A 285,307-nucleotide genomic window follows, 5' to 3' on the forward strand; every position below is an offset into this window, starting at 1 on the left:
TTATTTTTAAAATAACGGAAACGAGAGTAGGATTCCAGAGACACACAAAATCTAGTTGTGGAGGATAAAGCTATGGAAGATGGGTTAAATATTTCACTTATTTTACAAAAAGTGGAACTGAGAATGTAGGATAACATACAATAATTTTTTTAATTTTACAAAAAACAAGAAATCAAATAAATAAGCCATTGAGACTTAATCCCTTTGCAAACATTTTTTTAATTAAGTCCTCCATGTTTTATAAAAGGTAAAAATAATGGATTTTTGAGCCAGGGTTCCATTCTGGAATCTTCTCATCCAGCTATTATATCAACTTGGGTTGTAACAGAGCACTTTGATTGCCTTTCTCAGAGTCAACTCAATTGGTTGATGACTTGCATGGATGCATTTTATCATCTCTTATCTCCTTCGGGATGATACTTTATCTCCTTTGTACAAGTCGCCATCTTGGGCTGTCAATTTGTCTAGGTAAATGCAATATGCTGTTACGACAATAGTGACAAATCTGTTATCCCAAGTTAGGACTGATCAACTGGCTCCCATTCCTCATACAATCCCCTTGGTTGATAGCAACAAGATCAATTTAAAGAGGATCCTTCCTGTGACAGATATTTTTTCCCAGTCCAATATATATATTTATGTTACAAATGAGCCAATTTAACCAGGCATTTCTGAGTGAAATAAATTCTGAGTTTATTAGTTACTAAATGTGAGAAAATGATTAAAAAAAGCATATTTGTTCACAGAGATATGAAATTGGAATCGAGTCCAAAAGTAGATAAGAAAAAAATGTACAAATCAATTTTTGACCTGTCCGTGAGGAATAGATGGTGGAACATTGCAGCCTTTGCAATTAATGATCTAAGTAATGCTGACTTCAGTCAGTTTTGAGATTCCAGTGATCTGAGGGTTAGCTGAGAAGCTGTCCTGTTTCCTTTTCAAATGTGGCTTTGCTGACTTGACTTGCTTCAGAAATAAGAGTGAGAGAGTTACCTTCAAAAACCTTTTGAAGGAGTTTACCGCTGCTGCTGTCTTTGCTCTAGTGGCACACGCAGCACTAATTGACACTGGCTTTTATACCGGTCTTTGTATATTCCTGGAAGGTGAAAATCCACAAACCAGGCTGGGATATCATAGAATCCCTACAAAGCAGAAGAAGGCCATTTGACCCATCAAGTCTGCATCAACAACAATCCCACATAGGCCCTATCCCCATAACCCCACATATTTACTCCACTAATTCCTCTAACCTATGCTTCCTGGGACACTAAGAGGCAATTTAATATGGTCAATCAACATAACCTGCACATCTTTGGAGTATGGGAGGAAACCTGAACATCTGGAGCAAACCCACACAGACATGGAGAACGTGCAAACTCCACACAGACAGTGACCCAAACTGGGAATCAAACCCGTGTCCCTGGAGCAGTGCTGCCCCTAGAGGACATTGTTCCTGCTGAGATAATAATCAGCTCCCATTACCTCCACAGGACTTGGCAGTTAGTTTCTATATGGCTTTCATGCTTTTGATCTGTACTTGTCTGGAGACAGAGTGTGATTCTCTCTGTCTTAGTATTATCCATCAGCAATTCAACCAGCAATTGAATTTACATCCTCTACCATCTTTGCTTTGTATCTCGATTTTTTTTTAATCCACTGGGTTTATTTAAAAGTTCATATGTCTGTACATAAATCAGAGTTTTTCTTCCATCATCAAGATACTGGAATGACTACTGCAGGAGAGCACCAACTTAATATGAAGTATCAGATTCATACCATGAGCTTCATGAGATTCAGAAAGCAGTGTGAAGTTGCTCGAAGTGATGACCAATAAATGAGACCATCAAAGGTAAAGCTGAAGCTATATGATGAAATGATGCTCAAACCAAGAGGACAAACTAAACTAAGAGCCTAGTGCAATGGGGAAAAAAGATCTACAGTTCCAGATGGTGGGCAATAAACAAAATACCCTCATCCCAGCTGAAACAAGTCAAACACTTGATGTAACCCTCTGTGTACCACAAGAAGTGTGCAGTGTTTTTTTTGTGTGGCACCGAGCCTATGGCTGCTGAAAAGGTTCTGACACATTACCAGAATGTTTTCACAGGTCTTGAATGTATCCCTGATGAATGTCATTTTGAAATAGATGAGATTGAGACCAGCTCAGCATCTACTGAGCTCCAGCTTGTCTCAAATCTTGTCTGAAAGACAAAGATGGAGGAGCCTAAAAGATTGGAGTTGTACCTTTCTTGATTACTCAAGCAGACTGAATTGGCAGCATGGTAGTAGTGAAAACACTTGGAAAGATGACAGTGCAAAACTTCAACATATTCATCAAAAGTTAACCCACTTGGTAACTTGGAACCTATGTGAAGCAGTTGTCACCTCAATTGTACATGGTGCAAATGAACAACTGGATATATTGTCAAGATCTCAGGCACATTACATGCAGCCAGAGAGCACCTTCACAGCAGATGGCTGGTGAGGAAGAGTCGACTTCACCAATTGAACAAAGAATGGAATGACCATCAGGCTCAGAGGTGAACTACTGCCCATTAAATGCAAGAGATCAGCAGCAACATAAGAACATAAGAAATAGGAGCAGGAGTAGGCCATCTAGCCCTTCGAGCCTGCCCCGCCATTCAATAAGATCATGGCTGATCTGTCGTGGCTCAGTTCCACATTCCTGCCCTCTCCCCATAACCCTTAATCCCCTCTCTTATCAAAAACCCATCAACCCACGTCTTAAAAATATTTAGCGAGGTAGCCTCCACCACTTCCATGGGCAGAGAATTCCAGAGATTCACCACCCTTTGAGTGAAGAAGTTCTTCCTCAACTCCATTCTAAACCGCCCCCCCCCCCCTTTATCTTGAGGCTGTGCCCCCTAGTCCTACTGTCCTTTCTGAGCGGGAAGAGTCTCTCCACCTCTATCCTATCCATCCCAAACATTCCCCAGAAAGACATCATCACCCCAGGAACCAGCAGACAACACACAAACCACCAAGAACAACCTGAATTCACAACAAAGAGCTCAATGCTTTAATAGTTGTGTGAAATTTGTGTGTGAAGGCAGACAAGAATGAACTGTTTTCTCTTTACACGAGAGGGTTTTCTTTACAGATCGTGTAATGTGAGTAATTTGTAACTGCAAATGATAATGCATGTAGGCATTTTCTTCATATGGAGAAATACTTGCATTGTTGCCTGTTGTGTATTGTGGTTTACCATAGTCATGCGATCTCAGTTACATGACTTCTGTCATCATTCTTTTGAGAGTAAAGGACTGAAGCAGAAGCCATTTTAACCACCATATGGAACAGACACTTCATTATAGAAGACTGTGATAGAAATTCATGGTGGTTTCACCAGAATGTTTGCGATGGAAACAAATAGTTTTGAGGAGAGACTTTAAACACTGAGCCTATTACCACTGGGTCCAAAAAAGCTGAATACACAAAAGCTAAAGAACAAAAGAGATAGGAGCAGGAGTAGAACACACAACCCATTAAGCTTGCTTCATCATTCTATATGATGACTGATCTTGTACTTTCCTGCCCATTCCCCATATCTCTTGATTCCCCAAATCTGTCTAACCTGTGGAGAAATAATGCAGATTTTTTAAAAAAATTCAGAATTTGATAGAATAAGTAAAAAGATTATTCCATTTAGTTAGGGAATCAGTTACAATTGATGAGCAATTTAAAATCATTAACAGCATGAGGTCAGGAGAAACATATTTTATGCCAGGACAGAATTAATAGTGATGTGGACAAATGCGAATTAAATAAAGCCAGCACCGATTTGTTAAGGGAAATCACTTAACTAACTTGCTTGAGCTTTTTAATCAGGTAACAGAGGGAGTTGATGAGGGTAATGATGTTGTTGCGATGTGCTCGGATTTCCAAAAGGCGTTTTATGCAGTTTCACTCAACAGTCTTGTGAGCAAAGTTATAGCCCATGGTATGAAAGGGACAGTAGCAATATGGGTACAAAATTGGTTGAGTGACAGGAATCAGAGAGGCGTGTTTAATGAATGATTTTTGCGCTGGAGGAAGGTTTATAGCAGAATTTCCCAGGGGTCAGTCCCCAGATGGGACTCTTGCTCTTCCTGATATGTAAATGACCTTGATGTACAGGGCAGAACTTCAAAATTTTCCAATGATATGAAACATTTTTAGAATTCATTTACAGGATTGCATCACTGGCAGCCAATTATTATTGCCCATCACTAACTGCCCACTTGAGAGTCAACCACATTGCTCTGTCTTAAACCAGGTAAGAATGGCAGATTTCCTTCCCTAAAGGACATTAGTGAACCAGATGGGATTTTAAACAATGGATAGTGGTTTCTTGATTATCATTAAACTTTTAATTCCAGATTTGTTATTGAAATCAAACTTCATCATATGACAAAGTGGGATTATCCTGGGTCTTTTGATTACTAGTCTAGTGACAATCCAAATACCCCACCACCTTCTCCAATGGAAGCATTGGATTTGAGAGGATCATGTAGAACTTCAAAAGGACATAGTCAAGTCAGTGAAATGTGTTGACAATTGGCAGATGAAGTTCAATGTGGAGAAATCTGAAGTGATTTAGTTTGGTAGGAAGAATTCGGAGAGATAATGTAAAGGGTACAACCCTAAAGGAGATGCAGAAGCAGAGGGATATGGTGTATACATGCTGAAGTCATTGATGGTGATGGAGTGGTCAATAAAGTTTATCGTTTTCAAGGCTTTACTAATAGGGGTATGGAGTGCAGGAGCAAGGAGATTATAGTGAAATTGTATGAAACAGTGGTTTGGCCTGAGCTGAGTATTGTGTCCAGTTCTGTGTACTGTGCTGCTGGAAGGATATGAAGGCAATACAGAGAGTTCAGAAAAATGATTCCAGGGAAAGTGAATTTCAGTTATGAAGACAAATTTGAGAAGTTGGAACTATTTTCCATGGACAGAAGAAGGCTGAAAAGAAATGTGATATAATTATTCAAAATTATGAGAGTCGCAGTCTCCAGTGGCATTGGGTCATCTCCAGGTCACAGGAAGAACAACACTGAACTACCAGAGTGTGGGCAGGGGGAAAGAGAATGCAGGTTGAATTAGATAATGAACATTTCCATGGGAAATGTAAGAAAGTTAGATTTTTTGCTTGTTTTTGATCTTTTATTGTCACATATTAGTATACAGCGAAAAATATTTTTTCTTGCATTGTATACAAAGCATACCATTCATAGAGAAGGAAAAGAGAAAGCACAGAATATAGTGTTACAGTCATAGCTAGGGTGTAGAGAAAGATCAACTTAGTGCAAGGTAGGTCCATTCAAAAGTCTGGCGGCAGAAGGGAAGCTGTTCTTGAGTCGGTTTGTACGTGACCACACACTTTTGTATATTTTTCCTGATGGAAAGAAGATGGAAGAGAGTATGGGGTCCTTAATTATGTTGGCTGTTTTTCCAAGGCAGCGGGAAATGTAGACAGAGCATCCATGCTAGGGTTGTGGCCGAAATAATGTTTGCGACTAACTGGCCTCTGTAAATGGCATGCCCCATGCAAACATTAGTAGGATCCATGCTGGAGATTAGCAAAAACAAAAGGTCAGTAATTGGTTGGAAGGTCACAACAAAGCACAAAGATAAATGGTTTGTTATCAGTGAGACATATGATGTTCTCCGAGAAATGTGGTCTACGGTTTTAGCTTTCAACGTACTTTCCAACTGTCAGGGCATTTTCCTCTACTATTTTATGTTAAATGCTCAAGCATAACACAAAAGATTGCAAAGAGGAATATATATTCTGAAGGTCTTTATTCCAGGCTCAGTAAACAGACATGAAGCCACATTTATTTAGTTAATCTTCCCATGAAGATTTCAGACATTGTCAATCATTACCCTGCACTGTTGCCTGAAAGGGATCCAAATCCATCTTTTTGACTTCAGTCAATACATTCAGCAACTTTTAGTATCGTCAGATTTATTATTTTGTACTGTTACAGAGAGGAGAAAGGCAGCCAAATTGTGCTACTTTTCTCTCACAAACTATCCAGCAGTTGTTGTTTTTGAAGTACGCTTTGGTTTGTTTTCCCAAACTTTTGGTTTATGGTCAAATTTACTCATAACTTGCAGAATATTTGTATGATGATTAACTCAAGAGGTGTTAATTTATTTCACATTCAAAACCTGGGGTGGGGGAATGTTTGCAACTTCCTAGTCAATTACATGCATACAAAGAGGATGGGGAGGTGGTGAACAGATGGAAAAATGTTTTATCATATTGGATAGTAACAGTCCAAGAATCACAGAAAGAGATTTTAGTTCATGATTCATGTGATTTCCAGAATCCTGGAAGTCAAAGTCCAAAGCATGTTTCCTTCAGAGTGGAGTTCAACTCCGATGAGTTTTTGACTGGAGACGAAAACATGTAAATGCTTGAAACAAATAACGCTGCAACACAAAGGGCAAACTGCTTAGCAGGCATTGGTCAAAGACTTAAGATCAAGCAGGCTTCAGAATTGAAAGATGGTAACTGACTGATTGCTTGCTCAGCTAGGCTGCTTGGATTCCTTTCCAGTTAATGTTAAAATAGCTGTCTGGGGTTGCTCAGTTTTTAAAGGCACATAGAATATTTGAAAATGGTGACTCAAGTCATGTAACCTCCTTTCTCCACAATTACTTCAAAAGGGATCTTTATCAAATGACTGGAACTGGCTTTAATTTCAGGACTGATAATGCCCCAGTCATTTGTTGTTGACAGCCACATTGAGGGTCTGGTGTTGGGAAGCTTGTTGTATAGGAAAACCTCTCCAACTCTGTTGGAAGTGTGAGTTTAACAGATGCAAATGACATTTCTTTGTCCCCTCAATTCTCCCCATTTGACATGTACTAGACAGTCTCTAGTGCGAGATGAATCTTTCAGCAGTTCTGCAGGAATAATGAGTTTCTAGGTGCAAGTCCCTTAGTTTTGTGATTACGGGGGTGAGATTCCATAGATTCAGAGAGGAATTATGTTGTTCCTGTTACTGCTGTTGGCAGCTTCCAGAACAAAGGCCAGTCCAGTGTTTTTGTGACTTGTCACCACCATCTTTTTATATTTCAGCAGAAATTCAATTTTAAAGCCAGTTTAAAAAAAAGTTTTGATACGTAAGGTGGGATTTTATGACTTCGCTTGGGCAAGATCGTAAAATCTCACCAGAGGCCAACAGAGATTTCCATTCTGCGAGAAATTAGAATGGAGGCAGTAAAACTCTGGCCATAGTGTTGGACTTATTTCCATGTCATAGGCATCTAATTGTCAGCAATAAAAACACACTTCTCCCGCTCAAGATTTTTAGTTAAAGTATTGAGCTAAGATTGTAATTCTTCCTTTTGTCTAACAGATAAAAACATACCTATGCCTTCCATCATTACTTTTGTTCATTGTCAGTTCTACCATCCAACAGATTTAATGTATGAAGCAAAAAACAAAATCAAGCTTTTTTGGCTATTAAAGTATTCCAAGGATTTATTTTAAACAAAAGGTGGCCATGAATATTCATGGCCTAAAACTATGTGCTGAATTTTTACCATGAAACAACCCCCCCACCCCCGCAGAAGACTGATCAAAGTTAAGATTTTCACAAGAATCAGCCCTTGATATGGAGGGAGCTTTCTTGCCCAATTAAAGCCAGTATAGGGATGAATCAGATGAAGTGTGTGACCAATGGCAGCCATCTAGGAGGTTGCTCACTCTAGAAATCTGCTAAACTAAAAGCAAAGTACTGCAGATATGGAAATCTGAATTACAAAAGAAAAATGTGGAAAAACACAGTAGATCTGGCAGCTTCTGTGAAAATAAAAACAGCTTAGCTTGATTCTAATATGGCTCATCTTCAGAACACTAAGAATCTGAAGAGTAATATTAATCTTGAAATGTCAACTTTGTTTCTCTCCACAAATTCTTCCAGAATTGCTGAGAATTTCAGCATTTTCTGCTTTTATGATAGTAAATCTGATCGTGTCAAAGCCTCCCAAAGCAGAGGCAAAAGCTTGACATCTGGGGCAGGGTTGCCATTCACCTCATTGAAGGTGATCTGGATCAAAGTTGAAAACTATGAGGAGACGAGGAGGTCCTCTTCCCAGGGGAGAAGGCCACAACCTCAAGCAAAGTATCAAGTGGATTAATGGAGTGTTGTATGCTCACTTTCTCTGTTTTTCATTGTCTGCACTGTGTAAAAGGATGACATGTTAAGCCATACATCTAAGACTTCTATTACTACCATTACAGGAAGAGTAGTATGAGGTGTTGAATGAAGGGATACTCCATGATGAGGGTAAATACTCTGCGTGGGTATGCTTCCCTCAATGATGGTAAGTGATTCACCATTCCAGACTGCATCTTCCATGCACATGTTGGCAGAGGTGTTCCTAGGTCAGGAGATGCCTGACATTCATGGCATCTTAATGAGCCCTTTATCATCTGAGTTGTGCCAGTCACTTTCTTGTGCATCCAAGACACCTTTCTCTTAATCTTTCTCCACTTCTTTCTCCTCTCTCTCGTTCCCTGCACCTCCTCCATCTGCAGGAGCAAACCCAAAAAGACATGGGAGAACATGTAAACTCCACAGTCACCCAACGCCAGAACTGAACCTGAGTCCCTAGCACTGTGAGGCAGTAGTGTGAACACCGTGCCACCCTGGCAGTGTTGGAAGCAGCTGTGGCCAAGGGGAGGCAGAGATCCATTATTCCAATACTCAAAAATCAGAACTAATGGTGAGAATTTCCCATTCTTGCTATTGTGATTGGCAGTCTTGCCCCAGGCTGTTATGTCTCAGTGAAGTGAAGAACATGTTTGATGCCTGAGCATTGACTGACCTCTCCTACTGCCAAGAGCACCTCCTTTGAAAATGCCTTTCCAGGACTGTCTCTTTTGGGGCCAGGCAATGTCCCTGGCCAGCCATGACTGCCTTCCAACCTGTACCTGCTCCTGAACTCATGTTCTCCCCTCCTAGTTTCCCACCATCAAGCACTTAAACTCAAGTACTTTAATTGACTTCAATGAGGCTGGCCCACCTCCCTGACCTGGGAACTGATGTGCCAACCAGTGCTGCTACTTTTGGCCATAAACATCCCACCCCACCTCCTTTATCAACCTCAAGGTTGGAGGCAGCAAAACTCAGCACCACATCTCTTAAAATTGCACATTGTAAACCATCTCTAGCAATTTATTCAAGTCAATTATGAAAAATATAATTTTAAAAATTTACGTTGCTTGCAAATATACATTTTTAATAATTGTGAAAAACAAAGGTTAATGAGGATGTATAAATATTGTAAATTTATGGAGAAACTAATGTGGATTTAGATTAGCCAAAAAAAGACATAATTCAATACAAGATCAACAATGAAAATCAAGTGCAAAATGTTGTTGTACAGGACTATAAAAAATATCTTCATTCAGACAATTTGCAAGAAAACAATCATTTCATACAGTTTAACATCAAAAATTTCTGGAATTAACATCAGGTATAGGTGACCTGTGAGATGTAATCTCTACTGAACTCTGCAAAACCACAAACTGCAATGCAGTACCTGTATTGCAAAGTAAAAAGAGCTGTCCCAAGAACCTAACATGAAAAGATGCATCTTATTTGAATAAGTAAATCAAACTAAATCAAGAAAACTCAAGAACTTTGGCCATTCGAGAGGTTACCAAGGCAGCATAATACAACTTTTTCAAGGATCTAGGGCCAATTTAACAGAATCAGGAACACGGTTTGCATAATAGTCAAAGTTCTTCAAAGTTGCAAGGACTCCAGCTGAGTTCAGATGCTTCACATCTTTATGATACTGGAAAGGATTCCCATGTATATCTGTCAGTTTACCTAAAAGTAAAAATAGTTACAATAAAAAATCTCATTGAACATGGCAACTCTTATTATCTTTGCGTGGTTTATGCTCTGTATGTCTGAATTGGTTTACCCAGGTAGTACCTTGTTGACATTATATAATCCTAATAAAGTTTCTAACAGCCAGGCTATGTCTGCTGACCTACAAACTAGCCATTAAACTTTAAATGTTTTGGCAATGTGGTTAGGGCGCGTGTGCTTTTTGAAAACTTGCAAAATAACTCAATCTCCAGGAGACCCCTTCAGAAATGTTAAAATTAGTTGATATCACAATGAATTTACACACAAAGTTGTGCAAGACTCCTACTGGAAATCTCATAGCACCTCCATGCTGAAATCATGTCACAAGTGAATTCTACAAGTGGCTGGACAACTGTGCATTAGTAACTAGACTCATTTCAGCTTTCTAAATATAAAAGTCATGAATCTGCACAAAATTAAAAAGGATCACTACAGGACAATTAAAAAACCTAACATTTACACAGCACCATTCACAATCTCAGAATAATCCAAAGTGCTTTACAGCCAATTAAGTATTTTTGGAAATGCAGTCACTGTTACAATGTAGGAAATATGGCAGCCAATTTGTGCACCTACTAAAAGCAATGTGATAATGGCTATCTTGTAATGATTGAGGAATAAATTTTGACCAAAATACTGGGGACAACTGCTTTGATCTTCTCAAAATGCCACAAAATTTATGTCTATTCAGGGAAGATATAGCATCTGATTAACAGGACACCAACAGCATAACACTTCCTCAATACTGTACCGCAGCACAGATTTTTGCCCTCAAATTTCTGCAATTGGTCTTGAACTTGCACCCGCCTGATTCAAAAGGAGAGTGTACTACCAATTGAGCCAAGGCTGACATTTTCTTCTAAATGCTTACAAGCTCATCCAGGAATTCAGCCCTCTCAATATAGCGAGGTTTGTTGAACTCATTGCCTTTAGGTATTTTGAGTGTTATTTTTGGTTTCCCCAAAAAGCTAGTCTGATTACACAAGAGATTTGGCTATAAGCAACTAAAGCCAGAACATTATTTCAGCCTTTTTTTTAAAATATACATGAGAGAACAAATGGGTTATTAAATAAATTGAAAGCAAAATTTTGAAGGCACATGCCCCATTCAAAAGTTTGCATCCTTTCAGATATTCATTTTTGATCTGAAGTCTCAACAAATTTTATTTGAAAAGCTGCTGTTAAATAAACAAATGTTTATTCAGTTCCCTAGGAATAAAATTATCATCAAAAGAATTAAAAGCTCAAGATTGAACTGTTTAAAAAAGAAATTTAGATGAGTTGATGCTGTAGAATGTTGGTATCATTTGGAGGTCATTAAACAACATAAAAATGAGGTATTGTGCAACATAAAATTTTAAATCAGCAAAGCTCAAAAGGAGTCCCCCTGTTGTGACGACCACGAAGGCCACAAGGCATCATCAACAGATCTACTCATGGGCATCATGGAGTACAAGCTGCCTTATTGAGCAAGCAGAAGCTCGTCTGATGGGAAACAATGCGTGGGGAGTTTTAAGACTGTAACTTTACATGTACTAGAGTTGTAGGTCCCGAGGTAAAGTTCATTAGTCACAAGTATGGCTTACATCAACACTGCAATTAAGTTATTGTGAAAATTCCCCAGTCGCCACATACTGGCACCTGTTTGAGTGCACTGAGGAAGAATTCAGCATGGCCAATGCACATTTTTCAGACAGAGAGGAGTCCGGTGCACCCAGAGGAAATTCACGCAGACACAGGGAGAATGTGCAAACTCCACACACAAAGATCCAAGCCGGGAATCGAACTCAGTCCCTGGCGCTGTGAGGCAGCAGTGCTAACCACTGTGCCATCCATGAAGACTACCTGACTATAAGCCACAGAGTGACTTTCTGGTGCACAATAAAAGAGTGCTGGTGACAGGAAACTGCCATTTAGCTGAATGACTACGCCCCTCTTAAAATATTAATGAGCAAGTTTGTAAAATTAATGAAATAGTTTGTAAAATACATACCATCTTCATATATGGAGAGTCCGTTTATTCAAAGCCACAAAATTTAGCCACAGGTTTGGTACAAAGAGCAAACCCAAAATCTGTTTAATCCCCCATGCAATTTATGTAAAGAATAATTTCACCATTGTCTGCTAGCACAGGAAAATCATCCCTAAGGACAAGGGTTTATAGGGTTATTTTGCAGCCAGATGAAATGAATATGAACTCCTAGCGAGTCAATCCTATCAGGGTCCATTAGGGAGTTACAGCTGTTCAAGATGACGACAAACGGCAGCAAAAATGCATATTTATATAACACCTTTAACATAATAAAACGTCCCAAGATGTTTCACAGCAGCAATGTAAAATAAAACGACAAGAAACTGCACAAGGAGATAATTAAGTCAATGACCAAAAGCTTGGTCAAAGAGGTAGGTTTCTTGCAGTGCTCAAAAAAGGGAGGTAAGGAGAGGTACAGACACAAAAGAACCTCAGTGAAAGAATTCTTGAGCTCAAGGCCTCGGTTACCGACACTCGAATGATTGAAATCGGACTGTTCAACAGCCATAATTAGAACAGCATGGCTATCTCAAGAGGGTTGTGGGATTGCAGAGCTAGAGAGGAGGGAAGCCATGGAAGGATTTGAAAATAGGGATGAGATTTTTGTTTTGAAAATCAACATGTTGCTTCACAAGAAGTCAATCTAGATCAGTGGGCACAGGGGTGACAGGTGAACGGGGACCTGCTGTGAATTAAAACAACAAGAGTTTTTGATGGCCTCAAGTTTACAGAGAGTAGAATGTGAGAAACCAGCCAGGGGTTCCTCGGAATAGAGAAGTCTGGAGATAATGAAGGCGTAAATTAAGGTTTCAACAGTAGATTAGTTGAGACGAGGCAAAGTCAGATAATATTACGGGGCTGGAAACATGTGATAAGAAGCTGAGCCACGACAGATCAGCCATGATCTTATTGAATGGCGGGGCAGGCTCGAAGGGCTAGTTGGCCTACTCCTGCTCCTATTTCTTATGTTCTTATGACATAGACAAGATGGATTGGAAGTCACTTTTTCCACTAGTAGAGGGGTCAATAACTGGGGGCATGTACTTAAGACAAGAAATAGGAAGCTAAGAGGAGAGTTGAGGAGAAATAGTTTTCATCAAGGATAGGGGGACCCAAGATTCACTTCCTGAAAGGATGGTTGAGTTAGAAACTCTCCTAATCCCCAGGGCTGTGGGCCAAGGACTGGAAAATGGGGTTAGTGAAGTCACATTTTGTTAACGGACGTGGACACAATGGGCCAAATATTCACAGTAAAAAGTTTCACAACACCAGTTAAAGTCCAACAGGTTTATTGGTTGCACAAGCTTTTGGAACACTGGCCCTTCATCAGGTAATGCAGCATTTGGTTCACAAACTGGGCATAGACACAAACTCAATTACAAGATAATGGTTGGAATGAGAGACTAAAAAAGGTAATCAAGTCTTTACAGATACAGATAATGCGAGTGGAGAGCAGTAACCCTCTCTTCACTCGCATTGTCTGTACCTGTAAAGACTTGATTACCTGTCAAGACTCGCATTCCAACCATTATCTTGTAATTGAGTTTGTGTTCATATATACCCCATTTGTGAACCAAATCCTGCACTCAGCTGATGAAGAGGCAGTGTTCCAAAAGCTTGTGCTACCAAACAAACCTGTTGGACTTTAACCTAGTGTTGAGAGACTTCTTATTGTGCCTACCCCAATGCCGGCATTGGACTTGGTAGGCAATGGGACAAATGGCCTCCTTCTGTGCTGTAAACATCGATGCATCATTTAAAAGAATGTCATGCTATCTAATGTGGACCCATCTAATTCGGTCAGTTCAAAACTGATAATATTTCATCCCAAAATGGAGGCTCCCATGATATCCTGATAATTTTTGATTGTTTGATTATCAAGCCTATCAAATTGGGCAGGTCCTCACTACAGATTTTATTTCCTTCCATCATTAATTTCTAGATTTTATTTTGCAACTCATTCAGATTTAATATATAGAATTAGCTACCTGAAACAGCATGAAGGATAGCCTCAGGAGCACAAGTATCCCATTTCTTACAACCAGGACTAGCAAATACATAAGCCGAGGCTTTCCCCTCAATAAGCTGTATGACCTGTGGGAAAGAAAAGACAATACAAGAGCAGTTAACTAGCTTTGGAAAGTGTACAATAAATATTTATACATCACCTTGAACATAAAACATCCCAAGGTGCTCTGCAGGATCATTATTAAAGAAAGTAGGGCACCAAGTCTTAAAGGAGATTTTAGGTCAGACGACTAAAAGCTTGGTCAAAGAAATAGGTTTTAAGAAGTGTCTTAAAAGGAGGAAATGGAAAGGTGTATAGAGCGAGTTCCAGATCTTGGAGCCTAGCCAGCTGAAGGCATGGCCACCAATGGTGTAATAAACATTTCTAGAATGCACAGGAGGCTAGAATCAAAGAGCAAAATATCTCCTGGGAGTGGGGGAGGGGTTGTGACACTAGAGGAGATTTCAGAGGTAGGGAGGATCAAAGCCATTTGAAAATCAGGATGAGAATTTTAAGATAAGTCATTGTTTGACAGTAGCCAACGTAGGTCAGCAAGCACGGAGGCAATGGGCTTTGCTGTGAGTTGACACATGGGCAGTGGAGTTTAAGATAAAGGAGGGTTGAATATGGGACAGAAAGTAAGAGGATGTTGGAATAGTCAAATCTAGAAATAACAAAAAAAAGAGTTTCAGCAGCAGATGAACTGAGGCAAGGGAAAAGTTGAATAATGTCATGGAGGTAAAAAGGGGCCACCTTGGAGATGGAATGATTACGAAGTTTAACTTTGGACCAAATTGCAAACCAATTGTTTGAATCTCAGACTGCAGCCAGGGAGGAGAGGGTTGGAATTGGTACATGAAGCAATAGTGTTTGGAGTCGGGATTGGAAACAATGGTTTCAGTTTTCTCAATATTTAACTAAAGAAAATGTTAACTCATCCAGTACTGGACGTCAGATAAGGAACCTGATAATTTAGCAACAATGCAGGACTCAAAGTCGTGATGTAGAGTTCAGCATATATGTTACAACTAACATGTAATACGGATCATAGAGTCATAGAAGTTTACAGCATGGAAACGGGCACTTCAGCCCAACTTGTCCATGCCGCCCTTTTTCTTTTTAAATCCCTAAGCTCGTTCCAATTGCCTGCATTTGGCCCATATCCCTCTACACTCATGTAACTGTCAAAATGCTTTTTAAAAGACAAACTTATACCAGCATCTACTATTGCCTCTAGCAACTTGTTCCAGACAGTCACCACCCTCTGCATGAAAAAAACTGTCCCTCTGTATCCTTTTGTATCTCTCCCCTCTCACCTTAAACCGATGCCCTCCAGTTTTAGACTCCCTACATTTGGGAAAAGATATTGACTATCTAGCTGATCTATGCCCCTCATTATTTTATAGACCTCTACAAGATCACCCCTCAGCCCTCTACGCTCCAGGAAAAAAAAGTCAGTCTACCCAGCTTCTCCTTATAACTCAAACCATCAAGCCCTCGTTGCATTCTAGTAAATCTCTTCTGCACTCTTTCTGGTTTAATAATATCCTTTCTATAATAGGGTGACCAGAATTGTACACAGAATTCCAAGTGTGGCCTTACCAATGTCTTGAACAACTTCAACAAGACATCCCAACTCCTGTGTTCAATGTTCTGACTAATGAAACCAAAACATGCTGGTTGGGCTGAAGGGCCTGTTTCCATGTTGTAAACCTCTGATATAAGTGTTAATTTAACACACATGTTGATAACATTCAACTCTACATTACCACATTGACTCCTCCATTGTTGCTAAATTATCAGGTTCCTTATCCGACATCCAGTACTGAATGAGATGACATTTCCTTCAGTTAAATATTGAAAAAACTGAAACCATTGTTTCCAATCCCGACTCCAAACTCCATTGCTTGATGCACCAATTCCAACCCTCTCCCTGGCTACAGTCAGAGATTCAAACAGTTGGTTTGCAATTTTGGTGTCACATTTGATCTGAAGTTAAACTTTGTAATCATTCCATCTCCTAGATGGCCCCTTTTCACCTTCATGACATTATCCAACTTTTCCCTTGCCTCAGTTCATCAGCTGCTGAAACTCTCATTTTTTGTTATTTCTAGATTTGACTACTCCAACATCCTCCTGCCTGCTTTCCCACTTTCAACCCTCCTTGAAGTTGAGGTCATCTAAAAACTTTGCTGCCCATGTGTCACCATTCTATCTACCTGTGACTCTACTTTCAAGGAGCTATGACATGTACCCCTAGGTCTCTTTGTTCTGTGATGCTCCCCAGTGCCCTACCATTAACTGAGTAAGTCCTGCCCTGGTTCAATTTAGCAAAATGCATCACTTTGTATTTATCGAAATTAAACTCCATCTGCCATTTGTCATCCCATAGCCCAAGTGATCAGATCCCGTTGCATTCCAAAATAAAATCTTCTTCACTATCCCCATGCCACCAATCTTGGTGTCATCTGCAAACCTACTAACCATGCCTTCTAAATTCTCATCCAAATCGTTAATATAAATGACAAATAGTGGACCCAGCGCTGATCCCTGAGGCACACCACTGATCACAGGCCTCCAGTTTGAAAAACAACCCTCTACAACCACCCTCTCGCTTCCATTATCAAGCCAATTTTGTATCCACTTAGATATCTCACTCTGGATCCTGTGAGATTTAACCTTATGCAACAACCTACCATGTCGTACCTTGTCAAAGGCCTTGCTACAGTCCATGTAGACATCAACTGCACTGCCCTCATCTACCTTTTTGGTTACCCTTCAAAAAAAAACTTCAATAAAATTTGTGAGACATGATTTTCCATTCAAAGCCATGCTGACTCTCCCTAATCAGTCCTTGCATTTCTAAATGTGTGTAGATCCTGCTTCTTAAAATACCTTCCAACAACTTACCCACCATAGTGCTCACCAGCCAGTAGTTCTCAGGCTTTTCCCTGCAGCCCTTTTTAAACAAAGGCACATTTCCAAACTTGAGGCATCTCACCTGTGACTAACGATGATTCAAATATCTCTGCTAGGGGACCCACAATTTCCTCCCTAGCCTCCCACAATGTCCTGGGATACACTTTCAGGGCCAGGTCCTGGTCCCAGTTTCTGGAAGAGGTCATCAAGGGACAGCATGTAGATGAGAACTAAGAGGCAGCCTAGGGGATTGATCCTTGGAACTAAAGGTAATGATGCAGGAGCAGGAAAAGAAGACACTGCAAGTCCTTTTCTGGCTATAATTAGATAGCTAAAAATGGAATATTAGAGACTCCCACCCAGATGGACAGTGGAGAGATGTTGGAGGAGGATGGTGTGGTTAACTGTGTCATAGGCTGCAGGCAAGTCAAGAAGAATGAGGGGGGGGTGGGGGGGGGGTGGGAAGGTTAATGCTTACCACAGTCGCATAGCAAAATCACAAATGGCATCCTAAGAGTTGTTTCGGTAGTGGCAAAGACAGGAATCTGCTTAGAAGGAAACTAGATGCCACAGAAAATTTGATTATTGGCCTTCTGAAAATGATTCAGATTTATCCAAGATCAAGGGCACTTCCATCCTCACCTTGTAAAATATTTAAAAATACATTTTGTCATGTCACAATGATTTTGTCCTTGCTTCCATAGCATGCATAGATGGAGGACTATCACCAGTAGTATAGCAACCTGAAATTATATAGCACTTTAACATATAAAAAAAAATCAAAAGGCAATCAAACCAATTTGCTGAGCCAAAGAAGAATATTAGAAAGGCTGATCAAAGATGGGTTTTAAAGGAGAATCTTAAAAATGGGAGTAGAGGAGAAGTAATGAAGATATTTATCAAGGTAGTTCCAGAGTATGGAGCCAATAAAGGGGCAAAGATGCCTTGTGCACAAGATTGGAGCCACATTAGTGGCAAGGTGTTGTAGCACTGGAAGAAGTTACAGGAGATAGGAGGAAGAATGATGACGTAGATGGAGAGGAATTTAAGTGCTATGAAGAAATTGTGTTAAAATCCATCTGCCATTTTTCAGCCCAGCTCTGCAACCTATCAATGTCTCTTTGCAGCCTGCAAGAGCCCTCCACTTCATCCACTACTACACCAATCCTGGTGTCATCAGCAAATTTATTAACCCATCTTTCAGCCCCTTCTTCCAAGTCATTGACAAAGCAGGAAGGCGCAGCACTGAGCCCTGTGGTACACTGCTGGTAACTGGCCTCCAGTCTGAAAGTAATCAAACTGGAGGCCAGAGCAAATAATCAGCAAGACAAAATTTGTTCCTTGGAGTATTTATTCCTGTTCCCTTTCAAAAGCTATTATTGAATCTGCTTCCAGCACCCTTTCGGGCAGTGCATTCCAGACTCTGACTTACTTTCCAAACGAATAAGTCTCAGCTCATCTCACTTCTTGTTCCTTTGTCAATTATTTTAATTTCATGTCCTGTGGTTACCAATGAAACAGTTTCTCCTTATTTACTTTATCAAAACCCTTTGATAGGGCACCTCTACCAAAGTTCCTTTCAATCTTTTACCTTCCAAGGACAACCACAGCAGCTTCTACATTATCTCCACATATTTAAATATAATTTCCCTGGTACTGTTAGCATAAAGCTCCTCTGCAATTTCTTCAAGTCATTGACATGCTTCCTGAAGCGTGAGACTTTTGGGACTTTGCAAACAAAATCTAAAATAGCTTCAAAAGCAAAACAAAACAAAAAACATTCAAAAATGCACCTTCAGGGTTTTCAAGTAATGTGTCCCTTCAGCACGTACCTTGTTGCCTGCACCTCCAACCCTTATTACTTCATCAGCATTCATTGCACTGATGCAGTCATTTACCAGCTTGCTGCTGTGGGAACGGGTTGTAGTGATGATGTGTTTCCCTTCTGGTACTTCCTTCAACTGAATTCCAAACACCCCAAGATTCAAGACCCCCCAAATAGTACGGCCAAGTACAGCACCAGCCCCAGCCTGAAAGAAAAATATTTGCTCGAAGTGATAAATCATATACAATACTGACACATTCTTTCTGGCATATAACATGCATTCTGAAATTCAACTTCACCTATTTCATGCACATAGTAAAATTAGAGAATAAGTAACTGAACCAGTCATATTCACTCCATTCTTTTTCAGGTAGTATCTTCTGAAAAGAAGCTCAGGGAGATATTGATTGCTCCAAGACCCAGATTAGCTTTATTCCTTCAGGCCAAATAAATAAAAGTACTGGCTCTCACTTTGATTTATGTCACACATAAGTACCTTTTTTTTAAGGCTGCAAAATTGTTAAAGGTTCAACATAATTTTTAGTAATGTTTCACCACTTCTTATAAACATCTGGAAAAATTCTACCTGTACATAAAAAGATGCTTCAAGTCAGCTTTGGTCCATTTGTTCTCTATTTCCTCCATTCAGCAACACAACTCAGATGGGGAACATTGAATATTGTGTTTTTAGTGCATCACTTTTAAAACAAATTCAGCTTAGAGCCAAAAGAACCACATGCCAAGGCCAAAAAAAAAATTCCAATGCAAGCAATATCAAATATAAAATTCATCAGGTGCCCTCATCAAATATTGAACATGCTGGAAACATTCAGCAGGTCAGGCGGCATCTGTGCAGATATATTAGTGTTAATGTTCCAGGTCAATGATCTTTATAAATTAGTTACAAAAGTTCCTCAGCATCTTCAACAATTTATGGACAGCTACCTTTGAGTGAAAAGATTCAAGTAGAAGAGAGGGATAAGAGCTGGAGGTAGACATGTTAGTGGATGCTGATGCCAAAAATATCACCCCAGTTCTAATAGGAAAGCAAAGAGCACCATCAACTGCATTCAACAAATACAATAATGTTAGCAGTTTACTAGGCAGGAGTTTTGAACATATATAGTTTAAAAATCAGTTAGCTCTTTTTTAAAAGTCATACCTGATAGTTGTAATATGGCTGATTGATCACACCAGCTATTGCTTTACCATCATAAGCAATTCCAATAAGCACAGTCACATGATCCAGGAGACCTGCAGATCAAAATATTAAAATTACTTCAAGCACAAAACCAGAGCTGAACCCAAGCCTGATGGAACCCAGACGTCCTCATGTTAGCCAAGAGCTCAAAAATAATCTTAATGGCAGCAAAACATACAATTGGATATTTTCTTTTAAAAACACAAGATATCTCCACTTTACTAATATCTAGAAAAAAACTGAACCCTAAATGTGGTTTAGCAAAACAAAACGTATGTTAAATGCAAGGAAGCAAAAATATCTTGATGGATAAGATTTTTAAACTCCTCCTTCACCCTGTCTAACCGGAAAAAACACAAAAATATTTAATATTTGTATTCAACACTGTATGAGAGCAGCAAACAACATTTTATGGCACCTGATGCCAAAACTTTAAGTAATTTGCAACAAACACCCAAGAGTTCATTAATTTAGATCTATTTAGTTTGAGTGAATACAGTCTAACAACTTTAAGTGTTACATTTCTCCTCTTTGGTAATGTCACCAGCAAAACAAATACTTTGAAAAGGAATTCAGTGCAACAAATTGCAGACTGATACTAAAATAAGCACAAGCTTACCTTCTGTGTATTCCTTTGTGCCATCAAGTGGATCGATCCAAACCACTACCTGAGAAAATATATTAGATTATCCTAACGATATAATTATTCCCTGAAAACAGAATTATATAAAGCTGTCATTTCTAGATTTTATTTTCAGTATTACATAATGTACACACACACGCACACACTTGCACCATCACCATTTTCTGCTAACGCATGACATTTCCCCAATTTTCATTTTCACCATATGCACTGAAAGCAGAGAAAGATTCGCTAGCCATTCATAACATTATCTCACTCTCCTTTACAAAAGAGAGCGCAGAAGTCCAGATCTTGTGACAGTGACCCCAGCTAAGAGGTGCAACTCCAACAGCAAAGAGTAAGATGACAGACCTCAATTGATACCCACGTATCTCCCACAATCAACTGTAGCTTCAGCCTATTCCAACATATCAAAAGGTTAAATGTTTCAGATGCACTTTTGCCTGACATTATCAACATTACTAAACATGCATCCCTTATTTCGACATGGCATTCATATACAGACATGAGCTCCTGCAAAAACAGACTTTCGCATGAAATGTGCACTTCAAGCACCTACACAGAAGCTGGCACATTAAATATGAATTCTAGTCAGATAAGCAGACTGAGTGGTAAGTCTCACAACACTAGTGACCAGAACAGCATGACAGAAACAGGAGTGGCTAATATGTCCTGAAGGGCACCATCTTCTCCAAGCTTTGCTCAGCAGGACTGTGGTGTACAAATCTGGGGACTGTCCACTAGAGGTGTAATACATGAGGCACAGGAACATGAGGGATGTTGGAAATCCTGACAGAGGAGAGAGAGGAATTTAGTTCCACCATGTGCAAAGTTCTCAACTATACAAACTACACGGGATTATGTGGCCAACTCCAGAAATATTGTAAAAAGGCCCTCACAGCAGGAGTCACTGCAACTGGATTGCATCATTGGGACATGTAGATTAAACAAGAGAAAGAAGCAGGACGTTATCTTAAAATCAAAAGTACCATACAAATTTCATATTCAAGATGTGCAAGTTCACATTTTTCCCTTCCTTTGTAGCAACTTGTCCGGCATCTTCAATCAAATTGCCATACAAATCTGAGGTGACGCGCCAATACTACTCCACAGCCATTTGACATAAGAACATTTCAAGCTGGACAGAAGAATGCCAGTTCTTGCAAATTCTCAACCCATCTACCACTTTTCTATGACAAGGTCTATTCCATACTCAGAAAATTAAAACAGAGCATTAAATCAAGGCAAGAAACTGAGCAATAACTTGAAGTCAAAACATTTAATCTTCTGAACTGCCCCAAGACAATTTCTTATAAAATTTTTTTTGCATATGTAACATTCAAATATTCTTAACTAGCCACAATTCACCTCATCTTCCTTGATGTGACTATACTGGGCTGGACATGAGTGCTTCAACACTTCTTCAGATTGACCACTTTCAATTAAATCTTCATCCACATCTTGTACTGGCAGATCCTTAACAAAAAGCCAGAATTAGCAAAGAAATGCATTCAAAAACCTTGCATCATTACATACTTGCAGGGTTATGACACTGTTTGTGGGAAGAACTGTTGGGGGCTGAAAGCAGCATGAGATAGAGTGAGAGTCTAAACAAGGCCCAGAGTTTAAAGCAACAGGAGACACAGAGAGAGAGTTCAGAGTGGACTTGGAACTGAAAACACCACAAATACAGCAAGACTCCACAGAAGACCTGGAACTGAAAGCAAACCAAGAGTTCAGAGGGAATTCAGGGCTGAAAGGCACACAGAACAGAGCAAGAGTCTGGAGGGGACGCGAGGCTAGCCTTCGCTGCTGCTCGAATGTGGAATCAAAAATTGAAGCATGACATCAAAGCAAAGTTGTAATTGGCTGGCTGGTGAGTATTGCTGCTAATGCACCAAATCTCAACAACTACAAGATTAGAACAATAAAAATATTAATATGGTGCCTAAGTCAACAAAGGTAACAAGATAGATTAATAGAGTAGTTAATAAAGCATACGCTATCTTAGGCTTTATTAATAGGGGCATTAAGTACAAGAGCAAGGAGATTATGTTAAACTTACACATTCAGTCTCTGCTGAAGTATTGCGTCCAGTTCTGGGTGCCACACTTTAAGATGTAAAAGGGATTAGAGAGCATAAAGAAAAGATTCATGAGAATGGTCCCAGGGATAAAGATAGGTTGGAGACGTTGCGGCTCTTTTCCTTGACGCAAAAAAAAAACATGAGTCTGGACAGAACAGATCTGTTCCCATTCCAGACAGGATTGAAAGCAAGAGATCATAGATTTAAAATTATTAGTAATTAACACAAAAAAAAAACTTATTCACACAGTGAGGCAGCAGGATTGAGAATGCTCTGCCTAAGAGTGTGGAGGCTGCATTTTCAATTCAGGCATTTAAAAAGGGAATTAGACTGTTATTTGAAAAAGAAGAATATGCAGGGTTACGTGGAGAAGGCTAGAGAATGGGACTCGGGAAGTTATTGATTGAGAGAGCATGTGCAAACACGAAGGACCAAAAACAGGCTCTTTCTGCACTGTAACAATTCTATGACATAGTGGTCAAGCCACACCTACAGTATTGGTCTTCTTATTTAAAGGAGAGAGATACGTGCATTGGAAGCAGTCTAGGAGTAGGTTCACAGTTGCTTTCTGGGATAAAGGAGTTGCTTTATGAAGAAAGGTTAAGCAGGCTGAGTCTATACTCATTAGAGTTTAATTCTCACTGAAACAAAAAAGACACAGAGGATTTGACAAGTAGATGCTGAAAGGGTGTTTCCGCTCTTCAGGGAATCTAGAGCTAAAGGACACAGTTTAGAAACAGGGTAGTTCATTTGACAGAGGAGGAATTTCTTTTTCTCTCGGGGATAGCGAATGTTTTATTTCTATAGGCCAGATATCTGAAGTTACAGAATTTTTCAACTACAGGGAATTCAAGGCTTATGGAACAGACAGAAAAGGGAATTGAGGACAAGATAGGATCGGCCATGATCTAACTGAATGTCAAAATGGGCATGAGGAGCTGTATGTCCTACTCCTAATTCTCATTTTTACTGGAACATGCCAAAACCATTTACAATAACTAAGTATCATTTTCCCACTGATCTTGTGTGAATATCTTCCAAGCAAAAGATTTCCAAGAAAATTGTAATGAAAATCAGCAACAAATTAAGGGTATTTACATCAGCTCTCCATTAAAGAAACATACGCAAATGAAAGACAGTTAATATGCCAGCAGTTCTCAGGAAAATAAAAATTCTTTCAAATCTTACCAAAAAAAAACAGGAGACTGTACAGAAAGAAAATTAAATTAAACATTTGGCAATGTGGTAATGCCCTTACCTCTTCCCCAATAATAGTTAGTTTGGGAAATTTACGTGCTAGTGATGAACAGATGCTTAGCTGTACTAATCGATCTGCTTCTGTTTGTAGATCATTGGCTCCGGTCTATGTTGGAAATATGAAGAAATAAAATGTAAACAAATGTCTGCTTCTTTTGTATTCAATACAAAGACCAAGTATAATATACAGAATACTGCACATGTTTATATTTTATAGAGTAATCTGCACTGACAAATATTGTTAAATGATCCAATTCTAGGGATCCACGTCTGCTTCTTTTGTGTTCAATACAAAGGCCAAATATAGTACACAGAATACCGTATATGGTTTCTATTATATATAAATTATATACATTACAATTTGCAGACCTTGCTAAAACAATCCCAATGTAGACACTGTCAGCACCAGGTCACTTCACTAACTAGCACAAGAAGACGAACACTTATGGAATTGTTCTGCCTATCCAACAGTTTGCTGATATCTTTGAATTATACATGGCTACATAAATGGAACAATCATATTTGTGGCACACATTTCATAAACAAGCTTGACTCTTGCATCTAATCCATCTGAGTCATCTAATGTAGTGTTTATCCATCCAAAATTTAAATAAACAACCTTACTTGCAATATGTTCCACAACAGCAGAAAGCTGTTCTCTATGCAAGTTCACAATTTATGCTCTTACTGAGAAGGTATAGTGTGTAACAATAATTCATTTGGACTAAGGAAACTTAAAAAAAAAATACTGGCCATGTTCACTTACATGCCAGCAAGAAGGGACAGAGCAGCAAATAAGCATAAGAACAGGGCGGTGGAGTTGGGGAAAACACTATCCAAGACAACCCGATAGCCCAAAATATCTACGTTATTCAGCAAGAACTTATTCAATAACCAACTGTCAGGTACAATTATTGTTTTCCAAATCCACATTAGTAATAGGAAGGGGCTAGGATTCAAATGACAAATAAATTAAATATTCAAATAAGTTATTCTAGTCTTCATTATTTTCTGATCCACAATGAGTAACAATAAATCATGCAATAATATAGGAGGCCATTCAGTTCTTCGTGCGTGCGCTAGCATTTGCTCTTTCCCCATTGCTGTATTTTCCCCCTTTAAGAGCATAGAAACCCCCCAGTGCAGGAGGCCATTCGACCCATCAAGTCTCCACCAACAATCCCACCCAGGCCCTATCCCCGCTTAGTTGTGCTGCTAATCCATCTAACCTATCACATTTAGGGACACTAAGGGTTAATTTAACATGTCCAATCAACGTAACCCTCACATCTTTTAGATTGTGGGAGGGAACTAGAAGAAACCCATGCAAACATAGGGAGAAGACTTGATCTCAGAGATGAGGGGATTAGCTTATGAGGAGAGATTGAGTAGACTGGGCCTGTATTCGTTGGAGTTTAGAAAGTTGAGGGGAGATCTTATAGAAACACACAAGACAATGAAGGGGCTATACAGAGTAGAAGCAGAGAGATTATTTTCACTTAGAAAGGAAACAAGAACTAGAGGGCACAGCCTCAAAATAAGGGAAGTCAATTTAGAACAGGGTTGAGGAGGAACTTCTTCTCCCAGGGGGTAGTGAATCTTTGGAGTCCTCTGCCCATTGAAGCAGTGGAGGCTACCTCATTAAGTGTGTTTAAGTCACAGGTAGATAGATTTTTGACCAGTAAGGGAATTAAGGTTATGGGGAACTGAACCACTATCAGATGAGCCATGATCTTACTGGATGGTGGGGCAGGCTCAAGAGACTAGACGGCTCCTATTGCTCATGTTCTTAAGGGGCAAACTCCACATAGACAGTGACCCAAGTAAGGAGTCAAACCCAGGTCCCTGGAGTTGTGAGGTAGCAGTGCTAACCACTGTGCCATCTTTAGGAAATAGGAGCAGCAGTAAGCAACTTCAGCCCTTTGAGCCTGCTCTGCCTTTTATTCTCTCCCTGGTCTCAGATCCACCTCCCATTTTTAATTAGAAAATCAAGCGGTTTTGAAAGTTCTGTTTGGATCTGCTTCAACCACCTCCTCTCTAAATTCATTTGCCAACTGTCTCAGAACTGTGACCTTGTTATCTGCCAGCGGACAGAGTTTCTCCTACGCAATCAAAAAGCTTTACAAAACAATAGTGAGGCCTCAGCTTGAGACGTGTGCTCGGCACACACATTAGGAAGGATGTCAAGGCCTTGGAGAGGTGCAGAGGAGATTACCAAAATTATGCTGGAGGTGAAGGACTTCAGTTATATTGAGAGAATAGGTGTTTGAAGCAGAGATGTTTGAGGGGAAGTTTAAAAATAGGTGTTGAAATGCATTATGTGTGTACATGCCCTGTGCATAACACCATAGATGAATCATTATATAAAAGAATGTTAGTAAGGAACACACTTTGTTATGGTTTTCACAGCTTGCTTTCAATATTTACTAAATAAATTTCCATGTCAGTATTTCCTATTGAATTTTGTTCTATGAACCACTGTGATGTTGTTGCAAGCGCTGGCCACTATGTGGCTCTGTAGACCAAGACCTAAAGTCTGCCGGTAAAAAAAACTTCATATTCATCGAACGACTACAGACAATCTACTATCCGTATAAATTTTCCAAAAATTCCCAATTTACAAGGAGAAAACCCACCAACATTGATAAATCTCTTAGAGTATCTGCAGAAATTATATGATAGAAATTATATGCGGAATGAAAGTCAGGTGTAGAAGTTTGCCCAATTAACTGTTCTGCAAAATGAGTGTAATTCACTTTACGGTGCATTTTAACCTATGTGAAGGACTGCAAGGACCAAGCATGCATATTGTTACAAGAAGAAAACAAGATCTCTGAAATACTCACACTCTTTCAGCTGGAAAGAAATTTTCCAAAAGTGACAATACCATCTTTGACATAACCTTGGCTGCTACATTTATAAAGCATAAGCAAAAGAAAACTAACAGTGCCAAAAATTAATCAAATGAACTAAGACAATGCAATTATTTTACATTGAAACTTGTTGCTGAAAGCTTATGAAATGATTTATACATTCTCATGAATTTAAGAGGTTATGCAAATAAAACACAAAGCATCATGTGAAATATTAAAACATTTTGTTACTGGCTTATATTTATATTACAAATTGGAGCACTGGCAAGCCATGTTATACAATAGATGCCCCCAACTGCAAAACATCTTTAAAATAATCTCAAAAGCCACAAGGTCCCAGATTTCATTCCCTTGCTTGTGGCAAGTTAGTTGATATCAGTAAGGGCAGCGTTTCAGGAGCTATAACTGGACTTAGCACCCATTGCAGGAAAGGTTTGTAGGCATCAGTAGGAACTCTGGGCTCCTCTGTTATGTCCTCAATTTACCAACCTGCCTCCACCAACAGGTCTGCCCATGCAGAAATATTTAATGACTATTAATGACAGTGCAACTGTGTCTTATCAACGCCTTCACAAAAAAAAGTCAAAAATAAATGCACTGTCAATTACTATAGGAACTCGATGAAATTCTTCAAAATCTTCCCCAGTGTTAGACAGTAAGAGACAAGGTGACTTAAGTAGCAGTAATGCTCTACAGAATTCATACAATCCCATTATTTTCATTCATGGGATGTGGATGTTGCTGTTGCTGTCTAGGCCAGTATGTTGCCCATCCCTAATTGCCCTTGAGGAAGTGGTGATGAGCTCTCTTCTTCAACCACTGCAATCCAAGTAGTATCTGTATACCCACTGTGCAATCAGGGAGTTAAGATTTTGACTTAGTGACAGTGAAGGAATGATAGTATATTTACAAGTCAGGATAGTGAGTTCCAGGTGGTGTTCTTCCGTGCTTGCTGCCCTTTTCCTTCTAGATGGTAGTGTTTGTGGGTTTGGAAGGTGTTGTCTAAGGAAGCATGATGAGTTCCTGCAGTGCATCTTATAGATGGTCTACATAGCTGCAACTGTACATCAGTGGTGGAGGTAGTGAGTGTGGACAGAGTACCAAGAGCAGCTGCTTTAGCTTGTATGGTGGTAAGCTTCTGGAATTTTGTTGGAGCTGCACTCATCCAAGCAAGGGGAGAGTATTTCATCACACTCCTGACAGGTGCCATATAGATGGTGAACAGGCTGTGGGGAGTCAGGAGGTGAATTACTTGCTGTAGAGTTGTAATCCCCAGGATGTTGATGGTGGGAGATTCAGCGATGGTAATGTCATTGACCATCAAAGGGGTGAATATCAGATTCTTTCTGGTTAGAGCTGGTCACTGCCTGGCACTTGCATCGTGAGAATGTTACTTGCCACTTGTCAGCCCAAGACTGGATATTGTCCAGGTTTTGCTACATTTGGACACAGACAGTTTCGGTTCCTGAGGAGTCACGAGCAGCGTTGAACACTATGCATTTATCAACAGACAACCCCAATTCTGACCTTATGATGGAAGGAAGGTCATTGATGAAGCAACTGAAGATAGCTAGCCTAAGACACTGAGGAACTCTTACAGTAATGTCCTGGAACTCAGATGACTGACTTCCAACTACCACATCCATCTTCTTTTGTGCTAGATATGATTCCAACCAGCAGAACTTCTCCCAGTTCCTTCTGACTCCAGTTTTGCTAGGAATTGTTGATGCCACACTCAATGTCAAGGGCAGTCATTTTTAATCTCACCTTTGAAGTTCAGCTCTTTTGTCCATGTTTGACCCCTTTCATCACTTTGCTAAGAGTTGAGAGTAGGCTGATGGGGTAGTAATTGGCTGGGTTGGATTTGTCCTGCTTTTTGCGTACATGATAAATCTGGGCAATTTTCCACTTTGCCAGGGAGATGCCAGTATTGTGACTGCATTGGAACAGCTTGGCATGTTCTAGAAGACGAATCTTCAGTACTTTTGCCGGAATATTTTCAGAGCATGTAGTCTTCAGTATCCAGTGCCTTCAAGCATTTCTTGATATCATGTGGAGTGAATCGAATGCTGGGGATCTCAGGAGGAGGCATAAAACATTTGCCATTTAAATAAATGTACGACTGCAGTCCATCAGAAATTTCAAAAGGTGCAACATGCTGCAAACCAAATGTCAATAAAATATTCAGCTTGATAAAAAGGACGAGTGACATTCTTAAAATCTTAAGTGACTCTCTCAAAAAGGCAAATTATTATGATCAGTCACAATTAGCCAATAATTAACACCAATCATTTTGTTACTGGCCTGTCAAGGATTGAGACACTGTCATGAGCAACACTGTGAGAAACATATAGCTGGAAGTCTGCTTTGATTTTTAATTTTTTTTTACTCCATTCTTAAAGTTACAAAGCCAATGTTCAGAGTGGACTGGGCAGAGCGAATTGAATATAAAAGTAGGGAGATCTTGCTGCAGCTGTATAGGGCATTGGTGAGGCCGCAGCTGGAGTACTGTAGGCAGTTTTGGGCGCCGCACCTGCGCAAAGATATTTTGGCCTTGGAGGGAGTGCAGAGGAGGTTTACTAGGCTGATACCAGAGTTGAGTGGGTTGAGCTATGAGGAGAGGCTGAATAAACTGGGCTTGTACTCGTTAGAGTTTAGAAGAATGAGGGGAGATCTCATTGAGACGTATAAGATGATGAATGGGATGGATAGGATAGAGGTGGAGAGACTCTTCCCGCTCAAAAAAGACAGTAGGACTAGGGGGCACAGCCTCAAGATAAAAGGGGGGCGGTTTAGAACAGAGTTGAGGAGGAACTTCTTCACTCAAAGGGTGGTGAATCTCTGGAATTCTCTGCCCGTTGAAGTGGTGGAGGCTGCCTCGCTAAATATTTTTAAGACGCGGGTTGATGGGTTTTTGATAAGAGAGGGGATTAAGGGTTATGGGGAGAGGGCGGGAAAGTGGAACTGAGCAGCGACAGATCAGCCATGATCTTATTGAATGGCGGGGCAGGCTCGAAGGGCTAGATGGCCTACTCCTGCTCCTATTTCTTATGTTCTTATAACCACATCCAAATTCCAACTGAATCCAATTCATGCGCCCCACAACAAAGACAAGGCATTTCACCCCAGCTTGAGCTTGAAGCAATATATTGATTTAAATAACAAAATATGAAAATTAGTAGTCAAAGACTACACAGCACTCAAGATTCTGGCTGCAAGACACACTTCTAACATCAGGTGAAATAAAAAGTTAGCAAATATGAATGCATCATTTAAGAAATTTAACTGGTTAGGTGCATTGGCTATGCTAAATTTTCCCTCCGTGCACCCGAACAGGCGCCAGAGTGTGACGACTAAGGAATTTTTCACACTAACTTCATTGCTGTGTTAATATAAGTCTTGCTTGTAACCCTAATAAATAAACCATGTACAGTGTTCTACAGAAAAAAAACACTGCGGGGAAATGCAAACTCCATTGGGATGAAAGAAAATAAAACTCGAACTTCCCTAGATGGAAGTTCTTGGCGAAATCCGCACACCACATCGATGGTAAGGGGATTCTTCCCTCCACTGTGGCTTGAAATTAAGCAGAGTCTGTGGGGGGGGCCTTGTTGACTAACTCACCTTCTCCACCACTCCCAGGTCCCCTCCACTCATCACCTGGTGGACGATGCTCTGCGCCTTCTCCGCTATGGAGAAGCTCGAGGCCACAAGTCGCATCAGAAAAGACGGGCTCACAGACATGATTAAGCAAAACAAAGGAGTTTAAATGTAAAACCCCGAGAGAAAACGTTCGCTGGTCAGACAGACAGACAGAGAAATTCCGCAGGCCCGGATCCACCAAACACACTTCACGACACTGACAGCACCGCGCATGCGTATATCCGGACCCGGCTTTGATTGACAGCTACAGGCAACTGAGCAAAACTCTGCTGCAGCTTGCTTATTCCAGGGTCAATTTGCAAAATGCAACCCAGTTTTTTTTTATTCTGTTGCGGATGAGGGCGTCACTGGTTTATTGCCCATCCTTAATTGCCCTTGAGCACGCGGGGTTGGCCGTCTGGCGCACGGCCAAAGCCATCCGAGACCATAGGACGGTCGTGCTTGGCTCCGAGTGTGCACGCAGGCTCGAGGCGGCGCAGGCGTGCGGTGGGATCCTGTACGAGCGTTCCCTTGTTCAGACGGAATTTCACGTTGGCCGCCATGTGGAAATGTCCTCTGTGCCCTTTTCCACCACGCGCAGGCGTTTCCTGTACGGGCTGCTGCTGCATACCTTCCACTACCGCGTCCTCACCTGTCACCCGGATACACCTTGGTGGGCCTTGTTGCCGTCGGCCGCAGAGGTCCCCAATGGAGGTCCCTCTATTGAGGGATCTCCCCCAATTACCTTGGGGACCAGGAGTGGAGGTTGCTGAACGCAGCAGTGCCGTACAACCATAGGTTTTTCCGGTACACGGGCTCCCGACACTGCCCTTTCTGTGGCCTCGTGGAGTCCATGGACCACGTCTACGTTTTGTGTTATAGATTGCACAACCTTTTTGGTTTTCTCAAGCACCTTTTGCTGATGTTTTGTTTGCACTCCAGTCCCACGCTCCTGAGCTATGGCAGAGAGGGGTGGGTCAGGATGCCGACCTCCTCACGAACCTGCTCCTGGGTCTGGCGAGACGCTCCATCAACAGTCCAGGCAGCGGGCGATCGGAGGGGAGGGCCATCCGTCCTGACTGTCTGCCCCTCGACCACGGCTACGTTCATGGTCGGGTGTCCCTGGAGAGGGAGCATGCGGTGTCTGTGGGCAGATTCGATGCCTTCCATGCCCGTTGGGCACCGCAGGGGCTGAGGTGCATTATAGACCCCAACAATCACATTTTGATTTGACGTGTCTTAAGTTTCCTTTGTACTTTTTGTTTCTGTTTGAGCTGTTCCCCATCCTTTTGGGGAGCCGCCCCCTTTTTCTTTGTCCCTATGTAGTTTGAGTTTGTTTGCTTGGTTTGACCCAAAAGACCAACCCGAAAGACTTGACCCGAAAGACTTGAGTTTGTTTACTTGGTTTGACCCGAAGGACCCCCCCCCTCACCTTCTACCGCAGTTACATTCGCGGGCAGGTGTCCCTGGAGAGGGAACATGCGGTGTTCACGGGCACAATTGACACCTTCTGCGCCCGCTGGGCACCACAGGGGCTGGGGTGTATTATAGACCCCAACAATCACATTTTGATTGAATGTTTTACGTTTCCTTTCAACTTTGGTTTTTGTTTGGGCCGTCCCCCTTCCTTTTTGGGAGGCTGCCCCTTTTAATTTGTCCCTAAGTTAATTTGAGTTCATTTACTCGTTAGGTGCCTTAAAAGAGCTCCTTAATTGCCCTAAGGGGGGGGCAGTGGCATAGTTGTATTGTCAAAGGAATTGTAATCCAAAGACTCAGAACAAGACTCTCAAGGACATAGATTTGAATCTCAACACTGCAGATGGTGCAACCAAAGATGTCCCTAATTATCCTTGAGAAATTGCAGAAAAATTGCACCTCGCACAACCAATAGGTGAAAGTTGGCAAACCTGTTAGTTCCACTGATGCCATATGTCTTTCGACTTTTTTCTTCTTTTTCAAATATTTATTCACTTTCCTTTTCAAAAGTACTATCATGGATTCTGCTTTGACCACTGTTTTTGAAAGGAAATGATATATCACTCTGTCACAGTAACTTCATTACAGTGTTCCTATAAGCCTACTTGTAACACCAATAAAAAAAGTCTTTGTTTGTTGTTTCACCATAATCTTAAAACTATGCCAGTTAGATATTGACTCACCAACCAGTAGTGCCATTGCTTGTGACAGTTGAAAAAGTTGCATCAACGTTTCCTGAATTCTAGGAATGCTCGCTTCTGCTGGCTAATCTGTACTATTACAAAATATTCATATCTGCTGCTTCAGGTTGGTCAGCCTGAATTAGTAACATGGTTTGCCTAATTCCACAATTGGATTGATTGACTGAATGGAACCAGTTTGAACTAAAAAAGCTGCCTATTAACTTCACAAATCTATAACATTAATGTTTTCTTTGGCATCAGTTAAAGTTAATTTATTTATTAATCACAAGTAAGCTTCACATTAACACTGCAATAAAGTTATTGTGAAATTTCCCTAGTTCCTATACTCTGGGTCAATTCACCTAACCAGCACATCTTTCAGATTGTGGGAGGAAACCAGAGTACCCAGAGGCAACCCACACAGAGAACTTGTGACAGTGACATAGACAGTGACCCAAGCCAGGAATTGAACGCAGGTCCCAGGTGCTGTGAGACAGCAGTGCTAACCACTGTACCACCCCTCAAGTAGAATGCAGAAAGAATAAATACTGCCAAGAATTTTTTGGACACTATAATTCATGAACGTAAGGTGTTCTTTGGCCTTTAGTTTTAACAAGTCGGAAAATTGGGTCATATTTTGTGCTTAAGCAGTTATAGCTCATGAGCTATTAATGCATGAAACTTGCTGATTATATGACCAATGTTGCTTTTTGTGCTTAAGAACATTTGGATTATTAGAAATTAATTAGAAATTTAAGAATTAGGGTTTTACAATTGAAGTGCCAAGATCAAAATTCATTTAAAATTATTTTTGAAAATTGTAAGCAAAAATTATATAGATCTGGAAGTGGGAATGTTTGTTTTTAGACATAAGATCACAGTGCTGCTCAATTATGTAGCAATTAAATAATGTGAATAATATTGTTTTAAAACATAAATACACATAATATACTACTTAAAGATTTCAAAATTCATGCTTTCTTCGCATGCTGCTACATTCGGAGTTTTCTGACTACTCATGCCAAATTCTTTGCCCTCACTTGCAGCCGAACGGAAAGTTCCGGCCCAAATATTTCTCACGTGAAGCCAAAGAGATTTGAAAACTTAAGGGACAGGGGCATAATACATTGCAAGATAAACACAATAAAACTTGTAGGCTTTATTGTGAAGACTAGTTCCAATTTGTCTTGTAATTAACCATTTGTTATATAAAAATAGTTTTAGTAATAAATACAGAAACGGTGTTAAAAGAGCTGTCATATGCAGAATTGTTTACACAAATTTAGAATTTAGAAGAAATAACTTTTGAAAATGATGTAAGTGGACAAAAGTACCTTGCTGAACTGCCTCTTTTTGGGATGAGGGAAGAATATTTTTAGATAGAAAAGCCACTTTAATTACAGGGCAATTGGATAGATTTTCATCTCTTTTATGTTTAGGTGAAATTATTCCTTTTGAGTGCAGCGCAAATCAGCCATAAATGAGCCAGTCTTCATGCCCACAATATGGCCAGATAATGGAGTCAAAGGTCAGAAAGCTAATATGAGAATTACACAATTTAGGAGGAATCTATAGTTCATCCTCTACCCAAACTATTATGGTTCAAAATTGACATTTCCTTAATGCATTGCATTGTGATACCATCATTATGAACATTATATTTTAAGTTCAAGTTTATTTATTACTGTTTTAAATGGACTTACATTAAAACTGCAATGAAGTTGCTGTGAAAATCCCCAGATGAACAGAGCAGAAAAAACCATAAAAGTATAAATAATGTGTGGCTATAATTGCTTTAAAAGTGTAAAATAAATAAAACTGCCTCTGGTGGTGCTGGGAACCACAACAGCAGCTAATGGGCTATCTAATTGGGATTTAATCCTATTGCAGCTTCTGGAAATGACTGCAGTGGAGTCTTTCCGACCATTAAATTCCACCCACCCTCTCTGTAAGAAAGTTTTTATTCCCACTAGGGTTGCCAACTGTGATTAAATGTATCCTGGAAGTTTCATTGGATGACCTGCCCCCACACTCTAGTCTTGGTCTGTCATCTTTGTGACAACTAATCCTGTGCCAATAGAAAAACAAAAAGACTTATTACCCTGTTGGATGATGCTTGACTGTCACACATAGGCTCGTATAAATTGGTGTTGCCTCCTCCTAAAGGCTATGGATGCTAGAAATGTTGAAGTCAAAGATAAAAATTTTTATTAGGTAAGAGTATCAAGGATATGGATCAAAGTGACATTGAGGTATAGATCAAGGATGATCTAATGGAAAATGAGATTAGAATAGATAGGTGCTTGATGGCTGGTGCAGACACGATGAGTCAAAGGATCTCCTTTTGTGCTGTAAAATTCTATAGCTGGAATCTTATCACCATCCATGTCGGTGGGATTTTCCCATGCCACTGCAGTGAATGGCTGCAAATTCTCCAATCTCACTGCAGCAGGAGCGTGACATGAACAGCTAATAAGATTGTGTCCCACGACTCTAATGGGAGAACAAACGTGTGCGTTTGAACGGTCTACTATTGCTGCAATAAATAACTGAGCCACCAGGAAAATCCTGTTTCTCTCTCCACAGATGCTGCCGTTTTTCCATTTGTATTAAAGAAAATCCACATGGCCCACTAATAGAAAGTCTTTTAATAAAAGGTCTAATATTATACCTGGGGGAGGTATAATATGCTTAATAATGAATATGCTTTTAATGATTCTGTATATTTGATTTATTATTGTCACATATATTGGGAAACAGTGAAAAGTATTGTTTCTTGCGTGCTATATAGACAAAACATACTGTATATATTAGGTAGGGAGAGTTAGGAAAGGAAAGGGTGTAGAATAAAGTTGATTAATAAAATTACTGCATTGACTGATACTTGTAAAATTTTTATGCCATTCTGACTCTTCAGGAGTGAATTTTTTTTGTTCAGACACAGTCCAAAGCAAACAATTCCAGATATTTCCACTGATTTGCAAGTTAAGGTTTTGTTGGTGTTTGTGAGCTGAGTTGGGAGAGGGGGCTGCTGAGGGACTGGGAAAGCTGCGCTTTTGAAACGCGCCTTTTGAGCCCGGGCGGCCGCCGTTGCTGGAAGCCCTCCCCCCCCCCCCCGGAGTGGAAGCTGCCGGGTCCTGCCGCCCACCGGCGCTGCACCGACCCATTCGCCGCCATGATGCTGGCGCTTGGCGGCCGCTGCGGGCCCTCGCTGGCCGCTAAGTGGCGGGCAGCCGCCCCCGCGGCCTCCTCCTCCCTCGGTCGGTACCGGCTGTCGGTCGCCAGCCAGAGCTCGACCTCGAGCCCGAGCCCGAGCCCGAGCCAGGGGAAGAACAAGTTCCGCGAGACGGTGCTGCTGCCCCGCACCGACTTCCCGATGAGACCGAGCGGCCGGGAGCTGCTGGAGAAGGAGCTGCAGATCCAGAGGGTACGGCCGCGGGCAAGGCTGGGCTGGGGAGGGGACCCGGCCACTGGCCTTGCTGCTACCAGGGAGGGTGGGGATATCGCACAAAAAGACAGAAAATGCTGGAAAATCTCAGCAGGATGAGATTTTAAGGTCAACCTGACTGGAAACATCGGTTCTATTCTCTCTCCACAGATGCTGTCAGACCTGCTGAGGTTTTCCAGCATTTTGTGTTGATGTTTCAGATTCCAGCACCCACAGTATCTTATCTTAAATGGGTCCCGATGTTATTCGCAGTTTAAAGGGGCAGTGAGAAATCTCACAATCCCAGGTTAAGGTCCAACAGGTTTATTTAGAATCACGAGCTTTCGGAGTGCTGCCCCTTCATCAGGTGAGTCAGAAGGAGCAGCGCTCCGAAAGCTCGTGATTCTAAATAAACCTGTTGGAGCTTAACCTGGTGTTGTGAGACTCCTCACTGTGCCCACCCCAGTCCAACATTGGCATCGCCGCGTCAGAGTTAAAGGGAGACATGGATGGATGTGTCACAAGTCGTGTGAGAGTAATCTGGAGGAGAAACTGAGAAGGTGTGGGAGACTACTGCGGTAAACATTGTTGAAACCAGACTCCTCTTGTTCCTGCCTCTTGGTTTAAGTTTTTAAAGTTTATTTATTAGTGCCACAAGTAGGCTTACATCAACACTGCAATGAAGTTACTGTGAAAATCCCCTGGTTGCCACACTCCGGCACCTGTTTGGGTACACTGAGGGAGAATTTAGCATATCCAGTGCACCTAACCAGCACGTCTTTTGGGCTGTGGGAGAAAACTGGAGCACCTGGAGGAAACCCATGCAGACACGGAGAGACCATGCAGACTCTGCACGGACAGTGACACAAGCTGGGAATTGAGCCTGGTCCTTGGCGCTGTGAGGCAGTGGTGCTAACTACTGTGCCACCAGAGGAATCGATGAATTGGAGCAGAATTAGGCCCATCGCATCTGCTGAACTTTTCCAGCATTTTCTGTTTTGATATTCATCTGTTTATGTTGAGTTCCACATTTCCATCTATTCCCAATAACATCTGATTCCCTTGCCCAACAAGAATCTGTCTACCTCTGCCTTAAAAATATTCAATGCCCCTGCTTCCACTGCCTTCAGTGGCAGAGACTTCCAACTTTCGTATCTACTAGGGAGAAAGAAATGCTGTTCATCTTTATCTGAAAGGAGCAACACAGTGCCTGCCTGCAGTTCTGGACTCACCCACAAGACAAAACATCCTTCCCAAGTCACTTTGTCAAGACCATTCAGGTTATTAAAAACTTCAATCACTGTTCTAATTTCCAATGGGAACAAGCCTAGCCTACCTGAGCTATCCACATTAGGACAACCTGCTCCTTCCTGGTGTCAATCTAGTAAATCTCCTCTGGTGTATTTACATCCTTCCTTAAATAAGGAGACCAAAAATGCATACATTATTCAAGATGTGGTCTCACCAACACCCTGCCAATCTGCCTAACCCACACATCTTTGGACTGTGGGAGGTAACTGGAGCACCCTGAGGAAACCCATGCTGTCATGAGGAGAATGTGCAAACTCCACACCGACCTTGACACAAGCCAGGAATTGAACCCAGGTCCCTGGAGCTGTGAAGCAGCAGTGCTAACCACAGTACTACCATGCTGCCAGTCGTGTAATAGCAAGTTGCGCATTCAATTTCTATTATTTATACAGATGTAGGAACTGTAATGGAAAGACCTAAATTAGGATTGAATTATGTCTATATACGAAGTCAATTGTCTTGTCCACGTGAAGAAATGCTTAATCTTTGCTGTTTGATATGTAATTAATTGACTACTCGTGAAAAGTATGCAGAGTAATGAATTTCTTTGGTCATGTATAACCTTAATACTCCTTATTTTGAGTTTGTGAACTGTTGAAATCTTGATTCAATAGTTTTTTTCCTTACAGGAATGTGGTTTCTCAGAGTTGTATTCTTGGCAAAGAAACAGGAAGGGAAAGGATTTTTGTGTTCACGATGGACCACCTTATGCTAATGGTAACCCTCATGTTGGTCATGCCTTGAATAAAGTAAGTTCTTTTCAGTGCTCATTAAATGCATATGTTAATTTTGACAATTTCCCTTGAAAGGGAAGTGTAAATTGACCACAGTACATAACTTAGCCTCAATGTTACAAATCATAATTTGACTATGTATTGTCCCTGATGGTGTAATTTTAAAAAAACTTACTTAAAGAAAAATATGCCCGTCTCGTCTTATTCTATGACTTAGCATTATTTTTTGATTTTCCTAACTGCAGATACTGAAGGACATTACAAATAGGTTTCAGGTGATGAGAGGTTCCAGAGTTCACTTTGTACCAGGTTGGGATTGTCATGGATTACCAATTGAGCTTAGAGCACTGGCAGAATTTGGCGAAGAAACTAAAACATTTTCTCCAATGGAAATCAGACAAAAAGGTAATTTTCTTCATGATGCCAATTGGTCAACATCGGCTAATTCTTTTACCTCAATACTGTATTGTATGCCATTAGAACTGCATATTTTGTAACAATGTTAACGTAGTACCCACCCTGTAAAACTAACTTGAATCGTGGACAGCTTTTGCAGTGTCTGTATGTTTTGTCTTCATCACACATACTGTTTGGAGGGTTTTTCAATTTTACCCTAAAAAATTTCTAATGCATTGACTTTCCCTTTATTGACTCAAAGATTTGTTAAACACAAAAATCATTGTTTTTTGTTACATACTCATGATAGGTGAGGGTGAAAGAACTGATGTGAAGGAGTGCAAAACTTCTGACTTGCCTGTAGCTCCCTTTAAATTTCTTGCCAGCTTTCCTCTTCTTTATCAAGGTATTGAATCCTTCCATGATATAGTTCAAGAAGTATGGTAGGACGTGACCTGGTATTTTGTCCATGTGTAAAACTTGAATATTACTGTCGCTGGCTATTGCATCTGCAATGTTAGCAGAGTCAAGCCCAATGCTTTCCCCATTGACATGCACGTATGTGCCTCCAGCAGAATTCTCTGAATAGTGATCAGAAGCATGAACTCTCCTTTCCATCAGCCTTGAACCCAGATCTAACCTCAAACCTCAGTGGAGGCGACAGTCAGCAATGTCCCCTTTTTGCTGATCTGCATGGCTTTAATCATTTTTTGTTGGCCCTTTAAGTAAGTCCTAATGCAGAAATGTTTGATTCATGATACAACATGTAAATTGTCAGTTGAGTGTCATGAGTAAAGTGATTGAGAAGCTTTTGTCAGTTCTGAAAACAAAAATTATGCCCTGAACTGGTATTAGTTTGAAAGTAAAGTTGGTTTTAATTCTATCAGTTTGTATATTTCATCAGCAATTATGCTTATGGTAATAATGCAGGTAAGGAAATGTAGAAACGGAGGTGTTGGTGTAGAATTGGACCTGTCGCAAAGTAGAAGCTGGACTTAATAAAAAGTTACACTGTGTTTTTTTTCCAACATTCCTTCAGCAATCTTTAAGTAACAAAAATTCTGATTTGGCTTAATTAAGTACAAGAGCTTTGAGGTATCATTGTTAGAGCAATAGCATTGTGCATCCTCATCACTGCAAAATTAACATAGCTTTTTCTGTGATGGATGGTAAAAATTAAAGTTTAAGTGCGTTCACCCTTTCAGCTCTACTGATAAAAGGTGGTGCCCCTCCTGTTCCATCATCTCAGTATTGAAGTTATAAATTTGACACCCACAGGAGTGCAGCACAGTTAACCGACACAAGATTGTACATTAACATGTTTTATACAATTTTTGTCTTCTAGCCAAAGAATTTGCCAAAAAAGCAATTGAACGCCAACGAGCAGCATTCATTCGATGGGGAGTGATGGCAGATTGGGATAAATGTTATTACACTTATGACAAACAATATGAAGCCAAACAGTTAAGAGTGTTCCACAAAATGTTTGATAAGGTATTTGATTCTCCTTGTCAGATTCACATATTGCCCAACGCTTGATAATTTGTTAATTTTACTTCTCTTTGCCTTAAGGGTTATATTTATCAAGACTACAAACCTGTATTTTGGTCCCCTTCCACAAGGTTTGTCATTTATTTCATTGGAATTGGAAGCCATGTTGAATTTGAAATTGTCTCTCTCTCTTGTTAAAATGGTTGCTAAAGTTTACCATTTATCTGTGCAGAACAGCCCTGGCTGAAGCTGAACTTGAATACAATCAACAGCACATTAGTCGATCAGTATATGTCAAGTTTCCTCTTGTAAAACCTCCTTCCACATTGACTTTGCCAACAGGTAGAGTTACAGATCTATTAGTGTTGAATTTAAAATTTTGATTCAGGTACAATATTGTGACACAACTTATTGAAGCACCATGTGTTAGTTTTGGGGGAAAATGTAGATAGAAGGGTGAATGTTGTTGGGTAACTGCTTTAATGGACGCTTATTGCCTTAAGTATAAAGGAATATTTATATATGGATTAAATATTTGTCATTTCCAATGTCAATGAATGATTAGCCTGACAACATTCAATTGTCCAGGCTAATGCTGAAAAAACAACCTGATAGTTGTTGCAAGACTGAAGGGACCTGTCAAAGTCTAAAATCTGCACCTCCAACTGGTTAATTTAAGATCATTTTTAATGGGACTAAGTAACCAGTTGATCTCCTTTTGGTCAATGGAAGAGTGCTGAAATTGTGCATTGTGTCACTTAACTTGGGGGGGAAATGGTCAACCAGGACCCCTCTCCTGATAACTATCTGTCAAGCCCTGTCATGGATATTAGATATGATCAAAAAACTAGGTTGACTGCTAAGGACTTGCACAGCTAAAAAGAGCATTGATGTTCTCGCTTTGAACTCATACTTGACAAATGGCCAGTTGAGTGAGGTGCATAATGCCTGCCAGCCCTAAAAACATATTTTCCTCTCTTCCTGAAACTTAGCACCGACCATGAGTTACTATGTTTCAGAAGAGGAAAGGTTGGGAAAGAAAAGGTTATCTTGCGATAGGCTTACAAGATTCACTCAAAAAACCTTTTTTTAAGTAAAGCATCTGTTAATGTCTTAATTTTTTCTGAAGACAAGAGGCTAGCTTTGTTCATAGCTTTGAAGAATAATGGAATCCATTTGATAAATTAATATCCGAAAAATGCTTTTATCAGTGGGAAATGTAATATTTAACCGATAATTATGATGTATTTGCAACATGGATATTGGGTGATGAAAAATGTTTTTCTTTTTGTTGTCAAAGAATTATTTTATCTTGCAGGTGATGCAAATGCATTGATCTGGACAACCCAGCCTTGGACAATTCCAGCCAATCAAGCAGTTTGTTACATGCCAAATGCCCAGTAAGTTCCACTGTTATTTATGACTCACACATTCATCTTTTAATATGGACACAGTCACATTTTGTGACAGAACTAAACAATCACAGTGTGGTTTGCCTCTGATTCCAGCCAGGAACTGTCGACAATCTAATCAAAGTTTACTAACCAAACAACAATTACGTTCAAAACAATCGCTGTGAAGGGGATTTTCACAGTAATTTCATTGCAGTGTTAATGTAAGCCCACTTGTGACACTAATAAATAAACTTTTTAATCTGAGCCACTACATACAGAGCACCAATTTGACTTTTAGATACTTTAGCAGAAAAAAAAGGCATCCTGTTCCATGGTATAACACTAATTTAAATAGAAAATCTTGTTAAAATGTATATGCCACAACAAATGGAATATTTGAATAAAGTGCACTTACACCTCCAGAAATTTTTATCACCAAGTATTAATTAGTTTTTTTACACAGGAGAACTTAAAGCCCTAAAATCTTTCTGAATTTCATGGAATTGAGCAGTTGCTTCAGGTGTACTAAAATTAAAGACAACTATAAACATCCCAATACTGTCTTTAGTTTTGAGGACGTGTGATTGCTCTATTGAAAGAATAGTTTTTCCTTGCAACTTGAACATGCACAATTTCAATACATGGCTGTTTTCTTCTCTCAACTTGATAAACACACAACCAGTTTTTAATTTGATACAGTTTATGTTGAAAGGTTAGCTTTTATTATCACAGCCCAGATTAAAATACAAATTACCTGCCTATTTCAAAGACATTGAAGAATGTTCAAACTCTTGTTTTATCTTGGTGAAATTGTTTAAAATAAAAGATCTGGGTTGGAAAAGCTGGATAAATTTCTAATCATTGTTGTATCTGAACGCAGGTATTCTCTAGTGAAGTGCTTAAACACAGAGGAGCTCTACCTTCTGGGTACAGATTGTGTAGAGTCCATAGCAGCTATCCTGGGTACACAGTTTGAAGTTCTTCAGACAGTCACAGGTAAGAGATTTGAAAGTAAATTTATTCAGAGTTTTTCTTTTCTTCATTGAAGATTGTAGCCCTTCATAATGCAGTGTTATAAATTTTATTCCATCTCCAGTTTTTTTTCCTTTTGTATCTCTGCCCTGAAAGTGGGAACTATTATAGAGCTATGCTTCCAAATGCAAGAATATTCCTTTTGGACTATGTCCAGCTAATAATTTTACTGTTATTTGCCTTGACGGTGAGTTTGTTAAGAAATCACTTGAGAAGTTTCGAGTCAACCCTGAACTCTGCATATAACTATTTTCAGCTGGCCTTCAGCAGAGAATGTGGTGGAATCGTTTTCCTCCTAACTTATCCCTGAGATGCTGAGATCAATTGTCATCGAGACTGAGTAGACTCGGACTATACTCATTGGAACTTAGAAAAATGAGGGAGGATCTTATAGAAACATATAAGATTATGAAGGGAATAAATAAGATAGAAACAGGGAATTTGTTTCCACTGGCAGGTGAAACCAGAACTAGGGGGCATAGCCTCAAAGTAAGGGGGAGCAGATTTAGGACCGAGTTGAGGAGGAACTTCTTCACCCGAAGGGTTGTAAATCTGTGGAATTCCCTGCCTAATGAAGCAGTTGAGGCTATCTCATTTAATGTTTTTAAGGCAAAGATAGATTTTGAACAGTAAAGGAATTAAAGGTTATGGTGAGCGGGCAGGTAAGTGGAGCTGAGTCTGAAAAAAGATCAGCCATGATCTTGTTGAATGGTGGAGCAGGCTCGAAGGCCAAATGGCCTACTCCTGTTCCTAATTCTTATGTTCTTTTGTAATTAGCTGTTACTGAGTAACTTTGCAGAATGGCTTTCATTTTAGGGGTTTTCAATAGTTTTTAAATACCATCATAACTCTAAGTTCATTTTCACTATTATTTCTCCTTTTGTAGGTAGAGATTTAGAAGGTGCAGTTTGTTGCCATCCCACAATTCCTGGAAGAGAATCCCAGCTTTTGCCTGCTAATCATGTGACAATGGTTAAAGGGACAGGATTGGTCCATACAGCCCCAGCTCATGGAATGGAGGATTATGGTGTTGCTTCACACCACAAACTCTCTGTGGTAAGTTACAGATCTAATATGGACACAGAATTCAAATATAAAACCAGGACAAGTATGGCAGGTCAAATTATGTCCTCCTGTACTGTATGATTCTGATGTGGAGATGCTGGCATTGGATTGGGGTAAACACAGTAAGGAGTCTCACAACAGCAGGTTAAAGTCCAACAGGTTTATTTAGTAGCATAAGCCATTACCTTTTGGAGCGCTGCTCCTTCATCAGGTAAGTGGGAGTTGTGTTCACAAACAGGGCATATAAAAACAAACTCAATTTACAAAATAATGGTCGGAATGCGAATCTTTATAAGTAATCAAGTTTTAAAGGTACAGACAATGTGAGTGGAGAGAGGGTTAAGCACAGGTTAAAGAGATATGTATTGTCTCCAGCCAGAACAGTTAGTGAGATTTTGCAAGCTCAGGCAAGTCATAAGAACATAAGAAATAGGAGCAGGAGTAGGCCATCTAGCCCTTCGAGCCTGCCCCGCCATTCAATAAGATCATGGCTGATCTGTCGCTGCTCAGTTCCACTTTCCCGCCCTCTCCCCATAACCCTTAATCCCCTCTCTTATCAAAAACCCATCAACCCGCGTCTTAAAAATATTTAGCGAGGCAGCCTCCACCACTTCAACGGGCAGAGAATTCCAGAGATTCACCACCCTTTGAGTGAAGAAGTTCCTCCTCAACTCCGTTCTAAACCGCCCCCCTTTTTATCTTGAGGCTGTGCCCCCTAGTCCTACTGTCTTTTTTGAGCGGGAAGAGTCTCTCCACCTCTATCCTATCCATCCCATTCATCATCTTATACGTCTCAATGAGATCTCCCCTCATTCTTCTAAACTGTAACGAGTACAAGCCCAGTTTATTCAGCCTCTCCTCATAGCTCAACCCCCTCAACTCCGGTATCAGCCTAGTAAACCTCCTCTGCACTCCCTCCAAGGCCAAAATATCTTTGCGCAGGTGCAGCGCCCAAAACTGCCCACAGTACTCCAGCTGCGGCCTCACCAATGCCCTATACAGCTGCAGCAAGACCTCCCTACTTTTATATTCAATCCCCCTCGCTATGAAGGCCAGCATCCCATTTGCCTTCCTGACCACCTGCTGCACCTGCAAGCTGGGTTTTTGCGACTCATGCACAAGGACCCCGAGGTCCCTCTGCACCGTCGCCTGCTGCAGTTTTTCGCCCCGTAAGTAATAGTCCTTCCTACCATTCTTCCTACCAAAGTGGACCACCTCACACTTGCCAACATTAAATTCCATTTGCCATTTCCTGGCCCATTCGCCCAGCCTATCTAGATCCTTCTGCAGACTCTCCACACCCTCCGCACAATTTGCTGTTCCCCCAATCTTGGTGTCATCAGCAAATTTCGACACCCTACACTCGGTTCCCTCCTCCAGATCATCTATATAAATGGTAAAAAGCTGAGGCCCCAGCACCGACCCCTGGGGCACTCCACTAGTCACCATCCGCCAATCCGAATAGCACCCGTTGACCCCCACTCTCTGCCTCCTATTTGACAACCAATCCTCTATCCACGCTAACACCCTACCCCCAACTCCATGTCCCTCGACCTTCTGCAATAACCTCTTGTGAGGTACTTTGTCAAACGCCTTCTGAAAATCTAGAAAGACCACATCCACCAGCTCTCCTCTATCCACCGCCCTAGACACATCCTCATAGAACTCCAGTAAATTTGTCAGACACGACTTCCCTTTAATGAAACCGTGCTGCGTCTGCTCTATCAAGCAATTCCCTTCAAGATGCCTTGCAATTTCCTCCTTAATGACGGATTCTAACATTTTACCTACCACAGACGTTAAACTAACTGGCCTATAATTCCCCGCCTTTTGCCTGGCACCTTTCTTAAACAACGGCGTAACATTAGCCGTTTTCCAATCATCCAGCACTTCCCCGGAATCCAGCGACGTCTGGAAAAGAACCACCAAGGCATCCACTATCACCTCCGCCATTTCTTTCAGAACCCTCGGATGCATTCCATCCGGTCCTGGGGACTTGTCCACAATCAGCCCCCTCCAGTCTGTCGAGCAAAGGGGGTTACAGATAATGTGACATGAACCCAAGATCCCGGTTGAGGCCATCCTTGTGTGCGGAACTTGGCTATCAGTCTGCTCAGCAACTCTGCATTGTCATGTGTTGTGATGGTCGCCTTCATGACACACAACAACGCAGAATTGCTGAGCAGAAACTGATAGCCAAGTTCCGCGCACATGAGAACGGCCTCAACCGGGATCTTGGGTTCATGTCACACTATCTGTAACCCCATAACTTGCCTGAGCTTGCAAAATCTCACTAGCTGTCCTAGCTGGAGACAATACACGTCTCCTTAACCTGTGCTTAACTCTTTCTCCACTCACGTTGTCTGTACCTTTAAGACTTGATTACCTCTGAAGACTCGCATTCCAACCATTATCTTGTAAATTGAGTTTGTGTCTTTATGTGCCCTATTTGTGAACACAACTCCCACTTATCTGATGAAGGAGCAGCGCTCCAAAAGCTAGTGGCTTGTACTACCAAATAAACCTGTTGGACTTTAACCGGGTTTTGTGAAACTTTTTACTCTGTATGATTCTACCATTAACAATGCATTCAATAAAGTTAACAACTTGTAGTTATGTAGAGTCAGTGTAGTTCGGTGAGTGATGGGTGATTGGGTTGGAGTGCGTTAGAAGGAAGTCTTGGCCTTGTGCTCATGGCTGATCTCCAACCTAACTTTTATCTATTTTATGCCCCATATTTCTTGATAAATGTGCTGGACAAAGATCAGTCAATTTCAGATTTAAAATTTACAATTGATCTTGCACAGATTTCCTATCAGTGGAAGAAGATTCCAAACTAGTACCGCCTTGTGGGTAGAAGTGTTTTCTAATTTAATTCCTGAAAGGTCTGGAGCTAATTTTTAGACTTTGTTCCTTGTCCTGTACTCCCCAGACGGTGGAAATCATTTCACACCACTTTTTGGATAAGCTGAAGCTTGTGAAGGGTGGAAGGTGGGAGACTAGCTAGGAAAGTATTTGGAGTCTGGAGGTAACAAAAGCACAAATGAGGGTTTCAGCCCCAAGTAGTTTGAGGCAGGGGTGGAGACAGTGATTGGATGGATCTGAAATTAGTTGGTCTTTGTGATTGAGAAAAGTATGCGGCCAGAAATCAGTTCAGATTCACATGGGACTTAGAGATGGTGAACATTCTGCTTTCGCTTCATGCAGTGACCTGGGGGAGTGTTGAAGTTTGTATCCCAGGAGTAGCGTTCGTGGCAGGTATTCAAAAAAAAGGCTTCAGTCTTTCCAGTGTTTGATTGGTGGAAATTGTGCTGCTCTAGATGATATACTGTATTCACAACTGGTACAATTTTAATTAGTTTGATCTGCGCTGTTTTAGGATTGTTTAGTGGATGAAGATGGCCTTTTCACTGAAGCAGCTGGATTCGAGCTTCAAAACAAGTATGTCCTTAATGAAGGAAATGAAACAGGTTGGTATTATCACTTCTTATGTTGCAGAATGTTTAGGAAATGTTGCTCTGCCTGCTTTTTCAATGGATTATTAGGTTTGAGGATAAACTAGAGAGACCAGGAGGGTTGCATCATTAATTCTTGCTTTGTGCTGAGTTGTCTGAACGCTATTAGATTGGTGGAGGGAGCAATAATGTGAACTTAATATTCTTTGTTCAGGGGAAATTCATCTAGGATTTCTGCTTCTGATGGCTCTGCAGGGAGTCCTGTTATATAGCACCTTTCAAAACATCAGAATGTCCTAATTGTGCTTCACAACTAATGAAATGCTTCTGAAGTGTAGTCATGTGGGTATTAGGTGAGGAAACTGGAGCAAATGGTTCCAGCCCCAACTATCATCCTTCACCTATCCTGTTGGTTCTTGTTATCAAGGTTTACTTTATGAAAATAGCCATTTGGGTGAGATAATGGAGGTTACCTGGCAACCATAAAGTATAATCCAGGAAGAAATAAAATCTGCGAGAGTAGAAAAGGGAAAATTAGTGTAGAAAACAAAAACAAAGTTCATAATTCTCTTGATTATGTTCTCTTAAATATTTTTCTCAATTAAAGGCATTTCTAAATTTTATTTTTTCATTGCTTTTTTAAAGTTTATTTATTAATCACAAGTAAGGCTTACATTAACACTGTAATGAAGTTACTGTGACATCCCCCTAGTAGCCACATTTTGGGTCAATGCACTTAATCAGCATGTCTTTCAGACTGTGGGAGGAAACCGGAGCACCCAAAGGAAACCCACGGAGACACAGAGAGAACGTGCAAACTCCGCACAGTGACCCAAGCCAGGAATCAAACCCAGGTCCCTGGCGCTGTGAAGCAGCAGTGCTAACCACTGTGCCACTATGCTGCATCAACCATTTACTGTTTCCAGCTTGAGCAAGTCAGTTGATAGTGATATTTAGCTGAATGGCGTTCAGGTTTTATTCAGAACAATCTATTATTGTCTTTTTCTCCTTTAAGGAGATACTCAGCCTGTGCTTGATTCCTTCTTTGGCATAATTGAGATTGCAAATGCTGTTAAGGAATTGTATATATTTATCCTGGTACTGTAAAGCACATTGGAACATCAACTAGCGTACACTAAGTACCTCAGATATTGATCATTTGTGACATCTGATGTAATTTTAGGAACCAGCTGAACAATGTTGACTCTCCACGATGCATTAGTGATAAACAGCAGGTAGATGTTGCAAACAGTTCAGCTCTTGAAAACAATTGAAGCCTATAATCAAGCAAATGTATGCTCAGTTTGAAACAATTGATTGTATACTGTGATTGTATACTTGCAGTTGAGCTGGAATGTACAATTTTATGATGAAACTGAGAGTTGAATTAGTACATCGTTGCTTTTTGATGTTATATGGAGTCATAGAGATATGCACGGAAATGGCCCCTTCGATCTCACTTGTCCATGACAGTCAGTTTTCCTAAACTGAACTAGTCCCGTTTGCCTGCAATCGGCCCTATCCCTCTAAATCTTTCCCATCCTTGTACCTGTCCAAATATATTTTAAATGTTGTAATTGTACCCACTACTACCAGCTCATTCTATATACGTACCACCCTCTGTGTGGAAAATGTTGACCTTCAGGTCCCTTTTAAACCTACCTCCCTCCCCCTCACTTTAAACCAATGCCCTCTAGTTTTAGACTCCCCCACCTGGGGAAAAGACCTTGGCTATTCACTTTATCTGTGTGTCTCATGATTTTATAAGCCTCTATAAGGTCACGCCTCATCCTCTTACACTCCAGGGGAAAAAGTCCCAGCCTATCCAGCCTCTCCTCATAACTCAAACCCTCAAAACAGTTGTGGATTTTAGATTCCAGTGAGATGTACTACGTCCTCCTATGGATGAAAGAGCAGTTACAGAGTTCTGTCTCTGTTGCTTTGAATCAGCAGTTATTTCATGTCAAAAAGAGTGTCATTGCAGTTATTAGCATGGTAATTGGCAATTTTAGACTTGCCTCACGTGAGTTACAATGTCTACAGTTTTTAATGGATTGTAATTTTCTTCTCAACTTCATTAGTCATCCAAATGCTGCATGGGGCAAACATGTTATTGAAAGAGGTGGAAGTAAAACATAGTTATCCATATGACTGGAGGACTAAGAAGCCAGTCATAATACGATCCAGCAAGCAGTGGTTCATCGATACTGCAAGCATCAAGGACAGAGCCCAGGTAAAATCTTTATTTGTGGGACTCGTTCACTGTAATAGAAAACTTAAATGATCAGTTTTTGTAATTTTGTAGCTTGACATCTTGTTAGTGTTCCATTTATCAAACATTCTTGGCATCTTTGTAGACATGGTCCTTTTGCACATTATCAGCAATTGTTCCTTTTTCTGCTCTAAATTTGCACAATCTTCCTATCCTTTAGCATAGTTTAAAAATTACTGATGCTGCAATTAGACTGCTTTCCAAATTTCCCCACCTTCTCTCTTGAAAATAATGCAAGATAAAGACCAAAATTGTACATTGGAGGAAAAAAAAGGCTAATTTTAAAAGACAAGAACGGAATGGTGGAAAATAAAATGGAAACATTTACTACCAGTAAAACACAAATTAGTGGGTAACGTTTAAAACTGATCCATAGAATCCAGAAGACGCATATTCGACTGAAGTGCAAAAACAAAGTCGTGCCACGCCATGGTTAGATAAAGAAAAAATGAGGCTAAATTGAAGTTTAAGAGAAAAGCATGCATGAAGTGTAGCGTGGAGGATGACAGAAGGGAAAATGGTAGGAAAGAAGCCAGGAGAAATTGTAAAAATTAAGTTATCAAAGCATGTGAAAATAAATGAAATAAAAATTGGGAGAGAGACACTTTGAGATATACATAATAAACCCTCTGGTCGTAGCGAAATGACTGAACTATTAAGTAATTGCTTCTATATTTACAGGAAAGCATATGATGAACATGACATTAAAAGTGGAAATCAGAAAAGATGCATAGGTTTTTATTGATTTCATCCTTTTCGATCTTAATGAATGCATCAGACTTGGGGCGAACAGAGTCAGTGGTCTGGATGGATTGCATCAGCATATGTAAAAAGTGGTTAGGGAAGAAATAGCAGTAGCACCGTAGCGTACATATAGAAATCATCAGAAGTAGGAACACTGCCACAGAACTGATGGAGCGTGAATAGCATTGTTATTATTTAAGGAGAAGCTAGATAAAAGCTTGAGGAAAAGAGAAATATAAAGATATATGGAAAAGGGTGGGAGGAGGCTCATGGAACATAAACCTTAGAGTGGGAATGCTGGACTGAATGACCTATTTCTCAGCCGTAAATACTTTTAATACTTTGAAGATGATGACTTGTGCTGCTGAATATTTAGTTGGGGATCAGCTGCTCATCTGAGTGCCTGTTCATTAACTAAGACTAAACAGAGAGATGGAATGAATGATGTCCTCCTGTGCTGTACCAGATCTATGATCTACCAGGCAGTCTTGAAACATATATCGTATCTATGTCTAATATTTGTATTTGCATTTTATACTTGTGAATGCTGTTATATTAGAATTAACCAAAGGTTCCTTTTTTTTTTGCTTACTGATATTGTGATGATCTGTTGTGTCTTGAACTCGTCATTGTACAGTTCATATGTTGGCTTATCTTGACCTGTGCAAAGTTTCTATAACATTAGGAATCTTTAATTATCAAATTTGAAGGATGTATTTTTGTTTGGAAGTCAAATATATTGTGCACATTAGTGGATAAACAAGTACCAGTTTGGGCCATTGCAGTAACTCTGTTGTGCCACAGGAGTGTGCCATTGCCTAGGTCAAATATATTCTATTAAAATGTGGTCAAAAATTAATGTGTGGCACATCAGATGTGCTTTTTATCTATTTTGCTATGTATTTGCTAAAGGTTTTTTTAATTATTAGGAGTAATGGTTGAAATAGAGCAATAGAAAATGCTGCTAATAATAAAAACAGAAAATGCTGGAAATACTCAGCAGGTCAGACGGCGTCTGTGGAGGAGAACAGAGTTTGGCATCTGATCCAATGCAGCACCCTCTAGGCATCTGTGAAACAGCTGGGCTCTTCAGTCTTTTGGATCGAAGATTATCACTGAGACATGTAGAATATAAAACAGGACATATTAAATTAAATTTAAATCAGTACATAAAGTCAAATAAAGATTTGGAATGACAATGAGACTGAGAGAGATAAAAGGGAAAAGTAAAAAAAAAAATTCTCTAACACTACTTAACTTTGCAGGAAATAGTCCGTATTTATAAAAGTAAGTTTTGAAGGCCAGAGAGTTTAGTTGTAATTATCAATTATATAGTATTAAGACATCACTCACTGTTGAATGCATCAACCTGTGACTTTTTCTGCTGCCTTTCTTTGCCTTTTTCATGGGATATCAGCATCTGGCAAGGCCACAATTTGTTACCCATCCCTAATTGCACCTGAGAAGGTGGTTTTGAGAATTTTCTTGAATTGTGGGGCAAGTACATCCACAATACTGCTGGGAAGGGAGTTCCCCTATCCCACAACAGGGAAGGGATGGCAATATAGTTTGGTGGAGAGCAAGAACCCCAAGTGCAGGCTTGGCATTGTTTTCAGCTCTGAGACTATTGACAAAGATGCGACAGTGCACCCTGTGGGGAGGCACTGTTAGCTTCACCGCTTTTACCTATTGCAAAGTCCAGACCAATATTTTTGAAGCAAATGAAGAATACTCAATTGCTGGTATCTGTGAGGAAAAAATATATACAGTTTGAATTGAAGATCGTGCTTAACATTTACTCTGCTTCATTTGTTTACTTTTTCAGTGATTTAAGCCATTAGCAGTTTTACCAGCTGTGCGTGGTACTAGAATAACTTTTGTTCTTTTGCCTTAGGAATTGCTGAAGAAGGTACAAGTTATTCCACAATCAGCAATGAACAGCATGCTTGCCATGTTGGACAGACGGACATACTGGTGCATTTCAAGGCAGAGGTGTTGGGGAGTACCCATCCCAGTTTTCTATCACAAAGAAACTGCAGAACCACTCATTAACAAGTAAGGTACTTTCAAAATTATGAGGTGTATTTCTATGCCAGCTTGCGGTAATTGATAAAATAGGAATGTGACCTTTTGTACTTGTTTGCCTTGCTGATTAGAATTTCACTGCAGTTCCCTCAGTTCTGGTCACAATTCTATCCACCTGCTGTTTCCATTTGTTTCTTGGATGTAACCAGCAGTGGTTTGTGAGAGTTGCATTTTTAGATGCAATTTAATGAGTGAAGGGATCAAACAAATGTGTGTGATGTTCTGAATTTATGTAATTATTTAAAGAACAAAACATATGAACAAATCTCTGTACACCATGGGGAACCCAAAATGAAACTTGTAATCTCAAGTTTGGATACAAAATTGGCTGAATAATAGGAAGCACAGAGTAATGGGAAGCAGGTATTATTTGGGTTGGAGGAAGTTTCCCCAGGGGTTGGTGTTGGGACTCTTGCTTTTCCTGATGGATATTAATGATCCAGGTCTTGGTATCCAGGGGACAGTTTCAAAGATTGAGGATGGCACAAAACTTGGAAGTATTGTAAACGGAAGAGGACAGTGTAGAACTACAAGTAGCTGAAGTGGGCAGATCAGTGGCCAATACAGAGAAGTGTGAGGTGATGCATTTTGGTAGGAAAAACATGGACAGACAATACAAAATAAGAGGTAAAATTCTTAAGGAGGTGTAGGAACAGAATGACCTGGGTGTATACATGCATAGACCATTGAAGATTTAGAGAGCAATTAATAGAGTATAGAATATTCTGGGTTCTATTAATAGGGACGCAGAGTATAAGAGCAAAGAGTTTATGCTGAACTTGTACAAGACACTAGTTAGACCTCAGCTGGAATATTGTGTATAGTTTAGGGAGCCACACAATAGGAAGGATCTGCAGAAGTAGTTTACAAGAATGATTCCAGGGATGATAGATTGGAGAGGAGATTTGATAGAGATGTTCAAATCATCAGGGGGCTGGATGGAGTAGATAGGGAGAAACCGTTCCCTTTTGCAAAAGGATCAAGAACAAGTACCAGTGTTGTTCCTTTGTTTAAGAAGGGTAGCAAGAATAATCCAGGTAATTACAGGCCGGTGAGCCTTACATCAGTGATAGGGAAATTATTGGAGAGGATTCTTTGAGACAGGATTTATTCCCACTTGGAAGTAAGTGGACATATTAGAGGCAACATGGTTTTGTGAAGGGGAGGTCGTGTCTCACTAACTTGATTGAGTTTTTCGAGAGAATGACAAAGATGATTGATGAGGAGAGGTCAGTGGATTTTGTCTACATGGACTTCAGTAAGGCCTTTGACAAGGTCCCTCGTGGCAGATTGGTGCAGAAGGTGAAGTCGCATGGGATCAGAGGTGAGCTGGCAAGGTGGATACAAAACTGGCTTGGTCAAAGAAGATAGAGGGTAGCAGTGGAAGGGTGTGTTTCTGAATGGAGGGCTGTGATAAGTGATGTTCCTCAGGGATCAGTGCTGAGACCTTTGCTGTTTGTGATACATATACCTGATTTGGAGGAAAATGTAACAGGATTGATTAGTAAGTTTGCGGATGACACAAAAGTTGGTGGATTTGCTGATAGCAATGAGAAACATCAGAGGATACAGCAGGATATAGATCGTTTGGAGACTTGGATGGAGTTTAATCCAGACAAATGTGAGGTAATGCATTTGGAAGGTCTAATACAGATAGGAAATATACAGTAAATGGCAGAACCCTTAAGAGGATTGAAAGGTAAAGGGATCTGGATGTACAGGTACACAGGTCACTGAAAGTGGCAACAGAGGTGGAGAAGGTAGTCGAGAAGGTAAAAGGCATGCTTGCCTTCATTGGCTGGGGCATTGAGTGTAAAAATTGGCAAGTCATGTTGCAGCTTTATAGAACCTTAGGCCATATTTGGAATATAGTGTTCAATTCTGGTCGTCACATTACCAAGAAGTTGTGGAGGCTTTGGGGAGGGTACAGAAAAGACTTACTAGGATGTTGCCTGGTATTAGCTATGAGGAGAGGTTGGAGAAACTTGGCTTGTTCTCACTGGAATAACAAAGGTTGAGGAGCAACCTGATAGAAGTTGCAAAATTATGAGAGGCATGGACAGAGTGGACAGTCAGAAACTTTTTCCCAGGATGGAAGAGTCAATTACTAGGGGATCAAAAGTTTAAAGTGCAAGAGGCAATGTTTAAAGGAGGTGTATGAGGCAGATTTTTATACAGAGGGTGGTGGGTATTTGGAACTCGCTGCCAGGGGAGGTAGTGGAAGCGGATATGATGGTGGCTTTTAAGGGGTGTCTTGACAAAGATGGGAATGGAGGAATGTGGTCCCTGGAAGGGTAGGGGGTTTTCGTAAGTTGGGCAGCATGGTCAGTGCAGACTTGGAGGGCCGAAGGACCTGTTCCTGAGTTGTAGTTTTCTTTGTTCTTTGTTCTCTTTGTTTGCAAAGGCACAGATTTAAGGAGTTTCACAAAAGAAGCAAATGTGATATGAGAAAATAAAGATTTTCACATAACGAGTGGTTCGGGTCTGAAATTTACTGCTTGGAAGTGTGGTGGCGGCAGGTTCAATTGAGGAATTCAAGAGGACATTGTTTCTATTCAAGCAATCTTACAATATGCAAGAGTAAACGGAAAGGCGAGAGAAAGGTTCATTTGGAGAGCTAGAGGCTTATGAAGACAAGGGGGAGCAATGTGGAAGGAAGGAGGGAAAGGGCAAGACTTCACTATGGCAGGCAGAGGGGCATTGTGGTAGAGGATGGTGAACAGCTGAAGGCAAAGGGAAGACTGATGGGAGGGAATCTGGACCCCAACAAGGCTGCATGAAAAGGGAGTGGAGGAAGTCTCCACATTCGGTGAGTAGAGGTCCAAGTGCACCTTGAACACCTTGCAGGCGATGGGCTTGGGGAAAAGGTGGTTGAATTGAGGAACAGACTTCTTCTTGAGGCTGCTAGCTTTTTTCCTCTGGTTTGTTGAAATTCTGCACAGGTGGGCTGGAGAGAGTAATATGAGTGTGCTGGACTGGTATTTAAAATGGTGTCAGGATCTTCAAACTCACCAGCTGATGTTGGGTGGATGAATCAGCTACTAGCTGTCAGGAGATTTGGAGGGGCATCCGCTGTTTATAATTAATGAGGTTCCAAGCAAAGAATCTGGTGCAGGATTCTGCTATTCTGACCAGCAGGAAAGGCGCTGTCAGAGCCATGAACCCACTGCACTGAGGAGGAATTGTCCAATCTCATTTGCTCCACTACTGCTGCCAGCGAGAACGGAGAATTTGGCGTTTAGCCAAAACTCCTCGCACTGCAGCGGAACAGGAGAATCGCAATTGCGGGCGATGTTGGAGAATTCTGACTTTAGTCTCAAAAACAGAGAATTCAACAGTCTGCCCAACAAAATGTTTGTGCCGATGTGATGTTCATTGCAGTTCAAAAGTAATTCCTTATGCAAAGTACCCTGGGATATTCTGACACGATAAAGACAACATGTAGGTGGAAGTGTTATTTCTAGGTGATATAAGGCTTTAAAGGTTACAAGTGGAATAGTAGTATGGCAATCTCACCTAGATTCCTATTTTCATTATTCTGGGGAAGTTGTTGGAACAGCAACTGTGTTCCAGCTTGTGCAGAACTTTGAACAGTGCAATCAGGTTTTTGTCATGACTAATGTTCTACGTGGCTTTGGAAAAGGGTGGAGACCAGTGGGTTTGGTTAGTTGAGGAATGTATTCTCCAATCCTTTAGGATGCCTAAAAAGTGCTTTGAATTGGAAAGTAACACCTCTCTTTACTAAATTGTCAATTTTTTTTTTAATTCGTGTGTTCTGGGTTATAATTTCACCTATATCCATATAACTGACAGGAACACTAGATTTTCAATGCGTTGGTAGTTCTAGCTTTCAATGTACAGAAATACATGCAATTTTCAACAAACAAAGCAGGTTATCCAGTCCAATTAGTCCATTTTGTTGTTTACTCCACATGAAAGCAAATAGTTCCATTCAAGTTATCTACCTCTCCCCTTACTGAACAGAAGACAATCCAAAATTGAAGCATGTGGAACAATATTACCCACTTTCAACTATTCTTAAAAAAAAGTTGTCATTAACAAATGGAAATACTTAGGTCAGGTAGCATTTGTGACAAGAAAAGCAGAGTTCACTTTACTAACCTGAACTCTGTTTGTCTCTCTCTATCCACAGATGTTGTTGCCTGACCTGCTGAGTATTTGGAGCACTTTCTGTTTTTATTTCAGATTCTCAGCATCTACAGAATTTTGCTTTTGGTGCCTTTTCTCTCTATTTCCATTTAATTAGCTTTTAGTTTAGGTTTCAATCCTCTTTATTTTCTTTAATAATATTCATATAATGCCTTGTCAAAAGCTTCCCCGAAGTCCCTTTCATTCCATCCAGTACGTATCCTCTACCTTTCCTGTTTCCTACCTTTCTGAAGAATTCTGTGGTTTTTTCCCACTATTACCATCCCATTTGAAATGTGTGATGGCTACTTCTAATGTTTTCACTTCATCTAGAAAGTTGGCAATTGCATCCTTATTTGGAGACGTTTTAATTTTTTTTCTCTGCCACAGATGTTAGGCAATTGAACTGTAATTACCATGATTAGCTTGGTCTGAAAAATCAGTACTACATCAATTACTTTTCAGCTCTTTGGCATAGACCCACATTCAACAGGTCCTTGAAATATAATGACACAAACTGGATGGTACATTAAACATTTACATTAGTAACAGTTATGCACATAATTGTTTAAAAAGATCTATTCTTCAGTGTTCCCCTTGCTATTACCCTACCTCTATTTTCTGATGAGCTGCAATTAAGGCCTCAAATGCTGATCCATGTTAATTCTCCCATTCATATTGGTCTCCTATTCACACAATGCTCCACAAGTTCCCACTTCCTACCCTCTGTCTTTCTGAACAGCTGCCCTTAACCTCTACTCTTTGCTTTCTGTATTGCAGTCAGCTAGTTAAATAATCTGTTGTTTGTCCCCTGCCTCTGCATGCTCGGATCTTACTCATTAGTCTCTTCAGTACCGTATTGAAGACGTTTTGACAATCTCAGTTGCATCTACTATTTTATCCTTGTCTACTCTCCCTGTCACCTCTTTAAAGAAATCAGTGAGTTGGTCCATCAACATTTTCCCTTTTTGAAATTCATGCTGACTACTCATTATTTTGTTTTTTGAGATTTATTCTGTTTTCTTTTTAATGGAGACTTTATTATATTTCTTACCACCAACCTTAAATTAACTGATGACAGATCCTTGGACGTGTCTCCCCTAAATATTGGTATATTGTTTGCTATCAGTCCTATGACACAACACAACATGTTGTGAAATCTGTAATAGGAGGCTCTGTCTCTTCCCTTGGTCCTTTTATCCTCTCTCAGTTTATTTAATATTTCTCCTCCTTTCATTGTGAATGTGGTTTATAACATCTCCAATCACATGTTTCAATATCATGTCCCTCTGATTTGCCTCGCTGGTAAATACTAAAGCAAAGTAATTGTTTACCATTTCTGCCATTTTGCTGTCACTGCCAGTGGTTGGTATCCTCTTCATCGCTTGGGTAAGAATTAAGTTGTGAGAACGACACAAAGAGTCTGCAAAGAGAAATAGGTTAAGCAAATAGGCAAAATTTGGCATATGGAGTATGATATGAGAAAATATCAGGTTGTCCACTTTCGTGGGAAGAACAGAAAAGCAGAATTTTACTTAATGGAAAGGGACTGCAGAATGCTGCAGTGCAGAGAGGGATTTAGATATCTCTGGGCATGAATGACAAAAAGATAGCATGCAAATATGGCAAGTAATTGAGAAAGCAAATTGAATATTATCCTTTAGTGCAAGGGGAATGGAGTATAAAGTACGGAATGTTGTTTCAATGGTACAGGACATTGGTGAGACTGCACACAAGGTACAATTTTGTCTCCTTGTTTTAGGAGGGATATACTTGCAATGGAGGCAGTTCCAAGAAGCTTTACTGGGTTAATTCCTAGGCTGAGGAGTTGTATTATGAGGATAGGTTGAAGAGGTTGGACGTGTGCTCATTGGTGTTCAGAAGAATGAGAGGTGACCTTATTAAAACACATAAGATTTGGAGAGTACTTGAGAGGGTGAATGCTCAGAAGATGTTGCTTCTTGTGGGGGAATCTAGGACCAAGGCGAATAATTTCAGAATAAAGGATCTCCCGTTAAAGCAGAGGTAAGGAGGAATTTCTTCTGAGGGTCATTAATCTTTTGAATTCTCTTCCGCAGAGACCAGTGGAGACTAGGTCATTGAATGTATCCAAGGCTGATTAGACAGATTTTTGATTTACTGAGGGCATCTAGGCTTATAGGGTTCAGGCAGGAAAGTAGTGTTCAAGCCACAATTCGATTAGCCACAACCTTATTTAACAGCTGAGTAGTCTCAAGGGGTTAATTAGCCTGCTGCTGCTCTTATTTTTTATTTTTTCATATTCCTACTAGTCTTGTTCCTATTCTGACCTCTATTTATGTGCCTATAGAACATTTTCCTATTTTATTTTATGTTTCTTGGCAACTTAATGTCATCTTTGTATTTAGCTTCCTAATTGTTTTTTGACCTCCTTCCTAAAGCCGCTGTATTCTCCCTTACTGTGATTTCTTCTGCTATTCATGTATTTTTTGTGTGGCTTTTTTTTATTCTGTCTTCTCTTTGTATTTGTATTTATCCGTGGTATCTCAGTTTTTGTCCATTTTTGTTTCTCAGTGGAATATATGTTTTCTTTATTCTGCAGAGTTGTCTTACAATGTAAAGCACAGGCCAGTTACCTCAAATCCAGCTACCCAAAAACCGGACCTTTTTTTCTCCCACACTCTGAGTGGCTTAGTAAACCTTAACCCCACCTGACCCTGCTCGGGACAGTTCAGGGAATTGCTGCATTGAATGTTTCCTGTCCTCTGGGTGGCTTAGCGAACCTTCACCCCATCTGCCCCAGAGAGAATATTGATCATGTACCGCCATTCAGTAAACTAACATCATCTTCCTGAAAACAGCAAGTTCTGAAATCTGATACAAACCTGGTCCCAAGGTTGCAGGATTTGACATACTGTACCCGTATTGTCAACTGTGAGGAGAATAGTGTTAAACTTCAAAAGGCTGTAAATAGGCTGATGGAATGGATAGACTTGTGTCAGATGAAATTTAATGATGTGTGAAGTGATTCATTTGATGGAAAGAATGAAGAGAGACAATATAAAATTAAAGATGCTAAAGGATGTGCAGGAACAGGGAAACCTAGGAGTATATGTACACAAATCATGGCAGGACAGATTGAGAAATGCTCAATAAAATATTTGGTATTCTGAGCTTTATAAATAGGGGCACAGTAGAAAAAGTTATGATAATTACTGGTTTGAGCTCAACTGGAGTGTTCTGTCTGGTTCCGGCCATCACGCATTTGGAAAGATGTGGAATGATGCAAAGGCATTGGAGAGGGTGTCGCAAAGATTCAACAGAATACCTCCAGGGATGAGAAAATTCAGTTATGAGGATAAGCTGGAAAAGCTGAAGCCATTCGCCTTGGAGAAGGGAAGGCTGAGAGGAGATTTCATAGAAGTAATCAAAATCATGAGGGAGCCGGATGGGGTAAATAAGAAGGAACTGTTTCCAATGGTTGAAGGATCAAGAACCAGAGAGCACTGATTTAAGGTGATTAGCAGAATAAGCAATGGTGACGTGAGAAAAATCTTCAGAACAGTTAACATCTGAAATGCACTGCCTGAGAGTGAGGTGGAGGCAGTTGCAACTGAGATTTTCAGAAGAGAATTGGATAATTATCTGGAGAAAAGAATTACAAGGGAACTGCAGAGGAGGGAGCTGAAGTGAGTTGTTCTTGCAGGGAACTGACACCAATAAGGTGTTTTCCCATTGCTGTTCCACATCATTGATTGATAATATTATCAATTTTATTTTTCCTATATTCTAGTGTCAGCCCCTCAAAATTGGCTTTCCTCAAATCTGTTATCTAGGTTTCTGTCGTCTTTCTCAATTTCTGCCTTGAAACTTATTGTGTTATTATAGTGACCGTTGAGCTTAATTCATCACAATTTTGCTGTTTTTTTTGTAAATTGCTCTCTTATAACATCATCCAGAACAAAATCCAGACCTGCTGTTAATAGCATTAAGTGAGAAATTAATCAAATGTAATGCTCATCTTACACTGAGTACTTATCAAACTGGATTGGATTTCTACTGACTAAGAGCTACAGTATACATGTGGCAAGCACATTTTAGCCTGTGTAACTTTTATGCACTTTACTAAATCTTTGGCTAGTTTTTATTTAATCTTACATTCAGAATACTTAGTAGTATCCTTGATAAAGGTGTAAAAATGGGAAATTCGTTATCATAGTGTATCCTCCATCAAATTAGATTGGTAGATGTTTGAATTATTTAACCAAGTACTAGTAAACATTTAATTTTGATAAAGTCATGCCTCAGAAATCCAGTTTGAAGAACAGTTTTGATATTTTCATTGTGCTGTGCTATTGTACGTCATGTTTGCAACATCTTTTATTTTTTCTCCTTAATTTTATCTGCCCACTAAAGATCTTCTTTTGGATTACATTATTGGGGATGGGGCAGCATGGAAACTTTAAAATTAAACAGAGTTCAGCAACATCAAGAAGGTAGTGAAGTTTCCTCCAGAGAAATAGAGCTACATCTAATGTGATTCTTGTCTCTTATTCCTGGGAACAAGATAACACTGGTGGCAAACTTCAGTATCAGATGGTGCCAGATGCAGGGGCCGTCCTTTAAGTATGGATTATCTCCTGAAACTCAGAAATGTTTATGACCTGTTTCAGAAGTTTTCACGCATTTTTAGAGTCATAGCAGATGCACAGTTGTTGAAGGGCTTTCACTACTCCTGTGAGTTTGCTCCATTGGGGAACAGGAAAAAATTGGATCTTTACAAGTAATCATTTCAACTTTGAAGGAAACAAAACTATAATATGCACAGAAATAAACCATCTTTGAAAGTGTAGCAGTGATATATTTGCCCTGTTATCTTGGTAAATTCCGAGCTTTGAAACCGGTTGTTGCTACTTAAGTAAAAATTATTTTTTCTTGGCACATTTTCAAACTCTTCTGTCTCCATGATTGCTAATTGATCAGATTTGATTTATTATTGTCACATGTATTAGTATATGGTGAAAAGTATTGTTTATTGCATGCTATACAGGCAAAGTATATCATTCATAGAGAAGGAAATGAGAAAATACAGAATGTATTGTTATGGTCATAGCTAGGAAAGAAGAACTTAATGCAGGGTGGGTTCCTTCAAAAGTCTGATGGCAGCAGGGAAGAAGCTGTCTTTGAGCCGGTTGGTACATGATCTCGGACTTCTGTATCTTTTTCCCAGAAGAAGGTAGAAGAGAGAATATCGGGGGTGTGTGGGGTCCTTAATTATGCTGGCTGCTTTGCCAAGGTAGCGGGAACTGTAAACAGAGTCATTGGATAGGAGGCTGGTTTGTGTGATGGACGCGCATTTCTGGATTAGAAAATGGTAATTAGGAGACATGAAAGTATTCACATTTTTATTGTGTTCAAGGTAAAACTTGTTAGCATGTTCACTTATGTCTATTTTGAGAATTAGTCTGAAAGTCAATACACGTTTATACTAAGTTGAGAAATTAGTTATAACACATCCTGAGTTTGTAAAGACATTTTATTTTCTAACATGCAAAAGAATATCAGTTCATTTGCACTGTTACAGTGGATTAAATTCAGATCTATTATATAATTTAGAAAATACAGATAAATTGTAGTCCGAAGTGGATTGAACTTTTGCAAAATTGTGGTGAACAAAATAGTGGCCTATAGAACTGACAGGCAAATCTGTAATTGCAATGGCTGTCAATTCATAGGTCATAGTCCTGTTCACCTTCACCTTAATGGAGTTGGTTATTTTGTAGAAGCAACGTGTCTTCAATAGGGAGGGATCCTTGATATGTAAGTGCCCATCGAAAGTAACAGCAGCTCCACTGGAAGCCAGTGCCATCCAAATGGAGTTGCTGTTACACCTGATGCACACTGTTGTTCTCTTGTCTTTTTAATGACTTTTTCATGCTGTATTTACTCTTCCAGAATCATGAAAATGTTATTGTTCTTTCCATTGTTGAAGATGATCTGTGGTAGAAACATAGTGTTATGAATTGTATTAAATAGATTAGCATGTTATTTTACACACTTATTTGTAGAGAATGTTGATTTCCAATGAGACAATGGCATAAGAACAGGAGGACTGTTTTAAAAAGGTGTTAACCGTTTCATTTTACTACCAAGCAAACATTAGATTTTAGGGTGTTTGGCGGACCTCCAGAATGACTCAGAACATTAGGGGAAATGCAAGAATCTCAATTTAGAGCTTGGATAAAAGAGTGTACATGCATAGTTCTATAATCCTAATGTACAGGTATAGTTCTATAATCCTAAATATGACTTTGGTCTAATTATTCAACATTACGTTAAAGTTCAGAAGTAGAAACTATTAAAATAAATGGAATATATTCCTTCACAAAAAGGGGAATAAAGATTTCTGATAGTCTGGATGTAGCCATACATTCTTCATGGACATCCAGAACAGATTTGGATACAAAGCTGAGAAGATTAAAATAGAAGAGGGACAAGCCTTGTTGGGCTGATTGATCTTTGATGTGGTGATGGCACTCTCGGAGCCACAACCAGGGTTTAAAAACTTGCTAAAAATGAGCTGGGATTTGTTCTGCAAATGTAACTACAGGTCATCCAACATAAGTTTTGTTAATATACTGGGCTAAATTTCCAAAGATGCCAGTGGGAATTTATTAACGCTGTTGTGTATCTCTCTTACAAGTTGATGTGCTAAGTGCCAACATTCTGTGTTCTGAGGCATTTAATATTGATGTTTACATTTACTCAGTTTAGGCAAATTGAGGATCAAAATTAATGTGATTACTTAAAAATAAATTCCCTTTTGACAAACGACCATAAAATTATGCGCTGTGATATGATTTTATTGAACCTCAAGATGTTCTTTTGAAATTGTCATTTTAAAGAAAAGACTAATTAACCTGTTTAGAATAACACATTCCACTATGTTACTATCCCATGGTGGAATTTTAAGTGATGTGGATATGCCGGCGTTGGACTGGGGTAAACACAGTAAAAAGTCTAGCCCAAAGGGGCTAACCCGAAAGCTTGTGAGTTTACCATCAAATAAATCGGTTGGACTAAAACCTGGTGTTGTCAGACTTTTTACGGAATTTTAAGTGCTCAGTGATCAAAAGTATAATTTTTCAAGTGTTTTTGCTATATTTTTTAGTTGTTGCACAGCAAAATGTGTAACATGAAATCCATAAATTCTCATGTAGAAGATTATATAAATGAGACAGATAAAGTACAATAAATCTAATTTGAACAAACCAAGAACCCTTTCACTTCCATTATTAGCTTTGTTGAGTTCAAAAAATGTCAAGATAAAATGTAAACTAATAACACAAACATTAGTGCAGCCATATAAGTTTCTGTATCTCTACAAAGCACCTGTTTTCACATTATAGCTAGATAAGGAAAATAATCCTTACAATTGAAGAAGAAATATTTTATGTCCTGCAGTTAGCAATAGTATCTTAAAGGTAACAGGCAGATATCCCAAACGCACCATAGACTTGGATCTTCATACATCTCTTGTCTTTAGAATTACAAATCTGCCATTAAACTTCTGGTTGTCACTTACATTTTAATGCATACAAGCAAAGTATTAGTCACTTACTCGTTGTTTCAGAAGAGTGGGTTTGCTTAGTTACCACTTGAACAGGGTAGAAATGTCGTTGTTGGAAGTTATCTTGTCTGCCTGGTTCTCTACCATCAGTCTTGAAAGACGGTCGTGGGGAAGACCACATATAGTTCACTTCCACCTTCCATCTGCAAGTAACTAGTCTATTGCTGCTATGTTTCTACCCTGTAGATAAGCATTCTGCACAGTCACTATCAATCTATAAACTTATTGGCTGGCGTCATGGTAGCTGCATTACCTCATTCCCTTTGCCGTTGAAACCAAGTGAAAGTCACGTAATTCCAGAACTCCTCCTTGTTATGGCCTGTAAACCTGGGGCAGAGTTTTTCCAATCAGCTAATTACTTGCATTGGAAGAAATAACTTGTTGGCTTTAGGTTGCATAAACTTGTTTTATGCTGAAACTTACACTTTATAATTTCCAATACTTCTGTTAGTTGACTTTTATTGATTCTGCAGCTTTGTTTTCCTGGTATTGAATATTTGTTCAAAAAGTCAATAATCCACCATGGCTTTTTAGCCTTGAGTTTTATGGCACAGTAACATTGTGGTTTGACTGTTCAAGAGGGCAGAGGTATATACGCTAAAACTTTCGGGAGATGGACACAGTGTATCTTAGAAACACTTATTGACAATAATTACTCAATTGAACTCTAATATAACAACCATAAGTTTGCATAAAAATGAAATTTACTTTCAATCTTACTGTGCACACTTTAGAGAACATGACTTCAACTGCAGCCATAGATTGAGAAGAAGAACCCAACTTAAAAATAAACTAGAAAATAAAGAAATTGGCATCAGTAAAAGTGACCATGAAGCTATTGCTTATCACAAAAATTCAGCTGGTTCGTTAATGTCCTCTTGGGAATGAAATTTGTTTTTACCTGTCCCGGTCTAGATTTGACTGCAGATGTCGTTGACTCATAGCTGTTACCTCAACAGTCCTTGCAAAATGTAATAAATCGCTCAGCTGTGCTAGGGATGGACAATAAATGGCAGCCTTAACAACGATGCCCTCATCCTGAGAATGAATAAAAGAAAATTCAGCAGTATTTCTTTTCAATTGCAGACATTGTTTAGAGCTTTTTCATCCAGTGGAAAGCAATGAAAAAGAAATTTCACTTTTGCGTCTCTTTAAAAAAGCACTATGGACCTTTGGCTGATGTGGAAGTTAATAAATGTTGGTTAATGATTATCCATGCTGCAAATATTTAATAACTTTACTTTGTACACCCAGTGCAACCAACATGAATTCAAATATCTTGAAAGGAATTATTTGAAATACATGTTCGATATGAATTTTTATTTCAGTAATTTAGTTTGAGGTATCAATGCTGAAAAATAAGCAAATTTTTCAAATTGAAAGGAGCTAATTTCCTTTTAATTTAGTGAATTTGAGAACAAATAAGGGTGCTGCAAAACTAAATTTATTTTGCAGTGACATTTTGGTGATTTAACCAGCTGCTTAAAGGGAGCAAGTCCAGATGAGAAATTGAGCAGCTTTTAGAGGAGGGTCATGATGGCTGTCAGTGAGAGAAATGAAAGGAGCTGTTCCAAAAATATGAAAAAAAATTGGGCCTATGGCAGTGAAATTTGTCATTTAATTTGTGCTTGCCAAGCCAAGTATGGGTGTCCTGATACCCTTGGGAACTATTTGTTTGGAATGATTGACTTTTGGTTGTCATAGAAACTGAATCTTTTCAGCAGAATTTGGTACAGGACCACACAATGCCTTGAGGTGTGCAAACTCATGCCACTTAGAACATAGAACATTACAGTGCAGTACAGGCCTTTCAGCCCTCGATGTTGCACCGACCTGTGAAAACCAGTCTAAAACCCATCTAACCTACACTATTCCAATTTCATCCATATGTTTATCCAATGACCATTTAAATGCCCTTAATGTTGGCGAGTCCACTACCATTGCAGGCAGGGCATTCCACACCCTTACTACTCTCTTGAGTAAAGAACCTACCTCTGACATCTGTCCTATATCTATCACCCCTCAATTTAAAGCTATGCCCCTCGTGCTAACCATCACCATCCAAGGAAAAAGGTTCTCACTGTCCACCCTATTTAATCCTCTGATCATCTTGTATGCCTCTATTAAGTCACCTCTTAACCTCTTCCTCTCTAACGAAAACAGCCTCAAGTCCCTCAGCCTTTCCTCATAAGACCTTCCCACCATACCAGGCAACATCCTGGTAAATCTCCATTGCACCCTTTCCAATGCTTCCGAGTCCTTCCTATTATGCGACGACCAGAACTGTACGCAATACTCCAAGTGCGGCCGTACCAGAGTTTTGTACAGCTGCAACATGACCTCGTGACTTGGTGTACAATTGGATAATTGAGGACGGTGAAGGACATTTTTTGGAGAGAATGGGAAAATCCTTCGCAGTCAGCTCAGCAATGGTCTTTTCTCTTTGGTTTGGTGATTATTGTTTCTGCTTTTTGGTGTGTTATTAGCTTAAAAGCTCAAATTAATACTACAAATATTGAATTAATTAAACAGTACATTTGATTTTCTCTTTCCGTTATATCTATTAATGTACAGCATTGAAAACTGATAATGTTTTAACAAATTGTTGAATTGATTCAATTTTAATTCTGTTAGTTAATGAATTTTGGATGAGTTATATTCACACCCATGGTGTTGCTTCAAGGAGTTACTGCATGCCTTTTGTAAATATGGTTGCTGTCCACCAGGAAATGACTGAGGCTTGCAGTATGTTTTCCATTCTTGTATGGGTGACTTTAAGCTTCAGAGTTTAAACACGTTACTTTTTGTACAGAACATGTGAGAATTTATTAAATGTTTGTTACATTGTGGTCATTTCTTAATTGGCTTTTGTCCAATTTCCTTCCTACCGCTTCCTAGCCCAAAAAAAGGGAAACAGAAGCGCGCATGTTGAAAATCAACAGAATACAGAAATTTTTTTTTAAGAATTTAATTCAATAAATCACTTCTGGATTCAAGTAAACTTACTATTTGTCAATATGATTGCCAAACTAGATGTACCTCTTCTCACAGATACACAAGGGAGCACCTTATCAAACTGGTGGAAGAACATGGTACTGACTGTTGGTGGACTCTACCTTTGGACCAACTCCTGACTAAGGAAGTTTTAAAAAAGGTTAGTACATTCTGAAGAGGTCATACTCTCATACACATTACAAGAAGTGTAAAACTTCAAACTACTGTACTGACTATTGAATGGGAGGCCCATGCATCTTACATGTTAATTACAGGAAAGTTACTTATTAAGAAACTTGTTGGAATATAAAAGGAAATGAGCGCAAGACATAGTACATTTGCATTATTATCTTTCAGTCATATAAAAATGAGCAAATTAAAACTATCCTCAATCTGTCTAAAATAATATAAAAATTGACCAAAGGTAAATCGGTATAATTTTAACAACTATCTAAACCCCAAAAAAGATTCTTGCGAAACAAAAACTATTGGAAAGTACTAAACTGTTCTAGAACAACTACTTTTCTTTAGTCCTTTTGGTTAATGTTAAACAGATAATGATTTCGTATTGTAAGCTGACAATATAGTTCATGGTACATATTGGGTTTTTAGTTTGGGAGTGCAGAGTTGAATTTTAGTTCTCTTTTCCCCTTGCCAGCACCAATCATATTTCATAGCCATACATCAAATTTACAAATTTGTATTTTGAACTGATATATCTGTGAACCTAAGTGAGCTGTAAGCTCTGAAGCACTTCTAAGCTAAATCATCTGATTTATCCAAGATGTATGTTTTTGCTTTTTCTCTGAGATATATGTAATGCAAATTGACGCCAGTAAAATAGATGTATTGCAGTTTGCACAATATAGTTTATAAATACCAGGGTTGGGAATCATGCAGCAAAACAGTAAAAACAGATTTGTCCATTTTGTTTGTTAATTCAGCCTTCATTTTCAAATGATTTAATGCTGTTATCCAAATGAGGGAAATCATTTATATATTGTCCTTTCTGCAATTTGACCAATTGCAAAGGTCATGGAGATATATTTGGCATCTCGTTTCATTGTCTATTATGATCAGTGCCAGTACCTGGTTTTAGGCTGTCTTCATTCTGCTGTAGGATCCATCAGGCAGTAGGTACTCAGTCTGGTGCTCCAAATCATCTGTTGAGTTTATGTTAAGAATCTGGAACGCCAGGAGATGATCTTAGACGGAAGAACAGATTGTGTAATAGTATTGTCATGCATTCAAACTTTTTGGAGCTTTAACAAGAGCTCGGAGGTCAGTTAAAGTAGAAATTCAACAAGATTTTCTTGTCAAACATACTAAAGCTAAGAGCTCATTCCCAAAGGCTGGGATAGTTGGGATGGACGAGAATCCAGAATTCAATTGCGTTGACATGGAAGAGGAGTCTTGCAGGAGACTCAGAAGCTTCTTCGGTGTTTTAACTATTCTCCCAACACTACTGCCACTTTTGGTCTATAGGACTGTGCCCTCTGCTCTGCTGTTGTTATCACCAAGTCAATCACCATCCCTGCCACCCCAGCCTGTAATAAATCTCCTTTAATAGTTCCCATTCCCATTTGTTAAAACCTAGGACCCACAAATTAGTGTGGTGCTTATTCTCCATGTAAGCATGACCATGTTGAGCGCTTCCTCCTCCAGGGCCATATCCTCTTCCAGGATAAAGATTTTGCAAAGTACTTTGCAACAAACTTCTCCCTCTGCCTCACCTTTAAGACCAGATACAAAAGAGATCAGTGACATGTTTCAAAATTTCAGACCATCTGCCTGGCTACCTTAGTTGTTAGCTACCTTCCTCAAATGCTGCTCCCACCTCCCTTAATCTCTCAGTTGACTGCTGTCTCCTGTTTTTACCAGTGTTCCATCTCCAAATTCATCTTTTCAATGAGACCTCTATCTGAATACAATTTTTTTTAATTTGAATACTCACTGACTTAATGATTCACTTTGTACGCTTCCCACCCTTTGTACATCCAACTTTAAAAATCTACTGTTGACATATCTGAATTCTCCCTTCCCTTTCCTTGCTGATCTTTGAACATATTGTCATATGGCAGCTCCTTGCTCAATGCTTTCAGACTTCCTGTTGAAATCCCTAAATATTGAAACGTAGAAAATAGTAGCAGGAGTAGATCATTTAGCCCTTCAAGCCTGCTCTGGCATTCATATGATCATGGCTGATCATCCAACTCAGTAATCTGAGTTGGATTTCCCGGATTCCCTCCATAAACTTTGATCCCTGTAGCTCCAAGAACTATGTCTAGCTTCTTCTTGAAAACATACATTTGGCCTCAACTGCTTTCTGTGTAGAGCCACAAGCTCATCACTGTCTGGGTGAATAAATTTCTCCTCATCTGTGTCCTAAATGGTCTACCCTGAATCCTCAAATTCTGACCCCTTGTTCTGGATTCTCTTGCCATTGGGAATATCCCTACTGCATCCAGTCATCCTATCTATTCCTGTTAGAATTTTCTACGTTTCAGTAAGATCCTCCTCATTCTTCTAAACTCCAGCGAATATAATCCTTATCTTCAGTCCTGCCATCCCAGGAATCAGTCTGAAGCCTTTGCTACACTCCCTCCGTGGCAAGAACGTCCTCCTTCAGATAAGGAAACCAAAACTTGCACATACAGTTGTGGTCTCACCAAGGCTCTGTATAACTGCATCAAGACATCCCTGCTCCTGTACTCAAATGTACTTGTGTGAAGGCCAATAAGCCATTTACCTTCACCACATGTTGCACCTACATATTTACTTTGTGACTGGTGTACAAGGACACCCAAATCTTGTTGCACATTCCTGTCTCTCAATCTATAGCCATTCAGATAATCTGCCTTCCTGTTCTTGCTATCAAAGTGGATAATGTTTAACCACATTATACTGCACCTTCCTTGCATTTGCCTACTCTCTCAACTTGTCCAAATCACACTAAAGCACCTCTGCGTCCTCACAGCTCACCCATTTATTCCTATTCTTTGTTCCCTGCCTGCCAGCTAGTTTTCTCTCCATCGCAATACACGACCCTCAATCCCATGTGTTTTAATTTTACATGCAGCTCTCTTATGTGGGCCTTTGTCAAAAGCCTTCTGAGAGTCCAAATAAACCACATCCATTGGCTCTGCTGATCAATGTTACTAGTTACATCCTTGAAGCATTCCAGTAGATTTGTCAAGCATGATTTCCTTTTGTAAATCCATCCAGACTCTGACCACTGTTTTCCAAGTGCTGTGCTATAAATTCTTTGATAATGGATTCTAGCATTTCCCCACTTCTGACATCAGGCTGACAGGTCTAAAAATCCCGGTTTTCCCTCTACCTCCTTTTTACATTGTGAGATTACATTAGCTACCCTTAGCTAGACTTCGGAGTCTAAAACCTTGGGAGATGACGACCAATGCATCTACTATTTCCAGAGCTACTTCCTTTAGTACTCTGGGATGTAGATTATCAGGCTCTGGGGATTTATTGCCATTCAATCCGATCAATTTCCCCTACACCATTTCCCTACTAAAACCGATTTCCTTCAGTTCCTTACCAGAAACAACATTTCTGGTAAGTTGTTTGTGTCCTCCTTTGTGAAGACAAAACCAAAACATGTGTTTAGTTCGTCAGCCATTTCTTGTTTCCCCCTTATACATTCCTCTGTTTCCAAATACAAGTGACCTACACTGGCTTCATCGATCATTTCCTCTTCACATACTTATAACAGCTTTTACAGTCAGTTTTTATATTCACCACAAGCTTACACTCATACTTTATTTTCTCCATCTTAATCAATCCCTTTGTCCTCCCTTGTTGAATTCTAAAATGCTCCCAATCCTCAGGTCTGCTGTTTTTTCTGGCCAGCTTGTATGCCTCTTCCTTGGCTCGTGCCTCTTAAGGTTAATTTCCTGCTCAAGACATTGAGAAGAAAACAACTAATATCCTCGGTGATTGTTTTATTCCTCCTCGATCTTTCCTTGGTACCTGATAGGATCCATTATAATGCATAATCATCTGCCGCTCTAATCTGTAAGTGGGGCTATCCTTAACTGTTCAATCCTTAGCCATGCCATTTCTGGCAATAGCTTATTTTTATAGGATCTCCTTCAGAGATCCTGAAGGATCTGACCACAACCGGTTGCATTTCTTATCCATATGTTGTGCTTCAGCGACCTCACCTTTAGGCAAGGGATAAATCTCCATTTATGCTCCTGACGTCAGGCTGACAGGTCTAAAAATCCCAGTTTTCCCTCTAACTCCCTTTTTACATTGTGAGATTACATTAGCTACCCTTAGCTAGACTTCAGAGTCTAAAACCTTGGCATTCCTGCCTTTCTACTATAAATTCCATTGTTGTCTTTTTGGTGGTCAACTGCTTGTCTGGCATTAAGTTTTGGCTGAGTTGTTGTTTGCAGCCACCATCCAAACTATTGCAGCACCCTCACTAACTCATTTCCCCATACTTGCTGCTTGTTGACTGTACGTAACTTCAACATTCTGTCTGATCCACCACTGAGCTCCATGTTCCATTTCCCATCTGGTGTCAAGACAATCTGGCTTCACCTTTTCCTCATTGTTTTCTCCCACAGATACCTTACACCTTCATTCCATCTGGATGCTGAAACTCTCTTTCATTGCTTTTATCCTTTTCTAGACTTGATTTCTCAAATACCTGCCTTGCTAGATTTTGGTGCTCTGACCCTGTTCTTACTTGAACATTCTTTTCAACCTATTGGTTATGGAGCCTTCAGCCTTTTTCTCAATTCATTCCTAAATCTCTATTGCTCCTACTTGCTTCAATTTCAATAACCAGACTTTTTGCTCATCCGTTTCTTCCTCTATAAAGGTGTTACAGCTATTAGTGGTTTACAGAATTTAAAGTTAAAACTTGTGGTATGTTGCTAAAGATGATTAGGATGTTATTGGGAAGACTACCTCTGACCGCTTACTTTTGCATTTGCTCCTTTTCTAAAAAAAAATCTGCTTGTTCAACTCAGCTCGATTATGTCTGCACTGTCAAAATTCAAAACTTCCTAGTTGTTGATGTGCTTGGCTATTCCTTTACATTCACTTTTAATGCCCTTGTCCCCATTAAGATCTTTGCTATTTCCCACCTTAGCCATCCCCTGGTACTGACCCACGGAGTTCAAGGGGTGCAAACTTGAACATATCTAGCATTCAACTGGTTTGGCCACCATTGCCAGATCTAATTGCCACATCAGGTTTACTGGGTTTTAGCCTTTTCCAAAACTGTCCACTACAGAGTAAAGAAACCTACAGCTTATTTACCCCAATGCCAGCCACCTCCTTAAATCTCCTTCCCTCCAATAGAAAGTGCAAGGAATTCACATAGATTTATTTGTCACCAAGATGGAGTTGGTCTGTTCAGTTGCCTCTGCTGCTTCCCTGGCTGACTGAGCAAAGTTCTGCTCTCCCCACTGCTACCACACCCTCGGAATCCCATTCTTTTGTACATCATCTCCCCTCACCCTGACCCAATGTCTCTCTGCATGTATTCATTAGATCCACTTCCTAGTCCTTCCAACTCACTTTCAACCCTGTATCCTACCTCAAGCACTATGTCTTTATGCTGGTGGAAAATAAATAAAATATATTCTGAAGTCATTTCAATTGCTGTATGGTATTGAGTATTTTTTTTCTGCTGAAAATTTTAAACTTGTTGAAGAAAGGTCTTAGCTTGGGCACTTGTTTTCTATGATGAATAATGTACAGATGCAGTGTCTCAAACCTGGCTGTCTGAAAACTGGCAATGTCCAAAGATAGGCCATTTACTTAAGTTCGTGTGCACAAATTCTAATTAATATTAGATGAGTAAAATATCTTAATAGTTTGTTTGGCTCAGTGCTGCATTGGCACGGTGATGAGTTGTCAGTTTTGTGCACCTGTCTAGACCAAGTGACCCATGACCCAGCCTGAACCACCTGACCCAAAATCCAGCCAGATCCGGAAACTAGCCAGGACTTGGTCCTGAGCTTGCTGGTTTTGAGATACCGTCCGTGTGTTATCAACAAAGATTCTGCTTTCTGCATTGATTCCATTCCAGAGCTGCAGTTGTGCAAAACTTCATTAGTAAAATGATGTGACATGCAACAATAGTCACAGCTGATCAAGTGATTTCTCACATTTTGTCCTGTGTATGTGAATCAATTTATTTACGGTGGGAAGTCTATTTTAATTTTGAGGATGAAAGTAATCCGCCTTCCCACTGACCCAGAATCCCACAGTTGCTTCCTCTAAGTTTTGTCCATGGTAGATTTTGCAGATTGCCTCAAGATTAATATAAAATTCAAAATCATATTTGACACTTGTGTAAGAGGTTGCTGGGATAATTAAATTCAGCTGGTAGAATGGACAGGGATACAAACTTTGAAAGGAAATTGACTAATAATATTACGTGACAAGTGAAAAATATCACAAGAAGTTACTTGATAAATGATGTTCTGGACAACATGGAAGTCTTATTTTGTCTGAATAACTAATACTATTGTTAAATGTTAGTGTTCAAGTTCATGGGTTCCCCCACTTACAGCATTATAGGAATGTATAATGTTCCTGTGATTTTGTCCAAGTTTTACTGCCTTTTTTAAAGTGCATTTTTTATTTCCCTTATAAACTGTGTGCGCATAAAATGGTTCCTGCAAATGGTTTTGGTGTACGTGTGTGTCTTGAAACAGTGATCCTACAGGCAGCTTAAATTTCAAAATTATCAAATGGTTTTGAGATAGTTTTTGAGTTATATTTAATGGCAAAATACTGTTTTTCCGCTGTTTAGGCAACACTTAAATTAAGTTTAATTGTTGTGATAGGAATTAATGCAAATAAAGTTAAATTATTTTCAGTTAACCACAGGGATAATAATTTCATTCCAAAAACAAGTTTTGGGTAATGAGAAATAACGAACTAAAATAATTCTTAGAGTCAGCTTTCATGTTACTATCAAAATGCATCTTAATTAGCTCTTGTCTACTTTGCAATGTACCTTTGTACTGGGAGTGCCACGCTGAAGTTGTAAAGCAGCCTGGCCCAAATAAAACTTGTGTGTATTTGATTGAAACTGGTGCTCGGAACCATATGTATTTTTCTTTGGGGGTGGTAGCAGTAAAATGCAATTTATCGCCTCTTCAAAATGGCAGGCTTAAATTTGCAGTGATTACTTTTGTACAATCTGCTTTTATTATTTAGAATTACAGTTCCCAGAACTGTATTTATGTCACTGGAATGCAAGTTGTGCAGTCTGAACAGAGGCAATGTGCCTAATTTCTCAGACTGCACCAGTATCATTCAGTCAGGTGAACTGCAATATTTTGCTTTGGTGTCTAGCATATTTTGAGTTTTTCAGAATAATTTGAAGAAAAGTTAGAAAATAAATTCCATTTAGGTATGTTTGTATGATGGTTTTTCTTCCTTTTATATTTGGCTGTCTCCTATTTTATTGCACATGTGGATTTTACTGCAATGATGTTTAACCTGAATTGAAGCGGGGATAAAGCAGGGGTTACATTAGATCGGACACTTGGATGTAATTTGGCCCCCATTTTAAACCAAGCATTCTGAGAATTTTATATGATTTTATTTAACAGTTATAGTTAATTGCTATCGTTGTGATCATTTAGAAATAAAACACTGCATTTGGTTGGAGCTTGAAAGTTTCTCTGCAGTACGGAATGAGAAAATAGCGGAGACAAAATGTGAAGTACTACTGCACCATCATTGATGGGAGGGTGTAATTGCAGAACATTCAAGTTTGCAAAGGTTCCATTTTAAGTATGGACATTGTTTCTCTTCCCACACCTAGTGTTGCACAAGATTTTCATTTGATTCCATAGTGAGTTTTACCTGGAACAGGTTGCCACCAGAGGCTTCTAGCTTGAGATACCAGTCCGCACCAAGCATGGTTGACCAGGAGTATTTCCCACTCTGCAGCCTGTCATTAGCAGGCATTGGAAGGCTTGTTGGCCGTTATGAACATACCTTCCTTGACCACCTAGACCTGAGTGGATCTCAAACCCAGAGCTTCTGGTTTAGAGGTAGGGATGCTGCCCACTGTGGCAAAAGACCTCCTAAGTATGGGCATAGGAACTTATAATTCATGTCAAATTTTATTATAATACAAATCATTGTTCACAATTCTGCCACAGTATTACCAATAGGAATGTGAACATGCTGGAGAATGTACAAAAATTATTTATGAGGATGTTGCCAGGAATTAAGAATTTGAGCTTTGAGCTGAGCAGAAATTTAATTGAGGCATATAAAATTATAAGGGCCCTTGAAAGAGTAGATAGAAAGAGCTTTTTCTATTACCAAAGAAGGAGAAGGATTAGAAGGGAATTGAGTATAGAGTGGTGAAGGTGTGGAACTCATTGCCTGAAAGAGTGGTAGAGGCAGGAAAACTCATCGTAATTAAAAAAAAAAATTAGATATGCACTTGAGATATAATAAGCTACAAGGCTATGGACTAAGAACTGAAATATGGGATTAGGCTGAATAGCTCTTCCTTGGCTGGCAGGGACGCAATGGACCTGTTTTTAAATATAATAACACAAAGTAAGGTTTTGCAGGCTGGCAATGAACAGTTGAGATTTTTCAATACAAGTGTTTTTAAAACACGCTGGATCTGAATATGAATTTAGGGCTCGTTTTTCTTTTGTATCACTCTTTTCCCCTGAAAGCATCGTCCTAATTCTTGAAGATAAATTTCAGCAGTCCTGAACCAGAGACTTTTTTGCTTTATCTCATGTATTTAATCAGTTTTAGTTTTGTTGGCTTCTTCTGTTGTTGCTTGACCTGTTTAAGCAAGCCTTCACTTTGTCAAAGTTGATTACCAGAGGGAAATTTCAACTTGAATAAGGTGAGCAGTTCCATAATATGAATCTATTTTTCTGGGCATGGATTTTTGAAAGATTCTCCAGCTGTTTTAGCATTTTCAATTTATAAACAACTTCAGCATTACATTTACGTTTGGTGTACTATGATGCTGTGCTGTTTGCTTTGATGTACCACAAATTAGATCAAGGTTACACCGCAGTTCTTGCCCATTATCGGCATCCATTAAATGGTAGGCTTTGGTTGAAGCTAAAGATGAGTTGTGTTTTCAAATCAGTAAATGAATTGGCAGTATGGGCATCATTCAGACAGAAAGGAACCTACTGTTACTTTCCCATTGATACTAAACACATCCAAAATGGTGCTTGTATTTACGGATGCAAAATATTTCAGTAAGTCAATTGTTTTGTACTTAAACTGTAGAGTGTATAAATATTTAACTTTTTGTAGGCAAAATTTAATTATAATCATGTTTTTTGTTTCTGCAGAGTGGTGGTTCTGATGTGTCTAATTATGTCAAGGGAGAGGATGTCTTGGATATTTGGTTTGATAGTGGCATCTCATGGTCACATGTGTTGGAAGGTGAGAAGTTAAATATTTACAGCGGTTACACATCTGTAAGGAATCGTTTTTTTTTGCCAAGCTTAATATTGGCTAAAATTGGTTGAAAACTAAGCTGAAAACACATTGGGCCATAACTTCTGGGAGACTGGCAATTGAATCGGATTGCTTCTCTGCTCATAGTTACTTAACTGGAAATTCAGGCACTCCTATCTCATCAAGCCTTCTGATTCAGGCCAGAAAAGATCTATGTAGTGCACTCGGCTGCCGTGGCCTTCTGTCCAGGAGGGAAGGAGGATACCTCTTTTGTATGGCTCCAGCTGCCATAAAGCAGATACATTTAAAGTTCCAGCCACTGAGAAACCAGGGAGAAGGTATTTTTCTAAGGTAAGTGGGCAGATAGAAGGATGGTAGGAGTTGAGGGCCTGAATACGATTACTGTCGCTGGAGAGGTAGTGTTGATCGACTAGCAGGACTGTTGGTGGACAAGTCCCCAGGGGCGGATGGAATGCATCCCAGGGTTCTGAAGGAAATGGCAGAGGTGATAGTAGACGCCTTAGTGATTTAGAGACTAAATAGGCTGGGTCTGTACTCGTTGGAGTTTAGAAGGATGAGGGGGGATCTTATAGAGACGTATAAGATAATGAAGGGGATGGATAGGGTAGAGGTAGAGAGATTCTTCCCGCTCAGAAAGGACGGCAGGACTAGAGGGCACAGCCTCAAGATAAGGGCGGGGGGCAGTTTAGAACGGAGTTGAGGAGGAACTTCTTCACTCAAAGGGTGGTGAATCTCTGGAATTCTCTGCCTGTTGAAGTGGTGGAGGCTACCTTGCTAAATATATTTAAGTCACGGGTAGATAGGTTTTTGGTAGGCAAGGGAATTAAGGGTTATGGGGAGAAAGTGGAACTGAGTCACTTCAGATCAGCCATGATCTTATTGAATGGCGGGGCAGGCTCGAAGGGCTAGATGGCCTACTCCTGCTCCTACTACTTATGTTCTTATGTTAGATTTGGGAGTTTGGGTGGACAGTGGGATTGCAGGGGGAAAATGTGGTGTTTGGGGATGGCATTCATGGATGGCTAGGACTGTCTTTGGGGGTGTAGTTGTGGTGCAAGAGTAGCTGGAGGATAGCGAGAGAAGTCGGGGAGCATGGATGTAGTCGGGGTGGGGAGCACAACTGGAATGAGGGTTCATAATTGGGGCTGTGGATTACAGTGGGATTAGGGGAGGGTAGTTAGGATTTTAGTTATGGGGTCCTGTGGGCAGTTATGGGTTTAGGGGGTGGTGTGGAGGGGATACCTGTGGGGTGAAGAGAACAGTAGGGTGGTGGGGTTGTAGTTGGCGGGTTGGTCTCAGTTGGAACCATCCAATGTTTGCAGTTTGAATTGCATTATCAGATCTTTCCCAATACAGGGCAATAGGCTAACAGAAGTTTGGACTTGCTGGGCAATTGTTATGCAGTCCATACCTGGAAACATCCAGTGGGGTGTTCCCAGCACATGTTTGTGGCACCCCAAGATATACTGTCCTGGATCTCAGTAGTTACAGGCCAGTAAATAAGCTATAAACTGAATATCAGTGACCAAGTCAAAGAGTAGTTTTTATAGATTCTAATAGTTGCTTTATTTTCTTCCCAAACAATGAGTATGCAAGAATTTTCAAAAGATATATTTTGTTGTATTGTTGCCTCAATAATACTTGACTACGCCACTTTGTTTGTGATATTGCTAATAGTAGTAACTAGTTCATAATTTGAGAATGAGCCATAAGTCTGCTCAAAATTAATTATTATACTATGCTAATGAATGATAAATTTGTACAAGTACTAAAAATGTTGATGCAAACTAGTATGTCATCGTGAGATAAATCCTAAGGTTCTTGTAGAGAAAAAGTGCTTTGACCTGAGATTGTTTCTGTATACATTTACTTTCATAATGACAAAAGTAGCTGGTATGGTGACCTTGAAATGTCCTTCCTTTGCACTTTGGCTAAACCTAGCTTATCATAGGAATGGATTGTGAAAGTCAATGAAATGAAGACCCAAGTCTCATTTTAGACTGATCCTTGCCCAGGGTGTGAAAGGTGTGACCCACCTAACTGTTGGTTGCTTTTTAGGCAAAGTAAAGTGCCAAGTTCAACAAGAATATCTTGCCTGTTATAAATACAGAGTTTTTAGTCTGCAACATGATCATGAAGTCACTGATCTATTTCCTACCTTGTTGCTATTTGCGTTTTTTTTTAAACCAGTGATTTTATACATTTGTTACTCTGCAATCTTACTAGACAAAACTTTATTTCTATTTTAGGCTTTTCCAGTCACATTTTTTGGAAGTTAAAACCTGTCACATTCCAACCAAATATATTCTGAGAAACAATTACCATGCCTCACCCACTTCTGCCATATAAACTCTGAAATTAAAAATATACTCTAATCCTTTAGGACAATCGTGATAAAACCTCTTAAATTGAACTTCAGTAACTTGTTTCCTACCTCTTCACCTTTGTCCTGACCCCATCTTTTCACAAACAGGGTGGTGCATAAACCTCATGAATTCTTAAATGCACCATCCTTCCCTTACTTCACCCAGCTGATGATCAGAAGCTCAATATAAAAGCTATGCTATTAATGGTAGTTACACATGGTAGTGTGGCTTTGTCAAGGCTATGTTTTTCGGAGCCATAACACAGGAATTCCTCATAACCATTCCCACGAATGGGGCAGAGGGATCCAGACCCACAGGGTTTTACTCTCCTGATTTCTCTTGCACCCTTTATTAGTGATTCTTTACTTCCTGCCAATTCACAGCAGAACTAACCACGTAATGAAAGTATTGATCTACAACAGGATATTTTTGGTGTAGTCATGTAGTCTCACCGAATACAATTTTCTCCAGTCGGGTGCTGTTCAGATTTTTGTTGAGTATCCTGGTTGTGTAAGAATGAATGACTTCACAATTGGAAGAATATATTGTAATAGAACAGGAGATTTTCTGAAGCATTCTTAAGATTTTGGCTTGGTGTTTCAGAATACAAATGGGAGCGTGGCTTAGTAGGAGGACAGTGGACCAACAGTTACATGCAAATGAAAGATAACATTCTCGATCTTAAATCAAAGGCAATCTTTTATTCTCAGTCAAAATATAAAGGTAAAAACGTTTCAGCTGGGTGCTTATTCCAAATAGATGATTGCACTATTCATGGGTATAAACCATTGAGAAAGCAATACTTTATACTTGTATAACATCTCAAAATGCTTTGTATATCATCAATTACTTTGAAAACAATTATCACAATGATGGATGACTTGGAGGGAACCTTGTAGGTGGCAGCATTCCCTTATGCCTTCTGCCTTTTTCCTTCTAGGTGGTAAAGATGCAGAATTGAAAGATTCTATTGATGAGTTACTGCAGAGCATCTTGTAGATAGCACATAATGCTGATCTGAAAAAGAGTCACATGTACTTGAACTGTTAACTCTTTCTTTCTCCGTAGATGCTGCCAGATTGGCTGAATTTTTCCAGCATTTTCTATTTTTACTGTGTTCTGGCGTTGGAGAGTGAACGTTTAAGGTGTTGTATGGGATGTTGATCAAGCAGGCTGCTTTGTCTTGGATGTTGTTAGACTTTGAGCTTTTTTGGAACTGCACTGCCCAGGCAAGGGGAGAATATTTCATCACGTTTCTGAATTGTGCCTTAGACAGGCTTTGGGAATTCAGGAGGTGAGAACACCCAGCTCCCAACTTGCTCTTGTATCCACAGTATTTGTATGGTAGTCCAGTTCAGTTTCTGGTCAGTGGCAACTACCAGAATGTTGATGGTGAGGGAGTCAGTGGTAATAATGATGTTGAATGTCACAGGGAGATGGTTGAATTGTCTTTAGCTGGGGATAGTCATTGCCTGATACGTGAATGTTATTTGCCACTTATCTGCTCAATCTTGAATGTTGTCTAAGTCCTACTGCATGTGGGCATAGACTATTTCACTTTGAGGAGTTGCAAATGGAACTTCTTGGCCAACTGCTGCCTTGCTGTCAAGAGTAGTCATTCTTACCTCACTTTTGTGCATGTTTGAACCAAGGCAGTAATGAGGTCAGGAGATAAATGGCCCTGGCAGAACCTAAACTCAGCATCAGCAAGCAGGTTGTTGCTGAGTAGGTGCTGCTTGATAGCACTGTTAATGACATCTTGCATCACTTTGAGAGATTGAAAGTAGGCTGATCGTGCAGTAATTGGCAGGATTAAATTGGTCCTGATTCTAATGCCCAAGACACACCTGGAGGTGGGATTCCATGTTGTTGGATAGATGCTTGCGTGGTAGCTCTTCTAGAACAGCTTGGTTAAGGACACAACTAGTTCTGCTGCACAAGTATTCAGTGCTGAAGCCAAGGTCTGTAGCCTTTTCTGTATTCCGTGCATTCAGCCATTTATTGATATCACAAGAAGCGAATTGAACTGTCTGCAGAGTGGCATCCATGATGATGGGACCTCAGCAAGGTTACGATGAATCATCCATTCAGCACTTCTGGCTGAAAATAGTCACAAGTGATTCAGCCTTGTCTTTTACACCAATATGCTGCATACTCCCACCATTGAAGATGGGATATTTGTGGAGCCTACTCCTTCGGTTAGTTTAATTATCCACTACCATTCAGAACTGGGTGTGGCAAGACTGCAGAGCTTTGAGCTGATGAGCTGGTTGTGAGATTACTTAGCTCTGTCTGTAGTATGCTGCCATCACTGTTTTAGCATGCATGTGTGGTAACTTCATCAAATTGGCACCTCATTTTTAGGTATGCGTGGTGCAGCTCCTTGCATGCCCTCCTGTACTCCTCATTGAACTAATCTTGCTCCCCCGTCATGATAGTTATGGTAAGGTAAGGGAGTTGAGATTACAGATTGTGATTGAATACAAGTCTGCTGCAGATGGCCCACGCCACCACCTGGATGCCAAGTTTTGAGCTGCTAGATCTGATCTTGAGTCTATCCCATTTAGCAAAATGCTAAATGAGAAAGTTTTATTGTACGGAAAACATAGATTTGTTGAATTGTTGGAGATATTCTTTTTCTGGATTAAATCGAAGGTCCATTGGCCTCTGCTTGGCGGACAAAAAAAGTCCATTTTGCTACTTGACAGGCAGGGAGTTCTCAGTGTCCAGCCAACGTTCTCCCCCACCCAAAACACCAAAACAAATTAATTGGTCATTCAGCCAATGTGGAAACTTGCCATTTATTATTTTGCCTCTTTGTTTCCCTGTTAAGCAGGCTATACTTTAAAATAAATCCTTTGATTATAAAGTGCTTTGGGAAATCCTAAAGATATAAGATGTTTTACATTCAATACTTTCTTCAGACACATCTTGATTTTGCAAGCGTCTTGCACATGATTTGCAAATAAACTTTGGAGGTATTAAACAGACATGCCACATTAGATGCAACTGTAGCAATAAATTGTATTTTACATGATATAAGACTCCTATTGTTACAAAACATTGTTCTGCCCAATGTACCAGAGCTACAGGACAATCAGCAAGTACAAAAACATTTAGTTAGACAGAAAGATGGCATCTATCTTTTTGGAAGACATTTGTTTTTGACGTGGACTTTAACATAAGTGGTTTAATGACTTGAAGATAAATGGATTAATATATGTTGGTAGAAAAGACTTGGTAGTTGAGCATTAAGATGCAATAACCTCTTTCAACACCATCATATTTGATAATGTTTAACAGATCAGGTCAGCTAATTTTTTTAGATGAGCATATCTTTACTTTTTTATTTGTCAGTCAAAGGGCAAACATAAGGCAAAGGTTGATTTTATTACTCTACATCTTGCAGTAAATTATCTATTATAGAATTCTTTTGAGGAAATTGAACATTTTAACCTTTTAAAAGTTTGACTTTTCAACAGATTTTGACCCATTCTTTACTAGATCTGTACAAATTTTTGATATCCCAGATCAACTCTTCTTAGCAGAAGAGATTTCCAAACTTCACCACCATTGCTTGTAAGTGTTTCCAAGCTAGCTCCTGAATGATCTGGCCTTTTTAAAGTTATGTCTCATTGCCCTAGACTCCACAACCTGGGGAAAAACATACTAATCATCCCAATAGTTTCTCTTGATATCATGTAAACATCAATAGAATCACCTCATCACAATCTAAATTCTAAGAACTGCACCTGGTTTGTGCAATATTGTCTGCTAATTTAATCTATTCAATCTATGCTCCATTTTGATAAATCTACACTGCACTCTCTTCAGACCAATACATTCTTCCTAAGCTAAGATGCACAGAACATGGTATTCCAGATGTAGTCCACCCAGGGCATTTTGAGGGCTATAAGAAACAGAATAGTCCACTGATTAAATAACACATTTTTGAAAATCGCATTCTGAACCACTTTAGTTTAAAATGTCTGACTATTGAAAAAAACAGTTTCATTACTGATATAATTCTAAAGGTCGGAGCTATAATATTTTATTAGTTTTTCTTTTACAGTTTGCTTACTCATTAAAGTAAATATATCCTTATCAAACTATCTTTCATTTTGGCATTTTCAGGAAGTATGTCTTAATTATATGGCCCCCTAAACTTCTGGGACTTTGGAAGAGATTTTTATCTCATAGTTGGGAAGCACTGTGGCCCATCAGGCCATATTCCCTTTTTCTTCCTCACCAAAAGCCCTTAATAGTTTCATTGTCACAGCTAAACAGAAACTTATTTAAAGGTATTTTACTTGAGATTTGTGTATGTGAACTGAAAAGTGATCTGAAATTTTGAGTTATAAATGACATAAATATACACTGGACTCACTTTCTTTTCAGATCAATGATCATTGCATTTATTTCTGAGCACCATAGGTCTTGCATTTGATGAAAACCACTAGTACAATCTCAAAATTGTTCATCCAATATATAATTATAATCACAAGAGCAGTGCTAATTTTTGTGAGTTATCCAGATTACTGCCATAATCATTAGTTTCCTTCCTCCTCCTATTTAATATCTTCTTCTGTTCAAATTGTTTTGCTTAATCTTAGCCAGAAATCTCGAACAAGAAAAGCAGATCATTAGACCTTGTGAGAATTTCTGCTCTTGAAATACCTCTTACCAGTATGATCGAACTTCAGGGCCAGAGCTTTGCACAGTTGTGACTTCCAGCCTCAGCCATTGTAATGGTCTCCTTGTCAAACTTGTATCGTAAGGTCCATTTGTACCACATATATTCTGTCCTGAATAAAGCCACACTCACTAATTTCCTCCCTACCCTTGCTGACCCGCATTGGTTCTCTGTTTCTCAGTGTATTGAATTTAGATTGTCCATCTCTAAATCAGTTCTCAGTCCCACTACCCTTTTCTTGCAGTCCCCTTCATGCTTGTATCCTTTCTCGGAAGCACCACTTCTTTCCTCCTGATTTTCTGTGCATTTTCAACCTTTTTGTCCAACCATTGGTGGTGGAGACTTAAATAGCCTCAATTTCTCTCCACATCTTTATCTTTGCTTCCTAAAATCTGTGAAAGCCCACCAGTTGTCCAAGTATTTGTAATGTTTCTTGCTGTTTTTTAGACATTAAAGATATATAAATAAAAATTGTTATTGAATCTCAAGACTATTTTTGATCACGGTATTTTTCCTGGTTTCTCTCTCCCCATCCCCTCATTGTGTTAAGATAGACAGTTATTTGACTAACTTCTGTCTTGATGTATGCTTAGAAATACATTAAACATCCTCTTGTGAATTGCAGTAATAACTATCCATGTATGTAGATTATCTGATATAAAACATCTTATCAAAAGTCAAGTCCTTTAGTAACACTGATCATCCAATATAGGATAATGTCATTATTATATTGTATTTGTTAAACTGTGGTATATACTTTAAATGACAATTCACAACATTGGAAATTGGAAGTTGCCAGGCACTTCCTTATTGGGGTGGGATGAATAATTGGAGTGAGAGTCAATCCCAGGCAACTCTTGCAGCCGCCTGGCAGCCTGTAGGATTGAGGTTTGGGGGCATTTGTCATGGTCAACATTATCATAAGGCAGAGGTAGAGCACTCAGTGGCAGGGATATAACTTATATATTAAAAATAACTCAGCAGGAGGTATCTGCATGAAGAAGTTTTCAGAAAGTCTTTTCCCCCACTTAGGTGCTGTTTGGTGTAGTGCTTTCTTTAATAGACTGTTAATAACCTAGTGCTTTATTTAACACTGAGCTTCAGAGCCCATCACTAAGACTGACCATTTTCATCCCCAGTGATATTATCGACCTCCATCCCTTAGTGCCGAAGTTCTTATTTATGCCTTTGTTGCTGGGAGATGTGATAATTCCAATACTTTCTCGGCTGGCCTCCTTACTCCACCCTCAATAAATTTCAACTCACCGAAAAATTGATGCCTGTATCCTATCCCACACTGCATCCAATCTCCCAAAGCTTCAAATATAAAATTCTTTTTCTTGTGTTTAAATCACTTTGACTCTTAATTTCTTTACAACCTTCTTCAGTTTGCAGACTTCTTAAAGGGCTGCCAATCTTCCAGATATAGTCTTTTGTGCATCTCCCACTCTCTTTGCCCCACCATTGGCTGCTGAGCCTTCAGCCATCAAAGTCCTTATTCTAAAATTTCTTCTGCCTCTTCATCTCCTCTTACATAGAGCACCCCTGTTTACCAAGCTATAGTCACTTCTAACGTGTGTACTTTTAGCTTCCTGTCCATTTTTGTCTCACTACACTTCTGTGATGCCTTAGCGTGTCTCTCTGCATCAATGCAAGCTGTTCTCATTAGAAGAGGTGGGCAAAAGAACAGAGAACTTAAACTTAAAAAGTAATAGTGTGATTATCTGTGAGGGAAAAAAATCCATTTTCAGTTTGTATAATCGCACAATAAAATTTCTAAATTGCAAGATGAATTTTTCATAAATGTGAATAAGAAGATTTATCTGAATCTCTTATTGAACAAATTCTGTTCTCTTTCCAGATACAAATAACATTGCAGATGTGTACATGGAAGGGAAGGATCAGCTGGGTGGTTGGTTTCAATCCTCTCTGCTCACCAGCATAGCAGCTCAGAAACAGCTTCCATATAGGTTAGTACTTTATTAACCTAATTAGCTAGATTCATAGAATCAAATAATGCTTGTGGTGCATATTGGCCACTCGACCTACCATGCAGGTTGGAAAACCAGCTATCCAGCCTAATCCCACTTTCCCACCTTTGATCTGTAGCCTCGCAGGTTATGGCATCTTTTTTTTGAGATGCGTATGCAGGCAGCTTTTAGATAAGTTGAGATTTTTGCCTCCACTACCCTTTCAGACAGTGAATTCCAGACTTCCAGAACACTTTGGATGAAAAGATTTTCCTCATCCCCTTCCTCTAATCCTTATACCAATCCCTTTAAATATGTGCCCTTGTATCCATGGACCTCTCTGCTAATCTACATAGGTCCTCTCCATCCACTCACAACCTTGTACATCTCAAATCAAATCTCCCTCAGCCTCCTCTGTTCCTAGGAGAACAATCCCAGTCCATCCAATCTTTCCTTGTAGCAGTAACTTTCCAGTTTTGGCAACATCCTCGTAAATTCTTTTAGTGTAATTAATTTTTAATGACGTTAATAATTTACACATTAAAACAGATTAGCTTGTACATTTAAGATAATTTCCTTTCCTCCTCTGATCACTGCATGGTTGACAAAGAGCATGTTGAATTTTTTAGATCATTTTGGTAAACTTAATGTTTGCCGTGCTAAACCTAAGGGCTCATGTTGAGATGTAGGAATAAGAAATTCTGCTTCCCCTTTGCGCTCATCCATATAATCCAATACGTGCGGCTTGGGATATAATCACTTCTGCACAAGCTGCTGTCTTTTAGTCAACTGGGGATGTTTTAATGGATTTGGTATGTGTGCTTGTTCTGAAAATTGTTTAATTTTCCCTAACCTAACTGGTGGTGCTTATCACTGCTTCATGCTTGTCTCTGTGCTGCTTTTCATGCAGTGAATTGTCCCAAAGTGGTTTGTTGAATTTGGTAAGTTGAAGCTAGAATGAACGCACAAGCATTATTCCAGAGCTAACAAACTGCACTCTCTCCTGTTTTGCTTTGCATATTGTACACCCTCCCTTTCCAGTTTTGTTTTTCAATTTGCAAGTTGTCGCCTTCTCTGTTTTCAGGATTATTTATCTCCTGCGCATGCAAAATCAAGGTGGGCAGCCTGCTCCTGGCCACCCTTCATATTCCTAGCTGGCTCCCAGGAGATTTGTAATTGGCTTGGGGGAGGCTGTCTACCAGCCTGCCCTTTTTTTTTGTTTTCTGTCTTCCTCCATCTACTTGATTTGATTTGATTTGATTTATTATTATCATATATATTAGTATGCAGTGAAAAGTATTGTTTCTTGCGTGCTATACAGACAAAGCAGACTGTTCATAGAGAAGGAAACAAGAGGGTGCAGAATGTAATGTTACAGTCATAGCTAGGGTGTAAAGAAAGATCAACTTAATGCAAGGTAAGTCCATTCAGAAGTCTGATGGCAGTAGGGAAAAAGCTGTTCTTGAGTTGGTACGTGACCGCAGACTTTTTTCCCGATGGAAGAAGTTGGAAGAGAATATGTCTGACAAATTTATTGGAGTTCTATGAGGATGTGTCTAGGGCGGTGGATAAAGGACAGCCGGTGGATGTGGTGTTTCTTGATTTTCAGAAGGCGTTTGACAAGGTGCCTCACAAGAGGTTATTACAGAAGGTCAGGGGGCATGGAGTTCGGGGTAGGGTGTTAGCGTGGATAGAGGATTGGCTGTCAAATGGGCAGAGAGTGGGGGTCAATGGGTGCTATTCGGATTGGCGGTTGGTGACTAGTGGAGTGCCCCAGGGGTCGGTGCTGGGGCCTCAGCTATTTACCATATATATAGATGATCTGGAGGAGGGAACCGAGTGTATGGTGTCGAAATTTGCTGATGACACCAAGATTGGTGGAACGGCAAATTGTGCGGAGGGTGTGGAGAGTCTGCAGAAGGATCTAGATAGGCTGGGCGAATGGGCCAGGAACTGGCAAATGGAATTTAATGTTGGCAAATGTGAGGTTGTCCACTTTGGTAGGAATAATGGTAGGAAGGACTATTACTTACGTGGCGAAAAACTGCAGCATGTGACAGTGCAGAGGGACCTCGGGGTCCTTGTGCATGAGTCGCAAAAACCCAGCCTGCAGGTGCAGCAGGTGGTCAGGAAGGCGAATGGGATGCTGGCCTTCATAACGAGGGGGATTGAATATAAAAGTAGGGAGGTCTTGCTGCAGCTGTATAGGGCACTGGTGAGGCCGCAGCTGGAGTAGTGTGTGCAGTTTTGGTCGCCGCACTTACGCAAGGATATTTTGGCCTTGGAGGGAGTGCAGAGGAGGTTTACTAGGCTGATTCTGGAGTTGAGGGGGTTGAACTATGAGGAGAGACTGAATAAACTAGGCTTGTACTCATTAGAGTTTAGAAGAATGAGGGGAGATCTCATTGAGATAGGATAGAGGCGGAGAGGCTCTTCCTGCTCAGAAAGGACAGTAGGACTAGAGGGCACAGCCTCAAGATAAAGGGGGGGGGCGGTTTAGAACGGAGTTGAGGAGAAACTTCTTCACTCAAAGGGTGGTGAATCTCTGGAATTCTCTGCCCGTTGAAGTGGTGGAGGCTGCCTCGCTAAATATTTTTAAGACGCGGGTTGATAGGTTTTTGATAGGCAAGGGGATTAAGGGCTATGGGGAGAGGGCGGGAATGTGGAACTGAGCCACGACAGATCAGCCATGATCTTATTGAATGGTGGGGCAGGCTCGAGGGGCTAGATGGCCTACTCCTGCTCCTATTTCTTATGTTCTTATGTTCTGTTCTATCTTCCCAATAGCATCTGTATCCTGGAACATTAAGCTGCCAGTCCTGTCCCTCCCTTAGCCATGTTTCAGTAATTGCTATGATATCCCAGTCCCATGTACCCATCAATACCCTGAGTTCATCTGCCTTGCCCATCAGGCCTCTTGCATTGAAATAAATGCAGTTTAATCCGGACTTCGCTTGCTCTCTGTCTTGCTGATCTGTCTGATACTAGGATTACTGACACTGCCTTTACTAATTAATGTGCTCTCTTTAACTTCCATGCTGACCTCAAACTTCTCTTCTGTCTCCCTACTGCTTTGGATCCCACCTCCCTGCCAAACTAGTTTAAACCCTCACGAGTTGCTCTAGCAAATTTCCCTGCCAGGACGTTAGTCTTCCTCCAGTTCAAATGTGACCCATCCCTCTTGAACAGATCAGCCCTTCCCCAGAAAAGATCCCAATGATCCAAAAATCTAAATCCCTGCCCCAGCTCTCAAGCCAGGCAGTCATCTGCCTAATCCTCCTATTCCTAGCACGTGGTACCGGTAGTAGTCCTGAAATTACTACCTTTGAGATCCTGCATCTCAATAAGATCATGGCTGATCATCCACCATACATTCCCCACATATCTTCATATACATTGGTCAAAACAGGGTATAAGGATAAACCCAGTAAGTACACACGCTAGTCAGCTTTACCTCAGTGATGGGAAAGCTTTTAAAAATAATAATCCGGAACAAAATTAACAGTCACTGGGCAAATGTAAATTAATAGAGAAAAACCAGTATGAATTTGGTAAAAGCAAACTGCATTCAATAAACTTGATTGTGTTTTCCAGTGAGGGTAATGCAGTTGATGTGGTGTATAGGGACTTTCAAGAGGCATTTGATGAAGTGCCATGATAGGATTGTCAGCATTTAGGTCAGTGGAATAAAAGTATAAAAGTGATAGCAGGGGTACAAAGTTGACTGACTGATAGGAAAACAGAGTAATGAATAGTTGTTTTTTGGAGAGGAAGGTTTATATTGAGGTACAGCAACGATTGATATTTGGACCCTGCTTTTCTTGAAATATATTCATGATCTAGACTTGAGTGTGCAGAGCACAACTTCAGAACGTACAGATGAACCAAAACTTGGAAGTGTTGTGAATTGTGGGAAAGCCAGAGATAGCCTCTCAAATGGACATAAAGTGATGGCTGGAAGGAGTGGCAACATAGCAGGTTCAATTTAAGTGATATACTTTTGGATGAAGAATGAGGAAAGACAATTCAAAATAAAGGGTACAGTCCTAAGGTGATGCAGCAACCTGGGGATATATGTCCATAAATTACTGAGGGGGTCACAGCAGATTGGCAAAGCAATTAATAATACATATGGGATCCTGGGCTTTAAACGGAGGCACAGAATGCAAAAGCAAGGAAGTTATGGTGACTATTTTTTAATACAACACTGGTTTGGTTTCAACTGCATTACTGGGTCCAACTCTTCTTTGATTTGAGTTATTATTGTCACATGTAATGGTATACAGTGAAAAATATTGTTTCTTGTGCACTATACAAACAAAGCATACCATTCATAGAGAAGGGAAGGAAAGGGTGCAGAATGTAATGTTACAGTCATGGCTAGGGTGTAGAGAAAGATCAACTTAATGTAAGGTAGGTCCATTCAGAAGTCTGAAGGCAGCAGGGAAGAAGCTGTTCTTGAATCGGTTGGCACGTGACCTCAGACTTTTCTATCTTTATCCTGACAGAAGAAGATTGAAGAGAGTATGTCCGGGGTGCATGGTGTCCTTGATTATACTGGCTTCTTTTCCGAAGCAATGGGAAGTCAATAGATGGGAGGCTGGTTTGAGTTATGGGCTGGGCTTCGTTCACCACCTGTTGCAGTTTCTTGTGGTTTTGGACAGAGTAGGAGCCATACCAAGCTGTGATATATCCAGAAAGGATGCATTCTGGGCACAGCAATTCAGGAAGGATGTGAGGGTCATAGAGAGTGCAGAAAAGATTTACAGGAATGGTGCCAGGGTTGAAAAACTTCAAGGATAATTGGAGAAGCTGGAGCTGTTCTCCTTGGAGAAGGCTGAAATGAAGTTTGTAGAGGTATTCAAAGTCATGAGGGGTCTAGATAGAGTTGATAGGGGAAAACTTCTCATTAGTGGAAGCGTTGAGAACCAGAAGGCACAGATGTAAAACAAAAGGCACAAGAATCAAGGGCAATATGAGGAAAAACTTTATTATGAAGCAAATGGTTAGGATCTGGAATAAACTGCCTGAGATTGTGGTGGATTCAACTGTAGTTTTCAAAAAGATGCTGGATAATTATCGGAAGAGAAAGGATTGACTAGTAATGGGGAAAAGTCAGCGAGAGGGACAGGATGAATTACTCTTGCAGAGCCACCAGGGACATGGCAGGCTGGATGGCTTCCTTTTATGCTGAAGATTATAACTATTCCTTTATACATTTAATGTACAGTTTGAAAATATCATTGCAGTTCACTTGGTATTTATAAAATTGAACAAAGTTTAATCAAGCTGTGGGTAATGGGTTTCACAGTGAACCTCACCTCTTCAACTTGCATGTGAACTCAACTAAGCTATAAACGTTCCATGCATGACAAATTAGGATGCTTTCAATCTCAAACATATTCCCTTTACAAAAGTACCCAGAGTTTAGCCTGGTATTTAATTGGCAACTCAAGTGTCTACACTTCCCGCTGCCTTGGCAGCCAGCATAATTAAGGACCCCACGAACCCTGGATAAGAACATAATAAGAACATAAGAAATAGGAGCAGGAGTAGGCCATCTAGCCCCTTGAGCCTGCCCCACCATTCAGTAAGATCACGGCTGATCTGTCGTGGCTCAGTTCCACATTCCCGCCCTCTCCCCATAACCCTTAATCCCCTTGCCTATCAAATACCTATCAACCCGCGTCTTAAAAATATTTAGCGAGGCAGCCTCCACCACTTCAACGGGCAAGAATTCCAGAGAGTCACCACCCTTTGAGTGAAGAAGTTCCTCCTCAACTCTGTTCTAAACCCCCCCCCCCCCCCCCCCCCCCTTTATCTTGAGGCTGTGCCCTCTAGTCCTACTGTCCTTTCTGAGCGGGAAGAGCCTCTCCACCTCTATCCTATCCATCCCATTCTTCATCTTAAATGTCTCAATGAGATCTCCCCTCATTCTTCTAAACTCTAACGAGTACAAGCCTAGTTTATTCAGCCTCTCCTCATAGTTCAACCCCCTCAACTCCAGAATCAGCCGAGTAAACCTCCTCTGCACTCCCTCCAAGGCCAAAATATCCTTGCTTAAGTGCGGCGACCGAAACTGCACACAGTACTCCAGCTGCGGCCTCACCAGTGCCCTATACAGCTGCAGCAAGACCTCCCTACTTTTATATTCAATCCCCCTCGCTATGAAGGCCAGCATCCCATTCGCCTTCCTGACCACCTGCTGCACCTGCAGGCTGGGTTTTTGCGACTCATGCACAAGGGCCCCGAGGTCCCTCTGCACCGTCGCATGCTGCAGTTTTTCGCCATGTAAGTAATAGTCTTTCCTACCATTATTCCTACCAAAGTGGACAACCTCACATTTGCCAACATTAAATTCCATTTGCCATTTCCTGGCCCATTCGCCCAGCCTATCTAGATCCTTCTGCAGACTCTCCACACCCTCCGCGCAATTTGCCGTTCCACCAATCTTGTCATCAGCAAATTTCGACACCATACACTCAGTTCCCTGCTCCAGATCATCTATATAAATGGTAAATAGCTGAGGCCCCAGCACCGACCCCTGGGGCACTCCACTAGTCACCAACCGCCAATCCGAATAGCACCCATTGACCCCCACTCTCTGCCTCCCATTTGACAGCCAATCCTCTATCCACGCTAACACCCTACCCCCAACTCCATGCCCCCTTCTGCAATAACCTCCTGTGAGGCACCTTGTCAAACGCCTTCTGAAAATCAAGAAACACCACATCCACTGGCTGTCCTCTATCCACCGCCCTAGACACATCCTCATAGATCTCCAATAAATTCGTCAGACATGACTTCCCCTTAACGAAACCGTGCTGCATCTGCTCTACCAAGCAATTCTCCTCAAGATGCCTCGCTATTTTCTCCTTGATCACGGATTCTAACGTTTTTCCTACAACAGACGTTAAACTAACCGGCCTATAATTCTCCGCCTTTTGCCTGCCACCCTTCTTAAACAACGGCGCAACGTTAGCCGTTGTTTATTAGAAGGCAAGAGACAAGGGGGAGTTGCACTTTTGATTAGGGAAAGCATCACGGCTGTACTGAGATGGGATATATCCCAGGGTTTGGCCACCGAGTCTATATGGGTAGAACTGAGAAATAAGGGGGAAATCACTTAAATAGGGTTGTACTATAGGCCCCCAAATAGTGAGCAGGAAATTGAGGAGCAAATATGTAAAGAGATTACAGACAGCTTCAAGGGGACAGCCATAGTATTAGAGGGTTAGATGGAGAGAAATTTGTTGAGTGTATTTAGGAGGAATTTCTCATTCAACATGTGGTGGCCCGACTAGAGAGGGGGAAAAACTTGACCTCCTCTTGGGAAATAAGGAAGGGCAGGTGACAGAAGTGTTAGTGAGGGATCACTCTGGGACCAGTGACTATAACTTTATTAGTTTTAAGATAGCTATGGAGAATGATAGGTCTGACCCTAAAGTTAATATTCTAAATTGGGGCAAGGCCAATTTTGATGGTATCAGGCAGGAACTTTCAAAAGTTAACTGGGCGAGTCTGTGGGAAAGAAAAAGGGATGTCTGGTAAGTGGCATGCTTTCAAAAGTGTGTTAGCCAGGGTTCAGGGTAAACACGTTCCTCTTAGAATGAAGGATAAGGCTGGCAGAAGTCAGGAACCCTGGATGACTCGGGATTTTGAGGCCCTGGTCAAGAAGAAAGCATAGGCAGCTGGGATCAAGTGAATCTCTTGAAGAGTATAGGGGTTGTAGGAGTAGAGTTAAGAGAGAAATCAGGAGAGCAAAAAGGGGACACAAAATTGTTTTGACAGATAAGGCAAAGGAAAATCCAAAGAGCTTGTACAAATACATAAAGCGCAAAAGAGTAGCAGGGGAGAGAGTAGGGCCTCTTAAGGATCAACAAGGTAATCTGTGTGCGATCCACAAGAGATGGGTGAGATCCTAAATGAATATTTCTCATTAGTATTTACTGTTGGGAAAACCATGGATGTTAGGGAACTTCAGGAAATAAATATTGATGTCTTGAGGAGTGTACATATTACGGAGAAGGTGGTGTTGGAAGTCTTAAAGCGCATCAAGGTAGATAAATCTGTGGGACCTATTGAGGTATATCCCAGGATGTTGTGGGAGGCTAGGGGGGAAATTGCAGGTCCCCTAATTGAGATATTTGAATCATTGATAGTCACGGGTGAGGTGCCTGAAGATTGGAGAGTGGCAAATGTGCCTTTGTTTAAAAATGGCTGCAAGGAAAAGCTTAGAAACCACAGGCCAGTGAGCCTCACATCTGTGGTGGGTAGATTGTTGGAAGGTATTTTTGAGAGACAGGATCGACAGGCATTTAGAGATGCAAGGACTGACTAGAGATGCTCAGCATGGCTTTGAGTGGAAAATCATGTTTCACAAATTTAATTGAGTTTTTTGAAGGGGTAACCAAGAAGGTAGATGAGGGCAGTGCAATTGATGTTGTCAAATGAACTTTAGCAAGGTTTTTGACAAGGTACTGCATAGTAGGTTGTTGCATAAAGTTAAATCTCATGGGATCCAGGGTGAGGTATCTAAATGGATACAAAATTGGCTAGAGGGTGGTTGTAGAGGTTGTTTTTCAAACTGGAGGCCTGTGACCAACAGTGTGCCTCAGGAATCAGTGCTGGGCCCACTGTTATTTGTCATTTACATTAATCATTTAGATGAGAATATAGGGGCCATGGTTAGTAAGTTTGCAGATGACACCAAGATTAGTGGCATGGTGGACAGTGGGGAAGGTTATCTCCAATTGCAACAGGGTCTTGATAATTGGGCCAGTAGGCTGCCGAATGGCAGATGGAGTTTAGACAAATGTGAGGTAATGCATCTTGGTAGATTGAACCAGAGCTGGACTTACTCAGTCAATGGTAGGGTGTTGGGGAGAGTTACAGAAAAAAGAGATCTAGGGGTACGTGTTCATAGCTCCTTGAAAGTGGAGTCACAAGTGAACGGAGTGGTGAAGAAGGCATTCAGCATGCGTGGTTTCATCAGTCAGAACATTGAATACAGGAGTTGGGACAGCTTGTTAAAGATATACAAGACATTGGTAAGGCCACACTTGGAATACAGTGTGCAATTCTGGTCACTCTATTATAAAAAGGATATTATTAAACTAGAAATAGTTCAGAAAATATTTACTAGAATGCTATCAGGACTTGATGGTTTGAGTTATAAGGAGAGGCTGAATAGACTGGCACTTGTTTCTCTGGAGTGTAGGAGGCTGAGGGATGACCTTATAGAGGTCTATAAAATAATGAGGGGCATAGACAAGATAGTCAGTATCTTTTCCCAAAGGTAGGGGAATCTAAAACTAGGGGGCATAGGTTTAAGGTGAGAGGGGAGAGATACAAAAGTATCCAGAGGGGCAATTTTTTCACACAGAGGGTGATGAGTGTCCGGAACAAGCTGCCATGGATAGTAGAAGAGGCAGATACAATTTTTTCTTTTAAAAAGCATTTAGATAGTTACATGGGTACAATGGGTATGGAGGGATATGGACTAAATGCGGGCAATTGGGATTAGTTTAGGGTTTTAAAAAAAAAAGAGTGGCATGGACAAGTTGGGCCCAAAGGACCTGTTTCCAATCTATAAACCTGTATAACTCTATGAATGGTGGAGCAGGTTTAATGAGCTGATTGACCTATCTCAACTCCTATCTTCCTATTATCCTGTCTTAATTTTTATGTGTTATGCTTGAATCCATCATCAAAGAAGAAATAGCGAGGCACCTAGAAAAGAATGGTTTGATCGCGCAGACGCAGCACGGATTCATTAAGGGGAAGTCATGTTTGATGAATTTATTGGATATCTATGAGGATGTGACTAGTGCGGTAGACAGAGGGGAACCGGTGGATGTGGTGTTTTTAGATTTTCAAAAGGTGTTTGATAAGGTGCCTCATAAAAGGTTGCGGCAGATGGTTAGAGTGCACGGAGTTGGGGGTAAGGTGTTAGCTTGGATAGAGGATTGGTTGTCTAATAGGAAGCAGAGATTTGGTATCAATGGGTGCTATTCTGATTGGTGGTTGGTGACTAGTGGAGTGCCACAGGGATCGGTGCTGAGGCCTCAGCTATTTACCATTTATATAGATGATCTGGAGGAGGGGGCTGAGTGTAGGGTGACGAAATTTGCTGATGACATGAAGATGAGTGGAAAAGCAAATTGCGTGGAGGGTGTGGAAAGTCTGCAGAGGGATCTGGATAGGCTGAGCGAGTGGGCGAGGACCTGGCAGATGGAGTACAGTGTTACAAGTGTGAGGTTATCCACTTTGGCAGAAATAATAGGAGGGATTACTATTTAAAGGGCGAAAAGCTGCAGCATGCTACAGTGCAGAGGGACCTGGGGGTCCTCGTGCATGAGTCGCAAAAACCCAGTCTGCAGGTGCAACAGGTGATCAAGAAGGCGAATGGAATGCTGGCCTTTATAGCGAGGGGGATAGAATATAACAGTAGGGAGGTCTTGCTGCAACTGTACAGGGTACTGGTGAGACTGCAGCTGGAGTACTGTGTGCAGTACTTGCGCAAGGATATATTGGCCTTGGAGGGAGTGCAGAGGAGGTTCACTAGGCTGATACCGGAGACGAGGGGGTTGAACTATGAAGAGAGACTGAATAGACTGGGTCTGTACTCATTGGAGTTTAGAAGGATGAGGAGGGATCTTATAGAGACGTATAAGATAATGAAGGGGATGGATAGGGTAGAGGTAGAGAGATTCTTCCCGCTTAGAAAGGATAGCAGGACAAGAGGGCACAGCCTCAAGATGGGGGGGGGGGGGGGGGGGGCAGTTTAGATCGGAGTTGAGGAGGAACTTCTTCACTCAAAGGGTGGTGAATCTCTGGAATTCTTTGCCCGTTGAAGTGGTGGAGGCTACCTCGCTAAATATATTTAAGTCACGGATAGATAGGTTTTTGATAGACAAGGGTTATGGAGAGAAAGCGGGAAAGTGGAACTGATCCACTTCAGATCAGCCATGATCTTATTGAATGGCGGGGCAGGCTCAAAGGGCTAGATGGCCTACTCCTGCTATTTCTTATGTTCTTATGTTTGTTTTTTCTTATCCGAACCTAAATTTTATAGTACAATGATCACTGTCCATTAAATACTGTTCCCCTACTGACACTTGATCTCCTTTGTTCCCCAGAACCAGATCCAGCAGTGCCCCCTTCTGCATGGACTGAAAACATATTGATCTCAAATTCCCCTGAATGCACTTCAGAAACCTTTCCCCTTCTCTGCCACTTACACTATTACTATTCCAATCTGTATTAGGATAAAGTCCACAATGTATCTTCTCTATATTTTGCATCCTCTGTAATTTCCTTGCAGATTTGTTCCTCCACATCCTTCCCACTAATTGGTGATCTTTAGCATACACCCTGTCGTGAATGTGAGAGTCCTTCTATTGTTCCTTAGCTCAAATAGTTTCTGTTCTTGACCTCGCTAGGACATCCTCTCTCTCCGGTACTAATATTCTCCTTGATCAAAGCTGCCACCTATTTTTTATTTCTGCCCCTTTCTTCCCTGAACACCAGTGTATTTGCTAACCAGTCCTGCCCTTTTTTTAAGCCAGGTCTCTGACATCATATTCTCACTTGGCTATCTGTGCCTGATGCTCACTAGCCTTATTTACCACACCATGTACATTAATTTCCATACACAAATTTAAATTAGATTATATTGCATTTCCTTTTACTCTTACTCTCGCCACTTTAATATTTTACTCTGGTGCTACCTGTGCTATCTGACCCTTCCCAAATCATTATGCGCCTTATTTTCCCTCTCTAATATTACCTTCTGGTTCCCCTCCCCCTGCCAAGTTAGTTTGAACCCTTCCCAACAGCACTAGCAAATCTTTGAGAAGTGAAATGAAAGTCATTATTTGTTTTAAGTGTATCTCTGAGAGTTTAAATGTCCATGTTTATAAATTTGCTACCTGAAAAACAATGTACTGTAAGTTTCTGGTTTTGGAACATGCGCATGGAAAAGCCTGCCTTCACAGTTTATAAAACTGTATATTACTAAAACACTTCTATTGGTGGAGGACATAATTTGCTTTAGTAACCTTTGAATATTTTATTGCCAGAAAATTAGTAGTTCATGGGTTTACTCTCAATGAAGCTGGTGAGAAAATGTCCAAATCTGTGGGAAATGTGGTGGATCCAGACGTTATTATTAATGGAGGGCAGGTAAGTCATTATTGAGCTTCTCCTCTCCCTCCCCTAAAGAGAACTCCTTTTATGGTTGCTTTCATACCTTAAAGGTGGAAATAATGACAGCGTCTAAATGTATAAAAATAGCCCATTATAATATGCATCATAGAAACAGAAATGGGTCATTTAGCCCCTTAAGCCTGCTCTGCCTTTCAATTAAGTCATTATTGAACTGAGACCTAACTCCAAATATACCCCACATATGTTCCCCTTTAATCTCTAATATCTTTGGTTAACAAAACCTGTTAATCTCAAAACTAACAATTAACCTAGCATCAATTGTTGTTTGTGGAAAAGAGTTGCAGGCATCTACCATCTTTTGCCTGTAGATTTATTTTCGAATTTCACTCCTGGAAGGTCTGCCTCTAATTTTTAGACATTGCTCCCTGCTCCTGGACTCCCTAACCGGTTTAAAAAAAAAGTTACTCTCTATCTACCCTATATGAATTCTTTAATATCTTGAAAAATTGATCACATCATCCATTAACCTTTTAAACTTTAGGCAAGCAACCCTTGTTTTTGTAATGTTGTTTTGTAATTTAACAAATTAAATTTGAAGTCTAGTTATCAATCTCGTAAATCTACTGCCTCCAAAACCTACTATGTCGTTACTCTGACATGAGGTGCGAAAGACTGCTCATAGAATTCCAGGTATGATCCAACCAGGTATTTGAGTAGCTGTAGCACAATTTCTGCTTCCCCGTATTTGAAATCCTCTAAATGTAAAAACCAATTCGATTTACCCTTTTATTTTCTGTATTGCCTCGTGATTAATGTACAAGGGCCCCCAAATCTCCTTGGACCTTCACTATTTCTAGCTTTTAACCGTCTCTACATTATGCTGTTCTAACCTTTTTAGACCTAAGGGAATGGCCTTACATTTGTCTACATTGAAATCCATTTACCACTATTTTGTTCATTCTGATAATTTAATATCCCTTTGTAATTCTACACTGCATGATGTACCACCTATCCTTTGTCACTGGCAAACTTGGGGATGCAACTTTCTGCCACGTTATCTGAATTGTTAATCAGCTAGGTGAATAGTTTAGACCCCGACACACATCGTTGCAGGGCATCGCAATCACGTCCTACCAATTAGAGCACTTACCCATTATCCCTAGAGGTTATCCCCTGCCACTCAATGAATTTCCTAACCAGGCCAATTATTTGTCTTCTATAAGTCTCTATGAGGGACTTTATCAAATGCCCCTGGAAGTCCATATAAATAATATCTGTAGACATTCCTCGGTGCAATACTATAATCAGTTCTTTAAAAAATTCAATCAGATTTGTAAGGATTTGTTTGTTCTGAAGAAAGTTATGTTGTTATTTGCGTGGTCAAGAAATTTCTTTGCATCCAGCAATAATTCATGCAAATTGTGTATTGAATATATATAAAGATAATCACATAATTTATAAATTACGTAGGTCCTTTATTTACATAATATCAACTGTATTTAGCAGAATTGCATTTGTTATATAGGATCCAAACCAAAATCCAGCCTATGGAGCAGATGTTCTTCGCTGGTGGGCAGCAGAGTCCAATGTTTTCACAGAAGTTTTGATTGGACAAAATGTACTGCATGCAGCCAGAGATGATGTTTTTAAGGTGAGAGATGCAGTAAAATTAATTCTGAAGCTTGCTCACTAAGAAGTACATAATATGTTTTGACCACAACGTGTTTCATTATTAATTTTATTACTTGAATTTATAAAGAACACTTTTTATTCAGTTCAATTATGACAGTCTGAACTTGGACTGAGTGATGGAGCATATTGACCAAAGCAATGCACTGCATATTGGTATTGCACATTTGAGCACTTTTGGCAATGCCATGGAACATTAGATGAAGTTTTGTTTATTGGGCTTGGTAATCAATCTGGGTTGCATTGTGTGGGTCGATCATAGACAGACATCCACTATACAACCTGCCGCTGGCAACAAAAATTGGATTGATCCACTGTCACCAAGTTACTATTGTGCATTTCCTGGCTTGGCAGCCAGTTAATTTGAAGATTAACCAATGTCTGAAAGCTGCCTGCAGGGAAAACATCCTCCTCGAAGAACACCACTAGCTGACATTCTGCAAAGCATTCCTATTGACACAAGGCCTCAAAAACAGTGGAGGCTCTCATCTGAAATACTGTGATCCCTGCTGAAGCACCCTCCGCCCCCTCCAAACTGTCAACAGCGCCACCTCTTGACGGCAGACCTGGTTGACTGCAAACATCACCAACCATAAACCGGCAACTGAGCTGAGTGATCAAGTCCCAGGTTTCAACTTTCCACTGAAAACCTGGACAATCTTCAACTGCTTGACGGCTGGCCAGGGAAGATGTGGCCACTTGCTGCACTGGTGGAACATGAAGAATAGCTGAAATTGTGACTGGCCATTTGACTTGGGCCATTGTCCACATGCTGCACTCCTGCCCTGAGAGATCCATTCCTGTTGACAGCACAACCAACACACTGTGTTAGCTGAAGCTGCTGAATGGATTGTGAACCTCAACATCAAACTACAACTGCTTCCCCAGCCATATGAACTTTAGAAGTCTATATAATTGGCAGCAGAGGAACTGAAAACACCAGAGAGAAATTTGAGAATGCCATACCTTTCCGCGGAGGAGAAATACTCAAAAAAAAATCAAAACAGTTTGTAAACAAGATAATACTTAGCCAGCCTTTGTACACCAAGGAAAAGCTGATTTGTTAAACTAACAAGAAAATGGCATTTGTTACAAAGAACAACAAAACAAAGAACAACACAGCACGGGAAACAGGCCCTTTGGCCCAACGAGCCCGCGCCGCCGTCCTACTATCTCAGTGACCTATTCATGATTTTAGTCTACGCCTAACGTGCGAGGATCAGGGAGGTCCAATTTAGGGACAATTTTAGTACCCAATCAATCAGCCTAAAAGCACATCTTTGGGGGATGTGGGAGGAAACCGGAGCACCCGGAGGAAACCCACGCAACCACGGGGAGAACGTGCAAACTCCCACAGACACAGGCCCAAATCCATGTGTCCGCACAGCAACAGAGATAGTCTCTGAGCTGTCATGTTGCCCTCGAGATGGTCCTCCCTGGGGGAGGACATTTTCAAAGGACTAGTAAAAATAAGCTAATTTAGATTTAGAAGTAAATTTTCATTTCCATTACTAAATGAATTAGAAGCAAAAGGGAATAAGTGCAGGATTTGGATGAAAAGCCATCAGCAAGAGTGTGAAATAAAAGAAAAATCACATAGGATTATTCAAATACGGAATGCTTCACACAAATGTCCAATAAAACTGTGCCAATCACGGCAACAATTAATGGAAAATTTAAAAGGGTACAGACAAGCGAAAGAATAGGGATTAGATACCTCTGGGGAGCTGTCAGTTGGCACACACGGTGACTCGAATGACAGCGATTATATAATTTATTATGAATCCTTAAACCTACCTGACATTTAAATGGCAAGAGAAGAGAGAGTTTTTTAATGAATTTAAAAAAATCCACCTTTTTCAAGTTGAGCTTTATTCCAAAGAAGGATCAAATTCACATGTTTCTGTTAAATTCAAACAGATTATTTCTAAATTTTGGTTTGTGATTGAGATTAAAAGTATTGGTTCAGAATTTAATTTTTTTTTTAAATGTCAGGTATTGAATCTGAAATAAAACAACATTTTGGGAGATGCCTAGGCGCAATGCAAGATTTGAAGAATGATCAGGAATCGAAACATTGACTTGTCTGTTACTTAAACATATGTAAACCATACGCTGCATGGGTTCTGTTGTAGTGCCAAAGAGAGGCACTTTTTTGCTCTTCCAGTGTAACCCAGTGAGATTATTGAACTTGCTCATTAAAGAAGTTTTTGAACAGTGCAACTGTTCACCTATTAGGAAAAGATGTTGTAAAAGTACACTATTCTAACTCACTGTGTCAACTGGTTCCTACATTTATATATCCCATCTTTAGGACATCTCAAAGTATTTCATTGCCAATGACAGGGTGTACTTACTGTTATGTTACACACTGATTTTGAAAATATTGTTTTAGTCTGAATGCAAATGTTTTGTTAGTAAAGGAGCACAAAATTGGCTTGATTTTAAACATTTGAAAAGGAAAGTATCTGAGAATTAGATAAATCAAATCTGAGATGAACTATTTGACTTTATAACATAGTACATTATGCAGAAATTGTTTGAACATTGCACCAGTAAAGTGTTTCGTTTATAACATGAACCAGGAAAATGTTATTACTAATCATTATATCAAAGTTTGCGGTGACTTTTTCAGAAATGCCTAACACATTTTCATTAAAAATTGCCACTAACCTGTGATTCTTGAATTACACTGACAAGTCATTATCATCATATCATACCTACAGTGCAAAAGGAGGCCATTCAGCACATCAAGCCTGCAACAACAACAATCCCATTCAGATCCTATCTCCATAACTGCACGTATTTACTCTGCTAGTCCACCTGATACTAAGGGGTAATTTAGCATGGCCAATCAACCTAACCTGCAAATCTTTGGAGTGTGGGAGGAAACCAGAGCACCTGGGGGAAACCCACGCAGATGCAAGAGAACATGCAAACTCTACACAGTCACCTGAGGCTGGAATTGAACCCAGATTCTTGGCACTGTGAGACAGCAGTACTAACTACTGTGCCACCGTGCTGCCAGATGCTCCTTAGATTTATGGTAAAGACAATCTACCATGTTGCCTGATGTAGAAAAACTTGAAGGCTTGCAGATTTTGATAATTGCTTTATCTTCTGTTTTTTTCAGTTACGGAATACGTTACGCTTTATGTTGGGGAACCTTTATGATTTTGACCCTGAAACTGATGCAATTCCAAGTGAACAAATGCTAATAGTGGATCAGTATATGCTTCACCTCCTTCAAGATTACAGTACCAAGGTAATGTCACCAAAATATCCATCATCATTCTTTAAATCACTGGGCACAAAAGTTATAAATTCCCAAGGCACAACAATACCTATTGTAGAATGTTTGGAATAATTAACTTCTCCACTGATGTTAGAAAAAAATGCATTGAACGATTGAGACTAATAAGTGAATTTATTAATCAAACAGTTATCATACTGAATTGTAATTTCCTGGTATTATCACCTGAATGAATCCAGGCTAGTGGAACATCATATGCATGTGTGAAGGGGTTTAAGCTATTGCTGACTGTGCTTTTTATTAATTTGTGTGGTGTGGGAATCTCTGGCAAAACCCACATTTATTGCGCAATCTTAATTGAGAAGTTGGTAGTGGACTGCTGCAGTGTAGGTGGTGAAGAAGTCCTGCAGTGCTATTAAGGAGGAAATTCCAGGATTTTGACCCAACAATGAAGAAGAAACTGCATTATATTTCCAAGTCACAGTGTGAAGGGAGTGATGTTCCCAAATGTCTGCTGCCTTTACCCTTCAAGGTTGTTGAGATTGCACATTTGGTAGGTGTTGTTGAAGAAGCCATGATGAAGTTGCACTGCGTTTTGTATGTAATACACTCTGCAGTCACAGTGTATGGTGGAAGGAATTAATATCTAAGGTGGCGGTGAATGGGGTGCCAATTAAGCAGGCTGCTTTGTCCATGGATGATGATAAACTTCTTGAAGTGTTGTTGGAGCTGCACTCCACCAGGCAAAGGTAGAATATTCCATCACAATTGACTCGTGCCATGCTAAAGGTGTAAAAGATTTTGGGGTGTCAGGTGATGAATTAGCCATTGCAAAATATCCATCCTCTGACCTGCTCCTGGAACCACAGTACTTGTATGGCTGGTTCCATTTAAATTTCTGGTTGGCGGTAACCTTTTGGAAGTTGATGGTGAGGAAAATCAACAACCAAATGCTGTTGAATATCATGGGGAGCTGATTAGATTCACCCCTTGGAGATAGTCATTGTCTGGCACTTGTGTGGCATGAATATAACTTTCCGCTGATCAGCCCAAGTCTGAATGTTGTCTAGGTCTTGCTATATATGCACATGGGCTACTCCAGAATCTGAGGAATAGCAAATGGTACTGAACACTATGCTATAATCAGCAGTATTAATTTAACAAATGGCCTGAACAAAAAAGAACTCACAGGTCAAGAATGTCCATCAGTGGCAGAATTTAATTTCAGTTATACTCAGCTTTGTGTTTTTAATATTTTTAAGCTGCTGAAATATATGCATTTTGCCATAATCATTCACCAGAGGATCTGTTTTTAATTTTGTTCAGGTTACAGAGGCTTATAAAGAGTATGATTTTGGAAAAGTTATTCGCCTCTTGATGGCATTTATTAACAGAGAACTCTCTAACTTTTACTTCAGCATCATCAAAGATCGGTTAGTATAATATTTAAAACTACTATGTTTAGGCTTGATTTGCAAACAAAAAAGCTTTTGCTTAGTAAGTACTTTAAATGGACTGCCAAACCAGACCAAACAATTAAAACAAATGGCTTAATGGTATTATTTTACAACCAGAACTGTAATGAATAGTTTACATTTAAAAATAAATAGTGGGCAAAGCTACACAATCCATATTTACTGAATACCACAATCAGTTGCTCTAAGAAGGCAGTGAAAGGCTGCCTTCATGAACTGCTGCAGTCCTTGTACGATGGTGCTCCCACATTGATATTAACTATGGAATTCTACGATATAAATAAATATACAAGTGAGAGGTGATGCATTCCATGTTCAGACTATGTTACTCCAAGGTGACAGTATTCCCACAATATTTTCTCTCGTGCTTTTTGGTGATATCAGTTATAGGTGAGAGCTGTGCTGTTAAATTGCTGCAGTACAACTTATAGATCAGACATACTGCAACCACAGTGCACCAGTGGTGGAGCCAGTGCATATTCAGTCCAATGTCACAGGCACCAATCAAGAAACCTACTCTCTCCTGGATGATGTTGAGTTTCTTAATGCTGAATATTTCATTACTCCTGACTTGAACCTTGTAAATGGTGGTGAGCCTTTAAGAGAACAGGAAATGAGCCCCTCGTTGCAGAATATGAACCTCTATCCTGTTCTTGTAGCTACGGTAATAATCTGACTGGTCTGTTTAGTTTCTAGTCAGCACTGACCTCCAAGATAATAGGGCAACTCTATAATAGCGGTCCAGCTAAAGGACAGAGAAAATAATTGGCCTTTCCCTTGTTCATTACTTGGTATTTAAGTGGCACAATTGTTACCTATCATTTTTCAGGCCAAGCTCGTCTGGTATCTAAGTCTTGTTGGTTAGCATGAACTGCTTTGTTAATAAGAGCTAGCAATGGAACTGATGTGGGTTTGTTATTGTCTGCTGGAGATATTAGAGATTGCCTGTCTAAACAGTGTTGTATTAAAATTACAGATTATATTGTGAAGATGAGAAAAACCCCAAGCGTCGATCATGTCAGACAGTTTTAGATGAAGCATTAGATGTAATCTCTCGTTCTATGGCCCCAATTCTGCCTCACCTTGCAGAGGAAGTATTCCAGCACCTACCAAACATTAAAGGTAGCATTTCTTCAATGCTATTATTTGCTTTTAGTAATATAAAAGTTATAACTCAAAATACATTGAATGCATATTTAAATCAAGAATAAACCTCTTATGTTTCTTGGTTATCTTTCAGAGCCTATGAGTGTGTTTCGTACAGGCTGGATAAAAGCCAGTTCTGTTTGGAAGAAGCCTGGCATTGTGGAGGCTATTGAGGGTGCTTCTGCAATAAGAGACAGTTTCTTGAGCTCCATACCTGGAAAAAACTCAACTGAGTATGATGTAACCATTATCATTGAGCCTAGCTTGTTGCTCGAGTTGATGGAGGTAATTCTAGCCAACTTTGGCAGAAATCTTGACATAAAGAAAACTACATTTACTTAAATTAACTTATTATAAGAAAAATTGGACATTATTGGATCCAGGATTTGGGTGAAAAAATAAATGTTCGCAGGTCAAACTTCAGGTCAGGATTTACCATGCCTGATTACTTGCAAACATTTGGCATGGCTGACCTTTAGCCCACCTGGCACAGCACACATGAATACAGGTATGGTGATGGACCTAATCTGAAACCATGCAAAGAAATGCTAATTTTATCAAATGTTCAAATTGGTGTGCTGCCCTTGAATAGTAGGGTTGTCAGAAGTAGAGCAAGGAAAATAGCAAAGGAAAGCAATAGAGACCTGTAACCACTGGAATGTGTGCAAATGACGAGGTGGGTCAGAAGCCCTTGAATTACAAAGGTCTTTTACTTCAGAATGAACAGTGAAGAGGAGTTTAATTGGTGGCTGCAGGCCAATGTCAGGGCATGCTTGTTTTAATTACTGGCTGTAAAGATCACTGTGGCCTGAAATTTCTACATCTCCGGGTTCTTCTAGCCTTCTACAGGTGTCATTGAACAAAGAGAATTACAGCATGGGAACAGGCCTTTCGGCCCTCATCCTGCATTGACCATGTTGCCTGACTTAACTAAAAACCCCATAGGCAGCATATGTCAATTTGCTGCCCGCATCAACAAATTAAACCATTTTATCATCCCTCCTATGAAGATAGTGCTTTATTTTCTGGCTATGTGGTCAGTATTGCTGGTTTCCCACAGGCCCGGGGAATTATTAATTGTGAACACATTATTCTAAGATTCTGTGAAAACAATGCATGAAGACCATGCATTTTTGTTAATAGGATAAATAGCTGAGATGTAGTCATCTTTACAAAACATGGTTACAAGGTGATCAGGTTTGGTAAATAAGAATTCCAGGATACACAACATTTCTAAAAGACAGGCAGAATAGAAAAGGAGAAGTAGCACTGATCATAAAGGATGACATGATGGCATCAGTGAAAAATAATCTTGGCTCAGAAAATTAGGAAATAGAACCAGTATGGGTGGAGGTTCAGAGAATGCTAGTAGGTGGTGTTAATAGGCACTCTAACAGTAGTTATACCATTGAGCAGAGCATTAAATAAGAAATTATTGGAGCTTGTAATAAAGGCACTGTATAATAGTTGTGGGGGATAACCCTTCATATCAATCACATTAATCTTCACGTTGACTGGATCATTCAAATTGTCAAAAGTTTGAGTTTGTAGAATGTATCTGTGACAGTTTCCTGAAGCAATATGTTGTGAAAGCAACTAGGGATAAAACTATATCTAAATATTATGTACTGAAGCAGGGTTAATTAGTAATGTCATTGTAAAAGATCTACTACCAAATAGTGATCGGAATGCAACTGAAGTCCACATTTAAACTTGAAAATTCCTTATTCCAATCACAAGGAAGAATATTAAAATTAAACAAAGGCAGGTGTGAGGGGAGAACTGCCTAAGGTTTATTAGATAAATTGACTAAAGGGTATGTCAGTAAATAAGTGGAAAACATGTAAAGGAACAACTTAAAATGTTCAACAAAATTAAATTTTCCATTGAAAAATTTTAATAAAAATGATCTATAGTTGACTAAAGAAGTTGAGAATTGTAAAAGGCTTAAAATTCTTCAGATAACTGTAGTAAGTCTAAGGAGTTGGAGTGTTTTAGAAATCAACAAAGGACCAACAAAAGGTTAATTAAAAAGAGGAAAAATAGAACATGAGAGTAAACTAACCAGTAATAGAAAAAACAGATTGTAAGTGCTTCTGCATGTGTATAAAAAGGAAGAGTAGCAAAAGTAAATGTTAGGCCTTTAGAAGCAGAGACATTGAACAAATATTGCATTCCTCCTCACAAGAGGACAAGTTACATAGAAGAGTGAGGTAATTAATATCACCAGAGAACTAGTACTTTTCAAACTCAAGAGACTAAATTCCAACAAATACCCAGGACCTATGGCCTACATTTTATGGTTCTAAAAGATGTAGCTGCAGAGATGGTGAATGCACAGGCTATTCTGTCACAGTCCCAGCAGATTAGTCGTCAACAAATATAACACCACTATTCAAGAAAGATGTTGGAGAGAAAACAGAAAATTACGCACCACTTAACCTGATGTCAGCATCATAATAGTGCTAGAATCTATTATTAAAGAAGTCTGAACAATGTTTTTAAAAACATAATTGTAATTGTTGGTGTTTAAAGAAACTTGTGTGTACTTGTACAAGGAACACAAAATTAACACATAGCAAGTAATTAGAAAAGTAAAGAACGTGTTGACCTTTATTGCAGAGAGATTGGAATACAAAGGCAAGTCTTCCTACAATTATACTGGGTTTTGACAAGATCACACCTGGAATACTGTACAATTTTGTCTCCACATTTAAGAACATGAAGCTAACTATCTCAGACAATGCAACAATAGCCACCATCCTGCAGTTTAGAAGCCCAGAACAATATCCATTTTAATCCTGTTATAAATGCACACAGGCATAGTAAGACCAAATTGTGGCAGGTGTGATTTCTGTACATTTCATCAACTAGCATGCACAGTTTTTGGTAGAATGTTTTAAGTGAGCCACATGGCTGTTTGCTGTACACAAAGGCCAAGGTTTTGAATCAAATTTAACGTAGGAAGACTTGTTCTCCTGTTTAAAAATATGGCACTCTATATTCTAAGTTTACCTCTTTTGTCTCAAGCAACTGCAGGGGGAGCAAATATCCAGTTCTTCACAATTGAACGAGTTAATGATGGCATCACATACGACATTACTTACTAGTGTTCCTCGTGATCTGCCTATAGATACAAATTTTATTGAAGGAAAATTTGTAATCAATTTAGAAGGTAAACTAGTTTTATAGTCACTTTCCTGTTATGGATTAGGATTTTTGAGCCTTAAATTTCTCTTCAATTGTGTATACATGAAGAAACTTTATAAGTAAGTTCAAAAAAGAATTGAAACTGCTGTTCACAGTAGAATAAATGTTTTTCAGTGGACAGGCTGATACTTGGTTTGGTTTTGAAATTGTTTATTCTGAAAATGTTGGCATGGAGTTGGTTCTGCAGAGGTTCATATTTCATAATTTGGTTTTAAATTTCATTGATTACCAGAAAATTGGTATGATTGTAGTTGCAACACTAACACACCAAGACTATAGATAATACTCTAACACTGAAGTTTGATTTAGTGGCTACCTGTTATCTTGAATATTTAATAGATGCAACTTTATATTTTTATGTTTCATTTATTGTAATAGGAATTGTAAATTCTTTTAAACAAGTACACTGCCATTTTTTTGCTTTATGAATGAATTGTGCAAATCAATTAAGTGAACAATAAGAGTTTGGAGTTGAAATAAGAAAATTAGATAGCAGATTATTTAAAATTAAAACTAATTTGGTGACAAAGTAAACTAACATCACTGGAGACTTCAGCTAAAAGAGTTATTCTTTCTGTTTGAATCACGAGTCTGGATAAACAATTGATGTTGAAACAATTCTAATGATACTGATCATTATGGTTAGGGTTATGATCTCAAAGTAAATTGCTTTGCAGATGAATGAGCGTTCGTTATGTTAAAAAAAGTAAAAGGGAGGAAAAAAACTACTGAACAAAACCATTTTAAAAAAATTTCACTTCTTCTGTATAACTTGAAAATTGGTCAAAATTTGTATTAATCACAAAGTAATTTGATTATACTTCCCCACTGCCTAAAGCAACAGTGAGGGAACATAAAATTGCTGTAATGATGAAGAAATTATAAATGACAATAGCAGAAACAGAACTGCAGGTAGAGAGCTGGAAGATCAAATCTTGTGTTACAATTCGGGTCAGAAATTCTCAAGTGTTTCATGAAGCCCTCTGGCTAATATGTTTCACCTTCGGTATGATACCACTAGGGAGCTTTTATCAAACAAAGTTTGTTTAAGAATATAGTTAACATGTATGAAAAGAAAATTATCATGGTTTTGTTTTTGTTTGTAATTGATAAGTTATTACTAATGTATAACCCTTAACAAAGCTATCTAAAATGTTGCAATCAAACAAAAGTTCCCACAGACAAAAAACCCTTTCCACAGGTTTAGCCCAGCAAAGACTAATGCTCATATGATACTGGAACGGAGTCCTTTTGATTGGAGAATTGAAACCCCCTCATCTTAGCTTGTAACTTCTGGTAGCCCTCTCTAGATACACACAGAACAGTCTGAAGTCAGAACAACTTCCCAGAACACCAAGGAGTGTGTCTGGTCAAGCCACCAATGTGGGTATGCTGGCGTTGGACTGGCGTAAACACAGTAAAAAGTCTGACAACACCAGGTTTTAGTCCAGCCTATTTATTTGATAGTAAACGCACAAGCTTTCGGGGTTAGTCCCTTCTACTCCAGGAAGGAAAGAAGCCTTATTTTCAGCTAACCAGCAGAATTTCCATTTTAAAAAAAAAGGAGAGAAAAATGCTTCTTTTCAGCTTGATGTCTCTTCTAAACTCAAACTACTGCCAACCAAAACAGAAAACGAAACCTTAAATTCACTAGAAAAAGACTGTCCGAAACACATGACCTTTCTCCTAACAATGCAAGATCATAAAACATCCCAGAGTATAAACAAACTCCATTTAATCCACTGAAGGAGCAATAATAGGATTTATACAGCAGGCCAGCAACAATGAGAGCTGCAGAGCATATGATTTTTTTAAATCTCAAAGGTATATTAACATCACGTTTCAATAATACAAAAATGCTTTGTCAGCTATAGGAAAAACAGTTTGAGATAAAAGAATTAACACTTATATGCAAGAATGTTCTTATATTTACAATTATTCCTAATTGCTTGACAGGTGGTGATATTATTGAGGAATCATCGTACAAAATAATTGTTCAATCCGCTACCAAAGAAAAATGTCCTCGATGCAAGAAATACACATCATCCTCAGCATTAACACCCTGCCCTCGTTGCTTGGAAGCCATTGCTGGAAAGTGGAGCACTTAAGAAAACAGGAGCACAAATAGGGACAGACAAATATGCAATGTAAAACTAGCTTTCACCACAAACAGCTAGTGCTATGTATTTCATCTCCACATTCCCACCTCAGAAGTCTTCTGCTCTCGTTGAATAGTTCAGATTTTGTCAAAACTACTATTTCCAGTTTGAGGTGGGGTATGGTAATTCTGCATGTATCGTATGAAATGTCTTGTGTTTTTGTAATATCTGCCTTAAAATCGGGAATTAAATTTGGATTATATTTTTATGGCTGCTATTGTACAGACAGAAGAATAATTGTTCGCCCAACCATAAGTTAATTTAAGTTAATTTCCAGTTTTCCCTGACAGAGGAACTGAATGTTTCTACATTTCCTTTTTTGAATAGCAAATATTTCCAAGTTATATGTACTTATTATATAATCATGGCGGAAGTCAACATTGATTAGGAAACAATGGGGTAACCAGTTAATGAAACTTAATGGGGGCTCCAAAAAATGGTTCTGTTGCTTGTTATATAATAAGTTAGTAAGGAATTGTGGGATTTATGTGTAATAAACATTTGTATACACAAAGGTTTTCTGGATTTAAGAAATATTTTTGTCCTTCACATAGAAATAAAAGCAATAGCATGCTTGGAAATTACATTTAGTGCACAATTATGTTAAATTTGTTATCAGGATCAGAGTCTGACCACCTATGGATTGGACATACCCCAGCTTTAGATAACTGTGGGTTCTATATTCGAGCAACTATGGTTCTTGTATCCATTGTGTGTAAGTGGTAGGATTGCATTCCAAGAATGTCTGTTAAATAAGTTGTACAAGTAGTTAGTGTGGTTTCCAAAGAGATTATTGTACATAGTTAAGTTAGACAACAACAAAAAAAATCCATTTAGTTTGCCTTCTACCATCCTGGTAGGTACATGCTAGAACAATAATGAAATTGTTGGCTAATCTTGACAATTGATGTTAACAATTATTCCATAGTAGATTTGGGCACAAGAGGTGAGAAAACCTCGTGGTGCTGGAAAGTTTTGGGATCATTCTACTGTGTTGCAAAACATTCTGTAAGAAATCCAACATTCATTTTAACTAATGAACATCATCTGCACCCACTGTCTCCAACAGCAATAGTTCCAAAAATCTGGCAGTCACAAATTATCTTTCTATTGATCAACTCATAGCTGTTTGGTTCCAGTTCCTGAACACAGCAATGATACCGTTCAACCTTCTTTTCCAGAGGGAACCTACCCAATATAAGATGGTCATAATGCAATCCTTCCATCCCATCAAACTTAAACTTTTGACATTCTCTCTCACCATCATGAAATTGATTAATTTAGTGAAAAATAATGGCCAGAATTTTATCTTCCTCCCTGCCATGGGAATTGGAGCAGGTGAGGGGCAGACCATGGAAAGGTCCATTGACCTCAGGCAGGATTTTACAGTTCTGGGAACTGTGAGGCTGTAAAATCCCACCCAGTAACTGGGATTTCAGACACCAGATTTCAATTTAGCCAGAAATGTTCACTCTGCTCTCCAGTTGTGAATTTCCACCTATTAAAATAAATTGGAAAGAGTGGACTTGTGTGAACAACTCTAGCTTAATTTTCAGGAAATTAACAAATGCATCTGTCAAACCATCAAATAGTTTAGATAGCCTGTTGTCACCAAATATCAATGCTTAATATAATAATGAATTATTTTAAAAAGTCACTAATCTGCTGGAAACTGATATGAAGAAGGGTGTACCCTTCTGTTAAGATTTGGTTGACAACTACGCTAAAGCATCTAGTAAATGGTATTCAGTATGTTCTGTTTAATATGCAGTGTTAAATTAGAAATGTGTACTTCCTGAAAGTGATCCTATCTTGAGACAGGAATTATTTCTAACCACTGCTAGAAATTAATTAAAAAAAAATGTTCACAGCATCCTGTCAAAAAAAACTTTTTAACTCCATGAGCTACTACTGAAAATCTTTGTGAGCAGGTCAGTAATCCTGAGACCCCTAATCTGATACGATTACTCCATTGATCCTTGCCTTTAACAAGATCTGATCTAATTTATTTTTTTCAGTATCTATACATAATAACTGCAAAGTCAGGCACTACAACTCACTGCTGCAGCTTTGTTTTTTGCTCTAATTTATAGACTGTGTATTTACCCCATTTCCCTTCAGTTGGACCACGAGTAATAACACTTTCACAGAAATTAATGTTTATTTTAAATAAACCAACTCTGTTTTCATCAACAATTTTACTTGTCACATACAGGCATTGCACTCCAATTATTTGTACAAAGAGCAACTCAGTGTGGATTGAAGAGTTTTTATTTGATTAATGAGCAATAATTTACAATATTACAGTTGGTTTATGCCCACTGATTAGTGTGGAAACGTATCTGACTGTACACATTATTGGTGTCCGATCACTATTCATTTTGTTACTTATACAAATGCAAAAAAATTGAGGGAATAAAAACTTTGTCTTTACAATTAACAAAATAAACTCAAATGTTTCCTTTTTTTGTGACAGAAGTTGTGATGTAAGGCTTCATTAAATAGTCATCTACTCTTGGTAGGACATTTGGGTATTTACTGTTGGAAAAAATATATTGCAACGTTCCTCTATTTTTCAACTCCAACAGTGGGATTAGAAATTATAGATGTATGGCCCACACTACATAACTCATTCACTACATAATACCTTGAGATACAGACTTGCTTCAGCTGACATCTAATCTGCATAGCTACAGCAACACAGTATGGTTTCTTCTGAGACTGATGCCATCTTTCAGCAGTAAAATGACGTAGCTGAAGCAAAGCTCACTTTTTGTAAACATGGACATGCAAACTGTATATGGGCATTAGAATATCACATAATAGAACAGAAACTAAAGAGTCTAACAGAACTCAGGTAACCATCTATAACAATAACCATTTAAGAACATGATTATTCGCAACAGAGAATGGTTCATTTACATCAAAATGATCCTAGCTCTTCACAGCTGGTCAAATCTGGAGACCTATGTAAATAAAAATTGGCCAACTCTTGTCACAAGGAGGATATGGCTTCAACTGCTTCTAACAGATGCAGCACCAGGCTGTACTGCCCGTGGTTTTCAGGTAAAAGTTCTATCAATTTGCTCACCAGTCTAGCTGTTGCTACAATTGGCACATCTGTGTTCTGAAGATCCTGAGGATCCTAGAAATAGTACAAGCCATGATTAATGGGAAGCAAGAAAACTGGTCATATACAATACAAGGCTGATGTGATGTTAATCTTACAGATATTGCATTTTTAAGAGCTTCAAAACTGTCATTGTTAACTTTCATGATCACTCACTGACACCAAGGATGGCAGTATGATAATTATTCAGTAGGCAATGAGATGGTGGAAAGTTAACAGCTGAGGTACTTTAACCTAGCACACTTAGAAATCAGATACCCAAGCCAAGCAGTTTTGCAATGCATCAGGGTATGTTAGTGAGGCCAAGCGATTGGAGAAGATAGATCTATCAAAGATGGCTTCCCAGTTCATATTAAATAACCTCAGAGGTTTACAGCATGGAAACAGCCCTTTGACCCATTTTGTCCATGCCGCCCCATTCTTTAACCCCTAAGCTATTCCCAATTGCCCGTGTTTGGCCCGTATCCCTCTATATCCATCTTATCTATGTAACTGTCTAAACGCTTTTTAAAAAAACAAGATGGTACCCACCTCTACCAGCTTGTCCCAGCCACCATACTGTGAATGAAAAACTTGACCCTCTGGATCAATTTGTATCTCTCCCTGTCACCTTAAACGTATGCTCTCTGGTTTTAGACTCCCCTACCTTTGGGAAAAGATGTTGACTATCTATCTGATATCTATCTGATTTATGCCCTCGTTATTTTATAGGCCTCTATAAGATCACCTCTAAGCCTTCTACACTCCAGAGAAAATAGACCCAGTCTATCCAACCTCTCCTAATTACTCATACCATCAACTCCTGGTAGTATCCTAGTAAATCTTTTCTGCACTCTTTCTAGTTTAATAATAGGATGACCAGAACTGTACACAGTATTCCAAATGTGCCTTTACCAATGTCTTGTTCAACCTCAACAAGACATCCCAACTCCTGTACAACGTTCTGACCAATGAAACCAAGTATGCCAAATGCCTTTTTCAATACTCTGTCCACCTCTGCCTCCTCTTTCAAGGAGCTGTGAACCTGTACCCCTAGATCTCTTTGTTCTGTAATTCTCCTCAACAACCTACCATTAAATGAGTAAGTCCTGCCCTGATTCGATCGACCATATTTAGACAATATCGGCACAATGACACAATGGTAACCATTGTTGCAAGGACCTGGGTTCAATTCCCAGCTTGGGTCACTGTCTATGCGGTGTCTGCATGTTCTCCCTACGTCTGCTCGGTGTCTGCATGTTCTCCCTACGTCTGCGCGTGTTTCCTCCAGGTGATCCAGTGCCCCCCCCAGTCTGAATGATGTGCTGCTTAGGTGCATCGGCCATGCTAAATTCTCCCTTAGTGTACCTGAACAGACGCCAGAGTGTGGCAACTAGGGGATTTTCACAGTAACTTCATCGTGGTGTTAATGTAAGTCTACTTGTGATACTAATAAATAAATTTATCTTACTTATCCCAACAGGTGAACTACATCTCCTGCTGACAAGCAATAACAAATTCACTAAAACGCTTCGGACCAGTAAGCCACACTGTTTTCACTGGTTTATTTTCAATCTACCCGTAAATGCACGTGATCCAGAAATCTTGACACTGGCAATCTCCAACTAAACTGTACATCACACATTGTCCAAACAAAAGTCTACAGCAGATTGCCCAGGAATTCAATTTGGAGACTCAAACATGATGGCTTTCCTTCCACATAGCTGCTACTGAGTTGACTTTAATAGTTGGCTAAAAACATCAGGCTTTAACCTCCCTTTTCATTGATTTCTGTACAAATTCACCAAATTAAATCCAATATGTTTGATTCACATCATCAATGCTTTATTTTTTCATAAGCAGATGATTCAATCATATATTACACTGCTGAAAAAAACAAAATCAACATCCAGTTCTCCCAAGTGACCTAATGACAATTAACTTGACAATGGTATAACCTTTATTTTGCTATTTGAAGTGAAAAGCTCCTACATGCAGACCAATTCATAGTTTTTCATGAGATTTTATTTGAGCACAGAAGTGACACTGTTGTACTTATTGCTAGTGCCTCAAGTTATCTAATGCCTTAAAATAGAAACACAAGTATTTTTAAAACATTCAGCAGCAAGGTTATAGTTACTTAGAAAGATCTGCTGGAGTTTTCTCCCTTATTCTTTTGTAGGATAATTCCATGAGTAAATCTGTCAATACTTTAAATGCAACCTTGTAAGATGCACAGACTACTGGATAAGGATAATCTAATTCTGACAGAAGAAAGCTTACAAAAAGTTCACGATTTCGAAGTCTTTGATACACAGCACCTTTTAGCATAATGTTAGATTTTTTGATGAAGTGTATTGATACTCACCATGGCCTTCAGCCATGTACACAGCATTGGCGGGAGTCTGGCCAGCAGCTCCATACCTTCCTTAGTTTGAGTATGAAGTAAAGCATATGCAAGTCTCTGTCCCGTCAGTACAAGTAACTGGGATGCCAGAACCTCTTGATCATGCACCTGGAGAAGGGCCTGAACGGACGAATAAAAATCCTGTTACTTTAGAATCAAATTTTAAAAAGTGTTAAATAGACATTATTCATCAAAATTAGTTTTCCCAAATTATTCCAGCATTGCATTGACAGCATTCGTTAAAGTAGTAACTAATGCAACCAAGTTGTTCATTATACCTGTCTTTATTGCAAATAACTTATAGATATTCCAAGTGTTCTGAAGTAAAAGAGGGTAATTAGCTACCTTAATAAAACTATTCTGTATATTAATCTATAAGGCAAACCCATGCAAGACCCATGCTATTATCTGATCCCAATACAATCAAGGTGATGCCCTATTGGTTGCCAATGCTCACAAGCAGGAAATTAATTTTAATGCATTTTGGTTGTTGTAAGAGTTGCCACCACTACATAAAGAGGAATTGGGGGACCAGAGCTCAGAGTGTTGATGAAGACAACGGGCATTCACGATGTTCTAAAACACTTCACTGCCAACGAAGTACTTTTAAAAGATAGGAAACAGCAAGCTCTCACAAACTAGATAATGATTAGATAACCTGTTATTTGTGAAATCAAATGAGGGATAAATAGTAACCAATACACCCTACTCTTCTTTAAAATAATGCCGTAAGATCTTTTACCACAACAGATGGGCTTCGATTTAATGGCTTATCTGAAAGATGGGACCTCAAGACAGTGCAGCATTCCATCAGCACTGCACTGGAGCATTAGACTACATTTTGTACTCGTCTCCGTCACGCTGCCTGAAATCTCAACTTTGACTCAAGAGTAGAGAAGGACCCTGCTTAGAACAAACAGATACACCTCACAGACCGAGCTGTAGTACCATGCATCATAACGGCTAGCATGCATTAAACAAGCCTTCCTTGCCCCATCAGGGACCTGAGTTGCTAGCCTTATACCCAAGAATATATATATTAGAGTGAAACATTTGGGGCAGGTTCGTGAAAGGACATCAAAGTTCAGACATTCAGAATACAACCTTGTTCACACCTGCTTCTTGTCAGATAAGTACACATGGTGCATAATCTCGGAATAAACTACATGGAAAATTAAAAGCATGCAATCATCCCACTGCTCTAAAGTAAAAGGGCGCAGGAAATCCCGCATAGTAAACTGTCTCTGATATATAGGAATTAACTTTGTTCATAGAATTTTTGTCTCGACTGTGTCAGAAGAATTCATTCCCCTATTCCAGGACTAGAGGAAATAATGCTGATAATTCCATGCAATACTGAGGAATGCTCTACTGTTAGAAGTAAAGCTTTATTTTGGATGAGAGTTCAAAACGGAGGTCCTGTATGCTTGTTTAGGTTGATGTAAAAAAGCCCAAGGTAGTTTTAGAAGAGGAGCGTGGGGAGTTCTGGCATACCTAGTCAACACTTTTCCTCAATTGGCACCAGAGATAAACTCATAATTTCTCTCATTTCTTTGTGTAGGAGCTTGCTGTGCATGAATTGTCTGCCACCTTTATTTACATAATGCTGGCTATACTTCAAAAGTTAAGTGGCATTATATAAATACAAGCTATTTTTCTGAACTTGGTGTCCATCGGTGACCATCAGCAGGTAATTAAAAAGCTGCAATTTAATCAGCTCTACAAATACTCTACACTGATCCCATTCTCAAAATCCAGACAGCAACTCTAATCTCAGCAATAGGGTAACTCAAGTATAACCCTGTTTTATCAAGGTATTTTGCATCAGTTTGGCTACTGACTGCTGCTGTTGTTTGTATAACCTTGCTGTATAAAAACTAGCTGCTGCATTTGCCTAAACAGGGTAGAAATGTCAATTACTAGGGGACATAAATTTAAGATAAAGGGGGAAAGTTTAAGGGAGATGTGAGAGGCAAGCTTTTTTTGCACAGAAGGCACTAAGTGCCTGGAATGCACTGCTAGAGAAGGTAGCAGAAGCAGATATAATAGCAAAGTTTAAAAGGAATCATGACAGGGACATGAATAGGCAGGGAATAGACGGATACAGCCTGCATAGAGGCGAAAAGTCTTTAGTTTAGAAAGGCACCAAATGTTGGCACAGGCTTGGTGAGCTGAGGGTCCTGTTCTGATGCTGTACTTTTCTTTGTTCTACAATTCAAAAGTAGTTCACTGGCTGCAAAGTACTTGAGGATGTCCTTAGCATGTGAAAGGCAGTACATAAAATCAATTCTTTCTCACATTGGTTGCACTAAACTATGCATCCAGATCCACCCAATCTATCTGGTTATTAAAGGAAATATAACCCAAAAAATGTCTCAGGTACTCTATTAGTTCAATTATCTATTTTAAACAAATGACCGAGAGATACATTACCTCTTCACCAATGTGGTCAATTCCATGATTATACAGTTCACATACATAATGCCGACGGATAACATCCTCGTTCACTTGGAGGTTCTGAGACAGTTCCACTGCCACTGATGGCCAGTCTTCATTTTGCACTCGAAGAGGTTGCTGTTCAGAAGTAGATTCAGTCTTTGACGGTCTTATTAGGTCTTTCACTGCAACACTGACTAATTTCATTAGGAACTGCAAGAAAACACGCACAAGTTACTGCACTACAAAACAGACATTTGTATCTGGAAAATACAATACAGTGCAGGTTCCTTGTTTTTCCCCCCTGAATTTTCTATATTCAAGAAAGGCACCAGTTCTGGAACACTTTATATTTTCAGGCATCTAGTGTCAGCCACTACTAAATCAGCTGCAGATTGAAACCGCATGTTTTAGCATCAATGCGGCTTGTCTGCATATTACTACCATGCAAGTAATAGTATGTGCACTGTGGATAAAACACAGGCTGAATTTTTAACTCAGATGTTAGAAACGAATTGGTTCCTAAGCAATTGTAAATTGAAATTTTAACTTAAATGTAAGATTGATGCCAGCTTACCATCAAGTAAAACTCAAAAATGATAGTCGAGTCAAGCAAGCGTTACAATATCTCAACAGAATTTCAAGCCAATATGAAGGAGGCTGAGAAAAACTGTCACAGCGCACTTTGTTATTTGACCATTTCTAAGAAACACAGATGCAAATGAGAATTTCCAAAGTATTGTTTTAATCATTTAACAATCCACTTCATGATTTTATTACCTGCTGTCTGAGTGAAACTATGTTGGGATCCATATCTCCACTTGGCAGCAACTGGATTGATGTTAGCTCCTTGAAAAATGCATTTTTGCCCTAGAGGTAAACACACAGGACAAAGTTTGAAAGTGCTCAGGACAGAATTTTCAACTTTCAGCTATGAGCAACAGGCATTACACAAGAATTAAACCATGAAATTATTCTTTAAAAGCAGCTTTACATTAGTCAAATAATTGATTGATGTAATAACACATTGATTAAAAATCAGTTATACATGTATAGTGACAGAGCATGGAAAAATGTATTTAAGGTATAATATGTACCACGTGGTACATATTTTTAATTTTGCATTCTGAGAAGCAAAGCGGATACCAAATAATATTATTGGTTTTATTAGCATAAAAAAGTCTGTTGTCTTTCAACATACAACATCTTAAACAAAATAAATACAAGTTTAAAAAAAATCATACCTTACTGTCAAATAGGCTAAATATTTTGATAGATTTCATCCCAAACAGCATTATTCCATGCATAATGACAGACAAAATATAGTGGTGCTGAACCAATGGGTAATGGACATGTCTTTGTTCCAGAGCCAGATCCACTATTGAAGTTTGACCCTCCACAGATGACCAGGTGTCCTCAATATCTAGAAATGGTTCCTTCATTTCATCGCTGCTAACTTCAGCCTAATAACATATAATTTAAAAAATTAAAAAGGGCAACATAGGGAAGCACTTAATTTTGTGGCAACCATATAGAGAAAGTTTAACCTGATTCTTGATTCTACTCAAAAGGTTTAATTTATGTTAATAAAGATGGCTCCCATTAAAACAAAAGCTCAACATAAAAGTGTACTGATATTGAAGAATTAATTGAATATACTTCCCAAGGTATTACATTTTCTGTTCATGAATTCAGTCATTATATTTTCAATTTACTTTTCTAACAAAACCTTATGACAACAGGCAGTCTTACTTTCACATATATATTCTTTGACCAATGTTACGTAAAACATTATTTCAGTATCACTTAACACAAGATGGCATCAGAATACTGACTTTAAAAAGTATAGCTTTACTTTTAAAATTCAACATCACTCTTGAAAATTTCTCTGAACAATGCATACGCCAAACAAAATACTCCTTCCTGCCCCCTCTACATTAAAATCTGTCCACTTTGGACACGATTTTATCTGCTTTCAGACGTGAAAACTTGGTAAGGCTGGGCGTGAGACAAGTAGCATGATCCACATCGACCTCCATGATGGCTCCCCCTTTAACAAAGCCTGAAAATAGCCCTGATTGGGACAACTCCTGAAACAGGTGCAACAGCCATTTAAATGCATTTGCATGAATTTCAATTGACTTAATGGGCTGCAGACCCAACTTTAACAGCACTTCTCCCTTTACCATGTTCGCCTATCCAGAATCAGCGCAAAACAGACATGCTGCATGAAAGTCCATTTAGTGAGGAGGTAGGTGCCTAATGTCTGATAGCTCTCTGCTTGAGATCGGTGGTGGTGATGGTGGAGGTGGTGGTGGGGTGGGGGATTTCTTGGTGGTACACTGCCATGCTGCCTGAGGTCAGTAAGGGGAGAGGGGGGGTGTCCAGTGCCACTGCCTGAGATCAGTCGGTGGGGAGGGGGGTCTGCTGCCACGCTGCCTGTGAAAAGTGAGGTGGAGGGGTCTGCTGCCACTCAGCCTGAGATCGGTGGGGAGGGGAAGACTGTGATCGGTCTGCATGGGGGTGGGTGGGGGGGTAAGAGGGTCAGTAATGTTTGGGGAGTGGGGCAACGTCTGTGGGGGTCAGGGGGAGGCATTAGCAGCCCAGATGGGATGTGGCAGGAGAGTCTTAGTCTATCGTTTTTTCTTTCTGTGCATGTGCAGTTGGAGGCACTGATCGGAGCTGCAGTATTTTGGATGCATTAAGCCCTGCCCATGGGCTTCTGCAGCACGATTCAGAATTGCTGATGTTTTTTCAGGCAGAGCGCATATGAGGGCACTTGAGAATGGGTCTAAAAATCAGACCTGAACTACTCCCAGTTTCAAGTCCGCCCAGCACTTAGAATCAAAATAGTAAAATAGGGCCTTTTGTGTCACAACATAACAGATATTTAAGACCAATTTTCAGGCGACAATCTATCACAGTACAATGCTTAGATGGTCTAAAGTGAATCTTCAGTATGAATATGAATATGCCAGGTAAAACATATTGGGCAATTTAAGATTTCAATTGCTAAAACTATCATTCATAAAGAACTTTTTCACACAGTGAGGGTCCGGGTCTGCAATTCACTGCCTAGAAGTGTGGTGGAGGCAGCTTCAATCAAGGCATTCAAAAGGGCACTAGGTGATTATTTGAAATAGAAAAAAATTGCAGGACAGTTATAAGGCAGGGGAATAGTACGAAGTCACAATACTCATTTGGAGAGCTGGTGCTGATTCAATGGGCAGAATGATCTCTTTCTCCACTGTAGGTATTCTATGGTTATGTGGGATCAATCTCATTAGTAATTTGTTGAAATCTGTTTCAAGTCCAAATACCAAGAACAACTAAAAACTGTTAAGATTGAAGGAACTTTCATCCCACAGTCTATTCTGGATTTAAACACATAAGAACATAAGAAATAGGAGCAGGAGTAAGCCATCTAGCCCTTCGAACCTGCCCTGCCATTCAATAAGGCTCTTAAAAGGTTAAAGAAGTGTTCCAATTGTTACTAATTCTACAAAAAATATATACATATATAAAAATCACCATTACAAACATGACATTGTTTAAATGGATTTTTTTTTACCTCCATTAAAGTTTGAAGAAGCAGTGAGCAAGAACCAAGGAAAGATGTCATAGCAGTGTCGCTCATGCCTACATCCTGTCCAGAAAACATGAAACACTTATTAGTCAGTACTTCCATTTATTTTAAGAATGTTTTTAAGGTAACCGTTTCCAAAAATCCCGATGTACCACACCTTAGCCCCTGCTGAAAGAACATATGGCCAGGTGATTAGAGTCAGAGCATCTGGTAACAACTTTAGGAAGAATGTAAACAGGCATACAAAGCAGCCCAGCTACTTTTGCAGCACCTCCTCAATTGCACACAATCAGGATTGATAACTTACCAAGCAAAGAACTAACTTATAAAATACCATTTCAAAGGACTAGCATACTGGAGCACTGATATTCTGCACTAAGTCAGTGCCAGTGCTGACCTTCATCTTAAGGATATCATGCCCATTGTATATTCCAGACATGTGATTACAGATATAAGCTCACATTATAGCGATTCTTGAGAAAAATCTAGACTTATAGATTCTATAAGTTTAGTGGGTGTGGATACTCTAGACTGGTTAACAGGAACACAGTATTAGAAAATACTGGTAAACAGGAGTTGAAGTGGAATTTCTACACACGCGCATGCACACAGTTGGCTAAATACAGAGGTTTGCAAGTTGTAAGGCGAAAAAGACCAAAGCTGGCATCCCCACCTTCCTGATTTAATTGCAATTCTGGACAGACAGCTCATCCTTCCCAGGAAACTGGCAGAATTTTATTCAACTGAAATTTGTGATTTCAATATTAATGCTGGCAGAAATCCATTGACTTAATTTCCGTACTTATACAATGTAACTTATGCATCTTTGATGATATAGCAAAGTGGTAGTTTATATTTCTATTTAAGTTAAATCAAAGACACTAGTGAAAAATCAAACATGAAGGCAGTTATTAATTTTTTGTTGAACCGCATACCAAAGAATCATTTCAAATTTCAACTCTTTCCAGATATGAGAGATTCAGTTCCATTTTTCCAGGCTGAGTTCAAGTTCAGGTCCCAGAATTGACTATATTCTAATGTCCTGCACTTTCTACAGCTTCATTTAAAAATAAAGAAAATAAAACTGAAAGTTTCTAGCTCCAGTGAAGATTCACCTCAGCCAATGCACTCTCCAAATAATTTCAAAATACTCACTCTTCTGCACAGTCTGTCTTTTGGCGCCTTGCCAACCTATTAAAAACAATATTGATCAGTTTTAATGCCGTCTTTCATCAATAAATGTCAAGTGACTAGAATATCTTATAAAGATGCAAGTAAGCATGTAAATTATGCTTTGTCAATACAATGAAATTAATAGAATTTCCTTATAAACTTGTGAACAATCTGTCTTGGTCCCTCCATGACGACGCAATAGTTAAGAAAACTTCTACTTTCTCAAAAGGCTAAGGAAATTTGGCATGTCCACCATGACTCTCACCAAATTTTACAGATGCACCATGGAAAGCATCCTTTCTGGGTGCATCATAGCTTGGTATGGCTCCTGCTGTGACCAATACTGCAAGAAACTATATAGTTGCAAACGTAGCCCAGACCATCACTCAAACCAACCTCCCATCCACTGACTCCATCTACATTTCCTGTTGCCTCAGGAAACCAACCAGCAAAATCAAGGTCCCCATGCACCCAGGACATACTCTCTTCCACTGGGAAAAATATACAAAAGTCTGGGATCACGTACCAACTGACCCAAGAACAGCTTCTTCCCTGCTGCAATCAGACTTTTGAATGGTTCTGTCACATATTAAACTGATCTCTCACCTCACCCTATCGGTAAACACAACACTATATTCTGCACTCTATCCTTGCATTCTCCCTTGTGTACTCTATGAACCGAATGCTTCATCTGGATAGCTCACAAGAAACAATACTTCTCACTGTATCCCAATACATGTGACAATGACACCAAGATTGGGGGAACGGCAAATTGCGCGGAGGGTGTGGAGAGTCTGCAGAAGGATCTAGATAGGCTGGGCGAATGGGCCAGGAAATGGCAAATGGAATTTAATGTTGGCAAGTGCGAGGTGGTCCACTTTGGTAGGAATAATGGTAGGAAGGACTATTACTTACGGGGCGAAAAACTGCAGCAGGCGACGGTGCAGAGGGACCTCGGGGTCCTTGTGCATGAGTCGCAAAAACCCAGCTTGCAGGTGCAGCATGTGGTCAGGAAGGTGAATGGGATGCTGGCCTTCATAGCGAGGGGGATTGAATATAAAAGTGGGGAGGTCTTGCTGCAGCTGTATAGGGCATTGGTGAGGCCGCAGCTGGAGTACTGTGTGCAGTTTTGGGCGCCGCACCTGCGCAAAGATATTTTGGCCTTGGAGGGAGTGCAGAGGAGGTTTACTAGGCTGATACCGGAGTTGAGGGGGTTGAGCTATGAGGAGAGGCTGAATAAACTAGGCTTGTACTCGCTAGAGTTTAGAAGAATGAGGGGAGATCTCATTGAGACATATAAGATGATGAATGGGATGGATAGGATAGAGGTGGAGAGACTCTTCCCGCTCAAAAAAGACAGTAGGACTAGGGGGCACAGCCTCAAGGGGGGGCGGTTTAGAACGGAGTTGAGGAGGAACTTCTTCACTCAAAGGGTGGTGAATCTCTTGAATTCTCTGCCCGTTGAAGTGGTGGAGGCTGCCTCGCTAAATATTTTTAAGACGCGGGTTGATGGGTTTTTGATAAGAGAGGGGATTAAGGGTTATGGGGAGAGGGCGGGAAAGTGGAACTGAGCCACGACAGATCAGCCATGATCTTATTGAATGGCGGGGCAGGCTCGAAGGGCTAGATGGCCTACTCCTGCTCCTATTTCTTCTGTTCTTATGTTCTTATAATAAATCAATTCAAAACCGAAAGGAAAGAAATGCATGGTATTTAAACTATATAAAACCAGCCCCCAAAAATGCTTCAAATACTTAGCATGCAACAAACTCAAATGCTCTAGGGTAACCAGCTGTGGAAACTTACTCTGGTATTGCCACCAGCTGCACAAGACTTGGGTGCAGGAACTCAGTGGCATCAAGCAATCGAAAAACATCTAGTCATAGCAGCAACAGGATATACTACTTTGACAAGGTGTGCAAAAAAAAAATCCTTACTTCTGGATTACAATCCAAAGCCATTGCTGGTGTTGGAATATTATAGCAGTGGAACTCGTATCTGTCAACTCTTCCAGCCCTTACATTATTAGTAATTCCTTGATATCACTAATTTGAAATGAAAATGTTCATTAATTGGCAACAAAAATGTAAACAGACTACGAAATGTTACCAAGGCACTTGTGTCCCTACACACAATAAGAAAATTTCCTACTGAATTCCCAAGTTCAATTTTTCTGCAAACGCTTTGGTAGTGTCAGTGTTCCTCTATCATATCCAAACTTTACCTGTCTAAATCACATCGTCACTTCCTGGCTCGACTAGAGAAGTAGTACAGGGAGAAAAGTTTCTGTACTATTTGCATTTGCTCAAATACATTCAGAAAGTTTGATCCAAGACTAGAGCATTGTATAATTTACTGTTACACTAATGCTATTCTTGGTCTAACTTCTTCTCCATTTCTTTTATTTCATCACTTCTGTTGTTCTGACTTATGTAGTTACGCAGTAACGTTATCATAATGGAAAGTTCTTAAATCTCAGCTTTCACCTTATCCATTAGGTAAGCAGCTGCTGACAGTCTTTTTACAATAAAGGTGTTCCACATCATTATAGCAATACCTGCAAAGAAAAGAATGTATTCAGCTACATCACAATAAATGCTATGACTTAGACCAATTTTTTATTCACAATAACAAAAATTTATAATAAAACATTATAATAAGCAATAAACTTGGATTCAATATTGTCTATACAAACATTTACAATTCAAACCATGAATGTCAGCAGTTGTTTGTAACAATGGGGTGCGATATGTGCACCAGGTAGCAACATGGATCTAGTTTCAGTAGTCTGCTGATTTCTTTTGTCATTTCCTGTGCCACACCAACACCCCCAACACCTCAAGTGCAGTAACTTAAATTTAAAATTTCATATTTCTTAGAATTCTTTGAAAAACAGTTGCACTTTTCTCAATGCTCCTGTCATTCCACTGTTTCTGTCCTGTTCCATTTGGGACATGTCACCTTACTACGTTGCCCCTGTGCTAACAGCTACAATCGCCACTCCATCTGAACCAGTTTACTCAGTCACTAATCAGCCCTCCTGCTGGTTCATGCTACCATTCTCCCTCGCATATGTATGAACGAATAAATAATGGCCAATGTCAAAAAAAAAGCATTTTCATGCTTTATTTTCATTGCTGGTGATGTATAGATTTATACATAATTTCACTGATGCTGTCTGATACTTGCCATCTTTCATCATGTTTTGTGCTATTATGTTTCAAAGAGGTTTTGCTTAATCTATGAGTGGAGATGGTATATAGTTTTATCTTGAAATTATTGATTAAAAACTAATTAGACTTAAACACATGGTTCCCTTGGTTGTCTGACACTGATATCATGCTTACATCATTATTGTCAATATTGTCTCATGAACATAACCAACACCCTTTACAATTTAAACGTACTATTTCCCCTGCACTGGCCTTCTACAGTTCTGACAAAAGGCTTTTGACATGAAACAACTCTGAAATCTCTGTTTATTTGACTTGAGAAAGTGCATACAAGTTTGGACTCAAAGCAAAGAGTAAAATATTGAATCCAGTCATCCTGATTCTTTCACTCTCGAGATATTGTCACATGGTAAAAACAAATTTTTAAAAATTTGTCTTTTTCAATGTGGAAACGTTTCATCAAGAATCTAAGTCGTTTAAAGTCGACAGAGAAAGAGTACACAGGATTTTGCATTTAATATTTGTAACAGAGCAGGACAATGAATTAATCCTGAACAAACACAATGGGCTGAATTATTTTTCTGTTTCTAGGTTCTAAATCTGATGTGATCATTATTACTTCTATTTAATAATACTATTTTACAAATTTGATTTATAGTTTGCAGCCTTTTCGTTTTTTGCGTTATTTTGAGAGAATAAAAACAAACTGTGTTAATCTGTATTATTAACATATGCATCTCAGTAATAAAGTACTTCATCGTTCACCTTGTAGAATGTTATCTAAAACAACGTTTTGCAATGATGTAAAGCCTTTGATGTAAAACAAGTTCCCAAAACACTTCACAAAGACGCAGGGAAAACGGACATCAAGTTAGGAAGCAGAATGAAAGATGACCAAAAGCTTTTAATTAGCTAGACCATGGGGGTTTTTAATAGCGATGGGGCGAAGGGAAGGGGCTGACAGATGGCCTGTTGAAGGAATAGGAGTAGAGCATAAAGCAATAAAATAAGTCAAAGTTATGGGAGGAATTTATAGACAAGCATGAGGATTAACACTTCGGACGCAACATGCCGGTGTAATTCGGCGAGATCAGGGTGTCCAGACAAATATAATTTATCATGGATCTGTATGAGAGAGGAGTATTTTGTTTATGGAGGACAGAAGGCATTAAAGTAGCTGTCCAGGAATAATGAAAGTAAATTTAAGGATGTCAGCAGCGGACGTACTGAGGTATGAGTGGAGGTAGAAATGACCATTCTTGGATAAGAGTTCAAAATAAAATTCAAAGCAGGATATCAAGAATATAAACAACCAGCTTCTCATTAAAAGAATAGCACTGACCAGAGACTACAGCAGGTTTAGATGATGATTTTACTTTTCCTCATGTTGTGCTGAAGCAAGTTATTATTTATTGTTGATCAACAAGCAATTGGATAGCATGGGTTCAGGGGAAGTGGTAGAGAGATTGAGTTATCACAAGTGCACATATGAAATCTGATTCCATCGAAAAGGATCCTTAGTGTTAATGTGAAAGCTGACCTGATGCGAATGTGAATTATCTCTCCTTATCCTCATCTTTTCTGAGACTTTCTAAAATCAGACTGTCATTCGTCAAAATGACTGGAGCTGTTTCTAGCGTGGAGAAACATGAGAAACTAAATTTTACTAAGGGGCTTCAGGGGAATAAAGCAGGCAAGGCACTTGAGTTAAGAAAATGAAATTGGTGAGGGCATAAGAAATTCCTATGACTATAAAAAGGTCATGTTTTAGTTGACATGGAGCATGAACTTGTCCATGAAACTTAATCTCTCTCTAGGACAACTAACTGGAGGTTGCCTGAGTCACAACGACTTGATGTCCTGATTCCACAACTGGTTTAGCCACCCATCACCAGGTCTGACTTGGCCACATGAAGCCCTATCACACCAAATTCTCCTCTGCTAAAATCATTCATTCATCCATTTTCAGCCTCAGCAGCAACAATAACCTTCGGCTGATTTTCAATACCAACAACATTCTGATCAAGTAAAGAGGAGAACGGGTACGGTCTTCTCTTTACTGATCTACACTCAACTCCAACAAATGTGAGTTTCAACATTGAAACTGGAGATTATTTGCTCAGCTGCTACTGCTGCATTTCTTCCAACTGAGTTTCCACACATTTGCTGACTGGAAACAGGTTGTGTATGTGCAGTCCAGCATTTTAAGTTCTTTGGACTGAGGACAGGCCCAGTGTCCCTGCACAGAAAGGGAAAACAGCACAATGACCTAGGTCACGTGATTGGGAGCAGAGCACCATTGAGAAAGTGTCCCAGGCTGGGGGGAGGGGGAGGTCCCAGATAAGGATCAAAGAGAGGAGCAGAGAAAGAGGCTCCAATCATCGAAAGGACTGTGATTGACAGACTTAAAAATGAGGGGTCAAGAGAAGTCCTGAAGCTCCAATAAGGCAGCTGAAGTTTGGTGACAGTATGCTGTGGGCTATTGGGACAAAGGTACCCCTTTGCAGCAGTGGTATTTTACTCAGTGCGGTCAAAGAGCTGAATTTGTGCTTGTGAGTTAGTGCTTTAGCAAATACTCTGGAATCCAGGGGAACATAATCTCAGAGGAGATTAAAACCTATGAGGTGGGTCATTGTTGACATCATCTGAGTTGGAGAGAATTCCAAGGCAAGATCTGCAAAAGTGAAGATTGAAATTCCTTGCGAGAGAGACAGATCTTCAATGAGACTGGTTGATTCAGTGTTTACTGACATCTGATTGAGCTGTTGAGAAATCTGTGGACTCTATCTTTTTTGCACTTGCCAATGATTGTGCAGTGTGGTGTGTTCAATCACAGTGTGCTTGTTAATTCACATGTCTTTCATATTCACATCAAATGTCAGAGTATAAGGTATTGTAAATTATTTTATCTTTTTAACCTTGGAAAGTTTATTTATGTTTGTTCAAAGCCCGAGGAATCTTGTGACTTTATTCACTGGACAAGTGTCTTGAATCTCAAACTCTGTCTACTTTAAACAGCAAGTTATTGGGCCTTAGCCAGATCTTACCAAAAACTTTGGGGTCTGGTGCAGCATCATAACACATCTCTAATAGTGCCTCTCTCCAGTTCACCTTGTTGGCCTGCTGCTCCTTGCTTTCACTCTTGGCCTCCATGTTAGCTAATAGTCCAGTAACATCACTGGATAACAAGATTTTTTTTAACAATGTTGGGGCCAATTACAATGCATCTACTCATGTGTTGCTGTTTTTGCTAATGACAGCAACTGATAAGAAGTTTTCTTTGCACTTTGGGACAAGAAATTGCAATCCATTCTTGATTGGATAGGCATTTTCCCTTCTGCATCACTGCTCAGCAAGTCAAACAATATGCTGCTTATAATACTAGGTCATGTCACATACAATGTAATGGAAAACATGGTCTTGCTTCACCAATTGCTTGAACATTGAAGAAGTTACAAAGTTGGCTGATGCTGGCTCCCCAGTCAAGACAGCACATCTTGATTTTCAAAAGTCTCTGACAAATTTAAGGTGGCTGAATAAATGAAACTGCATGGTACTTCTGGATTTTACCTATGATTCTGTACATTTATTATGTGAAAACTATGAATGATCTGGATCATTATTAAATAGTGGCTACTAATCTACTTAATACTTATTTCTTCTCTTTGTGAAACTGAGGGATATGTATGAAGATGATGGGCGATGGGAAATTCCTTCTAGGAAGCAAGCTTTCAACAGCTGAGGACAGCAAATTGAAAACAAGAGCGGTGAGGAGGTAGCAATGGACTTCAAAGAATTGGGTTTGGGGTAATGGAGTTAACAAGTATCATGGCTCCGGGTTGAACAGAATTGAAAACTGTCCCTGAACATGGTCCTAAAGGGGGAATTAGGACCTTTGCAGAGCATTTGCTCCCAGATTCACACTAATATTTCCTACACTTAAGTACTTAAACAGTATGTACACCATGCTAGCCAAAACAAGTACTAACCACGCTGAACATGAGCATTGCCAATGCATTTCAGATGGTCCACAGATATGCTCAAACAACGGCCTTCCTAGAAGTCAAAAGACAAGTATATTTTGTGAAATCACAACATTTAGTTACTTTTAAACCAGAAAAGCCCATTTTAAAAAGTCAAATATTTATGAAATTATGTTTTATGTAGAAACTTTAGACATCAAAAACTATTTAAAATTCATACAGAATATAGACAGGGTATTAAAAGCCTTTAAAAAACGTTAAAAGTAACTGTACATTTATAACCAATATCATCCAAAGTGCAAACCGCTACATGAAGTTTTCAGTGAAAACTCTATGGATACATGCAATAACAATGCTCATTTAGATAGGTGGCTTAACATAGAAAAATGTCGCAAGGCAATTCACAGACACGTAACCAGATGAAAAACAACCACTAAACCAAAAGGAGCAAGTGTAAGGAGTTGCGACTAAAACTTTAGTCACAGACGGCATTGAAATAGGAGTGGTTTCTGGACAGAATCCCATAGTTTAGGATTTTGACAGTTAAAGGCATAGCCAAAAATAATTGTACAAAGCAAACTGGTATCCACAATTCTCAGAGCTGTAGGGCTAAAGAAGATTACAGACATTGGCAGGGGCAAAACCATGAAGTGATTTAAGCATAAAGACGATATTTTAAATCTGAGGTAAAGATGGGCTGGAAGTCAAAGCGAGCAATGGGCTGATTAATGTACAGGAGTTGCTGCACAGTAATAAACAGAAAGTAATATTTGGGATGAGTGGAAACTGATGGACAGCGGACCATAAAAGCTCAATCAAGACAGCTTGGGCATTCTCAAGGTAGAGATGACAAAGTAATGGGTAAGAGCTTCAGCAAATGTTCTGACTTGGAGGCAAGAGATAACAGGGGACGAATCTCCCAAAACTGCTAAATTGGCAAGAAAACTGTTCTAGATCCCAACACTTCAGCTTCTCACCTGAATCTCTGCACGCTGTGCACTAAAGAGGTCCTTCCAACAGTGGTGATCCATTTCCAGCCCCCCAGTTGCTGCTCCATGCCAGACCAATCCCAATGCAGAGTGGCATTAGGACCCTTGAAGCTCACCAATCGCACCTAGGCCCTGCCCTCTTGACACTGTCCACTGGCACTGACTGGCACTCCCCAACTGTGGGGAGCTAGCCTGAACCCCGCTGAAATGAAGTACTCCTGGCAGGGTGGGAGATTTGATCGCCCAATAATTAACAAATCTATATATTTAAAATAGATTTTAAAAAGATTTAAATGACTTACCTGCCTTCCTGCTGGTTTCCAGCGTGGTCTGGCCGGCGACTGTTCACCGGCTCTGGGAGACGTGCATGCGTTCTCTGCGCAATCACAAATCCCTATTCAAGGCCACAGACGCACATCTCCTGGCCGGACCCGCCAGAAAAGTGGTGGGTGTGGATGAGAGAATCGTGGCCAATGTTCCAAAGGTGGAAGTTGGCAGAAGGGGGACCATAAAGAATCCCAACAGTTGGCAAGGTCTCCACATTTATGACTGGAACAAAGAGCTGCTTGAACTCTGCCTCAAGATTCTATGATTCTATGTCTATCCGAAATGCATTGCATACTAATAGAAAACTCAACATTGCACTGTCAGTTTCAGAATTCACTCAATATTATTGGCTAGAACTCTGGCTCTGTATAATGAAATTCAAATACTGTGTTAATCATCATTTGCTGCTCGAGCACTCATTAAATTAATGGGAATTCTGTAAGTTGTCTGTTACTGTATTTTGTAAGATAAATGTGCTCCTAGCAGTTAAGTCAATTTCATAAGGAATCTATTTTTGTTTACATAATTAAAGGCACAATTATGTTGATTTTTTAAAATTTAATTTTCCATCTAGTATTAAAAACAAATGTTGTTTTGATACAACAAGACAGGGATGTTCTTGAAAATCATCTTTGCTATTTTCCGTAAAATATTTATCCCTCTAAAGTACAGTTGTTCAGTTAACAATCATTTCATAACATAAGTACAAATAAGACTGGGAATATATCTGAATACTGAATTGCAACTGTTCCTGGAGAACTGCACCAGCTTTCAGGCAGTCATTTTTTTAGTGCAACATAAATAAGCCACTTTGTGATTTTAATAACATGCAATGCTTCAAAATCAAATCTGATGAACTGTGTATTGTCCTTACCTCTGGATCTTTGTTCCATTGCACCACATATTCCCAACAACAATGAGCATGAAGAACATCTGATTCTAGACTGCAAGGGAATCGCTCATAAGCCAGCTGAAGCAACTCTGTAACAATAAAAACAAGAGCAAACTAATGTCCTTTAGAGAAGGAATTTTGCTGTCCTTACCCATTATGGACTCCAGACAATGTGTTTAACTCATAACCAAGCTTGGAAATGGCCTCGCAAACCACTCAAGTTGTTCTAAATTACTATCAAAAAAAATCTGAGAACCTGGGGATCCATTGTCTGAATAAGGATTCAGATGAGGCGAAATTTCTTCACTCAAAGCACTGTGAATCTTTGAAATTCTCTTTTCCTGAGAGCTGAACTGAATATTATTACAGCTGAGATTTTTGGTCTCTCAGGTAATATGGGGAGTGGGCAGGAAGACCAAGTTGAGGCAGAAGGTTAGCCATGATCTGTTTTAAGTGGCAGAGCAGGATCAAGAACTCTATGATCTATTCCTATTCCTTTTGGAATAAAACAAGACACACCACCCAGCACTGGACAAGATAACATCACACTTAGGTCAGCGTACCCTGCAAAGTCATCCCCAATAATAGCTTGGGGATTATGCCAAAACTCAGAGTGCCACCTCTCAGAATGGTCAAGCAACAGCCTGGCATTGTCATGAAACAGATTCAGAATAGACTTAGTAACTCAAAACTGGTTCTCAATGAGGCATTCGGAACAGGAGTTATACTGGATTTGAAAGGTTAGCTCTATTTCTCTCTCCACAGATGCAGCCAGACCTGCTGAGTTTTTCCAGTACTTGCTGTTTGTATTTCAGATTTCTAGCATCTGCAATATTTTGTTTTTATTTTAGCAGATATGAATCCCAATATGTGATGTCATGAGAGGGGAAATGGCACATGAACTGAACTTATTTTGCATCAGTCTTCACTATAGAGAACACAAGTAACATTCCAGAAATAATTGTACATCAGGAAATGGAAGGGAAAGAGGAACACGAGAAAATTATGATCATCAGGGAGGTGGTACTGAGATAAACAGTGAATATAGCTCCTTTATTCAAAAAAGAGAGACACAGAACGAAGGAAGTTACAAGCCAGTTAGCTTAACATCTATCATAGGGAAAATGTCAGAAGCCATTATTAAAAACATTATAGCACTTAGAAAAAGTCAAGGTAATTAGGCAGAGTCAACAGGGTTTTGTGAAAAGCAAATCATGTTGAACCAATTTATTGGAGTATTTTGAAGGAGTTACAAGTGCTGTGGATAAAGGGGAACCAGTGGAAGTACCGTACTTAAATTTCCAGAAGGCATTTGATAACGTGCCATGTCAAAAGTTATCATGCAAGATAAAAACTCAGTGTAAGGGGATGCTTAGAAGACTGGCTAGCTAACAGGAAACAGTTGGTATAGATAGGCCATTTTCTGGTTTGTAAGATGTAATGAGTGATATGCTTCAGGTATCAGTGTTGGGGCCTCAACATTTTACAACAAATATAAATGATTTGGATGGAGGGACCAAAAATAAGGTTGTTGAATTTTCAGATGACACAAAGATAGGCAGGAAAGTAATTTGTAAAGAGGACATTAGGAAGCTACAGAAAGATGTACACTGGTTAAGTGAATGGACAAAGATTTAGCAAATAGAGTATAATGTGGGAAAATGTGAAATTGTACATTTTGGCAGGAAGATTAAAGAAAATTATATAAATGGTGAGAGAATGCAGAGCTCTGAGATGCAGAGGGATCTGGGTGTCCTAGCGCATGAACCACAAAAGATAGAATGCAGGTACAGCAAGTAATTAGAAAAGCTAATAGAACAATATCATTTAACGCGAGGAGAGTTCAATTCTTAAGTAGGGAGATTATGCTTCTGTTATACAGGGCATTGGTGAGACCACATCTAGAGTACTATGTATTGGTGACATTATTTAAAGAAATATGTAAATATGTTTGAAGCAGTTCAGAGAAAGTTTACTATACTAATACCTGGAAATGCTAGATTGTCTATGAGGAAAGATTAGATAGGTTAGGCATGTATCCATCTGCTGGAGTTTAGAAGAGCAAGAGGTGACTTGATTGAAACATACAATATCCTGAGGGCTCTTGACAAGGTGGAAATTTGAAAGGATGTTTCATCTTGTGGGAGAATCTAGGACTATGGGTCACTGTTGAAAAATAAGGGCTCACCCATTTAAGACAGATGAGGGAAAAAATTCTCTAAGGTTTGAGAATTTTTGGAACTCTCTTCCTCAAAAGGCTGTGGAAATAGAGCCTTCAAATATTTTTAAGGTAAAAGTAGATCAATTCTTGCTGAGCAAGGGAGTGAAAAATTAACAGAGGTAGGCAGGAATGTGGAATTGAGGTTACAATCAGATCAGCCTCAAGGGGCTGAGGGGTCTATTCTTGCTCCTAATCCATATGTTTGCATGCATCTGCCATTTCCCTCACTCTATCATCACCATCAAGCCAGGGAGTCAACTTTGGTACAATATTAAGTGTAGAATATACCAGGAACAGCACCAGGTGTACCTAAAAATGAATTGCAAACAGGCACTATGTGCATGCTTAGCAGTGGATGCAACTGGCTATAGCCAGATCTAAGCAGTCCCACACAACCCACACGCAGAATTAAAAGCACTGCAATCTTGCCACATCCAGTTGCGAATAGTTGAAAACAATTAAACTAAGAGGACATGGCTTCAAAAACATTCCCATCCACAATGATAGTGATGCCCAGCATGTGAATGAAAAAGTCAAAGCTAAAGCATTTGCAATTGCCTCCAGCCAAAAGTGTCAAGTGAATGATCCTTCTTGGCCTCCTCCTGAGATCACCATCATCATAGAAGCTGGGCCTCAATCAATTAGATTCATCCAACATAGAGAAATGGCTAACAGTATTAGATACAGCAAAGGCTAAGGATTCTGACATCAACTTGGTTTTACTGCCTGTGCTCCAGAACTATCACATTTCTAATTAAGCTGTTCAGTGCAGCTGCAACACTGGCATCGACCCAGCCAAGTTGAAAATTGCCCAGGTATGTACTTTACAAAAAAGCAAGAAAAGCCAATCTGGTCAATTACCATTCCATTAATCCTCTCAATCATCAGCAAAGTGATAGAAGATGTTATCAACAGTGCTATCAAGGGACACTTACTCACCAATAACTTGAGTAAATGCTTGTCAGTGCTCAGTTTAAGTTCCAAGTGGCTCCAAACCAAAACATGGACTAAAAGAACTGAATTCAAGAAGTCAGGCTAAAATGACAGGGTCAAATGCTGCCTTGATGTCAAGAGGTCTTAATTAAATTTAAGAATATAAGAATCAGAGGAAAGTTCCATTTGCTGGAATCATGCCTAGCACAAAGGAAAATGCTTGTGATTGTTGGAGGCCAATCATCTCAGCACTAGCAGGGGTTCTTCAGAGCAGTGTTCTAACAGGTCCTCACCTGTTAGAGATTGGGTATCATGCGACAAAAATTTCACTTCCTGACTCCCTAAAAGCCTTTACACCAGCTACAAGACACGAGTCAGGAGTTTGATGAAACACTCCCCACTGTTCTGGATATGTGCAGCTCCAATAACACTCAAGAAATTTGAAACTATCTGGGGTGAAGCAACTCCATCCACCACAGATGGACATGTCTGCAGTGTTACACAATGCAATGCAGCAACTCACCAAAGCTGCTTCAACAACACCTTTCAAATCAGTTACCTTGACCACCTACGAGGGCAAGTAATACATGTAAGCACCATGTAAGTGAGTGTTTTTCCAAGTCACACACCATCCTGACTTGGAAATATAGTTGTTTGTTCATCACCACTGGATCAAATCCTAGAATTCCTTCCCTAACAGCAATGCGAGTCTGCCAACACCACATGACTTCACGGGGTCAAGGTAATGGCTCCAACACCTTCTCAACGATAATTAAGGATGGGCAAAATGCTAGACTAACCAACAATGGCCACATACCATGTATTTTTTAAATCAAAAATGGTACTAAGCTCCTCAAAAAGCATTAAACTTTTACAAATATAGCAAATTAATAACAGTTTCACAAGCTTTCTGGGTATACCAGGAGGTTGACTTGCTTCAGTGGCTTCCCATGTGCCTAAATCCAATTTTATCAATACCATCAGTAGCAACTTTCAACTGGACATAAGAACATAAGAAATAGGAGCAGGAGTAGGCCATCCAGCCCTTCGAGCCTGCCCCGCCATTCAATAAGATCATGGCTGATCTGTCGCTGCTCAGTTCCACTTTCCCGCCCTCTCCCCATAACCCTTAATCCCCTCTCTTATCAAAAACCCATCAACCCGCATCTTAAAAATATTTAGCGAGGCAGCCTCCACCACTTCAACGGGCAGAGAATTCCAGAGATTCACCACCCTTTGAGTGAAGAAGTTCCTCCTCAACTCCGTTCTAAACCGCCCCCCTTTTATCTTGAGGCTGTGCCCCCTAGTCCTATTGTCTTTTTTGAGCGGGAAGAGTCTTTCCACCTCTATCCTATCCATCCCATTCATCATCTTATACGTCTCACTGAGATCTCCCCTCATTCTTCTAAACTCTAACGAGTACAAGCCTAGTTTATTCAGCCTCTCCTCATAGCTCAACCCCCTCAACTCTGGTATCAGCCTAGTAAACCTCCTCTGCACTCCCTCCAAGGCCAAAATATCTTTGCGCAGGTGCGGCGCCCAAAACTGCACACAGTACTCTAGCTGCGGCCTCACCAATGCCCTATACAGCTGCAGCAAGACCTCCCTACTTTTATATTCAATCCCCCTCGCTATGAAGACCAACATCCCATTCGCCTTCCTGACCACCTGCTGCACCTGCAAGCTGGGTGACGTTAGACACACCTTTAATTCAACAAGCACAATAGAGATCCTCAATAAGAGGGAAGTCACTCAAGGTCCCATATACCTTACCATTTATTTGCAGTGCATTCATTATGCAGAGCTGGTAGGTGACTGCTCACATATTCACTTAGCTGGAGAATAACACAAAGAAAGCCAAGCCAACAAATAAATATACTGAAGATGAGTGCTTGTCACTAATACTGGCTGATTATTAATTGTCTCACGACAGTAGTGAAATAACCACAAGTTCTGGTCTGCCACACAACCTGATTAAAAACAAATTTCAAGGTCCTTCATTATCTATATGATTTAGAACACTTGAATAGTCTTCTAATGTATTAAACATTATATTTTTAGTAACCTTGTAGTTCATAATCAAGCAATCTAATCATTAATGTTCCATAGGAACTAACTGAACACAATTTATTTAGGTGCTTCTTACCAAGTATCCTTTCCAGACCAAGTTCTTTGAAATTCTCACTTATAGGAATGTTTTCCCCTTCCGCCTGTCCTTCTGTATTTTCTAATCTCTTGGATTGATGAACCTGTTTCAGAACGCTTGGAACAAGATCGAGTTTGAAAATCCATTTTGCCACACCATCAGCAACGACTCCTGAGAAAGATAAACAGATACAGATTGTTAATGACAATATCCCACAGAACAATACATGCAAGTTAATGAAATGTAAAATCTTTGGAAAATACTGGCTCAAGATATTATTGCGGCTTTTTGTCTCTAAGCACTAGATTACTGATATTGAGGAGTTCACAAATAACGATCAAGTCATAGGCTGGAATTCTGCCATTCCACCCACCACAGAAATCATAGCAGGTGGGACAAGGACCATGAAAAGGTCCGTTTGACCTCGGGCAGACTTTTGGGATTTGGGATGAGCATGGCTGGAAAATCCTATCCATAACCTTCATTAAATCTGAACTAATTATGAATACTGCAAATGGATGGAACATAAAATAAGGAGTCAAATTTATCATTAGAAATTCACTGCATTTCAGAAAATTATATAGAAGAGCTGAATGAGGTTTCACAATATACCTTAAATGTCACCAATAACCAAGTCTAACCAAATTCTATTGTAAGAAACAAATAGAATGTAACACAACATCCACGCATCTAGTGATGTAATACAGCAACTTGGCCAGTATTAACTTTTCTTTTCTGTGTTCGTGGGACATCGATGGCTGACCAGCATTTATTGCCCATCCCTAATTATCCAAGCACAGTTCAGAGTCAGCCCCATTTCAGTGGCTCTGACATCACATGTAGGTCAGATTGGGCAAGGATTTCCTTCCCTAAAGGACATTAGTGAACCAGATGAGTTTTTCTGACAATCAGCAATGGTTTCATAGTCATCAGAAGATTCTTAATTCCAGACTTTTTTCTTATTGAAATCAAATTCCACCATCTGCCATGGTGGGATTCAAACCTGGGTTCCAGAACATTAATAATCCAGAAACTCAACTAATCTAGCAATAATACCACTAGGCCATCATCTCCCACATGATTTTGCTAAGATGGGGATGAGTGGTATGGCGAGTGGTAATTTTTCAATCTAAATTTTGTTAGCTTTTACGTAATGCGTGGGATTCTCTGGTCCTGCCGCTGTCAATGGGATTTCTCATTGAAACCACCCTATGCTGCCAGGTAACCTGCGAGTCAGAATGCGCTACTGGCAAGGCCACAGAATTCTGCTCGCGTGAATGGCCGAAAGATCCATCCCCCTATCTAGTACTTCAAACTGTTAGTTTTCAGATATAATAGGAAACAGGAAAAATATATTTGCATACACTTGCCTGTAATTCATCACCTTCATAATTAGAGCTCAGGAATTTTTCCATTGCCAGACTCTAAAATGGTGATTAAGACTAACGGCAATATTGCCAAGTTTTCAATAAAGCTCCTGGAATTTTAGTTGAGTATGCAATTTTTATTTTTGCATAACCAACAAACAGGTTACAAGAAAATTTGCATCCGCTGGTGATGAGTATTTAATTAAAGCTTTCTCTCCACAACATGTTCTGATGAACAATTTCTCGATTTATAGCATTAGTCATTAACTACATCTTTATAATTGAATGGAATGTTGAGGAAAAAAGAAAGGCTTGACTTTTCCTCCATTCTCAGCATTTGAACCCTTCAACACAGTGTCAAGTTTTAAGCCCCTGATTTTCACAATTAGACAGACATACGTCAGCACCTCACTGAAATTTTTTCAACCTGGAAATTGAGGAGTGACATGAGTGAACCTTCAGTTCAGGACCAGTATTTCAATTATAGCAGGTAAAAAGGATCACTTGTCAGTGGCACAGATGTCTCTAAAGGCAAAGCAATTATCTTTTACAGGGTTGAAACAAAAATTACTGACCTGGAGAAAACAAAAACAGAGAAGTCAAAGGAGAAAATTAGTTAACAAGAATCACAAAGACAAAATCCAGAAACCAAAGTCAAAGATTAGAAATGATAGAAGAAAGTTAAAATGAAAGCAAAATGCTGCAAATGCTGTAAGTCTGAAATAAAAACAGAAAACGCTAGATAAACACAGCAGGTCTAGCAGCATCGGTGGAAAGAAACAGTTAATGTTTCAGGTCTAAAGGACCCTTCTCCAGAAGAAAATTAAAATACTGACAAATAGGAGAAAAAGCAGTGAGAATGTGGTACTGAAAAAACAAAATGAAAACAGCATGGTCAGAACTAAAAGCCAAACACTGGCATCAATATAAACAGCATGAGTAATAGGCCATATACCAGGAATATTAATATACAGCTGCGTGGCTGTAAAGTCATTTCTGAGTGAATCAGCACAAAGGTCAATCTGACTCAAACACAGTAAAGCCAAGAAATGAGAGACCTTTCAATATTTCATTTCTTGGCAAGAATCTTACGCTGCTCACCTTCAATGAGTTTCAGCTTGACATTTAACAACATAACTATAGCCCGTGACCGTACCATCAGTTTTATTCTTCCATTTTGCTTAATGACTGCAGGAACCACTCGAAGCATTGCTGGTGTCCACGTCAGGTGCTGTCTTTAGGGTTGGGTGGGGGACATCAGAAACTATTTCCTTAGCCTTAGAATACCCATGAACAAAGATTTATGAGCACACACAATGAATAGAGCTCCTACCTCGGCCACCTTCCAAAAGTTTTTTTACGGAAATGCTAGCAAGTGCCTCAGAATGATGGCAGGTTGAGCTGGGTGGTTTGCTCCCTTTGCTGTGCAGCAGTGTTTGCAGAATAAGGCAATCCTCAAGCTGTCTCAGCAACAGATTCCAGTGTTCCATATCGAGAGACAGTGCTTCCCAAGAATCAGTCATTCCATCTGAAGCCATAACTTCCAGCTGTAGGAAAAACAAAAGAGGAAACAAAGTTAGATATAATGCAGCGAAGGAATAGAAAACCTGGATGAAAGTCCAACTTATCTTTAAGAAAGTTAACAAAAAAAAATCTCAGCAGTAGAAATTAGTTCGGGTTGCCCAATTTTTCAAATCCAGCATCAGACACTGGAGGTCATTATTTCAACTGCCTGATTCCTGCCAAGTTTCCTTCAGTCTCAGCAGTCCTTTTATTTATGCAGATTTTTATATTGTTCAATTCTCTCCACAAAGCACTGCCAATTTAGATTCTAGACTGAAACTGAACTCTTGCAGCTCCCTCAAGGATCAAGGATCAGAAAAAGTAATTTCTTCCGTTTTATTTCCAAAGAACAGCCAGCCAATTTTCAAACAGGAGTGAATAATAATCCTCAGGCATGGCACGGGATTTAAAAGATATCCATCGGAACGAACAAAAACATTGGAGGTGACACACACCAGTTCTGCAAAATAACCATCTTCCACCAGCAGATCACATGATGATAGTGCCAGTTACAGCAATTACCAAATGAATGAGTTACTGCTTTGTTTACACGTGTAACAACAGATAACAATTCTACTTACCTCTTTTTCAGCCAGGCTATTTGTTGCACTGATAGCTACACTCCTTCCCACAAGTGCAGCTAACAGTGCAGCTCCAATATTCTCTGCCTGTGCACAAGCAGTGCGCATTTGTTGCCACCATGGAGACACTGACTGAAGGTCCCAAGAAGTATCTATGGCACCTGCAAGGAAACATGAATTTCAAATTAGAAATAGATCAAAATTCCAGATTTTGTGGTTTTTTAATGCAACCACCTATGGACAAGTCAGTATTACCAAGCAAATACACACAAGTGCTAGCTACATTTACAGTTTTGCATGCATACCACTGGTACTTAGCACTCAAAAAGTGAAATCCATTGGTCACACAGCTACATATGTTTAACTTTACACTGCTAATTTTGAAGCAAAATAAATGCTGAAAACTTAAATATATGTGGGGGAAGGGTTGAGGGTTGGTTGAGGGAGATGGGGGAAAGGGGTTCTACAAATTGGAGGAATAGGAAGGACATTGAAGCCATAGATGAGGCCACTTGGTTCTATGTTCCAACCATTCTATGGTTCTACTATTACAAATCACTGATCAAGCCTTCTCTGGAATATTATGGTCAACTCTTGACACCACACTTTAGGAAGGACCTCAAAGCCTTGGATGGGGTATAGAGGACATTTACCAGGATGATTCCAGGGAATTGGAACTTCAGTCATATGGGAAGACTGAAGAAGTTGAAATTGTTCTCCTTACAGCAGAGAAGGTTAAGGGCAATAGAGGTATCCAAAATTATCAGGGCTCATTACAGATAGGGAGAAATAGTTTCCTCTTGCAAGTAGGCCAGTAACCACAAACCACAGATTAAAAATAATTGATTTTAAAAAAAGAGAAATAAGGGTTCCACCATAATCTCATGTATGATGACGTACAGCTTCTATGGTTCTGTGAGATACAACATTAAAAAGGGCTAAAAACATTGTCTCATTTTTCTTGACTGCAAGATAAATAGTGTGTAAATAGTCCTGGGTGGTGATGCCGCATCAGAATCACAACTCACTTTATGGAAGTATTTCAATGAGAACACCTAGGATCTTTCAGTTAGTATTCATAGGAAAGAAAAGTGATGGATGAGTTTGATTAATCCAAAAATAGATCAACTTACAATAAACTATTTATCTCTATACCCAAAATAAATTTCCAAAGTAGTTTCTGTACAAAACTTTGACAGGAACATACATGACTGATATAAAAAGATATATTGGGTCATTATTAATTTTTAACCTACAACAATGATGAAGAAGATAATGAAAGCTGCAATCATTGTAAATTTCTAGGTAAACTAAAGTGGGGGTAGGTGGTCTTCTTGAACCACTGCAGTCTTTGTGGTGATAGTGCTGATAAGGAATTCAGGATACTGATCCAGCAACAATGAACGAAAAGTAGCGTACATTCAAATCAGGATGGTGTGTGATTTGAAGGAAACATGAAAGCACTCTCAAAACATTGCTGCTTTTATCCTCTTCTTTGACAGAGATTGCAAGGGGAGCTAAGTGCTTTTGAATTAAGCTTGGTGAGTTGCTGCAGTGTATTCTATAGCGTGTACACACTGCAGTCATAGCGTGACAATAATGGAGAAGTGTCCAAAGGAGAAAAATGGAAATGAGTCCAGTAACAGGAGTGCTGATCAAGGACTCTGCCCTTGAGAATGGGAGCTGAGTGTTGTTGTAATTGCATTCTGCCAGAAAAGTGGTGAGTGTTCCATAACACTCATCAAGTGAACTCTGATGATTCAAAGGCTTTGGGAGGCCAGATGAACCAATCCAAGTGCCCACACTCTGTCCTCTTGCAGCCAAGATATTGAAATGACTGGCTCAGTTAGGAATCAGCAAATAGTGAATGCCAAAATCTTTCAAACAAATAATTCCAATAACTTTGACAAAATAAACCACAAAAGACTTATTGATAACCAATATCCGGGACTTCACCTTTCATCTTGTTTAAGAGAGATAACGTAATGTGGAGATAGCTAATTGATTCCTGATTCTTGAGAATTTCTTTCTCCCGGAAGAGCCACATACTGAGCAGCAAAGACTGGAGAGAGACAGAGCAATAGAGGAAAAAAACATGATTAAAAACTGCTCTGCAGCTTGCCATTGCGTAATCTCCAATATATATCAAAAATAAGTCAAGTGCTATCATGTTCCAATTTTGACACAAAAGAATAACACCAAAACATAGTTAAATTGTTAACGAGGGAAATACTCATGAATTAATTTCATTATGATTAAATCCACAATTTGTAGGTGAAAAAAAAATTATAATAGGCTGCTAAAATGCAGTCAATTAATGCACATCCTAGTTCAATCAAAATGGCCAAGAGTTGCCATTTTCATTAAAACTAACTACTTTGACAAATACTTTGCTAAGAGGCTTCCCATCAGAAAAGTCATGGGAAATTAACAGCAATCAGTACTAATGTTCAATACTGCTTCCGATTCATTGGTAAATCATCAACTAAAAAAAAGTTTAATAATCTTAATTTACAGAATTCAACAAATAATTGTTCATTTCTAACAACAGTGGAGTTGACAGGCTTGAGCAATATTGATAGGCCAGGATTTTTAGGATGGTGGGTGCCCCTTGCCATTTTACACTCTAACATTCATTGATTGAAATGGGTCCTCCTCCTGGGTGAGGGACCAGCATCCTGCCTAATGCCAAAGAACTGCCAGCCAATTAGATTTGCCAACAGCTCTCCAACCCTTGCAGCGCTGCTGTGACCAGGCAAAGAACTTCCACCAGGAGGCCTGAGATCAGGTCCGGCAACCCAAGGAAAATGCAAGTGTCAGGGGTTCCAGGGCAGGATGGGTAAGGAAGGCATGGGAGTTGAGTGGGGAAATTGAGATTCCAGGGTGGAGGGAGGTCCAGCGGTCACTGGAAGGCTGGGTGGGAAACAACCTTCAAGTGGCCATTAATTGGCCACTTATGGGCCTCAATTGGGCAAAGACAGGCTTCTAGTCCAATGCCTTGCTGCCCCAGTGTAAAGTCATTGCGAGGTGGGGATGGACGGAAACCTAAATGGAATCCTGTCCTGCAATTTCACGTTCTCACCTCTGCCTAAAACCCACGGTAAAATTCAGGCCATAGAAATGGGTGCTCAGTACGGTTTCAGACCTTTAAAGCAGAATGTTTCATAACCTTTTAATATTTATAAATTGAGCAAAGAGAATTATATTTAGGGCACAACAGCTGGCAATTTTGCTATGGGCTAGGTTTCCTTATACACAGTTCATCAAGTTTCACATATGAGTAATACCATATTATAAACTGAAAACAAATTCAGACAAGCGGATTAAACTTAAATATGTAAGTTTACTGAAGATCACATTTCTTTTTCAATTTTCTTGTCATCTATATGCAGTCAGATCAGTTAGAAACTTACTAAAAACTGCTGAGGCTTGGCTCCCACAGACTCCAGCAAACGGCACATTTCCTCTGCAGAACTTTCCCCACACAGACATTTCCAGAAAAAGAAATTGCCTGCAACAGAAGGGAAAAATGTGAAAGAACATTTCAACCTCATTTCACTTGGACTGTTAAACTTGATATTACCGTTATTCAATCAAATGCCAAGCAGCATATATTAACCATAATGAAGAAATGCCATCAAGTGTACCAAATGAAAGTCAAGAAAGAACCAATTTATAGATATAGCTTAGAGACTGGAGGAAAAAGTGCGTGCACATAAATCTCATATAATATTTGTGTTTCCAAGTAATTGAATGTTATAGATTGCTGCATCACCTACTGTTAGAGGTAACTTCAGAGATCATTAGTAAGTAACGCATAGTCAAACCTAGTTTCCAATTTAATTCTGCAAATGTGTTAAATATTACATTAATCTTTCTATTTGGCAATGCCATAGAACGTTCCATTAAGTAAATTTATCAAGTTTCACTTTTTTGTTTAAATATCATAATTTCTCTGCACTTTGTACTGTGACATTATGGTCATTTTTTCCTTCATAAATGCCAAGCTTTTTCTCAAATTGAGATTTGCTTCTATTTCATACTATTTTTTAATTTTTTCACCATACTTGGCTCTCCCATTATTGTCTGCCATTTAATAGAAAATGCAAATGGGAAATAAAAAAAGTTTGTGGCAATGTATCATAGATGTTGCTGATGGATACAGATCTACTATTCAGTTTCACATAACCATTTTCCTGTATCTAACATGTTTATATAAATATTGCAATCTGGCAAATGCACTTAAATGCTGTAGGAAATATTCATAATGATTAATAAAGCTCTGAGGTAAATGGTTTATCACTTTGGTTAAATGATAATTACCAAGTGGTTGTATTTTTATGCAATAAATTTGTATGTATCTGGCATACTACAAAAGACATCTAATATACACGACTCACAAGAGCGTATGCAGACTCACCCAAAGCCACACATTCAACTTCATTCATTTTCTTCACATTGACAACTTCTTTTTCATATTCGAGATATTCAAGGAATGTTTGGATTGGAAGTTTGCAGTTTTGATCCTCCTCAAAATGAACTGTACTTCTGGTGTTTCCTTGTCTATAATTATCAAGTAGTGTTTGAATTTTCACAACTTCTTTCTCTTCCAGTCTTAGCAATGTAGCCAAGTCCTGCACGATAAACAACACAAAAAAAAGACAGAAGCAGCAAACGGGATATAAATTTTAACTGTAGTCTATAAATGCTTGATTTCCACAAGACTATTCTGAGACCCAAATTCCTCATTCTTTGCAAAATATTCCTATAAGAAAACCCTCATTGGTAAGACATGTAAGAATAGAATTTAAAACAAATTCTAGCTCAGTGATTTTTAAAAAAATACCTAACAAGACTATTCCCATTCAATTGCACTGAACGCACCATCATTCAACTACTTACGTTGCTGGTTTTGGCTTCACCCTGCTCAAGGTCCTCAGAGTTGAGCTTGCTTACACACGAATAAAGGTGAAGTAATTTCAACTGGCTGAGACAAAATTGCAACAATCCTTCATCCACACTTTCAGGATCTAATAAAGATACAAGTGAGGGAGAGATATTACAGTCAACGTACAAATCAGTAATAACTCATGATAAATGCTTTGCTGGTCATTTTTGCTTCAATAAATAAGTGCTCATAATATAACACCCCAAAAAAATGTACAGCCGAGCCCATGTTTAATCTATAACGTGTGCTGAATTAGCAGATCTCAAATGGATTGCAGTACAAGTACTAGAATGCCACTGTTCAGAATGGAATAATTGGCCAGGACTCTGGACCTTATTACTATCCGATTACTAATGTGTCACTATCGTGCTCTGCTGCAATGCCCTGCTTCCCTGCATCATCTGCTAATGTTCAGCATCCTTGACCAGGGCCTGAACACATCACCCAAAATCATGTTTCTATGTATTGTTGAGGGAAGACTTCACTGTCAAAAACTAGCATCCTTCAGCTGAAATTCAAATCAATATTCAACTGCCAGTGTGGCTCATTTTGCAGGACCCAATAGTGACAGCTTTCATTTACAGAATGAATTTAACTAATAAAACAATAAAGTGCTTTGCATGGGTAAACGAGGGTAGCAAGTGAAGTAGGAGAGTTTGCAGAGCTGACACAGATGAACAAAAATGTTGGGACTGCGAAGGCTTTCACAGCAGGGATCAGGTAGTTAAACAAATAACACTAAATCTCCAGAGATGGGGCTGAGTTGGTTAGACTCCATCGTCAAATGAGAAGTGATTGGACGGGAAAATGCACTGGAGGTTAAAATTGTACGCACAAGGCTAAAACAAAGTAAAACTAATTTGTGTTTTCAAATTGGTAACAAGACATGAAAGCATGTGTAAACAAAGGATTTCAATTAGTAAAATAAAGGATTAAGAAGCCAGCGGAAAGCAATGAATTTAATGTGGTGAGAAAATGGAACCTAGTAACGTACAAGATGCAAACAGTGGTGCGTTAGTCAGGTTGAAGTTTTGCAAGGTATACTCAAGGTAATTAGGAGAACTTTGGAAAAGACAAAGGGAGGAAACAGAAGCAAAACTGAAGGTTTCAATGGAGACAAGGGTGAGAAAGTCAACTTGAAATGTAGTCATTTCATGATAAGCTTGAAGATCAAACCAAGGGTGTGTACTGTCTGATCCAGCCTGAGCAGGTGATCGTGGAATCAAGTATCATGGTATTGTTTCAAGATAATTCACTTGGAGAACAGTGTGAAGTAACTGTTCTACAATAGTGTTCTATTTGAAAGAACACTATCAAATTTCCTCTTAACTTTCTCCACTCGAAGTATAGCAGTCATTGCTAATTTATTCCCAACATGCAACTCAAGTCCCTCATCCCTGGTAACACTAATAAATTTGCTTCAGAACCTTTCCATCCACCCTGAAACGTGGTACCCAGAATTGGTCACAATATTTTAGCTGTGGTTTAAAGTAAATCAAAAATTTCAGTTTGAAATGTGACCAATGTTTACAAATGTCTTATTGCAAAACTTATTTAATAACCACTTAAGTCACAAAAAAAGTATAGAAATAGTGTAACACATTTCCTAACACTGCTAGAGCAAAGACAAAAACAATGAGAATGCAAAAAAAAGCTAAGCATATATTTAATCATTGTATATTTAGTTATTTCAGTTTACACCTACCTTGATTCATTAAGTTGTCCAACAATGCTTGAATTAAATTTGTTAAGCAAGGTAATGGGATATTTTTACTCGCCAACATTTTTTCTAAGGCCTGTATTTATAAGAAACAAAATGTTGAAATTACAAAAAGCTAGGATGAGAATTTAAGTAATTACTTTTATAAAATCATTTAATTACCTGCTTTTTCATGGCAGGATACTTAATATCAAGAAGGTGTGTCTTTATTTCAGTTTCTAAATTTTCTAGAAATATAGACACAGAATAACAGATTATAAAATCAGTGAAATGAAAGGTGCAAGCGTTCATAGCAATAAACACTGTTGCTGACTCGAACATTATGGGATAGGAATCTGTCTTGGGCAACAACATAAATCAGGCAGCATTGATTCACCACTGCGATACACAGTGCCTGATTTTTCAGTGACATTCAATGAAATTAGGTATCAGGTGCTGCTCATATCAGACAGCTGACTCAATGCTGCTTCCATCCCAGACACATTTCTGCTCCTGCATCACTTAACATTTATCAAAATTTCTAAAATTAATTAACATTAAAAATAAATAGGTTGTGAATATTAACACCAACATGGTTCGAATTCTGCACAGTCTAACTCCTCAATGCTGTGAGTCCTGCAGGTTTTTCTGCAAATGATTTGAAGCAATATTGCCTCAAACCTTGGTATCATGAACTTCATGTATACACCAAACTTAAATCTATTGCTATATCCTGTTAATTTACATTTATAAAGTTGTCAGTATGAAAGCATATTGACAATTATGTCCACGTTCTCAAAATCCAACTTGCACATTTAGTTGTATTCTGATTAAGCTCAATCACTTGCAAATTCTTGGAACAATGGTTCACAATTTTATAGAGCATCAAGCCAATATTATTTTCATTTTAAAAGGTACTAAAAGCTAACCCTCCTGCTAATACTAAAAAGTCTGATTAATGATATAAACTATGCATTACAACTGCAGGCAATTAAATATAATAGCTACCAGGATTAGTGACTTTGGCCTTCAACAAAGCAGTTAGCCGTTTCAGTAGATGCATATCCTTTGCTCTTTCACTCTTCTTATCACTGAAAAGCAATACAATGCATCAAAGTATTTTTTTAAAAATCTCAGTGCAAGGATTTCTCATCCACTAAAATCAAAACACCAAGAAAATTTATATTTTACAAATATTTACTTATTCAGAATCCATACTTTTAGCATGCATTGAGTAGAAATTTTGAAGTACTAAATAAAAAACTGCATTTCAATAATTCTAAACATACATACAAATATTCCTTCCACGTCAACAACTTGGGCTTCTAAATTCTTCAAGACTGTAGTGACATTTTAGCACAAAGTTGAACCTTTTGCATTATAAGACGCAACTCGTGATTCGAACACTAATGGCATAATTTTGCTCAGTATGCTGTAATGACCTGCCAATTATAACATTCTAAATATGAAAAAAATGGTCATAAGATGGTGAAACAAGTTTCCAACTGGCCTTGGCTTGACAAATATTAGCAATTACCTACTATGGAGAGGAAAAGCTTTTAAGAAAATTTAAACTGGTTGCCTAATGGTCTGTAATCAGCTCACTTACAATGAACAGCACATCTCACATCATTCCTTCTACAATGGTTAACCCTATTAATGGTCAAATGGCTGATTCACAGGGAACGGAAAAGAATCACTAGAGGTCGGGGCTCCTTGTTATAGGAAAAGGACAACTAAAAAGTGACTTGTTGGAGGACTTTAAAACTACGAAGCAATTTGATACAGTAGATATGGAGATGTTTTCAATTTTGAGAGTTCAGAACTACTGGCCATAAATAAGAGATGGTCACTAATAAAATCAATAAGGAATTCAGGTGTAGCTTCTTCACAGAATGTAAGAGTTGCTACCCGAAGTGAATTTGGTGAATAAAATTGGTGCATTTAAGTGGAAACTAGATAAGTACATGAGGAAGAAAGGAATAGAAGTATATGTGGATAGAATGAGATCAAGTAAGATGGGAGAAAAATCTTGTGGAACATCAGCATCGATCCACTGTACTGAAAGGTCTAGTCCTGTGTTGCAAGATTCTATGCAATTCTACGATGGCACTGGCCAGGTACCACATCCACAAGTGATGCTGTAACTATTACTTTTTTTTTGCAACAAAATTAAAATAGATACCTAAGAGCAAGATGGAAAGGAACATTGATGGTTTTCACGTTGCCATCTACTGGATCAATTAGACAAATTTGATACGTTTGTGGCTGCCAACCTTGGCTGGTTACATTGTTCAATCCCATTATCTTGTAGCCGGGATATAGTAACCTAAGAGAGGCACATATTAAGAGTTATAAAATATCCATAATATACAATGTCAAAATTAGTCAAAGCATTTAGATATAAATATATTTTCTTTTGTAAATTTGACAACAGGACATTTCGCTAGGTGAATGATTTATAATTTGAGGCAATATTAACAATCTCATCGCAACTCCATCTAACTCAAGCCAGAAATCAATTCTGGCTGAGAGGCCAACAGCCTAATTATGGACGTCTCTGAAACCATACAGAACACACCACCCACAAATACACAGCATCAGCCTGGTACATGTTGTTCTCCTATCTTATCCTCCATGTACAGAGGCGCCCAGCCCCTACCTGTTACCTCCCTTTATCAGCAATTCTGAGGTTAGGAATTCCCCCAGTCCACCAGCTGGAGATTTTTGCAAGCAGCCTAAAAAAAAATTAAAGAACAATTGATCTATCTAATCAGCCTACTGAAATCACCCATTTCATCCCTCATGAGGTGTAGGTATTTTTAAACCATTTATGAAATGTAATGACTACAAATTCCTTCAAATGTCAGGAACTTTATGTTCATTGCTCGTTCAAATCAGTAACACGGCACATTTGTTCCAAATTCTGATCTGTTCTTTGCTAAAGAAATGTGGGTTGTATCCTGGTCTGGAATACTACACACAGCAGAAAAACTTGCATTTTGGAACCCTCTTATCATTGAAAATTTTTTCAATATAATGATTCCTGTAATCTTAAAAGTTTGCATGTTGAGAAGAAACTCTTACAACAAAATATTTGTCCCTGCGTGTGCATTTTATTAAGTGTATATCTCCAAATATAATAAAAAATATCCATAAAAATGTGGTGTCATCCAAGAAAGCAAAAATGAGTTTAATTGAAAAAAATTCACAAATGAGATGAACAGCGCATTTTCTTTGAAAGGAAATACAAGAGTGCCGTTTAATTTGTGCCTATTTGGTTTGGTAATTTTATTGGATAACACAAGAGGCACAGTATGAAAGGGTACATAATTCTGTGGTGGAATATAAGCTGTTAAAATCTTGAGAATCTGCACATTACTCTCACAAAAAAAAATTAAGCCTCTTTCTCCTCCTTAAAAATGTACAATATTCTCTAAAACATGATAAATACCAAGTCGCAGAAGAAGTCCAAAATGACAATCCCTCTCCATTCCCCACCTATACATTTTGTACAATAAAGCATTTGGCAAACTCACACAATAAACATACTGATTTCAGATAATATTCCACAATACAGACCTGCAGTGCTTTCCTACATTAAATGCCCCAACCCTTGGACCTTGCTGGGTGCTCCACACTTCGAGGATTCCTCTCCTTGGGGCATAGATCACCAGGAATTGAGCCACTCGCCTGAGGCCCGTTGGACTGCTGAAAGGAGAGAAATTGCTCTTCTCTGCTTCTCTTTCGTGAAGGTCTTCTAACACTTGGATCCAGCCTACCTGTGCATCACGGTACCCTAGCAAACAAAACAAAAAACTTAAAATAGAGCAGCCAGGAGGATCATTCATGCCTACAGCCAACTAAAGCGGATTGTGTTTCAGGTGAAACATTTGTTCAATTCTTTGACACATTTTCATTTCTTGCCAAAGAGCAAGAGTGGCTTCCAACTAGATATTAGTGCCAAGGGTATAATTTGAAGTTGCTCAATGTGTCTCTCCCTCTCTCCTATTATAATGCCTTTCACTCAGCAGGGGGGTACTAGAGGACTGGAGAATTGCAAATGTTATACTCTTATTGGTTGTAAAGATAAGCCGAACAACTGTAGCCCAGTCAGTTTAACCTTGGCTCAAGAAGGCTTTCAGAAATGATAACTAGGAACAAAATTAATAGTCACTGCAGGTTCCTTTTAGCTAACTTTCCCAATTCACACTAGCAGTTGTAATTGTCTTACAATTGAAACTAGATTGACCCCCAGATCTTACAGGACATAAAGTACAAAAGCAAGGAAGTTATACAAAACCTGTATTAAACACTAGTTCAACTTCAACTGGAGTACTGCACCCTGTTCTGGGCATCGCAATTTAGGAAGGCTGTGAAAACATTAAAGAGGGTGCAGAAAAGATTCAGGGCAACATCTAATATGTATAAAGACTGGAGAAGTTGATTCTGTCCTTCCTGAAGAAAAGAGCGAAAGACGATTTGGTGGAGGAATTCAAAATCAAGAAGGGTCTGGACAGAGTCGATAGGGAGAAACCGTACCCAGTTGCAGAATAGACAACAAAAGGACACAGATTTAAGGTAATTGGCAAAATAAGCAATGGTGACATGAGGAAAAACTTAATCACGCAGCAAATGGTTAGGATCTGGAATACGCTGCCTGAGTGCGTAGTGAATTAAATAGAGACATTCAAAGGGGAATTGAACCATTGTCTGAAAAGAAAAAAGTTGCCAAACTACATAGAAAAAGGCAAGGGTGAATTGCTCCTTCGGAAAGTCAGCACACTTACAACAGACCAAATGGCCTCCTTCAATGCTGTAAACCACCTTATGATTCTAATAATCAAAAGTAACCATTAATTGGGGCACTATTGAGTTACCATGTGGGATCCAGTCCCCACATTCAGCTGCTTACTGTCTGTCCTATTTCTATCATATTTATAAAATCAATGTCATCAAATCTTTATATATTCAAAAGCAAAATTTACTATGTTGATGAAAATTCTGCAGTACATCTTCTGTAAAGGAATCCAAATTATCTAGTAGGATGATTGGTTCCCAGTTACATAATATTCATTCAACTCAACAGGAGGAAGTTAAAAACAAATTACTGTTTGCAGTGAAGAGAACAATTGTAAGCATACTGAATAGTAATAAATAAAAACGTCTGAAGTAGAAAATTGAAAATTACATCAGAATATCATGTTTCAAACAATTACTGTTAAATTAATTGTAGACAAAATATCATCCCCACCTTTCCACATCCGTATTGCTACACCTCTTGTGACATCTAATAAAGTGACACGGCCAAAATCATCTGTTACAGCTGCCAGGGTATTACAAGGTGACAGGCAAATACTTTCTCCACGCCGACGTGAATCTGGAATACCAAACCTGCAAAATAACAAGTAGAAAAATACATGAGCATAGCTTACAAATAGCTGCAATAATAATGTCGCAATCATTTCCATTACTGAAATGTGGTGACAAAATACTCAAATACAGATCTTTGGAAAAGCAGGCCAAACTCAATAGCATTCTGGAGTGCAGTTCAGGTTGGCAAAACACATTAAAAAGGCAGTGCAATAGAGCCACAAGGCCAATCTCTAGTGTCAATGGTCTGAGTTACTAGGGATGAGGAGAGAACCCAAATATTTTCAGCCTGGAAGGGAAGGTGCTGATGGATTTATAAAAAAGCAGTTGATGGAAAGGAAAAGATAAAATCCAGAATCCCAGGCTGAATGTCAATGTGAATTTTGGGTCTATGAATTGATATAAAACATTAGTTAACTTATGCTTGGAATACTTACTGCAATTCTGGTCATCACAATATAGTGATCAAGAGATCGTTACCTGATAAGAAATAGCAGGAACAGGCATTTGGCACATCAAACGCACTCTACCATTCAATAAGATCATGGCTGATCTAATTATGTTCTTAATTCCACTTTCCTGCCTGTCTCCCATTACCCTGGACTTCGTTGTCCAAGTTCTCAAAGTGGGATTGATCCACTTCAGATCAGCCATGATCTTATTGAATGGCAGGGCTGGCTTGAAGGGCTAGATGGCCTACTCCTGCTCCTATTTCTTATGTTCTTATGTTGTCGATCAAAAACCTGCCCAACTGTATGATCCAACCTCCACTGTTCTCTGTGGAAGTGAATTCCAAACACAAAAGGCTCCTGAGAGAAGAAATTCAGCCTTCAGCTATGCTTCAATCAGAGGTCCTTTTCTTCAAATGTGCCCCCCAGTTCTAGCTCCCCCATGAGGAGAACCTTCCTCTCAGCATCTATCCCGTTAAGCCCTTTCCAAATCTTACATATTTTAAATAAGATCATATTCTTCTAAACTCCAATGAGTATTGGTACAATGTGCCCAATCCTCCCTTAAGTGAGTATATCCCTCCTAAAGTACAGAGTATAACCTTTAGTGAGTATATCCCTCCTAAAGTATAGAGACCAAAACTATACACAGTAAAATCCAGTCTCACCAATATGCCCTGTACAGTTGCAGCAAGAGTTCCCTGTTTTGAGACTCTATCCACCTTGCAGTAAGACCATATCATTTGCCTTCCTAATTACTTTGTGATTCATATACAAGGACAGTCAGATCTCTTCATACAATAGTATTCTGCCTTTCTATTCTTCCTACCGAAGTGGGCAACATCAGCTTTTCACATATTATCTACCTGCCAATCTTTTGCCAACCCACTTAACCTATCTATATCCCATTTCAGATTATCTGCATCCTCCTCTCTGGTTATTTGGCTGATAGGGCAGTAATTGTCAGGATAGAATGATTGTCTTGATTGGATTTGCCCAGGAATGATGATAAACAAGTCTGGGACATTGGCTGATCGGTATAACCACGTCAGGCTACTGCTTGATAATCTGTAGGACAGCTCTCTCAATTTTGACAAAAGTCCCTGTAAGTTAAAGAGGAGTTTGCAAGGTCCACCACATTAGATGTCCCTTTGCCATATGCAAACCGATACCTAGATCAGAGCCAAGAGTTCCACCCAGTATTATAGTTATTGTTCACAGGTTGATACAACTGAGTGGCCTATTATCTCTGGTTGGCTAGAAGAGAAAACATCAATTAAATATAGAGAGAGAAAAGTGATTAGGAAAAATTTCTGGGCACAGATCTTTGTTGGTGCACCCAATTTTTTGTCATGCATATGGTTGAGGCAAACCATTTATTATTCAAACATAAAATGTTTGAGCTGAACAGTATAGGTGTATTTAAGGAGAAGTACATCAGAGGAAACAAGTAGACAGTTACAATGATATGGTAAAATGAAGTAAATACGAGTGGGAACAGGTTAATGTGGAGCATGAACACTGGCACAGCTTTTATTATATGTAATACATAACATCAGTGCCTTTTAGATCACAAAGCACTTCACAGCCAATTGAGTATTTTTGAAATGTAGTCACCAATAAGACGAAAAAACACAACCATGTCCTTAACCTCATCAATCTCTATGTTGCAGATGCATCTGTCTGTGACAGATAGGAGTGATCACTGCACAGTCCTTATGGAGACAAAGTCTGGTCTTCACACTAACGACATTCTCCGCTGTGTTGTGTGCCACATCCACCACATAAATGGGGTATAAACAGAAGTAGTGAGCTATTTTCAGAGATAAGCAATCCCACAAGAAAGGGATCAAATCAAATCTCTGCAGCCCTGTCACATTTAGTCATGAATAGTGATAGACAACTATTGGGAGGATGAAGTAGTATCACAAGTATTCCCAATTGTGTTCCTGCTTCCAGCAGCAGGATGGAATTTTACCATCTCAGAATTTCCTTATGGAATCTGGTTCTGTGAAGCTGTCCGTCAATTATATCAGTAAACGACTGTTAATGCTGTGATTGGCAATTGATTTACTATTGAAGCTCTGTAATACCATCAAGGTATAAACAATTGCATTCCCACACAAAACTTGCCACAATCCATAACAAGTCAGACAACGAAACAAAATAAATTAATTTATTTAAATATTATTCTCCCCCTATCCTTTTAAAAGCTGTGTGTAGGGCAGTGGTTCCCAAACAGTATGCTGTGAAGGCCACCCTCCCTCTCTCCACCGCTCAGGAAAAGATTCAAACTGGTTCAAAATTCAGGTAATTAAATTAAAACTAACTTTCTCCTTCAACTCTGTGATTGGCATCTCCAAGACCCAACAAATCATGGGCCTCGCTCACATGTGCCGGCTGGGAAAGAGCCACATATGTATTGTTCAGATCTGGTCAGGGCCATGTGCATGACCAACAAGCATGGTGGCACTGTGGTTAGCACTGATGCCTCACAGCGCCAGGGACCAGCGTTCAATTCCGGCCTTGGGTCACTGTCTGTGGAGTTTGCACATTCTTCCCGTGTCTGCGTGGGTTTCCTCTCATGTGTGCGGGTTAGGTTGTTTGGCCACGTTAAATTGATCCTAGTGTCGGAGCGATTAGCAAGGTAAATATGTGGGGTTATGGGAATAAGGCCTAGGTGAGACTGTGGTTGGTGCAGACTCTATGGACTGAATGGCCTCCTTCTGCTCTGTAGGGATTCTATGGTCTAAGACTTGGAGCTGAAGCCAAAGGCTCCACACTCTTGAACAAACTGCGAAAACTCAAAGATGCAAAAACGCAGGGAGAAGTGAGAGAGATAAGGAGGTAAAAAAAAAACAGGCAAGAGAACAGGGAGAAGTTTAAAATGAAGTTCCCTGTAAGGACGAAGATAGAAAACAAGAGGTTGCTTCAATTCTGTTTTTGCAGCATACATGTGCCATGACATATAAAAGGTTGAGAACCACTGGTGTAGGGAATTCCTTATGATCCTGGTAGCTCAGTTAGATGATAGTTGGATACTTAATTCTGGAAATATTGCTTCAAATTCTACAGCAGATAATACGTTCCTTCTTAAGTTTTTTTGATTTTTACCAAAAAATACTAGAATTAACTTTCCAGTTTCCAAATTCATTGAAGTTGAGTATATTTCTTCAGTATTCACTGAATTGTTAGAAGTGTATTTTGCAGATGGAATAATTGATAAATGATAAGTAAAGTGGATACAGGACCTTGCAATTGATTAAAGACAGCACAGTATTGTTAGTCTCTGTAAAGCCAACTTATTCATTTTGATGCAGCCAGCTGACACTACTTTTCATATCTTAACAAAAACAGAGCACATTTGAATTCCAAATCCTGACATGTATAGACATGAACTTTGAAGCAGTATTTTCTCTCCTTTATACCAAAAACAAATCATTTTGTCTTTTAGCTGCCAAATACTTTGACCCAAGTGGATTATCGTGCCCAATTCTGAGCACTACACTTAAGGAAGGATGTGAGGTTTTGGAATGAGTATAAAAGTGATTTACAAGAATGATTCCAGGGATGAGTGATTACTATTATGTGGGTAGAATGAAAAAATTGACATTTGTTTCCTTTACAGCAGAGACCAAAAAAAGGATTCCATCGGTGTCTAAAATCATGAAATGTTTATCTAAAGGGAAACTGTTCCCCATAATTGAAAAGTCGATAACTAGAGCGGACAGATTTAAGGTGATTGGGAATAGAACAAGAGGTAACATGAGGAGAAACTTTATGTAAAGAATTATTGTGATTTGGAATGCATGGCCTGATAGGATGATGGATACAGATTCAATATTCACCTTTAAAATTAATTTGCTAAATATGAAAAAAAAATACAGATATACAAGAAAAGGATTAGCACTAATTGGTTTGCTCTTCAAAAGGACCAGTGCAGACTCAAGAGTGAATCACCTCCTTCTGACCTATTCTACAATTACACGATCTTGCAGAAATCCTGGGCAACTTTTATCAAGATTTCTTCATGGTGCAACAACATGGACTTCAGAAGGCTAATGCAAAGACAGCTGAAAAAAATCTTTGACAGATGACATGTATGCGACCTTAATATTTCTTCAGTTTTTGTTGTTAAACACACATTTACCCACCTTACAGCAAGAGGGGATGCTGGTTCAACTTTTGGCTTCTGTTTCTGCACCGACTCTTCGTCATGCTTGCTTTTCCAACCAAGCCATCCACTAGAAAATGGATCATAATAGTCACAGTCTGTTAGGGTTTAGGCAAAATGTAAATCTGCCAACAGGCATTTTCTTTAAAATATCACCTCTCCACAGTTAACAGAAAAAGCCACTCCCATCAGCCAAGACACAGCATTGAAAAAAAAACGCAGGCTGGGATTTACTGATCCCACCCACGATGGGAATCATCATGGGCAGGATGGAAAATTTGATGGACTAACCAAGGGAGCACTGACTTTGGGGGAGAATTTCTGAATACTGGCCCTGAAATGTTTTACTATAATTCAGTTGTGTGAACAATGACATTTCATGAACACAATTCTACTTAAAGCTTTTCTAATACATTTTAAATTTATACTTGAACTTCAAGATTCCGTCATTAAATGTGTTTTTAATTTTGTGTTAAATACCATTTTCTAATAAGAGCATAATAAACTTTTGGAACACAAGACTTGATAAAGGGCAAAGAATACTGAGACAGAATCCAACAATTATTACAGGCAACATCCAAGAGAACTGAAGAAAGATTGTGTTAGGCACAACATGAGCAGAAAGTGTCCCCAGTGTGCAGTAGATTGTCATTAATTGCTCATGAGGACTAAATACAATGTAAAACTCAGGAAGTTTCTATTCATTAACTGGAAGGGCAGCTATTAAAATTTTCACACTCTCATCTTCTCCAGAAGCTGATAAAACTGTGAATTACAGCCTAGCAATTCATTTTGCAATATGCAAACCTAAGCAGAGTACAATGCAAAGATAAGTTAATTTAAATCCATATCTGAAAAGGGTGAAAGAATGTGTCTGAACACGAACATGCATGAAGTGGTATCTAAGAGGTCATCCAAGCCAGACGCGCATGAAAAGCAAATATCCCCATTTAACTTGAAATCCCAAACCCCATTCAACCTTATTATAAGCATATAAAATAGAGCATAACTGAAGCAATTTGGCATGTAGTTTCAAAATGATCAAGCGCAGTTCAATAACTTTGAATTCAATAAAAATCAACAAAGAAAACTGCATTCTTACCTAGCTGCATTAAATAAAGCTGATGTGAGCTTGCTGGCAACTGCTAAAGCAACATGCGATAGCAATGGCTGGGTACTACCCTGCAAATAGATGAACAGATAATGCTTCATCAAGATAGTGGGCAAAGTCCTTTTATATAATATTGGCTTTAGAAAGTTACCAGCAGAAAATTTATTTGTTGTAAATCATTTAATTCTAAATTGAAAATGCATTACATGAAACACATTCAAATAATGCATTATTTGCTGTTAACAGAGACTTATTTAGATGCATGGGTGTTCTAAAAATCACAATCTTGAATTGAGAGAAACTGAAAAATATCACACACCTCCAAAGCATAGAAGAAACCAGCAAATGGACCAGAACCAACTGTTACATATTCTGACATAGCTGGTGGACTGCTTTTTACAGTAGCATTAAATCCACCTAGAACAGAGGCAGTCTTCAACTGATCAAATGGACAAAGAGTCATGATTCCTAACACAAAAGAGAAAGAAAAGTTATGACACAAATACATGGAAAGATGTTCCATTCTGCACGAAACCATAAGGACATACATTGCTCCACTATGTAGCTTCCAGTATGCGTAAATGCGCCCAATACTCCGAGTCTGACTGACGGCCTTAAAATGGTTACCAGCAACATTTTTAGCACAGAGAAATATTAATATAGAGGCCTTGGATCCCTACAGAAAAAAAACAACATGCGTACACATTGCGCCTGTTTCAGCTGAACAAAATAAGTGATTGCCATTCGCTGGTTCATTCCTCAATGTCTTGACCACAGTCAAACTGCCTGGTTTAAATTTTCAAACAATGTTTGACAGTTAACTGTCAATCACCATTAACTGATGCATTCTCCATGACAATGCCTCTACGAGAGAACACTTGCCAACCAATCAGCACTCTCTTCTCATATAGTACAATGTTGTCTGGGTGCAAAATAAAAACCTTTGACAAAATGGCCAGAATGCTCCGATTTTGTTCACCCCACCATTGCCGCCAGTGAGAACAGAGAATTTAGCACTCATTCAAAACTGCTAATTTTCCCAGCACCTCATCTCCTTCTGATAATCATTAAACCAAGCTGTCTGCAAATATTATTATGCCAAAAACCTTATGAAATGCTGTTACTTTTTCTAAGAATGGATTATTTCATTACCTATGCTTGCATGGTCCACTATCATATCAACATCCTGCAGGCCCCATTTCTTGTAAGTTAGTGGTGGAGGTTGAATGCTTTCAGCACCTGAAGCTGCAGCTGCAAAAGTAACATAGGAAGACAGTAAAATATGCTGCTTTGAGGAATATAATGTTATTTATTTTGTACAATAACTCAATTTACTTGTCAGACAAGGATTATTATACAATAACAAATCCTGCTGGAGATGCCCTAATTTTCAGTTCTGCATTACTACCAAATGTAATGATACAAGTGAGCCCCAAAATAGCAAATCCCTCAAAAGCTATAGTGGGAGATTCTCCAGAGAGATGGTGTTATTTGGGAGAGCAAACTTAGAGCTTGACTTCTAGCGAAATGAGAGTTGTATAAAAAGTCTGATTTTAAAAAACACTCTCAGGATATAGACACTGTCAGCACGATTAGAACTTATTTCCCATCTCTAGGTGTCCTTGGGCAGGTGGTGGTGAGCCTTCTTGAACTGCTACATCTCCATCATGACCGACACTTACTGTTAGGACAAAAACAACAACTAAACAGCTTTCCTTAGTATTGATGGATGGGTAATAATTTTATTAACAACTCCTCTGGTTAATTAAGCAAAGATTTTTTTAAAAAGTCACCACAGTCCCCAGTTAATCAAGCAAATTTTTTTTTAATGTCACCATAATCCCAGATGACCAGACTGCTCTCCCCTTTATGGATCACCACATCTCAGACAAGGGGCAAGGTTGAGAAAACGGATCTTCGTGAATAATCTCAGCCGGTACAGGAATTGAACTTGCGCTATTAGCCTTACTCTGCATCACAAATCAGCTATGCAGCCAACTGAGCTAACCAACCTCCCCCTTGGTTAATCAAACATCCAGACTAGGACTCCAGAGTTTGACAACACCTATAGTAGGATCCCCGCATGTGATAGTCAAATTACTACAGTCACCTTGGTCAGGTTTATGAAATCGCACACAACATTGCATTCAGAACCTCAAGATAAGCTCCTCTCTCATTATCCTACCTAGTCAAGGCATCTTCTCCAAACTTCCATTTTTATCACTCACCTACCAATAATGCTGACAAATGCCAACTGATCAGGATAGTCTATGCAGTAGTTGTGGCATATTAGAGAACAATTTCCAATCAAACTTTACAAATAAAAATTAGCAAAACTGAAAAAAACATATTGCACCTGGACAAAGTAAATGGATTGTAATGATCTGAAGACAACTTGCACTCCGATTAGAGAAGCTGCATTGTTGCATCATGTCACACAAAGTTTCTCTTCTGAACATGACAAAATTATTTATAATAATTCATGCCTGCAGCATTTCTATTCCTGGCAGTTTCACAGTCCAGTGGACATACCATATTTCATGACAGGTGATTTTCCAAATTCAAGACACTTCATAAATGAGCTCTGCAAATACTAGAGAGCTACTGTAATAGCCAAATAAACTTACAAATGAAGTACTTGGGTGAAAATAATATTACTGGGGCAAAAATAATGTATTTCCTCCCTTATAAATCACAAGGTCTTCACTCCAGATTACAATAGCGTGAACATGACATTTGTGACACCAAGATTGATGAACATAAACTGCCTCCCAGTGCCACAACATGACTTGCTCTTTTTCTGTTTTTCATTAAAAAAAGTAGTACCAATGTGGATTGGGGGGGGGGGGGGGGGGGGGGTGCAGAGGGTGAACAAGAAAGAAAGGGGCTCAGAAATTTAACTATGGTGTTTTTTAAAAATTTTGTTTCTTTAAAAATTGTCAGCAGCTTCTTAGATCACATTTAAATTGAGGAATCTTAGATTTATGACTTTGAAGTATGTGACATTAGATTTGAATGATGCATTCATTATTTTAAAAAAATGAATACCAATCTCATCACTGATTTCACCGTTGAAGGCTAAACAAAAAAATAGTTTCTAAAATTATGGATATTCCAGCATTGCCAGGAGCCAAACAGCTTAAAAAGAACACAGAACATTACTTCAATAGGTTTATCTTTTATAGAAACTAGGCATAGATAAATTATTTTTTGCTATTTAAAATAAATGCTTTGCTTAGAATTATTAATACAGTATATCCAGCATAAGACATGGATGCCAATGCAGCAAAGGCTTTCAAACTTAAATTCCGAGATACCAAGATTCAACCTTAAATATTAGACAAATTACAAGCTTAATTTCTCTAGAAATGTTTTAATAGTGTTTTTTGCTACAGTATTCTAATAATAAAATAATTTTCTGTTCCGGACTTGAGGTTAACACTTGATTTCAGAGAAAAAAAAACAAAATATTGCAGACACTGGAAATCTGAAATAAAAATGGAAAATATTGGAAATACTCAACAGGTCAGGCGACATCTGCAAAGAGACAGAGAGTAAACGATCAGGATACTTTTTGGCCAACGGGAGCTCACCCATCGGCCAGAGGACCGGTTGCAACAACTGACCACATGTAATCTTGTGTTTTCAGCTCATTAAATATACGTCCTTTATATTACCTGATGGGGTTGAAAGTCCAGGTGCCATAACTAAAGGGCATCCAGGCTTTCCCTTCCACCTTTGCCTGGCCTCTGCTCCATCCTTTCCCACTGACACTTCCTCCATTCCTTGGTCATCCTCCATGTACATTGCACTGCCACCACCCAGTCTCAAGCATAGCCTGACATTTTTAGGAACACTCCCTGAAGAGGATAATACAGCTAAAATTCACTATTAATCATCATCATCATCATCATCATATCTGCTTCACAGGTTGCACACCATTTATATGCAGTCGTTAAAGTGATGTTCTGATTACTCGCTGATGGGGAACTTAATTTGGAGAAAATTTAATTCTAGCAGCTATACTTTTAATGAGCATGCATGATATGCAAAAGAGCTTCCAGACATTGTTCACTGGGAAGATAAACCTGTTTTTAAACACACCTTTAAAGTACTGAGACCATAACTGTTAAAATTCATCCCACTACCAGGAAACTTTTTTTTGCCTCCTACCAAAGTAAGCTCCCTTGCCCAGCAAGCTTCCTGCTGCTGGTGAGTCAAGAAGGTTCCATCCATTAGCTCTATTTCTCACCACAGACATTGTCTTATCTGCTGAATATTTCCATACTTGATTTCAGGAGTTTGGATTTTGGCATCTGGGAGTGTCAGACTAGCAGAAAACCTCCCGCCCTTTCCCCCATACACTTTGAAAGCTGCTGGCATGAAGAAACCAAAACGTAATTAAATTTTTTTTACCATAAATATAATTAATACACCAAGCATAATATTTTTAAAAACATTACCTCTTGCCACCTGGTTTCGACAGGCACGCAGAGACTGAAAGAGACTGAATCCATCAATTGTTACAAGCGCAGCTGGATAGAGAATACTCAATTCCTCGTGCTTAGAAAACAAAATGAGAATTCCAATTCCAGTCATAATACAGCAAGAAATCATTGGAATAATGCAAAATTATCTCAAAGACTTTAGCTTCTTTTACATTTTTTATTCATTTATAAGATGTGGGCATCGCTTGTTAGGCTAACGTTTATCACATTTCAGAAGGTGGTGATGAGCTGCCTTCTTGAATCACTGCAGTCCCTGAGATGTAGGTACACTCACAGTGCTATTAGGGTGGGAATTCCAGGATTTTCACCCCGTGACAGTGAAGGAACAGCAGTGTATCTCTGGACAGGATGGTGAGTGACTTGAAGGGGAATTGCCAGGAGGTGGTATTCCTAGGTATCTACTGCTCCTGTCCTTCTCATTGGGAGTAATTGTGGGTTTGGAAAGTGCCATTTAAGGAACCTTCATGAGTTCCTGCAATGCATCTTAGTTGATACACACAGTTACCACTGTTCGTTGACAGTGGAGGGATTGCATGTTTGTGGAAAAGCTAGCAATCAAATGGGCTACTTTGAAATTGAGTGTGGTTGGAGTCCTCAACAAGTTGAGGAGAATTCTATGGATTGTCAATCTTTATGGTGGCAAAAAAGCTGGTCAGATTTATTCTAGTTATTTTCAGACACTAAGCGGATATATCCTTGCAGACACTGTGGGGCGATTCTCCCATCGACACGCGTACATCTCCGAGCACCGGACATCCAGCGTGGTTGGGACCAAGCTGGAAACCGGCGGGAGCAGCGGGTAAGTTATTTTCATTTTATTTGAATGTAATTTAAATGTCATCATCAGGCCTAGGGCTGAATTCTCCAGGCCCAATAACATCTCCTACATGCCAGTACAATTTCACACTGGCAAAGTTTAGAGTAGCTCCCCACTTTCGGGGAACCAGCGATCAGGGTGGACTGGGGAATGATCTGGAGATCGGGGCTGGCCCAAGAATGTTAATGGGGGCTGTGATGGGGCCACTGGGGGGCAGGCAGCACTGCGAGGGTCCCGGGCTAGCCAGTAAACTGCAGGCTGACAGATTGGGGCCACTGCGCATTTGCAGAGGCCCAGAACTGTCAGACTCTGGTCTGAAAAGGCCCTGCCCCCAAACCTTTAATAATATTCACTATTGTGACCTCGGCATTGCACAGAGTGTGAACTGACAGTGAAAAAACCAATCTGATTAACGCTGGTTTTCCTGCGAATTCAGCATTTAGAGCTTTTTTGGGAGAACTATCCCCTGCACTTTTGAAAATCAGGCAATAAAAATCTTTTCTCACTTTTCCATCAGGAAATACAAAGCAGCTGTCCTCTCTCATGTAATGTTTGTAGTGTTTTATTATCGATGAACTGGTTTTTATAACCTCCATATGGCTGATAGACAGCATAAGAAAATTCAATCCTCTCTCTCCTCCAAGCTTAGTTGTAGGAGATGAATATAGTCATAGAATGCCAAGTTAGAAGCGCAACTGTACAACAATAAAGTCTTCAACAACTCTGAAAACATGGGTGCACAAATCACTCGCAAGCAATATTACCATCACAAAAATTAACATGCTAGAGGATTACTTTAAATTATATTTTCCCTGCTTCACCAAGATAAGACCAGTTCATAGAGGGAATTGTGTCTCTTAATCAAGGATAATTTTCTTTGTTTCATTGTTTTGCACTAAAGACTGCATGGTCCAATATATAAGACAACATCAACTAAATATACCAGTTCACCAAACTCAGTTTAAAAATATGATCCTAAAATTACTACTCAGACTCCACAAGGCATAACAACCTTGTAACCTCACAAATATTGCAACATAAACATGAAAATAACCCTTGATTTTGTAATTAAATATGGAAAAAAGCTCCTTAACCTAACCCAGTTAAGTTGAACTGCACTACTTCTGTGTAATCTAGTCATACAGGAAAATCTGCTGTTATCATGCTCTGGGAATCAGTGGTGCAGATTAATCAAATATTCCTGTTAATCAAGAAGCAAGGTGAGTCGTGTGTTTTCATCCAATCTGAAAGCTCAGCACAGGTGTTGAGGTCTCGTGAGAAGTAGAGGAGTATACGGATCTCGAGAGCAATGTAGAAGGGACATTGCGCTGCAGAACAGGAAGAGGTTGAGACTGGAGCGAGAACAGGCCACCAATAATAACTACCGATGTGACTGACATCGCCAGTCAAAAAACAGACCCAAACCCAGAATTCCAGTCAAGAGACAATTCTGTTTGGCAGAATACTAGAAAACAGAAATTTTACTGTACTTCCAAATATCTCACAAGGTAAAAATACAAACCAAGTAATTTGATAAATCCCCCAGCACATTATACAGATATCTTTACCGGTGGTTTCCATAGTATGGGTACGAGATATCTAATAAATATTTAGATAATAAAAATAAGATAATATTATCTATTCAGCAGCATTGTATATGCACTACATAATCAGGTCTAGTTAACAGAGTACCTTATCCAATCAGTTTCTAAAATGCTTTGCAAAAGCTCACCTGCTCTGTCACACCAGGATGTCTGGGAATCTCATACGTTCGACACTTCAATTGCAGGACTGGGTCTTCATTTAAAAGTTGTGCCAAAAGGAGTACTCCATTCTACACAAAAAACAAAGAATGGATTCTTCTAACAACAATGTAAAGAAACAATAGTTGTGACTGTCCACATTCTTAAGCAGACAAGCAGCTTTACAGCACCATCAATTTTAATCACTTTTGGTTCATGCTAGGTGAGACTATGGATTGTTATTCATTATTCTCCACTTAAAAATATTTAACTTTGAACCAAATCCTGCAAAGTGGGGTAGCAGGTTTCCCCATATCTGGATGTGTGGCACCATTCAAGAGGGAGTGAGGTGGACAAGTGTGGATCAAGTTTGTGTCAATGAGAAATGAATTACAATGAATTTGATGAAAGGTCATCAACCTGAAATGGTAACTCTGCTTTTTTCCACAGATGTTGCCTGACCTGCTGACTAAATTTGTATTTGGTGATCTCTCCAACTTTAATCAACATTCTGCCATAATGAATATAAATCTACCAATACCCACTGTCAAAATAATTTACTGACAATCTCCTACTGAAACTGTGAACACTGACTAAACATGAAGGAACAGCAATGCTTCACAAATCCTGCAGCACAATAATTTGTTATTGCTGCTATGCTGTGCAAAAAAAAACTCTAGGGCAAGAATTTGCAATTCCTCAGATAATGAAGTGGTCCGTGCCTGCACACAACAAAAACTGAACAACATCCAGGCTTTGGCTGCCAAGTGGCAAGTAACATACATCGCTGATTAAGTGCCAGGCAAACACCATCTCCAACAAAATTTTAATATTCCCTCCTCGATAACAAAAATGTCAAATGCTGACCGAGCTGCACCCACCTCACCCTACAACCCCCTCATTTTGAAAAATATTCTGGCGGAATATACATACTATATACAATGTGGCTAAAAGCCTGTCAGAAGCTTGATCTTTTGCAGCAGTGGCTAACCTCCTGATTTCTCAAAGCTTGGAGCATAATACCTCTAAATCACACACCACTCAGACATACATTGCTCCATAAAAAATTCTTAACATCAGTCCAAAAAAATATACTTTACTAATATGGTCTTGCATCTTCTAGTTCTACCCAACAATTTACTTCCAAAGTAATATTCTGGATCAATATTTTCTCTAGAAAATTATCCTTCAGATACCTTCAAGCTGAAAAGCCAAGTCTACCCAATCTTCCCTACTAACTCAACACAACTAGCACTGGTCACAGCTTTGCAGTTTGTCTCTGCACATTCTTTAACATTTGGCAGTCTCTTATTTCTCGGTGACTGGAAATAGGCATGTTGTTCAAGGTATGGGGTTGCCAGTGCACAGATATTAGTTCCTACCTCCCTTTGACTCGCGTTCCATTTTCGGGACTATATAGTATTGGTGAACACATTTAACAGAGATCATAAACATTTGGGTCACTTTCAGTTTCATTCACATCCATGCAATATGCATGCCATTGAGCAGCATGGTGGCACAGTGGTTAGCACTGCTACCTCAGCACCAGGGACGCAGGTTCAATTCCTGGCTTGGGTCACTGTCTGTGTGGAGTTTGCACATTTTCCTTGTGTCTGCGTGGGTTTTCTCTGGGGGCTCCAGTTTCCTCCCTCAGTTCAAAGATGAGCAAGTTCAGCAAATTAGCTATTCTAAATTGCCCCTTCGTGTCAGGGGACTAGCTAGGGTAAATGCATGGGGTAATGGGGGTAGGGCCTGGGTGGGATTGTGGTTGGTGTAGACTCGATCATGTTTCATTTCCAGATGTAGCATTCACATTTGTTTACCAAACAAATTTCATCTGTTATTGTTCTGTCCACATATATTTTTCTCACTGCAATTTCTAAGCTAAGTCCTTCAGTTAATCTTCCTGATTTGATATCATCTGCAAAAGGTGATAATTTTGCTTTCAATCTCCGAACTGCATAGTTTATTTAAAAATTGCAAACTTATTGGTAACCAAACCAAGATTTCTTGCTCAGAACATCCTTCAACTGGCATAAATATTTCCACAAGCACTTGTTGCTTTCTTCTCTTCAGGGTAGTCTTTTATCATGAGGTGTTTATAATCATAAGAGTTCTAGAGACAAGAGTTGAAAGAAAGAAATTGTTCCCATTGGCAAAAGGAGTGAACGCAGGTTTAAGGAGAGTGACAAAAGAGTGAGATGACAACCCGATAATGTGGTGTCCCTTGACATCAAAATGACATTTCATTATGTTCCAAGCACAAGTCCTTAAACTCAGTGTTCCCAACATTTTCAAAGAACAAAGAAAAGTACAGCACAGGAACAGGCCCTTTATCCCTCCAAGCCTGTGCTGATCATGATGCCCTAACTAAAAAAAAAACTTTGTCCTTATTCAGTCCATATACCTCTATTCCCTCCCTATTCATGTACCCATCCAGGTGCCTTTTAAATGTTGCTAATGTGTCTGCTTCCAACACCTCCTCTGACAGCGTGTTCCAGGCATCCACCACTGTGTGTGCAAAACTTCCCCTGCACTTCTCCCTTAAACTTTCCCCCTCTCACCTTGAACCTCTGCCCCCTTGTAATTGACACTTCCACTCTAGGAAAAAGCCTTTGACTATCCACCCTGTTTATGCCTCTCAATTTTGTAGATCTCTCAGGTCTGCCCTCAGCCTCCATTTTTCCAGTGAAAACAAACCTAGCTTACTGAACCTCTCCTCATACTCAACACCCTCGAGACCAGGCAACAGCTTCTTCCCTGCTGTCATCTGACTTTTGAATGGAACTACCTTGCATGAAGTTGGTCTTTCTCTACGGCCTAGCTATGAATGTACTCTCTCCTTTACTTCCTTATGTATGGTATGCTTTGTCTGTATAACATGCAAGAAACAATACTTTTCACTGTATACTAATACATGTGACAATAACAAATCAAATCAAAAACATCTTGGTTAGTCTCCTTTGCATTCTCTCCACAGCTTCCATGTCCTTTTGGTAGTGTGGTGACCAGAACTGCACGCTATGCAGCCTAACCAAGGTTTTATTTGGCTGCAAGATGATTTCCCAACTCTTGTACTCAATGCCCCAGCTGATGAAGGCAAGCATGCCGTATGCCTTCTTAATTACCTTGGCCATCTGTGTTACCACTTTTAGGGAACTGTGGACTTGCACACCCAGATCCCTCTGTGTATGTTAATATTCTAAGGGTTCTGCCATTTATACTATAATTCACACCTAAATTTGATCCTCCAAAATACTTTACAGTGCAGAAGATGGCCATTCGGCCCATTGGGACTGCACTGACCACAACTCCACCCAGACCCTATTCCCATAACCCCACATATTTACCCTGTTAATCCCCTGACACTAGGGTCAATTTAGCAGGTCAATCAACCTAACCTACCCATCTCTGGGCGTTTCGAGGACATCACGGCACATTTGTCTGGATTAAATTCCAGCTGCCATTTCTGTACCCAAGTCTCAAATCTATCTATCTATAATCCTGTTGTATCCTGACAATCCCCGGCATTATCAGCAACTCCACTAACCTTCATGTCATTCACACACCCAATCCATTTTCCTCCAGATCATTTATATATACTACAAACAAAAGAAGTCCCAGCACTGATCCCTGCAGAACACTAATAGCAACAAATCTCCATTCTGAAAAACATCCTTCCCACTGCTACTCTCTCTATTCTATAACCAATTGAGTTCTGATTCCATCTAGCCAGCTCACCCCGAATCCAGTGTGATTTTAGTTTTTGTACCAGTCTGCCATGTGAGACCTTGTCAAATGCCTTACTTAAGTCCATATAAACTACATCCACAGCCCTTCCCTCATCGATTATCTTTGGCATTTCAAAAAAACTCAATCAAGTTTGTGAGACATGACCTTATAAGAACATAAGAACATAAGAAATAGGAGCAGGAGTAGGCCATCCAGCCCTTCGAGCCTGCCCCGCCATTCAATAAGATCATTGCTGATCTGTCGCTGCTCAGTTCCACTTTCCCGCCCTCTCCCCATAACCCTTAATCCCCTCTCCTATCAAAAACCCATCAACCCGCATCTTAAAAATATTTAGCGAGGCAGCCTCCACCACTTCAACGGGCAGAGAATTCCAGAGATTCACCACCCTTTGAGTGAAGAAGTTCCTCCTCAACTCCGTTCTAAACCGCCCCCCTTTTATCTTGAGGCTGTGCCCCCTAGTCCTATTGTCTTTTTTGAGCGGGAAGAGTCTTTCCACCTCTATCCTATCCATCCCATTCATCATCTTATACATCTCAATGAGATCTCCTCTCATTCTTCTAAATTCTAACGAGTACAAGCCCAGTTTATTCAGCCTCTCCTCATAGCTCAACCCCCTCAACTCCTTCCCCATATAAAAACATGCTGTCACTAACCAGTCCATTTGCTTCCAAATGTGCATATATCCTCTCCAAAAGCTTTCCCACTACTGACATCAGGCTCACCAGCCTATAATTTCCTTGATTATCTCTACTTCCTTTTTTAAGCAAGGGAACAACACTGCCTATTCTCCAGTCGTCTGGAACTTCGCCTATGGTCAAAGAGGATGTGAAGATAGTTATTTCTCCCCTTGCCTCCCGCAGTTACCTAGGACAGGTCCCATCAGTCCCTGGGGACTCGTCTATCTTAATGCAATTTAGGATACCCAACACTTCCTCCTTCGATATATTGACATTCTCTAGAGCATTCTCACACTGTCCCTGACCTCAACATCCACCATGTCCTTCTCCCTGGTGAATAGTGATACAAAGTACTCATTAAGGATCTCACCCATTTCCTATGGTGCCAAGCATAACTTTCCTCTATTGTCCCCGAATGGGCCTACACCTTGTCTTATTACCTTCTTGGTCCCAATGTATGCATAAAAAGCCTTGGGATTCTCCTTGACCCTGTTTGCTAAAGAGATTTCATGGCCCCTTTTAGCCCTCGCAATTCCGCATTCCTACTTTCACTGTACGTCAAGGGTTTCGTCAGTTTTTAGATGCCTAGACCCAATGTATGCTTCCCTGTTCCTTTTGACTAAGTTTACAATTTCTTTCATCATCCATGCTTCCCAAGTCCTGCCATTTTTATCCTTCATTTTTGTGGGGACTTGACTGTCTTGCGCTTCAATCAACTGGTTTTGAAAGTCTCCCCCATGCCAAATATAGATTTGCCCGCAAAAGCCACTCCAATCGACATTCCTCAGTTCCTGTTTAATTTGGATGTAATTAGGCCTTGCCCAATTAAATCACCCTCACCTGAGGGCCATTCTTGTCCTCATCCATGACTCCCCAATATTGTATGGAATTATGGTACTTAAGCCAAAAATGCAACCCCACAGAAACATCAATCAGCTGGTCTGGCTTGTTCCCCAATACAAGCCTAATATAGCCCTGTCCCTGGTTGGATTGTCAACCATAGAAAGCATTCTTTCTGGTTGTACCACAGCTTGGTATGGTCCCAAGACTGCAAGGAACTACAAAAGGTCATGAATGTAGCCCAATCCATCACGCAAACCAACCTCCCATCCATTGACTCTGTCTACACTTCCCATTGCCTCAGCAAAGCAGCCAGCATAATTAAGGACCCCACACACCTCCAACATTCTCTCTTCCACCTTCTTCTGTTGGGAAAGAGATACAAAAATCTGAGGTCACATACCAAGCAACCTAAGGACAACTTCTTCCCTGCTGTCAGGTTTTTGAATGGACTTACCTTGCATTAAGTTGATCTTTCTCTACACCCTAGACTGTAACACTACATTCTGCACTCTTACTTCCTTCTCTATGAATGGTATGCTTTGTCCGTATATAGCGCAAGAAACAATACTTTTCACTGTATGTTAATACATGTGACAATAATAAACCAAATAAAAAAAACATACTGCATCAAAAAGCCCACATCTAACCAACTGCTCTCCATCCAAGGCCCTGGCTCTACTGGAGAAAGTTACAGTCATAACTTTAACTTCCACAACTTTTCAGTATCTGACTCCTGTCTCTTGCGGGCTGTTGGGAGGTCTATAATACGCTCCCAACATTGTAACTTCACCCTTCCTATTCTTGAGCTACACCCATAATGCCTCACTACAAGATCTTTCCCGTGTGTCCTCCCTTAACACAGCAATGGTGTGCTTCCAAATCATCAAAGCATCTCCTCCATCCCTTTTGTTTCCCCTTCTGCTCATCTAAAACAACGATATCCCAAAATGTTAAGCTGCTGGTCCTGTCCTTCCTTTAACCATGTCTCCATAATTGCAATAACATCATAATTCCATGCAGTAATTCAGGCTCTCAGTTCATCTGTCTTACATGTTGTACTTCTTGCATGGAAGCAAACGCAATCCAGATCTCCAGTCCTGCCAAGCACCAAGACATCCCTCTGCACTATGTCTGTCTCAGTCTCACTTTCTTCCCCAGTCCCGACACTTACTGGCATGCTGTTCTGGCTCCCACCCTTCTGCCATAGTGTCAACCTTCCTGAACAGCACAAGCAATTCTCCAACCCAGGATATTGGTGCCCGACCAGTTCAGGTGAAACCCGTCCTTCTTGCACAGGTCCCATTTTCCCCAGAAGATATCCCAGGGATCCATATATCCAATGTCCTCCTTCCTATACCAGCTCTTTAGCTACATGTTCAAATGTACTACCTCCCTGTTCCAAGCCTCACTAGCATGTGGAATGGGGAGTGATCCTGAGGTTACTACGCTACAGGTCCTGCTTTTTAACTCCCTACCCAACTCCGAGTTGTTTCACTTGACCTCTTCCTGCCTATGTCATTGGTGCCAATGTGGACAATGACATCTGTCCGATACCTTCCCGTTTCAGGATGCTCTATATCGGCTCAGAGACATGTAGGGCCCTAGCACCAGGGAGGCAACACACATAAGAACATAAGAAATAGGAGCAGGAGTAGGCCATCTAGCCCCTCGAGCCTGCCCCGCCATTCAATAAGATCATGGCTGATCTGAAGTGGCTCAGTTCCACTTTCCCGCTTTCTCCCCATAACCCTTAATTCCCTTGTCTGTCAAAAACCTATATATTTAGCGAGGTAGCCTCCACCACTTCAACGGGCAGAGAATTCCAGAGATTCATCACCCTGTGAGTGAAGAAGTTCCTCCTCAACTCCGTTCTAAACTGCTCCCCCCTTATCTTGAGACTGTGACCTCTTGTCCTGCTGTCCTTTCTGAGCGGGAAGAATCTCTCTACCTCTACCCTATCCAACCCTTTCGTTATCTTATACGTCTCTAAAAGATCCCCCCTCATCCTTCTAAACTCCAATGAGTCCAGACCCAGTTTATTTAGTCTCTCTTCATAGTCTAACCCCCTCATCTCCAGTATCAGCCTAGTGAACCTCCTCTGCACTCCCTCCAAAGCCAAAATATCCTGGCGCAAGTGCGGCGACCAAAACTGCACACAGTACTCCAGCTGCGGCCTCACCAGTGCCCTATACAGTTGCAGCAAGACCTCCCTGCTTTTATATTCTATCCCCCTCGCTATAAAGGCCAGCATCCCATTTGCCTTCTTGATCACCTGCTGCACCTGCAGACTGGGTTTTTGCAACTTATGCACAAGGAGCCCCAGGTCCCTCTGCACCGTAGCATGCTGCAGCTTTTCGCCCTTTAAATAGTAATCACTCCTACTATTATTTCTGCCAAAGTGGATAATCTCACACTTGCTGACACACGATCCTAGAGTCTCATTCGCAGCCACAGACACACCTGTCTGTGCCCCTGACTATGGAATTTCAAAATTAACTACTCTGGTTAAACATCTCTAATACTAATAAAACTCCATGCTAATACTTTAGTCAGCATATGGAGGAAGACAGTTTGCACGTAAGGGTGCTTGAAAAATGCAAGTTATTTTTAAGGAAATCTCAGTCAACCTGCATAGAATTACATGGAATATAAGGCATAAAAACAGACCATTCCACTAAACCAATCTATATTGACATTTATGCTCCACTTGGAGCCAATATGAACTGGGATACCAGCCACAGAACATCATAAAGTGATTACAAAAAAGAACATTCAGCAGTCAGGCAGCACCGTATGAGAGAAAGAGTTAACATTTCAAGTCAGTGCCTATCGTCAAATGTCAGAGATGCAATAGATTTAAAGCAAGTCAGGAAATCTGGAAAGTCTATGATTGGGTGGAAGGCAGAAGCAATTAAATAGCAAAAGGAGATGTCAATGGGCCAAGTAAAGTAATGAAAGATGGGTCAAGAGGGGTATAAATGGGAAAAGCAGAGTAATCACCAACTGTCATCCGAAATAAAAACAGGGCAGATGTTACAATCTCCCCATGCTCTTTCCTTGCATTTGTACTTGCTTAAAACATGTTGCATCTCTAATTTTTTCCAGTTCTGATAAAAGGTTGTTGACAGCATGGTGGCACAGTGGTTAGCACTGCTGCCTCACAGCACCAGGGGCCTGGGTTCAATTCCCGGCTTGGGTCACTGTCTGCATGGAGTTTACACATTTTCCTCATGTCTGCATGGGTTTCCTGTGGGTGCTCCTGTTTTCTCCCACAGTCTGAAGATGTGCAGGTCAGGTTGATTGCCACTTAGTGTCAGGGGGACTTGCAGGGTAAATACATGAGGCTACAGGGACAGTGGCTGAATGGGTTGCGGCCATTGAAGACTCAATGAGTCAAATGGCCTCCTTCTGCACTATTTGTTAACTTTGTTTCTTTCTCCACAGTTGCTGCTCAACCTGAACATTTCAAGCATTTTGCTGTTTTTATTAGATTTCCAGCATGTGCAGTATTTCACTTTTGTATTTACATTTGAATTCCCCCAACCTAAATAAAAATCTGAATTAATTACCTCGGTGTAAAACCGTACATATCCAGAGGTAAAACCTATAATTATACATGTCCAGTCTGGTCGTCCTGTGGAGCTTCTGTCAATCAGAACAAAAGTTATTTAGTTCAGCATCTTTCAACAGTTAAATTGTACTGAAACAAACAAACCATTAACACAAAATTCTAGGGTACATTTGTGAAACTGCTGTGGCTTTGGTGATTTTGCTTCTTCAATAATTGTTATATAAAAGCGACCTAAATCTAAACGGTCAGGCACAACTACACGCTTTTCCTAGAAATCTGAGGGAAGGGAAGAAACACAAACATCCTCCTGTGTAGAAGTTGTGTCAGAGGACTTCAGAACATTATACCCTCTGTTTCAGGAGGGTACAAAGGGATAAACTAATTAACCATTGACTCATCAGTTTACCATCATCGGGAAGTATTCCACCCTACCAGCCTCCTTATTCAAAGGATAAGGCCATTTCAGCCAACTCCTGCATGATGTTACCATGAAACACATCTTGCCTTCATTCCCCTCGTCACCACCCCCCCTACCCATCAGCATTCCACAGGGACTCCTCGCTCTGTGACACCCCGATCCACTGCTCCATCATGTCCAACTCCCAGTCCCCTTCTTACAGACTTTCCCTTGCAATCACAGAAGATGCAGCACCCATCCCTTTACCACCTCCCATTCATGGCCCCAAATGCTCCTTTCAGTTTAAGCAGCGTTACCTTATACCTCCTTTAATTTGTATGCATTGGGACCAGTGAAATCTCCTCTACACTGATGACCACTTTACAGAATACCTTCGCTCAGTCTGTGAGCATGATATCAACTTTCCTGTTTGCTGAGTTAAAATGATACGCAACATGTCCATCCTTGGCCCACTGAACTGATGAATCCAGTGAAGACCAACTGGAGTAAGAGCATCTCGTCTTCCAATCAGGCACATTACACCCCTCAGGGCTCATCATTGAGTTCAGTAACTTTAGACTGTGACCTTTCTTCCTCCCCATAACCTTTTTCAAGTAGGTCAATCCCATCAATGTTGTACAAGCATCATTATGGTCAAGTTACACACCATCCTGACTTGAAAATTACTGCCATTTCTTCATTGTTGCTAGGCTAATATCTCCAAATTTCCTCTTCACCACCATCGCAAGAGCTGCTGCAGTTCAGGAAATCTCATCATTTTTCGGAGTAACTAGGAAAGAGGTCCTCCAGCAGCTCCCAGAATCATAAATACCAATCTTCAGCCAACTCGATTCACTCTACAAATCAAGAACGTCTGAAAGCACTGAATACCGTAAAGGCTACAGATGCTGCCAACATCCTGACAATGTACTTAAAGTTTATGCTCAGGAACTGGCTGTGCTTCAAAATAAGCTGTTCCAGTGCTACTACAACACTAGCATCTACTGACAATGTGGAAAATTGTTCAGATATGAACTATCCATAAAAAGCAGGAGAAACTTAACCTGGCCAATCACCACCCCATTAATCTCCTCATGATCACCAGCGAGATGATAGAGGTATCATTGAGCATCAGGGAGCAAGACATTGCTGAATAAATGCAACATGATAGCATGATCAATTTGGATTCCACTAGGGTCACTCTGCTCCTAGTCTTATTATAGACTTGGTCCAAACCTGGACAACCAGCTGAACTTACAAAGGCAGGTGACACCAAGACAGCATTTGACCAAGTGCGGCATCAAGGAGTCCCAGCTAAATTGAAGTCAATAGGAATCAGGGGCAAAACTCCCCACTGCTTGGAGTCATATCTCACTCAAAGAAAAACGACTGGTTCCCAGGACACTGCTGCAGGAGTTCTGCAGGCTAGTATGCTAGGCTGAACCATCAATGCTTCATCAGTGACCTTCCTTCCACCATAAAGGTCAGAAGTGGGGATGTTTGCTGAGTTCAGTTCAGATCGCTGAATCTTCAGTGCTGTTTGCAACTCCTCTGATAACGATGTTGTCTGTGCCGCATTTGAAAGGACCTGGACAACATTCAGGCTTTGGTTATTAAGTGGCAACCGAACAAGGACCAGGAGTAGACCATTCAGTGCCTTAAGCCGGCTCCACCATTTAATAAGATCACAGCTGATCAGAGAGTAATCTCAAATCTGCATTCCACCTACTCCGAATAACCTATCACCCTTTTGCTTTCCAAGAATCTATGCACCTCTGCCTTAAAAATATTCAAGGACCCTGCTTCCACTGCCTTTTCAGGAAGAGAATTCAAGAGATGAAAGAAACTTTACACCATACAAGTACCAGGCAATGGCCATCTCCAACACAAGAATCTGACCAACTCCCCAAGACATTCAATGACATCACTGAGTTTTCCCATAACCTGGGGGTTATCAATGACCAGAAACTGAACTGGACCTACCACATAAATTATATGGCCAGAAGTGTCGGTCAGTTGCAGAGGGAAATTCTGAGTCCAGTAACTCACCTCCTGACTCCCCAAAGTCTGTCCACCATCTATAAGGCACAAATCAGAAGTGCGAAGGAATGAACGCTCCTGTGTCTGGATGAGCACAGCTCTAACATCACTCAAAAAGGTTCAACACCATCCAGGACAAAGCAGCTTGCTTGCTCTGCACCCCATCCACTAACTTAAGCATTAATTACCCCCACCATTGATGCACAGTGGCAACAATGTGTACCACTAACAAGATGTATTACAGCAACTGCTCCTCCCATAGCATCTTTCAAACCTGCAACCTTGACCACCTAGAAGAGCAAGGGCAGCAGATGCAAGGAACAACAAATCCCCCTCCATGCTACATATCATCCTGACTTGGAAAGATATGCCATTCCTTCACTCTGTTGCTCAATTAAAATCCTGGAATGCCTAACCAGCAGCGCTGTGAGTGTACCTGCATCAGTTGGACTACTCCACTCCCATCTTCTCAAGAATAATTAGGGATGGCAACAAATGCTGACCTTGCTAACAATGCCCAGGTCCCTTAAAGAACAAAAAAGGTGGCCTTGCCAGTAACAGCTAGATCAGGTCAAGATTGCTTAAACTAAAGCCAAAAAATCTTGTTTAGCTGCTGAATCATCAGGGAAGCCAGCATTAATCCACATCCTTTCAATAGACAGTCCTCTTTGTTAGATTACAGCAAAAATCCAACTATAAAATAATAAAAATAAGATTCAACAATTGAAACCAACCAAATACTGGATTCATAATGTAGATCATTTCTGGTAAAACTAAAATGTTAATAGACAAGTGACATTTTTAAAAGGTTTTAAGTGACTGTCAGTGATGCTTATGAATTAAATTGATAATAAGATTCTGGATAGCAAATGTTACATCAGCTACTACTTTGTTTAAATGGCAACAATTTAATAAGCTATTGGGGTACTTCAATGCTTTGGTTTATTCTAATTAAAAACAGCATTTTTGAAAAGGATCATTAATTATTTTAATTTGTCATCTTTACACATACTGTGCACAGACTGCTTTAAATTAAGGTCATTCATTGGCTTGAAGAAATCTGGGGAGATCTTTCCAGCTAAGATTCAGACTAGCTAATAAGCCAAAGATGAAATTACTGGATGTATAACACACACACACACACACACACACACACACACACACACACACACACACACACACACACACATTCTTCTACATTCATTTCCTAAACAAACAATCTTAACCTGCCAAATTTTCTAAAAAAAACAACAAATATTGTTCATGTATTAAAAAAAAAATCAAAAATAAATCTACTGCAAAATATTTGTATTATTCAGTTAACATTTCATTCATTTGATCAAACTTGCATAGCTATACAAGGGTCCTGGAGTAAAAACACTTACCTTTTCTGGCTTGCTAGTGGAATACAAATAGCACTACTGACACATTCACTGTAGATAAAAAACATGATAAGTAATCAAATTAGATGTCACTTGTCCATGGCACATCACAGATCTTAAGTGCAGCAATAACCTCATGAAAGAGGAATCAAACAGATTAATTCATTGCAATGAAACCACACTTTATATAAAATGAGAAATTACTGGCTGGGATCCTGAAATGAAGAAGACATATGAAAGAACCCTTGTATCAAGCAATATTTCCATCATCTAGGTTCCGAGAAACTGGCTCAGGTTTAGGAAGAAATTCAATACATGCTGGAACACAATTTGATTGCGCCGAGCCAGAGCAGCTAGAGTTCCCCGCTTGCGCTTGCACCTAACTTCAATGATTCAACAAGGCTCCTCATTGCTTATAGAAGGGTTAATTCGGTGACCAGAGATGTCTCCTACCCGATTCCTAACCTGGTAGACTGTATCCACAGAGGAGCAAATACCAAATATATACTGCAAAGAACAAGTTCCCTGAAGGTCACGTAAACTACCTATAGGGCATGTTCTGAGTCAAGGGCAGATGTTGCCCAGATGCAGGATTGCCCAGGATTTCTGTCCCCTTGACTAATGGAAAAAAATGCCATTCTGGGGAATGTACAAGTCCTACCACAACTTTGTTTCGTACCTCTGCACTCTAGGCACCCTCCTGAGAGGCTTGTTACAGAAGTAAAGCAGTGTGATCAAGGAGGTGCCAAACAATTTTCAAAAGACTGAATGCCATATTAACCACTGGACTGGAAACTCAGGACATTCACCAACCCTTTAAAGTGGTAACTGATACTCGTGATGGGGTAAGTGCCATCCCGCTTCAAGACAATGGATCTGGGCAGAGGGACCAGTTCAGTACTTCCTAAAACAAACTGAACAGGCATCATAAGGAGGAAATGCTAGGGCTGTTTCTGGCACCATATGTCTGAAATTGATATAAAGATCCCTTAGTTTATAGAGATCACAGCCCTTAACATTTATGGAGAAATTCAAAACTCAATGCAAAACTATTTTAATGAAGTCTGCTTTTGCAACCATGTTACAGGGAAAAGCAGTGTGATAGCTGATGCTTTAATCCAGCAGAGGATCATGCTGAAAACTGTAGATTATGAGGAGCCAGTTCCAAGCTGTGCAGAATGTAGCTAGTGTGTGATGTAGGCAAGAGTGAGTTTTTAAGTATGAATGTATTTTTTTAAAAAACAACCATGTAATAAATGTTTACACCACAGCATTTCACTCCTCGTGTTACAGAAGTGTCATGAAACCATGCTTTATATCAAATATTTTTTAATTTACTGGCTAGAAAGCACTAATTATTTTGTTTTAAAAAAGATTGAAGCCATAATCCATTGACTTGGGATCACAGTGAAGGATGGCTGAACATTTGCATCACTGTACCTCCTGCATTCCAGAACTATTAAAATGAAGACAACCTTTCTGCGAAGCTGCAGCAGGAAAAAGATCCTGGTGAAAGGATGAATGGGGCCAATTCCCATTCTACTAGCCAAGCATCCAGACAATCACCTGGATAGAGATAAACCATTAGATACGATCACCATATCAATGGGATCTTGACTGAGAAAGGAATTCCCAGCCATAATCTAATCAGGGAATTCACTAGCTATGCCCATACTTGGATCACTGGGCACGAGTTCATGTTGACGTTAATAGTTTTTGCATAAAGCCAATCAACTGAGAAACTGAAAGAACAAGACTGAGTGGATCCTGCCGCTCTATTTCCCTATCCAATGTGCACATTGAACCTTGTGCACTGATTTTGACAGTCCAGGTACTGCAGGCAGAGTTTTTAGAAAGAACAAAATCTCGTGTTGCTGTCTCCACAAGAACCAAAATTCCCAAATACAGCTTCAAATCACAAGAGTGCCAAAAGAACCAGAAACGGTTGAGTGAAAGCAGCAGAACTACCAAGTTCAGGTTCAAGTTAGCTCAGTCACCAACCTGTCTACTCTATTAATTTTACTGGACACCAAATTACTTATTCTATTCTCCCCCACTCTGTAGTCTATTTGTACATGCATGAAATTCAAAAGTGTGATGTATGCATGTGAGAAAGAAAGTTTACAATAAAACCTATCCATTTTTTGAAAAAGACCAAGAAAGTCTGATCACATCTTTTGTGGTCATAACATGTAAGCAGTTAAATACTCACAGAATTGGCAAAAAAAAGTGTCACAGTCATACACAAAGAGGGATAAGAGGAAAGACACTTGACCCCTCGTCACTGGGTTACTCAATCAAATGTCAAGCAGTTCAGACAATTCCTCTCAAATACAATCCATTCAAGCTAATAATTTATGTTCATATGCAAAGTGCCACCCTGCAATTTTCAGGGCATAATCCTCCATACTGTATGACCAAGGATGCTTTTCCACCCCCTCTTCTCCAGCAACATGAAAAGATAGTCAGGACAGTCTTTGTGGAGTTTGCACATTCTCCCAGTGTCTGCATGGGTTTCCTCCAGGTGCTCCAGTTTCCTCCCACAGTCCAGAGATGTGCCGGTAAGGTTGATTAACCATGCCAAATTGACCCTAGTGTCAGGGGATTAGTAGGGCAAATATGTGGTGTTATGGGAATAAGGCCTAGGTGGGATTGTGATCAGTGAGATTTGATGGGCCAAATGGCCTCCTTCTGCACTGCAGGGATTCTATGATGACTCTTATGAATTCAGTTGTTACTTAGCATGATATTTAAGACTCATGGTGGCATGGGGCGTGTTAAGACAGCAAACTGAGGGAGTGTTCCATTGCTATCAATTAAGATATAGAGCTAAGATGCAGTGTGAGCACCCATTCTTGTGTGGTTGCAAAGAGAGACATTTAAAATGTGTGTGTGGCTAATGTGGCACAGGAGTGATGACTCTGCAACACTTGCCTATCATTCACTTTGCCAGACCTCAAGAAGTCACTCACTGGATCCAAATCCTCCTCACCCCTCACTCTTCCAAGACTTCCTGCCGAGCCTGCTTTGTGATGCTGACTGGCCTCCTCCCGCCATTCTCTGAAAACAGAAGCATCTTTGTGGCCTCAAGACTTCCAATGTCACCTCAAGTGAACATCCATAAAGCATGCGGCTGCCATTCTCCTTCTTTCATCCATCTTCCTCTTTATTTTGCTTCCGTAACTTTGCTGCACAGAATACAGCTCTGCCACGGAGTGCTGTTGGTATCCTTTTAAATACTCCATCCTCAAGGAGGCATCTGATTGCTCCTCCTTTTCCCTGTTCCAAATTGGATGCCAATCCTAGAGGAGCCCTCGTAATTTGCTGACCCCTGCAACGTGGCGAAAAACTGCAGCAGGCGACGGTGCAGAGGGACCTCGGGGTCCTTGTGCATGAGTCGCAAAAACCCAGCTTGCAGGTGCAGCAGGTGGTCAGGAAGGCGAATGGGATGCTGGCCTTCATAGCGAGGGGGATTGAATATAAAAGTAGGGAGGTCTTGCTGCAGCTGTATAGGGCATTGGTGAGGCCGCAGCTGGTGTACTGTGTGCAGTTTTGGGCGCCGCACCTGCGCAAGGATATTTTGGCCCTGGAGGGAGTGCAGAGGAGGTTTACTAGGCTGATACCGGAGTTGAGGGGATTGAGCTATGAGGAGAGGCTGAATAAACTAGGCTTGTACTCGTTAGAGTTTAGAAGAATGAGGGGAGATCTCATTGAGACGTATAAGATGATGAATGGGATGGATAGGATAGAGGTGGAGAGACTCTTCCCGCTCAAAAAAGACAGTAGGACTAGGGGGCACAGCCTCAAGATAAAGGGGAGGCGGTTTAGAACAGAGTTGAGGAGGAACTTCTTCACTCAAAGGGTGGTGAATCTCTGGAATTCTCTGCCCGTTGAAGTGGTGGAGGCTGCCTCGCTAAATATTTTTAAGAAGCGGGTTGATGGGTTCTTGATAAGAGAGGGGATTAAGGGTTATGGGGAGAGGGCGGGAAAGTGGAACTGAGCCACAACAGATCAGCCATGATCTTATTGAATGGCGGGGCAGGCTCGAAGGGCTAGATGGCCTACTCCTGCTCCTATTTCTTATGTTCTTATGTTCTTAATATTCATCCGCAAACACACTACTCAGTCAGGTTGCAAACCCACTTATGGCCCCTACAATACATCAGAAACAAAGTTTCTAAGATTCAGTCCTTGCTGGTACCTATTAGATCAATAGCTAGATGGTGATCAATTGAATATTATGTACAACAGTCTGGTTGGCTATTCATTATAAGACATACTGAAATTGAACCAAACTATAAAAGGGTATTGCATGTTAAAATTATAATTTCAAAATATAATAAATTTTGAAGAAAGCTGATTCAACATTAATAACCATCCAGGGATAAAAACCAAATCAGTGCCAAGTGTTACAGTGATTACAATTGACAGTTCCTTTTCCGATCTGCAAGTTTCACAAGTCACAATTACTGTGGGCTGTAAATTGCAGGCTCTTAAAATAAACAAATTAATTACTGCATGTATCCTACAGCACACATCATACAGATCCTCAAAGCTACCTGTAAATAATTCTAAAAACATTGATTTTCCTTTTTTCCTTACTCACAAATCATTCCCTGATGGATGCAAGCAGGTAAAGCAGATGAGCTGCTTGCAGGCCTCTTACTGTTGAAATACATCTTAAATGTATGATAACAGCATAGGCAACTTGCCTCCGGATTTAGTCTCCAAAAATGTTCCTCCTCTCCTATGCCATCCTAAGATCAAGTATTTGCATACAGGAAATCCCCATTTTCACATATGGCATTTTGTTGGCACGTGAACAAGAAACCACATCGGCACAAGAATACACAAACATACTTTCAAAGATTCATGCAGATCTTTACTTGCAGGCAATCGTTCTTTTAAATTAATACCATCAGCAAAAATAATCAACTCCAGAAATCTTATCGAAATATACATACCCTTCTTCAATGTTCAGGATCCCACTCCAAGCAACACAATACTGCATTTCATCTTTACCCTTTTCATTAGGCTTCCATTTTGCTACAAAAAAAATTACAAATTAGAAACAAAACTATCTTCCAGAAACGGTCTGTCTTAAATTTATAAGCAGAGCTCCACAGCTCTTCAAATATTTACAGCTTTTTTAAAAAGGTTTTAAATTATATAATAATCACAAAGTGTTGCAAATAAAGATCAAGCAGCAGAAAAACAAAATTTTAAATCAATAATTTTTCATTTGAACTGAGAAGTTAAGAGATGTAACGGGGTCTCAGCATGCCTGAGGCAGGGAAGGCTAGGAGGTGGCAGGGGAAAGGAAAAAAGGGAAGGTCTGTGACATGGTGGCTATGTTATTCTCTCCAAAGGTGCTTCCTGACCCAATCGAGTATTCCAGCATTTTCTGTTTTTATGTAAAATTTCCAGCATCTGCTTTGTTATTGAATTAGTTTTGTATTCCAACACAAGTAAATGCAAAGGCCGGATCTTATGATCCTTCGCCAGACCCTAACATTGTTGGTAAGATCCAGTGAAGGGCCAATAACATTTTGGTTAAAATACACAAAAGTTTGAGATTCAAGACACTTTCGCAGTGAAGTACTTTTACACACAGGGTGGTGGGTGCCTGGAACTTGCTGCCGGGGAGGTAGTGGAAGCAGATACAATTGAGAGTTTTAAGGGGCATTTGGACAAATAGATGAATAGGATGGGAATGGAGGGATATGGTCCCCAGAAGGGTAGGGAGTTTTAGTTCAGATGGGTAGCATGGTCTGTGCAGGCTTGGAGGGCCGAAGGGCCTGTCCTTGTGCTGTATTTTTCTTTGTTCTTTGAATAAAGCCACAAGTTTCCACAGGTTTGTAAACAAACAAAACTAAGCTTTCCACTACAAGGTTGGGAAGATAAAACAATTTACAATGACCATGATTTTCTAGCTCTGTTTGACATTGGCTCAAATCCCGCTACGGCTGCGAAATCTGGTGAGAGATGAAAAACAGGTTTGCTCAGCTGAAACTCTGAACAATCTCCCCAGGCCCTCTCTGTTAGCGTAAAGAGGTTCACGCCCAGGAAGGGCGAGAAACTGATCTGAATGCATTGGAGTCTCATCGGTGAGGTTACAATTAGATGCAGTGCCCTCAGTGAATCTTCCCATCGGCAGGATATCACATGGGCACCAAAAGATTACTGCTCTTTAAAAACAGACAAGGCATCATGGACTCTGAAAGGGAGGAAGGAAGCAAGTATTGCTCCCCACTTAGTGCCAGGGTGCACAAGGGCAAAGTAACCGCTGGTCATGTGCAGGGGGGAGGGGGAGTTGGTTCCTTCAAGGGAGCTGGGAGGGTATGGGGAGGCGGTTACACTGGGATTGAAGTGGCCAGGCTGGGAGTTACGGTTGGTCTTTGTGGTCTCAGACTCAGCTGTTTTTCATGTCACTTCACCTGGGTTTTTGCACTTCTTTTCTTAATGCACAGAAGTGCTAGGCCAGTTGTTGCCCCAAATAATTTAAAGATGCAGAAATACTGGAGTGCACGCATGCAATCTGCTCCCAGTGTGTGCATGTGCATAAAGTCCAAGATTGGTCAAGAAACGGAGTTCCCAAAATTTACCCTCAACACCAAGGTAAGTCTAGTTTTCATAGCACAGAAAATAAGAGGAAGTTTTGTTTTACAAATTAAAAGAATTTTTAAACATTTGTGGCAGCTCAGCGGCACTGTAGTTAGCATTGCTGCCTCACAACACCAGGGACCCAAGTTCAATTCCAGCCTTGGGCGACTGCCTCTGTTGAGCTTGTAAGTTGTCCCCATGTCCTCATGGGTTTCCTCCTGGTGCTCCAGTTTCCTCCCACATTCTAAAAGATGCGCGGTTAGGTTGACTGGCCGTGCTAAATTACCTCTTTACGTCAAGGGAATTAGCAGGGTAAATACGCGGCGTTGTAGGGATATAGAGGAGCTGGGTAAGATTGTTGTCGGTGCAGGCTTGATGGGCTGAATGACCTCCTTCTTCACTGAATTGATTCCATGATAATACAAACATAAATGTTCACAAAATAATACTTACGCACTAGAAAGACAGCTTTCTGATCCCTTGTTATCACCATAAGGTCATTTGTTGGTGACAGTGAGATCACACAGTCCTGAAGCCATGACAATGTGGGTGCCTTACTTGTGGAATTATCTTCTTTCTGTAACAAATTTCAGAACTAAAAGTAAATACATCGCTTGTAACTCAGTATAAAACAAGTTTTGAACAGTTTCAAAATGGTTTCTCTTTATAATCTTAAATGATAACTCAAGTGTCCAAGAAGAAAAATCAGGCAATCCAATTTCAAGTCAAGTGAGCAGCAATGTTTTAGGCAAGTACAGTGGTTGATTAAAGGATCCTGCAAGTTGCTGAAAATTACATTGTGAAAGAACACATGAGAATGAGAAATAGATTATAAATACATTTAAGGAGGATCTGAATTGCATAATGATGACGGAACAAAACCAATAATTTGATTGTACTGCCACATGGATATTGTCATTACAGCTTTTACAGGTAAATTTTGTTATCAACAGATTGAGCGCTAATCAACTTGCTGAAACAGCACCACTATGACTGAACGTATTATTAATGTATTTGTAAGGAGAGACTGGTGTGAACTCACTCATATGGATTCAGTTGTGATAACTGAAGACAAGAGTCAGGTGCAGAAAGTGGGGTGGCTGCCTTTTTGGGAGGATGTGTGTGTAGATTGGGGAACAAAAATGGCAGAATGGAATAGTAAACAGACACTAAAAAAGTGGCAGATAGTTCTCATTTTTTGGATAATACTAAAGACATTATTCAGGAAGAGGCAGAAGCTGTTTATATTGTTTGAAACTTGTGGGCTTAGAGGTTTGGATAAAGCTCCTTGCACCATTGCCTCATTGATTTAGGATAAATCTAACAACACCAAAATTAACAGGCCAACATTACAAGGCATAGGCTAAAAATGTGTATGTTAATATATATTATGTTTATGGCTTCAGATGACAGTGCTGTGTGTCAATGAGTGCGACTACAAACAAAGATCTTCGACTGCAATCTTACTCCCTCAACATAGTGGGCTGCAAATATAAAGATCATCTGTTAACCTTCATGTTCTGTCTGCTGCTGATCTTTTTACACAGTAAAAAGTCTGACAACACCAGGTTTTAGTCCAACCGATTTATTTGATAATAGACTCACAAGCTTTCGGGGTTAGTCCCTTCGTCAGGTGAATGGAGAGTTCTGGCCTCAGACAGAGCACATAAAGCACAGACAGTTTAGAGATTACTGATTAGAATGCGAATCCTTACACCTAACCTGCTGTTCAAGACCTGAAGTGGCTGACAATGTGAGTGGAAGGAGCACTGATCACAGGTTAAAGAGATGTGTATTACATAAGAACATAAGAAATAGGAGCAGGAGTAGGCCATCTGGCCCTTCGAGCCTGCCCCGCCATTCAATAAGATCATGGCTGATCTGTCGTGGCTCAGTTCCACTTTCCCGCCCTCTCCCCATAACCCTTAATCCCCTCTTATCAAAAACCCATCAACCCGCTTCTTAAAAATATTTAGCGAGGCAGCCTCCACCACTTCAACGGGCAGAGAATTCCAGAGATTCACCACCCTTTGAGTGAAGAAGTTCCTCCTCAACTCCGTTCTAAACCACCCCCCCTTTATCTTGAGGCTGTGCCCCCTAGTCCTACTGTCTTTTTTGAGCGGGAAGAGTCTCTCCACCTCTATCCTATCCATCCCATTCATCATCTTATACGTCTCAATGAGATCTCCCCTCATTCTTCTAAACTCTAACGAGTACAAGCCTAGTTTATTCAGCCTCTCCTCATAGCTCAACCCCCTCAATTCCGGTATCAGCCTAGTAAACCTCCTCTGCACTCCCTCCAAGGCCAAAATATCCTTGCGCAGGTGCGGCGCCCAAAACTGCACACAGTACTCCAGCTGCGGCCTCACCAATGCCCTATACAGCTGCAGCAAGACCTCCCTACTTTTATATTCAATCCCCCTCGCTATGAAGGCCAGCATCCCATTCGCCTTCCTGACCACCTGCTGCACCTGCAGGCTGGGTTTTTGCGACTCATGCACAAGGACCCCGAGGTCCCTCTGCACCGTCGCCTGCTGCAGTTTTTCGCCCCGTAAGTAATAGTCCTTCCTACCATTCTTCCTACCAAAGTGGACCACCTCACACTTGCCAACATTAAATTCCATTTGCCATTTCCTGGCCCATTCGCCCAGCCTATCTAGATCCTTCTGCAGACTCTCCACACCCTCCGCACAATTTGCCTTTCCCCCAATCTTGGTGTCATCAGCAAATTTCAACACCCTACACTCGGTTCCCTCCTCCAGATCATCTATATAAATGGTACAGTAAGTGAGGTTTTGCAAACCCAGGCAAGTCACGGGGGTTACAGATAGTGCGTAAACTGTGTTTACGCCAGTCCAACGCCGGCATACCCACATCATGATGATCTTTTTACAGACATGGGACCATAAACTACTGCAGATGGGCATCACTAGGGTTTCCCATTAGACTTGCTTTTGAACATTTAGGTTTTTAAGTTGTTTTGAGACATGCTACTGAAAGCTCAGGGGCTGATATCGATAGCAATGGAAACCGGCATCTACAATCCTGAGTGAACAGGGCAAGCAATTGTGTATTTCATTAACAAGTCGGATTAAAAGAATTGTGAAGTTAACCGCGCAAGAACCAAGCAACAAATACTGGATAACTGAATGGATGAATTTCATATCAAATCAGCAATAGCAAGAGAAATAAAGGAAGAAGAAATATTGGATTGAGAGAGACAGAAAGAAAAAAATGTTACATTTACAATCTTCACACCAACAATTAAAATACAAAGGAATGAAACTCCACACTTCTCTGGCACTGAAAATTAACGAGGCATTTACTAACAGTATGGCAATAAAAGGGTGCACGGACTGAAATTAATCAGGTTTAACTTTTTTGAGCGAGTTTAGTTTGTATCATCTGCAAATTTCCCAATCATACTTGCCACATTTAAGCCCAATTTATTAATATATACAATACCAAAGGCCCCAGCACAGAGCACTGTGAAAACCATTGGAAACCCCTTTCCATTCACAAAAACATCCATCAAGAATTACCCTTTGTTTCCCGTCACTGAGCCAAATTTGGATCCAACTCACCACCTTCCCCTGTACACCAAGAGATCTCACTTTTCTGACTAGTCTATCACGTGGGACCTCAAATAGCTCACAAAAATCCACAAACAGCATCCACTTCAATACCCTGATAATCCTTGTTACTTCCCCTAACAAAACTATGCTGACTGACCCTGATCAATCTGTGCCTAAGTGACAGTTTACCCTGTCTCTCAGAGTCAACAACAATCATTTGCCTACCACCAAAGTTAGGTTTGACTGGGCCATAACTTTCTGACCTAACTCTCCAACCTTTAAGTAATGGTGCATTATGAGTTATAGGCTTCTAACATTTCCTGAAGCTTGTCTTCAGAAGATGAGTTAGCAAAGCTTAGATTATAAAGCACAACTCTCTTCATAAGGAATCATAGATCTCTAATAAGGTGGTAGTACATGCAACAGATTCACTAAGTATTCAAAAGAAATTAGTAAATATTTCTAAAGAATGTAATTCCTTCATTAGCAGTGAAATCGCACTAACATTTCTAATTCCTGAGCCTATGCAACTATCCAATGGTCTTTACGCTAGGAACCAATCAAGTGGCATACCGATCCATTGGACTTTTTTCAGACCTCAATATCCCTCAAAACACAAGGGAACCAACACTGAACAATGTCTTGCAATAAGGATCATATTTCTTATTTGATATTTAATTATCCCAGCAATACATATTAATAACCAAATTGCTAACACAATAATCTTGCACACCGGTCACAGATATTCCATAAATCATACACCAAAATCCCTGAGCTCTTTCACCCACTCAGCAGCCTTGAGAATGCAATCCTGTATATACACTTGAAATTGTAAGGAAACAAGATAATGGTAGAAGTGCACTTTCAAGAATTAGTTTCTGACAAGAAGTGTGGTAATGGTAGAATTCAAACATCATATTAAAACCATGACTGCACTTCAAAATACTTCACTGGCTATAAAGCAACTTGGGATGCCCTGAGGCTAAGCACCACACAAGGCAAAAAATGATTTCTTAAGAAGGTTACGGAGTTTAGAATGATATGTTTAAGATAAAATAAGTTTTGTGGGCTGTAACAATAAACTGAAACCTGTTTGATCATAGAGAAGCAAAATACTGCAGCTATTACCAGGCAAAAATAAATAAAACAGAAAAGCTGGAAATATTCAGGTCAGGTAAAATTACATCCATTTCATTTCTGTTTTCACTGCTTTTCAGAACCATGATGAATCCCCCTTATACTCAGTATCCATCCACCAGCCTCCACCTTCAGTTCTGTCATCTCCAGCACACCCATGCCAAATGAACACATCTTCACGTCTCCTCCTACTTCAGCATTTCAAAGGACCTATTCCCTGTATGACACCCTGCTCCACTCCTCTCCAGGCTTGAGACAAATTAGACCTCTTTAACCTGTGTTTAACCCTCTCTCCACTCACATTATTTGTATCTGTAAAGACCTGATTACCTGTAAAGACTCGCATTCCAACCATTATCTTGTAAATTGAATCTGTGCCTATTACGTCCCCTGTTTGTGAACCCAACTCTTCACTCACCTGATGAAGCAGCAGCACTCCGAAAGCTTATGCAACCAAATAAACCTGTTGGACTTTATAACCTGTTGTGAGACTTCTTACTGTGCCTACCCAAGTCCAATGCCAGCTTTTCCACATCATTCCTCAATTACAACAGTCCCTGCCCTTCCATGCGTACACTTTTACTTCCAGGTGAAACCACAATTTATTTGTACTTTCAGTTTAGAGAGCTGCTTTCGCTGTTCATGAAGTGGTCTCTGCTATGTTGGGAAAACCAAACACAGATTGGGTGACCACTTCAGAACACTTTTACTCAGTACACAGGAACTCCAAGCTTCCAGCTATTATCACTAATTCCTTTCACAGTCTAATGTCTATCCCCTGCTTCCTGCACCATTCCATCAGGGACAAACACCTCAGATTTATAATGGCACTTTACAGCCCTTCAAGCTCAATACTGAGTACTATAATTTCAGAACATAACCTCTGCTTCCTTTTGTTTTTGGACAGTGTCCGTTGATGATTCCATTTCTCCAAGGCTGATACTTCGTTTCTTTACTTGTCCCCCTTACCAACTCCTTTTCTCTTGCATCAACGCCCCTATTATTATCTTGTCTCCCCCACATTCCTCCCTCCCCACCCCCCACTGCACTGATTGCTCAAAAGAGTAAATCTCATAACTTTTCCCAGTTCAGATGCAAGATCATCATTGACTTGAAACATTGGAGCAAATTTTACCACCCTGCCCAGAACAGGAATTGGAGCAGGTGAGGAGTGGACCATGGAAATATCCATTGACTTCGGGCAGGATTTTAGTTTTGAGACTAGTGCAGCCATAAAATTCTGCCCATTAGTTCTGATTCTCTCCTTACCAATGCTGATCGATCTTGTATTTCCAACATTTGTTTTCCTGTTTGATTATATTGTATGGGCTGTTTACCATTGAGGGTTACTGATCAATGGAAGTAAGACATGATGAGATTACTATCTTTACAAAATTTAAAGATGTGCCTGCTCATTAATCAAATGTATTTCCATGTGCTTTTTATATTCACTCATGGGATGTGGGCATTGCTGGCTAGGCTAGCATTTATTGCCCTTCCCTAATTGCCTTCAAGAAGATAGTGGTGAGTTACCTCCTTGAACTGCTGCCTTCCCATGGAGTCCTCAAGGCTTTTGATGAAGGAGTTCTAGGATTTTGACTAGTGACAGTCAAGGAATGGTGATATATTTCAAAGTCAGGATGGTGTGTGGCTTGGAGGAGAACTTACAGATAGTGGTGTTCCCATGCATCTGCTGGCCTTGTCCTTCTAGATGGTAATAGTTGTGAAGTGAATAATATGAGTGGAGGCACAGAACCTGGACAACAAGATGATCAAGTGACATTGCAGGAAGTGATATGAAATAGAAATGAGGAAAAATGGGAGCAGGGGGGATTTATTTTCTTAACTGGTTGTTGTTTGGAATTTTCTTCCACAACAAGCAATGGCACTGAATATATTCCAGATTGAGTTACACAAGTTGTTGGTTGACAACAGTGTCGAGGGTTAAGGAGACTAGGCAGGAAGTAGACTTATTGGCCATAATTAGATCAGCCAAGATCTTACTAAATTGCAGAGCAAGCTTAATGGTCTACTCTTGTTTATGTTTTTATGAGTACTCACTCATTGTGGAGAACAGAACTAAGAGACAGGTATTGTATCGCTACCCAGAGGGGATGCTGTTTTGTTTATTCTTCTACCTTTATTTTGTTTATTGTAGATCAAGAAAGTCACTTTAGCAATGGTATAGTCACCCCACAATGTTAGTCTATCTCATGTTTACAATGCTGCATTTTCCGTAACAACTTTGCCAAGTATTAATCCACACATTCCATTCTCCATATAGAAAAGAAAATTAAGAGATTTGATAGAGATGTTCAAAATTATGAAAAGTTCTGAAAGAATCTGTTCTTACTGGCAGAAGGATCCAGAACCAGAGCTCACTGATTTAAGGCGACTGGCAAAAGAAGCAACTGCACACAAGGAAAAACTTTTATTTACAGTGGTTGGGATCTAGAACACCCTGCCTGAGAGCTTAGCAGAGGTACATTAAATCGAGACCTTCAAAAGCAAATTGGATAATTCTCTACATCTGCAAGTTCTCGATAGACCCTCCAATGCTCTTGTCCAGATCACCAAGATGGTGAAGAGCAATACCGTTTTTAAGACTGATCTCTGTGGGATTCCAGTACATCACTCAGGGCTATAAAGAACAGTACAGCACAGGAACAGGCCCAAGTCTTTGCCAATACAGATGCCTCTCTCATTTAACATAAAATAATACAAAATATAAAGAGGCATTTATATGGTTCATATCCCTCTATTCCCTGCCTATTCATGTATCTATTCAGATGTCCCTTGGACATTGTTATAGAACCTGCTTCCACCATCACCTCCTCCGTCAGCACATTCCAGGCATTCACCACCCCTCGTGTGAAAAATTTGCCGCTCACAACCCTTTAAAACTTTCCCCCTCTCACTTTCAACCTATGCCCCCAAACAATTAATCCTTCAACCCTGGAAAAAAGACTGACTATCCCACTCTATCCACGCCTGCCATAATCTTGCAAACCTCTAATAGGTCCCTGCTCATCTTCTGATGCTCTAATGAGAACAATCCAAGTTTGTTCAACCTTTCTGCATAATCCATATCCTCCAGTCCAGACATCTTGGTAAATCTGTTCTGCATCTTTTCTGACGCATCAACATCCTTTCAGTAGTATAGCCACCAAATTGTATACAATGCTCTAAATGCAGCCTAATCAAAATCTTACAAAGCTGCAACATGATTTTCCAACTCCTACACACAAAGCCCCGAACGATGAAGGCCAGCATGCCACACACCTTCTTGACCACACTGTCCTCTTGAGCACACTTTAGGGAACTCTGGATCTGCACACCTAAATCCCTCTATGCTAATATTTCTAAGGGCTCTGCCTTTATCCTTTCCTTCTGCAGTAAACCTTGCAAATTGCATCACCTCACATCTGCCATCTTTCAGCTCAGATCTCCAGCCAATTTATCTTCTGCTGTATCCTCCGGCAATCCTCCTCACTATCTGCTACTCCTCTAATTCTTGTATCATCTGCAAATTTACTAACCAGACACTTTCCTCCCAATCATTTACGTTACAGACAGAGGCCCCAGCACTGATTCTTGTGGAACACCGTTTGTCACAGGTTTCCAGTTAGAAAAGTACCCTTCCATTGCTACTCTCTGCTTTCTATACCCAAGCCAGTTCTGTATTCATCTTACCAGCTCACCTCGGATCCCATATGACTTCACCTTCTGTATCAGCCTGCCATGAGAAACCTTATTGAAAGTTTTACTGAAGTCCACATGTACAACATCTTGCTGCCCTGCCCTGATCAATTTTTGAGGATTGAGTCCTCAAAAGAACTCAATCAAGTTTGAGAGACACAATTGCCCCTTTACAAAACCATGCTGCCTCTTGCTTATAACACTATTCTCTTCCAGATGTGAATACATCCTGTCCCTATGAATCTTTTCCAATGGTTTCCCCACCATTGATGTAAGGCTCACAGGCCTGTAATTTCCCGGATTGTCTTTTGTGCTCTTCATAAAGACAGGAACAACGTTAGCTACTCTCCAATCCTCTGATACCATGCTTGTGGCTAAAGGAGACACAAAGATTTTGACCAAGGCCTCAGCAATTTCTTCCCTTGCCTCTCAGTATCCTGGGGGAGACCCTACCCGGCCCTGGGGACGTATCCAGTTTAATGTTTTTCAAAACCTCCATGACCAATACCCTCTAACTACAAATTTCCAAACAATTCCTTAATCAAATCAATTGCTGCTCACAAATCACCATCAACCAAATGAAAATAACAATTTGAAACAAGAAGAATAGATAATTTATTCATACAGTTTCTTTCAATTCACCATCTTCCCATGCTCCCCAATCTTCATCTTCCCAGTTGTGTTCCTTATCTGTAAGAGAAAGAATAATCATAGAATAAATTACACAGTTAAAAATTTATTAATTCAAGGGATGTGGGCTTTGCTGGCTGGGCTAGCATTCATCGCCCATCCCTGATTGCACTAGGGAGAGTGATGACGAGTTCCTTTCTCAAACTGCTGTAATTCATGTGGTGGAGATACAGTGATTTGAAAAAGCAACTGCTAGGATTGATGTTGTGTATTTCACCAGCATGACTATGTTGCTTTATAATGGTGGAAGAGTTATGTGCACTGTTATAACCGTAGCAACAATGGGACAAGGTAGTTTCATGTGGTACTGACATTGCTCAGTATAAATACAACCTGAACCTTGAAGAGTTAGTGCCTTTGCACCAGATTCACTGTCCACAAATCTTATGTTGTTAAAAAGCTAAACACATTTGGCACAAACATTTATAACGTGACTGCACTATTAAGTGGTTGAATTAGTCACTGTAGGTTTTTTTTGCGTTACAAGATGAATGGCAACCCACTAAAATCAGAGAGTCTTGATGGATTTAATCATTGGAAAACCCAGACCTTAGATGTGAAGTTTGAAACCACAATCTTCTGACTCAGAATCCCTACAATGCAGAAAGAGGCCATTTTGTTCATCGAGTCCACACCAACAAAAATCCCACCCCAAGCCCTATCCCCACAACCCTACATATTTACTCTGCTAATCCCTCTAACCTGCACATGAAGACACTGAGAGGCAATTTAACATGGCCAATCAACCTAACCTCATACCTTTGAACTGTCGGAGAAAGCCTGAGCACCTGGGAGGAAACCCAAGCATCTGGAGGAAACCCATGCAGACACTGGGAGAATGTGCGAACTCCACACAGACCCAAGTCGGGAATTGAACCCAGGTTCCTGGAGCTGTGAGGCAGCAATGCTAACCACTGTACCACCTCAAAGTCAATATTGTTCCTAAATTATTTTGGTATTATTTATATCATAAATAATAAATGAGGCACACGCAGTGGCCTGAGAGTTCTCCTATACTGTGCAGCAGTGGAATTAGCACATGCTCGTGGTTTCTACATTTCATCAAAACACGTGCTATAGATCTGAAGCATAGACCTTCAGTAGTATAACTGATCTGCTGTCAGGGCCCAATGCCTTTGTTTGCATTCATTCACTTCTTGATATTACAGTGTCAACCAAACTGGCAGACGACAGGTTTGTGATGCTGGGGACCAAGAATCCAAAAACACAAGAAATAGGAGTATGTAGCACAGCCCACCACCCATCAAGTCTGCTCCACCAGTCAACATGATCTTGAATTCCACTTTCTCGTTTGCTTCCTGTATCCCTCGGTTCCCTGAAGTACCAAAAATCTGTCCATCTCCACCTTAAATATAGTCAATAATGGAACATTTACACTACACTGGGTAAAGTCTTTCAAAAATTCATAACCGAGTAACGAAATATTTTCACGTTAATTCTAAATTATCAACCTCAATGATGTACCTCAACCAAGATGATCAACATGGTTCTTCCAATTGCAGATGACTGCAAACACATCACCCTTGTATTTTGCACTGATATTCCGGGCTCTCCCTTTAGTGAAGTTGGGAATATTTGTGGAATTTCACCCTCCATTAACTTGATCTGATCTGCTGGTTGTGGGATCATTCAGCTGTCTACAACACACTGTTTCTGCTGCTTAGCATGCAAATCGTGTGATGTATTCACGCTGGCACCTTATTTTCAGGTGCTCCTGGTGTTGTTGCTGGCATACTCTCCTACATTCTTTACTTAGCCAGGTTTTACTGTCCAGCTTGAATGTAACGGCAGATTGAAATGTGTCAGGCCATGAGATTATAGATTGTGATGAAATGAAAATGAAAATGTGTGGCAACTGACGGCCCATGGTTCCTCGAGCATGTCTAGTTTCAAGCCGCTAAATCCAGCCCATTTAACAGTGCCACACAACACAATGCAGTACCCTCAGTACAAATTCAGACTGCGTCTGCAAGTGGTGGTCACTCTCACCACAATAATTCATGTAGGCCTGTGACAGATAGGTTGGTGAGAATGAGGTCAAGTGGGTTTTGCCCATCTACCTGCTGAAAGATGTGTTTAAGAATTATGTTCTTCAGGAGTTAGCCAGCTTGGTCAGTAATGGTGCTGCAGAGTCACTCTTCATTATCCAAGAATACACTCTGTCCCCCTTCTACTTCAGCATTTCTTCCAAGTGGTGTTCAACATGGGATTTCAGCTGGACCAAGCTGGTAGCTAATATCAGCAGAAGGTTTTCTTGCCAATATTTAACCTGATGCCATGAAGAATCAAAATAGATTTTAATATCTGAAATCAAAGGGACTCAACATGTCTCTCTCAGAACCATGTAATGCACTCAAAGGGTCCCTCCCTCCAGACTACGTACCACTATTCTGCCAGCAGGACAAAACATACCAGGGATAGTGATGGAAGAGTGTGGGACACTTGAACATTATTCCAAGCATTCCAACGCCAGGCTGTTACTTGGCTTGTCAGGTAATGAGAAGAACATTGCAAGGTCAGCTGAGCTTGGTGCTTTTGTCATGTCTAAATCTGACTTTTGCAATGGCAGTGCTTTACTTGGCCAGTGAAGAGTGAAACACTACTGTGGGTCTACAGTCACACATGGCCAAATCAGGTGAGTATGGCACATTTCTGTTATAAAAGATGTTGCTGAATAAGTTGGATTTTTTTCCTATAATTAGCAGAAGGTATGGACACGACAGAGGTCTTGTGGCACAGACGTAGCTCCCCTACCACTGGACCAGAAGATCTGGGTTTCAGTCCAATGTCAGGACTTGTTGACCACAGAAAGAGTGTTCAACACAGTTCAACAAGCTGATAATCAACTTGGAAAGCCTTCCACCACTTCCCCAAAGGGCAAAAAAAAAGAGCATGAGTGTGAAAATACAGAAGAGAGAAATGGACACCAATTCAAAACTCAGCTTTTGAAACAGTCACTCTCATTTCATCTCATGGATGCAAGGGAAAAAGCTGTTGAAATCTGGAGTCAACTAGTCCTCATGGAATCAAAAAAGTGAGCAATTTCTTGATGTGTAAGAGCCATTTGATAACACAGTTGGTGACTTCTTCCCTATTTTTCCTCATAACTTAAAGTAGGTTGATAAGATAAGTTGTCAAGTTGGATTTGTCCTGCTTTTTCGATACCTACGCAATTTTCCACATTATTGTATAGATGCCAGGGAAGGATGAAGATGTTCATGAAGCCTCTTCCTTCTGGTAGTGGCTTAATTCACAAATGGATGAAATAATTATTTAAATCATCATTTACCAGTCACAAAAAATGGCAACAACAGCAGGTCAGAGGCTGAGAATTCTGCAATGAGTAACTCACCTCCTGACTTCTCAAAGCCTGTCCACAATCTGCAAGGCACAAGTCAGGAATACAATGCCATATTCCCCACTTGCCTTGACGAGTGCAACTTCAACAACACACAAAGCATTCACACCACCCAGGACAAAAGTCAACTTAAATCAGCACTTCATTTACCACCTCAAAACATTCACTCTCCCTCTACCATCAGAACAATGTGACTACTGTATTATGTACAAGATGTACTGCATCAATTCTAGCAAGATTTCTTCAACATCATCTCCCAAATACACAACCATTACCACGTAGGACAAAAACATTAAACACACAGCAACCTCATCATCTCCAAATCCCCTTTCAAAACATATCAATGTTCCTTCATGGTCATTAGATTGAACTCCTGGAACTCTCTACTTAATAGCACCTACATCACAAGGACTGCAGCAGTTTAAGGGACACATCACCGCTGCTTTCTCAAGGATAATTAAGGATGGGAAATGCATTTCAGTTTTGACAGTAATGCCCACATCCCAAGAATGAATAAATAAGAGCAAAGGGAAGAAATGTAGCAAAAGATGAAACAATCTATTAGGAATGGTAGAAGCAGAATCAAAATATACTTAAATATCTGAAAGCAAAAGGACTGGACAGAACCAGCACAGGCAATGGGGGCTTTTTCCTTTTGTTCTGCACAATTTTAAAATTGTAGGCAAGTTAGATAAGTATACAAGCAAGAAATAGAAGGATATATGGATAGCCAGAGATAAAGTAAACAGATTAGGTGGTGGGTTTGTGTGGAACATAAACAGTAGCAGAATTGGCTGGTTTTCTGTTGCAAATTCTTAGCAATTTTATGTCAAAGAAAATCAAAATGTGCACAAACACAAACTGATCACTGCAGACAAATATAGGTTTCTGAAATTTATCACTTTAAAAAAAAAGCTCAAATTGATCAATCAAATTTCATAATTTATATGTTTCAAGTATTCATTTAATAATAGCCGAAAGCCAAAAGAGGCGTTAGACAGCTTCAGTGCTCCAGTCTGCTCTTTACACTCCACTGGACATGGAAGTAAACTGTCCAAGGGAGGAATTTATGTGCAAGACGACCATTTGTCAGCTTTTGTCTGTGCATTACTGTTGATCCCAAAACTGCAATAACCTATCTACAGCCCTTAAGATTCCAGTAGCCAATGCACCACCTTCCCATTTTCATACAAGACACTGTAATTGTGATTGAAATTTCCAGTTACAAATCGGTGACTTTGACTTCAGTTCTAAAATTATAAATATATTCACAGGCACATCAACCTGAAAAATTAGAGCAGACCCTAAATTTGGGGTCAATAGCTTCTTTCCACACTATCTGTAATATTCTTCAATTCCACAACCTGCCAAGATTTCTGAGTTCCTCTAATCATGGCTCTTTGTGTGTTCCCAAATGTAATTACTTCACCACTAGTTGCTGAGGCCTCAATATCTCTCTGTCTCTGTACATCACTTTCCTCCTTCAAAACACAAAACTTACCTCTGAGCAAACATTTGGTCATCTGGCCCAATATCTTTGTAGGTGACTGTCATATTTTACTCTAAATGTACTATGCAAGTTGTTGCCAACTTGCACCAATAATATAACTTTATTGTACCAACTGACCTCATATTGAAGAATTTAAATAAGTCATTTGAAATAAATCAAACTGGAATAGGTAAGAAACCACGATCAGTCAGGGGTGTGCTGACACCTGCTACTGTGGCTTGTCTAAGCTGGGATAGAGTAAAGGATCAGGGCAGTCAGAGGTTAAACCAAGGCTTTACCTGATACAATTTTTCAAAGCCAGCTCAGGCTTTTGATTAAGATGAAACGTCAGATCAAGCCCAGGAGGGAGTGCAATGCCTCATCCTGTCAGCTTGGATCTTGTTTGATGGAGCCCAAGGTGGGATGAAATCTCTTGTCAGTTTGGGTCTGGTTTGTCCCTCATGTGGGAACTATGATTGGACTTAATTTGAATTGGCTTTTTTGATTAAAATTAAAGTACCAAAAAAAAGTAGCATCATAATCTAATTCCATTTGTTTTTGTCAACATTGTGTAACTTGCAATTCCTTGTTTACAACAGTAAAACTAATTACTTTTGACAGGTCAGACCATTGTCAATCTTTTACCGTACCCCTTTAACATTCATTTCAGACGCATATATTTTTATTCGATAGGTATAATGTACCAACAGCTTCCATCAAAACATCAACATCCAGCAGCATCTGTCTAACCGTTCATGAAAGTAAATTGTTTGTGGGATATCCAAGCCATGATTACAACACAAAATACCTTATAATAATACTTCCTTGACAAATATTGATCAGACGGCTCGGTGAAGAGAAACAACGCCACTTTTAAGTAGTGTCTGGTTGCATGTTGCTCAACAGCTTGATGCTGCCCAAGGAAAGTTTAAGACTGAAAACATGATGACTGGGCCCAGCTGTCGGGACTGCCAGCCCCGGGTTTGCAATCCCAGGTTGGGCAACGGCCGGCAGCCTCTCCTGTATGTCCGGTGTGAAGAGACTCAGGCTGGGGGGTATTAGCACCGGGATCACGGCCGCTGCCGACAATATGTGGTACCCCCCCTCACTCCAGCCGGGCCCTGCCTGTGTCCCCCGCCCTCTCCTCCAGCATCACCTCAAACACCTACCGCCGCTCCTTGACTCCTCCTTCACTTGGGGAAAGAGAAAATCGCGGACGACCCCGAGGTCCTGGAAGGAGCAGAAATGCAGCAGGCTGCAAGACATGGTGAGGGTGTCGCCCGCGGCCGACTCTCCGCTCCCAGCAACTGCCTCCCTCAGCTTCGGCTCCGGGTTTGTGGGGCAGCGGCGATCACAGAGCCAACACCGCTAGCACGCATGCGCACCCCCTCCCATACGTCAAACAGAGGTGTGGGCGCCTTAAAGGCACAGGCACCCAAAAGCCAGGACTGTTATTTAAAGTGACAGTGCCACCTCACAACGGTTTAACTTTTCGACTTGATTTGATTTCATTTGATTTATTATTATCACACGTATTGGAATACTGTGAAAAAGTTGTTTCTTGCACGCTATACAGACAAAGCATACCATTCAAAGAGTACATAGGCGTTAAGAAAGGGAGAGGATTTGATTAGATTTGACTTATTACTGTCACATGTATTAGTATGCTGTGTAAAGTATTGTTTCTTGTGTGCTACACAGACAAAGCATACCATATATTGAGAAAGGAAGGAGAGGGTGCATAAGTACATAAGAAATAGGAGCAGGAGTAGACCATCTAGCCCTTTGAGCCTGCCCCACCATTCAATAAGATCATGGCTCATCTGAAGTGGATCAGTTCCACCTTCCCGCTTTCTCCCCATAACTCTTAATTCCCTTGTCTATCAGATATCTATCTACCCGTGACTTAAATATATTCAGCGAGTTAGCCTCCACCACTTCAATGGGCAGAGAATTCCAGAGATTCACCACCCTTTGAGTGAAGAAGTTCCTCCTCAACTCTGTTCTAAACTGCGTCCCCCCCCCCTTATTTTGAGGCTGTTCCCTCTAGTTCTGCTATCCTTTCTAAGCAGGAAGAATCTCCCTACCTCTACCCTATCTAGCCCCTTCATGCAGAATATAGTGTTACAGTCATTGCTAGGGTGTAGAAAAAGATCAACTTAATATAAGGTAGATCCATGGCAGTAGGGAAGAAGCTGTTCTTGAGTCAGTTGGTGCGTGATTTCAGACTTTTGTATCTTTTTCCTGATGGAAGAAGATGTATGTCAGGATGCATAGGATCCTTGATTATGCTGGCTGCTTTTTCGAGGCAGTGGGAAGTGTAGATGGAGTCAATGGATGAAAGGCTGGTTTGCTTGAAGATCAGGGCTACATTCACAACTCTTTGTAGTTTCTTGTGGTCTTTGTCAGAGCAGGATCCATACCAAGCTGTGATACATCCGGAAAGGATGCTGTCAATGGCTTCATTTGTGCTGGCCTTCTTAGCATTTACTCTTGGTGATATTGGAATTCCATCTGATATTAGTCAATAATCAAAATATTAATGTCCGCTTCCTTTTTTTTCAAAATATTTATCACTGCCTACTTTCTTGACATAGTTTTCCTTTAGGTTAATTTAGTTTGGAAGATGATAATCAAATCCTCAGTGAGTTCTTCACCAGTTTCATCCAAGATCCTGGGATGTAAACCATTGCATCTAAATGATTTTTTCACCTCAAGTTCAAGTGATTTATTTGGTATCAATCTTGATTCAGTGACATCACACTGATCTATGAATGAGAAGATTGTTTGTTTAGGCCCTACTCCATAGAGTTCAGCATATCCAGGATCTTCCCACCCAGAGGCCAATTGAGGCCCTTAAGTGGTCTCTTAATGACCTCATTGTACCTCCACTGGTATTCAACCAGGGATGGAAAGTGGCCAAGCTATTTGGGAAAATGCCACGTAAATCCTGCAGAATATGCCTGCAGCCTGGTGGGGTGGCCTCTCCTCGGGTGTCCTGAGCCTAACAGTGGGACCCACTAATGGAATTGGAGGGAGCCACCCTCCTGCTCTTGGCAATGACTCCCCTACCCTGAACATCAAAATGCAATTAATTAGGTTTTAAACCCTTTAAATACATGACATTTAAAGTTGAATTTCTAGATTATGCTCAGTTATCTTTTTGTGTAGGAAGCTATGACTCACACATAATCATAAATGTGTTTGATAATTTTCCAGGAGTCGATTGTGATGGATACATTCTATCCCAAATGCCAAAAGCAAATAACAGCTTGAAATACCAGCTATTTATTGAAATATCTTATTTTGTGTAGATTTGCATCCCCTACATATCAATTTGCTCACAAAAATATCTAATGTACCAAGGACTAAAACTTTAGTTGATGATTCCATCTACATGGCCTCAGATCATCGTCTGTGTGGGGTTTGCACATTCTCCCTGTGTCTGCAAGGGTTTCCTCCAGGTGCTCCAATTTCCTCCCACAATCTAAACATGTGCATGCTAGGGGGATTGACCAAGCCTTAGTGTCAGTGGGATTAGCAGGGTAAATAAGTGGGGTTACAGGGAAAGGGCCTGGGTGGGATTGTTGTCAGTACAGATCCAATAGGCCACATGGCCTTCTGTAGTGTAGGGATTCAAAGATGCCACATTCCTGCTGATGTACCATATCAGTAAGTGCTGTTTGATGTGGGTATGTATGGCTAGAGATCAGGTCAGGATAGATTTAGCTTTGGCTATGATAAACCCTGGAATTAAATGACTAGCAAACATGAACTAGCCAGGGACATGAAGCATCTCCTGGTCTCTCAGAACTATTTGCCAACAATGACACAACAGTTTCAGAAGAGGAAGGAAAAGGAAAAACAATATCAAGTAAAATGAGACAGGATGTATTGTTGAATTGCAATTATTGCCGAGTAATATAGCTTCACATACATGTATAATGATCTTTCATCAAACTTTAGCTGAGGCTAAACATCATGTTTCTTAACGTTTGTCACATTTTAAGCATCTGCTTATTTGTATTCTTGGGAGGTTTGTTAAATTTAAGGGGAGAAGTTGTCTTTGATGACGTTTCCATTGTTTAAAGCTACACATCAGTAATTTCTGCATTTATTAACTACCAGAAACCCTAGTATAATCTTACTTATAATCACCCCCCGCCTCCCCCCCCAACAATGGTAATGTTAACATCCTTTATTATCCCACTAATATTTTTGTTGAGCAGCTGGTGCAGGTTCCAACATATGTCTCATTATGCGCACTGGTAACAGTAAAATACCTGTATCGTATTAATCCATTTGTCTATGTTTCCAACAGAAACCACACAAAGGCAAATATATTTCAAATGATTTTCATTTTACTTCATATTGAAAACAGGTTGCTTATATTTTTTCAAGTTACTTATTGGTCTGGAAATTCCTAGAACTTATTGACCTAATATTGACAGGAGAGCAATGTTGCATTTTTTATGACAACGTGTATCTGATGTGTGCCAGTCATATCCCTATATCATGTGAATTTCCTTTATTTGCACAATTTTTGAGATTCTTCGCCAAAACCTCCTGCAATTAATTCACAAAGCCAACATCCTTCCTCCCCCATTACCCCATCCTGTCTCTACCACACCCTGTCCCCATTGCATTTTGTGCCCATTCCATGCTGTCCCCACCCCACCCCATCCCTTCCACAGGCCATCCATGCAAAACAACAGCTCAGACAAGTATTCAATATCTACACCAGTATATATGCTGCTGCAGATTTATAACCAAAACATAAGGCTAAGCATGCACCAAAGTCACCTGATAATTATGTAACTGATGTTTCCAAGTTTGATAGTGCTTTTCTTATAAGTTAGTAAAATGTTTTACTGAGACTTGTGCCATATGTAAGCAAGGTACTGCCAATCTCAATATACCCATAATTTTTCTGCCTCCCACATGTTCAAAAGCAATAAGCAGCTGTAAATGAATTTTGAAAAAGTGGTGAATAGACATATCACTGTTCTGCATAATGATTGAAGAGAAGCAGAAGAAGCAAAAGCCACTGACAGTGTGGCACCATTGAAAAACCAGCAGTGTGGCAACAGTAACTTCATTGCAATGTTAATGTAATCCTACTTGTGACACTAATAAATAAATTTAAACTTGCAATTAGTCATGGTGCATTTGCACTTCTTATAATGCAAATTTCTGTATTCTAATTTCTGCAGAAAATTTTAGTCTAAGTTCCATTGAACAGATTGACATGTTAACTATCGTAATTTCTGCATTAGGATGATCCAGAAAATGTCGACCATGATTTTTCTTCCTTGATGATCCCTTTGAAATTTGCTTAAAGGCATTGGAAACCTGACCTGACGCTGGCTTGCCTATTTATAAAGTTTTCTCGTTTGAATTGTGGGAGCAATCAAAACACAAGCACCTCTAAGTACGTAAGAAAAGTCCTTACAAAGCAGAGTGCCTTGCTCAGGTACTCTGAGCAATGTGTGACGTTCAATGTCCCATGGTGCCTGAGCCAAGTTGATGAAAAACTGTGAAAATCTACCCACGCAGTCACTTAATTATCCATGTCTGATGTATGAATGCTGACATATAATCATAAATTTTGCCCACGCAATGATTCAGAAGTTGAAAATTACCATGAACACAATCGACCTTCTCCTTTGTGACATTTAGCCTGCTTAGGCTTTACCTTATGTCTTGTTCTACTTCCAATTGATCGTGCAGGATGTTTGCTTTTCTGCTCATGTTGACAGAGATACCTGTTTTCAACCACATATAAATACAATGCACCATGGTCAGAATCAAAGTAAGTATCACCATCTTTGTCTTTATTTGCCATCACGAAGCAGTTTTCGGTCAAACTAAAGACCTCTCATTAATGCTTGTGGATAACGGCATTCACCATCTGAAATTTTCCCTCTCAAGACCAATAAGGTGTGAAAGATGTTTTTCATTAATCTTTAGCATCACAACTATGGCAAACAAAGTGGCAGACAAATGACTTCCTCCACGTACGCCAATTCTGCTATCTATTCGGTTACTAAGAAATGCACAAAAAACACGTGGCCATTTCAAGATGGCTCCAGATAGGGTGGCAGACTACTCATCATCAGACTTGCCCCACCATAAACATGGCACAAAGCACCCAGTTGCATAATTATTTAGTTTGGGGCTGGAAGATCTGGCATGTTTTCGCACCAGTCTCCAAGGCAGGAAACACTCCATATTCCTGCTTTGCTCTAAAGCTTCCTAAAGAATGGTGCCCAGACTTGAACATAATACTGCTGCTGGGATCCAACCAATGGGTTTGCAAAACTTCTTTGCCTTTCTCGCTTTATATCACTGTGTATATATCCAAGGACCTAATATGATTTATTTAAACGTCCTTCTCAGCTTGCCCTGCCACCTTTAAACAGACACCTCCATGTCCCTCTGCTCCCACACACCAGTTAAAATTGTACCATTTGATTTATAATGTCCCACCTCAGCCTACTTATTAAAAAGCATGACCTGTGCTAAATTGTATCTGCCATGTGTATACTCATATCACTATTCTGTTTGAAGTCCGTTTACTGCATTTCAAATTGTTGTCTCATCTCCAAAATAGGAAATTATGCTCTGTATACACAAGTTCAGGTCATAGAATCTTACAGCACAAAGAAACTTAGAGCACAGAAAGAGTCCATTAGGCTCAGTGAATCTCTGCTGATTCTTTGAAGGAACAATGGTGCTCATCCCTCATCCCTGTTTTTGTCTATAAGCCCATGCATTCCTCATCCTCAGGTACCTGTCTGATTCATTTTTTAAATTATTAATGGAATCGGCTTCCACCACTTTCTTAGGAGCATATTTCAGGTCTGGACAACTCTAAGTGGGAAAAGTCCTCCTCATCTCTCCTCTAGATCTTTTAACTATTATTTTAAATCTATGACCCCTGGTTAACCCACTCACCAGTGAAAACAGATTGCTTCTATCTGTTATATCAAAACTCATTGTTTTGAAAACCTTAGGTCACTTTTTCACCTTCTGTGTTCCAAGGAGAACAGTCCTAATTCGTCCAAATTGTTCTTATAACTGATAACCCTCTGCCCTGGTAACATGCTGGTAAACCTCCTCTGTATCCTTTCTAAGGCTTTTCCTGAATTGTGGTGTCCTGAATTGTCCACAATATCCCAATTTAGGCCTAACTAATGATTTTAAAAGGTGTAACCACAATTTCTTTGCTTTTATAACCTATAACTCTTTGAGTTCATTTGGTTTATTATTGTCACATATATTGGTATACAGTGAGGACTATTGTTTCTTGCGTGCTATATAGATAAAGCATTTTGATATGGGGGCTACACTAATCCAGGCAAGAATAGAATATTATACCATTCATAGAGTGCATAGGAGAGAAGGGAAGGAGAGGGTGCAGAATGTAGTGCTAGAGTCATAGCAAGGCTGTAAACAAAGATCAACTTAATATAAGGTAGGACCATTCAGAAGTCTGATGGCAGCAGGGAAGGAGCTGTTCTTGAGTCGGTTGGTATGTGACCTCAGACTTCTGTACCTTTTTCCCAAAAGAAGTTGGGAAAAGTATATCTGGGGTGCATGGGGTCCTTGATTATGCTGGCTGCTTTTCCAAAGCAACGGGAAGTATAGACAGAGTCAATCAACAGGAGGCTGGTTTGCATGATGGACTGGACTTCACTCACAACCCTTTGTAGTTTCTTGCTGTCTTGGTCAGAGCAGGAGCCATACCAAGTTGTGGTACATCCATTTAAAAACCGAAGAAATCAATATGCTTCTTGAGCCAGCTTATCAGTTGGATTAAAAGCAAATTACTTGGGATGCTGGAATCTGAAGCCAAAAGTGAAAATGCTGGAAAATCTCAGTGGGTCTGGCAGCATCTGCAAGGAAAGAAAAGAGCTGATGTTTCAAGTCCAGATGACCCTTTGTCAAAGTTCAAAGCAGCCAGCATAATCAAGGACCCCAGCTTTGACAAAGGGTCATCTGGACTCGAAACGTCAGCTCTTTCCTCTCCTTACAGATGCTGCCAGACCTGCTGAGATTTTCCAGCATTTTCTCTTTTGGCATCAATTGCATTAGCCATCTTTAAAGATTTAGCTGGATGGAAATCATCACCTGGATTCAACTGTCCTGCCCATCACAGAACTGGGGGAGCGGGCGAGGGGCAGACAACAGAAGTGTCCATTGACCTTGGGCGGAAATTTCCGGTCTCATTCTGCGAGGCCATAAAGTCCCGCACATATCTCATCTATGCTTTTCAAAATTGTACCATTTTTGATATACTCTCTTTCTATATTGATCCTCTAAAAGCGCAACACTTCACACTTATTCAATTCCATCTGCCATACTTATGCCCATTTAATCACTTTCTACTAAGTTTACAAATTTTATTTGATCTGCAATTTTATTTTAATTCTCTTTATAAATTTTAAAAGAATAATGGACCCAAACTGGCCCTTGAGGAACATATCGTAAACCACCTCACAATCATCTATTCACCAACAATTTCTACTTCCTTTCACTGAGCCAGTTATGTATCCATACTGCCACTTAATTCTGTCTTCTTAACTGGCTTTGTCTGTGACACTTTGTTGAATGCCTCCTAAAAGTCCATGTGTACAAAATCTACTCCATACCTTGACCAATCTTCCCTGTTATCTTATCAAAGGATTCAACCAGTTTGTCAGACATGATTTGCTTCTGACAAATCCATGCTTTTGTCATTTATTGGCACATATTTTCCATACAAAAATTAATTTTTCCAGTGCTTTTTATACCCTTCACCATCAACTTTAATAGATCTGAGCTAGGGCGTCATTTCTCAATTCAGCTGTCTGTTTAATATTGCTTTACTCCACACTGTTTAGTATTTTGAATTCTTGCCATAATAAATGGACTCCAAAATTTAAATAACTGAAATTAATTTCAAACCAAATATACTTAAGAGTCAAGTAAATCAATATTGTCTGGAAAATGTGACAAACAACACCAACTTAAATCTTCATGGAGTCATGAAAGATCCGTGCCGTAACAAAAACGGCACCTCGATCAGCAATCCAGAAACACCACCGCCATTTCTGACAAATCTTTTGTTTTATTCATTATGGGACATGGGCAGCACTGGCTGGCCAGCATTTATTGCCCATCCCTAGTTGCCTGAGGGCAGTTGAGAGTCAACCACATTGCTCTGGCTTGTAGTCACATGTAGACCAGACCAAGTAAGGAAGGCAGATTTCCATCCCTAAAGGGAATTAGTGAACCAGATGGGTTTTTCCGACATTGACAATGGTTTCATGGTCATCGGTAGAATCTTAATTCCAGATATTTTTTATTGAATTCTAATTCCACTATCTGCTGAGGCAGGATTCAAACCTGGGCCCCCAGAACATTAGCTAAGTTTCTGGATTAATAGTCAAGCAATAATACCCTAGGCCATCGCTTCTCCTAGGTGAAGAGGGACAGGACATGACGCTCTCACATGGGGAAAACTGAAATCCAGCAAAACCATTTGAGTAAAGTGCTCAGTTCAAAACAGCCCATTTTCACTGGACCAAAGACCTTAACCTATAGTGTGTGACTTACAATTTTTTTAGAGGTTGATCAGAATGGCTGATGAAGTCTGTGGATCTGATGGGCTGTGAAGTTGTTTAAATTCCCTGCCCTTTAAATTTTACAGGGAAAAAGGTCTGTCTGTGCCTCTGAGTGGAAAAAAAAACTGATGCTTGCAGTTTCAATATCTCAACAGTTGTTTGTTGACATAACCCGAGAACAACTATCATTATAGTAATATTACTGCTTGACTGCTTCCACAACCTGTCATTATCATGTGTGTATGTGTGTTGGGTGGTGGGGGGGAGGCTTTAAATTCAGAGTTTGATTGACAGCTCCAAGAAATTATTAAGGGATTAGCTGTCTTTGATTTGAGCTATGAATACAAATATTTGTTTTTATACATACGAGATTCAGTATTCAAGGGGGTTTAATTGTTCAGCAAGTTCTCATTTCAGATCAACTCATTTGTTGTTGTTTTGATTTAACACTGTTAATAATATAATGTTATTATAACCATTTAACATTGCCAAGTTCCATTTGAACGTTGTTTGCTACAGACTATCTCTTCCATAGCCTATTTACACACAAATCCTTTCTCCCAGTTCTTCAACTCTTGCTGTTAGTCCCTCTCCCCCCACCACCTGGCCATCTTTGGCTCCTGTGGTTTTACTTTCTTCTTTGGGCTCCTGGCCTCCCTTCCTTGGCTCTACCTCCCACCCCTGTTCCCCAGCCATTTCTCCCCTTCCAGGCTATGCCTTCCGTCCTCCTTTCTGGGCCTCACCTCCTTTCCTGAGCCTCAACTCCTGCTTTCCAAGGTTTTGCCTCCCACCTCCCACTCTCGCCTTCTGTCCTCTGTTTTTATCTTAGGCCCCGATGCCTGTTTTTCTTCTGGTTTCTGGCCCCAGTGCTGGCTTTGCCCATGTTGAATTTCCCCTCAACTCCTGGTCTCCATCTAGGGGCAGAATGTAATCCTGCAGTTAGTCAGGATACCTGCATTGACCAACTTCGGCTAATAGATGGAGCCTGGTCAATCTTCCTGCACCTGTATTATTTTAAATTCTGTATTGTCCTGATTTGTATTTCTTTTATATTTAGTGATGTATTTTACAAGTTATTTCAGCAAGCATAGTGACCGCACATCTGTAGTACAATATTTCAACTTGTACTTTATTATTTCCAGGCAAGAAATGTCTGAAGCAATTTAACTCTGGCTTTAACATTGATTCCTATAGGAACCTATGTTTCACATAGGACTGTTTCACTTAAAAGTTGCAATCACAACTTTAAATACTGATGCTGTAGGGAATTGGCTTTTATCAGTGAGTGCTCTTATGCAGTGAAGTCTGCAATAGATACTTAGCACTTTATTTAATCTCGCCGTGGCTGCTGTGTTTTGGCCATGGTCAATACTGGATAAGTTGACAAATCATCATGGATGGGGGCACGGGTTGGCATGAATCAGCGTTAAGTTGGCATGAGGCTATAAGGGGCCATAGGAATTAGTGGGGGGTTATGAAATAGCATTAGTTGGTGTGAAGTTGCCATAGGGGCTACAAGGGCTATGGAGATATGGCAGGGCATAGGTGGCATTGTTGGAATAGGGGTTTTAAGGAGCCATTGGGAGTGGGTGGAAGGGCATGTCAGCATGAAAGGTATGAGGGGTTATTGGGAATGGATGGAGCATGGGTTGGCATGAGCTGACATGGATGGGGCATGGGGTGTGAGAACAGAGGCGAAGGGATGTGAGGAGGTTGAGTGTTTGAGGACCCAATATTTAATAACACAGCTGAGAATGACACAGGACTGAGGCAGGTCTTTTCACAAGCCCACCTTGGCACCCAGCAGCCATTAATGTCCACCTCCAATCTGTTTCCACGTCCAACTCCATCACACACCACCCTCCCTCTGCCACCCACTGCTCCCACCCCCCCCAACCCACAATTTGGGATACTTTTTCCCAAGGTGAATGTGGTGGTGAACTGGAAAGTTTTCCAACCCTGCGCACTCACCTCAGAAGTAAACATATGCGCCACAATCACTATATAATGCATAACACATAATGTATTTGCCACTCTCTTAAATTATTTAAGGGTCTGCCATCCATTGTGTTCTACTCTAGGGTTGGTCCTAACTCAGGTTGATTCAGTTACCAGCAGAAGTAAGCTTGGTAGTGCATACTGTATTTATCTGTCAAATGCATACTCATTTTCAAAAGACTTTTGCATCGAATATTTGCAAGTTTTAAAAATATTTTAAATAATGTATTATATCCTCAGTTTCTTCTCTCCATTCAATGCACAAATCAACTATGCCAAGAGGGCTGCAGGGTTTCAGGTCTTTGCCAAGGCAATTTATAAGTATTGCTAGGAGTACACAAATGCAGAACAAGATGTTTCTTTTTCCAATGTTCTTTCCCTTTTGCTACTCAAGACGCCCTGTTAATGCACAGCAGGATTCCAGGAGATTGTCAAATTTGAATTCTAAACCATGGCTTGTCACTTTAAAGTAAAAGTTTATTTATTAGTGTCACAAGTAAGGCTTACATTAACACTGCAATGAAGTTACTATGAAATTCCCCTAGTTGCCACAGTCATCGCACATCAATGTAGTTCTAGCACTCTGGTATGTTTCCTCTGTTATAATTTGAAAAGTAGGGATTTGTGAAGCAACCTATGTTTTAACCACCTTGTTATCAACAGAGCTAAGAGAATGATAGAATGGTCATGCCATTGAATGCCTTATTGGAAATAGTCATTGCCTTCAGTTACCAGTTGACTTGCCTACCCCAAATAGTAGAATATGTATATAACACTTTTTGATTTGATTTATGATTGTCACATGTATTAATATACAGTGAAAAATATTGTTTCTTGCGCACTATACAAATAAAACATTTTGATATAGGGGCTACACTAATCCAGACAAGAGTGGAGTACTATATCATGTTCCTGACTTGATATGGGGGAAAACATTTTCAAGCAGCAGATCATTAGGATCTGGAATACATTGCCGCGGAAACTTTGTTTATTCAACATCCTGTGTTTGATATGTAATTGTTTGCAAATATACCTTCTGTTCGCTTTTTCCCTTGAAATTCAATTCTCAACAAAATTCCCCCATACAGAAAATGAACCAATCTGCACCAAACACCTCCATAGAGACAATGGACCAATCCACCACTCAACACCCCCATTGAGATAATGGAACAATCCACAACTAAACACCCCTACAATGATAATGGACCAATCCACAACCAAACACCTCATAGAAACAATCGCAGAATTGTCATGGTGCAGGAGGAGAGAATTTGGTCCATCATGTGTGCACTGGCACTCCAATTCAGCAATTCATTTTGTTCCATTTCCCCATTTTCTGTCCATAACTTTGCACATTCTTTTTTAGATAACAATTTGATTCCCTCTTGAATGTTTCACCACACTCTGAGGTAGTGTATTCCAGATCCTAACCATCTGTTGCGTGAAAATGCTTTCCCCCATATCAATTTTGTTCATTTACTAATTACTTTAAACCTGTACCTCCTCATTCTCAATCCTTTCAGAAGTGGGGACAGTTTTTCACCGTCTATCTAGTAATTTCATGATTTTGAATACCTCAATCAAATCGCCCCTCAGCCTTCTCTTTTCAAAAAAAATCAGTACCAACTTCTCCACTCTATCTATGTAACTGAAGTTTCTCATCCCTGAGTCACCTGACGAAGGGGCAAACCCTGAAAGCTGGTGGGTTTACTATCAAATAAACTTGTTGGACTTTAACCTGGTGTTGTGAGACTTCTTACTCCAGTTATGATCACCAGGGAAAGAGACATATAAGCACTGGAGATAGTGCAGAGAAGAGGAATGAAATTGTTTTGTAATGTTAGGGCTGGAGTTGTAAGGAAGAAGCGTTAGTCTAACATCTGTTGTATGGAATGTTTTGGAATATATATGAAAGGACAGAGCAATAGAGCCCTTAGCCAAATTTGAGCTGATTAGAGAGAGCCATTGAGAGAGAATTTACCTTACAAACCTATTGAAATCTTTAAGCAAGTACCTAATATAGTAGATTGGGGAATATCTATGGATATAATTTATACAGCTGTTCAGAAGATAAAATACTTCATTGTTATGAAGCCACAGGCTATGGGTATTCTGGTAAGTCATGATATGGACTGTTCCAACGTGCCACAGCAAAAAAACCACACTGACCTCCTCAGAAGACAAACACAGGACATGGTGGTCAGAGTACCCTTCGTTGTCCAGTACTTCCCTGGAGCAGAGAAGCTACGACATCTTCTCTGGAGCCTTCAACATGTCATTGATGAAAACAAACATCTTAGCCAGACCATCACCACACCCCTACTTCTTGCCTTCAAACAACCACACAACCTCAAACAGACCATTGTCCGCAGCAAACTACCCAGCCTTCAGGAGGACAATGACCACGACACCACACAACCCTGCCACAGCAACCTCTGCAAGACGTGCTGGATCATCGACATGGATGCCATCATCTCAGGTGAGAACACCATCCACTAGATACACGATACATGCTCTTGCAACTCGGCCAACGTTGTCAATCTGATACGCTGCAGGAAAGAATGTCCTGAGCCATGGTACACTGGGGAGACCATACAGATGCTATGACAATGGATGAATGAACACTGCTCAACAATCACCCAATAGGAGTGTCCCTTACAGTTGGGAAACACTTCAGCAGTCATGGTCATTCAGCCATCTTTGGGTAAGCATTCTCCAAGGCGGCCTTCACAACAACGCAGAGTTGCTGAGCAGAGACTGATAACCAAGTTCCGCTTGGAAGTTGCTGTGGTTCATCATGAAGAAGGTGATGGTAGAGGGGATGACCATTCCAGTGCTAGAGATGGGATACCAATGTAGTGGGTTGCTTTGTCCTGGATGTTGAGGATCTTCTTGAATGTTGTAGGTGCTACACTAATCCAGGCAAGAGTGGAATACTATATCATGTTCCTGACTTGTGGCTATTAGATATGTGATGTTACTGTGCCTTTAAGAAGTGTTTTTTAAATCATGATCTCTGCAACTCTCACAGTCAGTGTGTCTCATGCTCATACCCTTAGGTGATGTCATTGTTGGCAGGAGAAAAAAACTGTGGGCAGTTCAGCTGACAGGAGTTCATTTTCATTTTCAGTTTTAGAAAGGACAGCAAGTTATAAAGAAGTGTTTTCCCTCTCTCCCTGCTGTTTTTGAAAATTCTGTTGGTTAGCTGAAAACAAAATCTTGTTTTCCTAAAGGGTGAAAATCTGCTGTTGTTGGGGGCTGAACCAGAGTCTGTCTGATATTTTGGAAAGCTGCCTTGTTTTCACAATGTTCCAAGTGAATCCAGAGAACTGCAGACTTCAATCAAAGAACTCAATTTCCATTATCACGTGAGCAGTACACTTTGCTGTATTGAACCCATTTAAAGGGTTTGGTCTATGGCAAGGGTTTTGGTTTGATTGGAACACATTGGATATCTTTGTTAAGGGTTATAGATTACAGCAGTTTTGTTTCTTGTTTGTAACTGATAAAAGTTCATTTTTTTCACTATATATGTTAACTATATTGTTAAATAAACTTTGTTTGATAAAAGCTCCCTACTGGGTCATTTGAATTATACCCGAAGTGAAACATCTCATGTTTACCCTAGCCAAATTCAAGATGCAAAACTTATGATCCAGGTGGGCTCCGTAAAACACTTCGGAGTTTCTAACCTGAAACATAACAGATAACAGAAAGGTTTAGGGGAATTAGGAGGTGAGTCAGTTGCCACAGAATACTTAGCATCTGAACTGCTTCACTAGCCACACCATTTATGTTGCTGCTTTAACTTCTGATCAATCATCCTCGTATTGTTAATATAAGGAGAATTGATGGTGATCATACTATTGAATTATCTGATTGGAAATGGCCATTGCCATCAGTTACCTGCCACTTAGCAACTCAAAGCTGAATGTTGTCCTGGTCTCACCGCATGCAGACATGGACTGCTCCTTATCTGAGGAGCTGGGAATGGAACTGCGCAATCATCAGCGAACTTCTGAACTTATGATGTTGGAAGGAGGAAAGCAACTGAATGTATTTGGGCCTAGGAAATGCCCTGTTGAATCATCCTCCAATAATCAGAATCATCTTTATTTGCACTTGTTGCAATTCTACCCAGTGGAGGGATTTTTCCCGATTCTATTGAGTTCAATTTTACTAGGGCTCCTTGATAGAAAATGTTACTATTTATTCAAAAAAGGAGGAAGGTAGAAAGCAGCAAACTGTAGGTCAGTTAGTCTAACATCTGCTTTAGGGAAATTGCTAGAATTCATTAATAGAGAGGTTATAACAGGATACCTTGAAAATCATAATAGGACCAGATAGAGACAACAGGGTTCATGACAGGAATATCATATTTATCTTATTTATTAAAGTTATTTGAGGGAGTAACAAGCAAGGTTGATAAAAGGGAACCTATAGGTGTGATGTACTTAGATTTCCAAAAGACAATTGATAAGGTGCCACATCAAAAGTTACTACACAGGATAAGAATACATGGTGTAGGGGGTTCCATTTTAGCATGGATGAATGATTGGTTAGCTAACAGGAAGTAGTGGTTCGAAGAACATAAGGACATAAGAAATAGGAGCAGGAGTGGTCATCTGGCCCCTTCAGCCTGCTCTGCTATTCAATAAGACCATGGCTGAGCTTTTCATGGACTCAGGTCCACTTACCCATCCATTCACTATAACTCTTAATTCCTTTACTGTTCAAAAATCTACCTACCTTTGCCTTAAAAACATTAACAAGGTGGCCTCAACTACTTCACTGGGCAGTAGATTCCACAGATTCACAACCCTTTGGGTGAAGAAGTTCCTCCTCAACTCAGTCCTAAATCTGTTCCCCCTTATTTTGAGGCTATGCCCACTAGGTTCACCTGCCAATGAATCAACCTCCCTGCTTTTATCTTATCTATTCCCTTGATAATTTTGTATGTTTCTATAAAATCCCCCCTCATTCTTCTGAATTCCAGTGAGTATAGTCCCAGTCTACACAGTTTCCCCTCATAAGCCAACTCTCCAACTCTTGAATCAACCTAGTGAATCTCCTCTGCACCCCTTCTACTGTAGTATATCCTTTCTCAAGTATGGAGTGGAGTCTGCACATTCTCCTCGTGTCTGCGTGGGTTTCCTCCAGGTACTTCGGTTTCCTCCCACTGTCCAAAGATGTGCGGGTTAGGTTGATTGGCCATGCTATAATTGCCCTTAGAGTCCTGGGCTGCGTAGGTTAGTGGGTAAATATGTAGGGATATGGGGGTAGGGTCTGGGTGGGATTGTGGTCGGTGCAGACTCAACAGGCCAAATGGCTTGTTTCTGCACTGTAGGGATTCTATGATAAATATGGAGACCAAAACTGTGGCCTCATCAGAACCTTATACAGCTGCACCATAGCCTCCCTGTTTTAAACTCTATCCCTCTAGCAACAAAGGACAAAATTCCATTTGCCTTATTAATTATCTGCTGCACCTGCAAATCAACTGTTTGTAATTCATGTACAAGGATATCCAGGTCCCTCTGCACAGCAGCATGCTGCAAAATTTTAATCATTTAAATAATAGTCCATTTTGAGGATGACCTCATATTCACCAACATTGTACTCCATTTGCCAGGCCCTTGCCAACTCAGTTAGACTATCTATATCCCTTTGCAGACTTTCAGTGTCTTCTGCACACTTTACCACTCATCTTAGTGTCATTTGCAAACTTTGATACGCTACACTTGGTCGCCAATTCCAAATCATCCAAGTAGATCGTAAACAATTGCAGTCCCAACACTGATCCCTGAGGCACTCCACTAGATCGATCGCCAACTAGAAAAACATCCATTTACATCAACTCTTTGCTTTCTGTTAGTTAATCAATCGTCTATCCATGCTAATACATTACCCATAACACCGTGCACCTTTATTTTATACAGTAGTCATTGTTGTGGCACCTTGTCAAATGCCTTCTGGAAACCCAGATACACCAGTTCCCCATTGACCACTGCACTCAAAGAATTCCACTAAATTAGTTAAACATAACCTGCCCTTCATGGATCCATGCTGTGTCTTTTCAATGGGATAATTTCTATCAGATGTCTCGCTATTACTTCCTTGATGATAAAGTCAAGCATTTTCCCCACAACAGAAGTTAATCTAACAAGCCTATAGTTATCCACCTTTTATCTACTGCCTTTCTTAAACAGCATCACATTTGCTTTTTTCCGATCTGCTAGAACCACCCCAGAGTCCAACAAATTTTGGTAAATTATCACTAGTGCATTTGTTATATTCCCACCATCTCTTTTAGTACCCTGGCATGCATTCCATCAGAGTCAGGAGACTAGTTTTCCTTTAGCCCCATTTGCTTGCCCAACATTGCTTCTTTAATAATAATGATTGTTTCTAGGTCCTCACCTGCCATAGCCTTCTTGTCATCAATTTTTGGTATATTTTCTGTGTGTTCCACTGTGAAGACTGGCACAAAATATCTGTTCAATGCCTTGGCTGTTTCCTCATTTCTCATTATTAAATCCTCTTCTCATCCTCTAAAGGACAAATGTTTACCTTAGCCATTCCTCTTTGTTTTATATATTTTGTAGAAACATTTGCTATTTGTTTTTATATTCTGAGCTAGCAAATGCATTAGTTTATTCTCATAATCTATCTTACTTCTCCTTATAACTTTTATCGTGGTTTTCTGTTGGCCTTTAAAGATTTCCCAGTCCTTTAGTTTCCCACTAATCTTTGCCACTTTGTATGCATTTTCTTTCACTTTGATATCCTCCTTTATTTCCTTAGATATCCGTGGCTGATTATCCCATTTTCTACAGTCCTTCCTTATTACTGGTATCTACTTTTGCTGAGCACTGTGAAAAATCTCTTTGAAAGTCCACTGTTCCTTAATTGTCCCACCATAAAGTTTTTGCTCCCAGTCTACCTCAGCCAACTCCTCCCCCTTCTCTTTGTAGTCTCCTTTGTTTAACACTGGCATTGGATTTTACTTTCTCACCCTCCATTTGTATTTTAAATTCAACCATACTGTGATCGCTCCTTCTGAGAGGATCCCTAACTGTGACATTATGAATTATCCCTGTCTCATTACACAGGATGTGGAGGTGCCAGCATTGGGCTGGGGTAAGCACAGTAAGAAGTCTCACAATATCAGGTTAAAGTCCAAGAGGTTTATTTGGCTGCACTAAGAGCTTGAGGCTCTGAAAGATAGTGCTGCCAAATAAACCTGTTGGACTTTAACCTGGTGTTGTGAGATTTCTTACCGTCATTACACAGGACCAGATCTAGGATAGCTTGCCCCTTCACAGGTTCCATTACATACTGTTCGAGGAAACTATTCCAGATACATTCTATAAACTTCTCCTCAAGGCTGTCTTGACCGACCTGGTGTGACCAATCGACATGTAGATTAAAATCCCACGTGATAATTGCTGTACCAGTTTTACATGCATCAGTTATTTCTTCGTTTATTGCTCAACCCATCATGATGTCATTATTTGGTTGCCTATACCCTACGACTATCAGTGACTTTTTCTTCTTACTATTTGTAATTTCCACCCAAATGGATTCAAGCTTTTTATCCATCGAGCCTACATAATCTCACACTACCATCTTGATGTCATCCTTAAATATCAGAGCTAGACCACTTCAATACTTCCTGTCTGTCCTTCCGAAAAGTCTGATACCCCTGGATATTTAACACCCAGTCGTGACCACCCTGCAACCATGTCTCTGTAATGACCGCTAAATCATACTCATTCACGATGATTTGTGCCATGTTTTGAATGCAACAAGCATTTAGGTAAAGTGCCCTTTTGCTCATTTTTATACCTTCTTTTTGAATCCTAACATCTCCATTAATACCACCTCCTAATTTTTTCCTAATTTTCGATGTAGTTGAACCCTCCTCCCCACATGCTAACCTGCTGCTTTGTTTCCCATTAACCATTATACTTCCTGTAGTTTTATCCTGCACACCCCCCCCACCCCGAACCCAGGGATAAGTGTTGTGTCACCTATATATCAATGACTTGAAGGAATGAAGGGACCAAATGCATGTGGTTAACTTTGCCAATAACACCAAGATAGGTTGAAAAGTAAGTTGCCAATGGGAGGTAAAGACTCCATAAAGGGATACGGATAGATTAAATATGTGGGCAAATGTTTGACAGATAGAATATGATGTAGGAAAGTGTGAACTTTTGTCCAATTTGGCAGTAAGAATAGAAAAGTAGTATACTTTATAATATGGAGAGAGACCGCAGAACTGGGTGGTACAGATGGATCAGACTGTCCCAGTACTTCGAGTACCAAATATTACTATCCAGGTAGAGCAAGTGGTCTGAAAGGTGTTGTATTCACTGGCAGTTAAATGGTTAAGGAGCGAACAGGTTAGGATTTGGGATTTTTGGAAGGAATTGATAGGATTGATTGAAAGTTTCTCTGCTCACGTGGGAGTCTAGAATAAAGGAACAGAAACTTAATATCAGAGTCAGGCCGTTCAGAAGAAAATTTAAGAAGCATTTCTTCACACATAGTCTGGTAAAAGTGTGAAACTCTCTCAACAATAAATGCTAGTTTAATCTTAAATCTGTGATTGATAGAATTTTACTCAGCAAGAGGATTAAGAAACGTGGAGCCCAGGTTGGTGGGTGGAGTTAATTTACAAACATAAATACGGATATGGATTTCATTAGTTTTTACACACACAGAGCCCAATTTTACCGATTTGATTCTAGGTGCTGAATCTGGGCGCAATTCAGATCCGATTGGGAAATCTGTTCCCAGGTGCCCCCATATGCACTCAGCCTGAAAAAAAAATCACGAGTCTGAATCGCGCTATGGGCGGGGCTTATCGCACCCGAAACACTGCTGGTCAGATCAAAGCCTTCAACTGTGAACGCGCAGTGAGAAAAAAATTTGAAAAACACGCTCCTGTCACATCGCTCCCGGGCTGCAAAAAGCGGATAAAGCAGCCCGGGAGCAAAAAGCAGGAGCGATGGCCCCCCCCAAATATTGCCCCACGCCCACAATATAACTGTCCCCCTTACCCACCCAACCCCCACCCCGCTATCCAGACTGATTGTGACCCTTTGCCCCCTTTCCCCCCACTGATCATCTGCAGAATGGCAGCAGATTCCTGGCCCAGAGGCCAACAGCGTACTGCTGAACAGGCCATTGTGCATGCGCCCATCTGTCATTGCGGAATTTGGTGCCTGTGTTGTGACCCCACATTGCCGGCCTCCAGGTCACTGACCAGCTCAATTTTTCGGCATCTCCTGCAACCATCCATGGTTGCAGGAGAACCATCCAATAGCCTTCTGAACCCCTCCCCCCAACCCGAACTCCACCCCCCCCCCCCCCCACCACCTCAACACCCCAATCGCCTCCTGGACCTTTCTTGGGCCAGCCCTGATGTCCCCCATCCCGACCAGCCTTGATCACCCTGACCCCTCACCCAGCCACCTCCAATCTCCATATCTCCCCCCCACCCCCACTCCTCCCATGACCATTCCCAACCCCCTCCCCCCCACCAGCCTGTCGGCAATCCCGACCTCACACATCTCATCTCCCCAACATAGATGGCCAGCCCCGATCAGCCTCTTCCCTCCCTCTGTCACCGATCCCAACTTCCCCCCCCCACACCACTGTTTGCTTCCCCCCCCACCCCACAATAGACCTTGCCCTCCCATAGGTCCTGCTCCTCTGGCTCTGCCCGCTTGGCATTGCCCAAAGCCTGGTGCGCTGTGCCAGTTTGCCCCTTGGGCAGTGCCAGTTTGCCCCTTGGGCAGCGCCAGTTTGCCCCTTGGGCAGTGCCAGTTTGCCCCTTGAGCAGTGCCAGGGGGCCAGGCTGGCAATGCCAGGCTGGCACTGCCCAAAGGGCACCCCTGTCTTACCCCCAACCTCCTGAGAGGGGCCCCTCTTCCCTCCAGTGGTGTCAGGCAATGGTTCCCCATTAGTGGAGGGAACCACTCCTGGTGGAGAGGGGTTGGCGCATGCACACTGACAGGCCCAGAGAATTCAGTCCCCTGTCACATTTCTGGCATGAAGCTGACTACGCTGAAAAATTTAGTGTCAGAGATGTGCGGAGGCTGTGATGCCCAGTGGGAAGCCCGCAAAATGGCCTCCGCTGATGTTTCCCGGCCCGCTGTGCGACCTGAGCAGTGCAGCAGGCTGGAAACTGCCCCCACCCCCTTCAGCGCTCTCTGGAGAAGAGAATTCCACAGCCAAATATCCCTGTGAGAGAAAAAAGAATTCCCATCTCCATCTGAAGCATCTTTATTTTTAACCACTGTCCCCTAGTCTGTCCCAGAAAGGAAAACATCCTGTCAGCATCCACCCTGTCAAGTCCTTTCAGAAAGTTATGTTTCAATGAGATCACCTCTCATTCTTCGAAATCCAAATGGATACAGGCCCAACCTGTCCAACCTTTCCTCATAAGGTAACCCCTTCATCCCAGGAATCGGTTGACTGTGTGCTGCTTCTAATGCAGCTACATCCTTTCTCAAGTATGGAGACTAAAACTATAAACAGAACTCCGGATATGGCTCACCAATGCCCTGTACAACTGTAGCAAAACATCCCGACATTCCCCTTGCAATAAATGACTATGTTCTATTTACCTTCCTAATCACTTGCTGAATAGGCACACTGACCTTTTGTGATTCATGCACTGGGACACGTGGATCCCTCTATATCACAGAGTTCTACAGCCTCTTGCCATATGCTGCTTTCCTATTCTTCCTGCCAGAGTGAACAAGTTCACATTTTCCCATATTATACTCCATCTACAGGTCAGCCATGATCTCACTGAATAGCAGAACAGTCTTGAATAGTCTCCTCCCGTTGCTATGACTGTACATCCAGGGTCTTTTCAGCCTGAAAAAGAAATACCTGGAAGGAATTCTTTTTTAAATATACAAGATAGCAAATGTGAAGGAAAAGGCTTGTCTAAGATATTCCGTTAAATGAAACAAGTGGGAAACAGGTTTAAATAGGGAAAGGTAATTTTGGGCCTGACATTGCTCATGCAGTGTGACCAACGTGGAGCATGGGCTTTTGGCAAGTGTGGGGGTGAAAATAATGAAATGCAGCAATGTGACAAGCGTAGGATTGTTCTGGATGGATGAATTATAAGTGGCCTTTACTGCGACTTTCCAATAAAATTAAATATAATGTTAATTGCCCAGTAGGTGGCAGTATATAACTGGGGCGAGAATTTTATTTGGTCTTGTATCATTTCTGGTTAGGGTCAATGATTTGACCAATTAGATCTGCTCAAAAAAACAGCTTATGCAAAATTACAATACTCAGGCAGTAAATAACATTGCATGCGGCAAGTGCAGCTATTTAAAAGATCACACGAATAAGCCATTCAGCTCACCGAGTTTGCTCTGCCATTCAGCAAGTCATGGCTGATCTGAGTATGGCCATGGCCATTTGCCAGCCTCTCCCCCACAACCCTTGACGCCCTTGTTGATTAAAACTCTTGTCTAACTCAGCCTTGTATAAATTCAGTGACCCAGCCTCCACTGTGCTCAATTCCAAAGACTAATGATCCCTTGAAGGAAAAAATTCCTCCTCATCTCCATCTTGACCTTTAAGTAAAAAGGGAAACATTCTTTTGGCATCTACCCTGTCAAACCCTCTCAAAATCTTATGTTTCAATAAGATCATCTCTCAGTCCTCTGTTGAAATTTGCCATGGAATATCACAGTGCAGCAAATTCCTTCCCCAAACTTTGACACCATGTTGAATGATTCATTTTTTCTCAGTTATTTCTCTTTTTTCAATATAACGATAATACTTAGTCACTTGCCTGAAACATATCAGAAATTTTAAACCTGATGTACAGTCTTTAGCTTACACAACGGCCAATGGAGAAGTTATAGAATTACAGATTCGTTGAAGCACAGAAAGATGTCATTCTTCCTGTCACATCTGTCGCAGCTCTCCATAGGAGTAATTTACCACTCCCCTACCTGCACATTCTTCCTTTTCACATAACAATCTAATTCCCTCTTGAATGCCCCGATTGAACCTGCCTGTGCCACACTCCCAGGCAGTGCATTCCAGACCCAAACCACTCTCTGCATACAAAAACATTTCCACATGTCGCCATCGTTTCTTTTATCAGTTAACTTAGAACATTGAACCCTACGGTGCAGAAACAGGCACTTTGAGTCTGCACCGACTACAATCCCACCTATCCCCATATCCCTACACATGTGTAGGGATATGGGGCCCTATCCCCAGATCCCTACACTTTTACCCGCTAATCCCTCTAACCTACACATCCCAGGACACTAAGGGGCAATTTTAGCATGGCCAATCAACCTAACCCACACATCTTTGGATGGTGGGAGGAAGCCGAAGCACCCGGAGGAAACCCACGCAGACACGAAGAGAACATGCAAACTCCACACAGACAGTGACCTGAGCCGGGAATCGAACCCAGGTCCCTGGAGCTGTGAAGCAGCAGTGCTAAGCACTGTGCTACCGTGTGTGCGCTAGTTCTTGATCCTTCCACCAAGATGAACAGTTCCTCCCTATGCATCCCATCCAGATGCCTTGTGATTTTGAATACCTCTTTCATGTCTCCTCTCAATCTTCTCTTCCCAAGGAAAACAACTCTAATCTGTCTATGTAATTAAAGTTCCTCATTCCTGGAACCATTCTCATGAATCTTTTCTGCACTGATGTATCTCCTGGAGGCTGGTGTCCCTTCACCTTTATTTACAAACTGGATTCCACTCCTAAGTGTGCTTCAGAGACAAAGTCAGAATCTGGAGTGGCAGTAGCCCTGGCATTCCTCAATAAAAATATTATTTATAGGTGAGACTCCCTGATTGGGCAGACAACCATTACCAACATTTTTGGCAAACCAAATAAACTCAAATTAACAAGGGGATAAATTAAAAGGGCAGCAGACAAGTGGAAAGGAAACTTAAAACATCAAATCAAAATGTGATTAAAGGGGTCAATAATGCACCCCAGTCCCTGCGGTGCCCAGGGGGCATGAAAGGCATTAATGATGCCCTTGGACACCGCATGCTGACTCTCCAGGGACGTCAGCCACAAGTATAGTTGCAGTCGAAGGACAGATAGTCGGGTCGGATGACCCCCTGGGTCACCTGCTGACTGGACTTGTAGATGGCAAGCTTTGCCAGGTCCAGAAGTAGGTTCACAAGGAGGTCTCTTCCTTCTCCGAGTCCCTCCGCACCAGATATCCGTAGATTAGGAGTGTGGGACTGAAGTGCAAACAAAACATTGACAAAAGGTTTTTGAGGAAACTAAAAAGGGTGTGCAGTCTCTAATATTCAACGTAGACATGGCTCACTGACTTCACAAGGTTACAAAAAAAGCAGGTCACTTGGGAGTCTGTGAACAAATTTAACCTTTTGTTGTACGGAACTGCTGTATGCACCATCCTCCACCACAGGTCCCCAGGATAGTGGGGGAGGGACTTCCACTGCGGATAAGCAATCTTTAGCTCAATCAGGGAGCTTATACTCAAAGAGGCCAATGTCATGAGCCTTGTTGAGGTCATTACATGCACCCTATCCAATGCCTTCACATCCTTCCTAAATTGTGATCCCCAGAACTGGACACGAAACTTCAGCTGCGGCTGAACTAGGATCTTATACAAATTTAACATCACTTCTTTGCTTTTATACTCTATGCCCCTATTAACAAAGCTTAGGACAAAAAGTACTTTACTAACCATTCTCTCAACCTGGCTCGCCATCACTAATGATTGATATGCTTATACACACGGCTCCCTCTGCTATTTAGAATTGTACCCTTTATTTTACTTCTCCGTGTTCTTCCTTCCAAAGTTAATCACTTCACATTTCTCTGTATTGAGCATCATTTGCCACTGACTGTCCATGCTGGTGGCCTGTCTTGTCCTTTTGAACTTCCAACCTATCCTCCTCACAGTCCACAAGGCTTCCAAGTCTCGTATCACCCACAAACTTTGAAATTGTGCCCTGTACACCAAGATCTATGCTGTTTATGTATAAGGTGACTTAATGGTACAACTTAGATCTTCATATGCTAACTGGGAATGTTAGAGCATAGGGTAATTTCTGCTATACCAGCACATCTTAAAGAAACTTGCCCATGTTTTATGAATCGGCTTGTGAGTTCCCGTGAGCTTCTTGTCTGCTGTAAAGTTTGGATAATCTTCCCACTCTCGAGATCCTTATCAGTGAGAAAAGCCATCTCAATTCATCTCTCCAACAACCACCCCCCATCCTCTTCCATTGCAGCACTCATTGGTGAGTAAATTAATCCAAGGTTTTTCCTAGTTTTTTACTTTCTTTCCTTTCCTCTATTTTTTAATGTGTTCCTTGAATGAGGGAAAGACAAACAAGGTTACATTTATAGGGTGTTTCTGGTTGCACAAAGTGCTGGTGGGCCTCCTTCTTGAACATCTGCAGTTTTTGCCCTCCTGGTGGCATCCCTCAAAAAGATCATAATCACCTCAATCATAAAATCTCTACAAAGCAGAAGGCAGCCGTTCATCCCATTGAATCTGCACAAAAACAGTCCCACCTAGGACCTATCCCTGTCACCCCACATATTTAGCCCACTAATCCCTCTAACCTACACATCCCATGACACTAACGGGTAATTTAGCATGGCCAAAGCACCTAACCCACACATCTTTGGGCTGTGGGAGGAAACCAGAGCACCCAGAGGAAACCCACACAGACACGGAGTGAATGTACAAACTCCACACAGTGACCCAAGCCGGGAATCGAATGCAGGTCCCTCGAGCTATGAGGCAGTAGTGCTAACCACTGTGCCATCATACTGCCCACACAATTGCAGAATGAAAAACTCTTGTGTCTCCATTACTTGGACTTTGTGGCTGTTCTCTGCTGACTACTTGAATGTCCCCTTTAGCTCACGATGGCTGAGACTGGACACAGTAATTAAGGTATGGGATGGCTGGAGAGCTGTACTATTTAATCACAGCCTACTTAGACACATTCTACTATCTTGATTACATAGTTCAGTATGCTATAAGCTTTGTTCATTACATACATTGCATTGGAAAAACGAGAACAGCCATGTCCAATTTCTCCCTCAACATATTTGCATGCATTGTCCTGGGGGCATTCTTGCAATAGTGGCCCAAACGTTAAAAAATGAGCTGAACTCAGGAGGAGATGAGAGTGACTGCTTTCATATCAAGAAAGCATTTGACCAAGTAAGCATCAAGGGGTCCTAGCATCAAGGAGTCCTAGGAGTCAATGAGAATCAGAAGGCAAACTCGCATCTGGTTGGAGTCATTCCTAGCACTGAGGAAGATGGAGGTTGGAGGTTAATTATATCAGTCCCAGGACATCACTGCTGAAGTTCCTCAGGGTGGTGACCGAGGCCATACCGTCTTCAGCTATTTCTTCAATGACATCCTTTCATCATAAGGTCAGAAGTGGAGATGATGACTGGTGATTGCACAATGTTCAGCACCATCCATGACTCATCAGATACTGCAGCAGTTCATTGATCCAGCAGAGACGGCAGAGGGACTCCTACGAGGAGCATTCTGTGAGAAGTCATTGTAGGCACCCTGGCTGTGCAGTAGCGTCAAGGAGCGGCCAAACCTGAAACACTACAGTTGTGTTTCCCTCCCTCTCTCTTCCTCTAACCTAAAGAAAGGGCACTGTGAGGAGGGCAAGCAAAGTAAAAGCCAAGTGTGGTCTTGCCTTGCTGCAGTAATAGAAGACTCAAGAGAAAGAACTGAATGTCAGGTAACTATTTAGTAATTTTATCACTGGTACCCTGAGAAGTTATTTCTGTGGTTCATAGTTTGTAACGGTTGTATTTGGTAGTAATAAGGAGCAGGAAAGGGGAGCCATAGAGAATTGGATATAGTCTGATACAAAACATTTCTCATTAGTTTAAGACATAACAGCCAAGCTATGGTCTGCTCTTCGTGCTCCATGTGGGAGGCGGGGAACACTTCCAGTGCCTGGGCCAGCGTGTGTGCAGGAAGTGTCTCCAGCTGCAGGTCCAAGAAGCCCACATTTCAGAGCTGGAGCAGTGGCTGAGGACTCTGTGGAGCGTCCGTAAGCTAGAGAGTATTGTAGGTAGCGTGTATAGAGAGGTGATCACACCACAGGCTCAGAGTTCACAGACTGGAAAGGAATGGGTGACTACCAGGCAGAGCAAGAGAGCTAGGCAGGCAGTGCAGGAATCACCTCTGGCTATTCCCCTCCAAAACAGATATATCGTCTTGGATACTGTTGAGGGGAATGGCCTTTCAGCGAAAAACAGTAACAGCCAAATCTATTGCTCCATGGTTGGCTCTGTTGCACAGGGGTGGAGTAAAAGATGTGGAAATGCAATAATTACAGGGAATATTCATGAAACAAAGAAATGACCAAGTTCCTCAAGTTAAAGTGCTTCATCACAAAGTCCAAGACAAACAAAATGAATGAATCAGGAAGTTAACTTGTACAACAGATATTCAGCCAAGTTGGATTCTATTAAAATGTGTACTGACATCTTAAAGACTCAGGTAATTGATTTGAGAGAAAGTTCACTCAATTAATTGCTGGAATGAGGAGGGTCATCATAAGAGGAAATGTTGGACAGGTAATTGGGTATGTATCCATTGGTGTTTAGAAGAATAAGAAGTGATCTTATTGAAATACATAAGATCCTGGAAAGATTTGACAGGATAGATGCTGAGAGGATGTTTTTCCCGGTGGGAGAGAGTAGAAATAGCGCAGAGTTTCAAAATAAGAAGTCCCACAGTTAAGATGGAGAGGATAATTTTTTTCTCCAGCAGTGGAAGACAGATCATTGATTAGATTAGATTATAGAATAGAATCATAGAATTCCTATCATGCAAAAGGAGGCCATTTGGCCCACCAAGCCTGCATCGACAACAGTCCCACCCCGGCGCTATCCCTGTATCCCCACATATTTACCCTGCTGATCCCCCTGGCACTAAGGGGCAATTTAGCATGGCCAAAGCACCTAACCTGCACATCTTTGGACTGTTAGAGGAGCATCCGGAGGAAACCCATGCAGGCACGGGGAAACATACAAACTCCGGAATTGAACGCGGGTCTCTGAAGCTGTCAAGCAGCAGTGCCAACCATTGTGCCACCATGTCACTCTCTTGTTAATCAAGATAGATTCTAAGAAAGTCAAAAGGTTTAGGAAGTAGATAGGAAAATAGAGTTCACGTCTCAACCAGATGAACCACGATCTTACCAACTGATGGAGCAGGCTTGAAGGACCCATTAGCCTACTCCTGCTCCTAATTCATGCTCATAGTCTGAGACTTTCTCAAAGGGCCCTGGGGAGCAGGCAAATTGTTCATCAGGCATTCAAATTTCCAGGGCAATTCTCACAGTGTCACTGTGTTCCACAGTAGTTTCAAAGCATACCATGGGCCATACATCCAATTTCCAATGATTGGGAGACCAGAAGGTCTAGATCCAATTAACTCTAAAAATAAAAACATTGTTGAACATATGTCTGCCTGGCTCCCATGCTAACTTAAAATTACTTAATCAGATCTATTAAAGCATGTGTCTGTCAAGAATATCAGACATAAGAGTATTGGCACCAATTGTCTTTCCTGATCCAATGAATCATTCCACCATTTGTCAATAAAACACAATATGTTATTTGGAGAAATCATTTCTCAAGTCAATAACGTTGCCAAGTGTACTTTTACTTTTTAACACATCATAAGCATTCCACATTTCTCTCTTATATGTTGGTGGTAAGACAGGCAGTATGCATGTGACAGCAAAATTACACAGGAAGATTTAGAACTCAAACATGATAGCTCCACTAATTATGGTTGAACTCTATGGGTAGGCAGAATATTTGCAGTTTTTTTTGTTTGAATGGTAAAACAGTTGATTTGAGCTGCAGACTGCTGAGCTGCCGATCTCAGTCATAACATTGTGCAGAAACAGCAAGCGTGCGTTGATGAGGGGCCAAGTGCCTGTTTGAGGACAATAGCTTTGGCCCTCCCAATGTTTAGCAGAGGGAAATTATGGCTCATCAAAACTGAATGTCAGACAAGCAATGTGACAGTACAGCGGCGAAGGTTTTAAAGAGTTTGTGGGAAGGGTGTTGCGATCTCCAGAGACTGACAATGGTTTAAAGAGAAATCCAAACATCCAGTTATTAGCTGGGTTTCATGTCAAAGTTTCACTTTTTAAAAAATATTTTTTACCATATTAATGACGCAATACAAAACACTATTAATTTAATACTATTTTTATTTTCTTTTCATGACCACATACACTTTAAACAACTGATCAGATTTTGCCTCTTTCTACGACAAATGAAAACCCCAGTTTTGTTTCATTAGTTGGCTCTTAAATCAACATCTACTTCTCCTGGAACCAAACCAAAGTGTTTCAGTGTTCCTGAGGACTTGATTATCTTCCTTTCTTTTCTCATTATTGTCTTCCACTATGTGAGTTTTCCATGGGGATTCTCTCCCGGCTTCCAGCTAGGTGAACCCTCCTCACGATCTAGGATTTTCAACTGGACATAACCCCAACCCACATTCCGTGTGGTGAACAATAGAGTAGGCATTTTCTCTGCCTGAGGTTCAGGCCTGTCTATTTTGCTCCTCAACTCCTACGCAGCTGCAGAGGACAAAGGCTAAACAGAACTCCCTTCTGTTCATGATACCTCTGGATTTATAGAGAATCTGATCTCAAAATGGCTTCCTCTACTCTTCTCCCCATGACAACAGGAAGCACACTGTATTTTTAAAAGATCATTCATGGGATGTGAGCTGGCCAGCATTTATTGCCTAATCATTACTGTCCTTGAGAAGATATTGGTAAGCTGCCTTTTTGAACTGCTGTAGTCCCTGTGGTATAGGTACACCTAGAGCGCTGTTTGGGAGAGGGTTTCCAGGATTTTGACCCAGCTACAGTGAAGGAATGGCAATATACTTCCAAGTTAGGAGTGTGAGTAGCTGAGAGATTAACTTTTAGTTGTGATGTTCCCATTTGCCTACTACCTTATTGCATTTCTATATGGCAGTAGTTGTGGGTTTGGAAAATGCTGTCTAAGAAGTCGTGATGAGTCCTTGCAGTGCATCTTCAGATGGTACACACTGCTATCAATGTGTGTCAGTGGTGGAGAGAGTGAATATTTGTGGAAGTTTTGTCCTGGATGGTGTTGAGCTTTTTGAGTGTTGTTGGAGCAGCACTCGCCTCGACAAGGGGTGCATATTCTATCACTTGTGCATTGGACGGATTTTGGGGAGTCAGTTGTGTTACCCACTGCAGAATTCCTAGCCTCTGACCTGCTCTTGTAGCCACGGTATTTATATGGCTAGTCCAGTTCAGTTTCTGGTCAATGGTAATCCCCAGATGGTGATTATGGGTGATGATAATGCTACTGAATGTCAATGGGCGAAAGTTAGATCAGCTCTTGCTGGAAATGGTCATTGCCTGGCACTTGTGTGGTGTGAAGGCTACTTGCCATTTGTCAGCCCAAGCTTGGTTTTTAGCTGTTTAATCTTTAAAATATATGTGCTCTTTTATTCTGCGTCTTCACTGTTCTCCTCGTGCTCTTTTAACCTGTGTCTTTTCTGCCCTCTTCATGCTCTTTTATCCCGTGTCTTCGCCACTCTCCTCGCATTCTTTTATCCTATGTCTTCACTGCTCGCCTCATGCTCTTTTATCCTGTGTCTTTGCCGTTCGCCTCATGTTCTCTTATCCTGTATAACCATTGCTGGAGTGAGTACAGAGGAGATTCACAAGATTGATTCCAGGGATAAACAACTGTAGCTATGAGGATAAACTGAAGAGGTTTGGTCTGGTTTCCTTGGAGAAAAGAAGGCTGAGAGGAGACTTGAACGAGGTATTCAAGATCCTGAGGGGTATTGGCGGGGTAAATAGTGAGAAACCGCTCCCTCTCAAGAGCACATCAAGAACTAAAGGGCACAAATTCAAAATAATTGGGAAAAGGCGTACAAGTGATGTGAGAAAGAAACATTTCACCTAAAGGGTGGCTGGAGTCTGGAACAAACTTTCTGAGAGGGTGGTGGAGGCAAGTTCCATCTCCATAAACTTCAACACATCGAAAACTACTCTGCCTACATCATTAACCAGACAATTTGTTTAAAGCAGAATAACTTGCAAATTATATTTATAACTCCAGTTGCATCCCTAGATTTTTGTGAATGAAATGAACACTCTTTTACATCTGTTCTTTGGTCCCAGGATTTGTAAATCACTTTTTTCAGAAGGCAGTTATTAAAATTTAAACATTGGAATTCATTTTCATAGAAATAAAATCCCAGTTAAAAAACAAAAGCAGATGACCAATAAAGTCACTTGTAAAATACATTCTTGAAGAGACAGTGGAATACAATGCTGACTGGAACAGCAAACGACACAGTTTTAGCTGAGAATACGCTAAGTAATTGCCTTATGCAGGGAGAAAACCTTTAATCCTAACACATAATTTACCTAGCATGCAGGATCAAACACCAACAATGTTCGACAGCAACTCTGACAGAGTGACAGAGTAAAGGATCCCCAGGGGCTTCACAGGACCATTATCGAACAAGATATCACAGAAAGGTTTTGGGTTTCTGGAGTTCTGGAGAAAGGAAGTGGTAAGGGAAGGATTTGAAAGCAAAGGTGAGATTTTAAAATCAAGATATTTTTTAATTAAGAACTAATATAGGTCAGCGAGCTCAGGGGTTGATGGATAACTAAGTTTTGGATGACCACAAGATTAAGGAGGGTAGATGCCAGCCAGAAGCATGATGGAATAGTCAGGTTAGAGGTAACTAAGGCATGAATGAGAGATTCAGCTGCAGATTAATGAAGCAGAGTGAAACCAGGCAATGTTACAGAGTAGGAAATGGGCAGCCTTAGTCATGGTATGTGATCAGAAATGCTTCCCGAGATCAAGGTTGCAAATAATATGATTCAACTTCTGACAATTGCAGGAATGGATGGCTATGGAACATTGTTTGTAGCGGAACCTCTCAAAATTTTGTCCTGCCAAGTTTAGTTGAATGGAATTTCTGTTCATCCAGAACTGGATGTCGGACAAGTAATCTGATAATCTGGAGAAAGTGGAGGGTTGAGTATGTAGAATTGAGTCTCATCGATTCACAAGTGGAAACGAATGCTGTGTTTTACAGATGTGTTTTACAGGAACAAAAGGTGGAAGAGCAAACTGGAAACAACAGATGGGGTTTAATGGTCACAGCCTTGGTGGAATACTGGGGGCAGTCCTACCACAACCATTTTTGGAAGACTTGATGGAACTAAGCCCTAATAAGGACATGATCGGAGCTTACCTTGCCATCATTTCATTTCAAGCTTCAGTGAAAGGAATTTGCCCCAAAATCTCTATCCCATATTGTCCCACCAGATCACTTGATCCTCTGCCCTCTCCTCCACCATCAGCCTCTGAACCTGCCTCTCTGGCATTAAACTCAAACCCATCCAGTGGGAGAGCATACAATCCTTAGATTGAAAATTATTTTAAAAATCAGAGAGGGAAATGATGAAATTATAAGTCTGTTAGTCATTCATCTGTTGTCATAAAATTACTGGAGTCCAAAATTAAAGGTGGCAGTTATATGAAAAGATTAAACAAACCAGGTTTGTTTCCCTGACATTTAAAAGATTAGGGTTGATTTGACCTGAGTTTTCAAGATGCTCGAGGAAACTGCTGGCATAGAGAGAAGCTATGTATATTGTTTGACTAATCTAGAAGCATAAAATCCCTACAGTGCAGAAAGAGGCCATTCAGCCCATCAAGACTGCAGCAATGACAATCCGACCCAGGCCCTATCCTTGTAACCCCACATATTTATCCTGTTAATCCCCTCTAACACTAAGGGTCAATTTAACATGGCCAATCCATCTAAACCCACACATCTTAGGACTGTGGAAGGAAACCCATGCAGACACAGGAAGAACATGCAAACTCCCCACAGTCACCCAAGCCCAGAATCAAACCTGAGTCCCTTGCACTGCAAGGCAGCAGTGCTAACCACTGTGCCATTGTGCCGCCCTTCTTGAAATCTAGAACTAGGGGCAGATTTTTAAAAATAGGGACAGGCCATTGAGAAATGGGGCGCCTATAAGGGCTGACACAGTTTCCTCCTACAGTCCAATAATATGCAGGTTGGGTAGATTGGCCATGATCAATGCATGGGGTTACAGGATTAGGGCAGAGGATTGCGTTTAGGGGTCTTTTGGGGGTCTTTGCAGGCATGATGGGCTGAATGGTATCTTCTGTGGGGATTCTATGATTCAATGAATGAAATCAGGAAGTTAGGAAACTTTTCCTTTACAAAATGTAAAGGGCAGATAATTTAAATAACTTGACAGCTTGATGGTTCTACCTCCCTTGTCCACCTTTCATGACCATTTATATCTCTACCATAATATTGTGGAATACACACGGTGGGTTGAGGATGTTGCTGGAGTGAAAATTGGATTTGTTTGTCCTGTGCATTGAGTTCAAATAGCTAAGCCTATTTGTAGTACACATATGTATACTTTATGCATGTGCATGAAGTAGAAAGTGTCAAGAGCTTCAAGTGGTGTCCAGATCACCAACAACCTGTCCTGGTCCCTCCATGATGACACTATAGTTAAGAAAGCCCACCACAGCCTCTACTTTCTCAGAAGACCAAGGAAATTTGGCATGTCAGCTACAACTCTCACCAACTTTTACCGATGCACCACCGAAAGCATTCTTTTTGGTTGTATCACAGCTTGGCATGGCTCCTGCTCTGCCCATTCCCAAGAGACTACAAAAGGTTGTGAATGTAGCCCAATCCATCACACAAACCAGCCTCCCATCCATTGACTCTGTCTACACTTCCAGCTGTCTCGCCAAAGCAGCCAGCATAATTAAGGGCCCCACACACCCCGGACATTCTTTCTTCCACCTTCTTGCATCGGGAAAAAGATACAAAACTCTGAAGTCACGTACCAACTGACTCAAGAACAGTTTCTTCCCCGCTGCCATCAGACTTTTGAATGGACCTCCCTTGCATTAAGTTGATCTTTCTCTACATCCTAGCTATGACTGTAACACTACATTCTGCACTATCTCATTTCCTTCTCTATGAACGGTATGCTCTTCTGTATAGCGCACAAGAAACAATACTTTTCACTGTATGCTAATACATGTGACAATAATAAATCAAATCAAATCACATTAAATTCATGCCACACTTTTTGTGCTACCACAGAAATAGGATCTGCCAGAAATGAAATGGATTTCTGGATCTAGGTCCTGTACGCCATTTCTAAAGTTCCCCAGAGTCGCCACAACTCCGCAAATATCTGGCTCACAATTTCCTCCAACTAACTATAAGCAAGAATTCAATAGCTGTCCTTGCATTGTCACAGGAAAAATGGACAGGATTTTCCAGTCCTTCTCACCAGTGGGATTTCCTGGTCCCTCCAGAGGTGAACCCAGCTGTGCAACAGTCAAGCCAGAACAAAACATCATAGATATCGGTGGAACTAGGAAAAGCCACTGATGGCTAATGGGGAGCTGCCTCCGCCACTATGGAACAGACGTGAAATCCCATCCAATATTTTGGGTTAATGCTTCACATAATGTTGGGTGTACAAGAGAGAAATAGTTGCAGGATGAACAAGATAGGGGAAAACATGCTTTTGTTCATGAGCTATACTGTAAGGCTGTAGTAACACTGGTCTTTTGAGCATTATTCCAATGTCTATAGGCCCTTCATGACCCTTTGCAGCACTTTAAACATTTTTCTGCTTTGTCAATCCCTGATCTTGTTTCGTCTTGTTTAATTTGGGAGTAATCTAGTGAGTCTCTTGCTTAGTATGAACTCCAAAACTGATTTACAGTAACCTAAATGCTGGTTTCCTGAGACTAAAGACTCTAACAAATAGAATTTGGGAAGGTGTTGAAAGTGGCCCATCAGTCAGTGAAACCTTCTCAAGAAATATTGTTAAATTGAATTGCCACTTCAGTGAATCCATCCTCTCATCTTCAGATTCTACTGGTGGATTTTCCGGCTGCGCTCACCCCAAGGTAGGGAAATACTGCCCGAAGTTAACTGACATTTGCATGGTCCATGTCCCACCCATTATGATTCCTGTAGCGGGGCACGATGGGAAAATTAGGGACTATCAATTCTTGTTTCCCTTTCTCTTTCTGCTGACTTCAGTAGAATTATTAAAGTGTAAGAGTTTGCAAAGTTTATGAGAATGGTTTCGGGGTGAAGGAATTCAGCTATGTATATTAACTGAAGAAGCTGGGTTTATCTATCTTAGAATAGGGAAGACTCAGTGAAGATTTAATGAAGGGGTTTTAAAATCATGAAATGTTTAGATTGAGTAAGTATGGAGAAGTGCCTTTTTGGTGACAGGCAAAAGATACAGAGGCAATATAAGGAATAATATTTTTATGTTGCAATGTTTACAACTTATAAAACTCTGTCCGACAGGACGGAGGACATAGATTCAATTGCAGCTTTCAAAATGAAATTGGATAAACACTTGCTGGAAAATAAATTGCAGAAATGCATGGAAAGGACTAGGGAACGCTAACTGAATTGCACTTTGAAAGAGCAGGCACCGACTTGGTTGGTCAAATAGTCTTTCTATGCTGCATTATTCAATGACTTACTTCTTTCTTTTGTCATTTAAGATAGTATCACATTAGGATAGGCAGTGCCTTTTTTTGACTGGTTGAAGGCAAGTTTCCCACTTTATGAATGCCTAGTTTCTGAAATACTATTTTCATTAAATTATTATTATCCTTTAAATACAATACCAGTCATTGAACATGAATTACCAGAATAGGGAGCTATTGTAGGTCTGCACCAAAGGGGGTGGTGGATGAGTAGCAGAAAATTAGCATGTGTTTTTTTTTACATAAAGTGAATGTCATGTCGAACTGATTTGGAGGAAATTGTAGAGTGTAGAGACAGTGGGAATGTGGCGAATCGTGTAAACATGGATTTTTAGAACGCATCTGATAAGCTGCCACATAAAAGAATTGTTACAAAAATTAAGGAGCAGTGTATTAAAAGAAACATAGCCACATGGTTGGTGAATAGAAAGCAAATAGTAAGGACAAATCATTGGCAGGATGTGGCTAACATTATGCCTCTAGAATCTGTGCTAGGACCTCATTTGTTTTTCATTTATACAACAGATTTGAAGAAAAGTATAAAAAGAATATAGTAATGTTTGTTGTCATTTCCAAATTAGATGGTAAGGCAAACTATGAGGTGGAATAACCAAGGCTGTAAGAAGACATCAGTAGGCTGGTAGAGTAGGTATCTAAGTCAAAGATGGCCTTCACTTAAGAGAAGATTCTGATGGAAAATAATGAAAGAAAGTGAGTTCATAATGATAAATCCCCCACCAAGCAAAGGATACAGCAATGTGGATGTTCAAAGATAGAAAAGACCACAATGAAGGAAAATAAAAGTAAAATTTATTTATTAGTCACAAGCAAATTTACATTAACACTGAAATGAAGTTACTGTGAAATCCCCCTAGTCACCACAGTCTGATGGTGCATGTTCGGGTCAATGCACCTAACCAGCACATCTTTCAGAATGTGGGACGAAACCGGAGCCCCCGGAGGAAACCCACGCAGGCAGGAGAACATGCAGACTCTGCACAGACAGTGACACAAGCCAGGAATCGAACCTGGGTTCCTGGCACTGTAAAGCAGCCGTACTAATTACTGTGCTACCGTGCCGCCCAGATCCCAGATTTAATAAGATCCCAGATTTAATATAAAATCAGTATTGAATTGAATATGAAGTGAGGTTATGACAGTGCTGTATAAGATGCTTGTAAGGCCAAAGCTAGAATATTGTGCACAGTTCTATTGCCACACTATAGGGAAAATGAAATTGCACTACAAAGGATGCAGAGGAGCTTCACCAGGATATTGCCTGGGCTGAAGAGTTTCAGTTAGAAATAGAGGCTGGTGAGGCTGGGCTTGTTTTCCTTAGAGCAGAGCAGGCTGAGGGGAGGCCTCATTGAGATGTACAAAATTATGAGGGATATTGAAAGAGCAGATAGGAAGAAATCTTCCCCCTTTGTAGAGGGGTCATTAACCAGGGGGCATAGATTTAAGATCAGGAGATTAAGAGGGGATTTGAGGAAAAGATTATTTATCCAAAGGATGATGGGGATCCAGAATTCACTCCCTAAAATGATGGCAGAGGCGGGAATCCTCACAACTTTTTAAAAGCATTTAAATGAGCACTTGAAATGTCATAGCATTTAAAGCCTATGGACCAAGTCCTGGAAAATGGGCTTAAAATAGTTAGGTGTTGCTGGCTGGAACAGACACAATGGGCTGAAGGGACTCTTTCAGTCCTGTAAAACATGATGGCTCGATGACCATGGACGGGATATTATGACCTCGTTCGTCCAGAAACCGTAAAATCCCACCCAAGGTCAAAAGACCTTTCCAATGCCTGCCCCTCTCCTGCTCCGATTCCCACGGTGGTCAAGGCAGTAAAATTCTGGCCTATGAGGTCTATGAACATTGAATTTGTACAAGATACTGATTATAGTAAAATGAAAAGCGTGAAAACCTGCAAATTGTTTTCACTCAAACAAAAATGTTAAGGCTAAATAGAGGCTTCTAATCATACAATGTTTGAGAATTTAAACAACAGAAACTTCCATTGGTTGCCAAGTTGGAAACATCGGAGCAGAGGCTCTGCATAAGCTAAAGAAAGATAGGCAGTATTAGGTAACAAAATCATGCAGTTGGAACTTCAAGGCTCCGTCATAGTGTCGGCAGGGCAGAAAATGCAGTGAGACATTAAAAACTCCTTTGACTGTGGCAGAACCAGATAATCCCACTGGTGGGAGAGGCCGTAAAATTCCTCCAAACAGAATGTATTGAAACGTGGGATTTAGGCAGAGGTGTACCATCATTCGAAAGATGATAGAATGAGTATTTGGAAAGAAAGAATAAAATAGGTAGTGGTTATTGTGAAAAATAGGAGTGGGGCACTTGTCTCAGCTGAAGAGTGAGCACTGACAAAGGGCCAAATTAGTGCTCTCAAGTCGAGGGTGCAGAGTTAGGATAATTCCATAATCTGACTCGAGAGAAAGTGCCATAGATGTTCTGATTTCTGTTCCAATGGTGGATGTTAATGGGAGTTGGGCCCATCTCTCCATCCTGGAGAGAGTTTGGAGGTAACCACAGGGGCTGCCAGGTGAGGAAGCAGGCCATGTGAAAGGCCTGCTGCTCTGTTCTGGGACTTGTAAGAAAACAGTAAAATAAGAACAGCTGTCAAGCCTTCAGCCCTCACACAGCCTTAAATCCCACACACATTCCCTCTATGCCAACTCATGACTCCCACCCACTCCCATGGCCTCTCATACCACCTATGCTAACCATAGAAAAGTTGAGCATAGAAGAGGCATTCAGCCCATTTTGCCCGTATCAGCCCGAGGACACACAGATGCCCTTTATAATCTCACCTTCCTGTGCCCAGCCCATAGTCCAATATCTTACAGCATTTAAGATGCAGATCCAGCCACTTTTTAAGAGTTTCTGCCTCCACTACTAATTCAGGCATTGTGGCTTCTCATACCCCCTTGTCAACCAATGCACCCGTACCCAAGGTTCATAGCTCTTCATACCTCTTATTTCAAACTTTGTGTCAACTCATGTCAACCCAAGTTTTCCATCCACCCACTCTTTGCCCTTACAACTACAATGCCAACTTACCAAGTATCCACCAGGGCAGACCTCTGGAGCCAAGCTGAGATGAAATAAATTAAGTTCTAAATGTGTATTCCAGATTTTGTGCCTAGAATCATAATAGACATTGGATTGCCACTGCTTCTGGAAATTTACCTGACTAGACAATGCACTGCACTTATACTGGTGTCTTCTGAACTCACATGTTCCAGAAATGCAGAGGGCAGTATCCCTCAGGGAACTCCATTGGATTATACTAGAGTCAGGGAAGATAAGCATAGCCCTTTTTATGTCACTAGCTGGGTGGGTGAGGTGGGTAAGTGGGTTGGTGGGTGAACTGGCGAAGTCAGAAAGTGGATAGAAAGTTGGTGAATGTGTGGATAGTCAGGTCTGGGTTAGTCGAGTCATATTGTGGTCAGGTAGTTGGGAGGTCAAGATGATAGTCGACTGTTTGGGAGGAATTTTTGGGTGCAGGGGTGTTCAGTGTGAGTCACCAAGGAATTAGGTTTTAATCTGGAGTGTCTGTAGATGTCACATTGCGCGCTCCATGGCCTCAGGTAGTGTTGATGAATTTCGGGCTGTGTGCCTCTGGATTCAATTAGGAAATATGGGTAGGGGCAGTATTGGAAAATCTTCAACTTATCTCTCAGAAAATCAGGAAAATAAGGTTTATGAAGGTAAACATTATTGATGAGGTGAGTGGAGATATTAAACATAAGAGTGTGTTCTTCCTCCTCCCACCTTTCCAAGTTCATACCCCAGTAAAAAGGCCAAGAAAATCACTTTGATGCTCAACTAATTTAAAAAGTTTAAGAACATAAGAACATAAGAAATAGGAGCAGGAGTAGGCCATCTAGCCCTTCGAGCCTGCCCCGCCATTCAATAAGATCATGGCTGATCTGTCTTGTCTCAGCTCCACATTCCCGCCCTCTCCCCATAACCCTTAATCCCCTCTCTTATCAAAAACCCATCAACCCGCGTCTTAAATATATTTAGCGAGGCAGCCTCCACCACTTCAACGGGCAGAGAATTCCAGAGATTCACCACCCTTTGAGTGAAGAAGTTCCTCCTCAACTCCGTTCTAAACCGCGCCCCCCCCCCTTATCTTGAGGCTGTGCCCCCTAGTCCTATTATCCTTTCTGAGCAGGAAGAGTCTCTCCACCTCTATCCTATCCATCCCATTCATCATCTTATACGTCTCAATGAGATCTCCCCTCATTCTTCTAAACTCTAACGAGTACAAGCCTAGTTTATTCAGCCTCTCCTCATAGCTCAACTCCGGCAACAGCCTAGTAAACCTCCTCTGCACTCCCTCCAAGGCCAAAATATCCTTGCGTAAGTACGGCGCCCAAAACTGCACACAGTACTCCAGCTGCGGCCTCACCAATGCCCTGTACAGCTGCAGCAAGACCTCCCTACTTTTATACTCAATCCCCCTCGCTATGAAGGCCAGCATCCCATTTGCCTTCCTGACCACCTGCTGCACCTGCAAGCTGGGTTTTTGCGACTCATGCACAAGGACCCCAAGGTCCCTCTGCACCGTCGCCTGCTGCAGTTTTTCGCCACGTAAGTGATAATCCTTCCTACCATTATTCCTACCAAAGTGGACCACCTCGCACTTGCCAACATTAAATTCCATTTGCCATTTCCTGGCCCATTCGCCCAGCCTATCTAGATCCTTCTGTAGACTCTCCACACCCTCCGCACAATTTGCCTTTCCTCCAATCTTGGTGTCATCAGCAAATTTCGACACCCTACACTCGGTTCCCTCCTCCAGATCATCTATATAAATGGTAAATAGCTGAGGCCCCAGCACCGACCCCTGGGGCACTCCACTAGTCACCATCCGCCAATCCGAATAGCACCCATTGACCCCCACTCTCTGCCTCCTATTTGACAACCAATCCTCTATCCAAGCTAACACCCTACCCCCAACTCCATGTCCCTCGACCTTCTGCAATAACCTCCTGTGAGGTACTTTGTCAAACGCCTTCTGAAAATCCAGAAAGACCACCTCCACCGGCTCTCCTCTATCCACCGCCCTAGACACATCCTCATAGAGCTCCAGTAAATTTGTCAGACATGACTTCCCTTTAACGAAACCGTGCTGCGTCTGCTCTATCAAGCAATTCCTCTCAAGATGCCTCGCTATTTCCTCCTTGATGACAGATTCTAACATTTTACCTACCACAGACGTTAAACTAACCGGCCTATAATTCCCCGCCTTTTGCCTGGCACCCTTCTTAAACAACGGCGTAACATTAGCCGTTTTCCAATCTTCCGGCACTTTCCCGGAGAAAAGGAGATGTCCATGATTAACTTACAGGCCAGATGGCATGTCCCGCTTGTCCTGCCACCCGGCAACCTAGGTGGTGATCATCTTTGGCAGGACTGGAAATTTCCATTGATAGGAGGGCTGGAAAATCCCACCCGGAGAGTGAACCGGACATGCTTCCCCTCCTCCTGGGAGAGAAGGAAAACGCAGATTGAAAACAACCTGCTTCTGACTTCTACTTTCTTACGAATTTCACTGAAGCCGGCTCAGAACTCACACTACCCATGTACACAAAGCCAGTGTTAGTTAAATCCAACTCTTACCTCAGCCCCTTTTCCCCCCCTTCCATGGCGACCAGGACTTGCAGCCTATCTGTCTCCTGTAGCCCTCCTTCCTAAGTGGAAATGCAAAAAAATTTTATCCATTAACTCTGCTGCTTGAACCTGACTAGAATGTGCCATTGAGAAGAATTGGTGAGTTTCTGCAGTGAATCTTGTAGATGGTACACACTGAGGTCACTGTGTATTAATGGTGGGGAGACAAAATGTTGAAGGCGATGGATGGGGTGCCAATCAAGTGAGCTATTTTGTCCTGGATGATGTTGAGCTTTTTGAATGTTGTTGGAACTGCACTCGTCCAGGCAAATGAAGACTATTCTACAACTTTCCTGTCTTGTGCCTTGTAGATGGTGGACAGGATTAAGGAAGTCACTAGGTGAATTCCTCACTACGGTACTCCTGGCATCTGATCTGATCTTGTAGCCATGATATTTATATGGTTGATTCAATTCTGCTTTTTGGTGAATGATAATTGATTATCAATATTGGGAGATTCAGTAATGATAATAATGTAATGCTGTCGAATATCAAGGCGTCTGGAAATGCTGGTGTTGGACTGGGGTGGGCACAGTAAGGATCTCATAGCACCGGGTTAAAGTCCTGCAGGTTTATTTGGAATCACGAGCTTTCAGAGTGCTGCTCCTTCCTCAGGTGAGTAGGAAGCCAAACAGCCGACTATCACCTTGACCTCCCATTCACCTGAGGAAGGAGCAGCACTCCAGAAGCTCGTGATTCCAGATAAACTTGTTGGACTTTAACCTGGTATTGTGAGACTTCTTACTGTGAATATCAAGGGCCGATGGTTAAATTCCCTCCATCTGAATATGGTCATTGCCTTGCACTTTAGTGGTGCTGATGTTACTTGCCACTTGTCAGCCCAAGTCTGAATGTTGAACAACATTCAGTTGTTCAAGTCTCACTGCATATGGATGTGGGCTGCTTTAGTATTTTAGAAGACATGAATGATGCTGAATGTTGTGCAATCATCAGTGAACATCCCCACATCTGACCTTATGATGGAGGGAAGAACTTTGATGATACAGCTGATGATGCTTGGGCCTAGGACACTATCCTGAAGAACTCCTGCTGTGATGTCTTGGGACCGAGATTATTGATCTTCAACAACTGTAACTATCTTCTTTTGTGCCAGGCATGACTCCAACCAGTGGAGAATTTTCCCTCTGCTTGCCATTGACTCCAGTTTTGCTTGGGTTTCTTGATCCCACACCTGATTCAATTTTGTCTTTATGGTAAGAGCAGTCACTTTCACCTCACCTCTTAAGAACATAAGAACTAGGAGCAGGAATAGGCCGTCTGGCCCCTCGAGCCTTCTCACCATTTTATAAGATCATGGCTGATGTTTTTGTGGACTCAGCTCCACTTACCCACCTATCACTATAACCCTTAATTCCTTTACTGTTCAAAAATTTATCTATCCTTGCCTTAAAAACATTCAATGAGGTAGCTTCAACTGCTTCACTGGGCAGGGAATTCCACAGATTCACAACTCTTTGTGTGAAAAAGTTCCTTCTCAACTCAGTCCGAAATCTGCTTCCCTTCTTGCATTCAGCTCTTTTGTTCTTGTCTGGAGATAGGGAAGAGTTTTTTCCCTCAGTGAAGGGAACCTTTTTCCTAGTGAGTGGTGGAGGTAGGTTCACTGATTATTTTTAAGGCTGAGATTCTTGACTAACAAGGCAATCAAAGGTATAGTGGGTACACAGGGAGGTAGAGTTGAGGCCGCAATCAGTTCAGCCATGAAAGAAATGGCGGAGGTGATAGTGGATGCCTTGGTGGTTCTTTTCCAGATGTTGCTGGATTCCGGGGAAGTGCTGGAGGATTGGAAAACGGCTAATGTTACGCCGTTGTTTAAGAAGGGTGCCAGGCAAAAGGCGGGGAATTATAAGCCAGTTAGTTTAACGTCTGTGGTAGGTAAGATGTTAGAATCCGTCGTTAAGGAGGAAATTGCGAGGCATCTTGAAGGGAATTGCTTGATAGAGCAGACGCAGCACGGTTTCATTAAAGGGAAGTCATGTCTGACAAATTTACTGGAGTTTTATGAGGATGTGTCTAGGGCGGTGGATAGAGGAGAGCCGGTGGATGTGGTCTTTCTAGATTTTCAGAAGGCGTTTGACAAAGTACCTCACAAGAGGTTATTGCAGATGGTCGAGGGACATGGAGTTGGGGGTAGGGTGTTAGCGTGGATAGAGGATTGGTTGTCAAATAGGAGGCAGAGAGTGGGGGTCAACGGGTGCTATTCGGATTGGCGGATGGTGACTAGTGGAGTGCCCCAGGGGTCGGTGCTGGGGCCTCAGCTTTTTACCATTTATATAGATGATCTGGAGGAGGGAACCGAGTGTAGGGTGTCGAAATTTGCTGATGACACCAAGATTGGGGGAACGGCAAATTGTGCGGAGGGTGTGGAGAGTCTGCAGAAGGATCTAGATAGGCTGGGCGAATGGGCCAGGAAATGGCAAATGGAATTTAATGTTGGCAAGTGTGAGGTTGTCCACTTTGGTAGGAATAATGGTAGGAAGGACTATTACTTACGGGGCGAAAAACTGCAGCAGGCGACGGTGCAGAGGGACCTCGGGGTCCTTGTGCATGAGTCGCAAAAACCCAGCTTGCAGGTGCAGCATGTGGTCAGGAAGGCAAATGGGATGCTGGCCTTCATAGCGAGGGCGATTGAATATAAAAGTAGGGAGGTCTTGCTGCGGCTATATAGGGCATTGGTGAGGCCGCAGCTGGAGTACTGTGTGCAGTTTTGGGCGCCGCGCCTGCGCAAAGATATTTTGGCCTTGGAGGGAGTGCAGAGGAGGTTTACTAGGCTGATACCGGAGTTGAGGGGGTTGAGCTATGAGGAAAGGCTGAATAAACTAGGCTTGTACTCGTTAGAGTTTAGAAGAATGAGGGGAGATCTCATTGAGACGTATAAGATGATGAATGGGATGGATAGGATAGAGGTGGAGAGACTCTTCTCGCTCAAAAAAGACAGTAGGACTAGGGGGCACAGCCTCAAGATAAAGGGGGGGCGGTTTAGAACAGAGTTGAGGAGGAACTTCTTCACTCAAAGGGTGGTGAATCTCTGGAATTCTCTGCCCGTTGAAGTGGTGGAGGCTACCTCGCTAAATATTTTTAAGATGTGGGTTGATGGGTTTTTGATAAGAGAGGGGATTAAGGGTTATGGGGAGAGGGCAGGAATGTGGAACTGAGCCATGACAGATCAGCCATGATCTTATTGAATGGCGGGGCAGGCTCGAAGGGCTAGATGGCCTACTCCTGCTCCTATTTCTTATGTTCTTATGTTCTTATGATGCTATCAAATGGTGGAGCAGGTTCAAGAGGGCAAGTGGCCTACTTCTGCTCCTAATTTGTATGCTCATATATCCATATGTTCATATAAATTTGTGCATGGCCTGTGTGGTGTGCATCAATGGAGAAAGTCACTGGCAATGCACAGGTACTTGCTCTGGAGAAATTTATGCAAGTCTGCGGCATAATGCAGGCAGATTTCCCCCAGAATAACCCCTCCCCCCCAATAGAAATTAGATCTAAACTTGTTTATTATACCCATTGAAGAGTGATGACAGAAGAAGGCTGATGATGATCACAAGGCCACAGATGACCACCAGATACTTATGGACAAGAAAAGTTACTTGTAGTTCATCATCCAAACAGCCCTCATGTTGCTGCTTCCAATTGTTTCGTAAACAATCCCCAAGTTCTTGTCTCAACCATTTGACAGGTGTCCAATCTTAAAGTCATCTTTTAATAGAGACATAATGTAACGATCCTATCTATTCCACATTCAGTGGATTGTGACTAATCTGTATTTCATTTTCCCAGCCTTCCTCTCTATCCCTTGATATCTATTCCTATCAATCTATCAATCTTTATCCGAACCTTTTTAACATTGATCTGACTCCTACAGTTTAATTTCAAAGACAGAATTTTCCTGTCCCGCCCAACGCAGGGATCATCTCGGGCAGGACAGAAAATTCGGCAGACTGTTTACAGGTCCGTTGACCTCGGGAGGAAAGTTCCAGTCTTCGGATGCGCACAGTCAGGAAATCCCATCCCAAGTCTCTCTCTCTCATAGACTGTCAGAACTCGGATTCCTGACACAAGAAATCACTATTGTGCCTCTTCCCTGTTGCCTCTAACAATTGGGTATTCCATTACCTTTTATTGAAGAATAGTGGGCACTATTGTCCAAGGTGTGTTCTGATCAAAGCACAGACTTCCTCTAACTCGCATTCTACTGTTATGGTTTCAGTATGCAAAATGTCGTTGATTTTAGATCTGCCATGCCTTGGACGAAAGCGCTTGGCCCTCCAAACAGTGCCCTTGTGTGGCTGTCACCAGTCAATCTTGTGGCCATTTTGAGCCATGTTGAAAATGATACATTTTTAATTTGACTTTTCATGGTGGTTTTATACAAATGCTTTGAACAGTTTCAGCTTAGCCCTACCCAGAGCATTCTGTTTTAGTCGCATCCAAACCATTTTTAAAGTTCAAGTTAAAAACAGAAACAAATTAAAATATCACTATGTAAGAGCCCACTGAAGCAATGGGGCCATTTAAGTAGAGCTGTACAATATCCACAGTTTCTTCTTTTAGTAATTACTTCATAACTTTATTTCCCAAGTTTGAAGTCAAAATTATCAAGCTGTGAAGGCTGTGGCTATACATGAAGTAGGTACTGGAACTCTAAAATTAGACTAACAAAAGGTGAAGTAACATTTAAACTGGCACTTAATGGAGCAACAAGAACAATTATTTGAAAATGACCTTTCCTGTGTCAGTACTTCAGTGTCATGGTCCAGCTTTTACGATGTGGTTGGGCAGATTTGATTGCAGGATTACACATGTATATAAATTTAGAGTTTCCACTTAGTGCTGAAATGATAACACGCAGAACCCATAGAAATTCACCAAATGAACTCTATGTAATGACATACACTCATGAGCAAAGCATTTTATTTGGCTGTTGTATGCAACGTAACACCAGCAGTTGATTGATCCATTCCTATTTTCTATTGTGTACTTGAAAGGTGGAGCATTAGAAAAGTCAATACTACCAATGTCACAACTGCTGGTAATGCAGGGGTAAATTGCAGAGATTGTAAATCATTTGAAGCTCGGGGAATGGATCATCAAAACCTGTTTGCTGAGTTTAGATTTCCCCAGGCTTTGCCTTACAATGAAATTCAGATAATTCAACCTTTGCTGTTTATTCCTGCCAGGAAATTGAATGTTTCCTCTTTAACCTCCGGAGCTCCTTTGATTTTGTTTTGGGAACTCTGGGTAATAAATATTGTGTCCTTTGGACAAAGCAGTATAAAGGTTATGGTTTGAGAATATCCTGAGGCGCTTTGTTAGCATTCAGGCCCAGATTTTCACCTCTGAGGCGGGTAACTTGAGTTGGAAATGACCCGTCTTGCCAGGCTTGCCCTGGAAAAATAGGCCCCCCCCAATATCACAGGGAGGTGTGAGCTCCCCAGAAGCAAAGCATCGATGCTAATGAGGGCAGTCAGGTGCAAACAAAGGTAAGAGAATTGTGTGAACCCCTCAAATTAAATTTCTATCAACCAGGTCTAACTCTAAGCAACAGTATTTTATAACCATTCAAGCTAGGCTTATAAAATTCTAACAGGGTTAGGCAGGGTAGATTCAGAAAGAATGTTCCCAGTGGTGGAGAAATCCAGAACTAGGGCTCATAGTTTGAGGATAAGAGGTAAACCTTTTAGGACTGAGATGATGAGAAACTCCTTCACCCAAAGGGTGGTGAATGTGTGAAATTCTGTAGTTGAGGCCAAAATGTTGTCTGATCTCAAGAAGAAAGTAGTTATAGTGCTAGGGGCTAAAGGAATCAAGGGGTATGGGGAGAAGGGGTTGAATCAGGATATTGAATTCGATGATCAGCTATAATCCAAATGAATGGAGGAGCAGGCTCAAAGGGCCGAATGGCCTAATCCTACTTCTAGTTTCTATATTTCTAGGCTTAGGCTAGATTTTTGGGAGTTGAGAGGCTCCACAGACCTTCAGCAATTATGGTGAGTCCTTGGTGCTGAACTCCCAACCCTGTTTGCGACAGATCCAATTGTTAACAGCAGGGAAATAGAACAGGGAGTGACAGTATGGGTGTTCTGAGTTGCAAGTTTGATTGAAAGATGAAGGAGCCAATTAAAGGACTGGTTGTCTTTGATTTGGGATACAAATAGAAATCTATTTGTTTTAATAAGAGATTAAGCACCTGAGACTTAAAAAAACTGAATGGGAGGTTTTTTTAACAAGTCTGCATAGTGAAATCTGTATTAGTTTTTTTAAATTTATTTCATCTCCACGTGGCTCCAGAGGTCTGCCCAGGCTGTGTGAGTTGGCATGAATTGGAATAGTGTGAAGGGTCCTTGGGAGGTAGGGAGTGCATGAGTTGGCATGAGGTGACATTACGAGTATAAAAGCCCCTGGGGATTGGGTAGAAGGCATGAGTTGGCATGAGTTTGCTTGGGTTGACATGGAGGTATAAAGGACCATGGGACAGATGGGAATATGGGGTGATATAGAAAGTGGGTGGGGAGTAAAGAGATGTGAGACACGGAGGCCTAACTGGGACAAGAGGGCACAACTGGGACAAAGTCCCAGAGAATTGAGGTGGGCCTCCAAATAACATACATATAGAAACTTTTAAATCAGTTTTTATGTTCCCCACAAGCTTACTCTCTGCTTTTCAATGTGCTATTTTTGGATTGCCAACTTGAATATTATATATATCCAGCAAATTGTTTAAATTCTAGGAAATGCCTCAGCATTGAATGTTTATATAAGATGCAGCTTGCATATATTCTTAGCAACAATATAATGCTATCAACATAAATCAAGACAAATCTCAATGCTGGTTAAAATGCATTATTTATTTGCGGTTTTTCAACATAAATTATTTGAACATTGTACAGCCTCTGACAGCAATTTTCAGCTGTGATATGACTGAGTGAATCTCCGAATGTTGTAAATAGTAGTTGTTACCTTGAACAGCATCTTTCAGTGTTCTGTCATCGTATCCAAAATGCTGACCAACATGCCTTTAAACTTGTCAGAACGTTATACTTAATTTCTGAACTTGAGTTTAATTTACTGATCACACACAAAATGAAACCCCGAGGATGTCTGTCAGAGAGAGTTAAAGTAGTGCTTTAAATCATCCACAAACGGCATTTACAGATCATTATGCAGAACAGAGGCATTGAGATCCAGAACATTTGTAGCCTCGTCCATGCAGAGGGATTTTGGCCTCATGGGCCTGCTTGTAAATGGAGGCTGCTATCTGAGCACAAAAGTCTTCTACAGTCTCATTCAAATTCTCATGGGAGGCATGGTGGCACAGTGGTTAGCACTGCCTTATAGCACCAGGGATCCCTGTTCGGTTCTTGCTCAGGTCACTGTCTGTGCTGAGTTTGCACGTTCTCCCCGTGCCTATGAGGGTTTCCTCCGGGTGCTCCAGTTTCCTCCCACAGCCCAAAAGATGTGCTGGTTAGGCGCATTGACCATGCTAAATTCTCCCTCAGTGCACCAAACGGGCATCAGTGTGGCAACTAGGAGATTTTCACAGTGACTTCATTGCAGCGCTACTTGTGACACTAATAAATAAATTTACTCATTCATTCATTCTTTTCCCTGGCAATAAATGTTAATATTACCCCCATTTACGTGAGAGCGTTGCTCAGCTGTGTAAAAGGACACAGTGGGAAATCAAGCAATATGCAAGTGGAATGGAAAACTAATGAAAAGCCATCTCCGGGACACATCATCCAATTTTAGTGGAAAAGTTCCTTTCTGTCAGAAAACCCAACCTATACTAATTTGATGAATTTGAATATTCCAGTTCTTGAAAAAAACACTTTTGGTACAATTTAACCATAGAACCCTACAGTGCAGAAAGAGGCCCATCGAGTCTGCACCCACCCAGGCCCTACTCCCATATCCCTACATATTTTACCCGCTAATCCCTCTAACCTACACATTTCAGGACATTAAGTGGCAATTTTAGCATTACCAATCAACCTAACCTGCACAGCTTTGGACTGTGGGAGGAAACTGGAGCACCCAGAGGAAACCCATGCAGACACGAGGAGAATGTACAAAGTCCACACAGACAGTGACCCAAGCCGGGAATCAAACCCAGGTCCCTGGAGCTGTGAAGCAGCAGTGCTAACCACTGTGCTACCGTGCTGCCCCAAGCCTCAGTCATCTTTTGTATTTGTTTATTTTCCACATTCTGAGTTCACACCCCATGTTATTATTCTTGGCAAGCACCCCTCCTTTGTCTAGAAATTGATGCCAAGCTCTTTGACAACTTTTAATGTCAACCTGATTCCCAATAAATTCCCTTCAAGTGAGCAGTTGAATTAAGTCATTCAAATTATGTCATAAACCACAGTTGTTTTTTTTAGCAGTGTGAGCACTGGCAGAATTACTGCAGTGAACTCCTGTAGGATATTCATTATCCTTCACCACAGATTTTCTTTGCGTTTTCCATTGTATGCCTGCCATGCTAGCTATTGTAAGGATGATTTGTCTGAGATGTAATAATGGTGGATTATAATTTCACATTTACCATGCTGTCCCGAGCAAAATGAGAAAGCCAGTATTATATGAAGCCATACACACAAGGAAGTTCAGTCCTTGGTTTCAGTTGAATTAGTTAATCTCAATGTGCATTTCAACTGATTTTAGTATCATTAAGATAAGGCAGGGGAAATTACCCAAAGATTATCCACTTCTGATCCTTATCATTTGACTCCTGCTAGAAAGCAATGCAATTTGTATGGATGGTAAACTTGATTGTGATGGTCAAATGCTCCACCAGTGCTCGTTGTCTAAGTTCACCTGTGAAGATTAACCCTAAAATGTGCAGGTTAGATGGTTTGGCCCTACTAAATTGCACCTCAGTGTCCCAAGATATGTAGGTTGGGGGGGAGGGTTAGTGGGATAAATATGTGGGGTTACAGGGAGAGGGACTGGGTAAGATGCTCTGTACAGAGAGTCGGTGAGTGATTCAATGGGCTGAATGGTCTCCTTTTGCACTGCAGGGATTCTATGATTTGAGTGAGATGGTTTAGCGGTGTTGGAAGCCACAGAATGGTGCCCTAATATAAGTCACTGCCTTCAAGAATCACGTTAAGACTCTCCTTAAAGACCACCTCTTTGACCAAGCTTTGATCACCCTCCTAATATCTCCTCCTTTGCGCAATATTCATTTTTGTTTGAGTATGCACAGCATCACTACATCAAAGGCAATGTATCAATACATGTGGTTATTGTTGTTGGTGTTATGTTGGACTCAGAACTCCTTGCTTATTGTTGTTATGACCTGATTTATTCTTAAACAGGTTGTCTTTCAGTATATTGTATATCATACACTTCTGTGTGGATTAAGAATAGTGAATTTTTAAAAAAATATTTTTATAGTTTTCAAATAGTCACAAAATAAGTGGGTCAATATCCTGTTTTTTTTTGTCATTTTAGCATTGCTGTCATATTCTTATGTTTCTACTGAGATTTATAGTTGGAAGTGGTTTGGCAATTTCTTGTAGATGTGATTAATTGTTCTGGATAGTAATGGAGAATGTTGTGTACTATTACTGACCATCAAATTACTTCATTGCTTGAATCACAAAACTGGGAATGAGATGTGTTAATCAGAATATATTATTGTCCTTCTTATTTGGTGTGCTGTTTTCTTTAAGGAAATGGCTGACATGAGTCTTCAACAATCCGGTGGTTCCTTAGGGTGGAGATATTGGGCCAAACATCTTCAGCTGCTTCATCAATGACCTCCCTCCATCACACAAGAAGTGATGTTCACTGATGATTGCACAATGTTCAGCACCATTCATGATTTTTCAAATACTGAAGCATTGTATATCCAAAAGCAGCCAGACGTGGACAGCATTCAGGCTGGGCTAATAAGTGGCAAGAAGCATCTGTGCCATTCAAGTGCCAAGCAATGACCAACTCCATTAAAAGAGAACCTAAACATCTCCCTTTGACATTCCATGGTATTATAATTGTTTATTCCCCACTATCAATATCCTGGAGTGGAGAGATTACTATTGACTCGGAAGTGAACTGGAGCAGCCATACAAATATTGTGGCGACAACAGCATGTCAGAGGCCGGAAGTTCTGCAGTGAATAACTCACCTCCTTATGCCTAAAAGCCTGGCTACCATTTACAAGGTACAAGTCAGGAGTAAATTGGAATACTCTCCACTTGCTTGGATGAGTGTAGCTTCAACAACACTCAAGGAGGTTGACAGCTTCCAGGACAAAGCAGTTCATTTAGCTGATAACCCGTCCACCAAACTCAACATTCACTTCCTCCACTGCAATGGCACAATGGCAGCAGTCTACACTATCTACACGATACACTGCAGCAACTCACAAAGGGCACCTTCCAAACCTACAATCTCGACCACCTCAAAGGTCAAGGGCAGCAGATTCATGGGGACATCTCCACCTGCAAGTTCCTTTCCAAGCCACACGCTAGCCTGACTTGAATATACCATCATTCCTTCACTGCTGCTGGGTCAAAATCTTGGAACTCCTTCAATAACAACACTGTGGGTGTACCTATAGCACCGTAGACTGCAGCAATTCTGGAAGGCAGCTCACCACCACCTTTTCAAGGGCAATGGGGAATGGGCAATGAATGCTGGCCCAGCCAGAGATGCCCACATCATATGAAAGAATAAACGTAAGTGTATTGACTGATGCTCCTATAACTAAATGCCTCTGACATTCCTTTTCTTTTCATATTAAGGTCAGATCGTGCATTTTTAACCTTTCTCTCTTATTCTCTTTATATATATACATTTATCATGCACATTACCTTCTTTTGCTTGACAAGTTACAATTGCCACAAATGCTGAATGTGATATTCAGCACAATTACAGCACACAAGTAACACAATGGTACAATTTGATGTGACATATCATCGCTTTGAACATTTACCAAATGCTTTTTTAATAAATTCAGTGCCCTTTAAAAATTCAAAAACGTAAGAATGTTAGGTTCTGCAGAATGAATCTGACATTGTGAGATGTTGAATAGTCCTAGCTACGCTATAGAATCACTTGAGCTGGATTTTACTGGGGAATGGACTACTCACCACCCCACCTAGAAGAAAAGTCAGCCGGCAGCCCTGCAGGCATAAAATGGTGAGAATGGGCGGCACGGTGGCACATTGGTTAGCACTGCTGCCTCACAGCACCAGGGACCCAAGTTCGATTCCTGGCTTGGGTCACTGTCTGTGTGGAGTTTGCACATTCTCCCTGGGTCTGCGTGGGTTTCCAGTTTCTTCCCACGATCCAAAGATGTGCAGGTTAGGTGGATTGGCCATGCTAAATTGTCCCTTAGCGTCAAGGGGACTAGCTAGGGTAAATGCATGGGGCTAAGGGGATAGGCCCTGGGTGGGATTGTGGTTGGTGCAGCCTTGATGGGCCGAATGGCCTCCTTCTGCACTATAGGATTCTATGTTTTATAATTCTATTCTGCCCCTCAGAGGGAGGAAGTCCCACCCTCAGGAACCCTCGCCTTCTCCCACCTGGCTTCAACTGATTGAGGAATCAGAAAGTGGGATCCTATTGCTGTTGGCTTGGTTAAAAAACATTGGCAAACCCTCTGATCAAACCACCAGTTTTCTGATCTGCTGTTCACCTCTACCATTGTGAGTGGGTCACAAGGTTAAAATTCAGCCCAAAAAATGATAGGAAGATGCTGTGCTGTGCATGCTAAATTCTCCCTAAGTATACCCAAACAAGTGCTGGAGTGCAGCAACTAGGGAATTTTCACAGTAACTTCACTGCAGTTTTAATGTAAGCATACTTACGGTCCATAGAGCCTGTCCTGACTTTCAAAGAGCCTGTTAGTCCCACTCCCAGTTCTTTCCCCATACCGCTGCATATTTTCTCTTTCAACTATTTATTCAATTCCCTTTTGAAATCTCCTATTGTGTTTGTTTCACAATGTTATCAGACAATGCATTCAACATCTTAACCGTGCATTAAAAAACATTTTCCTCATGTCACTTCTGGCTCTTTTGCCAATCCGCTAAATCAATGCCATCTGATTATAGGTGCTTCAATCATTAGAAACCATTTCTGGTTAATTACTCCATCCAAACCCTTCCAAACACATCAGGGAAGAAGGAAAACAATAGAGGATTAGTCACTAAAATTATCGTGTTGATAATTTTAATCATAAAAGTCATGCACAAAATCCTATGACAGGATGTTTCTCTTCCACCATTCAGCCATCCTCTCCTGTGGTTACTTATTGAGCAGTGTCAACCAACCTACTGAAATACTCTGCTCGGAAATACAACTAGAATATAAAAAAATGGAGAAGAAAAATTACATTCAGATAATAGAGAAGAAAGTTTATTTCTGAAATTATATGCAAGCATGCAAACTGGGATGAATAGGACATTGGGAGTTTCTAACTTGACTGGGGAAGAACTAAACTGAAGAGGGAAAGAGTCAAGACAGTCATCCTAGATTACCTTTATCACTGAGGGTGCGAAGAGGTTACCCTTGTTTGTTAATCTATTTGACTATAAACTACAGATCAGAAAAACTAATGGACACATTTCAATGAAGTTTGGTACACAAATAGTTTATGACTCAAGGGAGAACTGGTTAATTTTGATGAAGATGTGGGTCCATTTTGGATCCTTTTAATTTTTAAAGGGCCTGTTCACGTCGGGAGATTGTGTGAACTAAGTTTTTCTTTGCTTTACTTTGAATGTTGATTGTTTTTAGAATGTCCCAACTGCCGTGGAGGGATTTGTCACAACTGTCAGAACTTTCAAAGCACGTTGTTAGATGTCGACTGGCCTGAAACCTCTTTAGTGAGACAGAAGTTCTCCACAAAAGTATTTATCTTTACACTTTGTAGTCACAGAGCATCAATCAGACGGAAAAAAGCCTTAAGGAAGAGGTCTGTCATTCTAAAAATGTTGAATTAAAAGATGGTGGGTGCAGAATGCAATCTTCTGAATGCCCTCTTCACTTGATTTCATTGCAATGATCTGAGTTCTGGTAGAAGATCACCATTGAGCTATGAAACTATTCTTCCCTTTATAGCTGTTCATGCATCTGGGTTGAAGATTTTCTGTTTTACATTTTTTATTTTGCATGTATGCCATTCTTCTACTTTATATTAATTATTACATTAAGTAGTCAAGAAGCCAGAGAATAAATTATAGAACAAGTATTATATATTGTTATATACTATATGTTATGTAGAACTAATATTATAGAACAAATATTATGGGCGGCAGGATGGCAATGGGTGGCACAGTGGTTAGCATTGCTGCTTCATAGCACCAGGGACCCGGATTCAATTGGAGTTTGCACATTCCTCCCATATTTGCATGGGTTTCCTCCGCGGGCTCTGGTTTCTTCCCACAGTACAATGATGTGCAGGTTAGGTGGATTGGCCATGCTAAATGCATGGGGATAGGGCAGGGGGCTGGGCCTGAGTAAGATGCCCTATTGGAGAGTGGATGCAGACCTGATGGGCCAAATAGCCTGCTTCTACAATGTAGGGATTCTATGGTTAAACCTAAAATAATATTTCCTGTGATGTAAGATTGGTGTGTGGTCTTACTTTTCTAAATTTTGCACTGCCCTTTTATTATAAATATTAGATTACACAAATCTAGTGCTTCTGCACTATTTATTACCGTCATTATGAAATTAAAATCATTGAATTTGACCATCATTGAAAATCATTGAATAAGCTGTTATCTGTCAAAATTTTACCATTCCTGAGTTATCTGATTTGCAATAATTTTTCAGTCAGGGCCACTAGCCACTGGAAAGAGTTACCAAATCACTAACACTCTTCAGCTGTGATGCACTGGTTTTCACATATTATCTCATGGAAACATAGAATCCAGAAGCAGGAGTAGACCATTTGGCCCTCCAAGCCTGCTCTGCCATTCATCTTCATCATGGCTAATCATTAATTTCAATATCCTGATCCCTGCTTCCTCTTCCCTGAACCCCTTGATTCCTTTAGCTCCAAGTGCTATTTCCAAATTTTTCTTGAAGTCAGACAACATTTGGCCTCAATTACATTTCGTGGTAGTGAATTCCACATACTCACCCCCCTCCAGGTGAAGAAATTTCTCCTCACCTTAGTTCTAAAAGGTTTATCCCTTATTGTGAAACAATGACCCCTAGTTCTGGATTCATCTACCATTGGGAGCATTCTTTCTGAATCTACCCTGTCCAACCCTGTTAGAATTTTATAAGTTTCCATGAGATCCTCGCTCTTCTAAACTCCTGTGAGTATAATCCTAACCAACTTAGTCTCTCCTCATATGACAGACCTGCCATCCCAGGAATCAACCTTCGCTGTACTCCATCTATATCCTTCTTCAGATAAGGATACCAAAACTGCACACAATTCTCCAGGTGTGGCCTCACCAATGCCCTATACGATTGCAGCAAAACATCCCTATCCCTATACCCAAATACTCTTGTTATGAACGCCAACATATCATTTGCCTTTTTTACTGCCTTCTGTACCTGCGCGCTTACTTTCAGTGACTGATGCACAAGGACTCCGAGGTCTTGTTGAGTATCCACCTTTCTCAATTTACACCCAATGTCGCTGATGTATTCTAATAATATCCAATTTTAAAGTTATAGATACAGAAAGAAGCAATTGAAATGCAAAGCAGAAAAGCACAATCTCCAGTTGGGGAAAATTGATGGTAAAATGTTGGAAAGCACCATTAAAACGTATTTTGATTGTTACTCTGTTATATGCTCAATGCCAAATAATTTAATTTTCCTGTTCTGTTATTTCTTATTGAACATACTTGATAGAGTAGTGCAGGATGCTGGATAGAAATGTCAAACTTAGATTTTGAGACACCTGAAATAATAATAAATTCTAATACTCATTTAAATGTGATTCCCGGAATGGAGGAAACTTTTACAAAAATTACACTTTTCAATCTGTTACACATTTCATGAAATGATAAGAGGTCACCCAACACCCCATCCCAGAAGCAAAACTTTTTTTTCTTTTATTTTGTTCACTGGCTAGGCCAGCATTTATTGTTCATCCCTAATTAACCCAAGAAGGTGGTGATGAGCTGCTTTCTTGAACCATTGCAGCCCATGTGGTGCAGGTACACCCACAGTGCTCTTAGGGAGGGAGTTTTAGGAGTTTGACCCAGTGAAGAAGCAGGGATATATTTCCAATTCAGGATGGTGGGCAGTGTTTCCATGTATCTGCTGCCCTTGTTCTTCTAGATGACGTTAGTCATAGGTTTCAAAGGTTCTATTTAAGGAGCCTTGGTGACTTCCTGCAGTGCATCTTGTAGATGGTATACACTGGTACCATTGTGCATTGAAGATGGAAGACGTGAATGTTTGTGGGATGGGATGCCGATCAAGAAAGCTGCTTTGTCCTAAATGGTGCTAAGTATCTTGCAAGTTGTTGAAGCTGCACTCATCCAGGCAGGTGGAGAATATTCCATCACACTCCTAACTTGTGCCTTGTAAATTGTGGACAGATTTTATGGAGTTATGAGGTGATTTACTTGCTGCAGAATTCCTAGCCTTTGACCCGCCCTGATAGGTTCAGTATCTATATGTACAGTTAAGTTTCTAGTCAGTGGTAATCCCCAGTTGCTGATAGTGGGGGATTCAGCAATGTAATGCCAATGAATGTCAAGGATCGATGCTTAGATCCTCTCTTGTTGGAGATTGTCATTGCCTAGCACTTGTGTGACGTAATTTTATTTGTCACCTGTCAGCCCAAACCTGAATATTGTTCAGGTCTTGCTGCATGTGTACAAGGACTGCTTCATGTTTTGAGGAATCATGAATGGTATCCCCACTTTTGACCTTATGATGGAAGGAAGATCATTCTAGGAGCAACGGAAAATCCTTGGGCTTGCGAACAATTGAAAACTTATTCACCAAATGAATATTTATCATGTTTAAATTCTAGCATTTGTACACAAAATGTGCACTGGAAAGGTTATCAATTATAATCCTACTGATAACATATCTTATCCCTAATACATATTTACCATTCAGAATTTCACAATCAACGTAAAGGTTGCTTTTATTCACATGATTCAAATGTAAGTAAGGCTTTCTCTGTTATTTTGTAAAACATCTGGCAGTGAATTGCACCCGTGAATTAACTCTGGGGAAATGTTTATTTCAATAAAATATTTCTTATCATCGTGCAGCAGACCACACTAAATTGTCAGGTCGAAGCAGTGTAGCAAAGGATAAATGGGATTAGCACTCAGTATGACAGTTGACTTGAAAGAAAATAACATCACATTGCAAGTGCTACGCTACTAGGAAGTATTTTCATTACAGCACCTTAAAAGTTCATTATATAAATTATAGCAAATACAAGTACTCGGGGTTCAATCATTTATTTCACTGTACTGTCAATATCGTATTTCTTTAATACTGTAACAAATACAATTGTAGCTTCGGGACATGTTAAGAGTTATGATTTTTTGAACATAAGTTTATATAATTCCTGTAGAGATTTCCTCTGTAGTGTACAAGCATATTTAAAAGGCATATGGTGGAAACTGTGGAGTGTTTTTAAGTTTCAATGAAAAGAATTCTGTTACTTCACATGACAGTGTAAAGAAAGAAACATTTGTATAGCACCTTTCACAATCTCAGCATGCTGCAAAATGATTTCTATAAGTACTTTTGAATTATTGTTACTGACAAAGGAGGGGTAGCTCCCCTGTGTCATAACCAACTGGGATGTCAGTGCTGACTTTGGTAGGAGCCGTTACAAAGGAGAGATTTTTAAAAAAATTTATTCCTGGGATAGGAACATTGCTGGCAAGGCCAGCATTTTATTGCCCATCACAAATTGCCCTTGGCGACATGATAGTGAGGTGCCTTTTTGAACCACTGCAGACCATGTGGTGTACATACACTCACAGAGCTATTAAGAAGGGAATTTCAGGATTTTGACCCGGCGACAGTGAAGGAGAGAATAATATAATTCCAAGTCAAGATGATGAATGAAACATTGCAGATAGTGGTGTTTCCACACTTTTGCTTCTCGTGTTCTTTCGGGTGGAAGCAGTTGTTTGTTGATGACTGCAAAATGTTCAACTGGATGGTGCTGTTGGCAGAATCTTACTGAATTGCTGCAGTACAGTTTTTATATGGTCCTGACTGCTGCCACTGTGCATCAAAGGGAGAGGGGTTTGATCTTTAAGAGGGTAGATGGGGTGGTAATCAAATGGGCTACTTTGTCCTAGATAGTGTTGAGCTTCTGGAGTGTTATTGGAGCTGCACTAATCCCAGCAAGTGAGGAGAATTCCATCGCATTCTTGACTTGTGCCTTGTAGATGGTGGATTGGCTTTGGATAGCAAGAGATGAATTACTCACTGCAGAATTCAAGTTTCTGGTCAATGGTGAGGTCCAGGATGATGATGATGTGGGGATTCAGAAATGGTAATGCCAATGTATATGAAGGGGAGTTGGCTAGATTTACACTTGTTACAGATAGGCATTGTTTGGCAATTGTGTAGTGTAAAAGTTACTTGCCATTTATCAGCTCAAATCTGAATGTTGTCTAGCTCTGGCTGCATTTGGACATGGACTGCTTCAGTATCTGAGGAGTCATGAATGGTGCTGAACATTGTGCAATCACCAACCAACACCCTCACTTCTGACCTTATAATGGAGGAAAGGTCACTGTTGAAACAACTGAAGATGGTGAGTCCTAGGACACTGCCCTGAGGAAGTCCTGCAGTGATGACTCCAGCCAGTGGAGAGCTTTCAACCTACCTCCCATTGAGTTGAATTTTGCTCGAGCTCCTTGATGCCACATCCAGTCAAATGCTGCCATGATGTCAAAGACAATCATTATCACCTCACCTCTGCTGTTTTGTCCATGATTGGACCAAGGCTGGAATGAGATCCAGAGCTGAGTATCCCTGGCGGTACCCAACGTGAACATTGAAAAATAGGTTATTGCTGAGAAAGTGCCATTTGATACCTTCGATTATGTTGCTGATGACCAAGAGTAGGTCAGCAGTAAGTGGTCAGCTGGATTTGTCACGCTTCGTAGATTTGGGCAGATTTCCACTTTGGGGTTAGGAGTCAGTTTTGTACATACATTGGAACAGTTTGGCCATGGGCGCAGCTAGTTCAAGAGCACAAATCTTCAGTACTACAGTCATGGCCCATGGTATTTGCTGCATCCGGTGCCTTTGACCATTTAACATGGAATGAATTGAATTGGCTGAAGATTCCTGGCATCGATGAAGTTAGGGAACTCAGAAGGAAGATGCAAGAATGGGGATGTTTGTGGAATCTCTTCCTCTGGTTAATTGTTCAATTGTCCACCACAATTCAAGGCTGGATGTGGCAGAAGTTTTTAATCACATCTATTGGCTGAGGGATTGTTTATCACGGTCAATAACTCACTCTTTCTGTTGTCCAACATACACGTAATCCTAATTGCAGGGAATCAACCTGGAGTTCAGAGAAAGCTAGGCATGGATTTAAAAAGCCGTAATATGTTCAAGGACCTTGGAAAGGATAGGGAATATGGAGATGTGACAATAGTTTGCCAGGAGGGAGTGGTCAAGGGTTGTCTGCTGTTGAGGAGAGGCAGAGCGATAGCAAAGCTGAAGGAGAGGGGAATAGTTCCTGAGGTGACAGAACTGTTAATGATGTATGTCCTTTATTTGAATTTTGTAAGTTTAAAATCATTTATTATGCATTGGATATGATGCACCATTTCAAATAAATGTTACCACCCTCAAAATGCCAATGGTATTTCCACTGATTGGTGCAACATCAAGGGCCGAAAGGCCTGTACTGCGCTGTAATATTCTATGTTCTATGTTCTAACGGTATAGATAAATAGGCAACAAGTGATCAGGTTTGCATTTAAAATAAAACAAAAGCGTGTTTAAACTTTCAAGGTTTTCGGGGCCATGGTTGAACATTAATTACCTCCCAAAAATAATTTTTCATTTGACTTTTGAGCGATTTAAAAATAAAAATGCCCATGGTTTGTTTTATTATATTTATACACTGGGGATTCTGAGGTACATGAAGATGAAAGGAACAGCCTTGACATAGCCGAGTAGCTATTCCTTATGAAAAAGGAATGATTTCCCCTGTAAGTGCTCCACATTCTGGCTATGAGTAGCTGCTATCCTGAGCTGAGTCATAATTTCCTAATTGGTATATCAGAGCAGGTGTGCTGTAGGAAGGCATTGTTTTACTCTAAATAAGGGTGCCTCAAAATTACTTTGCATCATGGAACACTCATTCCAACGGGCTGATAAAATCCTGATTGTGAGCTTGATCTGATAATCACATGTCCTGTCAGAAAACTTTCAAAGGAACCAGCTGATTATAATTGAGTGTGACATACAGAAGACAAAGAAAAGAAAATGTATTGACTGATTAAAACACAAATCGCTTCAGGTTTACTTGGATCATTACCAACAGGAGCATATTGCCTGTCTTTAGCCAGGTAGCTCGCATTAGTAAAGCCCTGGCTTCTAATAATTTGAAACCAGCAGTTATTCGGCTCACACTGGGACAGTTGACTGTTTTACTCGTTGGCAGATTCTGTCCAGTTAAAGTGCTCACAGGTATCCATGTCAGTATTATTTACCCGCCAATCAGTTCCAACTGGAAACGAGTGAAGCTTGAAACTTAGATCTGAAATTTTGGAAATAAACATTTCCATCATGAAGCCCATGCAAATTGGTCACCAATTTACAACTCTCCACTGATAAATATTCCTGGCTTTATAGCTGTTGTAAAACAACTCACGAAAGCCTCTGGCAATTCAGCACCATGACACTTGTTCCAGTTTTCCTTTTTAAGAAGTGTAACTCCTTTTACAATACGCCTCAAGTTAAAAGGGAGGGGGCCAGCCAAAGAGAAACCCAAGGAGGAAAATTGAGGCAATAGATCAGTGCAGCAATTTGGGACAAGAAGGGGAAGAGAGTTGGATAGTAATCCTGGTGCAAGGGTCAAGGATGTCTGGGAGCGGCTGCAGGACATTCTGGAGGGGGCGGGTGAACAGCCAGCTGCCGTGGTGCATATAGGCACCAATGATATAGGTGAAAAACAGATAAGGTCCTACAAGCTGAATTTAGGGAGTTAGGAGTTAAATTGAAAAGTAGGGCCTCAAATCTCAGGATTTCTACCAGTGCCAAGTGCTAGTCAGAGTAGGAATCTCAGGATAGCTAAAATTAATCTGTGGCTTGAGAGATGGTGCAAGAGGGATGGATTCAAATTCCTGGGACATGGCAACTGGCTCTGGATGAGGTGGGACCAGCACAAATCAGAGGTCTGCACCTGGGCAGGACTGGAACTAATGTCTTGTGGGAGGGTGTTTGCTGGTGCTGTTGGGGAGGGTTTAAACTAATGTGGCAGGGGGATGGGAATCATTGCAGGAAGTCAGAGGGAAGTGAAGTGGGGACAGAAACGAAAGGCAGAAAGGGGAAAGTGAAAGGCAGAGAAACCAAAGTCAAAAAATCAAGAAGGGCCAAAGTACAGAGTACAAAGACTGTGGAGAACTCAGTGAATGGGAGAGTGTATAAAACATGACTCGATAGATTGAGAAAGTAAGGCAGAGAGAGAGGGAAGTCTAGATTAAACTGCATTTATTTCAATGCAAGAGGCCTGACAGACGAGGCAGATGAACTCAGGGCATGGATCAGTACATGGGACTAGGATATGAAATATGGCTAAGGGAAGGGCAGGACTGGCAGGTCAATGTTCGAGGGCATAGATGCTATATGAAAGATTGAACAAGAGATAAGAGAGGAGGAAGAGTTGCATTTTTGATAAGGGTGTAATGGCAGTACTGAGAAGGGATATATCCGAGGATTCATTCAATGAGTCGAAAAGGTAAAACTGAAAAATTAGAAGGGAGATATCACTTTGATAGGATTGTACTATAGGCCCCCAAATAGTCAGTGGGAAATTGAGGAGCAAATATATAAGATGCTTACAGATAGCTCTAAGAAAAATTGGGTGGCAATAATAGGGGATTTTAACTATCCTAACATTGACTGGGACAGCCATAGCATTAGGGACTTGGATGGAGATAAATTTGTTGAGTGTATTCAGGAGGAATTTTTCATTCAGTATGTGGATGGCCTGACTTGAGAGGAGGCAAAACTTGACTTCCTCTTGGGGAATAAGGAAGGGCAGGTGACAGAAGTGTTAGTGAGGGGTCACTTTGGGATCAGTGACCATAATTCTATCAGTTTTAAGATAGCTATGGAGAATCATAGGACTGGCTCAACATTTAAAATTCTAAATTGGGGCAAGGCCAATTTTCATGGTATTTGACAGGAACTTTCAAAAGTTGATTGGGGAGTCTGTTGGCAGCCATCTGAATGGGACTCTTTCAAAAGTGTGTTAACCAGGATTCAGGGTAAACACATTCCTTTTAGAGTGAAGGGTAAGGCTGGTTGAAGTAGGAAACCCTGGATGACTGAGGATATTGAGGGGCCTGGTCAAAAAGAAGAAGGAGGCAAATGACATGCATAGGCAGTTGGGATCAAGTGGATCCGTTGAAGAGTATAGAGGTTGTTGGAGTAGAGGTAAGAGAGAAATCAGGAGGGCAAAAAGGGGACTTGAGATTGCTTTGGCAGAAAAGACAAAGGAGAATCCAAAGCGCTTCTACCATTACATAAAGGGCAAAAAAGTAATAAGCATCAACAAGGTCACCTATGTGTGGATCCATAAGATTTGGGTGAAATCCTGAATGAATATTTCTCATCAGTATTTGCTGTTGAGAAAAGCATGGATATTAGGGAACTTGGGGAAATAAACAGTGATGTCTCGAGGAGTGTACATTTTACAGAGAAGGAGGTGCTGGAAGTCTTAAAGTGCACCAAGGCAGATAAATCCACAGGACGTGATGAAATGTATCCCAGGATGTGGTGGGATGCTAGGGAGGAAATTGAGGGTCCCCTGGAAGAGATATTTGAATCATCGACAGCCACTGCTGAGGTGTCTGAAGATTGGAGGGTAGCAAATGTTGTGCCTTTGTTTAAGAAAGACTGGAGGGCAAAGCCTGGGAATTACAGATTGGCGGGTCTAATGTCTGTGGTGAGTAAGTTGTGAGAAGGCATTCTGAGAGGGAATCTACAGGCATTTAGAGATGCAAGGACTGATTAGGGACAATTAGCATGGCTTTGTGAGTGGAAAATCGTGCCTCACAAATTTGATTGATCTTTTGAAGGGGTAACCAAGAAGGTAGATGAGGGCAATGCAGTTGACACTGTTTACATCGATTTCAACAAGGCCTTTGACAAGGTACCGCATGGCAGGTTGTTTCATAAGATTAAATCTCATGGGATCCAAGGTGACGCAACCAATTGGATCAAATGATGACAGAAGCCAGAGGGTGGTTGTAGAGGGTTGTATTTCAAACTGGAGGCCTGTGACCAGCAGTATGCCTCAGGGATCAGTGCTGGGTCCACTATTATTTGTTATATATATTAATGATTTGAATGAGAATTTAGGAGGTATGGATAGTAAGTTTGCAGATGACACCAAGGTTGATGGCATAGTGGACAATGAAGAAGATTGCAATAGGAGTTTGATCAATTGGCCAGTGGGCCAATGAATGGCAGATGGAGTTTAATTTAGATAAATGTGAAATGATGCATTTTGGTAGATTGAATCAGGGCAGGACCTACTCAATTAATGTTAGGGTGCTGGGCACAGTTAAAGAATAAAGAGATATAGGAGTACAGTTTTATAGCTCCTTGAAAATGGAGTCACAGGTGGACAGAGCGGTGAAGAAGGCATTCGGCATGCTTGGTTTCATTGGTCAGAACATTACACACAGGAGTTGGGATATCTTATTAAAGTTTTACAAGATATTAATAAGGCCACACTCGGAATACTGTGTACAGTTCTGGTTACCCTATTATAGAAAGGATATTGTTAAACTAGAAAGAGTGCAGAAAAGATTTATTGGGATGCTACTGGGACTTGATGATTTAAGTTATAAGGAGAGACTGGATAGTCTGGGACAGTTTTCTCTGGAGCGTAGGAGGCTTAGAGGTGAACTTATAGAGGTCTATAAAATAATGAGGAGAAATACATAGCATCCCTTCCCAGAGATAGGGAAGTCTAAAACTAGAGACCATAGGTTTAAGTTGAGAGGGGAGAGGTACACAAGGGTCCAGAGGGACAATTTTTTCACAGAGGGTGGTGGGTGTCTGGAATGAGCTGCCAGAGGCAGTAGTAGTGGTGGATGCAATTTTGTCTTTTTAAAAGCATTTAGAGAGGTACATGGGTAAGATGGGTAGAGAGGGATATGGGCCAAATGCAGGCAATTGGGACTGGCTTAGTAGTAAAAACTGGGTGGCATGGGCAAGTTGGGCCAAAGGGCCTGTTTCCAGGCTGTAAACCTCTATGATTCTATGACACTGAATAATAGTGTATCAGTCAAATTGGCCCATGCAAAAAATAGTGTTGAAGATAAACGTAAAGGTCTTCATCTGAGCATAGAAAGCATTTGTAACTGGATAGATGAACTGAACAGCCCAAACAGAAGTAAATTGAGATTGATTTATATGCTATAGGAGACATGGGGCTAAAGTTTTGGTTCGCTGCAGATACAAGTTGTCAGGCTGCAACGATTGGCATGCTGCAAGGATCAGTATTGGGTTCTCAACTATTTACAATCTATATTAGACAAAGAGACCTAGAGTAATGAATCCAGCCTTGCTGTCAATACAAAGCTAGGTGGGAATGTAAACTGTGAAGAGAACACAATGAAACTGTAAAGATTATCGATAGGTTAAGGGAACAGGCAACAAGGCGGTCAATGTGGAAATGTGAATTTATTAATTTTGATAGTAAGAGTAAAAAAGCAGTATACTTTTAAAAAATGTATCTCTAGCGGCGTTCTTCTGCCTTTTTATTTGTATAGTATCACCGTCATCCCCAGTGTAATTAGACAGGATTCGGGCGGGTGGGTGCCAGGGGTACCAGGGGCCTGTGTCTTGGCCACGGGGAGCTCTGAACCCAGTCGCGTAGGAATGTGCACACAAGCACTGCGTGGCTCTGTATCTGTGTTTGTTTGCTATGTAAAATATATGAAAATCTTCAATACACATATCAAGAAAAATGTGAAACTTTTAAAAGTTGTTGTTCAGATAAACTGGATGTTCTTGCACAAAGAACAAAGAAGGTTAGCATGAAGGTGGAGCAAGGTAATAGGAATGCAAAATCAGATTTTGGTCTTTACTGTAAGGAGATCTGAGTACAAGAATCCAATGACAAATGAATGGGCCATTGGTGGGACCATACCTGAAGTACTGATGTATTTTAGTCCTCCTATCTAAAGAAAGATATACTTGTGTTGAGGCTGTACAGTGAAGGTTCACTAGATCGGTTTCTGAGATGACAGGGCTGTCCATGATGGAAGGCTGAGTAAATTGGGCCTAAACTCTCTGAAATTTAGAATAATGAGAGGTGGTCCCATTGAAGAAACAAGACGTTGTGATATTGTTTCCCCTGGATGGGGATTTTACAATGTGGCATGCACAACCTCAGGATAAGAGGTTGATCATTTAGGACTGAGATGAGGACAAATGTCTTCACTCAGCAAATTGTGAATCTTCAGAATTGTTGAATTGAGAGGGTTGTGGATGGGGCACAGTGGTGAGCATTGCTGCCTCATAGCACCAGGGACCTGGGTTCAATTCCTGGCTTGGGTCATTGTCAGTGCGGAGTCTGCATATTCACCCCATGTCTGCCTGGGTTTCCTCCCACTGTCTGAAAGACATGCTGATTGGGTGCATTGGCCAAGCTAAATTCTCCCTCAGTGTACCCGAACAGGTGCTGGAGTGTGGCAACTAGGGTATTTTCACAGTACCTTCATTGCAGTATTAATCTAAGCTTACTTGTGACACTAATAAATAAAACTTTAAAATATTGAGCATATTCAAGGTAGATTTATAGACAAATTTTTAGTCTCTTGGTGAATCAAGGACTATAGAGTGGGTGGGAAGGTGAGTAAATTTGTATCATTGGCAAGGTCAGCATTTATTACCCATTCATAATTGCCTTTGAGAAGTAGGTGGTGAGCTGCTTTCTTGAGCTGCTGCAGTCCATCTGGTGTAGGTACTGCCATGATGCTGTTAGGGAGGGAGTTCCAGCATTTTGACCCAAAGACAGTGAAAAAAAGGCAATATATGTCCAAGTTGGGATAGTGAGTGACTTGAACAGGGAGTTGAAGGTGGTGGTGTTCCTTCATGTCTGCTGCGCTTAAGGCTTTCTAAGTGGTAAAGGTTAGGGCTTTGGAGGATACTGTCAAAAGAGTTTTGGCAAGTTGTTGGAGTAGATCTTGTAGATAGTACACACTGCTGTCTCTGTGTGCCAATATTGGAGGGAGTGAATATTTAAATTGATGGATGAGGTGTCAAGTTACATTGTTTTGGATGATGTTAGGTTTCTTGAGTCTTGTAGGAGCTGTGCTTGTGCAGGCAAGTGGGCAGTATTTCATCACCCTCCTGACTTGTGCCTTATAGATGGTGGACACACTTTGGAGAGTCCGGAGGTGAGTTATTTGTTGTGGAATTCCAGGTATCTGGCCTGCGCCTGTTCCTTTATATGGCTGATTTAGTTAAGTTTCTGGTCAATGGTAACCCCGGAGTGTAGGTGATAGGAGATACAGCAACAGTAATATCTTTGCATATCAAGGAAACATGGTTAGATTTTCTCTTGTTGGAAATAATTATTGCCTGGCATGAATGTGTGGCATGAATGTCACTTGCCACTTATCAGTGCAAACCTGAAGGTTGTCCAGGTCTTTCTGGATGTGGATATTGTAACATTAGTGTCCCTTTAAAAAAGGTTTTCTTGAACATGATTTCTGCAGCTCTCACAGTGTCAGTGGTTTCTGAGCTTCAATGATGTCATTGTTGCCAGCTTGACTACTATGAGTCCTTTTATTGCTTCTTAAATAGTTTAAATGGGATTGTTCATGTTTACTTTGGGATTAGTCTTACGATCCTGCATTGTTAGGACAAACAGTCATGTGTTTTTGGATAGTGTTTTCCCCCAGAGAGTTTAAAGTTTCAGTTTGGAGAGTTCTGAGGCTGCAGCTTAGTTTTTAGTTTGAAAAGGGGTTTCAAGCAAGAAAGAAGCTGAAGTCTTTGTCTCTGTCCCCCTGTTCTATTTGGAAATTCTACTGGTTATCTCAAGGCAACGTTTTGCATTCCGGAAGGAAAGAGCTGCCTTCGAAAAGACGCTTCCAGTCAAGTGAGATTTTAATCTGTGCTGGGTTAAGCCTGTGAAAAGGGTTTTGTCTGTGAAAAGGTTTATTGGAACAGCTTTAATATTCTAATAAGGGTTAATGCATTACTGTGGTTGTTTTCTTTCTTTTCTTGCTTGTAACTGTTAAAAGGTATTGTAAATTTTCTTTCTATACATGTTAACTACTGTCTTAAATAAACTATGTTTGATGAAAGCTCTCCAGCGGGTTGTTGAATCATACCTGAAAGTGAAACATACCATGCTCATCCTAGCCAAATTCAAGATGCAAAATTGTGGTTGAAGCGGGTCTCATTGAACACTTTGGAGTTTCTGCCCTGACTCATAACAACATGAACTACTTCAGTATCTCAGGAGTTGCAAATAATATTGAATAACATGTAAACATCAGCGAACATCGTATAGTGGAGGGAAAGTCATTGATGAAGCAGCTGAAGATATTTGGACCTTGAACACTGGCCTGAGAGACTCCTGCAGTGATAACTTGGGCCTGCGATGACCAACCTCAGACAACCACAACCATCTTCCTTTGTGCTAGATATAACTCCAACTAGTGGGGTGCCTTTCCCCTGATTCCTGCGCACTTCAATTCTACCAGGGCTCTTTGATACCACACTTGGTTAAATGATGCCTTTGCTACATTCTCAGCTCACCTCTGGAATTCAGCGCAAAGATATAATGAGAGCTGGAGCTGAGTAGTCATGGTGGAATGCAAACTGATCATCAATGAACAAGTTGAGATGGAAGATTAGCTTTGGTCGTATTGAATGGCAGAGCAAGCCCAAGAAGCTATATGGTTCACCCTTGCCCCTATTTCTTATGCTAACATGGAATCGTAGAATCCCCTCAGTGCAGAAAGAGGCCATTTGGCCCGTCAAGATGGTACCACCAACAATCCCACCAGGGCCTTATCCCTGTAACTCTACATAGTTACCCTGCTAATCTCCCTGACGCTAAGGCCAATCAACCTAACCCACGCATCTTTGGATTGTAGGAGGAAACCGGAGCACTTGGAGGAAACCCACGCAGATACAGGGAGAATGTGCAGACTCTGCACAGACAGTCACCCAAGGCCGGATTTGAACTCAGATCCCGGAGCTGTGAGGCAACAGTGCTAACCACTGTGCTCCTGTGCCCCCCCCCAATATGTTTGTATTCAATTCAAGTATAGCTTCACTGGGTTTAAATAATTATCATCATAGACTTCTTTCCTGCTTTAATTTTTGGATCATTGTATCCTGCTATTTTTGGAACTACCAGTTTTTCATGCCATGGAGTTTACTGTTATTCTGGTATAGCGATTGCTAACAGCAGCTTGTAGGTAGTTGTTCCATGAACACAGTAAGATACCTACAACAACTACTTACATTCATGCTTGCATTTAAATAGTCTCTATAAATGTTGCAAAATGCTTCATTGGAGGGCAAACTGGCATCAAGCCAATAGAAGTGATTTTTCTACAAGGGTCATTAACAGCTTGGTAAAAAAGCCACATTCCAAGGAGGGCTGTAAAGAAAGAGAGAGTACTGGAGAGAGAGAGCTAGAGAGACAGACAGTTGGCGAGAGAATTTAAGGGTCCAGACAGCCAAGGTATGAACAGTTGTATCAGCGGCAGCAAAGAGAGTAAGGAATACAAATGAAATTAGGGTTGGAAAATCCAGGAGGGTTGTAGGGCTGGAGGAGGTTACAGAATCAGGATTGAGTTTATGAAAATATCTGAGCAATAGGATGAGAATTTTGCATTTGAGGTATTGGAGTATCAGTATAAGTCAGGAGCTGGGGGTGAGCAGGACTTGGTGTGATTTAAAATATGAACTTTTTAATGAGTTTATGTTTATGGCGGTGATTGGGGTGGGGTGGGGAGATGGGAGGCTGGCCTGGAAAGTGTTGGAATAGTCAAATCTTGAAGTAATGAGGGCATTTCAGCAGCAGATGGGCTAATGCAGTGGGGGAGACAGGCAGTAACATACAAGTGGAAGTATGTGGGTTTAGAGATGGAGCGGCTATGGGGACAAAAGCACAGCCCAGAGTTAAAAAGGATGCTGAGCTTGCAAAGAGTTTGGTTTAATGATGTAGTATTTTAACCATTCACACTAACAGAAAGTTATTCAGGGTTTCTGTTATATATTTAATTCATCGGTGTATAAATAATTCAGAGTTTGTTCTACATCAGACAAACGTTTGTTTGAGTTCCATCATATTTTTATTTATAAGAGATATGCTTCTCATGATACTCAACACAACACTCAGATAGTCAGCATCTGTGAACTTGCAATAATAAATAATAGGAAATGCTTGTCTTTTACTGTTTTTTTCTGTCGGGTGTAAAAGAGTTTATTTTAGGAAGGCTTCATGTTCTTCACTGATGTTATATGGTAGGAAGGACTATTACTTACGTGGCGAAAAACTGCAGCAGGCGACGGTGCAGAGGGACCTCGGGGTCCTTGTTCATGAGTCGCAAAAACCCAGCTTGCAGGTGCAGCAGGTGGTCAGGAAGGTGAATGGGATACTGGCCTTCATAGCGAGGGCGATTGAATATAAAAGTAGGGAGGTCTTGCTGCAGCTGTATAGGGCATTGGTGAGGCCGCAGCTGGAGTACTGTGTGCAGTTTTGGTCGCTGCACTTACGCAAGGATATTTTGGCCTTGGAGGGAGTGCAGAGGAGGTTTACTAGGCTGATACCGGAGTTGAGGGGGTTGAGCTATGAGGAGAGGCTGAATAAACTAGGCTTGTAATCGTTAGAGTTTAGAAGAATGAGGGGAGATCTCATTGAGACATATAAGATGATGAATGGGATGGATAGGATAGAGGTGGAGGGACTCTTCCCGCTCAGAAAGGACAGTAGGACTAGGGGGCACAGCCTCAAGATAAAGGGGGGGCGGTTTAGAACGGAGTTGAGGAGGAACTTCTTCACTCAAAGGGTGGTGAATCTCTGGAATTCTCTGCCCGTTGAAGTGGTGGAGGCTGCCTCGCTAAATATTTTTAAGACACGGGTTGATGGGTTTTTGATAAGCGAGGGGATTAAGGGTTATGGGGAGAGGGCGGGAATGTGGAACTGAACCACGACAGATCAGCCATGATCTTTTTGAATGGCGGGGCAGGCTTGAAGGGCTAGATGGCCTACTCCTGCTCCTATTTCTTATGTTCTTATGTTATGTTCTATAGTGTTGTCAGGCGATACATTTTGGGACACAGTTTATGAATAAATTGAGACATGACCTGTGGGTGTGTTTTGGTGTAAAAAGACGTCTTTGGAACTATAGTTCTGAAGCTTTCCAGTACCAGGATGGAATTTGATGCTATTCCCTCTGACAGGTTTTGTTGTGGAGGGCATTTAACTAAGCAGGAGGATGACTGGTGCAGACCCGCCACCTTCCTGCTTCTGCTCTGTTTAAGTCTGTAAAGGATAGGCAATTAATGTCCACTTCGGGTCTCATCCCACTGCATGACATGCATGGAACTCTTCATGTGGGATGCCTGAAAAACACATCTTGCTGGGAATGCCTACCGACTTCCCTGGAAGCAGGGGTGGGGGTGGGGGTGGGGGGAGAGCTGAATCATTCAAAAGCACTCAGTGCCTGATTGAGGAGGCATCTGGAAGTGGAGTCCCACTGAGGTCCAACCCTGACCCTTGTTGCTGATCCACCTCTCCACCCCGACCCCTATTCCTCAATTTCTCCTTCTTCCATCACTTAGCTGTGACTTGGGTCCCTTCGAGATCCTTGGTGGGTGCATTACCATCAGCAGCCACTGCCTTCAGGCGATGCTGCTGAGCAAAGAAGAGCTCTGATTGGTCATTGACTCTCGGCAGTGGGACTTCCATCCAGCAATGGCAAAATGCAGTGGTCTCCCGAAAAGAGGCAACACAGGTCTTTTGTCGGCTCTTTATCCACTTGACAAGACCTTTGATTCCAACACTGAAATCAATCCCTGGTGCAGTTCCTGGGTCAGTTATGGTCGGCTGTTTGATAAAGATGTGTTGCTTTGATTCATTAATCAAGACCATAGAGGTCAAACTTGGTCATTTTTCATCTTTCAATTTGGAATTTTCCCATGAATTAGAGTAGGAAATGGAGGTTTGAATTAACTTGGAATGTAGATTTCAAATGACACAAAATCTGACATGGCATGGCAGCACGGTGGTTAGCACTGCTGCCTCACAGCACCAGGGACCTGGGTTTGATTCCTGACTTGGGTCACCTTCTGTGTGAAGTTTGCACATTCTCCCCTTTTCTGCATGGGTTTCTTCTGGATGCTCTGGCTTCCTCCTATTGTCCGAAAGATGGGCTGGTTAGGTGCATTGGCCATGCTAAATTCTCCCTCAGTGTGCCCGAACAGGCGCTGGCAACTAGGGGATTGTCACAGTAACTTCCTTGCAGTGTTAATGTAAGCCTACTTGTGACACTTATAAATAAACTTTAAAACTTTAGTTGTTTGGTCCTGTAGGTGCTACTTGAACCACAAATGCGCATGCACATTTTTGCAGCATCTCATATCAGATGCCATTTTGGTGATGTCTTCCTGTGGTCACAGCGAACAGCACCCATTAGTACACAGAGTGCGCAAAACCTTGATGCAGTCAGTATGGAGCTTTGATTTGATGCCAACAGTGTGATTTTGGAGCTCAATGTTCCATTTAACCCTGACTCCTAACCTTGCAAAACAGAGTATGGGTCCACAGCTGGAAGAACTCACTAATGGTGCTATTTAAAGGGATCATTAGTTGCTTACAGGTTAGTTGCTGGTTGATTTCTTCCGGCTGTTCATTGATTCCACCAGGGTTTGGTGCTTTTTGGAACGGTTTCAAATTGCCAGCACTGACAGGAAGTGGTGCGATAGATGCTGAAGGAGTTTTTGCTGATTTGACAATCCAATTTCTAATACGGGTGCATCAGTAGTCATTCCCTTTGCAATACAACATGACTTGAGGAATGAGCAGAAGCCATGCACGGGCGGACCAGGAGGAGGAGAATAGTTCTCAGCAGGAGGTTACATAAAGCCAGGCTGTTAAAGGGACAATTCTCCTACCTGGGCCTGCAGGAGATTTGCAAAGTATGCACTTCATTTAAGGACATCCTCATTGAGATCTGCCACCTGCTACAGCTGCAGTTGCAACCTCAGAGAAAGACAAGAAGTACGTTGCCAGTAACAGTGAAGGTGACCAGGTCAATGAACTTCTATGTATTTGGCCTGTTCCAGGCTGAGGCTGGAGATAATTACAACACCCTTTAATTTGCCATCCATTGTTGTGTGAATGAGGTACCGGTGCTCTCTATTCATTCAGGGGTAATTACATTTTATCCTCTCTTGCCAGGGAGAAGCAGGCGAAGCAAGCTGCAGCTTCATTAGAGTTGCAGGCCTCCCACCAGTGCAGGGCACTGTTGATTATCCATCCAGCACATGTCCACTCTGCCCTACGCCAGAATCAAAAGAGATTCAATGCTCACTGACATGTGACAATAAGTGGAGAATTTTACAGGTTCATTCTCAGTATCTTGGCAGCAGTCATGGTGCCTGCAGTTGCTGCTTGTTTGGTGAGCTTGCTCTATTTCAGCTACCAAAGTATGGCTACTTGGCAACAAGGGCCGTCCACTGAAGACATAGCTGATGACGCCATTATGCAACCTACATACTTTTGCACAGCCTGCTTACAATGAAAGCAACATGAAATGTGATAGAGCAATCCATTGGCATGTGAAAGCAAGGTTTCTGTCGTCAGTGCTGCTCTGTAGGCAGTAGTGCCAGTCAGAGAAGGTGCCATGCACATTGTGCAACTCTGCCATCGTGAGAGGACAGTCCTTGCCACCTTGACAAGTGCTGGAAAATGGGGTTAGCGTGACTTTAGTGGTAGTTATTGTCATATTTGATGGGCTGAAGAACTTCTTCTGTTCTTAATGACTGTGACTATTATATAGTGTGAAGCTCAGGAGCTGGATCCTGAAAACAAGGAGGAGGAGGAGGGAAAGGAAGAAGATGGAGGTAACTTGCTCTTTCTGGCCGAGATGGCAGCGAATGAGTGAGTGAGTGTCAAAATGCCTCCAATTTCCCAGCGTTCATTAACAGTGCCATACCTTACATTCCCTCTGTCACTGGCTATTGCTGCATTTGTCTGACCACAAAATCACCAAAATATGCACATTCCAAACCGAATTTAGAAATTCAATTGTTCCCCTGGCATTCAAAAGTCCTAGTGCATTCTCCTAATGCATGTCTTCCATGTGGTTTCCAACAGTGTGGTTGGGCAGACATTCCAATCATGGTTAATCAGCAAGTTGTGCAAAGTTAGAGAGCTGTCTGAATAATTTGGGAAAAAGGCATGACTGAATCTCTGCCCACTTCTGGATCTGTCGAATTTAGCTCCTTGAAATGCGGGTTCTGCATAGACAAATCTTAATTCTGGACCTGAAATTAGAAACACAAGCCAAAATATATGGTCTTTGCTCTTTTTTGCCGGGGTAAGTTACATTATAAGAACATAAGAACATAAGAAATAGGAGCAGGAGTAGGCCATCTGGCCCTTCGAGCCTGCCCCGCCATTCAATAAGATCATGGCTGATCTGTCGTGGCTGATCTGTCGTGGCTCAGTTCCACTTTCCCGCCCTCTCCCCATAACCCTTAATCCCCTCTCTTATCAAAAACCCATCAACTCGCTTCTTAAAAATATTTAGCGAGGCAGCCTCCACCACTTCAACGGGCAGAGAATTCCAGAGATTCACCACCCTTTGAGTGAAGAAGTTCCTCCTCAACTCCGTTCTGAACCGCCCCCCCTTTATCTTGAGGCTGTGCCCCCTAGTCCTACTGTCTTTTTTGAGCTGTCTTTTTATCCATCAATGTTAAACCAAACAACATGGGTAAGAATCAGCAACTATTAACTTCCCATTGCTACTAAAAGACTGTGGATCCTAACTAAATAATATGGCTTCCAATGGATAGAGCACCAGCTCATGGTGAGCACACCCCATCCCCACTGTTGCTGGGTTAATGTCAGTGGCGATGGGATGAGTGCCTTAAGTGGGCATTAATTGCCCTCTCACCATGGACTTAGTTAGGGTGAAGGTGGGAATGACATGCCGTCCCCAATCACTATTCTTCTTCCCAGTTAAATGCCCCCCTCCCCCCCCACTGCCTCCAAACACAACAGAGGCGGGTACACCATTCCACCCACACAATCCTTGGTTGGATTTTCTGCCCAACTGCCATAGCTGACTCGCCTGCTCCAACCTCTCTGATATTTTATAAGAGTGGAATAGGCACCAGCCACTTAGGGATCCCACTGCTGCAGATAGATTACACACAGCAGGGGGGTGGCCCACACTATTCCGGAAGCCTGGCAACTTTAGCTGAGCAGGCTGATTTTGGCAAGCAGAGGCCTCCACTAGGGATCACATGGGCCATCTGTGGCACCCCCAAAGTTATCCCTCCAATTTTAAACCACCCTCTGGCCTCTTGAACCTGGCCTGCCATCCTGCTCAGGCCCACGCCAAGGCCCCAAGCCCAGACTCACTACTCCTTGGCGTGGTGGAACTGCCTGTAATGCCAGTGGTGGTAAGCACTGGCATGGGCACTGCTGGCAGTGCAGAATTGCTGGTCAGCCGAGGGGTGGATGGCTTTTTAAGATGGGACTTCCTCCCAAGAAAGGGGCCAAGGGGCAGGAGTCTCAGCTTAAAGCAAATAACACTGCTCCTAATGTTAAATTACTGCGGAACAGCTGTCAGGACCATGGGTGGGCTCCTGCCTGAATTTTTAGCTGGGGGTGGTGGGGGGGGCTGAAGGCCAGGTTTTGGTAAGGGTAAGGGTAGGCCTGCTGAAGACCACCTCCCCCCCCGCAAGAAACCCACCCCAGTTAACCTTGTCCCTTTTCACACAGTTTGCCAACTAAGTCTGGCAAATCCACCTCCAAAACGTCAAGACTATATAGTTGGTTGGGGCCAGAGGCTTATATCCGCCCCCTGGAGAAGCACGTCATGCTTAGTCACCATCACCTGCACACTATTTTTAGCTTTGTTCGTATGCGACTGCCATTGTCAATATGCATTACATAAAATATATATTTGTAAACATTACCATTACATAGTATGAGAAAGGGGTGAGCAAATATAGTTAGAATCTTTTCCTTGTGTGGAAGATAAACACTGAAGCAAAAGTTGGGCTGAATGGCCAAGTTCCATGCTGTCATTTCTTTGCCTTTCCCTGTACAACCTTAGCTATTACTAAAATGCCTATAACAAAGTTTTCATCCACAGCTATGTGGATAACACTTAATAGTTTGTAGCCTATGAAGAGATTTATGTCCAGCTATTACTTAAATCTTGCTTTCTTGAAGAGAGCTGACGTTCGAACTACTTGACATTGCTTGTTTTTAAGTTGATTGAATCCCAGTTTAGAAGACTTCCATATTAGCGATGGAGTGGAATAATTGTCATATGATGGTAGTATAAAGAAAAATTACAATCATGCAAAACTCATTTCAAACATTGGAATGTCTCTTATGAATGGACCACCATTTTCCTGAAAGCATCAAAATAAATATATCAGATCCGAGCTTCCAACGCCAGCAACTCCACATTGTAGCTTCTAAACCACACTGGAACATTGCACCAAAGGATCCCTGTACAAATCTGTGAAGTCTCTCTGCCAATATTGTCAACTGTATTTTGCAGACTCGAAAAGCCACATCTATATCGCAGATATAATTAAGAGACAAGAGAATGAAGCTTTATTCTAAAGCTCCATAACATTTGCAGTTCAACCTTCATTTCCTCTCCAACTTGCTGATGCATTCTGACTCACGTGTAGTAGAATATGCAACATAAAATCGAGGAAATGTCTCTGCCAAAATGCAAGAAAACGGATCAAGTAAAGAGTTGAAAAACACAATCCATATTTTGAGGGGAAATAAACCTTGTAGATGGACTTAAATTCTACAATTGCTGCTATGCAGACTTATGTCAAGTTGCTCAATCTTCAACGTTTTAAAGAATCTGTTACCTGGTTCACAAATCAGTATGTTATCTAGTTTGGCAAATGATCTTTATTGCTACTTGGCAACAGACTGTCTTGTTTCACAACTAGCCAAATCTGATGTCTAACTACAATGCACTGGAACAGCTTTCATTTCCCCTCATTCGTCAGAATGCCTCATTCCAGGTTCTATTCTCTTCTCCCACAGGTGATCATTTTTAAATCTATGATTTATTCCTTCAGTTTTTTTGAACCTGAGATCCTTTGGTAAACAATTCAGTGGTTGACGTTTATGAAAAAAATATTGAACGTTCAAGAACCTTCAGTGTCTCATCACAACAGCTACTCTTTATAAATTAGCTCAGCGAATCATCTGCATTTTTAAGTATTGTGTTCAAATTTGTTCTCAACTCACCATCTGTTGTGTCCCATTGCCTCTTATTCCAACAGTGTATCATTTACATTTCAATGTTGAAATGAGATCTGTCTTCAATTCTGTTTCTATCTGTCTTCTTTTAGAAGTAGCAACCTAGTTTCGCATGCCAAAGTCTATTTTCATTAATTCATATGCACATATTATTTGAACAATTGTAATAATGTTGTGTTCTGCCTTCTATTTTCGCCGAAATCATCAGTATCCCTAACCCCCCCTCCCCTCCTCGCATTGCCATTTTCTAAAAGCACCAAGACTTGCTCAGCTGTGGTGCTTTTTAATGCCATCCACCTTAAATTACACATACGGTCTTAAAGTATAGGTCTGGATTCTGTCAGGGCAGTGAGTCCTTGGGACTGTTCCCCCACTAAAGGTGGTGGAAGCAATCTCTGAATATTTTTAAGGCAGAGCAAGATAGATTCTTGATAAAGCAAAGGGAGGAGTAGATGGGTTTATGAATTTGAGGTTACAATCAGATCAGCTATGTCCTTATTGAATGTTGGAGCTGGCTTGATGGGCTGAGTGGCCTACTCCTGTTTCTAATTTGTGTGTTTGTGTACAAATTATTGACCATAAGAGGCATTGCAAAAATGTGCTTTAACACATTTTCCCACAGAGGTGACTGGAGTGGAGTAAGCACCATTACTTCCCCTTTCTAGCCTAGCAATGTGAAAGCCAGTTGTCATACTGCCCTAGTTAAATCTGCACAGATTTGGGATTGAATTTGAAGCCTTCCTATGAATATACGCAGTTCGATGATTAGCAGTATAAATGTGAACTGGGGCATCTGGAGAGTGTTGCTCTCTCCCATAACACTTGGAAGCAATCATCATCCTTGTGTAATGTTTCTTGCACAATGTATAATTTTACAGCCACAGTACACACAAGTTTGTTTTTTTCATTTTATATTTCTTCTTTGTTTTCTTTAGAGTGACAGATACATCTTCCAAAGGCTCACACCGTGGGGATTTTATTTTCTCATTATGTACCTGTCAGATTGTCAAAAATACCCATCTGGTTCATTAATTTCTAACATGCTTCCCTTTAACCACCCTCAAAGTACTTCAGTAAGCCATTCCATTGTCTCAGGGCAACTAATGATGGGCAATAAATGTTAACTTGCCAGCAATGGCGACATTTTTAGAAAGGCCTTTCATGGACGTCCCTGGTGAGGCCAATATTCATTGCCTTTCCCTAATTACCCTTGAGAAGGTGGTGGTGAGTCACCTTCTTGAACTGCTGCATTCCAAATGATGCAGGTAAACCCACGGTGCTGCTGGGAGATTTTGGCTTTTGATACCACGATAATGAATGAACAGTGATACAGTCTCAAGGCAGGATGTCGTGTGGCTTGGAGGGAAACTTGTTGGTCCCATGCATTTGCTGGGTGGTAGAATTCATGGGTTTGGAAGATGTTGTCAAAGGAGCCTTCATGAGTTGCTGCCATACATCTTGTATATAGTACACATTGCTCCGATTGTTTGTTGGTGATGGAGTGAATGTTTAAGTTGGCGGGTGGGGTGCCGATCAAGCAGCTGCTTTGAATCTGGGAAAGTACAAATTTAAAGTGCATTTTCAACCCACTGACCTCTGAGAGGGTGGGTAACTGGTCAGCTTCCGGATCATGGGGATGATCTTGAGCCCATACCCTCTGTCTGTGAGATTGGCAGCAAGGGCTCAAAATCCAAAATCTCACCGGCAAAATCACAATTTCCAATTTACGCTGCCCCTCACCAGTGATGTAATCAGAATCATGCCCATAATGGATGTGAACCTGATTACAATACATTTAAGTACATTTTCTAATATAATTAAAGACTCTGTCACCACACAATTCCTCCCCCGTTATACTTTTGAACCTTGCCGACATGATGTCACGCCAATGTGGTTAACAACAGATTCGCCCGGACGTGAACCTGCTGTGTGGATCCCACCCAACAACATAAAGGTGAGTATAGTAGTGCCTGGGGGAGAGCGACATGCCCGGTTGGCACTTACCCCAGCATAGGTTGTGTGAGATGGACCCTGGTGGGAGCCTCATAGAGGGCATGGGGGAGGGGGGAGGGGGGGGGGCATGAGTATATAGTGGGGAGGAGAGAGGGAGATTCTGGCGATGACTGTTTGGGAGGGTGGGGGTAGATAAAGAGAGGGGGAAGATGCCGGCAATGGTGTGGGGCGGGGTGAGGATGTCAGCATTGAATGTGAGGGTGAGCGGATTTAGCTTTGACTTTGGGGGTTGGGGTTGGGGAGGGGGGGTGGGAGGGTGCGGGGGAGCCCCTGACACTTCCATGGTGGAGTCTCTGGAGAGAAACTCATTCGTTTTCAGGCACAGCCCGCCCCATTCATTTAAACTGGAAGTTGGAGGGTGAACAGCAACAATGCTTTGGTGAAAAATACCACTAACATTCCCCTATCCGTATCAGGACACACCTTTCGGGTTGTATTGAAATTAATGAGATTGAAAGCTGAACGATTTGTGTAATGGGTGATATTTCTGCATTAAAAGGTTTCTGCTGGGATAGCAATTTAAAATCTAAATGCTCAGTTCAAATGGGGACTGAGATGATCCGTGTTAAATGATGTGGTGTGCATTGATGTGGCCATTTCAGATAGTCCACTTTTTCTTCTGCTGAATTAGGAGATTATAATTGCAGTAAGTATGACGTTAAATTTACAATATATTCTTAGATTACAATATTGTGGAAAACATCTAAGAAACAGATGTGATACTATTTTGGAGCTTCAAATTATATTCTATTTACACGCCAGGTGAAAGTGATATCAAAATTTACCAACAATTTCAAAAAGCTAACGAATCAAAATCATGCTGAATTTAGCACTCTGGTTTACAACAGGCAGTGAGACAAGAGGTTCTTATTATTGAGTTGTGGGCATTCAAATCAAAAAAATAAAATGAAAGAGGATGCTGTTTCTAGTCTGATGTCCCTGTGCATTCTCCCCTAACACTGAAAAGCATTTGATTCAACATTTTATGTGTACATTTTTGGGAATTTAAGATCTACACTATTTGTTTAGAAACCATGTTATCCTAGGCATTTCAGAAACTATGTGAAATCTTGAGATGTTGGCTGGGCATTTACCAAGAGTCGTAGAATCATAAAATGCCTATTGTGCAGTAGGAGGCCACTCAGCCCATCAAGTCTGCACCAACCACAATCCCAACCAGGTCTTATCCCCATAGCCCCATGCATTTACCCTAACTAGTCGCTCTAACCAAGAATCAATTTAGCATGGCCAATCCACCTAACCCACAAATTTTTGGACTGTGTGAGGAAACCAGAGCACCCAAAGGAAACCCACACAGACACAGGGAGAATGTGCAAACTCCACACAGACAGTGACCCAAACCAGGAATCGAACCCAGGATCCTGGTGTTGTGGGGCAGCAGCGCTAACCACTGTGACACCGTTCTGCCCTACAGTAACAAACTATGGATGTCAGGACCAAAGGTAGATGGCATGCCTGCTTGGGCAGGGGGTAAAAGTGGGAGTGTGATCTTCTCCAATTACAGTCTGTATGCCTGAGAGCCAGCCAGTTAATCTCAGATGGAAAGGGGAAATGTACCAGGTGGGCAGTACCTTTGAAAAGCATCTTGCAGTACATTTTAAAGGCAGCAGCCCTGGCAATGGACAAAATAGTGATATGGCAGAAGGCACAGCAGGGTCCTAGTTCTTTGATGCCTCCCCGGGAGGTTTTCCTCCAGGTGGTAAGGCTTTTGGTGTGGGAGTGGGGGAGGGTGGATCCTTTTCCATCAGGATGGGAGGAGGAGACCAGCTTGTCAACCAAAAAGAGTATGCATCAAGATAGCGGAAGAGGTGAGATAATGTGGGCTGGTACCACACACATGGATGTTGTATCAAAAGTATCAGTTCTAACAGCCTCTCACCCCTTTATTCTGTACATACGATGACCTATGTATTCCAGCAAGGTGAGTATAGCATGTAATATTATGCTCAGTGTGAAGGAAGAGATGTCTATCCAGCTGTCACAAGTATAAGCATCATGTATGCTTTTGGAAGGTGAATAACAACAGAAATTTCAGGAACGAAGAGCAGATAATGCTATAGAAAGTTCAGAAGCTGAAGGCAAAATTCTATATAGGGTGATCCTTATGCCAATGAAGAAAGAGTCATTGACTGGAACTGGGAGACATGAAGAGAAGGCAGGTGTCACTGACCATTAGTTTTTCAGATCTGTGGTTTACAGATGAATAGATTACCAAACCGGGGTAACCTATTTCCACCTTCAGTTGCGAAGGTAATAAAGCTTGAATCTCCTGACTTTCTTCCTCTCCAGTTTACTTCTTCCCCAGTCAATTTAGAAACTCCCAATGTTTTATTCGTCCCAGTTTGCATGCTTGCGTACGATTCCAGAACTAAATTTTCCTCTATTATGTGAATGTATTTTTTCTTCTCCATTTTGACAGTCGAAGGTGTATTTCCTAGTGGAATATTCCAATAAGTTGGCTGACACTGCTCAGTAAGTAGCTACAGGAAAGGATGACTGAATGGGGGGAGCGAATGAAGCCCAGAGCAAAATGCTGCACTCTGTTCTAACAGCCTCTGACCCTTTTACTCTGATGTGGGTATGCCGGCGTTGGACTGGCGTAAACACAGTAAAAAGTCTGACAACACCAGGTTTTAGTCCAACCTATTTATTTGATAATATACTCACAAGCTTTCGAGGGGACTGCCTCTTCGTCAGGTGAATGGAGAGTTCCATTCACCTGACGAAGAGGCAGTCCCCTCGAACCCTTTTACTCTGTACATACATGTGCCAAGTCAGCCTTGACACTGAACCAGAGTGTCTCTACTGTCCCAGCCAGGTTTGGCTTTCCTCCAGATTGTCACTGTACACTGATACCAAGTTTCATCCTCCCTAACAAACAACATCACCTTTTGCAATGTCAAGACTGACCTTTCACCTCCTTATCTGGTGAGGCTCTAAAACTCCTTTGTTTTCATGTATGCCTCACAAAATGGAAAAACACTGGTAAAATCACCTTTAATTGCCATGTACGACAAGTTCAATTACCCTCCCACTGCCTTCAGGTGCTGCCTTCCTCCGGCTAGCCCACAGCTGCATATGTGAATGTCTCCTAGTGATTTTAACACATCAAGACTTCTCTCCTGATGCCTTTCACTGTCATATTCCCACCCATCCCGTTTCCCAGCTAATCATTAACAAAATCCCATCACCACAATGGAGATGGAAAATAGTAAATTCAGTAAATGGGCAGGAGAGATGTGAAAGTAAACAATATTGTTATATATTCACTTTTATTCATATTCACCTGAGGAAATGGCAATAAAAAGATCAATCACAATTATTTAGACGCTGTTTCTTTCAGTACAAGTTGTCCATCTACACCACTTCATTCGTACCTTCAGGGACTGGTGGCAATTTAGGATTGTACAGTTCAAAAACTCAAACTGAAAGAATTATCTGAGCAGCTTTGCAGGGTTATGTTGCTGGTTAGACATCCGAAGACCAATGTGAATATTCAAAATTTTAGATTAAAAAATATTTCCACATGAACTGCAGCTTTTAACAAAATCTTGCATGTGAACCTCGACATCCTGCATGTTGCCCCAGTGTGGGAGATTAACCTGTATTACTTCCCTCTTACTGCCTTCTAACTGCAATTAAATATCATTATGTGGCCTTTATCCCAGATATGGCAATGAAGGCTGCTGCTGATGAAAGACAGGAAGCTGAGCAATTCAATGGTTTCCTGCCTTGTCATTTGGCTACCAATTGATACGTGCTGCTCTTTCACATCATCAAAATATGAATGGACATTTTTCAACTCACTTACTCAGCATTACTCTCCCTTAGAGTTAAAATTGCCCATCTAAACTAGTGTATTAGCTTTAAACAGATCAGCTGCTTCTGATTTGGAACCTTACAACCTCTCACCTTCACCTTCTCCACCACAGCTCTTGTGCTGATAATCTCAGGCTATGTGCATTAAAAATGGAATATCATTGAACTGATAAGTCAGTTCTACAGACGGCTGGGCCAGGAAGTTGCATTGGAGGCAGCTCAATAAGGATTCTGAAGTGTCAGCAAAGGAAAAGTACACATTGGATTGAAACAGCAATTGTGTAAAATGCAGACAGCTGTCACATATGATTCTGACAGTGCAGGACTTTTATGCAGATTAGGACTTTTTTTTTCTCTCAACTCCACTTCAGTGCTTTAAGATTGAGAGACCAGTGAAATGGGGTGGGTGGGTGGGTGGGTGGGTGGGGGGTGTGTGTGTGTGTGTGTATAGTGGAAAATCACTGGACTAGTAATCTAAAGGTCCAGGCTAATGATCTGGGGACATGGGTTCAAATCCCACCAAGGCGGATGATCAAATTTAAATTCAATTAATAAATCTGGAATTGAAAGTTAGTCTGGTGGCAGTTAAAAAAAAACCCTCTGGTTCACTAATATCCTTTACAGAAGGAGCCATCCTTACCTGATCTGGCGTACATGTGACTCCAGCAATGTGGTTGACTCTCAACTCTGAAATGACCTAGCAAGCCACTCAGTTCAAGGGCAATTAGGGATGGGCAACAAATGCTGGCCTCACCAGTGGCACCCACACCCCATGATAAAATAAAAAATAAAGTCACCTCTCTCCAGGATTCTATTAATTCACATGCCTTTTGCCTTCATGTGATCCGCGTGAAATTACCTGATTATATTCTCTCTCTGTTTCTCACAAAGTGCAAATAAAATCAACATTTGTTCACTTAGTGGATAAGAGACTTACAACAGCTTATCAAACATTACTGTATTAACAATTCAGATAAAGCTGAATTAAGATTAGCCTGAGTTTTGTGAATGTTCTATATATAAGCAGTGTTGGTTTGCTTCGCCAGAATCTGCACATCTCTCTGTGTAGATGAGTGACTCATACAGCTTGCAGGTTAAGCCACTGTAAACTCCTTTTGACTCTTGCTTTGCCTCATATCCTATCAAGACTATAGTTGTTATATTTTTATCTCAGATCAGTTGTTTTGAATGTGCTTATAAATTTACCTAATTAGATTATTTTCTGAACTTCTTGATTAGTTATAATATCAAGAAATATTAAGAAATATCAAAAATGATTGCTGATATGGAATAATTGTTTTAAATTTTCATTTCGTGATACACAACCTGAATCTTGCTGAGAAAAGTCACATGCAATCAAAGCTTTTCATCTTGCACTCATCAGGACAAATGCAAGAATGCCAAATTTCAATGAGAACAACAATTTATACTGCATAAGAAAAGGGGTGTTGATGGTTGGCAGGTTGGTTCTGATTGGTCGTGATGTTGCCATGGCAAATGCTCCATGGAACTGTTGTCCTTCATGCTTTTGCTTATTTAAGAAAGGTTCAATGACTGGACATATTCCTTTTGCCTTCAAGTGGAAAGATCCCTGAATATGAGTTTATGTAACTTCTAGCAAGTGTAAATGAGCTACATTGTAAACCCAACTGTTAATCCTAAATTGGTTGTTAGTGTAATTCTCAGCAGAGTCTGGATTGTTCAGCAAGTGCTGCCCAATTGCCAAATCATATCTAACATTAGACATTGCGTTTTGAGTTTTGCAAGCATGGATTGGTCGAGTGAGTCAGTACTCTGCCAGTGGTGAACAGCTGAAGGAATGTGTTGTTTGATATGATTCAGCAGTCTTGGAGACATATAGCCTTTGTACCTCACATCACACTGGCAATAAAATTCATATACCACGTTATTCAGGATTTTTTTTGGCTTGATGGCAGCATCCTATTCATAGAAAATACTACACACATTGTCACTACATACTACCAGCAGGAAGTAAGTATTTTCATCTGCTGCTCAAATATTTGAGATACTTTACCCTTACAGGATAACTTGAGGTGTGCTTTTCAGATTCAAAATTTGGCCTTAGGCCTATTTGAGAGTGTGGTCAAAATACAGTGATTTGTATTTTGATGATCTGATTGGGGTAGCCATTACCCTACAGGATAGTTTGATATGATCTGTTTGAGCATCAAACTTGTTTGAATAAATGAGGCCCCAGAGTGAAAAGACAGAGTGCTGGTTAACTGCAATGTTCAATTCTTCAAGCACTGTTATAGCACTCACTGACTGCACTCAACCAACTCATGCTTGCAAAAGTCAGAATATAATATCTAGTGCAAGATATGATTTGGCAATTGAGCAGCACTTGTTGAACAATCCTGACTCTGCTGAGAATTACACTAATAACCAATTTAAGATGGTCAGTTGGGCTTACAATTTAGCTCACCTACATGGCTAGGAGCTACATGAAGTTTTTTTGTGAAAAAGTGGCTCAGGCCCTATTAAGAGAT

The 285,307-nt window shown here is 40.6% G+C and overlaps 3 protein-coding genes across 3 annotated transcripts; 1 reads left to right on the forward strand and 2 right to left on the reverse strand.

Annotated features, from left to right (window-relative positions):
- Positions 1 to 5,223: 5,223 nt before the first annotated feature.
- Positions 5,224 to 30,604, reverse strand: bpnt1 (bisphosphate nucleotidase 1). The gene is made up of 8 exons (XM_080200551.1): positions 30,368 to 30,604; positions 23,872 to 23,976; positions 21,896 to 22,003; positions 20,504 to 20,552; positions 19,846 to 19,937; positions 18,691 to 18,888; positions 13,920 to 14,025; positions 5,224 to 9,854 (listed from the first exon to the last, which is right to left on the reverse strand). The coding sequence occupies exons 1-8, from the start codon at positions 30,485 to 30,487 to the stop codon at positions 9,706 to 9,708; spliced, it is 927 nt and encodes a 308-aa protein (XP_080056677.1). The 5' UTR covers positions 30,488 to 30,604; the 3' UTR covers positions 5,224 to 9,705.
- A 5,094-nt stretch (positions 30,605 to 35,698) lies between these two features.
- Positions 35,699 to 110,881, forward strand: iars2 (isoleucyl-tRNA synthetase 2, mitochondrial). Its single transcript, XM_080200553.1, has 23 exons — positions 35,699 to 35,971; positions 37,912 to 38,031; positions 38,262 to 38,421; positions 39,758 to 39,906; positions 39,985 to 40,034; positions 40,136 to 40,245; positions 41,222 to 41,303; positions 42,178 to 42,293; positions 43,216 to 43,385; positions 46,774 to 46,864; positions 48,931 to 49,082; positions 51,760 to 51,920; positions 66,760 to 66,862; positions 76,044 to 76,137; positions 85,094 to 85,202; positions 97,286 to 97,388; positions 98,899 to 99,024; positions 102,196 to 102,327; positions 103,642 to 103,748; positions 104,767 to 104,912; positions 105,031 to 105,221; positions 107,967 to 108,111; positions 110,103 to 110,881. The coding sequence occupies exons 1-23, from the start codon at positions 35,720 to 35,722 to the stop codon at positions 110,252 to 110,254; spliced, it is 3,021 nt and encodes a 1,006-aa protein (XP_080056679.1). The 5' UTR covers positions 35,699 to 35,719; the 3' UTR covers positions 110,255 to 110,881.
- Positions 110,882 to 112,558: 1,677 nt separating this feature from the next.
- On the reverse strand, positions 112,559 to 200,594 carry rab3gap2 (RAB3 GTPase activating protein subunit 2 (non-catalytic)). The gene is made up of 35 exons (XM_080200552.1): positions 200,417 to 200,594; positions 194,315 to 194,379; positions 185,732 to 185,855; positions 183,640 to 183,721; positions 178,679 to 178,726; positions 174,855 to 174,930; positions 166,003 to 166,104; positions 163,409 to 163,508; positions 160,098 to 160,196; positions 159,265 to 159,413; positions 158,937 to 159,016; positions 157,815 to 157,904; positions 153,093 to 153,232; positions 151,421 to 151,637; positions 150,024 to 150,167; positions 148,847 to 148,929; positions 148,022 to 148,086; positions 147,845 to 147,935; positions 146,094 to 146,221; positions 145,612 to 145,825; positions 144,605 to 144,702; positions 143,148 to 143,253; positions 141,192 to 141,352; positions 140,381 to 140,594; positions 137,681 to 137,851; positions 132,363 to 132,469; positions 130,179 to 130,245; positions 125,503 to 125,573; positions 122,999 to 123,034; positions 121,829 to 121,903; positions 119,502 to 119,720; positions 119,038 to 119,127; positions 118,255 to 118,470; positions 115,783 to 115,941; positions 112,559 to 113,450 (listed from the first exon to the last, which is right to left on the reverse strand). Exons 1-35 carry the CDS (start codon positions 200,511 to 200,513, stop codon positions 113,301 to 113,303), a joined length of 4,134 nt encoding a protein of 1,377 aa, XP_080056678.1. The 5' UTR covers positions 200,514 to 200,594; the 3' UTR covers positions 112,559 to 113,300.
- Between the last annotated feature and the right edge of the window lie 84,713 nt (positions 200,595 to 285,307).

The sequence above is a fragment of the Carcharhinus amblyrhynchos genome, chromosome 12 (assembly GCF_965287045.1).
Source record: "Carcharhinus amblyrhynchos chromosome 12, sCarAmb.v2.hapA, whole genome shotgun sequence".
NCBI lineage: Eukaryota > Metazoa > Chordata > Chondrichthyes > Carcharhiniformes > Carcharhinidae > Carcharhinus > Carcharhinus amblyrhynchos.

What these genes read in the sequence shown, in the direction of transcription:
- iars2 (XM_080200553.1), top strand. Translation starts at nt 35,720, where the DNA reads ATGATGCTGGCGCTTGGCGGCCGCTGCGGGCCCTCGCTGGCCGCTAAG. An exon ending in TTGGTCATGCCTTGAATAAA is followed by an intron (nt 38,032 to 38,261) that starts GTAAGTTCTTTT and finishes TCCTAACTGCAG; the next exon opens with ATACTGAAGGACATTACAAA. An exon ending in TTTTGGTCCCCTTCCACAAG is followed by an intron (nt 40,035 to 40,135) that starts GTTTGTCATTTA and finishes TTATCTGTGCAG; the next exon opens with AACAGCCCTGGCTGAAGCTG.
- rab3gap2 (XM_080200552.1), bottom strand. Translation starts at nt 200,513, where the DNA reads ATGTCTTGCAGCCTGCTGCATTTCTGCTCCTTCCAGGACCTCGGGGTC. An exon ending in ATGGTGAATTGAAAGAAACT is followed by an intron (nt 185,856 to 194,314) that starts GTATGAATAAAT and finishes AATTTGTTACAG; the next exon opens with AAAGAAGATAATTCCACAAG. An exon ending in TGGTCTGGAAAGGATACTTG is followed by an intron (nt 132,470 to 137,680) that starts GTAAGAAGCACC and finishes TTATTGTTACAG; the next exon opens with AGTTGCTTCAGCTGGCTTAT.
- bpnt1 (XM_080200551.1), bottom strand. Translation starts at nt 30,487, where the DNA reads ATGTCTGTGAGCCCGTCTTTTCTGATGCGACTTGTGGCCTCGAGCTTC. An exon ending in GTCACATCAAGGAAGATGAG is followed by an intron (nt 20,553 to 21,895) that starts GTGAATTGTGGC and finishes ATATTTTCTCAG; the next exon opens with GTAGTGGTTTGGATCGATCC. An exon ending in AGCCATATTACAACTATCAG is followed by an intron (nt 18,889 to 19,845) that starts GTATGACTTTTA and finishes TTTTTCTTTCAG; the next exon opens with GCTGGGGCTGGTGCTGTACT.